This window comes from Natator depressus, chromosome 1, assembly GCF_965152275.1.
Source record: "Natator depressus isolate rNatDep1 chromosome 1, rNatDep2.hap1, whole genome shotgun sequence".
NCBI lineage: Eukaryota > Metazoa > Chordata > Testudines > Cheloniidae > Natator > Natator depressus.
In genome coordinates this window covers 34284544-34572901 of record NC_134234.1, presented here as the reverse complement: position 1 = coordinate 34572901, position 288358 = coordinate 34284544, and the positions used below count along the sequence as shown (strand labels likewise).

Genomic DNA, 288358 nt, shown 5'->3' with positions numbered 1-288358 from the left:
CCATCCTTTTTGTAGGCTTTAGTTTGAATCCAGAGCCTATAGGTCTTGCTGTGTCACGCTGCCTCTGGGTCTGGTGTGAGTGATCACCCATCAACTGCAGACATGACTTTCAGCCTAGGACCTGGCTTTGATGTTTCTTCAGTTGTACTTTTGTTCTTTTGAGGGCGGACTCTTCTTACTTTGTCAGGGTTGTTGTCTGCATCTTCAGCCGTTGGGTGTTTTACACTTTATTTCATCAGGACAGGCTGGGGCTGGAGGTTGAGTCCATCGTCCATACATACCTCATTCACACATCTAAACTAATAAGATTACAGCAGGGTTTTGCAAAAATGAAGGTTGCAGCAAGCTTTTACAAAATGGAGTGAGCATTTTAAAATGGAGTTGGGACAAGTTAAAATGAAGTTTGACTTACAATATGGACAAGTGTAAGGAATGGCAAACAGTGAACAGAAGTTACAAGAGAGACAAGTATAATGACATATAGTGAGCAGAAGTTACAATGTTGAAATAGGTTTCAGAGTAACAGCCGTTTTAGTCTGTATTCGCAAAAAGAAAAGGAGTACTTGTGGCACCTTAGAGACTAATCAATTTATTTGAGCATAAGCTTTCGTGAGCTACAGCTCACTTCATCAGATGCATACTGTGGAAAGTGTAGAAGATCTTTTTATATACACACAAAGCATGAAAAAATACCTCCTCCCACCCCGCTCTCCTGCTGGTAATAGCTTATCTAAAGTGATCACTCTCCTTATAATGTGTATGATAATCAAGTTGGGCCATTTCCAGCACAAATCCAGGTTTTCTCACCCCCCTCCCCCACAAACCCACTCTCCTGCTGGCAATAGCTTATCTAAAGTGTTGAAATAGTATAAGTTTCAGCTATTTAAGCAGCAATTGGATTGAAAGTGAAACTCTATTAGCCAGTTATTGGGGTAACCGGTTTTATGAATGAATGTTTTCATTCACAAAACTTTGCTTATGAAGTTATATTAATAAAGTGAACAATTAAAAACAATTTCATTGATCAGTTCTACATCACTCAGTTGTGAATAGGCGGGCATGTAGTTCATAAGGCTGTCTCTATTAAAATGTGGCCTGCTCTATGAAAGTACCAGTGATGTAAAGGTGTGTGTGTGTGTGTGTGTGTGTGTGTGTATTGCACCCCACCCCAAAAAAATAAAATGAACGCTAAGGCTGCTAAGTCAAGCACTCAAAAATTAGCAATAAGATTGCCTGTGCAGCCTTCGTTTGACACCCTTGTCTGTATGCATTGACCATGTTTAATTACATAATCACATACTATTTTTTTTTTCACACGATGCCTGTCTCATCCAGTGCACGCTTAGTGAGCAGGTGTTCAATAGTTTGTTTTAGCGTCATTGTTCAATGCATGGTCCAAGACCTTATTTATTAGCTGCTGTGATGCTTCCTAGGGGTACCTAGTGTTGTGAGGCACCTCACTACCACCTTCTGTTAGTGTGAGGAAGCCTCCTTTCTGCCTGCTAGGGGTCAGTCCCACAACTCCACTGTCCAAGGCAACATAAGCAATCCCCTCTAGCTCTTCACAGGCCCTCCTGCCTGTACAGGTTAGCGACAAGCACTATCCACCCCCGTAGCCCACCCAGCATCTCCCTGGAATGTCCAGTGCCTGCTCCACTGGACAAACAGTGTTCACAGATCCGCTGCTTCCAAAGACACAGTGCAGCCCAGCTTACCAGTTACACCTCAGATCGCTGCTCTGCTTAGCACACAGCACTTAGGCACATTTATAGTGAAACCAAGAATAGGTTTATTTTAGCAAAGCCTAGAGAGTCAAAGGAATAGCAAGCAGAAGTATTGGAAACAAATGGTTACAGATGAAATTATAATATGCATTCTGGATCCTACACTTAATTAACACAATACTGTCATGTCTAAGAAAATATTGTTCACCAGTGCTTTACAGCCAGGCTGGCTGTGATCCTTTTCTCATGAGACAAACCATACTGTCAGCTTGCCTCACCAGTGAAAGATTCAGGGAGCCTCTTTGTACCCCCAGATATATCAGAACAATCCTTTGTCTGTATTCATAAACAGGATGCTCTCTGCTGATTGTTCCTTCCTGTGGCTTTCCTCTCTTGTTGATTTCACTTCTTGATTAGCATCTGGCTCAGTATGCAGTAGACTCCCCCCTTTGTGAAGTGGAATACACATGACCAGACAGGGAGGTAAGGGTCTGTATCTCCTGTCTCAAATGAGCATGTCTGAGGCATGTCCCTTTCTGGTCACCTGCCTCACCTTCAAGACCTTAAGAACATCATTTTCAGTATAGAGACATAACTGCTTAAATATTATCCTTACACACAATGTTTATGATGACCAGCAGGCTACTGGCTCTTGGTAGAGATCTTACATGCCACCCTTCTGTGAACTAGTATACATATATCTGACTAGGGTTGCCACCTTTCTAATGGCTGGTAACTGGACCTCTGAGGCCCTGCCCCACTCCACCTCTTCCCTCAAGGCCCTGCCTGCTTCTCTGCCATTTTCCCCCAAGGCCTCTCCCCATTGCTTGCAGGGTCTTCACCAGCATGCAGAGGCCACCTTGCCCACAACCTGTGGGCTGCACAGGGCCATGTGCTGCCGCAAGAGCAGCCTGGCCCCGGAGGAGGCCGCTCCTGTGCTGCCTCCTTCCTTCCGTTTAGGGTTGCCACCTTTTACACAGATGATGATAAAAAAATGGACATCAGGGCTTGTCAAATGACACGTGGAGACACCAGCCAAAACCGGGACTGTCCGGGTGAAAACGAGGCAGATGGCAACCCTCTATCTGACCCACGGGATCCCTGTAAAACCCTATGCATCCCCTGTTTCCTCTGCCAGTTGGTACTAAGGGGGCCCTGGGCCATATTCACTATTCAAATTATTTCTCTCCATGTTCCCCCTGAGTCTGGCCTTGCCTCCTTCTGCTCAAATCCCCAGCCCCCTGACTCCTATCCTTGTTTCCTTCTGTCACTCCCAGTCCCATCCCCATCCACACCTCTCTGCTCTTCACCCCTTTGCATTCAAGTCAGGATGCTTCCTTCTTCTCCCCGTCACTGCCTCGTCTCCAATGGGTGAGAATTGAGACCACAGTGGCCCCCAGCACCTGGGAGGAGTAATTGCAGGTAACGGTGGTTGAGTCCCTGCAGCCCCAGGATGGAGAGCATGCTCAGTGACTCTATTGGAATAGCACACATGCAGTCCAGGCTTGGAGCATGCTTAGTGCAGATTGAATCTTCAAGCGTAATGCTCCTAGCCTCTAGCAAACCTCTTCTGAGCATGTGTAAACTGCAATTTTCAGAGGCTTATCTCTTGGCCAAATTTAGGCAGATTTTCATGGGGAGAGCAGAAATCACATTCCTGATCCAAGGATAACACCTCTGCCAAATTTCAATCCCCACTTCAAAGCCTGATAGAGCTTCTCAATGAAACAGTTGTATGAATTTATATATGAGAAATATTAGAGGGAAACACTTCAGTGTTACACTTGTGCATTTGACTGCCTTCTTTGGCTTTTTAAAAAAAACATGCGTAATCAATATGAACAACATTCTTTAGGTGCTGAACAACTTTTTTTGCTTCAATTTTCCTATAAAACGGGTAAGATTCAGTTATTTAAAATAGAGTATCACTTAAATAAAACCACACCTGCCATGATTATCTTAGTAAACTCAAGACAGGTTCTAAAATGTCCATAAATGCTATATATTGTAGCTCGTTCTACATTCAACATTAATACTGAGTATTCCTTTGTACTCTCTTTAAATCTAATTTTTTTCTGTTGCTTATTCTTATTCTGATCACTCATTTAATTAAGAGTCAAGTTCCTTTTCTTTTGGTAACTTCTCTGCCCCAGCTTGTTCAAAAGCAACACTATTGACTCTTTAAAAAGAATCTCAGTTGATTTCTGGGACTTCCATTGCTGTTATTGATCATGGAGGTCATCTATAGGACTCATTACTAAGGCAAAGCTTGTAGGTCACTACTGTACACAGTTAAGCACTGTAAAAACATGGCAGAGTGATAGAGATGAGTGGAATACTTCCAGTTTGTCACTTGAAGGGGGTTTTGAGATCTGTCAGAACTTCAGCTTATTCAGCAGTCACTGATTCCAGCGAGAACAGGCCAGCAATTCTCTTTAATACTTGGATGGCCAAGTAAATCCTGTTGCCCCATTGCCTCACTTGCCAATTCTCCTATTGCTTTATTTTGAAGATTGCAAGCTATTTGGACCTATTTCATGTACTGTGTATATATATCTTCCCACTGTATTTTCCACTTCATGCATCTGATGAAGTGGGTTTTACCCCATGAAAGCTTATGCCCAAATACATTTGATAGTCTCTAAGGTGCCACAAGTACTCCTCATTGTTTTTATTTGGACCTATGTAATTCTAAATTCCTTGACCCTATTTTCCTTTCATGAGGTTTTAGATGTCTGGTTATATTGAACTGGCTAATGTTGTGCATGCGGCAGACCAAAATCAACAAGCAGTTGCTTGGCTCTGAAAAGTACCTGGCTTCTTCAAGAGTTTATGGAAATTAAGGATCATTTTACACCTTTTGACATCTCTGGTTAGTTTCTGGCACTCTTCTTCAGGGGAACCATTACATACACTCTGCCTGCTCTTTATCACACTGTTAAATGTCAGATTCTATCACCATTACTTGCATTAAATCCACTTGTGCAAATAGCCCCATAGAGGTGGATGTGACTCAAAGTGGCAGAATCTGGCCCAAAAAGACAAACTACCACCTCATTTATAACTTCTTATTCCTCTCCCTAAGTTTTGTTACACTCCTGTGCCAGGCCCTTCAAGCAAATAAACTGATTGAAATTTTCCAATAAAGCTTTGGGCAGGGCCATATAACTGAGACAGCACTTGTGAAAGTCTGCATGCCTTATACTCTTAGGTATCTGTCTTCAACATCTGACATGGTGCTTATGTATATGCTTTGCACAATAGTAATCCAGTAAATTAAGGGCAAGTCTACATTAGAAACTTTTGCCACTATAGCAAAGTCAGTTAGGGGTGTGATTTTGTGTGACCTTTCTATACTAGCAAAACCTAGTGTAAACACAGTTATTACTGGCATGAAAATGCATTTTCCAGCATAGTTTATTTCACTCACTGAACCAGTGTAAGATACACCAGCAAAAGTACTTTTTGGCAGATATAAACTACGTCCACGCTAGGAAAGTTTGTCAATATAGCTTTACCAGCAAATCTTTTCTAGTGTAGACCTGGCCAATGGGCTAATGAATTCTGAAATGTATAAACATGGGCTAGATCCCCTGGGGGTCATAAAGTGAGAGCTGGTAGTTATCTTTGCATCTGAAGAATCTAGTTTGAAAACAAGTTAAAACTAGCTTCTGCAGACATAGTATTCTTCTGTATATAGTCTAGATGAAAAGTCATGAGACTCTGAGAAGATGAACATCTGCCAGAGTTGGCATCTATATTGTTCTCTGAAACCTTTTGGTCTTTTCTTTGGTATTTAACCAAAACCCTTATTGAAAAGTCTTACAGATTTATATAGGGGTAAAACCAATATAACAGGAGTGGCCAGACCGCAGCTTGCAAGCAGCATGCAGCTCTTTTACAGTTAAAGTGTGGCTCGCAGAGCTCCCACATTCCCCACCTACCAGACTGTGGTGGGGAGCTTGGGTCTTCATCCCTGTGGTAGGGAGGTTGGGCTAGAGTCTTCTGCCCAGTGGGGACGGCAGTCTAAGCCTTCAGCCCTGCAGGAGATGCCTACCAGGGCTCGGGGCTTCAGCCCCGGGGGTCTCACCTGCTGGGGCTTTAGCAGGAGCGGGGCTGAAGCCCTGAGCCCCAGCACGTGCCTACTGTGGGGCTGAAGCTCCGAGACCCACCTCCCTACAGGGTAGAAGCCCCTAGCCCCAGCACCCTGCCGCAGGGCTGAAGCCCCGAGCCCCACCAGGTGTGCCCAGCTCTTGAACTTCAGAAGATTATAGTATGCAGCTCGGAGGGTCAATAATTTTGGCCACTCCTGCAATATAATATATACTTTTAATAATGTTCTATAGAAATTAATACAAAATGCTAACCTTTTTTAGATTTTGAGGACTTTGAGTTCTAAAAACAGGTTTTGATTCTCTATTAAATTCTGTAGAATGTTCAAAATAAACCTATGAAATAGTTATTTTGTGTTTCAATTCTATATGATTTGTATAAGGAAGTTCAGCATTGGTTATGAAAGTGTAAGTGGATGATCTTAGATTGAGTCTTCTATATATACCAATCTAGTTATTGATATGTATCTGAGAACCTCATAAACATTCATTTATCCTTGCAACATGCTTGTGAGTTTAAAAAGTATTGTCTCCATTTTATAGATGCAGAACGGAAGCACTAAATGACTTGCCCATAGTCACACAGGAAATGTGTGGCTAAATCATGAATTGGACCCAGATTTCCTGAGCCTCAATCCAGTGTTTTACCCAAAAGATTTCCATTCCCATCAATGGCTGCTTTTAATCACCTTCGACTAGTGTGCAGGAGTGTACCATTTGATTAGAAATACTCTACTTTTCAGTACTGTAAATTCATCTCTTTTGCATTGCTGTTTATTATCATTATACTTTATGATTATTCAGTAATTTGTGAATATCACAGTGTGATAGCCTTGGGACTAATGCAGATTACCCAGTAATGAAAAGATATGTGACTAACTTGCAGTAATAGTGTAGACACAAGCTGGTTAAATTCTTTTCAAGTGCTAAAATGGTGGTCACAGATACAGATGATATGTCTTAAGAGCCTTTGCCTGTATTGCCAGCTGAAAAGAGGAAAGAAAATGCAAGAATTAGCAAGAGTCCTGGTGGGTCTGAAAGTCTGATAACCATGAGAGTTTTCACCTGATCAGTTGTGCCAATATAGGAAAACCCATGAGTCTGCTCTGGAAAGCTTCCTGTGACAGTTTAAAATATTAGATCTCTTTAGTTTTGGAAAGAAAAGTTTCATCAATGAAACTAGTACCATGCAATGAAAAGCTAAGATGCACACCCCCGTTCATACAGTTTGTTTTGGATGAAATATGCCTTGCATACAAAAGACTACTGAGATGAACCTGTGAAGCTGATCACTTTGTTCAATTGCAAAGCACTTACTTGGGGAATAGGTGCTTTGAACAATAATGTAATCCAGCAAATAAAACCTTAATGAATTCTGAAATGTATAAACATAATTTAAGCTGGACTTCATGTGAGCTGTTGTATTATAATTAATTACAGATGTCCCCTGATTATAAACAGCTCTCACTTTACAAGTTTGCACTTGAAAATTATAGTGTAAAAACTGCAGGACCCAGATACTATGGGAATGGAGGCCATTTTAAGATAGGCGATGTTGATATTAGAGTTGGAATACTCCTGGTGAGATGGAGTGAATGATCTTATTCTCTTATCAGTGAGCAGCAGATTCACACGGCTATAATGTAGCTGTGGTATTGCATAGAATGCACTTCCATTCTGAATGGTCCTTTGCAAGTCTTCTTCCTTTGTCATGAGTCAGTGTGGGAGGATCTAGTCTTCTTAAATCCCTCAAAATGGCATTTTCCAACCTCACTCATGGCCGACCTAATGCTCCACTTCCTTTTACCTCAACTCTGTAAACATTCTGTAGAAGCATACCTTCTTCTGCATGCTGGAAATGATCCCACCACTTCAGTCATCTTGTCCTCAACTGGTGCAAGGCTGAAACTTGTTGGGATTGTTTCAGTGTCTCATCTAACAAAATCAAGCCAACGAATGTTAAGAGTATGCCATAACTTTTGATTTTGAAAACTTTCATTTTCTCTCAATTGTTTTTAATAGCCTTTTTTCTGCTCCACCACATTGAAGACTCATATCTTAGCTGTCACACAGACATCTTGCTGCCTAGAGGCTTTTGAAGACACTGAAATGCCATTGATGCAAGACCAATCCGACTTGTAACTTCTTCAGTTAAAGAACTTCCTGCTGTCAACTTACTACCCAAACAGATAAAACTATTCACCCATTTTTGATGTCATTACAAGCTATGTGCAAAGTTGGTAGATCATTCATTTCCATTTTATAGGAGGCATACATAACTTTACTTTTATCACCATTGATCTTAAGTCCCATAGATTAGCTATAGTTGGTCAGCAATGAAAAGCTGTGAAAATTGCACAATCTCTTCAAACAAGGTAGGTATCATCCACATACTTGAGATCCTCTAAAGATGAGACTTTAAATTTCACACTTTCTAGTTTGGACTCCATCAGTTTTGTCATCAGGTAATCTATTAAAACATTTAAATAACATAGATGAGAGAATTTTTTGGCATCCTCCTGATTCTACAGAAAACCAGTCTGTAATTCAACCATTGACCCTCATACGACTAAATGTACCATGGCAAAGTTCCTCCACTAGGCACACTAAATCGTCAATCACCCCATACTGACACAGCAATAACTACAGTGCTGATCAACACACTGCATCAAAAGGAGTTGCAAAGCCTAGAAACATGAAGTTCGCTTCCTTTTGTCACTCTCGTCATTTTTCTGTAACATTCTGCAAAGCGTATATGGCATGGACTGTGGCAAAGCGTATATGGCCTGGCTCTCTCTCAGTTTATGGTTGAGACAGTATTTCAGTTGGTTCAGCAGTATGATTGCAAACACCTTCCCTGGCACTGACAGTAGCATTAGCCCCTTATAATTTGAGCAATCTGATCGCTTTCCTTTTTTTAAAAATAGGATGATGCAGCCTCTTTTCTAATCTTCTGGAACATGGCTGCTTCGCCAAACTTTTACGTGGACTAATATGAAGCCAGGAAACTAAAATCTGGACCTCCAATCTTAAATAGCACTGCTAGAATGTAGTCAGGGCCAGGTACTTTATCCCTGCTTGACTGCAAGTATTGCTTCCTTTCCTGTCACTGGCCTGTTTGCTGCTGGGTTCCTTTTTGGATGAAGTTATAGTTTACCTCTCAGTGGGGATCTGTTAATTAATTTGCAAAACTGCTTAGGCCAGTGGTTAAGCTGTGCATCGATATCCTGGCAGTGTTTTCTATTCTTGTCCTTATGTGGTGGAAGCTGTGATAATGGACATCCAATTAGGACATTCAGAGTCTCAAATACGCATTTCTGGTCATGTCTTTTAGAAGCTTCCTCAGTGTGCTGTGCCATACTCTTCCACTATTGATTATGGTAATTCTGACAGGCACTCTTACTTGCTTGTTGAAGACATTTCTTTTCCTGTACTACTCATTTGCTTGGGTTGGGTAGCATCTTACTCCACAAGTGCTCCTAAAGTAGTACTATTTGTGAATAAGCTATTGGAATCTAGACCTGATTGCCAGAAATCAACTCCTCTCTCCTTCCCTACCACACATCTTGATTTATCCTCTTCCCCACAATCTCCCTCTCCCTTTGCTGCAGCCCCAAAACATTTTCCCCTGCCAGCAAGCATTTGCTGTATAATTTATTTTCTTTTAAAAAAAATGGCTTGAGTGCCTTCTGAAGTTTCTGCTGTACTCAGATTACATTTCTCCAAAATATTTTTTTTAAATTGACAGATGCAGATTGTAGCAACATGCTTCTTTCACCCCCTCCAAGATTTCTGCTGAGATTGGATTTGAACTAACAGCACTGAGGTGTTGCACAGGTTTGATGACTGAAATGTTTCTCCCTTCCCCCCACCCCCCAGTTTCTCAGGGATAACTATCAGCCCCCTCGGCCTTTCTTTCAGCACGTGCTCAATGTAATCAGTTTAACTTGTGGGTGTTAAGGACATGCCTAAAATGAGAGCTAAACTCTTTTACTGATAACATTATGATTTTTTTTTCTCCCCTCAGGGGCTAGTGGGCGGCTGGCAGGCTGTGGGGGCAACTCTTGAGCAACTGAGACCCTGGTGCGATGACCACAGTCCTGGCTTGGTCCCTATCTGTGAGCAAAATTATGTTGGTAGAATTAACAAAATTACAAAAAAACTTTTTTTTTTTCAGGGGGACTGTATCTCTGGAACCTCTGGTCAAATGACCCCAAATCTGGATCACTCATCCTAGCAAGCGCCCCATTAGGCACACAACATTTCAAGCACTCTGAGTAACTGCAGTTTTTGGAGCACGTAAGAGTCGAATTTGTTGCTATGTGTATATACACACAGCAGAAATCTGTAAATATGTAGATGTATCTGTACAATGGGTATAAAGGATTTTAGGGATGCATAGCTTGACTTCACACTGCACATATTCTAGCTCATAATCTTTCCCTAGTGTGAACTAGTATGACTGGAAGATATAAAAACACCCATTTTATACTGTGTTCCAACTGGACAAAGGCAAAATCACAGATGTGGCCAAATGTATGTTTGCTTTTGTTAAATTCTGCTAGTGTCCAGATTACTATGGCACAGTCTCCATTGAATGGGATAAGCTAAGGGAAAATCATGAGTCTTACATATACATATTCCCTTATTGCAGAAAAGATGTCATGTTCTCAAAGGGAAGTTGCTCCAGAGCAGCAAGCTGATTAAAGAAGTCAATGAAAGGAAGTAACAGGGCATTGCCCAGGTCTGTCAATCTGCTGCTTTACCCAAAAGACTACAGCTCTATGCTGAACTTTCAAGAATCTATTAATTTTTCCTACACCGGATTCAATGAAGCGGGATTGAATATGAAATCAGAGAATGACGTGCATATTTCCCACTGCATAAGAAATATAGGAATTATGGCAAGATACCACCCTGGCTTAACCAGGAGATCTTCCAAGATCCGAAACTTAAAAAAGTGGAAACTATGTCAAATTACTAAGGATGAATATAAAAATATAACGCTGGTATGTAGGGACAAAATTAGAAAGGCCAAGGCACAAAACGAGATTAAAGACATAATCGAGATAGGGACATAAAGGGTAAAAAGAAAACATTCTACAAATACATTAGAAGCAAGAGGAAGACCAAGGACGGGATTGGCCCATTACTCAGTGAAGGGGGGAAAACAATAACAGAAAATGTGGAAATAGCAGAAGTGCTAAATGACTTTTTTGTTTCAGTTTTCACTAAAAAGATTAGTAGTAAAAAGATAGTAATGATTGGACATATAACATAGTGAACACAAGTGAAAATGAGATGGAATCAGAGGCTAAAATAGGGAAATAATCTAAAAATTGCTTAGACAAGTTAGATGTCTTCAAGTCTTCAGGGTCTGATGAAATACAACCTAGAATACTCAAGGAGCTGACTGAGGACATAGCTGAGCCACTAGAAGATGGGAGAAATTCCAGAGGACTGGAAAAGGGCAAATCTAGTGCCCATCTATAAAGAGGGAAGTAAGGACCACCTGGGGAATTAGACTAGTCAGCTTAACTTCTGTACCTTGAAAGATAATGGAGCAAATAAATAGCAATCAATTTGCAAACACCTAGAAGATAAAATCATAAATAACACTCAGCATGGATTTGTCAAGAATAAATCATGTTAAACCAATGTAATACCCTTTCTTTGACAGGGTAACAAGCCTTGTGGATGGAGGAAAGCAGCAGATGTGGTATATCATGACTTTAGTAAGATTTTGATACTGTCTCGCATGACCTCATAAACAAACTAGGGAAATGCAACCTAGATGGAGCTACTATAAGGTGGGTGCATAACTGGTTGGAAAACCATTCCCAGAGAATAGTTTCAGTGGTTCACGGACAAGATGGAAGAGCATAGTGAGTGGGGTCCCGCAGTGATCAGTTCTGGGTCTGGTTCTGTTCAGTATCTTCAACGATTTAGATAATGGGATAGAGAGTACACTTATAAAGTTTGCAGGATGATACCAAGCTGGGACGGATTGCAAGTGCTTTGGAGGATAGGATTAAAATAAATGATCTGGACAAACTGGAGAAATGGTCTGAGGAAAATAGGGTGAAATTCAATAAGGACATGCAAAGTACTCCACTTAGGAACGAACAATCCGTTGCACACATACAAAGCGGGAAATGATTGCCTAGGAAGGAGTACTGCAGAAAGGTATCTGGGGGTCATAAAGGACCACAAGCTAAATATGAGTCACCGGCCACTGTTGCAAAAAAAGTGAACGTCATTCTGGGATGTATTAGCAGGAGGTCCACTTCCTAGATACTACAGTGCTAATAAGCAATGGTCACATAAACACCACCCTATGCCGGAAACCTACTCACTGGTATACTTACCTACATGCCTCCAGCTTTCATCCAGACCACATCACATGATCCATTGTCTACAGCCAAGCTCTAAAATACAATCACATTTGCTCCGATCCCTCAAACAGAGACAAACACCTACAGAATCTCTATCAAGTGTTCTTAAAACTGCAATACCCACCTGCTGAAGTGAAGAAACAGACTGACAGAGCCAGAAGGGTACTGAGAAGTCACCTACTACAGGACAGGCCCAACAAAGAAAGTAAAAGAACACCACTAGCCATCACCTACAGCCCACAACTAAAATCTCTCCAGCACATCATCAAGGATGTACAACCTATCCTGAAGGATGACCCCTCACTCTCACAGACCTAGGGAGACAGGCCAGTCCTTGCTTACAGGCAGCCCCCCAACCTGAAGCAAATACTCACCAGCAACTACACACCACACAACAAAAACACCAACCCAGGGACCAAACCCTGCTACAAACCCCGGTGCCAACTCTGTCCACATCTATTCAAGGGACACCATCCTAGGACCTAACCACATCAGCCACACCATCCAGGGCTCATTCACCTGCACATCTACCAATGGGATATATACCATCATGTGCCAGCAATGCCCCTCTGCCATGTACATTGGCCAAACCGGACAGTTTCTACGCAAAAGAATAAATGGACACAAATCTGACATCAGGAATCATAACATTCAAAAACCAGTAGGAGAACACTTCAGTCTCTCTGGTCACTCAATAACAGACCTCAAAGTGGCAATTCTTCAACAAAAAAAGATCAAAAACAGACTCCAACGTGAAGCTGCAGAACAGGAATTAATTTGCAAACTGGATACCATCAGATTAGGCCTGAATAAAGACTGGGAGCGGTTGGGTCATTGCAAAACCTAAACTCAATTTCCCCAATACTAATTTCTCTCTACTGTTACTCTCACCTTCTTGTCAACTGTCTATAATGGGCCACTCTCTTACCACTTCAAAACTTATTTCTTCTTCCTTGGTATCCTGCTGTTAATTGATTTATCTTGTTAGACTGACCGAACACTTGGTAAGGCAACCCCCATCCTTTCATGTATTTATACCTGCTCCTATATCTTTCACTTCATACATCTGATGAAGTGGGTTCTCGCCCACAAAAGCTTATGCCCAAATAAATTTGTTAGTCTCTAAGGTGCCACAAAGACTCCTTGTGTTTTTTTTATTAGCAGGAGTGTTGTAAGCAACACAAGAAGTAATTCTTCCTCTCTATCCTGTGTTGATTAGGCCTCAACTGGAGTATCGTGGCCAGTTCTGGGCACCACATTTCAGGAAATGTGAACAATTTGGAGAAAATCCAGAGAAGAACAACAAAAATTATTAAAGGTCTAGAAAATATGACTATGAGGGAAGTTTGGAAAAAAAAAAGTGGGTTTGTTTAATCTGGAAAAAAGAAGACTGATGGGGAAATAACAGTTTTCAAGTACGTAAAATATTGTTACAAGGAGGGAGAAAAATTGTTCCCTTTAGCCTCTGATAATAGGACAAGAAGGAATGAGCTTAAGTTGCAGCAAGGGCGGTTTGGGTTGGACATAAGGAAAAACTTCCTAACTGTCAGGGTGGTTAAGCACTGGAATAAATTGCCTAGGGAGGCTGTGGAATCTCCATCATTAGAGATTTTTAAGAGCAGGTTGGACAAACACCTGTCGGGGTGGTCTAGTTAACACTTAGTCCTGTTGTCAGTGCAGGTGACTGGACTAGATGATCTCTCAAGGTCCCTTCCAGTCCTATAATTCTATTATTCTATATTATATCTTTGGCCCTAAAGTGTTTGTCATTTTCTGTTTCTCTGACTTCCTTCCTAATTCCTTAATTTAGATTATCAATATCCAGATTCCTTAGACTCTCTCAGAAGACTACTTTCTAAGTAGTTACCTCTTTGTTTGTTTGTTTTTTATTTATAATACAGTAGGACCTAGAGGCCCAACCAAGATCAGGTTCCCATTAGCCTAGGTGTTAGCACAAACCCAGATGGCTAGATCAGTATTTTATGATCTGCTCTGGACAAGGGGCAGCCCAGAAAATAGATTGTGACTCTGTGAGTCACAGTGTGCCTCCCTGTCTACCTTCTTCTCCAATGAGGATATAAGTATGGAACTATGCATTCCGTTTTGGCTGAGACAATCACATTTTTAAGTTCTATCTTGGATGGCTTGACTTTTTTGGCAAAACTGAGCATGTGTCTCATTTGCTCTTGCCCAAAGGTTCCTCCGTGCAAATGGGACACATCCAGTTTTTCCAAAAAAATTTCCGTCGCATCAGCTCAGGCAAGCAGCAAGTCCAGGCAGCCCAGGCCAGCCCCACGTGGCGGGTCTCACGCAAACAGTGATGCCAGGCAACTTGGGCGAGCGGTTACTCAGACAGCTCAGGTGAGCAGTAACTCCATGTGCAATGCAGCTGATTTGAACTGCCTGGCATCACCACTTACTGGTGTCCCATTTTCATCTAGGGAAATATGGTCAGCCTAGATATAACTATGTTGGGCCTATACCTGGTGCAGGCCAGCATGCTAGCACAGCTGTGCTGGCTGGCACATTGGGGATGTGCAGCCATGGCTCCATCCAGTCCCAGCCCCATCTCCACCCCTTTTTGCTATCCTTTCCTCTCACTCTCCCACTCCCCTTCTCTGCAGGGAAGGAGTGGGTCGTCCAGTGTTTTTGTACCGCTTCTAGCAATACAAATAAATAATAACATGCCATCCCTGTGGATTCTGAGCACTAACCAGGAGTATATAAGCATACAAACAGTCAAAAAGACTGCATTCTTCATCCACTGTACCTTGAGAGACTTCAAGCAAAGATCTCCATTCTTCCTTCTACTTTTTCCTACTCTTTGCTGCCACAAGATTATGATTTATGAAGGGAAGAGCAAGACAGCACAACACTAATTCATTGCATTAATAAGTGTCATCCAAATATCATTTTATTCTCCCCAAGCTATTAATCTGGGCCATGAAATTACTTTGCCTCGAAGTTTTTTATCTTGGCTTTCTTATAATGGCTTTAGAATTCTATACACAAATGGAGATTTCTCATGGGCTCTCAGTGATGCCGTCCCAAAGTTAATAATTTTCAGTACAAGGACTGAAACTGGCTGTTGATAATGCTTCTTTGTAAAATCATATTAAATCAGAATTCTCCTCTCCACTCTTATCAAGCCTATAGATACATCCACATACGTAATAGCCTTTTTTGTCTGTGTCTCTGTGTCCCTGTTATTCACTGATTCACAAGTAGTTTGCAGAGGAATTTGGGGTATAATGAAAGAGGGGAAAAAAGGGAAGGATATTGATGTTGGAATCCTACCATTCAGCACTGAACTATTTACAAAGCAGCAGTGGGGAGAATATAAAGTATGAGAGGCAGGACAGACTGAGAAGAGAAAGGGGAGTGCCTCTGATGTCACAGTCCCACCAACCTGTGATGTTTTTAATCGGTGCCAGCTAATACCATTTCATTACAGCAATGACACTCTTAGTAGCACGTTTCTAGGGTATCTAGCCATGTGATTTATAATGCTGCCTATGGCATGGAAAAATGACCCCAAATGCCATGCTTGTTTTGTCTTCTTCTTTAAGGTTTCAGAGTAACAGCCGTGTTAGTCTGTATTCGCAAAAAGAAAAGGAGTACTTGTGGCACCTTAGAGACTAACCAATTTATTTGAGCATAAGCTTTCGTGAGTTACAGCTCACTTCATCGGATGCTTTCCACAGTATGCATCCGATGAAGTGAGCTGTAGCTCACGAAAGCTTATGCTCAAATAAATTGGTTAGTCTCTAAGGTGCCACAAGTACTCCTTTTCTTTTTGCTTCTTCTTTAAGTATTTCACATCAGGTGGTGATATTTGTATTTCAGCATTATTACAGTGCTGAGAGGATGGTTATCGGTGGGGGGGGTTATTTTTTATTTGGCCATTTTGCTTGTCATCCATCTTTCTGGAGCTGTGTCATGGATCCATAGCAACCAATTCTTCCTGTCAGCCTACCTTGTAGATCCAGTGCTCGCCAAGAAATCCAGAGCTGAACTCTCCAGTATTCACTTAGAATGTTGTTGGTTTTGGGCCTAGGTTTTTGAAGCAAGCTATCACTTTATTAGTTCTTTCTGATGAGCAGTTCATTGTGTGGGTCATTCACAATAAAAACTAGTTTTTGGGTGTGGATTTGCAAAAATGGCAAAACCAATTAAAGCACAGAAGTTAGCTCTTTTTCATTATTCAGACACCTAGGATTGTGGGGGGAGGGGAAGCAGGGGAAGGGAGTGAAGGCAGGAAGTGGAAAGACCCTTTTTAACAGGTTCTTACACATCCATATTGTCTATCCATCTGTCTCAAGGTTTTGTATAGCACCCATTATTGTCCTGTCTAAGTATCATGTGAAATTCTCTGTGTATTTTCAAAGAGAACTTGGGCCAAACACAATATATCCCTTTAATAACTTTTGTAAGCAACACTTGCTGTTGTGTTTCAATGTACATGTACATAAAATGGGGATTCCATCATCCTTCCTACTATGAGGGCAATGGGAAATTAAATGTCTGCAAGGTGAACCTCATAGGAAATTTCTCCCAATTGTAGTTTATTCTGCCCAGGGAACAGAATACAGGGCCCACCCCGAGATGCCTGAGATCTGTCAGTGTTTAGGAAAGACAGCAAGGTCATCTGCATGGAGGCTCTGTGCGTCCATGGTGGTTCTGAGTCTGTGAAACATTCTCCACTCACCACTAATCTAGCAACCAGGCAACACTGGAGCCAGGTCTGTAGAAGGTTCTGCAGCCAAAGGCTATGGCCAATCTCAAACATAGACATACTACAGCCACAGGCTGAGCTCTTATCAGGTGCAGGAAGCAGGATTTGCTTTCCTCTTCCCTTCCGATATGGCATGCCAATGCTTTCCCTCCGTCTCGTGTTATCCCCCAGTCTGCTGGAGAGGTCTCCACTGCAGTCTAGTGTAGGAGACACCATGTGCAGAATATTCCCTCAACATATAGACCCTTAGGGACACAACTGGGTCCTTTGAAATGAGGGCATCTGTAGTGAAAACAGAAGCAAATGTTCAGCAACAGATCCCATGTGTGTTCTGGCGTATTATAGGCCACAGTCTTCCGTGCATGAATTAACTTCAGTGACTTTGTCCCTTAGCAGAACTCATTCATCACTGAGATGTGAGCAAGTTCCAGATGCCAGCATCCATGCATGATGCATGGTTTCTCAACACAGCTGAATGGGTTAATTTCTCTCCAGCTGGTCTCAGCACTAAAAAAAAACAACCTTAAAATAAAGCAAGAACAAAATCCATCTCTGAGGGTGAGTGCAGTGCTCAACACACCACTTAAGCCTCACACTTGGACTGTGTGGAAGAGTTGCAGGCAAAATAGTGAATCAGCTGAGCAGCGAACAGCAGAGAGGCTAACAGAGGGAGTTTGCCTGGGATCTGTCTGAGAGGAGGTACGCTAAGGGCTGCATTAGGGAGGCTGTGTTGGTGAGTATCTGAGTGTTTGTTGCGGGGACAGTTTGACCCTGTGCTTGACTGGTTGTTTGTTTGAAAAGTGTGATTGGGAGTGCTTTGTTCCTGGTGAGCCTTGAGTGGGCCTGACTGTTATAAAAAGCCAGTCAGCTGCGAACCAGCTGAGCGGCGAACAGCAGAGGCTAACAGAGGAAGTTTGCCTGGGAGTTCACCCTGGGAGAGCCCACCGAGGCTTACATCTTTCCGGCTTCTCTGAGTAGTTACTACAACTCCTGAGGAAGCTCGTAGAAGGAAGGTAATATGGATGGGGAGCGCTCAGCTGTTGTGACCTGCGCTGGATGTGCCATGTTTGTCTTTCTTCCACAGGACAGAAGCGACTTTGTCTGTACAAAGTACAAGCTGGTCTCCATATTGGAAGAGAAGTTTCAAGGTCTGGAGAAACAAGTATCGACCCTGCGTTGCATAAGAGAAACTGAAAATTTCCTGGACAGACGTCAGGATATGCTTCTACGGGCACAATGCTCTGAAGATTCAGAGCAGGCTGCGCTGCGGGGACAGGAAGATGGTGAAGAAATTTGGCAGCATGTGACCTCCAGAAGAAGAAAGGGGAGCTTCCATGTACCAGCAGCGCAGATACAGGTAAGCAACCGTTTTCAGGTTCTCTCCACAGGTACTAATGCAGAGAGTGGACTAGATGATACATCTGAGGGAAGGGAACAGAAGGAGACTCTGCTGATTGGAAGGCATGAGATGCACTGTCCTAGGGTTGGGGGTTCCATGACCACCGCTCCCAAGAGAAGGAGGCGGGTGGTGGTGGTCGGGGACTCTCTCCTCAGGGGGACTGACTCATTTATCTGCCACCCAGATCGGAAAAACCGAGAAGTCTGCTGCTTGCCAGGAGCTAGGATTCACGATGTGACGGAGAGACTGCTGAGACTCATCAAGCCCTCGGATTGCTACCTTTTCCTGCTTCTCCACATGGGCACCAATGATACTGCCAAGAATGACCCTGAGCGGATCACTGCAGACTACGTGGCTCTGGGAAGAACGATAAAGGAGTTTGAGGCTCAAGTGGTGTTTTCGTCCATCCTCCCCGTAGAAGGAAAAGGCCTGGGTAGAGACCATCGAATCGTGGAAGTCAACGAATAGCTACACAGGTGGTGTCAGAGAATCCAAAGCCTTCTCTCTGACCATGGGATGGTGTTCCAAGAAGGAGGAGTGCTAGGCAGAGACGGGCTCCACCGAACGAAGAGAGGGAAGAGCATCTTCGGAAGCAGGCTGGCTAACCTAGTGAGAAGGGCTTTAAACTAGGTTCACCGGGGGAAGGAGACCAAAGCCCTGAGGTAAGTGGGGATGTGCGATACCGGGAGGAAGCAAGAGCAGGAGAACGCCAAAGGGGAGGGCTCCTGCCTCATACTAAGAAAGCAGGATAAACAGCAAGTTATCTCAAGTGCCTATACACAAATGCAAGAAGCCTGGGAAACAAGCAGGGAGAACTGGAAGTGCTGGCACTGTCAAAGAATTATATGATATGATTGGAATAACAGAGACTTGGTGGGATAACTCACATGACTGGAGTACTGTCATGGATGGATATAAACTGTTCAGGAAGGATAGGCAGGGCAGAAAAGGTGGGGGAGTTGCATTGTATGTAAGAGAGCAGTATGACTGCTCAGAGCTCTGGTATGAAACTGCAGAAAAACCTGAGTGTCTCTGGATTAAGTTTAGAAGCATGAGCAACAAGGATGATGTCGTGGTGGGAGTCTGCTATAGACCACCGGATCAGGGGGATGAGATGGACGAGGCTTTCTTCTGTCAACTAATGGAAGTTACTAGATCACAGGACTTGGTTCTCATGGGAGACTTCAATCACCCTGATATCTGCTGGGAGAGCAATACAGCAGTGCACAGACAATCCAGGAAGTTTTTGGAAAATGTAGGGGACAATTTCCTGGTGCAGGTGCTGGAGGAACCAACTACGGGCAGAGCTCTTCTTGACCTGCTGCTCACAAACTGGGAAGAATTAGAAGGGGAAGCAAAAGTGGATGGGAACCTGGGAGGCAGTGACCATGAGATGGTCGAGTTCAGGATCCTGACACAGGGAAGAAAGGAGAGCAGCAGAATACAGACCCTGGTCTTCAGAAAAGCAGACTTTGACAACCTCAGGGATCTGATGGGCAGGATCCCCACAGAGAATAACATGAGGGGGAAAGGAGTTCAGGAGAGCTGGCTGTATTTAAAAGAATCCTTATTGAGGTTACAGGGACAAAGCATCCCGATGTGTAGAAGGAATAGTAAATATGGCAGGCGACCAGCTTGGCTTAACAGTGAAATCCTTGCTGATCTTAAACACAAAAAAGAAGCTTACAAGAAGTGGAAGATTGGACAAATGACCAGGGAAGAGTATAAAAATATTGCTCAGGCATGCAGGAGTGAAATCAGGAAGGCCAAATCACACCTGGATGTGCAGCTAGCAAGAGATGTTAAGAGTAAGAAGAAGGGTTTCTTCAGGTATGTTAGCAACAAGAAGAAAGTCAAGGAAAGTGTGGGCCCTTCACTGAATGAGGGAGGCAACCTAGTGACAGAGGATGTGGAAAAAGCTAATGTACTCAGTGCTTTTTTTGCCTCAGTCTTCACAAACAAGGTCAGCTCCAAGACTACTGCACTGGGCAGCACAGCATGGGGAGGAGGTGACCAGCCGTCTGTGAAGAAAGAAGTGGTTTAGGACTAATTAGAAAAGCTGGACGAGCACAAGTCCATGGGGCCGGATGCGGTGCATCCGAGAGTACTAAAGGAGTTGGCGGATGTGATTGCAGAGCCATTGGCCATTATCTTTGAAAACTCATGGCGATCGGGGGAGGTCCCGGACGACTGGAAAAAGGCTAATGTAGTGCCCATCTTTAAAAAAGGGAAGAAGGAGGATCCTGGGGACTACAGGCCAGTCAGCCTCACCTCAGTCCCTGGAAAAATCATGGAGCAGGTCCTCAAGGAATCCATTCTGAAGCACTTAGAGGAGAGGAAAGTGATCAGGAACAGTCAGCATGGATTCATCAAGGGCAAGTCATGCCTGACTAATCTAATTGCCTTCTGTGATGAGATAACTGGCTCTGAGAATGAGGGGAAAGCAGTGGATGTGTTGTTCCTTGACTTTTGCAAAGCTTTTGACAACGTTTCCCACAGTATTCTTGCCAGTAAGTTAAAGAAGTGTGGGCTGGATGAATGGACTATAAGGTGGATAGAAAGCTGGCTAGATTGTCGGGCTCAGCGGGTAGTGATCAATGGCTCCATGTCTAGTTAGCGGCCAGTATCAAGTGGAGTGCCCCAAGGGTCGGTCCTGGGGCCAGTTTTGTTCAATATCTTCATAAATGATCTGGAGGATGGTGTGGAGTGCACCCTCAGCAAGTTTGCAGATGACACTAAACTGGGAGGAGAGGTCGATACGCTGGACGGTAGGGATAGGATACAGAGGGCCCTAGACAAATTAGAGGACTGGGCCAAAAGAAATCTGATGAGGTTCAACAAGGACAAGTGCAGAGTCCAGCACTTAGGACGGAAGAATCCCATGCACTGCTACAGACTAGGGACCAAATGGCTAGTCAGCAGTTCTGCAGAAAAGGACCTAGGGGTTACAGTGGACGAGAAGCTGGATATGAGTCAACAGTGTGCCCTTGTTGCCAAGAAGGCCAATGGCATTTTGGGATGTATAAGTAGGGGCATTGCCAGCAGATGGAGGGACGTGATCGTTCCCCTCTATTCGACATTGGTGAGGCCTCATGTGGAGTACTGTGTCCAGTTTTGGGCCCTACACTACAAGAAGGATGTGGAAAAACTGGAAAGCGTCCAGCAGAGGGCAACAAAAATGATTAGGGGACTGGAACACATGACTTTATGAGGAGAGGCTGAGGGAACTGGGATTGTTTAGTCTGCAGAAGGGAAGAATGAGGGGGGATTTGATAGCTGCTTTCCACTACCTGAAAGAGGGGTTCAAAGAGGATGGATCTAGATGACAGAACGAGGAGTAATGGTCTCAAGTTGCAGTGGGGGAGGTTTAGGTTGGATATTAGGAAAAACTTTTTCACTCGGAGGGTGGTGTAACACTGGAATGGGTTACCTAGGGAGGTGGTGGAATCTCCTTCCTAAGAAGTTTTTAAGGTCAGGCTTGACAAAGCCCTGGCTGGGATGATTTAGTTGGGGATTGGCCCTGCTTTGAGCAAGGGGTTGGACTAGATGACTTCCTGAGGTCCTTTCCAACCCTGATATTTTATGATTCTATCCACCTACTGGTGCCTTTGCAGGCCTTGCATGCTGCAGAAGGAGTCCTTGTGCTCACCCCATTGAAGCAGGTACGGCGGGTTCAGTGCTTCAAACCAGGGATGGGCTATGGAATGGGCCTTAGAATCAACATTTACACTGAAGTGGCCTAAATGCCACACATTAGTGGTATGGAGGGGCTCTGGCTACTGCTCCAGAGTTCATGGTCAGAGATACTGCAGATTTACTCCGTGACTTTAGCGCTGATGGTGGATTTCCCCTCTACAGCCCATGCATACTTCTCCCACACAGAGTCCAGTTATTATGGCTTTTTGTTGCCAGTCTTTGTCTCAAGAGAAGGTGAGCCTGGAGCCCCACTGCATCACACTGACACTCAAATAACATACATCTAGGAAGAAGGAATATAAGTCAAATTTACAAGATGGGGGCCTGTTTCCAGGAATTCAGTGGGGGTAATGGTGGATAACTATCTGAACATGAGCTCCCAGTGTTGTGCTGCAGCAAAGGGGAAGAAAACAATCCTTTGATGTATAAGCAGGGGAGTATCAAGTAGGAGTTGGGAGCACTGTTCCTTCTAAGCTGTGCGTGTCTGCGCGCACACACAAATCCTAAACCCCGCGCACGTGGCAAAACGTTGCACGCACAGAAATTTGCACAGAAGCACAACAATTTGCACAAAAGAAATTTTTTGCGCACACGGCCTGTCAAAAATTAGAGGGAACATTGGTTGGGAGGTAGTGTTACCTCTGCATATGGCATTGTTGAGACCATTACTGAAATACTGTGTCCAGTTTTGGTGTCTACATTTCAAAAAGGATGCTGAGAAATTGGAAGGGTTTCAGAATAGAGCTACAAGAATGATTGGCGGTCTGGAAAACATGTTATAGTGAGAAACTTAAGAAGCTCAATCTATGTAATTTATCCAAGAAAAGGTTACGAGGTGATTTGATGATGGTCTACAAGTACCTGCATGGGGAAGAGATTTCATAGAATCATAGAATATCAGGGTTGGAAGGGACCTCAGGAGGTCATCTAGTCCAACCCCCTGCTCAAATCAGGACCAATCCCCAATCAAATCATCCCAGCCAGGGCTTTGTCAAGCCTGACCTTAAAAACTTCTAAGGAAAGGAGATTCTACCACCTCCCTAGGTAACGCATTCCAGTGTTTCACCACCCTCCTAGTGAAAAAGTTTTTCCTAGTATCCAACCTAAACCTCCCCCACTGCAACTTGAGACCATTACTCCTTGTTCTGTCATCTGCTACCACTGAGAACAGTCTAGAGCCATCCTCTTTGGAACCCCCTTTCAGGTAGTTGAAAGCAGCTATCAAATCCCCCCTCATTCTTCTCTGCTGCAGACTAAACAATCCCAGTTCCCTCAGCCTCTCCTCAGAAGTCATGTGTTCCAGTCCCCTAATCATTTTTGTTGCCCTTCGCTGGACTCTCTCCAATTTATCCACATCCTTCTTGTAGTGTGGGGCCCAAAACTGGACACAGTACTCCAGATGAGGCCTCACCAATGTCAAATAGAGGGGAACGATCACGTCCCTCGATCTGCTCGCTATGCCCCTACTTATACATCCCAAAATGCCATTTGCCTTCTTGGCAACAAGGGCACACTGCTGACTCATATCCAGCTTCTCGTCCACTGTAACCCCTAGGTCCTTTTCCGCAGAACTGCTGCCTAGCCATTCGGTCCCTAGTCTGTAGCTGTGCATTCGGTTCTTCCGTCCTAAGTGCAGGACCCTGCACTTATCCTTATTGAACCTCATCAGATTTCTTTTGGCCCAATCCTCCAATTTGTCTAGGTCCCTCTGTATCCTATCCCTACCCTCCAGCGTATCTACCACTCCTCCCAGTTTAGTATCATTCGCAAATTTGCTGAGAGTGCAATCCACACCATCCTCCAGATCATTTATGAAGATATTGAACAAAACCGGCCCCAGGACCGACCCCTGGGGCACTCCACTTGACACCGGGTGCCAACTAGACATGGAGCCATTGATCACTACTTGTTGAGCCTGACAATCTAGCCAACTTTCTACCCACCTTATAGTGCATTCATCCAGCTCATACTTCTTTAACTTGCTGACAAGTGTACTGTGGGAGACCGTGTCAAAAGCTTTGCTAAAGTCAAGAAACAATACATCCACTGCTTTCCCTTCATCCACAGAACCAGTAATCTCATCACAGAAGGCGATTAGATTAGTCTGATAGCAGATGGGCAGGTCTTTAATCTAACAGAAAAAAGGCTAACAAAATTCAGTGGCTGGAATCTAAAGCACAAATGCAGACTGGAAATAAGGCGCACACATTTAATGGTGAAGTAATTAGCCATTGGAACAACTTACTGAGGCATGTGGTGGTGTCTCTATCACTTCAAGTCTTTACATCAGGACTGGATAGCGTTCTAAAAAAATATGCTATAGCCCAAACAGAAGGAATTACGAGGTGAGTTTCTATGGTCTGTATTGTACAGGAGGACAGACTAGGTGTTCATAATAGTCCCTAGTGGCCTTAAAACATATGAATCTGTGAACTTCACTGAAGGCAGCGGGTGACACCAGCCTTTAGCTAGTGTAACTTAGTGGAGAATCAGGCCCATATAGCTATATCTGTGCTAGAGCTTAATAGAAGCAAGCCGATGGGTTAGAATATCAATTATTTAAAATAAACTTGCACACAAAAAGGCACCTACCTGATTTACAGATTCACGATAAACAATCCACGAGGTCATTCACCACTAACTATAGTGTAGCATCCAATACAGAGTCCGCCCTTTGCCCATCACTATGTGCCAAACTGTGGACCCTTTACCCAGTTTGGTGAGGAGTTAGTCACCCATTAATATCAGTGGGACTACCCATACATCAATGCGAGTAAAGGGCTCACAAGTTACCCCAAGAGTGCAGGTCTTAATACTAAAACAGAAATATCTCAGAACATCTTACTGCAGAATTTTTTCTTCTGTGTACACCCAGGAAAAAAAACAAGTGTCAGAAATATCTTGTGCAACACTTACAGACTCTAATTAGTTGAGTTTGCTCACCTCTCCTGCCAAGGCTAGCACCAATGACTGTGTGTGTGTGTGTGTGTGTGTAAGATTGGATGATGGGATACAACTAGTTTTGAAAAATGAAATGTTAAGGATTGTAATCAGTCACAACATAAATATTAACTTAAACCATGACTGAAAAGAGAGACATTCTGCTGCAATACATATAGGACATCCATAAACTCCACCCATAAACATACTTTCCTTTAACTTTTTTTTAATACATCACATGAAAAATCTTGTTGAACTCTTACCAGATGAATTTCAAACTATCAGTCACAGAGCAAACTTTGTCAAACATTTCCCAGCTCCACTGATCTAAAGTCACGTTAGATCTATGTCATCTAAAATTGTAGCTTTAACTATAGTAGTAGAATTTCATTCTGTCTGTTAATTAGTCCATAAACCCTTATCTCCCATAGTACGTTTCTCCTGATAAAACTTTCATCCTGGGGGATTTTGACATTCATGTTAATACATCTGATGGATTGTGCATAACTACTACTTTGATCTTTTAAATTTTACTGGAAAAGTACCATTTGGGAATGAACTGACTAGTTTTTAATCATGAGACAGGGATATTAGATATGTCTTTAACACAAACAATTATATTGCCACTTGAATATTTTATACAGTGAATACAATTTTTTATACAATTTTATATATTTTAATGAGTAATGTGGCACTTAAAAATAATTAGGACACAAGAGGAAATTAGTTTAGCATGGAAACTCAGCTGATGGCATATTTTCATTGTTGTTGTTTGACTGCAATAGGAATACTGATTTCACTTTTTTTTCTGGTGCCATCTCCTTTATTATATGATTAAATCCAAATAAAAATAAGACCCAAAAGAGGGAGGAGAGACTCTGATTGGGGAGGGCAGCAGGTCATAACCCACATGGCAGGTGCCCTGCAGGGCTCACCCCCTGGCAGAATCAGGGGTGCCCGCTCCATGACAAGTCATGCCACAGCAGTTTGTTCACAGTGATCCATGTCTTCTGAACTCCTCTGCTAGCTGGAATTCACCTGGTCTGTATTAGACAGCTCTGTGTGGGTGGGGGCAAGTGGGGTCACTTCTGGCTCTTCACAGCTTGTGGTTTGGTCAGGGCACTGTAAATGCCCATGGTCTGCGTGCCCATGCTGGTGATGCCATCCAACACCGGGGACAGTAGGATGGTGTTGGAGTGCTTGGCCAGCTTGGAGAAGGCACTCACATACTGCCCAGCCACAGCCAGGGAGGCGGCTGCATTGCTATTCTGTTGTGTCAAAGCATCAGCCGGGAGCCAAATAGCTTCTGCTTTGGCCTTGGACTTGACCAGCATGGCATTGGCCTCCCCAGCAGCTTCTTGATCTGTTCAGCCTTCTCGGCGGCCAGGCTCTGGACCTGCTTCCGCCCCTCTGCCATGTTGACGTCAGATTCCCTGGTCCCCTCTGACTCCACGCTGTCGCCCATTTCCATCTCTTTGCCTCCACCTGCTTCTGCATTGACTCCTTCCCCTGGGGAGGCAGATGGATGTCCTATATCTCATAGCACAGGCACCAGATAACCAAACAGTCCTGAGGCCTGGTGACTATGAAATTATAGTGACTATGAAATGCTAAGGAGGATTAGAGAGGCTACCAAAATGTAGAACTCAATAATAGTGGTGGATTTCAATTATTCCCATATTGACTGGATACATGTCACCTCAGGACAAAATGCAGAGACAAAATTTCTTGAAACTTTAAATGACTGCTTCTTGGAGCATCTGGTACAGGAACACACAAGGGGAGAGGCAATTCTTGATTTAGTCCTGAATGGAGCGCAGGATCTGGTCCAAGAGGTAACTAGAACAGGAAATAGTGACCATAATATAATAACATTTAACATTCCTATGGTGGGAAGAACACTTCAACAGCCCAACACTGTGGCATTTAATTTCAGAAAGGGGAACTCTGCTAAAATGAGGAGGTTAGTTAAACAGAAATTAAAAGGTACAGTGACGAGAGTGAAATCCCTGCAAGCTGCATGGACACTTTTCAAAGATGCCATAACAAAGGCCCAACTTAAATGTATATCCCAAATTAAAAAAAACACAGTAAAAGAACTAAAAAAGAGCCACCGTGGCTTAACAACCATGTAAAAGAAGCAGTGAGAGATAAAAAGGCATCTTTTAAAAAGTGGAAGTCAAATCCTAGTGAGGTAAATAGAAAGGAGCATAAACGCTGCCAAATTAGGTGTAAAAATGTAATAAGAAAAGCCAAAAAGGAGTTTGAAGAACAGATAGCCAAAAACTCAAAAGGTAATAACAAAATGTTTTTTTAAGTACATCAGAAGCAGGAAACCTGCTTAACAACCAGTGGGGCCCTTGGACAATCGAGATACAAAAGGAGCACTTAAGGACAATAAAGTCATTGCTGAGAAACTAAATGAATTCTTTTCTTCAGTCTTCACAGCTGAGGATGTTAGGGAGATTCCCAAACCTGAGTCGTTCTTTTTGTAGGTGACCAATCTGTGACAATTCCTCAGATTTAAGTGTCACTAGAGGAGGTTTTGGAATTAATTCAGAAATTTAACACTAACAAGTCCCTGGGACTAGATGGCATTCACCCAAGAGTTCTGAAAGAACTAAAATGTGAAATTGCAGAACTATTAACTATGGTTTGTAACCTGTCCTTTAAATCATCTTCTGTACCCAGTGACTGGAAGATAACTAATGTAACGCCAATATTTAAAAAAGGCTCTAGAGGTGATCCCGGCAATTACAGACCGGTAAGTCTAACATCAGTACCGGGCAAATTAGTTGAAACAAGAATAAAGAATAAAAAATTATCGGACACATAGAAGAACATAAATTGTTAGGCAAAAGTCAACATGGTTTCTGTAAAGGGAAATCATGTCTTACTAATCTATTACAGTTTTTGAAGGGGTCAACAAACATGTAGACAAGGGGGATCCAGTGGACATAGTGTATTTAGATTTCCAGAAAGCCTTTGACAAGGTCCCTCACCAAAGGCTCTTACATAAATTAAGTTGTCATGGGATAAGAGGGAAGATCCTTTCATGGATTGAGAACTGGTTACAAGACAGGGAACAAAGGGTAGGAATAAATGGTAAATTTTCAGAATGGAGAGGCGTAACTAGTGGTGTTTCCCAAGGGTCAGTCGTAGGACCAATCCTATTCAACTTATTCATAAATGATCTGGAGAAAGGGGTAAATAGTGAGGTGGCAAAGTTTCAGACGATACTAAACTGCTCAAGATAGTTAAGATCAAAGCAGACTGTGAAGAACTTCAAAAATCTCACAAAACTAAGTGATTGGGCAACAAAATGGCAAATGAAATTTAATGTGGATAAATGTAATGTAATGCACATTGGAAAAAATAACCCCAACTGTACATACAATATGATGGGGGCTAATTTAGCTATAACTAATCAGGAAAGAGATCTTGGAGTCATCGTGGATAGTTCTCTGAAGACGTCCGCGCAGTGTGCAGCGGCAGTAAAAAAGAGAACAGGATGTTAGGAATCATTAAAAAAGGGTTAGAGAATAAGAGGGAGAATATCTTATTCCCCTTATATAAATCCATGGTACGCCCACATCTTGAATACTGCGTACAGATGTGGTGGTCTCATCTCAAAAAAGATATACTGGCATTAGAAAAGGTTCAGAGAAGGGCTACTAAAATGATTAGGGATTTGGAACAGGTCCCATATGAGGAGAGATTAAAGAGGCTAGGACTTTTCAGCTTGGAAAAAAGGAGACTAAGGGGGGATATGATAGAGGTATATAAAATCATGAGTGGGGTGGAGAAAGTGAATAAGGAAAAGTTATTTACTTGTTCCCATAATATAAGAACTAGGGGCCACCAAATGAAATTAATGGGCAGCACATGTAAAACAAATAAAAGGAAGTTCTTCTTCACAGAGCGCACAGTCAACCTGTGGAACTCCTTTCCTGAGGAAGTTGTGAAGGCTAGGACTATAACAGGGTTTAAACGAGAACTAGATAAATTCATGGAGGTTAAGTCCATTAATGGCTATTAGCCAGGATGGGTAAGGAATGGTGTCCCTAGCCTCTGTTTGTCAGAGGGTGGAGATGGATGGCAGGAGAGAGATCACTTGATCATTACCTATTCAGTTCACCCCCTCTGGGGCACCTGGCATTGGCCACTGTCAGCAGACAGGATACTGGGCTGGATGGACCTTTGGTCTGACCCAGTATGGCCATTCTTATGTTTTTTGGCACCCACAATGCTGGTGTTGAAGGACTCCTGTGCCGCTCCTAGAAGACTTTGTCCAGGGAGATTTTCCCCAGCTCAGACCTCAGGGTCGTCTGGGCCAGCTGGGTCACTGCATACTCATAGGATCATCAACTGGCTTGTATTTAACCAGCCTGGCTGGTTTTTTATGGATTTGCCAGTTGCCAGAAAACTAATTTAATCTGCTGGAATTTTTTTTACATGGGTCTAAAGATTTGCATTATTATCACAATACACTGGGATATCTAATGTGAAAAGTTTCTGTGTCCATCTAAAGGTGCTGCAGTGTTCCCACTTTCCACAGTTTAAGTAAGAAAATGATGTTATCAATTTTATCTATATGTGGTCTCTCTCTAGATAGTATAAGTGGCAGCTGAAGGGAGGGAGGGTTGCGGAGTTGCCTTGTAGTTGGGGGTTGAGGTTGTGCCGGGCTTGCTTTGTGGGGTGATGCGTGCTATTTATTTGCTTTTCAAAGATGGTAACCCTACATAGTAAGCATCCTCCACCCCATAACTGGCCTTATAGGGGTCCATGATTCAGAGGCACGGGATACTATCTATCTGCAAGGTGACGTTATCCAGCGTGATGGCTAACTGTTCCGGGACATTGATGATATCCCGTACTTGAGGCCCTGCACGTACTGTATCTGATCCAGCAGTGGGATGAAGAAATTCAAACGAGGCTCCAAGATGCAGTGAAATCTGCCCACTTGCTCCACCACGTAGGCCTCCTGCTGGGGCATGAAGAGCACGACGGTGTTCATGGGCAGGCTGGAGGGCAGGGGCCAGCCATGCCCAAGGCCCTAGATGCCAGGAGCTCTGCAGCAGGATGTCATTCAGGTATTTTTAAGTTTACATAAGAATCCACTCACTGGGTTTTTATCACAGTTAAACAAAGTCTTTCTAAAATAACAGTAAATACCAGCTCTTCCTATTCAGTTTTGCACCACTCCTAGGTTGAAAATATTTAAAAGGGTATGCAAAAATTAAATGAGTAATTGATAAGCTCTTCTAACAAAATAATAATATTAAAGTACAACACAAACTTCTCTCTACAATATTCCACTTGTTACATTTTCTCTCCAACATGTCTAGAGATGTTGGTGCTTTGATTACTTCCCTGGGTACATTATTCAATTGCCGGATTGATCTCATAGTTAGGAATATTTTGCTAATGCCTGATTTGACTTTTTCCATTTTCTAATTTCATATTTTTAGTTTGCATCTTACACCTTTTGTTCCACCCTGCATGTTCCACCTCTCAAATATTTGTTTTATCCATCTGCCATACGCAACTCAGTCTAGCCAGGACATGATTCAGTAAAGGGTGGTGATACATTTAGAGGACGTCTGCATTTTCTTCCTGCTGTCATGTGGTGGTGGTTCTTTTATTTCTTTTTCTTTTTTTGTGCTACACCCTTAGCTTTATTTTAAGTCAGTTTCGTAATTAATTCCAGTTAACCAAAGGTATTTCAATATGCAAGCGATCAGAACTCAGTCTTGCTCTCCTGCAAGTCAATATAAGCTTTGCCATTGATTTAGAGAGAAGTATAGGCAGGATTTTATGTAAAATATGTCAACTGATAATTGTTCATGCAGAAATAACATCTGAATGTAAAGGTTGTGTTTGTTTTCTGTTTTGGTTTTGTTTTTTTTTATTGTTGTTTTGTTTGATTTTTTGCAAGACAATGTGCACGAATTGTTGGAAAAATATCCTTTAAAGTATCAAGCTTTCCTCCATCAGTCACCAGTGACTCTTTCCACTCTGACACCAGTTTTCCACCAGTGTAATTCTATGGAAATCAGTTGGTGTTCTAAAAATAAATACATAAATAAAAGAGAGGGAATCAGGCCCAATGTGCATTGGGGGGAAAAAAGAAAAGAAAGAAAAACCCAAGTGTTTTTCCTAACCAGTTATGTCATTGATTTAACGGTGGAACATTTTTTATTTTTATTTTTTTTAGATCAGGAGATTGTTATTTTAAGGAAGTAGCTGCCCTGTGTTACACTGCTTACAGAATGAATAGCTTGCTGGTCCAAAATCTGTGCTCCAGTGAGGTGTCCTAGTGCTGTGTTGCCTTCTCAAAAGAACACCAAAGCTGGCATAATTGGCCATAGGAGGATCACTCCAGTGGCTTAGACACAGCAAAGGGGCTTGTGTGCCAGCTCAGTCATTGCTGCTGGGGTACAGCAGCCCACGATCAGGGGAGTGCAAAGGTAATCGTTATCTCTTCAACCTCCTCCCCCCATGAATGGCACTGTGCACTCCTCAGAACAGGTGAGGAGCTAATCCTCTGTATTTAAATCTGTACAGGATGCATATTATAAAATTGATTATTAAAGCATAACAATACATAATGTGACTTAGAGTGATGGTGCTTAAAATTCTGTTCACTCTTCCTTTTTTCTCCTTGATTGTTAACTTCACACAGCAGCAGTGAAAGCTCAGAAAATGTGTTATAAAACAGTCTTCACATTTTTTAAACTTTTTTTTTACTCTTTTGCACTTTACTTGATAACTATCCCTTCCTAATGAATTCTCATTTGCATGCATACGAATGTTAAAAGTAATTACCAAAAATTACATCTATTACATTGTCTGGATCCTTTAATAAATGTACAGTATAGGGGGAATTGGCAACTTAGGGCTTGTCTATACTACAGCGGCTTGTTGATTTAAGCTACGCAATTTGAGTTACATTAGTAGCGTAATTCAAGTCCATATAGCTTACATCTAATTACAGCGGGATCCACACTATATGCTATGGAGATGGGAGATGCTCTCCCGCCGACATTGCTTCCATCTCTCGTTGAGGTGGAGTTCAGAAATCGATGGGAGAGCACTCTCCCATCGAGTGAGCGTGTCTTCACTAGACCCACAAAATCGATGGCTCTGCATCGATTGCAGCTGTGCCGATTTAGCTCCATAGTGAAGACCAACCCTTAGATTAGTTCTGTTGGAATATGGAGCCTTTTACTCTAAGTCTTTGGTTCAAATATGGCCAAGTCAGCGGATAAAAGTCATTACCATGATGTATGCAGTGTAGTTATAGCCGTGTTTGTACCAGGATAGTAGAGAGACACGGTAGGTGTGGTAATATCTTTTATTGGACCAACTTCTCATGGTGAGAGAGGCAAGCTTTCAAGCTACACAGAGCTCTTCTTCAGATCTGGGAAAGGTACTCTAAGCATCAAAACTAAATGCAAGGTGGAACAGATTGTTCAGCAAAAATAATTAGCACAAATTCTAAGGGACCATTCACGATAGAGTATTCTCCCATCGGGTGACTATGTCTTCGCTACACCATTTCATATAGGCCATCTGATGTCTATTCACTGGCCTATATGAAATGTGTTCATGTTTTGAGCCCTGTTTGTTATAGGTGTCCATAAAATAAAAACAGTCACCAGAGTTGGCATTATTTGGCATCCTTATTGGTGATCTGAGCAGAGAGCATAGGGAATACATTGCTAGAAGTCATGATAGGGTTGGTTGAGGTACATTGCAAGTAAGGACTGGGGTTTATTAAGATATCAGTGTGGGAAAGCGTACTCTGCTGCTGCCTGTGATGTATCTGTCCTGTAGATTAACCGAGTTTCTGGGACTGGGACTCTGACACATGACATTTCTTTTATACATTCCCTGTTTGTGGCCTCACAAAGTTGTGTTAGTTCTTTGTCTGACTCCTGGCACTGGCCAAGATAGTTATACATCAGTCCAGAAGGAGAAAGCTTGACAGGGAGGTTATCTGTGATTGTGGAGCCTTACTTTTGGTCTCTACTTGCCTCCGATCTCTGGGCAGAGTTCCTCTGAGTGCTGTCCACTAACTCCTTGGGCTCCTTTTTGGAGAAGTGGGTGTGTCTGGTGTTCTTCACTCAGTGTCCCAGTGTAGTACCCTCACATTGAACTTTTGACCCCAACCCCTTTCTTGTTTTTATTATTTGTCATCCCATGGAACCTGTTGTTTCTGAGCTCTGCGGCCCCTCCCTCAACTGAGGAGGCTGGCTTTTTGTCCTAGGTGAGCTTAGACTCACCTTCTCAGAATGCAAATAAGCTGACACTTTTCATGAGCACCACTTTTAATTAAACTTTTCAGAACATCCATCAATACATAATAAAATGACTCACTGAGCTTTCTGAAGATACTATTGTGACATTCCCCTCTGGTGTTGTCCAGACCGGTCATCTGATAGGTCACTGCAATCCTTGACTCTGGGAGCCAGCCTTATCTTGCTCTGCTGTGAGAACCCCCACTCCTGGGCTGTTCACACGCAGCCTCTGGCATGTAAGCTGTGCAACCAAATGACACTACCCAATATCTCTGGTCCCAGACACAGCCCTAGGAACCTCCGTCTTGCAGTGTCCAGTTATGCCTACTGGACACTGCAAGCTTATACGAGTTGGTCAATTTAACAAAGAAATTGATATGTACCAGGCTTGTTATCCCAAGGGGAGTCTCTGACATGCTTCAAACCAAATGCACTGCTTCAGGTAGAATAAACAAACAAATTTATTAACTACAAAGATAGATTTTAAGTGTTTATAAGTCAAAGCATAACAAGTCAGATTTAGTCAAATGAAATAAAAGCAAAACACATTCTAAGCTGATCTTAACACTTTCAATGCCCTTACAAACTTAGATGCTTCTCACCACAGACTGGCTGGTTGCCCTTCAGCCAGGCTCTCCCCTTTGATCAGCACTTCAGTTACTTGGTGGTGGTGGTGTCTGTAGATGTAGGTGGAAGAGAGAGGAAGAGCATGGCAAACATCTCTCCCTTTTACCATGTCCTTTCTTCTCTCTTGGCTTTGCCACCACCCCGCCCCCGCCTTCAGAGTCAGGTGAGCATTACCTCATCACAGTCCCAAACTGACCAAAGGAAGGGGGGTGAGTCACTCGAGAGTCCAACAGATCCTTTGTTGTTGCTTAGGCCAGTGTCCTTTGTTCCTGTGAGGCTGGGCTGGGTTTGTCCCATACATGCCCTGATGAAGTGTGAACTTCCCCTCTGCTTCTGGAGAGTTTTTGCCTGGTCTTGCTTTAAGTCATGAGGACACATTTTCAGCCTCATAACTATATACATGAAATTACAACTGATAACATTACTATAACGATTACTATAACATTACCATAACAATGCTCAGTACATCATGAGCCTTCCGAACACACCTGGCGTGACAAACTTTGCATTAGATACCACACAATCATATTATAAGGATGAACATGGGGGTGCTGGGTGTTCCCCTGAGATACAGAACATCACAGCTACAGAACTCCATCAGCTCATCATGTGTTTCAAAATACAATTTTATTCTACCTTTCTTATTTCTAAAGCCACCCATGGATGTTCTCCAGCCTACCTCATGGACCTTGCTCATCCTCTTCTGTACTCACAAACAATCCGTAGTTTGAGTAAGAGACCTCTCTGGGGCACCGAGAGGCTAAGGGCTAGATTTTTAAAGGTATTTATGTATCTAAAGATGCAGAAAGGCACCTGGTGGAATTTTCAAAAGCACCTAGGAGCCTATCGGCATCTTTAGGCACATAAATACCTTTAAAAATCTGGTTCTCCATGACTTATCCTCACTGACTGACTTTCCAAGACTGATTCTGCTCTAATTTAAACCAATGTAAATCTGGAATTAATAGAATTAACTGGTGTAAATGAGAGGAGATGAAGGCTCTCTGGGTTATATTCCAGATCCAAGCCCTTTAGGCTGCATAAGTGGCGTACTATGGTGAAGCCCCTGTACAATTCCTTTAACACAGGCCTTTCAGGAGATGCTGCAGAGAATCTAGCTCTCTGTCTTTCTACCCTTGCCTATACCCTATACCTCCTCATTTCTCTTTCTCCATCTTTGCCTCTCACAGTTGCTCTGTTCTGCCATTTGTTTTGTGTATATTTTACTACGTAAGAGAAGTGCACCTTCTATATTAGCTGGGCACGTGTCATAAATATAAAGGGAAGGGTAATCACCTTTAAAATCCCTCCTGGCCAGAGGAAAAACCCTTTCACCTGTAAAGAGTTAAGAAGCTAGCATCACCTCGCTGGCACCTGACCAAAATGACCAATAAGGAGACAATATACTTTCAAAGCTGGAGGGGGGGGGAGAAACAAAGGTTCTCTCTGTCTGTATGTTGTTTTTTGCCAGGAACAGAAAAGGAATGGAGTCTTAGAACTTAGTAAGTTATCTAGCTAGATATGTGTTAGATTCTGTTTGTTTAAATAGCTGATAAAATAAGCTGTGCTGAATGGAATGTATATTCCTGTTTTTGTGTCTTTTTGTAACTTAAGGTTTTGCCTAGAGGGATTCTCTACGTTTTGAATCTGATTACCCTGTAAGGTATTTACCATCCTGATTTTACAGAGGTGATTCTTTTACTTTTTCTTCAATTAAAATTCTTCTTTTAAGAACCTGATTGCTTTTTCGTTGTTCTTAAGATCCAAGGGTTTGGGTCTGTGTTCACCTATGCAAATTGGTGAGGATTTTTATCAAGCCTTCCCCAGGAAAGGGGGTGTAGGATTTGGGAGGATTTTAGGGGGAAAGACATTTCCAAGCGGGCTCTTTCCCTGTTATATATCTGTTAGACACTGATGGTGACAGCAATAAAATCCAAGGGCAGAAGGTAAAATAGTTTGTACCTTGGGGAAGTTTTTAACCTAAGCTGGTAAAAATAAGCTTACGGGGGTTTTCGTGCAGGTCCCCACATCTGTATCCTAGAGTTCAGAGTGGGGAAGGAACCTTGACATGGTGGAAGAGCTTGTGGGATTAACTTGAAATCATTTTGAGATCAATTTGAGATTTTTTTTGAACAAGAAGCACAGATTTTAAAAAGGAAATTTTTTTTCCCTTTGGGCTGCTGGAAAGCAGGTTTTCAGCTGAAAGCAGTTAGAGTTTTTTTTTTTTTTTTTTGTCTCTGCCTGGGGGCCAGAGCAGAGACAAAAGGGAATTGTTTTTTGTGAGCTGGAGTTTTCTCTATGTAAAGGCAGGGTAGTTAACCTCCTGCAGGGAAATTCACAAGTCTTCACAGACCTGAAGAAGTTTTTTTTTTTTTTCACCTAAGAGCAAGTAGAGGGGTTTTCTGTCTATTTGCCTGGAGACAAAGGTGTTTACCCTTCCCTTTATATTTATGACAGCATGGGACTCTATTGTTAGGCATGAGGCTGCTTGAAATTGACTGTTTAGAAGGAAGCAACATGCTGTGCAGGCCACATGGTTAAATTTGCCAGTGTTTGTAAGGCAGGTGTACATTATTTGTTAATTGAAACCATTGGGCTGAAATTTGCTCTGTCAGTGCCATATGCTAACAATGAGGGGAACGATGGTTTTGTGTCTAAAACTCGGGCGATCTGGGTTCAATTCCTGGCTCTGTCCCAGATTGCCTTAGCCTAGTCACTTAATCTCCTTGCTTCCCAATCTGTAAAATGGAGATCACACTTCTCTCTGTTATCTTAGCTATTTGTATTGTAATCTCTTTGGGGAAAAAAGGACTACTCCTTTGTGTATATATATGTATAATAATGAATAACAGGCAGAGCTGGATAAATTTTTTGAGGGCCCCGGTGCCCAGACCATGGCCCTGCCTCCTGGTCGTCCACAATCCCCTCTGAAGCCCCACCCTCGCTTGGCCTCTTCCCCCCCGAGGCCCTGCCCGAGCTCTGCCTCAAGGCCCCGCCCCTGCTTGGCCTCTTCACCCCCAAGAGATGACCTGTGCTCCTCCCTGAAGCTCCACCCCCACTAAGCCTCTTCCCCCCTAGGCTTGCACGGGGGAGGGGACAGAGAAGAACAAGCAGGGGGCAAGAGGGTGGAGAGGAGTGTGCAGTGGGCAAGGTCTCAGGGGAAAGAGGCCGATCAGGGACCGGGCCTCGGAATGGAGCATGGGGGAGCAGGGCTGCGGTCCAGATGCTGAACCCCCTTTTGAGTGTGAGCCTGGCACCACTGCGCCATTGTATACCCAGTACTGATAACAAGACTGCCCTCATGATGGCAGCAGGGCCGTGAGGCTGTGACTTTACAATAGCTCTCCATAAAAACTGAAGTAAACTCTGTATGTGCTCCTGTGATATTTTGTGAGAACTGTTAAAGAAAAAATTAAAAAGAGGAAAAGAAATGCATTTGAGACATGAAGATCTGGAAAATCTAGTAGTTTTTCATAGGGTTTTGTCACTGAATTCAATCTTCTGAAAAGTATTCTCTTTTACTCATTAAAACTTCTATTAAGGTTAATAACTTGGTACCTTAACTATACTGTCTAAATCTCTGTATTCTTGCAATCAGTATAGTTCAACCTCCTGAAGTTTATTCAATGTACTTTTTTCTCTCCCCAATGAACTGCAGACAATGAGTCTTGTAGAGAAACCACTCCTTTGTGAGTTAGGTTTGGGTTATTGATCACTGTGGTTATCAGCTGCATTAGAGCTATTTCCTGACTCCGACAGGACGTTCTGGCCCCAGTTTCATCATCAGCTCAGATTCACGGAGTCTGTTGATCCAGGTTTCTTCATAAGCATATTAAATCTAGTGAACAATGGAATGTCCAAAATAAATAATAACGACACACAAATTGTCTTGTGCAATCTCTAGAAACAAACAGTGACAGCAAAACACTGTGAAGCCCAAGTGAAATATGACTGCTTTGGAGCATTTCATTTATGGCTCTGCCTAATTATCATAGTATGCAACAAAAGTAATTAAGAATCCAGCAAACATAAATTTAAATCATGTCATTACTACAGATTTTGACAAACATTAGCTTACATACCTTCCTCCCATAATAAATAGTGCTATATCTCTCAGAGAGAGGAGGGGATTACGTCTACCCTCATTATCTTCCCTTAAGAGAAGCAACGTTAAAACTTATAAGGGCAGGTATACACTACTGCTGCTGGTCAATCTAAGCTATGCAATTTGAGTTATGTTAGTAGCATAACTCAGGTTAACATACTGCGGGGTCCACACTACGCTATGTCGAAGGGAGACACTCTGCTGTCAACTCCTCTTACTCTTCTCGCTCCGGTGGAGTACCAGAGTCGACAGGAGAGCAATCTGCGGTCAATTTAGTGGGTCTTCACTAGACCCACTAAATTGACCCCTGGTGCATTGATCGCCACAGCGTGGATTCCCCTGGTAAGTGCAGACAAGCCTTCAGTCACATTTATCCCTTGTGTACCTCTCCAGCTCCTTAAGGTCCTCATTCAGCAAGGCACGTTAAGTACCTGCCTAACTTTAAGCATGAGAGTCGGCTCACTGATTTCAGTAGGACTACTCCCATGCTTAAAGTTAGGTGCAGGCTTAACTACCTTGCTGAATCACAGCATAAATGAGTTGCTTCACCGTGATTTAGGCATGCTATATCTGAGTGCCACAGAACAGCTGTAAGATCCGCAGGTCTTTGGTGGCACTACAGACTTCCTGCCATCTTTTGGTGGCTGCTGTGCATGTAGCATAGAGGTAAAAGAGACTATGTCCAGGAGCAACTTTAACGTCCTTGATGTGATTAGATGTGGTGCAACCAGTCCACTGGTACAAAGGATCAGAGCACTAGTTTGTCCCAATTCTCCATTGCTGTGGTCTGTACCTGACAACTCCTCACCTATCCAGGAGATTTTAAAAATTGTTTCTTATAAAATTAATAATTATCATGCATTGCATATAATTCATAGTGCCATGAGCATTAATATGTATTTGATACCAAGAGGTTGTTATAATTATTTTTGTAATTTGTAAGAACATTGTTATAAAGCTTTCAATGGCCTGAGACAGACTCCACTACTCTTCCCACTCCTGTTTGTGATGTATTGAAGACTGTATTGAAATTGTGATCTAGAACTAGATAAGTTAATGGAGGATAGGTCCATCAATGGCTATTAGCCAGGATGGGCAGGGATGGTGTCCCTAACTTCTTTTTGACAGAAGCTGGGAATGGGCGACAGGGGATGGATCACTTGATGATTACCTGTTCTGTTCATTTCCTCGGGGCACCCAGCATTGGCCACTGTTGGGAGTCAGGATACTGGGCTAGATGGACCTTTGGTCTGACCCAGTATGGACATTCTTATGTTCTTATCTATCACTTTACGTTCTCTGGGGTTTTCCTGATCCTGCTTGCAGGCCAGGGGCTCTGTAGGGAAGCATGCAATCAGGGCATGGCAGAGTCAGTTTGTAGACAGACAGCCTAGAGTAAGTTGGGGTGAGTTGTGCCTCTCTGTGTTTAGTACTTAGTATTAGTACCTGCTTTGTCTCTCTCTGTTTTGGGGTTCTTGTGTGTTATTGTTCTGAAAGTATGAGCTAGGTAGCTATACCCTGGGGACAAAATAGATCATGCATAGCAGCATTATGTTCACCTGTTGTGCATAATAATGCTGTTACCATGAGAGTGGAAGTCAAGTAATTTGTAATGTCACCTGAAGGCTGGAATAGAATTTCAGCCTATAGCAGAGTTTTGCTATATTCTCTTTCTTCGGCTGCTGACTTATCTGCTTTGCTCTAATGCTGCTGATCTGCCCTTTCTCTTTTCCCCTTCAACTGTACTGCCTTTCTATTTATCCCTTGTCCTTTGGAACTCAATCTACCTAGCAGTGCTTAGATATCAGGTTTGTAGGTGCCTTTCAAATACTAGAGATTGTACAGGGTTTGAGTCACACTTAGTAGTGAACAGGTCATCTTTTCCCTTGCACTTAGTTTTTAAAATGCTAAATCGAGGATTTATAAACCTGGTTTAATTCATACTTGTTGTGAGTGATTGTAGGACAGAGTGGCCAAATGGTGCATTCAGATGGTTAATTCAGATGGACTTCAAGGGTTTGGACCTCCATGACTCAAGCAGAAGATTAAAATCCACACTGGAACATTTGGCTTTAGGGCTAATATATATCTATTAAGGTGAATAAATAACACCAACCTGCCTCCTACGCTTGTAGAGTAAGATAATGTTGTACAGTGCTATTTAGGTGCTAAATATTCTGATACTACAGAAAGGATGGTTCAGTGGTTAGGGTAGTCGCCTGGGATGTGGGAGACCTGCTTTGCCACCACTTTCCTGTGTGATCTTGGGCAAGGTGTTTAGTCTCCCTGTGCCTCAGGTCCCCCATCTGTAGAATGGAGATGCTAGCACTTTCCTATCGCAGAGACATTGCGGAGATACACACATTAAAAATATTGTGAGGTGCTCAGGTACTATGGTAATGTATTAGTACCTTAGTGAGATACATATTGTATTATATTATTACTAATATTTGGTTTGTGATTATTTTCTTCAATATTGATAACAGGGAGAAAGCACGGCTCGTGTTTGCAATGCACTTACCCATATATAGAACCCAGTGATCTTTGCATAATGATTAAAAACCAATATAATGGTAGTCTTCAAATACAGGCAATGGTGTTGGCTGTAGTACATTCAGTTAATAATCCTTTTAGTGGATGGAATTACTACGCCAGCCTCTATATGTAAATTCTTCAGTACTTAAAATCCTAAAAACACTTCTGGACCCATACATCAAAATAATACTATTATCAAAATAATTATTGTGAACATCATGAAAGTTCAAAGAATAAAGCATTAAGGTCGTGCACTTAAGCAAATCATAGCATCATAGAATCGAAGGACTGAAAGGGAGCTTTAGAGGTCATCTAATTCAGTCTCCTGCACTCATGGCAGGACTGAGTATTACCTAGACCATCCCTAACAGAAGTTTGTCCAACCGGCTCTTAAAAATCCCCAATGATGAAGATTCCACAACCTCCCTAGGCAATTTGTTCCAGAGCTTAACTACCCTGACAGTTAGGAAGTTTTTCCTAATGTCCATCCTAAACTGCCCTTCTGCAATTTAAGCCCACTGCTTCCTGTCCTATCCTCAGAGGTTGAGGAAGAGAATTTTTCTCCCTTCTCCTTGTAACAACCTTTTACGTACTTGAGAACTGTTATCGTGTCCCCTCTCGGTCTTCTCTTCTCAAGACTAAACAAACCTAATTTTTTTCATTCTTCCCTCATAGGTCATGATTTCTAGATCTTTATTTGTTTATATTTATCCTTTGTAATTTGACGTAGTTTCCACTTTTTATAGGACTCTTTTTTGAGTTTCAGATCATTGAAGATCTCCTGGTTAAGTCAGGATGGTCTCTTGCCATACTTCCTATCTTTCCTATGCAGTGGGATAGTCTGCTCTTGTGCCCATAATAATGTCTCTTTGAAACTGCCAACTGTCTTCAGTTGTTTTTCCCCTTAAACTTGCTTCCCATGGGATCTTTACCTATCAACTTCCTGAGTTTGCTAAAGTCTGCCTTCTTGAAATCCATTATCTTTATTGTACTGTTTTCCCTCCTACCATTCCTTAGAATCACGAACTTTACCATTTCATGATCACTTTCACCTAAGCTGCCTTCCACTTTCAAATTCTCAACCAGTTCCTCCCTATGTGTCAAAATCAAATCTAGAACAGCCTCTCCCCAGTAGCTTTCTCCACCTTCTGAAATAAAAAAAATTCTCCAATACATTCCAAGAATGTGTTGGATAATCTGGGCCCTGCTATGTTGTTTTCCCAACGGATGTCTGGGTAGTTGAAGTCCCCCATCACTACCAAGTCCTTTGCTTTGGATGCTTTTGTTAGTTGTTTAAAAAAGAGTCTCATCCACCTCTTCTTCCTAGTTAGGTGGTCTGTAGTAGACCCCCTACCTTGACATCATCCATGTTTTTAAAGTCTTTTATCCTTGCCCAGAAATTTTTGAAAAGTCTGACTCCTATTTCCATCTCAACCTCAGTCCAAGTGTATACATTTTTACTATATAAAGGGCAACACCTCCTCCTTTCCCCCTGCCTGTCTTTCCTGAGCAAGTTGTATCCTATACTAATATTCCAGTCACGTGTATTATCCCACTGTCTGTCATGCCAACTTCATAGTTGTGTTTTATTAACTAGCATTTCAAGTTCTTCCTGCTTATTCCCCTTGCTTCTTGCATTAGTATACAGATATTTAAGATACTGATTTGATTTCCCACCTATGTTCTCTCTTGTCTCTCTCTTATCCCTGCTACAATGGCCCATGCTCCCCTCCCCCCCCCGATTCTGACCCTTCTCCCAGGTGTCCATGTTTTTGACTTACCTGTGGGCGTTTTTCCCCTGCCCCGTCAAACCTAGTTTAAAGCCCCCCTCACCACAGTTTCCAACTTTCACGCAGTCAATAAGCACCCTGACTTTCACAATAAGCCAAAAATCAAGCTAATCCCATTTCAAAACAAGGCCAAAAAAGCCAGTCCCTAAGAACCCCAACACTCTATGTGACTAGATTCCCCTGGCATGCAGTCTGGGACTGTGGTGGGTCCACTGTGCACCCTTGACTCTCTCCCACCCCTTGCCCCTGCTTGCTCCCCCTTGTCCCTGCTTTCCGGGAGTCGATCAAAAAAAAAAAAACCAATCAACAAGCTACAAGCCAAAAACTAGCCAACAAGCGACTCACAAGCCGATTAAGCCAAAAACAAGCCCAATTTCTGCATTTTTTTCACAGGTTTGGCATGTCTGCTCCTCACTATGTTAGTCTGTATCCAAATATGCTCTTCCCCTTCCTCAATAGGTGGATCCCATCTCTGTTTAGCAGTCCTTCTTCCTGGAACAGCATCCCGTGGTCAAGGAAGTAGAAGCCCTCCTGGAAACACCATCCTTGCAGCCAGGCATTCACAGGATGCATCTGTCTCTGCCTGGGCCCCTACCCTTGACCGGAAGGATCAAATAGAACACCACCTGCGCTCCAAACTCCTTCACCCATACTCCCAGAGCCCTGTAGTCACTTCTGCTCTGCTCAAGGTCACACCTTGCAGCATCATTAGTGCCACATGGATGAGTAGCACAGGGTAGCAGTCGGGCTGGATGATCCTTGACAATCCCTCTGTAAGTCTCGGATATGGGCCCCTGGCAGACAGCATACCTCCTGGGATGCCATGTCAGGCTGACAAATGGGTGCCTCCACCCCCTTCAGAAGAGAGTCACTAACCACCACTACCCTACGTTTCCTCCTGGGAGTGGTGGCTGCGATCCTCCCAGTCCTGGGGGTACGTGGCTTCTCCTCCTCCTCCTCATTGCTCATTACCAGGGCAGCATAATGGTTCTTCATCACTGTGGTGGGTGGGTTGGGAGTAGGGGTGGAGCACTGCCTGCTGCCCAAAGTAACCAGCATCCAGTGTCCTCCCTGTGCCATGTCCTCCTCCCCTGCGGTATGACAGCAGTCCTTTCTACCTGGATAGCTTCCTCAGCCTTGGATGTCTCCATATGAATACTCTCAATGAATTCCTTGTGGACACTGGTGCTCCGCGGCCTAGCCACCTCTTCCTGTGGCTCTTCCACATGCTTTCTGAGATATATCGCCAGTGGACTCCTTTCACACTGGACAGTCCCCCCAGCCCAGCTTGCTAAGAGTGGGAAATGCAGTCTGCAAATCCACACCAGGATCTGGATAGAAGCATCCAGGGTCATGTTCTCTGTCTGGATCTGGGTGCCAGTGGAGGAGACGGGAGCAGTGTTGGCACTGGTGATTCGGCTTTACTAATGATAGCAATTATATTATGACTCCCTCTCACAAACGCCCTCTCAAACTTCCCTGTTTACAGTCCCCTTCGTGGTCACTTTTAGCCTCTGGCTTTTAAGGCCTTCTCTCCTAGGGTCAGCCCTCATTAATCACACAGTGGGAGGGTGATCACAAGGCTGATTTGAGGTTGATCAAAGATGATCCAGGGAACAAAGGCTCAAACAGTCCCCAAATACTCAATCCCAATTGACCCTGACACTTTAAATAACCTGAAAGAGAAAGAAAAACAAAAAAAGCCAAAAATCAAAGAGCCAAACAAATTCACTCACCCCAAGATTAGTACTCGCACCTTGTTTGTTCAAGATTAGTATTCCTCCCCCTCTCAAACTCCCCTGTTTGCAGTCCCCTGTTTGCTAGCTAAAGTCTGCACTGATTCAGCACTGCATTTAAACACGTGCCTAACTCTAAGCATGTGGTTAAGTCTCACTGACTTCAAGTTAAGTATTTGCCCGACTTTAAGCAATGGCTAAGTGCTGTGCTGCATAGGGATAGATGTCTGAATCGGCCTAATGGCCTGATAAAGCTTACTGAAATCAATGGAAGCATTGACAGGAAAAACACAGGAAATTAAATATATCTGACTTTGTCTTGGTAAGTGATTGTAATAGAATTCTATACTTCTTTTTCAGTAGAACATTGTTGTTGGTGTAGACCAGGGTAGCAAAGAACAATTATTTTTCCAATTCACATGGATTCTTTAGAGAAGTAGTCATCTTGCAAGAGGTGACAGATGAAGAGAAAGTTGTACCTTGTACATACAATCAAGTAAAGCTGCAACTCAAGGATTTTCTGTTGCCTAGGGACAGCTTTTGTCCTGTAAACTAAAAAGGAGTGAAATACATTAAGAGCCTTATAATGAAGATAAAAATGTAATTCTGTCTAATATAAAGCCAACTACAATGCAACTACATTAAACCCCCATTATAAATCATCTTTGTTACAGCCCATTTTACAGCAATCAGAAAGCTTCTCTTTCTTGGATGGAAACATAATGAGGGTGCAATGTTTCAATTGCAAATCACATTCTTTTCTTTTATGAATCAAATGGAGGAAAATATATAAAGTAAAATGCAAAGAACATTGAAGATACTAGAAGAAAGTCTTAGATGGCGGAAAGATCACTGAAGTACTAACTGGGAGTAAAATATATGAAACCTTTAAATTTCAGCTGATTAAGTAGATGAATGCAATGGGACAGCTATCTCAAGTGAAGAGTGAGCGAAAACATTAGAAAGGCTGAATGTTAATATCTGAATATTTGAAAGGCTTGTCCTAGCAGTTTACAGCACAAACTTGAGGGATGAAGGGGCAACATTCAAAGGCTAAGAATGCCATCTCTCAGCATTAAAAGAGCAAAGGAATAAGGAGAAGTCAAAGGATGACAGTAGTTGGATGCAAGCCAGTCATATAAAGATATCAGCACAGAATACTAGAAGAGACTGGCGAACATCCCAAATCAATTAAAGGAGATTACTGCAGCATGGGCAATATACTTATCTTCTGAAACCTAAAATGTAGATAACACAGCTTAAGAGCAGCTAAATGGAAATGAAGGGAAATTTAGGAAATGAAAAAAATAAGGACATTTGAATTGTAAAATCATGGATGGAGTTGATCAAAAAGGCAAGTGCAATGCAGCCTGATAAATTGTGTTTGACACTGTTATGTGAAATACACAGGTTCTCAAATTGCCATTTATAGATATTGTGTCTAAGAAAGTAACTCAGAGGGTGTGGTACATATTGAAAACATCTGGATCTGCAACTCAAATAGACTGAGGATTACAGTATTCATGAAAACCTACATAATGGTGTAATTCCCCAAGAGAATAACCTACTGGAGCTGTGAAATATTCTTACCAAACCATGCATGTCTAACATCTGGATATGCATTTTTTAAATAACTAGTGCATAGTGGAGACTAACCAAAAACCGCAGAAAAACCTGTGTGTCCATGAATCCATTCTGCTCCTTACTAATCCCAATGACACTTCCGTCACTATTTCAATAAATAAAAGTGTTTTGGAGTAAAATCAGCAAGTCACTGCTTCACATTCTTGGAGGGGAAAATGATCACACAGGGTATCTTAAAACTAAGGCTAAAGTAGCCTATAAATGCAGTACTTGATAGTCCAACATACATTAATAATGAATTCTACATATATGGGCTATAATGAGTGGCCAGTGGTCATGCTGGGACTAGGTGTGAGAATCTAGGTCAGCACAAGGGCAGTAGAGCAAAGGGATTCCTGTTAAAATAGCCTACAGTTTATCTGATAGTGAATAATTCATTTAAATGTTTGGGATTCAATCCTTTAAGCCATAACTTCTTCCACTGAAAATATAAATTGAATCTCATCCCAGTTTATTTCTTCCCTTTCCTATCTTTTAACCCATTACTGATCCATGAGAGGAACTTCCTTCTTATCCTGTGACTGATCATTCCTAATTACACTAGACACTAGTGCCCTGCCTAGACAAGTCACCAAACCTACTTGTGCTACTTGCACAGTGCAAAGGGAGTTTAAAATGGCCACAGCTCGCCTCTGCTAAATTCCTCCTGTGTAAAGGGAATTGCCACTGGTATAAAGCAAGAGGAGATGGCTCTCCTGCATCCTCCACCAGCTTTGGTGCCTGACTCTGCTGCCTCCTCCACGGAAGCTGCTTTGCCCAATGTAAGGAGTGGGGAAGGGGCAGGTCTCGGTGTGTCGGGGGGAATGGGAGAGATGTGTAGGGTGGCTGAGCAAGGCTCTGCTATAAAATCATAGAATTGTAGGGTCTGGAAGGGACCTTAAGTGGCGATCTGATCCATCCCCCTGTACTGAGGCAGATTAAATACACCTAGATCATCCTTGATAAGTGTTTGTCCAACCTGTTCTTAGAAACCTCCAGTGACACAAACCTTCCTCAGTAACCTGCTGTGGTTGATTCCTTGCTGGCATAATATCTATGAGGGATCTTGGCCAGCATGGTAAATTTAAGGATGCAGCTCTAACGCATGCTGAGACTCGGTAAGCCATGATCGCTCCCTTTCAGTCCCTCCCTGTCTCTGCTGTGCCCAGGCTCTGAGAATTGAGTCCTTAATCTTTGTTTCTCAATTTTTTCATCTGTAAAATGGGGATAATAATACTGTTTTGTTTATCTTCTTACAGGAATACCCAGCCCATGGCCCTTTGATTAGTATGAAGCTTGCAATTGCAATTTCCTGACCTTCTCATTTGTCAACTTGGAAAAGACTACGGGAAACACATCACAACATACATTTAGGCTAATTGCCAGACCTGCAGAGCTATAAATGAGCATGCTCACTGGGCCAGCTAGGAGGGAGGGATTTTGACTGGGGAAGAAAGGGGTTCAATATTGCAGCAACATCAAGCAAGATGCCACACTTTGCATATACAATTTGTTTAAAAAAATTACATGCTGCAGGTAATCTATTGCACAAGTAGTACGAAGCGCTAGGTGTGTAGAAGTCCAGTTCCTCTCCCGTCAGCAGTTAATGTGATATGTGTGATATGGAATTGCCCAGGGAAATCTAAGACACAGAGAAATTAAGCAACTTTGACAGGATCTATGGTCTAATGGATTAGAATTGGATTGGGTTTTAGTTCAGTTACTGATACTGATGTGCTTTGTGACCTTGGGCCTTTATCCTGCATTCCCCTATCTCTAAAATGGGACATTAACAAACACTTACCTAGCATATAGGCATGAGGCTGTGAGGATTAGTCCATTTTTGTAAAATGCTTTGAAAATGTAATGTACATATTATGCGCTAAAGGAGAAGAGAACTAAGGCTTGGGTGAGAAGTATACAGGACCACAGAACCTGGACTGGTTGAGAGTTTCTCAAGTTGTTATAGGCCTGGCTGGTAGAATCACCTGTGGTTAAGGCTGTTTGACACTTCCTGTTATACTACCCTGTTTTTAGTTGTTTATAACTTTGCCAAACCATTTGGGCTGGAATTTTCTATGCTGGGTATCTGGCTCAGGTTGTTTTTTCTTTATTTATAATTTCAGCCAAAACATCTGCAAGAATGAGGCTAGGGGAAAATATATTGTTTCACTCATATTCAAAAATTCTTGAGACCTTTTCTTTGTACAGCTCTAGCACTCTTATTCTTTGGAACAGGGACTTGAAATTTGGCAGGAGAGTAACCTTTGTGTCAGGGATGTGTCCTTTGCCATCCCTTTGAAAATCTCCCCAAATCTGGCCAAGTTATGAGCCTTTGAAAAATTACAGTTAGCACCTGCTCAGTAGAAACGTCTTTGATTTTAAATATTATATCTCCAAAGTGTCCATCCCTTCTGAGCATTCATGAGCCTCCCACAGCTCCTAGAATAGACCAGACTATGCATGTGCCATTCCAACAGAGCAACTGTGTTAAAAGAACATTATTAAGGTTGCAAACTCAAGCACTTAGAATTTTGGAAGTGCCATAATTAAAGTTTCCTATGCAACCTTAATTCGGTCCCCTTGCCTTTGTGCATTATAAGACCATCTTTAATTACATGATTACATGCTATTTTTTCCACATGACCCTTACCTCATTCGGTGCAAGGCCTATATTAGTTGTGGGAAGGGGTGGGCTTAGGGACACCCTAGAGTAAAGGCCAGCAACCTCAGTCAAAGGGAGGGACCACAAGGCCCAGAAACCAACTGAGTACTTGGGACAACAAATGTGAAAACGGGTGTAAATGAAGGCCAAAGGTCAGAATTGGTACCAGATGGGAACACAAGCAGAGAACATCAGACCTCTGTGAAGGAGTCCAAGACACCTATGAATGCTGCCCAGAGGAACTCTGCTTGGAGATGTGAGACAACAAGGGACAGGAAATAGGCCCCACAGTCACAGAGTATCTCCCCATCTTGGCCAGCACCAAGAGGTGGTTGATGAGGAGGTCTCCATACTTTGTGGACCCACCAATGGGGTGTGCAAAAATGAACAACTGAAGAGAAAAGTGCCTCCAGAACCTCAACAAGAGGTGCAGCCTGGTGCACTATAGGTAAGTGTGCATCAGAATTTCCCTTTTACTGCAGAATGGGCAAGTGTCAGGAAACTCTGTGAACACATCCATGCTCAAGGCTCCGTGGAGTAGCTACCAACTGATATCCTTGGCAGGCTGTGGGACCTGGGGTTCGCCACCCTCAAGAGGTGGCAAGAGATCCCACCACTTAGTATGGGGGCAGGACCTGAGGGAGAGGAAGCGGATGGTATGGAGCACAAATGTGATGAGGTGTGGTTCGGAGATGGACTGGCTGGACTTAGGTTGTGCATTGCAGTGAAGTTGACTTAGGTGATGCATTGGAGGTAGTTAGGGGCTCACGGTACAGCGACCTGATGGCAGGGACCCACTTGAGAGAAGAAAGAGAAGCAGGGATAAGGCTGCCCTTACCTGCTGGAGCACACAATGGTGAATGCATGCACTGAGCACGTGCCATGGGGTCCACCCACACCCTCCGACCATAGTCCAGGAGGTCTCCAACTCTGGTGATGTTGGCTAGGACCAATCTTTGGGGCTCTGAGGTGGCCTCCACCATCTGCACAAACAGGCATGAATTATGTAGCAGGGGTTCAGCGAGGCAATTTCCCCTCTCAGCAGCTGCAACCGGCCTATTTGCCAAGACAAGCTTCCAGGTCCTGAGGAAGTCCTGATAGGAGACTCTCAGCTCATAGAGATCTCACGGGAGACCCCTTCACTTAATGCACAGGATGGACCTGCTCTGGGGATGGAGCAGGGTAGGGTAGTGAAGGAAGTTGTTGTTCATAGGACCCTGCTTCATTGGTTGCAGGAGTTGGAACGTGTACAGTGAATGAGACAGGTACCTGCAGGAGGAGAAAGGGCAGTCTCATGGTTAAAACAATCCAGTGCTGCCCTGGAAAACTCAAGCCTATGTGCCACAAAGTTCCTATGTGATGTTGGGCAAGCCACTTAAACCAAACTTTTCACAGGTGATCAGTAATTGTGCCCCCCTCACTTTCACATACCTGTCTTGAGAAACACTGGATTCTGATTTGCAGAAGTGCTGAGCACTCACAGCTGCAATTGAAGTAAATGGGAGCTATGCTTTAAACATATTGTAGTAGGGTCCTAATGGAGCTAACTGGGTTACCCAGTGTATAGGGGATGGGGCCATACTCCATCCCTTCCTACTATCTGTTTGTCAGTGGAAGGAACTCCCACACTTTGATGTGATGCAGGTGGGTAAAACAGCAAATTCCCAAGCCTGCAGTCCTGTCAGTAAAGTGTTGTTTTTGTTGTACTGAGTGGTCCCTTTACAAGACATATAACATACTAGATAATGCTAAGTACTCTGAAAAATCAGATCCTAGATGTCTCAGATTGGGCAACCAAAATTAATGGAAATTGTTGACCTTAATCGCTTTCTGCCTCAGTTCCCCATCTACAAAATAGACATAATAATACCCCTCACCTACCAGGTGTTGTGAAGATACATTAATGTTTGTGAAGTGGTTGGGTACTATAGTGATGAGTGCTATACAAAAGCCCATGAGGAAATGAATAACTCTGTCTTGAGAGCAGGGTTTGAATAGTGTACAGTAAATAAGGCCAGGCACCACATATTGAAAAATGAGGATAAAACAAAATATGCAATAGCTGCTCATTAAGTGAGAATTATCTATCCTCTGCACTGAATGAGGCAGGGGTCCTGTGAAAATATAGTATGTGATCATGTAACTAAAAACTGTATCAAAATGCATATACACAACGGGCTGAACTAAAGTTGTTCCAGTAACCTTAATGCTAACATCTCCTTACTTTTGAATGCTGTACTTCGCAACCTTAATGTGTTTTTAACATAGTGTTTTTTGTGTGTGTGTGTGTGTGTGTGTGTTTAGTAAAAGATAAGATGAGAAGAAGAGTCAAGAGAATTTTTTGTCAGAAGCATTTGCAGCAGATACGATGATTTTTAAAAAAGGATAGAGAATGGAGCTTTAAAATTCTGCTGGAGGGGATGATTTTGAGGCGTACCAGGTTTGAAATGTTTAATTTCTTCATGGAGCCATAGGCTCAAATCTAGAAAGGGTTGGCTCAGTCCTTCATCATCAAGGTAGGTACATTAAATTCCAAATAAAGAACCTTGTGAGCTTCTCTTTGTGGTCATTAAAATGTCTGTAGTGATTTGTATAAGCAAACACAGGGCTTGATTTGGGTAAAATTACTCTTTCTTGCTCTTGCTCAATATGCTGTTTGGCTCTTACCCTTCAGGCCACTGCTGTTCAGTATTTAATTAAGAAAGTGCTTCAGTATGAAGGAGCTAAATAAATGAAAAGTATTTTTACTGTACACTCTACTTAATGGGAACATACTCAATTAATATGGCTGTCTTGTTGGGTTGTCCCCCGCAGAACTGAGTTAGCTAGATAGTGCAAGGTTATTAGCACAGTATTAGCATAAATTCTGCTTAAAAGGTAAGTATTTAACTGGTGCCAGTTTGTTAAATGATGTATAACAACGTGTTATGTTGTGTGTGGAATTGTGAACTCCACTCTGCGGTATGGTCTAGTGGATAGGAGACCTGGCTCTATTCCCAAATATGCTACTGACCTGATGTGTGACCTTGGGCACGTCACTTCATCTCTCTGTGTCTCTGTTTGCCTTCTGTTTCCCTTCACATCCTCTGTCTGTCTTATCTATTTGTAAGCACTTTCGGTGGTGGCTATATCTTACGGTGTGTTTGTACAGGGCAGCCTTTAGGCACTACAGTAATACAAGTAATAATTGCAGTACACAAAGTAGAGTCTTCGACTCTGAGGCATCTGAAAGCTACAAATGAGATAATTTTAAAGCTAAAATCCTAGACAACATTCTCAAATACTCTATTTTAAAGCTGATCTTAAAAAAAACCCATACGTGGCTGATTTTAAGTATTTATAACTTGAAAATAATTGACTTGCTACACCCTTGCCTTGGTTTATGCATGACTTAAAAAGCCAGTCAATTCTGAACATTCTGTTGTAGGTATTGTACCGTAACTGACTGCATAAGATGATCTTGTTTGTTTTATGTGTGTTAAATTGACAAATTGTTGATGATGAGGATGATGTAAACAGAGAGCTATTTCAAGGCATAAGCACCTGGGGGTGGAGTTTAAGATGAGTTTTCAGCTTTATCTCTATTTTTATTGCTTGAGTGCTTGACTTAACATCTTGTAAGCCCTGTGGCCTGAAGACTACAAGAGAACGGAGGTAATTCTCTCTGATGGTATCTGCTGGAGAGCAAGGGGAGTTGACTGAGTGAGGCAGTACCTCCTTTAAATATCAACTGCAGGTAGTTTGTGGACATTAGGGGATAATTGGATTAAGTTTTGTATTTGGGACACTTATTTTTTAGCATACCCTGTTGGGAACCCACGTGGGCAAAGCCTGGACAATGACTGGTATGAGATCACCTGATGAGAACTGATGTTTGCTGAGGTGGGGTGAAAGGTCCTGGACAGAGCTCAGGGGCAAAAGGAAAGAAGCTCCATTTTCCTGGCTTGGTGCTGGTAAAAGTGCTTTGGGTAGAAGGGACTCTGAGGGGTTTCTAAGACTACTGATTGTCTTGTATCAGAGAAAGCAGAGTAAAAAGCTGTAAGTGCTTTATGTGGCCAGACCTCGCCAGAGATTGCAGTTGTCTAGCCAGTGGCAAACAAAGGTCAGAGACCAGGAGCAGCTCCAATCACCTGCGCAGCAGGCAGAGCATTGCAGCAGTTGGTCCAGCCCTAGCAGGCAAAGCAAAGTGGAAGGTGGATTCACCCCCAGGACATAGCTTCCAGCAGGTGAGCAGCAGAATGAGAGCAGAGGAATTCATAGCAATGGTCTATGTCAGCCTAGCAACTCTGGTGAGGCCTTGCTGTCCCAGCTGTTGAAATCCTGACAAGCTAGCAGGACAGGTGGTAGAGCCCCAGAACTTCCATTCTAGAAACAGGAACCCTGATTTTCCTGGACTCCTGGAACCACAAGCTGTGAGTGAGGAAGTTGGGGACCCACAAACTGAGAGTGGGAGGATGGGAGACTGAACAAACTGCATCAGCCATTCAGGGTCCAAATGTTTGGGACTGTGACTTATGCACCCTGAGGTATACGGTGGTGGAAGGTGTTAAACTGTAAATATTTGTCCCAGTTCAAACTGGTCTTCCCCTTTTCTCCACTCCCTTCCCCCAAAGTTCATTTGTTTTAAACCTCTGTGCTTACAAGTGGGTACAGATTTGCTAGGCCAAGTAATCCCAGGGTGCCAGATTACTGGGTAGGGGGGCTTGATTAAAAAAAAAAAAGGCGAGGAGACTCCCCTAAACTAAGGACCCTGCCCTTGTTACTGCAGGGGCACTGGCAGAAGGGTTGCCATCGACCTTCCCAGCCCAGCTCCGCCGCAGGCACGCTGCCATGGGCACTCAGAGGGTGGGCGCCTGGCGCTGACCCCTCACCCCGGCACAGCGGGAGGGGTCTCTGTGCCCACCAGGGGACGCTTCGAATCCTGCCCCGTGCCCATGAGGACGGGCGGGAGCAGCTCGGCCGCCAGACGGCCCCGTGAGCCGCAGGCACGAGCTGGCTGGAGCCGCCACCCCGATCCCCTCAGGCGCCCCCCGGCCGCAGCTGGCCCCACCTCTCCACCCCCCCCGGCCTGGCCCGCCACGCTGCCTTTCCCTGGTCAGTGCCACTCCCGCCCCTGCCCTGCCCCCCAAGGCCAGAGCCACCGCCTCCTCCCCCCCCCCCCCCCGGAGGAGCCGCCGCCGCCGTGTTCTTCCTCCCGAATGACACGGCAGGAGCCCGCGCCCTCCAGACATGCTGTGCGCTGCCCGCGCCTGCAGCGCTGCACGGGGGGCTGCCGAGCCTGCAGGCACCAGCTGCCGCCGCCGCTGCTGAGCCGCCACTTCAGCAGGAACAGGCAGCCCCAAGGCCGGGGACAGTCCGTGTCTCTGGGCTTGGCTCAGCCCAGCCCGCCTGCTTGGAGCCCCGCTGCAGCAGCGGCACCTTGTGATCGCCTGCCGAGTTAGGGGCACCTCGCCAGCCTCTGCTGCTGCTGGGGTGTGGGCTCGCCCTGTCCTTCCCCTTTCCCTATCACCTGCCGCGCTCCGAAGGCAGCGATCCCCAGCAGAAAGTTCAGCAATGCAGGAAGTTTGGGGGCAGCTCGGAGAGTAGCTCAGGGGCTTTTGACTCAGCATCCAAAAAAAAAACCAAAACAAAACCCCACCCCACCCCATAGGGGGAAAGAGGTGAGGGGGGGGGGCTTCCTTGGAGGAGGCAGCCGGGTTTCTTTGGGCAGATACGGTCCCCCTCACAGCGGATCCCAATGCAACTGTCCGTCCGCCTCCTTCTCTACGTTGTAGTCTGTGCAAACTTTTGCAGCCGTCAGGGCACCTCTGCCCAGAGCGGATCTATAAAAGCCTTGCGATCCTCTAATCTCAAGCGAGATGGTAAGTGGCTCTCTTGTTTTTTTATCACTAGCATTTACAGGACTCAAGCAAACCCAGCGGCGAATCCCCCCCACCCCCAACCCCCTCCATCACCTGCCCCGTTCGCTTTCAGACGTACACCTACTGGGAGCCCTCGTCTCTGTACGCTGTACTTAGTGCATTGCGTGGATAGCTTACTGGGGCTTAATGTACATTACTGAGCCTGACCCTATGCATAGCTTGGCTTGGTAGAGAGAACGAACATCTCTCCAGGCGGAGGTGTTGGACTAAGAGATGAGAGTTGTCCGATCCGCTCTTCCCCCTCCTCTCCCCATGCTGTTTGAGTGTGGCGTTCCCACTGCAGCATTTTGTAATCACCTGTAATTCCTCGTGTCCCGGGACGCCCAGGAACAACTGAGGGAAAGAAAAGAACCGCTGCAAACTTCTCAGGGTAACTTCAGGGGACATTCCAAGGGCTCACTGGCTCAGGGGACCTGCACTGTTAGTTTTGTATGTTCCACCCTCTGACTTGTCTCTAGATTGTAAGCTCTCAGGAGTAGGGACCTTGCATTCTTTGCTGTGTAGAGTACCCAGCCTATATTGGGTGCTGCTGAAGACAAACAATAATTCTAGTCTGAGTTTTTGCTTCTTTTTGTGTCAATGGCATTAGCTGAATCAATGACCGTAAGCTACCTAAAGCTGACTGGCTCTTCTTCAAAACCCCTGCCTTGGGGTGGTCTGATTTTTATAAACACTTAGATGAGAAGACTTGAATAGTTTGATTTTAAGATTTTCTTGTTGGATGGTTTTGTTGATTTTTCAACCATGCAGCTGAACTAGTGGCTCCTCTTTAATAGACTCTCCTGTAAGATTCCCACACCCAAGTTGTGTATGTCTGTGGCTTTTTCCTTTCAGAGGGGGACAAGGAAGATAAGGGAGGGAGAATGCAACAAGCAGCAAATGAAACCCAAACCCCAAATGTGAATACAACTAGTGCTGTTATTGCCGCTTCAGGGGTTTCCAGCTGCAAACAGCTGTGGCACACCTCTCCACAGCTGCTATTTGCTGCTGGAAGCCCTTAAGGCAGTAGCATCTCTAAAAGGTTTTGGGAAAAGGCAGGGCTGTATCAAGTGTCCCATTGTGGGACTTTTCTTATGCAGTCCCCCCTTCGCCCTCCGTAATGGATTCCTTCAAATTAGCTGCTTTTTTAAAGTGCCTCCAGCCCCAGGCACTTGTTACCCATTCTTTTTCTAGAGGCCACTTGTGCAAACAGAGAATGGTGGCAGCAGCTTTTTCCAGAAGTCTGTAGTTACAACCCTTGGAAGATGTGCCCTGCCCTATGTGTCCACAGTATCATAGTGAGACACTTGATCCCCAACTAGCTGCCCCTTCTTCCAGTGATCTGGTTGAAGGTAATAATGTGCATCTATCAAGAAAAGCAGCTGCCCCTTCTGAAGGTGCTCATGTGACTCTAGAGTCATCAAGTGATGAATGTTCGTAGGAGTGTGCCACTGAAGGGAATTTAGTGAACCCTGCTGGTTCGTAATAAAAAGATAATAATCGCAAAATCTCCTGGTTTGGGAAAAGTAGTTAGTTTCCTGACTGGGATGCCACAGTCTTTTGGACTGTTGCCTCTCATGTAGTTTTGAGTATGAAGTCCTGCTTTTAAACATTCCATTCTAGCTTCTTGCTGATAGAAATCCAAGAATGCAGGCAGACAGTTCTGTTCATTTTTTTTTTTTTTTTTTTTTTTAAGAAAGAAGTTAAGATGACAATCTCTTTCAGTTGGCTGAATTCTTTATAGGCCGATCTTTAATATTCATTTTCTAATATGTCCAAGATCATGCTTTTTTATGTGTTTTTATTTTTCGTTGTGTCTTGAAGTGAAGTGAAGTTTTACTCAATTTGGGGAAATATTTAGTTTTGACTTTGGGACCATAAACCTGGTAATCTTTTGTATCCATCAGATGGTCACCACAAGAAGCCCTGGAGAAAAGTTTAGGCCTCTTCTGTAGAGCTAGGAAAATGGGTCCCAGAGGAGGAAAAAAGCATATAACTGAAACTATTTCTATCCCTGAAATCTAATGCACTCATTCATGTGTCCTTTTATTAAAAATAGTGTGTTTATAATAAAGACAGACACCCAATGATTTCACTGAAACTGTTGATCTTTTTATTAAGCTTCATATTCTTTTTGTCTGCTCATTTCTCATCTTAAAAAGTATAGAATGGCCAACTATTGCTGAACTGTGCTAACAAGGCAGCTTACTTATTCAACTCACACCCCAAACAGCATCTTCAGGGGAACTCCCTGAAATAATTTACCTAAAACCTCTTAAAATAATCCTCTTTTCACATGGACAATAGGTGGAGTTTAGTGACTGATGGTATGCAGCTCGTTTTCTCCCAAGCTTATGATCAGCTTGAGAATGAAGTGATTTTTCACTTTTTTCCCCAAGTGAAAAAACCCTGTATAGGTTGGCACTGCCACTGTTTCTCATCTTGGGAATTTCCGAGGGAAAGAAATAGTGTGTGTGAAAAGATTAGGAAATTGCTTTCCAGTCAACTTGGATGACTTGACTTGAAGATTAATCTTGGTACCTGTAAGGCTGACTCCCATTGAAGTCAATGAGTCTGTTAATTGACTTCAGTGTGAGTGGGCTCTTTTTTGAAAGCACTAAGTGTATATGAAGTTGCATGTTTACGATTGTAGCCTACTGGCCAGCCCTGCACAGGTGCGGAGGGGTGGGAGAGCACAAGGAATCTCTCTCCCTTGTGCACCCACACAAAAGCCAGACACAATTGCAGACTGCTCCTACTTGGTACTCCTGCAGGGGTTACCTAACTGAGCAGTGGTAAGAAGGGAATGGCCAGTAGAGTTGTCCATAGAGGGGGAGTTCACACTGTGTCTTTTACAGGGTGTAACTGCAACTATGTGCCGCTATAGTCTGAAAAGCTCCAGGACGTGCTGTTCTTCCACAAGGCACAATGGATCCTGGTGCTGCTGCTAGGGTAGGGCAGCTGTGTGCGCCCCTTCCTCCCCCCCCCCCGCCTCAACAAGCAGGCCAGTGACTAATAGGCCAGATTGTACTCAAATGTTTATCAACAGAATTATTGCTTGAGCTTGTTAACTAAGCTCCTGTTTATGAAGCCAAAGGACATGAGTTACATTGCAAATGGATGCAATTAGCTGACAAGCATAGTGGCTGTCTGTAAGTCGCTACAAATACTTTTGTGTGCTGTTTTATTTTTTTAACTTGGTTTGGTCTGAAGTGGTGCTATGCAATAGCATTATAGATCTGTGGTTTGCACAGCTGAACTGAAGGTGGGCCGTATTTATTTTTCTCTGCAAATAATTTCATGAGTGATAACTATGAAGCACATGGTTACATTGGTGTTTAAAAATGTTGCAATGCTGCTTTTCAAAGTACACCACAGAGACAAAACCTAAGGCAATATAATGCCCAGGGTAGACCATTTTGATGTTGTAGAATTAGAGATGTCTAGACAGGAATCTAGGTCTTTTGATGTTTGAAAAAAATCCAGATTGGAGGTTGCTAGACCACTGACAATCTGTGCTTTTATTTTTTTGTTTAAACAAAAACCCCCTACATCCTTTGGATTACAGTTGTCAGTGACCTCAAGCAGAATGAACTAGCAATATTGAATGTGCCTAGTATGGAGACTCAATGTATCTTTTTACCAAAGAGGTTTGCTTTGGTCCAGTGCAAGATTCCAGAGTGTCTTCTTTTAGCCTGAAAGAAGTCAGCTTATGTGTAAATTACTCTTAGCTAAGTCTGAGGTGGATTTCGACAAAAACAAATAGATGAAGGGCAGCACTTAACATTTTTGGGAATTGAATAACTATCAATCCAAACCAGACAGTGCTTCCTGCTAAGGATGTTAAGAATATAAAAGACCTATTTAAAGGCCACATCCTTGTGACTCCTTTGTCCTCTTGAAAGGACAGGTGTTGATGACTCAGCGGCCCAGTTTAGCAAAAATCATTTTTATTTATTTATTTTTAAATTACAGTAGTTTGGGGTTGCCTACACTAGTTATTGTGCACCTGGTGATATTTATTTAACATGTTGTTAGACTCTTCATAGACAATCCATTGAAGATAGAAATTGACACAAGGTGGGCTTTCAGGACTGGACCTTTATCTTCTCTGTTTCAGTTTCCCCATCTGTAGTGTACAGATATTACCACCCACCTAGCACAGCTATAGTGTGCTTTTTGTAAAGGGATTTAAAGATTAAATGTGCTAAATAATAATACTTAGTACCTATTTATTACTTTGTAATGTATATGTCTCACAACTACAGGTTGCTTACTCCCAGATTGTTGCTATTTCTCTGGACTTAGGGTAGGGTGACCAGACAGCAACTATGAAAAATCAGGACAGGGGGTGGGGGGAGTAATAGGTGCCTATATAAGACAAAGCCCCAAATATCAGGACTGTACCTATAAAATCGGGACATCTAGTCACCCTAACTTAGGGTGACCAACCATCCTGAATGTATGTGTGTGGGGGGGAAAGACGGTCTCAAAAATGCAGAGTTCAAGTCCTGGTGCCGAGTTGAATGACTCCAGGACAGCATTTGTCCTGGCTTCCTTGCAGCACTGCTCCATGCCTGTCCGAGGTTCAGGGGTGGCGCCAGCCTCTTCTGGGTGGGACGGGCTGAGCTGGGCCTTAGCTCCCCCTCACCATGAGTTCCTGCCCTTCCTCCTCTTCTCCTGAGGTCCCACTCCCTAGCCAGGCCAGAAGCCTGAGTCAGGCCAAGGTAAGAGCGGCCCAGGGAGCCCAGGCCACTGTGGGGAGCCCCAAACCCTCCACCTGTCCTGGGGGGAGGAAGGGGATAGACACTGGCTGGGGGCTGCTCTTGGGCACCCAGCACCCCACCCAGAGCAGGTGGAGGGTCTGGGGCTCCCCATAGCAGCCCGAGGGTTCCCTTGGTTTCTCTTACCATGGCCCAGATCCAGCAACTGGTCTGGCTAGGGGGCAGGGCCTCAGGGAGAAGAAAAGGCTCAAGGGGTGCGTGTGAGACATTCCCCTGGTGTTATCTGGACTGGTGATCTGTTAGGTCACTCCAATCCTCTACTCTGGGAGCCAGCTTTACCCTGCTCTGCTGTGAGAGCCCCCACTCCTGGGCTGTTCATGCAGAGCTTCTGGCATGTAAGCTGCTAGAATTGTGCAATCAACTGACACTAGCCAATATCTCCGGTTCCAGACACAACCAATGTTCCCTCTAATTTTTGACAGGCCAAGTGCACAAAAAATTTCTTCTGTGCAAATTGTTGTGCTTCTGTGCAAATTTTTGTGCACGCAGTGTTTTGCCATGTGCAAGGGGTTTAGGATCTGTGTGCTCGCTTACACGTGCACAGCTTAGGGAACAGTGGCACAACCTTAACAATCTCAGTCTTGAAGCATCCAGCGGGCATAACATATAAGCTTGCAGTGTCCAGAGTTTGTCAGTTTAACAAAGAAATTGATATGCACCAGGCTTGTTATCCCAAGGGAAATCTCTGACATGCTTCAAACCAAATGCATTTGTTCAAATGTTTCAGGTAGAATAAACAAAAATGTAACTATAAAAGATATAGTCACTTAAAATCGAAGTCAAAGCGCAATAAGTCAGATTTGGTCAAATGAAATAAAAGCAAACACATTCTAAGCTGCTCAGTTCCCTTACAAACTTAGATGCTTCTCACCACAGGCTGGCTAGTTGCCCTTCAGCCAGGCTCTCCCCTTTGATCAGCGCTTCAGTCACTTGGTGTTATTGTCTGTGTAGATGGAGGTGGGAGAGAGAGGAAGAGCATGGCAAACTTCTCTCCCTTTTACCATGTTATTTCTTCTCTCTTGGCTTTGCTCCTCACCCCTTTCAGGATCAGGTGACCATTACCTCATCATAATCCCAAACTGACCAAAGGAAAGGGGGTTACTTACTCGAGTCCAACAGAGCCTTTGTTGCTGCCTATGCCAGTGTCCTTTATTCCTGTGAGGCTGGGCTGGGTTTGTCCCATACATGCCCCAATGAGGTGTGAACTGCCCCTCTACTCTTGGAGAGTTTTTGCCTGGGCTTGTTTTAAGCCATGAGGACACATTTTCAGCATCATAACTATATACATGAGATTACAACCTATAACAACAATGCTCAGTGCATCATGAGCCTTCTGAAGACACCGGACATGACTAACTTTGCACTGGATACCACACAATCATATTATAAGGATGAACATGGGGGTGCAGGGTGTTCCCTTGAGGTACAGAACATCACAGTGGGGACTCAGGGAAGAGGAGGGGCAGGGACAGGGCCACAGAGGGAGGTGGGGCTCCTGCATTTGTCCCACTTTTGCCTTTTCAAAAGGTGGTCACCCTCCTGAACTCTTTCCTACTTCCCTTCTCTATCTTCTGGCCCCCTCCTCTTTGTTTACCAGCCCAAAGTCCTTCCTCCTAGGGAGTAAGTCTAACTGCTCCCTTTCCTGGGCTTCTCACCAGACACCGTAACCTCAAACACACCTCTTTTCTTCCAGGGAGAGATTGCTTCCCTGCTGTACCCATATTGTCTCAGCTTCATACCTTTATATAGATCCCACCTGCTCCTTCCCGGCTGAGCTCTCTCTTCCGTTAGGCTTTATTGAGCCCTGGCTCTCCTCCAGGTGTGGCATTTCAAGTTAATTGACCTAATTTAACCTCCTCTGCATTGTGTGGGGTGAACACCCCATCACAGCATGTAACAGAAATTTAAGTGTATCTAATTATCTGTTATGAGAAAACATTTTTAAAGGTCCTCTCAATGTCAATATGTGTATCAGATATTAAATACCAAAGTTTAAAGAAGATACAGACAAAACAGAATGGAACAGAGCAACCTATTGTTCAACCGTTTCAATAAGATAATAGGCTTGGGGCATGGCATCAGATTCTGCTGTCATACATGCTGGCGTAAACTGGAATGTTTAGTGTAGTTGAGAGAAAACTCAATCTAGTACATTTCATTGAGTATTTATGTAATGAAAGTTTAGGTGTAATGTACACTGTATGCATCATGTCATGACTACTTTTTAAAGGACCCTGGTAATATGAAATCTAAGTTGTTAAAAAGAAGAAAAAGGGAAAAAAGAGCTAAAAGTAGTTTCAAGTACTTTCTTCACTTATCCCTGAGATCCACTGAGCAATCTTGTGGCTTTTAGAAAAAAATATTTGTCTAATAATCTCTATCAATTTTAAGGTTTCAGAGTAGCAGCCGTGTTAGTCTGTATCCACAAAAAGAAAAGGAGTACTTGTGGCACCTTAGAGACTAACAAATTTATTTGAGCATAAGCTTTCGTGAGCTACAGCTCACTTCATCGGATGTAGCTCACGAAAGAGTATGCTCAAATAAATTTGTTAGTCTCTAAGGTGCCACAAGCACTCCTTTTATCAATTTTAAGAATCTTAGCCATTACCTGTAATAATAATAAAACATTAAATTCAAGTATAACTTGTCTGTCAGTTGCTGGTGTCTCTACCTACATAATTAACTGTTTGGGCTAACGAACAAGGGAAGTTACAGGGAAATCATAACTCTGACTCAGCAGCAATCAATATGATGGAGTTCTTCAAAGAGCCTGCAAATGTGTTTTCTCAAATAGATTTATAGCACATAGTGGGAAGATATTTCCACTGGAGACTTTCCAAATGGTGTCTGAATTACAGTACTTCTAACTGTTGAAACATATTGAATTATATTATTGGTAATAACCTTAAAAACTGACTTTGAAAACCTGCTCATTGTTTTTTTTTTTAGTTAATAGAAATTGAACTTCATTGTTTTTAAATTCTAAAATGATGGCTTTTTTGGCCCAAATCCTGCCCTTCGAGAATGTTCTGTAAGTGACCTGTGAAGAGACATAAATGGGAAAATCACAGGGAATTATTAAGACCCTGATCTTGCAAAGGCATTCATGTACTTATCTTTCAGCATATTAGAACCCAGTGAGCCAGATATACTATGGATCTGTGACAATGAATCTATGAAAACATACACCAGCAGAGGATCAGGTCCACTGAAACTAATTGCATTCTTGAAGTTAAGCCTGTGTATGAATGTTTGCAGGATCAGTACCTGCATTTTTATATTCTATAGCATGTAAATGAGGCGGGAGGGAAGTGGGAAGGGTAAGAATAAGTGTTATGGTGGTTTACAAAAAATAGTATTGAAGTTAGAACAAAACTGCAGTTCTGTTTTTTCAGAGAGCAGCAAAAACTTGGAATAACATTGTTGAAAGCTCCAGTGGAAAAGTGAATCGTATGATAAATATTTGTTTTGAACTATTCAAAGCAGTTGTCATCCTGTTTGAATGGTTATATGCTCTTATTGGCACTGGAACTTAAGGTATTTGAGTTGAAAGTAAAATTTATTTTTAAAGAAGTTGCTTGACAACTTTCCAGGTTGCAAGTGGCAAAAATGGAGACTGCACTTTGATGTTTAAAACATTATTTGGTGAAAAAACTAATATTTGTTTAAAACAAGAAGGAATTTACAGTAAAAGAGGGAGTCCAAGACAAGTAATCTTGCAGTGAAATAATACACAGATTCAGGACATTGCACTGCTGGCTCATTTTTACCAGGCCAAACATAAACCTTACCTAAAAGGAACAAAACTGCAAAAATACATATTACTTATATAGTAAAAAGTATCTTCAGGGATTGGATTTTCATTTCACTAATAATATATGTACAAAAGGTGCAGTAGAGTATTTATCATGCTGTTGAATTTTCATATTTGTGGTGGAATTAGCTATACAAAAATGCATTATACATAACTGCAGCAAACCAGAGTACAAGAAAATTCCCATTCATAACAAATGAAATTCCTAATACTTCGATTTTAAATTCTTCCGTGGATGCACTGTATCTCCATACTTTTCTGTAGAGTACATTGTGCTGTAGGTGAGACCCTCAGCAAAGGTCCCACATGAGGCCTATATACCATTTAAATCTTAAGTGGGACTTAAGAGGTGCACTGGCTCTGTGCTGGCCCTCTGCAAAGCCAGGAATCTCACACCTTATGTGTTTAAAAAAAACCCCAACCTAACATTTTAGCATAGAAACAAGTTAAAGTAGATCGGTTAAACTGCATCACACAAAGATCCCCCTACTTAAAATCTAGCCATCAGAGTGTAAATAAGAGCTTTATTCCCCCACGTTGTGACAGATTTTCCAAGGAAGGGACTGTGACGGTGCCCCCCATAAGGCTTTATGGAAATATACTTATGAAAGTATCTATGACATAACTAGAATGTGTTTTATGCTACATATGCCATGTAACATATCTCTGTAAAGGTTATGATCTACTGAATCTATTAATCCTATTTGTATGCACCTATCATTTTTGTATTCGAAGTTATGAATATTGGCTGCATACTTGTTTGATTCTGAGTAGGTTTTAGTGAAGCAGTTGTTAAGCTTCCTGAGAAAAGACTGTTCTCAGTAAGTGCCCAATCAAGAAGCCCTTAAGCCAACAATGAACTTGGAGATGCCAATCCACATCTGGGCTTTCCCAGGAAAGTGGCTTGGTTGGCAAGGAACTCAGTCATGCATGGACATGTGACTTGCCCCGGTGACTCCAAAACTCCATTTTGTAGCTGGACTTTGCATAGGAGAGAGGAGGGGGTCTCTACCCACAAGAGAGAGTATATTTAAGAACATGGGAGACCCCTCCGTTTTGTCTTCAGCTGGCTAAAGAGAGAACCTCTCCACCCCCAAAGATACCTGAAAGAAACTGGAACAAAGGACAGTAACTACAAGGGGTGTGAGTGATTGCTGGACCCAGACTAGAAGGAGATTAGTCTGTAAAAGAAAGTTTACTGGAACTGGTGAGGTTTTTATCTGTATTCAGTTTTATTACCGTACTAGACATAGACTTGCATGTTTTATTTTATTTTGCTTGGTAATTCACTTTGTTCTGTCTGTTACTATTTGGAACCACTTAAATCCTACTTTCTGTATTTAATAAAATCACTTTTTTTTTTTTTTTTTTACTCTGCACATGTCCTTGTTGAACCTCATCAGATTTCTTTTGGCCCAATCCTCTAATTTGTCTAGGTCCCTTTGTATCCTATCCCTACCCTCCAGCGAATCTACCTCTCCTCCCAGTTTAGTGTCATCTGCAAACTTGCTGAGGGTGCAATCCACACCATCCTCCAGATCATTAGTGAAGATATTGAACAAAACTGGCCCCAGGACCGACCCTTGGGGCACTCCATTTGATACCGGCTGCCAACTAGACATGGAGCCATAGATCACTATCCATTGAGCCCGACAATCTAGCCAGCTTTCTATCCACCTTATAGTCCATTCATCCAGCCCATACTTCTTTAACTTGCTGGCAAGAATACTATGGGAGACTGTGTCAAAAGCTTTGCAAAAGTCAAGGAACAACATGTCCACTGCTTTCCCCTCATCCACAGAGCCAGTTATCTCGTCATAGAAGGCAATTAGATTAGTCAGGCATGACTTGCCCTTGGTGAATCCATGCTGACTGTTCCTGATCAATTTCCTCTCCTCTAAGTGCTTCAGAATGGATTCCTTGAGGGCCTGCTCCATGATTTTTCCAGGGACTGAGGTGAGGCTGACTGGCCTGTAGTTCCCAGGATCATCCTCCTTCCCTTTTTTAAAGATGGGCACTACATTAGCCTTTTTCCAGTCGTCCGGGACTTCCCCTGATCACCATTAGTCTTCAAAGATAATGGCCAATGGCTCTGCAATCACATCCGCCAACTCCTTTAGCACTCTCAGATACACTGCATCCGGCCCCATGGACTTGTGCTCGTCCAGCTTTTCTAAATAGTCCCGAACCACTTCTTTCTCCACAGAGGGCTGGTCACCTCCTCCCCAAGCTGTGCTGCTCAGAGCAGCAGTCTGGGAGCTGCCCTTGTTCGTGAAGACAGAGGCAAAAAAAGCATTGAGTACATTAGCTTTTTCCACATCCTCTGTCACTAGGTTGCCTCCCTCATTCAGTGAGGGGCCCACACGTTCCTTGACTTTCTTCTTGTTGCTAACATACCTGAAGAAACCCTTCTTGTTACTCTTAACATCTCTTGCTAGCTGCAACTCCAGGTGTGATTTGGCCTTCCTGATTTCACTCCTGCATGCCCTAACAATATTTTTATACCCTTCCCTGTTAATTTGTCCAATCTTCCACTTCTTGTAAGCTTCTTTTTTGTGTTTAAGATCAGCAAGGATTTCACTGTTAAGCCAAGCTGGTCACCTGCCATGTTTACTATTCTTTCTACACATTGGAATGATTTGTCCCTGTAACCTCAATAAGGATTCAGTACTTCAGCTGCATTCCCAGCTGATAACTGTACCTGTAAGACAGGAGAAAAACCAAGGCCATTAGGGCAAATAACTGCTCCAAAGGCACTCTGGAGGATGAAGATGACAGAGAGTATCCTTTCCCTCCTCATGTCCATCAAGTCACCCTCCCTAATAGGAATAAGTGATGTGTAGAGTGGCAGTCCGCTCTCCCCGAAAGCTACAGTAACCCCTCTGGTCTCAACTCAGAGGAGCACAAGGGTTGCTGGTGGTGGGGGAGCTGTATTGCAAGGGGTAAAGTATGAAAAAGAGCCATATCTCAGCATATATCCTGACACAGTTTTGCACAGTAAATGAATCCCTTGGTTTCTAGATGCCTGTCTGAAAGTTGATTTCTTTTTGGTTGGTGGGTGGAATTAAAATGGCCAAAGAAACCAGCAAAAGCTTCCATCCTGGTGCCTGTTCCTTTGCATGTGTCTGGAGTCTGGTTGTATCCTGTAGCATAAAGAAATTCAAGAAGGCAGCAAGGAACACATCACATTGCCTTATATAGACTGGATTAGATTTATAGGCTTTTAAATAAATACTTAAAGAGATTTTGTAAGAACTTGAATTGCGTCTCCTTTCACCTACCTACTAGGATCTCAGGTCAATATTTTCCCCACAAGCCTTAGTGAAACAAACGCAGCTCCGACATTTCATTTTTGAAATGTCAACAACTCTCACCGGAGAAATATAGAACTCTGAATGCAGGTCTTGTCAGGTAAATTACCTTTCAGGTTACTTAAAAAGCTGATGATCAGAATATTGGCTGTGTAAAAAGTGTTGCCTTATTTCTCATGAACTGAGAGAGACAGAAATGTATCGTACATATTTACTGTGCTTTTGCAGTGGAGTAGTTTAAAATTCAAGTATAAATTATTGTTTGGAAAATGTAACTTTCTAGCATTTTATTTTCAAAAAGGTGCCACTGGGCAGGTTGGCCAGACCAGAACAATAGTACCAAGCAACTAACTATCCAGTTTTCTTCTTATGGCAGTGACTGTGCTACCACAGCCCAACAGCAACTGCTTCTATTTTTCTTACATTTTACTGGGGTGGAAGTTAACCCATTTCCTTTGTTTGTTCCTGATGAATATCATTTTTTAACTGGGCTGCATATGTTTATGACCTAAAACAAAGTCTGGGCTCAGTATTGCTATTTTCAGGGACAAACTATCATGAACGCTGCAATATTATCCCCTTTATTACTTTGATGGTTTTTATGTCACTTTAAAAATCCTGTTGGTCCCAATTAAAATGGAAAGTCAGGTGCCTGACTCTGAATATCAGAATCTAGGCAACTCTATAGTTGATTGTGGCTGAAGAGTGCTAGCATCCGGTGTTCATTAGCCCATATGAAGTGAATAATCTCATCGGGTTTGGACAAGGATTGACTGGGGATGATGAAAGAACTGCTAGGAAGTGATCCATTCAAATCTATATAGAGGCATTAGCTGGGTTTTTATAAGGGAGCTTCCACTACCCTTGTTGTTTCTGATATGCACACCCGTCCATCCATATGCATAGCGGGTACTGTTAGAGTTAACATTCAGCAACAGTTAACTATACAATGGTGTAGGGGATACCAAAGTTTTTCTTTCTTATACTTAAGCACTATTTTTTGTAACAGCCAGTAATTATTGACTTATGAAGACCACTCTAACCCTAAAGAGGTAAATACATTGAGGATCGAAGTCTTCTATTTCCAGCATTCTCAGTCTAGTACCTTTCCAATCTCTGTATTCACTTTATTGAAGACAAAGGGATTTCTTTTGATAACTTGCAGCCAATTATTTTTCTTACAGGCAAAATTCTGATTGTAACCACAAAAATCTGGAAGACATTTTAGCCACAGAAGCATTTTAATTAAAATGTCTGTAAAGATTATTAGATATTGCCAAAGGGACGGTATCAGAATGAAATCTAGTTTGTTTCAAAAACTAAGTTAAAAATACTTTCAGTAACCAATGAAACAGACTATACACAAAATGCTGTTAGATGCATGAAGTAAAGAAACTGACATAATTAGATAAATTTATATTTAATTTGTTTCAGTTATGGTCATTTTAGTTTTTTCTTGTAACAATTCAGAGATAACTGGTAATTTTAATTTGTTAGTGGCTCTTTACAGGGTAACTGTCTGATTGTTTAGTCCTAGAATGTAGGTTTTGATTTATAAATTAGTTTTATAAAGCATATCATGAACACAAATTGTGATCATTTGTTAAAAAGAGAAATTCATAGATTCCAAGGCCAGAAGGGACCACCGTGATCCTCTAGTCCAGTGGTTCCCAAACTTGTTCCACCGCTTGTGCAGGGAAAGCCCCTGGCGGGCCGGGCCAGGTTGTTTACCTGCCGCGTCCGCAGGTTCAGCCGATCGCGGCTCCCAGTGGCCGCGGTTCGCTGCTCCAGGCCAATGGGAGCTGCTGGAAGCAGCGCAGGCTGAGGGACATACTGGCCGCCTCTTCCAGCAGCTCCCACTGGCCTGGAGCAGCGAACCGCGGCCACTGGGAGCCGCAATTGGCCGAACCTGCGGACATGCAGGTAAACAAACCAGCCCAACCCGCCAGGGGTTTCCCTGCACAAGCGGTGGAACAAGTTTGGGAACCACTGATCTAGTCAGACCTTCTGTATAACACAGACCATAAAACTTCCCCAGAATAATTCCTATATCTATTAGAAAAACATCCAGTGCTGATTTAAAAATGATCAGCAATCAAGAATCCACCACAACCCTTGGTAAATTGTTCCAATGGTTAATTATCCTCACTCTGAAAACTTTATGCCTTATTTCCAATCTGAATTTGTTTCGCTTCAGCTTCCAGCTGTTGGATCCTGTTAGACCTTTCTCTGTTAAATGGAGGAACACATTATTAAATATTTGTTCCCCATGGAGATACTTACAGACTGTAATCAAGCCACCCATTAAGCTTCTGTTTGTTAAGCTAAATAGACTGAGCTCTTTGAGCCTATCACTGTAAGACATGTTTTCTAATCCTTTAATCATTCTTGTGATTCTTCTCTGAACCCTCTCCAGTTTATCAACTTCCTTCTTGAATTTTGGTCACCAGAATTTTCACTAACTGGACAATTGGCTCCTTGAAGTGATGCTCATTTCTCAAGGTGCAGCAAGGCCCTATGGCTGCTCCGCTTCTTGGCCCTCTGCCTTAATGTGGAAAAGTCTACATTCATATCCACACAACAAATAGACTTCATCGGGGCTACTCTGGAGTCCATTAGCACCCAAGTATACTTTCCCACAGACAAATTTGCCATGATGGCTAGCTTCATTTCTACAGTAAAAATGAACCCTCAAACCACATGGAAGGCTTGCCTGCCACTTCTGAGCCATATGACAGCCTATACATTTGTAACACACCCTTAGGAAGACTACACTCCTGGTGTCTTCAAGCCTGGCTGAGAACTGTTTACACATTCCCCCTCCCACCACAATAAACACAGTCTATCCAAGTGGGTGTCCACACTTCAGAGGGTCTTTAGCTCCCTCAATTGGTGGAAAGATCCTGAAAAGATGTGTCTGGGAGTTCCGTTCTCAGAGCCTCCCTCCACAGAGATCTTCACCACAGATGCCTCCCAGCTAGCTTGGGGTACACACTTTAGGACTTCATAGATTGGGGCAAATGGATCCTGCAGGAGGGAACCTTTACAATCAACATATTAGAGCTCAGAGCTTTCCATCACACTTTCCATCGCTTTCTACTCCATAGCAGGGGCCAACCAATCAGAATAATGCTGGACAACAGAACAGCAATATATTATCTCAGTTGACAAGGCAGAGTAAGATCCTAGTCCGTATATGAAGAATCCATAAGACTTTGGAACGGATGCATATCTCACTGCATACTGATCTCAGCTGTTTATCTACCAGGACTGGAGAACACAGTAGTGGACTCCCTCAGTCCGCATTTCTGCCTCAGCTACAAGTGAGAGCTGAATGAGGAGATATTCTGAAGGGGTATGTCTTACTTGGAGCTAGATCTCTTTGTGACACCATCCAGAATCTTCAGCAGTACATGCTGGATGGTATCACAAAGAGATCTAGCTCCAGATGACTCCAAGTAAGACATACCCCTCCAGATTTCCACTCCAGCCTCTCAGCACATCACCTCAGGGTTTGGCTAATAGGTGGCTTTCTGGCATCAAACAGGACTGCTCTCCAGAGGTACACACAGTACTGCCTAACTAGGAAAATCTAGTTACAGAAGTGGAAAGGTTTTCAAGTTTGATACAGTACCTCCGCTCAAGTCTTTCCCATCTTATATTCTCAATTATCTACTGAATTTAAAATCCACAAGATTGTTTCTCAGCTCAGAGTTCAGTTCTCAGTCATTGTTCACCTGTCTGCTATTACAACCCCTGTTGAAGGTTTTCCAGTCTTTGCTCATCTGACCACCATGAGGATTATTAAGGGCCTGTTCAACCTTTCTTACTCCTGATAAAGAACCTACTCCACCATGAGACCTCAACTTAGTCCTTAATGCACTGAGGAACAGCTCTCTCTCCCCTTCCCCCCCACCCCCCGGCCCCGTTTGAACCTCTGAAGAGTTGTTCCTTCTTTCAGCTGTCCCTCAAAACCTTATTACTCATAGCCATCACCTCAGCCAGGAGGGTAGGGAAGCTGGGGTTCCTTTTGGCTGATCCACCGTACATGGTGTGCTGTTGTAACAAGATGACATTACATCCCCCTTCTCAATTTTTACCTAAAGTTTCTTCAGAGCTCCATATTAATCAGGAGATTCATCAACCAGTGTTTTACCCCAAGCCTCACTCTTGGAAAAGAAGTGAGCTTACATACACTAGATGTAAGAAGAGCTCTTGTCTTTTACCTTGACAGAACGAAACACTTTAGGACTTCCCTTAGACCTTTCATTTTTATTGCAGAATAAATTAAAAGGAACTTTATCTCCATCCAGAGATCGTGTAAATGGGTTTTGGGGTGCATCTTAATCTGTTACAAAGCTGGGGTGTGGTGGGAAGATGTTCCCCTCCCAGAGTGATTGCCCATTCTGCTAGGGCTAAGTCTACCTCCATGACCCTACTAAAAACGTACCCATCTCAGACATTTGCAAGGCCACTACCTGGTCTATGGTGTACACCTTTTCCCAGCACTACACTCTCGTACCTGCTTACAGAGATGATGCTGCCTTTGGTGACGCTGTTTAACAGTCTGTACTGAATCCTCCTCCTTGTCACCCTCCTTCGTACTGAGGTACTTCTTGGAAGTCTCCTGAAGTAGAGCATCCAAAGGGACAATAACCTGAAGAAGTCACTTACCTTGTAAGGTAACTGATACAAAACATCTCGCAGAACTCCAGTGGTGCTTCACTACATGGCACCCGCCCCTCCTTCCCCTCTGTTCCAGAGTCTTTGTCTCCGGACTTTGTGGTGGAGAAGGAACAGGAATGGTTTCAGGTCTTCTCTCACCTGTATACTCTCACATCGGAGCACAAGAATGTGTAGGACACCAGCATGGACCCATGGATACTGCTGATGAAAATGTCCAATCAAGAGTGTCTGGGTGTGTGTACATCCTGAAGCAGAGCACCCATAGGGACAAAGCACGTTGAAGAACTCCAGTTACTATACAAGGTAAGTAACCTCTCGTTTTTGCAGAAACATATCAGTTTTGGTTAAACTTTCATTGGGAAGATTTCTTAGGTGCAGGATGTAATTTCTGGTTAAAACGAGAGAATAACCAATAGCTTGGTTCCTGCGATGTGGGAGATCCAGGTTCAAGTCCCAGGGCTGCATCAAGCAGATCAGGGACTTGAACGTGATTCTCCCCCGTGCCAGTGGGTGCCCTAACCACCAAGCAGTTAGCTGTTATGGGGTGGGTCTCTGTGATGGTTCTTGGGGTATCCAAGTCTATGAGTCACCATGTCACCCCCTGCCTGCATAGTGAGGGAGTCTTGCTTGTGGTAACTGGCTGTTTAGCTCCCTAACACCACCAGCCTGTTAGCCACTCAAGCACTCTCCTCTGCGCTATCCAGCCGTGACTTTGCCTTGCAGGTTTACCGTAGGTCACCCCAGTCCCTGAGTCCCTTTGAAACATTCCCCTGTGATATCTAGCTCTTCACACTACCCACACACAGAAATCCCTGTTCCTTTCCCCCAAAGCAGCAGTGTACCCCAGGTTACCAGTTTTACCTTAAATCACTGCTCTGTTTAACACACAGCACTTGCAATGAAACAAAAGCAGGTTTATTTGAGAAAGAATAGAGATTCCACTGGAAACAAGAGAGAGTGATGGACAACTGATGGTTACAATACAAAACAAAATAATAAAATGTGAACTAGGCCCTACACTTATTAATAGCTACCATTCTGAGCTAATAAAAGTTCAGCCTAGTCTGCTGCAGAACTGGCTGGCTTCAGAGGAACCAGGATCCAATCTTTCATGAAAACCTCTCCCGTTCAACAAAATGTTTCCTCAGTGAATGGATCCAAAGTGCCTCTCCCCACTCTGTGTTATACTGAATTAGGCTATGTCTACACTACAGCTTATGTTGGCATAACTTATGTCACACAAGGGTGTGAATAAACTGCCCCCCTCGAGTGACATTACACTGACATAAGTGGGGACAGTGCTATTGAAGATATGTCCTTATGGTCTTAAGGTTAAAAGGGAGTCACCAGGGAGTGATATTATTCGGTGGCAGCCTGTTCACACAGGAGGGACTTGCTGCTCTCCCCTTCCCTCCCTCCCTCACCCCCCGGTTCAGCCAGCGAGGTAATGTGAGGTTCAGTTGTTTACAAATGCCCCATCCCAACAGTCACCCAAAACCATCAAAGACTACTGCAAACAAACCAATAGGAGGTTAAAAAAAATGAACACTTTAACAGACATGGGATCACCTTGCCTATGAATAAAGACTTAAGACTGAGGGGCATGTCTACATATACAGTTGCTCTGCAGGAGGTCAGACTAGATCATAGAATCATAGAATATCAGGGTTGGAAGAGACCTTAGGAGGTCATCTAGTCCAACCCCCTGCTCAAAGCAGGACCAATCCCCAGCTAAATCATCCCAGTCAGGGCTTTGTCAAAGCCTGACCTTAAAAACCTCTGAGGAAGGAGATTCCACCACCTCTCTAGGTAACGCATTCCAGTGCTTCACCACCCTCCTAGTGAAAAAGTTTTTCCTAATATCCAACCTAAACCTCCCCCACTGCAACGTGAGACCATTACTCCTTGTTCTGTCATCTGCTACCACTGAGAACAGTCTAGATCCATCCTCTTTGGAATGATCATGATGGTCCCTCCTGACCTTAAAGTCTATGAGTCTATGAACTTGCCCCTTCATATTACATGTTGGTCTGTAGGCTCTGATGCTGAAGTGTTGCTCTTACAGATCGCTTTGTCAGTCCAACTTGGCTTGTTGGAAAACACCTGCTGGTGGTGTTTCCAATAAATCCAGGATTTCTAACCTTTCATCTGGGGTTCGTCTTTTCCATATATCAGTGTTTTCTAGTGAGGTTTCCCTGTGCCTGTGCACTAACTGAGAGCTAGTCTACACTGGCAACAGCGGCAGCGCTTTAACGTGCCTTGTGTGGTCGCAGCGGTAGCTAAAAAAACCACCTCAACGAGGGGCGTAGCTCCCAGTGCTGGGGCACTGTTTACACTGGCGCTTTACAGCACTGAAACTTGCTGTGCTCAGGGGTGTGTTTTTTCACACCCCTGAGTGAGAAAGTTGCAGCGCTGTTAATTGCCAGTACAGACAAGCCCTGAGAGTATGTCTACACAGCAAAAAGAGACCTGTGGCAGTGAGTGTCTGAGCCCCAGTCAACCCAGGCTCATGCTGCTGGACTAAAATAGCAGTGTAGGCATTCAGGCTCAGGCTGGACTCCAGGCTTTGAAACCCAGTGAGGAGGAAGTGTCTTGGAGCCCCAGCTCAAGTCCAAGCCCGAATGCCTACACTGCTATTTTTAGCCCCATGGCGCGAGTCCCACAAGTCCAAGTCAGTGACCCAGGCTGTGACGCTTGTGACCGCAAGATTTTTTTTGCTGTGTAGATGCATCCACAGAGGAGCTAGTCCTCCCCTTCACAACATATCATATGCACAACAAGAGCTTCACGGCTGTGATAAGCTTTTAGTCTATTGTTGTATCAACCAGGCAAGGTACTAATAAGGTTCAACAGGACTTTATTTTCAAAGTGGAAACATCTCAAGCTGCTGCTGCATCCTCTGTAGCTCTCCCTCAGACTCCTCCCCCCCGCTTCCTGTTTCCTGTCCTTTCAGACTCCCAACAGCCAGTTCTCCCAATTCTAATAATTACAAGCAACACCTAAACACCACATTCCCTCCTCTCTTAAGAAATATTCTCCCAATTACAATAAAAGTTGTTCTAACCACAGGAACAAATAGGAAACAAGACACTTTGTGTTGGCAGAAATATTACACTGAAAACACTGTAGATACTACAAAACATAGTCTCTAGTCCAGACAGGTAGTCGTCTGGGTCTGACAGGCCGTCTCTCAAGCCCCAGTTCCAGTGCAATGTCTTGTTGTGTTGGTACTACGGTGAAGTCATCCGATGCAGACTGGGTGTTGGCATAATCTCCTCTTGGTGCATAGGCAGGTGCAAGATAAGAAGCATTCCATACCTGCCCATCAGAAAGTCGATAGGTATAAAGTCCCTTCTTCTCTATGATTTTAAGAGGAGTTGTGAATTTATGGTCCCCTTTGCGTAAAATTCCAGGTTTCTTATTCTAAGGAAGGAACCACACTCAAACTTTGGTTCCTTAGCATCCCACCACTTGTCTGTGAAAGCCTTAGACTTCTGTTGGTTCTATTCCACTGTTTTTCTCACATCATCCTCGGTTGGGGCCTCAGGTCATGCCTTTAACAATCCAGCAATGTTCAGTTTAGTATTTATCTGTTTCCCATGCAATAACTCTGTGGGTGATCTTTGCGTTGTGGCATGTCGTGTAGCCCGGTATGCTTGCAAGAAATCAGTAGTGAAGGTTATTCACAATCGCCCTTCCAGTTTAGCCGTTTGCAAACTCTCTTTCAAACGTCTGTTTAAACCGTTCGATTTCCCCATTAGCTTGAGGGTAATATAGGGATGACCTTCTGTGTAAAATGTTCCTCTGTGCTAGAAAAGTTTCAAACTCCAGGGAACTAAATTGACTACCATTATCTGAAACCAGTTCTTTGGGGTTACCTTCCCTGCTAAAAACTGAAGAGAGGAACTTAATTACTGTAGCAGAAGAGATTTGTGATGTAAATGCTACCTCAGGCCATTTACTGAAATAGTCTATTAAAGTGATGGCATAATGTCAGTCAATTGGAGCAGTATCAAAGGGTCCTATGATGTCAGTCGCCACTTTTTCCCATGCAGATTCAGGAAGAGGAACAGGCTGTAATGGAGGGATACATGTCACTGCTGTCTTATCATGCATTTGGCAAGTGACACAGGATTTTATGAGTGCTTCAGTTTGAGAGTCCATCCCTGGCCACCAATACAGATCCCATAGTCGTTGTTTGGTTTGGACAATTTCTTGATGAGTATCATGTGCCAGGTGTATGAGTTTTGACTGTAATTCTTCTGGCACAAGGAGCCGGTGTGTACCTCGTAGCACACAGCCATCGAGCAAAGAAAGTTCATCCTGCACTCTAAAATAAGGCAGCAAAACTGGGTCAAGGATTTTAGGGTTACTAGGCCATCTTTGTCAGAAATTCCCATAGTTTTTGTTGAATTGGACAGGCTGAACAAGCAGCTTGAAATTGTTCTCTTGTAACCGCAGTGAGAGTGCTTGTAATAAGCACAACCACTACATCCTCATCCTCTGCTGGACCATCTGGTGAAGGCAAAGGCAGGCGAGAAAGGCAATCAGCTACCACATTTTGGTTTGCAGGCTTATATTCCAGTTCATAATTGAAAGAGAGTAGTCTTGCAGACCATCGAGCAATACGATATCCTGCTCTTCCCAGTCCTTTCGTGGTGAGCAACATTGTCAAAGGGCTGTGGTATGTACGCAACTTGAACGTGTGGCCCCACAGGTAAGTTCTCCATTTTTCAGTAGCCCAGACATGAGCACTTGCTTCTTTTTCGACTGTAGAATATTTTGTCTCAGCATTACTTAGTGTCCTTGAAGCAAGTGCAACAATCCTCTCTGTGTTGTCCTCATGCAGTTGTGTGAGAACAGCCCCAAGTCCATAATCAGAAGCATCGGTAGTTACAATTGTGGGCAATGCAGGACTGAATAGTGCAAGTACTGGACTATGTACAATCAAGTCTTTCACCGTTTCGAAACTAGCTTGTGCATCCGTTGTCCACACTAAGGTTGAACTTCTCCGTAGTAATTCCCGTAACGGTTCAATGACAGAAGCATAATTGGGAATGAATTTTGCATACCAGGAGGTAAGAGCCAAGAAGGAACGTAAGGTTTGCAAATCTGTTGGAGGAGGAGCATTTGAAATTGCCAGGATATGGTCAGGATCAGGTTTTAGTCCAGCCTGTGAAATTGTATGCCTCAGAAAGGAGAGTTCAGTTTGTCTAAATTTGCATTTGGACCTATTGAGCTGGAGGCCTGCGGTGCTGATGCACTTTAGTACAGACTGCAGGTTATTGTCATGCTCCTCCAAAGTATTTCCAAACACGATAATATTATCCAGATAGCACTGAACTCCATGTTGACTCTTCAGAATCAATGACATAATTTTTTGAAAGGCACTTGGGGCAGATGTGAGACCGTATGGAACATGTTTAAAACGGTATAGTCCCTCGTGTGTAATAAATGTTGTGAGGTCTCTGCTATCTTCATGCAACATAACCGGGTGGTATGCGCTCTGCAAGTCAAGAATAGAAAACATCTTTGCTCCACGGAGTTCTGCAAATACTTCTTCTATGTGAGGAAGAGGATGGCTGTCAATCCCAACAGCTTTATTTGGCTCCCTTAAGTCCACACAAAGGCGAAAGCCTCCACCCTTCTTCTGTGTCACTACTATAGGTGAAACCCATTCTGAGGAGTTAATCTCTTCAATAATGTCCTCTTGAACAAGTTTTCTAAGTTCCTCTGAAACAGCTTCCCTTACTGAAAATGGTGCGCGCCTTAACTTCTGTCGTACAGGCATCACATTTTTATGCAGAAATCCATAAGCACAGCCGAGTTTCTCCTCAACTTGGTGTTGGGTCCCAGCTGAAACTGGTGTGTGTACCACAAGCATGCTTTGCTGAGGAAGATCAATTTGTCCATTAACTACCCTGAGATTTAAAGCAGCCAAGAAATCTCTGCCAAGGATAGGAGTGCTTTTGTGGACAATGTAGAACTCTGCAATTACACAGCAATCACCAAAAGTAACTGTTACTGGCAGGCAACCATGTACTGGAATATGGTTTTTCAAATAGCACACCAAATGAAATTTGGGTTCAGTAAGAGGCACATCTTTAAAGTAATGCAGATAGATGGAATCAGGTAGTATAGATACTGTTGAGCCAGTGTCCAACATTAGCTGAATATAGTGTGGTTTGCCTGAGCGTATGGCGGAAACATTTACAGTGTACTTTATTTGTTCTGGAGTATGTGCAGAAGTGATTTTGTCCACACTAAGGACAGTAACATCTGGTATTGTAACTGCATGCACCTGTTGATTGAACTGGGTACTGCGACATACTTTAGCAAAATGCCCAATCTTTTTGCAATGATTGCACTGATCTACTTTTGCCGGACATCCTGTGTAGCTTGCAAGGTGTTGTGGGGATCCACAGCGAAAACCTCCTTTTACTGTATTTTGAATTTGGTGGTTTTTCATTAGTTTTCTTTTTGCAATTGTGTGTCTGCAGTGGTAGTGAACTTTTTTGCAAAGGAGTCACAGCCTGGACTGTGCCTCCTGTATCCATGCTCATTATTTTGGCTTCAGCTGTAGCTGGCTCAATCTGAGTAGCAATGGTTATTGCTTTTTCTAGTGTAAGTTGTGGTTCTAGAAGTAAACGTTCTCTTACATGAAGCATGGTTGTTTTCTCAATGAGCTGGTCTCTAATCATCTCATCTGCCATATTCCCAAAGTCACAAATTACAATCAGACTCGTCAGGGAAGCAATATACTGCATTATAGTTTCCCCTGGTTTCTGCTCATGCTGGTGAAATCTGTAGCGATTAGCTACTACATTAACTTTTGGAACAAAAAAATTCTTTAATGCAGTGAGTGCAGTCTCATATTTATTGTCTGCAAGGGGAAAAGTGTAAAATATACACTGCCCTTCTGCTCCAAGGCAGTGGATTAGCAGAGCACGCTTTCTTACTTCAGAAATCTTTGTAGCACTGATTGCAAGCAGATAAGTCTCAAACATATGGATCCAGGCAGTGAAAGCAATTGGAGGCTCACCTAGGCTTTGCAGAAAGGGTGCAGGTGGGTTCAGAGGCAGAAGATCCATCCTCGTTGCCAAAATGTTGTATCAACCAGGCAAGGTACTAACAAGCTTCAACAGGACTTTATTTTCAAAGTGGAAACCTCTTTACCAAGCTGCTGCTGCACCCTCTGTAGCTTTTTCCCAGCCTTTCAACTCCTCCCCCTCCTTCCTGTTTCCTGTCCTTTCAGACTCCCCAACAGCCAATGCTCCCAATTCTAATAATTACAAGCAACATCTAAACACCACATCTATTCATGTGTACCATTTGTGGACAGCCTCACTGTGGGGCTCCTGCACATTACGGGTAACTTCATTAATCCTTTCCACAAACTTAAAAGGTCCTTCCCATGATTTCTGCATTTTGTGCTTTTTCATTGGGTTTAACAAATAATACTAAATCCCCCTAAATACTAAATCCTGATCTTTCACAGGGATTTTTGCTGTAATATTCTGGCTGCAAAAAAATTACAGTCTAAGGCAGAAGGCGTAGCAGATTGCATAGTTGGTGTAGATGCAGGAGGGCTCTGGGTGGCTTCTCACTGCCACTGCTAAGTGCTGATCCATGGCCCACTGAAGAAAATAGCAAGACTCCAATTGACTTTTGTGGACTCTGGATCAGCCCTTAAGAACTGGGGCCACAACTTAACATTAGTAAACATTTTCTGATTAACATCGTATTTGATTCCCCAGGCCTTCCCATTAATTAAGGACTGGACCTTTTGCATGTTTATAAAATAACATGATTAATTGATCTGTCTTATTTCTTACTAAATATAGTGGGAGGGGCAGCCGCCCTGAGATAATGCTAGCTCTCATACTGCAGCGATGGAGGATAAGCAGTTAGTCATCCTGTACATCAGTTTTCATTTTTACAGTGCACAAAGACAGACCCTCTGAATACACACTCAATGTTTCTATATGTTCTTAGCAAGACTTGGAATTTTGCAGTGTATAACTTTGCGTGTTTGTTTATAATCTTTGTAAAAGGATTTACTGTATTTGTGACCTATTTAAGGAGAGTGCAACTGCTGTTCACCTTGTGCTAATGACTAGTAAATGAAATGCTAATTTACTTTGCAGCTTTGTGCTGCAAAAGCTCAGCTATTCAAATACTTTAATTAGCACCTAGTTTGCACACTAGACTGAATAACTGCTCTAGTCTGACAACTTTTAGACATCTTTACTGGGAGCCAGCTAATTAAAATGAAGCTGCTAGTGTCCCTGTAGTTAAAGTGGTGTCCATGTTTTCAATATTAACCTGTGTTTTCAGGGAGTTTGTGCCCTGGGGTTTGTGAATCATATTTGACTGATCTGTAGAGATGAGAGATCAAATGGTTTGGCATGTAACTGGTTAACCTGCTTAAATGTATACGGTTACCTGATCTCCTCCATGGTGTAGAGTGGAGGGGAACAAAACAGAAAAGCACCCAGACATGTGGGAGCAGTGCCTTCATGGTGTGCTCCTTCCTAATCTCCATGACGGGATAGCCCTCCATGAAAAAAAACATATGGTGAGGTATGTGTGATTCCTGAAGCGATGAGAGACAGCAGCTGTGTGACAGTGTTGCCCATAAATCTATTGAGCTCATCCAGTCAGTGCTGCCTTACTTAGGTTGCCCCTCCCATTACAGAAATACCCCATGAGGTTGTTTAGGTCAGATGTGGGTGGTCAGCATTAGCAGTCATGCTGCCATGCATACGGTGGTCAGAAGAGGGGTGGGGTGGGGTAGGGGAGGAGGTTGGGATCCATTGTGGAGGCACAGGGCCTCTCTGGAAACATTCCCAGGCCTCCAGGACTCTCTTGAGCCCTGTACAGAGGTCTCAGAGCAAAGACCTCCCACACTTCCTATTACAGAGGGTAAATTCTGCCATCCCAACAGTTCTTTGAAGAAGTAAGTCCAGGAGAGAGGACTTGCGGAGATTCCTGGCCCATGTGATGTTTTTTCTTGTGCAGAGGACAGTGTGCCAATTGACTGGCAATAAAATACAATAGGATGTTGTTTGGTTTTGGTTTTACATGCTTTTGCACACACTTTCCAATTTGTAACCCACCCACCAACAATGTTTGCGTTTTGTTGTTTTGGCTATCTCTGAGAGAAAAAAGTGCAACTAATCATATTTTTGCCCCTTTTTCTGTTTTGAAAGTTATTAAAATCCTTATTTGTAAGGTACTATGGGCAAAATCCTGTTCCCACTGAAGTCAGTGGGAATTTCGCTATTTACTTTAATGTTACTAGGTTTTTCACTCTAAATAAGGACACAGTATTATTATTTATTCATTGTATCGCCAGTATTCCTTCCTAATAAATTGATAACCCAAACTGACATTCAACTCTATTTGAGTAAATGGGGCCTCATTTAAAATTCTGCCATCAGAACCACACAGTTTTGCATTGTGGTCCTATAACCCAGTATATAAACTTTGTTCAAAACATCAGATTATTCTATTAGAGGTAACTTTAAAGTGGGTTATGAATTTTTCACTGCAATTCTGGCTCTGTCTGGGCATGTACCTTTTATGACTATAAATAAGGTTATTCTCAGTACCATTGTCAAACAGTATTAGTGCATTGGAGTGTTTTCTCTTCAGTCCTTTGCTATTTTGAAGAATTGTTATCATGTTCTTGGTAAAATTAATAGATAGTGTTGGGACCATTCATTTACACTTATATTCAGAGAAAAGCACCATTTTGAGAGCTGAGGTCTAATGCATGGTGTCGGGGGTTTGTATATTACAGAACAATCTGTACCCAGACCTTTATAAAATCCCTGTATTTTTATTCTAGAGGCCAGACCTTCAGTTGGTGTAAATTGCAGTAGCTCCACTGAAGTCAATGGAACAACCTCAATTTGTGTCAGCTGAAGATCTGGCCCAGATGGAATTTTGGAGCCCTGAGCGGATGCAAAAATTGTATGCGCATCCAATCCGGGATCTGCAAACATGGTCCGTGGATATCCGCAGATTTGCAGGGCTCCACGGATTTTATTTACTTAATCTTTTGAAGTTTTCTGTAGGCCTTGGGTTTTTTTTAAAATTAAAAAAAAAATCCATAAAGCTTTTTGCACACTGAGGGCTCAGTCTTGCTTGCATTGATATCAATGGGAGTTTGCTATTGGCATTATTCAGCATTGTCAACCCCAAGGGTTAAAAAATCAGGAACCCCCATATTATTACAATAATAAATTGTTTGATTTTGTTTTGTTGAATTCCTGTCTGGCTTTTAAGCCTTTAGGGTTCACATTTTGAAGCTCTTCTCCACAACAGGGCTAAAACTTTTTTTAAAATGAATGTTGAGTTTCCCATAGAATCATATGCCTCCAGGAGCTGGGACTTCAGGAAGAATATCTAATATTTAATTCACAATTAAAATTGGGGAGAGTTTGCAACACCATTAATGGGAGCAGGATTAGGTCCATATTTTTGTCTATACACATACAGACACACACACACGCAGTAGTTAGAATATCATATGTAGTGCAATACACTGTACTGTAGGCAATTTTATATGTGTACCGTATGAATCTGACGTTTAGATGTATCACGACTGGCAGCTGCTGCAGACCTTGCAGAGGCATGAGCCTCTGATTCTGTGCAAGAAGATTTTGGCAAGAACTGTAGTCCTTGTATGAATTGCTTGTAGAGAGACAGCACTTGATGGTAGATAGAAGGTATGTAATAGTGAAAGCTGAGCCAGAAGTTGCCGTGGAGGTTGCTCTACAGTAGAGAATGAATCTTGACCCCAAAATGGGAAAACATGTTGTTTGGCTGATTTTTGAGAATTGTTCCTCAACATCATCACAATTAAATGCTTTATCGGGATATTAGTGTAAATCATGTGGTTACTCCACTTTTAAACCCTTTGCAGTCATTTTAACTTCTGATCTTTACTGTGTGTTTGTCTTGTACATAGAATCATAGAATATCAGGGTTGGAAGGGACCTCAGGAGGTCATCTAGTCCAACCCCCTGCTCAAAGCAGGACCAATCCCCAACTAAATCATCCCAACCAGGGCTTTGTCAAGCCTGACCTTAAAAACTTCTAAGGAAGGAGATTCCACCACCTCCCTAGGTAACGCATTCCAGTGTTTCACCACCCTCCTAGTGAAAAAGTTTTTCCTAATATCCAACCTAAACCTCCCCCACTGCAACTTGAGACCATTACTCCTTGTTCTGTCATCTGCTACCACTGAGAACAGTCTAGATCCATCCTCTTTGGAATCCCCTTTCAGGTAGTGGAAAGCAGCTATCAAATCCCCCCCTCATTCTTCTCTTCTGCAGACTAAACAATCCCAGTTCCCTCAGCCTCTCCTCATAAGTCATGTGTTCCAGTCCCCTAATCATTTTTGTTGCCCTCCACTGGATACTTTCCAATTTTTCCACAATTTTTCTACAATCCTTCTTGTAGTGTGGGGCCCAAAACTGGACACAGTACTCCAGATGAGGCCTCACCAATGTCGAATAGAGGGGAACGATCACGTCCCTCGATCTGCTGGCAATGCCCCTACTTATACATCCCAAAAGGCCATTGGCCTTCTTGGCAACAAGGGCACACTGTTGACTCATATCCAGCTTCTCGTCCACTGTAACCCCGAGGTCCTTTTCTGCAGAACTGCTGACTAGCCATTCGGTCCCTAGTCTGTAGCGGTGCATGGGATTCTTCCGTCCTAAGTGCTGGACTCTGCACTTGTCCTTGTTGAACCTCATCAGATTTCTTTTGGCCCAATCCTCTAATTTGTCTAGGGCCCTCTGTATCCTATCCCTACCCTCCATCGTATCTACCTCTCCTCCCAGTTTAGTGTCATCTGCAAACTTGCTGAGGGTGCAATCCACACCATCCTCCAGATCATTTATGAAGATATTGAACAAAACCGGCCCCAGGACCGACCCTTGGGGCACTCCACTTGATACCAGCTGCCAACTAGACATGGAGCCATTGATCACTACCCGTTGAGTCCGACAATCTAGCCAACGTTCTATCCACCTTATAGTCCATTCTTCCGGCCCATACTTCTTTAACTTGCCGGCAAGAATACTATGGGAGACCGAGTCAAAAGCTAAAGTCAAGGAACAACACATCCACTGCTTTCCCCTCATCCACAGAGCCAGTTATCTCGTCATAGAAGGCAATTAGATTAGTCAGGCATGACTTGCCCTTGGTGAATCCATGCTGACTGTTCCTGATCACTTTCCTCTCCTCTAAGTGCTTCAGAATTGATTCCTTGAGGACCTGCTCCATGATTTTTCCAGGGACTGAGGTGAGGCTGACTGGCCTGTAGTTCCCAGCTTAATCCTTTTGCAATTCCTCTCCCCCACCCTCTGATTAGTCACATTGAACCCTAATACCATCACCAGGGTCCAAGCCTGCCAGGAGCTACACACAGGTAGACCACTGCTCCTGCACAGAGATCATTGTAAGTTCTGCATCAGCTGCAGAGATGAAGTCAATGGGCAGAATCAGACCCTAGTTCCTTGCTTTTCAGATGCCTGTGGCCTTTGAAAATATCACCCAGGGGCTGCAATTGCTCTCAGGCCACAGGATGGAAAAGATACTGAAAAATAATATATGGTGGCATCACCCCTCAGTAGTGAGTGTGTGGAAAGCAAGTGAAACTCTATGGTAGCTTTGCAGACAGCACGCTGGGTAGAGCAAGACCCCCCCATGGCAGACATGGATATCATAAGGTTTAAAAGAAGGAAATGCAGCACCAGGTACCCTTCTGCCTGTGACTGTCGGGTCCTTTCAGCACATATTTCAGTGCCTAGAGCAGAGGTTCCCAAACTCCATTCAGGTGGTCTGCGGATAGTTCCCTCTAAGGTGCACGCCTGGGCGGCCACACACAAGAGAAACCCCATTCCTTCCCAGCCCCAGCTCAGGGGCTGCCACGGTGGGGGAGAGAGGGCACCTCCATCACATTAGAAAGGTAAGACTACTGATATTAAAATGTCAGGTTTCAGAGTAGCAGCCGTGTTAGTATGTATTCGCAAAAAGAAAAGGAGTACTTTTGGCACCTTAGAGACTAACAAATTTATGCTCAAATAAATTTGTTAGTCTCTAAGGTGCCACAACAAAATTATTTGAGCATAAATTTGTTATTAGTCTCTAAGGTGCCAAAAGTACTCCTTTTCTTTTTTATATTAAAATATGAGTTGTGTGCTTTTATTTGTAGAATAAAAAAAGTTAATTATTATTAAGTTCTTTTTTATATAGCACTTTTATCCAAAGTGCTTTACAATAGTTAGCGAATGGTACAAACAACATTTGGAAAGATCATTAAGTGGTCCTCCGAGACCCTCAGCAATTTTCAAGTGGTCCACAAAAAAAAAGTTTGAAAACCACTGGCCTAGAGCAATAAGATTGTTTACCTTGGCAGGTCACCTTTCCATCCTACTCTTGCAGGACATCACTATCCTTTGGGAGGAACTCTTGATGAAAACATTACTTAGGCCTGAAACCTGCAAGAAACTTTTGCGTAGGCAGGTGGGCCTCTGCATTTTCCCAGAGCCCCATAGACTTCAGTGGGGCTCTGTGAGAGTGCAGGGAGCATCTATGCAGAGCTCCTTCCTTACCAAATCCAGACTTTATTGAGGACTGTTTTCTACAGGCCAAGCAGTAACGTTCGTCTCTGAATTAGATTCTGAGCATCGTAAGAACGGAATCCACAACTTCCTCCTGGATTTTTTTGAATAATCACTAATAACCTTCATGCCAAACATTACATGATTACTGTAAAAAGGTGCATTTTGTGGTTGTTGCCACACACAGTATTATTGGGTAACTTTGCAGAAATGACTAGGAGTCCGGTGACACCTTAAAGACTAACAGATTTATTTGGGCATAAGCTTTCATGGGTTAAAAAAACCACTTCTTACTATGAAAGCTTATGCCCAAATAAATCTGTTAGTCTTTAAGGTGTCACCGGACTCTTCGTTGTTTTCGTGGATACCGACTAAAACGGCTACCCCTCTGATACTTGCAGAAATGAATTCAGCAAAGGCACTAAAAATGGGTCTGTCATGCTTGCCTGTGTGTTTGTAAAGCATCTAGCACAGGGGTTGGCAACCTTTCAGAAGTGGTGTGCCAAGTCTTCATTTATTCATTCTAATTTAAGGTTTCGTGTGCCAGTAATACATTTTAACGTTTTTAGAAGGTCTCTTTCTATAAGTCTATAATATATAAATAAACTATTGTTGTATGTAAAGTAAATAAGGTTTTAAAGTGTTTAAGAAGCTTCATTTAAAATTAAATTAAAATGCAGAGCCCTCCGGACTGGTGGCCAGGACCCAGGCAGTGTGAGTGCCACTGAAAATCAGCTCGTGTGCCGCCTTTGGCACGCGTGCCATAGGTTGCCTATCCCTGATCTAGCACCTACCGACACTGCTCCTCAGTGGGGCCTTTGGACACTCCCATAATCATATAATAAATCATTATAATAATCCAAGTGGTCACTATATTCTGAACTTTACAAAGGGGGTAGGTTGTATTACAACATTATGGATGGCATTTTCCAAAGCTCTCAGCATTGGCTTAACTCTGTTCCCATTGAAGTCAGTGGTAAAACTCCCATTGATCTGAACCGGAGCTGAAGGTTTTTGGAAATCCCACCCTGTTTTTTTTCATTTTCTAAGGAATTACAAGCACTTTAGAGCAGTGGAACTTGGAACCACAAAAAAAGAAGAGAGAGAGAGTGATAGGCAAAAAGGTAAGCCCATCATGAAAAGAAGAATGAATAATAATAATAACTATTAAAAAAAGACATTAGAGAAAGCAAAGGCCTAGAGAGTGCTCTAATGATCTGTGTCGTAATGATCTGTTGGCACAACTGGAGATCAAAGACGAATATCAAAGCTTTGCCAATAATAGCAGTAAGCATGCAAGTCCCATTTGAAAGTAGAACACATACATAAACAAGCCCACATTACATATGTCATAGATAACAGTAAACATATGGGAGGAGTTGAGAAATAAATCAAATTATGGATGCCAGGCAGAAATATGTGTCTTGGTATGAAAAACAGGAGTCTATGAGGTCTATTTTGCATTGCTCAATAACTCTGTTGAATATAAAAAGCTACATCTGGAAAGCTGCTGTTGTTTTTGGACATCTAGATGTGTTGCTTCTGGTTGATGTGCTCGAGGGCAAGAAAAACTAGCATAGCTCTCTTAAGCACAGTCACAAAGAGACTTCTTATTCCGAGAAGAGTAACTCACTACTGTTCTTTACCTCTTTACCCCTTTCCTCAGAACTGTTTGAATTAAATAGGAATGAAGAAAGCCTTTCCCCCAAACATTCCAAACAAACAGTATTGTAAATAGTTTGATTAAAAAGCAGTTCTCATCGGAAAGTTGTGGTTTAAAAAATAAAAATGTCCCAAATCCAGCAAATTCAAAGTCAAGGTTACACTTAAAAAACAAGCATAGGGAAGTATGGGAACTCATAAGACAGGAACCTTAACTCTGTTTTGGAGGGTGGGGAGCCATCTCTTTATTTGTGTAAACAAACTGTACTTTAGAAATATGAAATAAATATCTGTGAACATAAAGCTATAGAAAAAGCCAGGAAAAAGAGCAAAATAAATAACTAAGATGCAGAGAGGAACTTCCATACGAGAAGAGATTGAAAAAGTCTAACAAATGGGAATATAAAGAATAAGAGGGATATGCAAAATGTTGCATGATATAAAAAGCTAAATTGAATTGTTCTTTTTACCCCCTTCTGGAATTAGGGTGACCAGATGTCTCGATTTTATAGGGACAGTCCCAATATTTGGGCCTTTTTCTTATATAGGTGCCCCCACCCCAGTCCCGATTTTTCACACTTGCTATCTGGTCACCCTATCTGGAATACAAGATAGAACCTGATTTAACTAAAAAGCAACATCCTTATAGAGATAACAGTAAATATTTCTTTACACAGTGCATTAGCTTACAAAACTTTAAGTTTCAGGATTTTAGGGCCTGATTTATAACCCGCTAAAGTCCAAGCAAGTCTTTCCATTTCAGTCAGGCCATAAGTGAGGCAAATAGTTCAGTACAATTTTATAAATCATTAGTCCCTACTGGGTTTGTTCCTGGGCCCATTAAAGACCAGGTCAATACTCCTATTGACTTCAGTATTGCAGAATTGATCTCCATATGAACAATGGAAACTGCAGTTACTGTTTCCAGGGCTGTGAATCCTGGTGCTTCAGAAATATAAACTAATCACCAGCTGGGGTCAGCAAGAATTTCCCCCTTTGATATATAATATTGTGCAATCACTCATATGCATTATGGGAGTTCCAAGCCCTCCTCTGAAGATCCTGATGCAGGCACTGTGAAGAGACAGGATACCAAACTAAATGATGGATTGGTCTGTTCCAGCAGTTCCTAGTAAAAATATAAACCAACAATAATAAAAATCCCTTTGAGGCTTTGATTGTTGGGCTTGAATTAATCAGAAAAACAAATGCAGCTGGATACAGTGTATTGAAGATAATGGGCTGTACATCAGTAAATGCAGTGGTTATTTGTCCTCGCCTTTGAATAGTATTCATTCTTTCATTGAATAAAACTTCATTTGATCTAATCTGAACTGAAAGAGACTGACATTTGTACTCTTCTGGTGAGAATAGCACTGCAGTGTATGGTAGAGCTGATTTAGAAAAGGGAAGTTAAAATAATAACCACTTTCACATTAATATTACTCTGCATCTTCAAAGCCCTCTGCGAACATTAGCTACTTAATAAGCTAATAAAGTCAAGCTTCTCATCTCTACTCTCAACTCTCTCTGTCAGGTCCCTTGACAACTTCATCAGGCTCACAACTTTTGGATCACTTTCTATTTCTTCTTATGGGCTTGATCCTTCAAGGTGCTGAACATTCTGGCCCAGGTTCAGCAAGGCATGTAAGCATGACTTTTAATCATGTGAGTGAGCCCATGTGTGAGTCAGCTCAGCATCTGGCAGGATCAAGCCTTTTCTTTCTAGGTTCTGTGGCCCTTTGTCTGTTACCTAAACTACTATAACCTTCTCTTGATTGATCTCTTCCTGCTCCAGTCCATTCCGTACACAACAGCCAAAATGATCTTCCTGGCTCGTCCTGCAGACCCATTCTGTCCCTCTTCTCTCTTCCCACGTACTTCAAGCTCTCATGCCTTCTTTTCAAGGCTTTGCACTTTACCACACCAGCGTGCATCTTCTCTCCTCTCTTCCTACACCCTTCTCATGCACTCTGCTGCCAACTGCCAACCTCTTTGCTGAAACCTTCATTCCCTCCCATGAAAGGTACCATACCTTTTTTCATACCACTCAATCTCTCTGGAAGAGATGTGCCCTCTTGCACTTTTTTCTTTGAACTCCCTCCTAAAAATTCATTTCTACTGGCTGGCCTTGCTCTGATAACAGTTCACTCCTGTCCTTGTACCTCACTTCAGAACCCTTTTATTTAGCTCACATTACAATTTAAGCACTGCATTTATAGATGAGCAAACAAAGCCTTTCTAATAACAAGATGGGGACCAAGCACAGCTGCTTAGTCATTTTCTTTATATCACATGCCTTCCTCATCCCCCCACTACTCGTCTGTGATTTTTCTGTTCATGTTGCAAGCTCTTTGGAACAGGGAACTTGCCCATTTGTATGTAATTTTAGCACCATAGGCACCAATGATGCTATGCTAGTAAGAGCAATTTATTAAGAGTGTTTGAAAACTAATAGCACCAAGGACAGAAGTATCTGGATTTGGGTTGATAAAGTTACTGAAATGCTTCCCTAAAACCCTAAACATCTTCTTTTCTTTTTAAATGTGTTCTGACTCAATGTAAACTCTTTGAATAATATTACAATAGCGTGTTTCAAGCATATTATAGACAAGGCACTAAAGAACCAAATTAAAGCTCACCCAGTGTTGGCATATAACAACAGACGTCTGTTCGTGTGTGTAAAGCTAGGTGAGCAAGTGGCTTGAAAGTTGGTCTCATCGCTACATACAGAACCACATCTGCCCTTTCCACGTAATACTTTGTAGAAAGTGGAAGTAATATTAAAATCCCTGTGGTCCTAATCCTGTGTATCCCACCAGGCTAGTTAGCTGCCTGAGACCATGAGGGTTTTAGAGATTTTGAAATTCTTTCCAGTCCTGAAATGTCAATCTTGAAAATTTTCACAAACCAATAATCCTAAACAATTTTGGAGCAGGTCAATCAGAACATTTTGTTTTGATTTAGAGCTAAAAGTCTGAAACAAAGTCATTTCAAATAAAAAAAACAAAAACCAAAAAACCCCAAACATTTTTGTTTAGAAAATGTTGAAAAAGAACTTTTTGACCATTTCAAAACTTTTTTTCAAAAAAATTTCAAATCAGGATTTTGTTGAAATTGACCCCTTCTTACAAACAGATTTTGTTTTGACTAATCAGCCTTCCCTGATTTAAAAAAAAAAGTGTTTCATCAGAAAGTCCTATGCATGTGCATAAGCCCAATTGACTTCAATGAATGTTAGACTCATTTTTATGTATTACCCTCAATAGTGATACTGTCCTAAATGTGGCACTTCGTAAGTTAACATCAGCAGACCCTGGTTGTCAGGGTTGAATCTGGGACCTCTGAAGCTTAGTGCTTGAGTCTTTACTACATGAGGTAAAAGCCACCTGGCTTTTAGCTCACGCTGTAGCAGACTCATCAATCTTTGGCTGGGCTCGGTGCTGCTAGAGGGGGACAGAGCGCCACACCAAGCAGACGGGTTATATAAGCACTGGCATGATTTTAATAATTATAACAGCAATATTACATAATCCTCTTGATCAATTTTGCTATGTTTTTCCCTGTGAAAGCAGGATTAAGCCACAATCATTTCAACACACTGTGGATTTGTCCTGATTTTTTCCTGTGTACATATGTGCACACTGTGAGCTAGAACTTGACCTCATATGTTTGTCTGAATCAATTGCCTGTAGGCGAAACTCTGTTCAGTGAATTACAGCTCCCAAGATATATTGTCAAGTAGTCATGCTCAGCAGATCACAGTATATGCAGCTACTTGTCACTGCCTAGAGATAAAGAGAAGTAGAGACGCTACAGGTGAGAGCTACATGTTTATGCAGGATTGAAATGTGACCCACATTTACATTTGTTCAGTATAACCTAATATATTTGGTATTTAAATGTTTGGTTTTTTTATTGAGAAATGTCTTGTAAGGCAAGAATGCATACAGGCTAATAACATTCATAGGCTGTGTAATAAATAAAACATGAATAATCTTGTATATTGGAAGAGACTTCCAAATTTCTTCATCTTAAATTTAAACCTGTTTCCCCTTCATATGTCCAGATTGCTTTCAGTGAAGTCCCAGTGCCCCATTCACCAGAGCATTACTCCAATTTTATGCCAGTGTAATTCCATTGAAATCATTGCAGTTATGCTGGCATAAAACTGAAATCACGTAGTGGTGAATCAGGCCCATAATGCTAACTTTGACATTCCAAGCATTTCATGGGAACAGAATTATGATGTTGTCATAAGCACAGGATTGCTCACCCTAGGGAAGTCGTTTTGTGAGAGATAAGGTCTTAGGGCTGGTCTACATTATAGAAGTAGGTCGATGTACTGCAGTTTACATTGGCCTAACTCTGTAAGTGTTTACACTAAAATGTTGCTCCCACCAATGTAACTCGCCCACTTTGCTAACTTAATAACTCCACCGCCGCGAGAGGTGTAGTGCTTAGGTCAATGTAGTTAGCATGACACAGTGTCAGTGTAGACTCTGCATTGCTTACATGGACTGTTGCTGCCTTTCTGAAAATGTGCCACAGTGCCCCACACTGACAGTTAAATCAGTGCAAGCGCTCCTGGTGAGGACGCATACTGCTGACACACGAAGCACAGTGTGCACATGCAAAGACAATTCAATAACTGTGGTAGTTGTACATTGACATAACTTAATTCAACTTAATTTTGTAGTGTAAACTTGTCCTTACTCAGATTTTAAGGCCAGGAGGACCTGTTATGGTCAGCTAGTCTGACCTGTTGTATTGCACAGACCATCAAATTTAACCAAGTGATTGCTTCATCAAGCCCATAATTTCTGCTTGAGCTAGAGTATTTTTTTAATCCAATTTTGATGTAAAGACATCAAGTGAAGGAGAATCTGCCACATCTGCTGGTAAGTTGTTCCAGTGGTTAATTACCCTCCTTGTTAAATATTTACATCTTATTTCCAGTCTGAATTTGCACAGCTTCATCTTTGAGCCTTGGGAGCTTGTGATGCTCAGATATTTATATTTGCAATAATAGCAGAGGAAACAGATGAAGAGTACTGGCTAAGAACATTTCTTTTAATGTTTGCACTATTGTGAAAGACTCTCTCAACCTTCCTTTAAGTGAAATTAGGTGCAGTTGAACTTTTAAATGTAGGCCAACCTAAGTAGATTTTCTCAGTTACGTGACTAAGCATAATTCAGAATTTTAAAGACAATCTTGCATTTAATTAAGACATAATATAGCATATTGGGGGCATATCCTGAGATAACTCCAAACTCAAAGCAAAGTATGATGTAGTAGTGTAGGATTTGATTTCTTGCTCCCTGCAACGTTACCCCAGCACAGGGTTTCCCTTATATAGAAATTTTCTCCCAGCATGCCTTCCTGGGGCTGGACTTTTAAATTTGGCTGGGTCAAGCAGCTGTGATGCAGAGGTGGTTATTTTGCAATTGGCAAAGCCTCTCTCTTCCCCACCTGATAAGTAGTTGTTATCAGCTGTTCCCCTGATTTCGCCTCCCCCCTTTCTTATAGCTGAAAAGATTTTCAAACAAAACTCAAGGGTAGTGATCTCTTGCAGTTTACAACTTTCCATTCCCCAACATCACATATCTATTATAGAGCAGCCACAGATCTACAATATCCATTGCACCCCAAACATTAGGAGAAAGTGGGACCAGGACATGGGTGAGCAGATCATTTGCATTTAGGTCCCTGTTTATTCCTCTTACTTCAAGCTCTGCTCTACAGGTTCTGATTGTGGAGTGGCTGCACAGTCCCTCCTTCCCTCCTCTTCCTTACCCAAGCTGGCCATCCTGAGGATCTGGAGTGGAACCACTTTATAATGGTTTATAAGGACCTTAAGAGTCCCTGACTCCTGCTTTATAGGGAGTGTGAAGTGGGGTCAAAGGAAATATTTTTTTTGGGGGGGGGGGTCAATTGGAAGTCGTTGTTTTTAATGAGACATTTAAAGAACAAGCTATAGATCCAGAAGTAGCTAATGGCTCCGGAAGAATCCTACAATGCTGTGTTTAAAACTGTGCCATTTTTTAAAATGAATGCCTCTGGTATAGCTTGCAGGGGTGGCAATTTTTGTCCCCGGAGAACATTTCTGACATTGCTATCATGCAGGTGACATGATAAAACTTTGGCAGAGGTCTCTGTGTATATTATGATAAGTGTGTGTTCTGCAGTTCTGGAAAATGTTCGCATGTGTTGTCAATTAGTGGTTACAGGAGAAATGCTGCTTTTACAGCATGCCAAAAAAGAATGAAAAATAGAAAATGATATAATCTTGTGTACAGGGAGATGTAATGAAATTCAGACATTTGCAGAGATTACTGAGGCACAGGATCAGATGGCTGAAGGAGCTGTCTTCCAGCTGTTCAGTCACCCATTATGAAAATTATATGTCCCAATGAAAGGGTGCAAAATTAGTAATACCATGCCTCTGATCCAGATCTTCACAGCTATGTATTAAGTGCCCTGTGACCATTATTATTCCATAGGACTGGATTTTGTTTGTTTATTCACTGTATCATATAGCACCCCATAATGTTTAAATCTTTCTAGATGTTCATTTAAATAAACAACTTCTGTATTTTTGTCTTGATAATGGACTCTTTCTTGATCTAACAGAATTAGTACTTTAACAAAAGAAAATGATCTGACCATACAATTGGAAGTAAAGAAGAATGGCCAGTTATCATGCCTTCCTGCTGGTTTCATTCAGTCTGAGGGAACGCTATCCCTGCTTGCATAGGTACACAGAGCCCTCTGATGGCAGAACTGGTGCTGAGCTGCAGCACAAAAGGGAGGGCAGCAGGTTTAGGTGGAGAGCCCCTCTACATGATGGAGCCCATCCCAAGAGATATGTCCTGTCACAGCACGACACACAGGGAAGATTTAAGGCCTTGTAGTCTGGAGGAGATGATTCCTTCCAGCTTGTCTCCTACTTGAGCTCATGCTCAAATAAATTGGTTCGTCTCTAAGGTGCCACAAGTACTCCTTTTCTTTTTGCGAATACAGACTAACACGGCTGTTACTCTGAAACCTCTCCTACTTGAGTTATTTGGATTGGGGTCTGGAGAAGAGATTTTAGCCTGTATTCCTTTTTCTGTTGACTTTCTCTTGTGGGAGATTGGTGTGCCAGATTTGATCCTGCTCTGAGGAATTTACAGCCCAAGCTGGACATCACCCACAGGGGGAAAAAATCACAAGAGTTGGAGGGTGATCTGGAAAGGATGAAAGTTATGATGAGATGATAATTCATTTTATTAAAAAGAAAAGGAGTACTTGTGGCAAATTAGAGACTAACCAATTTATTTGAGCATAAGCTTTCGTGAGCTACAGCTCACTTCATCGGATAGCTTATGCTCAAATAAATTGGTTAGTCTCTAAGGTGCCACAAGTACTCCTTTTCTTTTTGAGAATACAGACTAACATGGCTGTTACAATAAAATGAATGGTTTCAGAGTATCTTGTTATTAAAGAGTAGTTTTAAAATTCTTCTAAGTTCATATATTTGATCTATAATAGTAAAGTCCACATTAGGGCACTGAGGATGTGTTAGAGTGGAATAGAATTTGGAATTTTATCCAGTTCCTTTCAAAGGACTAAGTTGCCCAGCCAAGATAAAAAATACCTGTGGTGTTGTGTCCTCCCGCCCAAGTCTTTCCCCTATAAATTAGTAGATTTGAAGACCAGAATGGACTCCTGTGTCAGACATCTTGCAGAATGCAGGTGGTAAAATATAACCCAGTAACAGAATGTAAGTGTGGTGTGCTCTTTTAATTCACACAGTTATAATGTAACATTGTCAAGATCAGGGTGAAGACATGGGCAGTAAGTGGTGGAAAGGAGGTCTTTGAGGCTGAGAAGGTGAACTGAGTTAGTGAGTGTAGATTGAGAAGCAATGTACAGGAGGTCATACTAGTCATTAGTTGATCACAATGGTCCCTGCTGACCTTAAAGTCTGGGTGTAGCTTAGTGGATAGAGCACTAGACTGGGCCTCAGGAGACTTTGGTTCAATTTCTAGCTTAGCTACTGGTTCTCAGGGTGACCTTGGGCAAGTCACTTCACTGCCTTCTGCCTCAGTTTTTCCAGCTGCAAAATGGAGGTAATATCACTTTGTAAAGTGCTTTGAGCTCTGCAGATGAAAAGTGCTATATAAGAGCTAGGTATATGCATACATTCCCAGGGCAGAAGACCGTTGTGATGATCATCTAGTAAGACCTGCTATATAACACTTCCTCAGAATAATTCCTAGAGCATGTCTTTTAGGAAAATCATCCAGTCTTGGAGTTAAAAATTGCCAGAGATGGAGAATCCACCACATGCTCCAATAATTAATTACTCCAAGGGGATGGGGAGTGCTGAGGCGCTCCTTCTCCTACTTGGGCTATGCTGGGAGGTAGCCCTGCCACAGAGATCTTGTTGATGGGCCCTGTGCTCCATGGCTTGCCTGTTTCCTGGAGCCCCATTGTGGAGTCTGCATGTTAGACATATGTACTGTACCTAAAATTAACACATGCTATGAAGCAACCTCCCCATGCCCCCTCCACACCCTACCGAATGCCGCCCCTGCATTCTACTGTACATGAACATATTTATTGCTAGGTAAAAATTTGTGCTAGTAATGTCCACTAGTGGCAACATTCATTAAAAAGCCATGGGCAAGATTCTGAAATCGAGTGGCACTGTGGTGGTGTATAGGGACTGTAATTTCATCATAAACTGCCAGCAGAGCATGCCCTGGTGTAGGAGGAACACTCTGTGCTTCTGTTTGGCTCTCCTTCTTTGGTAGGGAGGTGTTGGGAGCAGGAAGAGGGGATAGTGGAGCTCCATTAAAGACCTTATGCCAGTGGTGTAGCTTAGAGCTGACTGGAAGCAGCTCTAACTGGGGACTGTGGGTCCTCGGGTGCAGGAAGAACTTACCCCCATATCTAGGGGTGCTCATCTGAGGTAGCGCCGAGTTATGCAGCGTCAGATAATGGTTATGTAGCTCCATTTCCTCAATGACATTTCGGCCATCTGACCACTCCTTTTCTTTTGCACAAAGGAGGAGTTGTAATTGTAAACAGGGAATCATCATTAAACAGGTGTGTTTCTCATGGGGTCTTGTGGCAATCAGTTCTTGGCCTTGTGCTATTTGACATTTTTACTAATGACCCAGAAGAAAACATAAAAGCATCACTAATAAAGTTTGCGGATGACACAAAAATAGGGGGAGTGGTAAATAATGAAGAGGACAGGTCACTGGATCGGCAATCTGGATCCCTTGGTAAACTCAGTGCAAGCAAAAAATATGTGTTTTCATACAGCTAACTATAAACATCAAGGAACAAAGACTGTAGGCCATACTTACAGGCCGGGGACTCTGTCATGGGAAGCAGTGTCTTTGAAAAAGATTTGGGGATCGTTGTGGATAATCAGCTGAACATGAGTTCTCTGGGCAATGCTGTGGCCAAAAGGGCTAATGTGATCCTTGGATGCGTAAACAAGGGAATATTGAGTAGGAGTAGAAAGGTTATTTTATCTCTGTATTTGGCACTGATGTGTTCAGTTCTGGTGCCCACAATTCAAGAAGGATGTTGATAAATTGGAGCGGGTTCAGAGAAGAGCCACGAGAATGGTGAAAGGATTAGAAAACATGTCTTATAGTGATAGACTCAAGGAGCTCAGTATGTTGGTTTTAACAAAGAGAAGGCTAAGGGGGTGACTTGATTACAGTCTGAAGTATCTACATGGGAAACAACTATTTAATAACAGGCTCTTTAATCTAGCAGAGAAAGGTATAACACAGTTTAGTGCTGGGAAGCTGAAGCTAGACAAATTCAGACTAGGAATGAAGTGTAAAAGTTTTAACAGTGAGAGCAATTAATCATTAGAACTTATTAAGGGTCATGCAGGATTCTCCATCACTGACAGTTTTTTAATTCAGAATTAGATATGTTTCTAAAAGATATTCTCCAAGAATTATTTTTTGGAAGTTCTGTGGCCTGTGTTATCCAGAAGGGCAGACTAGATGATCACAGTGGTGCCTTCTGGCCTTGGAATCTATGGATCTTGGACAGAATTTTAATACCTCTGGGATAAATGTGAGCTTATCTGTTTAATTCTGATCGATTTCCTGTTGCTACTTGTAGCACAATAGTGCTACTAGCTTGGGCACATTGTTTTTTTCAGCAATAAACTGTGTGATAAACTACCAGGACTTTTGTCTCTTAATTTGTCTGGCAGATATGTTAAAGCCTCTTATACATTATTACTTTAATTAGTTGAATTAAAAATGTTGGTAGAAAGAAGTTACATGAAGAACATGGATAGCAAAGCTATTTTATGTTTGACACACAAAGAAAATCTAGTACCCAGTATGGGGGGAGGAGGGAGAATTAAGTCTGTTTGACACTTGGATGGTCTCTGTCAGTTATTTTTAGTACCATATTTTGTTACACACTTTCACAGCCTTGTCTCCCCTAGATACACATGGTTAATTCCCACTAACTTTAATAGGAGTTACATATACACACAGAAGAAGACAGCTTCCTAGGGTGCACTGTGTAGTCACTTTGACAGATTAGCACTGTAATGGACTCTCCTGTAATGAATCCCTCTGGCAGGAAATGGAAGATGCCATTCACTTTTGCAAGTGCAGCAGTGTGTTGGGTGTGGGATAGTCTCTTCCTCATACTTAAAATTCCTGGGAGGATTGGCTTGAGTTACTTGGGAGCACTAACGACATGTTCCCAAGGTCCTGCCTTAGTTTTTAGTATTCAGTCCTTTAAGCTAGCGAGAGTTTTCCTGAGGGCAAGAATGTGCCTGCCTGCTCTGCAGGTACACAAGTTTGGGTGGGTAGGGTTGCCAACTTTCGAACTGCAGAAAACTGAACACCCTTGCCCCGCCCCTTCTCCAAGGCCCCATCCCCACTCACTCCATCCCCCCTCCCTCTGTCGCTCACTTTCTCCCACCCTCACTCACTCATTTTCACCGAGCTGGGGCCGAGTGGTTCGGAGTGTGCAGGAGGTGAGGGCTCCATCTGGAGGTGCGGGCTGGGGATGGGAGGTTTGGAGTGTCTGAGGGGGCTGGGGCTGGGGCAGGGGGTGCGGGCTCCGGGAGAGAGTTTGGTTGTGGGAGGGAGCTCAGGGCAGGGAGCTGTGGTGCAGGGCGGGTGCGGGCTCTGGGAGGGAGTTTAGGTGCAGGAGGGACCTCAGGGCTGGGGTAGGGGGTTGGAGTGCGGGAGGGGAGGAAGGGTGTAGGCTCCGGGCAGCTTACCTCAGGTGGCTCCTGGGAAGGCCGGCATGTCCCTCCAGCTCTATGCGCTGCCCCCACCTGCAGGCATCACCCCTGCAGCTCCCATTGGCCGTGGTTCCTAGCCAATGGGAGCTGCGGAACTGGCGCTCAGGGCAGGGGCACCACACGGAGCCCTGTGGCTGCCCCTACACCTAAGAGCTGGAGGGACATGTCACTGCTTCTGGAGCCACACGGAGCTGGGTAGGGAGCCTGGCTGTGCCGCCAACTGGACTTTTAACAGCCCAGTCAGCGGCCCGGTCAGTGGTCAAAAATCAGAGGTCAAAAACTAGACACCTGGCAACCCTATGGGGCCTCTACTTACAGCCCTGCATAGCAGCCATGCATAACAGCAGTGTCTGTTTCTCTGCTAGTACGTCTGAGGGTGCAAGACCACCCAAAAGGGACATGAAGGAGGCAGGCCTTGGACCTGTCCCAACTCCACACGGTGCTGTGGAGCTGGTCAGGCATTCATAGGGAAACCTGCTGAACCCATTGAAAGGCTACAGCAGTGGAGGAAAAGCAGCATCAACAGACCATCCAGCTCTTCATGGACCCCAGTAGGCAACAATATGAGAACCTCAGATATAATCCATCTAATTTGAACCCTCTATGGAATACTCATTCAACTTTTAATAGAAAATTAGATGGATGGGTCAAACAACAATAGAAAGGTGGCATTTCTATTAAATTCTATAGATTTTTATAGTAATTCCTATTGAAATCTTAAATTTCTATAGATCTTGAAGGTAAAACACTTAGGATTATCAGTCTAATCTATACTGTTTCTATGGGACACTGGTTTCCATAGTGCTAGAGGTATCCTATCACACCACCCCCAATGACTCCCCTCCCTCCTCCTCCAAGGACTAAAATCTGCCTTAGGACAATGACTGTAACTGAAGCCAATAACAGGTTTCAGAGTAGGAGCCGTGTTAGTCTGTATCCATAAAGGGAAAAGGAATACTTGTGGCACCTTAGAGACTACACATTTATTAGAGCATAAGCTTTCATGAGCTACAGCTCACTTCATCGGATGCATACAGTGGAAAATATAGTGGGGAGATTTTATATACACAGAGAACATGAAACAATGGGTGTTACCATACACACTGTAACAAGAGTGATCAGGAAAGGTGAGCTATTACCAGCAGGAGAGCACGGGGGGAGGAGCCTTTTCTAGTGATAATCAAGGTGATAATCAAGGTGGGCTTTTTCCAGCACTTTACAAGAACAGTAGGAGGAGAAATAAACAAGTAAAATAGTTTTACTTTGTGTAATGACCCATCCACTCCCAGTCTTTATTCAAGCCTAAATTAATTGTATCCACTTTGCAAATTAATTCCAATTCAGCAGTCTCTCCTTGGAATCTGATTTTGAAGTTTTTTTGTTGAAGAATTGCCACTTTTAGGTCTGTAATCGAGTGACCAGAGAGATTGAAGTGTTCTCCGACTGGTTTTTGAATGTTCTAATTCTTGACGTCTGATTTGTGTCCATTTATTCTTTTATGTAGAGACTGTCCAGTTTGACCAATGTACATGGCAGAGGGGCATTGCTGGCACATGATGGCATATATCACATTGGTAGATGTGCAGGTGAACGAGCCTCTGACTGTGTGGCTGATGTGATTAGGCCCTATGATGGTGTCCCCTGAATAGATATGTGGACACAGTTGGCAACAGGCTTTGTTGCAAGGATAGGTTCCTGGGTTAGTGGTTCTGTTGTGTGGTGTGTGGTTGCTGGTGAGTATTTGCTTCAGGTTGGGGGGCTGTCTGTAAGCAAGGACTGGCCTGTCTCCCAAGATCTGTGAGAGTGATGGGTCATCCTTCAGGATAGGTTGTAGATCCTTGATGATGCGTTGGAGAGGTTTTAGTTGGGGGCTGAAGGTGACGGCTAGTGGCGTTCTGTTATTTTTTTTGTTGGGCCTGTCCTGTAGTAGGTGACTTCTGGGTACTCTTCCGGCTCTGTCAATCTGTTTCTTCACTTCAGCAGGTGGGTACTGTAGTTGTAAGATGCCACAAGTACTCCTTTTCTTTTTTTGAAGCTAATAAGAGATTGATGATCTTATCCCAGGGTAGGATTTGGACTCGAGAGAGATTGTTGTGATAAACTGTCCTGTTGAAAAGACACTCTCAATGTTCCAAAGGGATGGCTCTATACCCTCCAAAAAGGCAGTTAAAGCACTGGAATGTTGGGTGTGTTTCTAATATAATTTGTGTTTAAGATATACACAGGCCCACCCTTGAAGAAGAAAACTGCATTAACAGAGCAGCTAACTCCTGGTTCGCATTAGGGAGGCGACGTGTTTCAGTGGTTCCAGTTTCAGTGGGAGTGAGAACTAGTGACTGGCCTCAGTCCCACCATCGGTTTGGCACAGGCGGGGCTTCAATGTGCACATGTTCATGTTGCCATCTATTGACAGAAGCCTGTTGTTTTAAATTATTTTTGTGGACCACTGTACATCCACACCGACATTTACAAAGCCATATGGTAAGATAGTCCCTGCCCTGAAGAACGCCCTATTTATATCAGTGAATAAAAACCCTGAGACCATTACCCAAGTGTGAATGTTCCCCTGTTAACTCTTCTAGAGATTTCTGTCATTGTAGTACTTACAATGACTGGAATTTTTAACCAGCAGAGCCACGCAAATTGGAAAAATTATTAATCTTCTGTCAGTAATAGAAATAATTATTCTCTCATTATGAGTGGAATGAATAATTCCTAATATTAGCAACTGGTCCTAGTTACATAAAGTAGCTCAATTTGAAGAGCTGTCTGTCAAGTAATTTGAGGGCCATAGCCAATGAACCATCGCAACTATCAGGCATGCATTAGAATCGGTCTGTCAGCCCTGTCTTTTCAGCATACAGTACAATGTCTCTGAGAAATGTTGGAGTAGTGAATGAAATGTGAATCAGTTTGAGGATATACATGTCAAGCTTCCGCAGTGATGATATTTTATCTCTCTTGTGCAGTAACACGGCAGAGCTAAAAAATGACTATATAACTGATTGTAGGGGTGAATCTTTTTTTTTCTCCAGATTGTCTACCGGGGGTAATAAAGAACTTGTGGTATTTTAAATTTACTGGTTTAAGAGTGCTAAGACAAAATAAATATAACACAGTCCTGATCTTTAAAAGAAGACTGTTTTAAACTGATTTACTTTTTACTTACATACACATGATTTTTTATGTGTATAGGCATTTTTTGTTATAACTACCGTTTACAGAATCAAACCCTGCTTCTGCAGAGAGCAGTTCAACAGAATGTTGAATTATTCCTGCCTATTGTTTTCTGTTTTTAGCTGTAATATATCAACCCACAATTCTTAACAATTACAAGGCACTTTCTATTTTCAAAGTGCTGTACCAACTTAACCTAAGCACTTCCCAACACTCCTGTGAGGTAGGCAAGTAAGCAGTACTGTTCCCATGCTATAGACAGGGGAATAAAGGTAAAGAGGCCCATCGCCAATAGCCACAGTTCAAATCAGTGACAGACAAAATTATGATGCCCATGAGAAATGCGTTGTCAATAATATCTTGATATTCTTGGGAGTTCTTGCTTCCTTCGTGGTTTTCCAGTGCATCCTTTCTTCTCTGTATTTGTCTGTTAGGCCAGATGCTACAAAGACTTGTGAACATACTGAACATTATGCTCTGTGAGTAGCTCCATTGTCTTCAGCAGGACTACTCAGAATGCATATAATTGAACAAGTGCCCAGTTCTTTGCAGGAACAGGGGCCTCATTTGCAACCTCTTTAGAATAGACTTTTTTTGTGGTCTTGTGCAGCACTGAGTACCTCAGCATGCTAAAAAATAACGGTATTACTGATCCTATTGCTAGTCTTTGTAAAAACTTGGGTTCCTGTTTCCCACCCCAATTTAATTGTTTCATTTACTAGTTGTATTTTGTCAGTTTTAGAATCTGAGCTTGTGGGAAATGGGGCTGTCTCTTACTACGTATCTCTGAGCACCTAGCTCTGGAGTGCTAGTCCTGCCTTGTGTGACTCTTGTTCTTTTGCACAAAAAACCACACAGCCACTTCTGCAGCGCTGTATTCCCTCCTCCCCCACGCTTGTGTGTGCGCATGCACACGCCAGACCCTGTGGCGGCCTCTCCGTGTGGTCAGGGTTTTGTTGAATTTGAGGGTGGAAGCCAGAGGAAAGAAGTGGGTAGGAGGAGGACAAGAGGCTGTACATTATCCCCAAGCTTCATGGGGACTATTCAGAAAAGCATAATACAGTCTGGGACTGTTACGTTGTCTAGGTAGTCCTTGCCCCTCTACCTTTAGGTCCAGGGGTAGCTGTGGCCAAGGGGCATCCCTGGTAGGGCAACTCCACTGGAGGCTGGCTGGCAGGATGATGATGGTTAGGGCCAGTGCAGAAGCAAAAGTCGTGGTCTTAAGGGATCTCCTGAGATCCCTGCTGATCCTTGCAGACCTGTCTTGTTTGTCAGGGACCCCAGGGTCAAGCTCCACTGCCCCAATGGGATGGATTTTCCATGGACTTTTCCACAGGCATGGATGATTTGGGCCAATAGTTAGAACCCAGAAGTTCCTGGCTTTCAGACCCATGCACAACCCACCATAGCTGCAAGTCACTGCTCTATTTTCTGCATCATCTGCAATATTTATAAATAACTTCAGCTTACCTCTGTGATGTACATTGAATATTTCCTGGCTTTAAAGTGTCCAGTCTTGGATGGAGCCGAAGAAAATGGACAGTGCAGTTGTCCTGGTGGTATACACTAATTCACGGAAGCTGCTACTGCGTCAGCACATCCTGCAGAGCAAGAACGGATCTGTGAATAATTCAGTACATTATAGGAAGAGTGTGCCATAATATAGGGAGTTTTTTCAGCCACTGGGTCTCCTTCATTCCTGGTGGGGGGGAGGGGTCGGGGGGAACATGTGTACCACAGGCTGGTTGATACATTGCTGCTACTTCTTATGTTTGTCACTTGGTGTTTGCATTATTACTCTCTCCCCACTTTTATCTGGCATTCTTTCATACTTGTGGCTTTCACTATCTTGCAGTACACCATATCTCATGATCAGCTGACGATCGTGGGCGTTGGTCATCAGAAACAACCAGGCGGCCTAAACCTGTCTGAAAAAGCTGTGCTGGGAAAACAATTGTTGAATGAGTTCCGTGGATTGAACAAGACTATAACCTGGATCAAGGGCAGAGGGAGAAGGGTTGAAATAGTGAATTTCCCTTCTGCTTCCCATCTCCGCCATTTTGTCTTTTACCAGACAGTAGGGTTGCCAGGCGTTCGGTTTTCGACTGGAACGCCCAGTCAAAAAGGGACCCTGGTGGCTCCAGTCGGCACCGCCAAGTGAGCCCTTAAAAGTCCAGTCGGCAGCGAGCAGGGGGCTGGGGCTAAGGCAGGCTCCCCTGCCTGCCCTAGCTTTGCATGGCTCCTGGGAGCAGCTGCCCGGTACTTGCAGCCCCTAGGCGCATGGGCGGCCAGGGAGGCTCTATGCGCGTCCCCTACCCCGAGTGCTGGCTCCACAGCTCCCATTGGCCGGGAACCTCGACCAGTGGAAGGTGCGGGGGCGGCACCCTGCGGGCATGGGGGCGACACCTGCGGGCACAAGGGCAGCACATGGAGCCACTGTAAGCGCCGCCGGGACCCCGCACCCCTCTGAACACCCCAACACCCTGCCCCAGCCCTGAGCCTCCTCCTGCACCCCAACTCCCTGCTCCAGCCTGGTGAAAGTGAGTGAGGGTCGGGGAGAGTGAGTGATGGATGGAGGGGAAAGGGAGTGAGTGCGGGGAGGAAGTGAGTGGGGGCAGGGACTCGGAGGAGGGGTGGGTTGGGGGGGAGGCCCTCGGGGCAGGGACAGGGGTGGTCGGTTTTGGGTGCAATTAGAAAGTTGGCAACCCTACCAGACAGCTGCAACCAGCCTTCCATCCTCCTAGGTGCAAAATGCACCTAACCCCGACTCACACTCTGTACGCTGCTCCGGCAGCCCATAGGTACCATAAAAGAGGTGCAGTGGGCCTGGTGATAATTTCCCTCACAGCGCACCATAAAGTGAATATAAGTGGCCTCACCTTATCCCTTCACAGGCCTCAGCTTGGGGAGCTTGATAGGGGCCAGAGAGGATGGAATGGGGGCATTCCTGCCTGTGGGCTGCACCCTGGCCAGGAGTCTTGGCCATAGCACAGCCCACATACAGCCATAGGAAAGTTGGCCTAAATTAGAGCAGAGCATGGGGACTTTTCTTGCTTACCACGGGGGCTGTTTTAGTCCCTGTAGCAGCCCTAAGTTTGTGTAGGAAACAATCCTTCATTGGCAGAGCCCTGCTGGCTGGCCCAACAGGTCTTTATTTTCTATTTATTCTAAAAACCAAATTCCTTTTGTGGTCTTAAATGGATGTTTGTTTTGAGGAAGGAAAAGGAGGACAGGACAATGGGCCTAGGTCACAGACCCGTTGTGTCTTCTATCCTGCTTAGGAAGAATTGCTAAAGCAGGGCTAGTTGTGTGACACAGGTTACAGAAATGAATCTTTCTGATCAATAAGGCTCATTGAACTAATGAGTATTGAGTTCACCTCTTTGTTCTAGTCTTGTTGTTTTTACAGTAACTGTGTTTAGCTCTGCTTTTTTCAGTATTGTATTGTTAAGATGTTTCTTTGCATCTTTCCTCTGACTGTTGAGAAATATTCTTGATGATCTTTCTTTGTCCAGTGTTAAAATGAGCAGTTGCCAAAACTCTCATGTCAAGTTTGCTTAGCCACAAGAACACTAACTGTACAGTCCTGATATCTCTGAAAGTTCAGATCTCTCCACCTTTGTCCCATCTTAAAGCTCTTGTGCTTGCTGCTCAACATTGCAGGAGAGTATGCGCCAGACCCAAACCTTGCTGGGGGCTGGCAAGCTTTCTTCTGGTGGCTGGATCCACAATCTCTGCCTGTCGACAGGCTGGAGCTCAGTGAGATTGAGCATACAGGGAACAGTACTGGTGTGGATGGTGGATTTCCTTTGGGCTGACGAGTTTTTGGAGTTTTTAAAAATAACATACCATTTGCACTTTCTGATCTCAGGATGACACCAGATAGTTGCAGTGAGTCAAGTTATAGAAGTAGGCAGGCAGAATGGTGGGCATGTGCCAATAGCAAAACAGTATCCTTTTTCCTGTTGTACTGCCTCTGCCAAAATGTGTTAGGTGTCGATTTTTATAAAGGCCTCTTGTCTGTTAAGCACACAAGAAAGGTGAAAGTAAGGGTGATCACAAGATCAGTCATCAGGCTGGAGGGTCACTCCAGCTGAAAGGTAGCAATTTGAATATGATCCACAAACAGAGAGGACTATCGGCTTAGGGTGTCTAGCCCAACCCTTCATGTATAACCATTTGTTGTTCCCAAAAGAATATATTTTACAAGTAAATGTAAGTTTTTCATAACTTCCCTGAAGCAAGAGCTGCTTCAAGCCTAACTTAGTGGTTGTAGCAAATAGCGTGTTTTGAATTTTTGTTTAAATAGATATTTTTAAACGTATTTACATTGCAGCAGTGCCCACAATCTGCTAGGCACTTTCCAACCACCTGTGTCGAAAGAGCTCATAGCCTGAAAAGATGAGAATAATTACCCTGGGATATTTATTTTTCTACTGTACTGACATTTGGGGCCCAGTCCTGCCACGCTTTAATCAGGTGACTAGTAGCCTTTATTTCATGCAGTCACTGGGATTTCTCACATGAAATGCATTCCCATTACAATCAGTAGGATTTCTCACACGAATAAGGGCTCATAGAAACAAGTGGCCTCAGGATTATATTATTTCCCATTTACCATCAAGACTGTGTGTTTTACAAGGATCAGGTCCTGCAGTACAAAAATATCAGTGCAGGTGGTGGAGTGGATCAGCTGTTCAGCAATGAAAGAACAGCCCTTGAAGAGTGCTTCACAATGAGAAAGCAAAAGAAAACAAGTTCTTTTGCATACCTAGAAACAAACCAACCCATCTGGGATAGTCCTCAGTTCTGTAACTATAGGGTGTAAGATACAGCTTTCACAAAGGGCTTCTCCTCTTCTATCAAGTGGCTGTCACCCCCTGGCACTCTCAATGGGTCTTCAGTCACCAGTACGTTGTTGTTGCTCTGCCTTCGAACATTTGTGTTAACTCCTTGTTTGTTAGCAGTATGGACTCTGCATGATGCTACAGTCAAAGCTTGGCTATCCCCTTGTAGAGAGGAAGGCTAGTGGTTAGGGCTAGTGTGGGGCTTGGGAGACTTGGGTTCAATTCCTTGCTCTGCTATGGATTTCCTGTATGACCTTGCCCAAGTTACTTAGTTTCTCTGTGTAAAATACAATTCCCTACCTCACAGGGATGTTGTGAGGAAATGCTTTAAAAGATTGAGAGATACTATATACTGATGGCCTTATTAGTTCCTAAGATGGATAACCAAATTTCTTGTTTTGTTTAATAAATGGAAGGATCTCCTATCTGAATCTGTGCCAGAAATGTTTATTTTTCAATTAATGTGTGTTATAGTTTAAGGAGTAAATAATTTAAATATGTTTGTTTGTTTATAATATTTTTTGTTGACAGTGGGATAAAAAGAGATCTTTACAACATGCCTGAAGGTTTGTTTTTTTCTCTTTTTCAAGATGTTTTGTTCTGGTTTGCACACAAGATGAATTCATAGGTGTCTTGTCTTTTTCCCTAGCAAAAGTTAATATTGCATTAATGAGTAATTGCACGCAAGAGGAAATTAGGCCTAATGTGGATGTTTATGCAAAATCCATCTTCTCAATCACAGAAGGAAAATCTTAATTTAATTCATACCTAAACTTTGGAATCCACCATTTTAGAAAATGGCCTCTAAATGTATCATGAGGCTGTCATTTTATAAAAGAGAACAATATTTCCCCTCTTAATAGAACACACACTCTGTAACTCATTTTAGCACATGGTGAAGAGGAGTTGTAGACTGTACCAATGTCTGTTGGTCCCACTTAGCAAAACTTTAGTAGACCTAAGGTATTAACCCATTATGCCCTGGTGGATCTGGGGTGTTATAGCCTGAGGCAAATGTGAGTGCTGAAACTGGGACACTAAACTAATAAAATCAATATCAATCTGTATTTAAAAATACTGAGATATATATGTTATAGTGATCATGAAGGAAGGTCAAATGTCTGAAATGTGTGTGTTGTATTATGTGGCACTAACTTGCACTGTTACAATTGAGAATCTGACCGTGTTTCCTACATTTGTAAAAGGCGTGCTCTGGTTTAAAGGCTCTTGTATTATCTTCGCATGAGTTAAGCATATATATATATATTTTCTTAATCTAGAATCCTGCTATTTAAATAGTTAAATTACATTTAAAAATGAGCCATCTTCTGCCATAGAATACACCCAGATAATTCCCAGTGATGGCTGTGTAGCAGCTAGGACAGTGGACCCTCAAGCTGGTTGATGCCTTGGGTGCTACTGGAATCCAATAACAATAATAAGTCAATGGGTGCCAAGCATGTGCATCAAAAAAACAAAGTCTGCTTCAATATCAATTGCCTGTGAGCTTCCTCTTCTTTCCTGGCCAAAAGCCTAAAGGAGGTTTGAGCTTTAGATGGAGCTTTATGTCACCAGAGGAGTGATCCTCTTTCTCCACCTGCCCCAAATTAAAATCCGTGGTAGATTTCAGGGTGGATAAAAATCAATGATTTTTTTTTAAATGAAAAAAAAATTGGATTTTTTTTTATAAGAAGTTTTTTGAGGAAAAAAGATACATTTAGCTCAAAGATATCTCATCATGGAATAGGGGTTATAAATTCTAATTCTATAGTATGAGACAATATATTCATGTAATGTTTAAGAAAAGTTTTGTAAATGAGTTCCAACAGTTCATGGATTAGGGACCCAATCTTATGGGGTTCCACAGGCTTCTGTATAAATTATTTAGGTTAATCTTTCTATCTACCCAGTGGGACTCAGTGCTCAGTCTAGAAGATACCATCAGAGATGCTTAGTTTTGCAGTTCTCAAACTGTGAATTTGTGTCTCCGGAGGTAACATGCTTGTTAACAGCAAAAATGTTTTTCAATAAATAAATAATAGAGGTGAGAAACAACAGACCTCAACTTTATTGTCCCTCTGCAAATTTGTGTACACAGAGTCAATCCCTTACCCCTCTCTAAAAGTGCAAAGTTTCAAAAACTTCAAAGAATAGAAGATTGTTGGGGGTAGAATAGGTCTGACAAGGAGAAGAAGTCTGGAGATAAATGTGAGAAGCTGTTATACCAATAAAATAAAAACCAAACAAACAAACAAACAAAAATAATCCAGAATTTTTTCCTATTCTTCTGATTTTGACTGCCCTGCTGCAGCCACAATTTAAAAACATTTTAAATTTTGTAAAGCATTGAGTTACCTTTTAATGGTTAAATGCCAAATCCCAAAGCCAAACAACACTAATCACCTGTGTCCAGCAAAAAGGTCTGTCAGTTTTGCAACTTTGAATTAAAGAGTCAAATGGATTTTTAGTGGCATTATTTAAAACAAAAACAAAACCAATTGGTCCTTAGAACTTTACATATTCACACACACACAGATAGATACATACACATTTTCTTTTCCTTAACATCCCTTCCACACTGCTCTGTTTTTTATATCTTACATTCCCTTTATACATTTTAGGCAGTTAAGTTCCAATAGAACCCCCTTATGTTCTTTTAGCAGATTTGACTAAATTGTCCATAGTCAAATTATTTCAGATAGTTTATTTTTGCCTGGCTCATTTACACACACTCCTTTGGAAAAGGGCCCATTTTTCCTTCAGAATGGCTGCAAAGAAACCAAGAATTCTCTTTCTCTAACACGTTTCCTTTTTAACATTTTCACAAAGTTTAACTGCTTAATTCCCTCCAGCCTCTGCAGAGTTAACTTTTCACTCTTTTCTCATCATAATTATGCCTGGGAGTGCCATACATAGGACCTTCTCCCCCTTCACCCGCTCTAATGGCTGCTACCTGTTCAGTGGCAAAGCCCAATTTTTGTCTCAGACTCTTAATTAGTGACTCACAACGACTATGATTTGCAGGTGCTCTGCCCTGCTTCAAGGTTAATTTCTTTACCATTTTTTCAGAGGCTTTAGCTTGGTCTGCCAGGAATCTTTCTCTCTCTCTCTCTGCATTCCTGCAGTGCCTCTTTCACTATTTCCAGCTGACTCTGGGTATTTGTAACCAGCACCTTCCAGTTGTCTGCTCCCTTTTCCGTCTGGTTTAGCTTTTCCTGTAAAGATGCTTTTTCCTCTTTACATGAAGACAAGTGGAGGTAGGAATCATTACATGCCTCCCATAACAATCAAATTGCTGCTGCAGCTCTTTTGGTAGCACTAGAAGGTTTGTATATGAGGATGTACTGAGCCAATCTATCCTCTAGGCCTGAAATAGTGCAGACATCAGCTAGGGCTTGTTTAGTCCAAATTTTTGAAGGATTTGTTTAAAAGGTGTAATTTCTTTAACAAAAGGAGAGGTTGGAGTTCCTTCTGACTCCATTCCTCCCTCTGATACTGGCTTACTCTGTTTTCTTTTAAAAATCTTAACACAGGTATTTCAATCTCTTTGTCACTCCTGGTATTACTCAGCGAGTGACAGCCTAGATTCTGAAATTGTAGCTTATCAAATTTCCTCGTCACATCTGGCACAGGTCAGCGAGTGACACAGCCTAGATTCTCTGATCCTGCTACTCCTTGTTCCAGCAAGCAGCACTGCCTGGCCCTTAGGCCTTCTTGTTGTCCCTGATGCTTCAGTGAACAATAGGACTTGGATTCTGTAATCTTATCTTAGTAATATGAGCTCTGTATATTTTACCTCTGCCTCCTGGAGGCCAGAAGGCTGGTTAACCAAATAGAAATCCTGAGCTCAATAGAGCTGGCGGTGTGCACACCAATATTTACAATAACTGAGGTTTTTTACCAATATTCCCCCTTTTGCAATTTTCCACCAAAATGTTATACCAATAAAATAAAAACGAGCAGGATCTTATCAAAGGGGGAAAAGCAAACTGCCACATTTATTGTGAATACAGAAAGAATCATAGTAAGCAGTTAGAAAAGGAGTACCTGTGGCACCTTAGAGACTAACAAATTTATTTGAGCATAAGCTTTCGTGAGCTACAGCCAATGAAGTGAGCACCTCCCTGATCATTCATTTATTATCCACACCAAGCATCCATCCGCATACATCCTCTATCTCTACTTTAATCACAATTGTTAACAAAGCGAGATAAATACAACAAAAGAGCGGGGAGTCTCTGTGTGCTGTTTCTGTTGTTACAAAGTATCGCTTTGAGTCTCTCTCTCTCTCTCTCTCTCTCTCTCTGAGTAATGACAGGTTTCAGAGTAGCAGCCATGTTAGTTTGTATCCACAAAAAGAAAAGGAGTACTTGTGGCACCTTAGAGATTAACAAATTTATTTGAGCATAAGCTTTCGTGAGCTACAGGTCACTTCATGGGATGCATGTATTACAGTAGGTATGCATCCGATGAAGTGAGCTGTAGCTCACGAAAGCTTATGCTCAAATAAATTTGTTAGTCCATAAGGTGCCACAAGTACTCCTTTTCTTTCTGTGTGAGTAGTTGTTGTTACAAAGTATTGCTTTGAGAACAGACTCTGTCTTAGGATGTACTAACACAATTAGCAGCCAAAACCAAGAGACCTTCCTCTTAATTAGTAATACCCTGGAATTTAAACTATGGGGAATCAAACTCATTCGTGATTTTAAGACAGAACTTCTTTAATATGATCCAACAAAGCAAGGGACATATGCTTGTTTTGTTAAAATATTATATGTTTGCTGTTGAAAAAAAATCCAGAATATGTAATGTTGTTGGTTTAGGTAAATAAAACAATTTAAATGTCTGTCCGGTAATGTTGTCCTCCTACAACATGACAAGAAAATCCTCCAAATATTAATGATTAACCTGTTGAATTGGCGATATTTATGAAGTCATTGGGAGGTGAACTATCTGCTTCAATTACCTTTGGTAAATGACATAACCAACCAACCAATCCTTCATTTTCTGATATAGCTGTAAAACTAATCTGAAAAATTTTCAAAATAAATCACTGTTTAAAATGTATAGTGTGTACCCTCTAAAAATGAAACCTACATCTATCTCTGAGTTGTGAAGAATATGTATTAAGGTTATAAGAACCAACAAGAATGCACTTTTATGTAGAAAATTATGATTAAATTGAGTCTTCCTGACTAGTGATTTAAATCATGATTTAAATCAATTTGATTTAAATCAAATCCACTCTGGTGGATTTTGCTCCACACTAATTCTCTGCTATCTACAGATCCTGTCAAGATGGCAAGTAGGACCCAGAAGAGGTTCTGATTCAATTCATTTTACAGGTTTGTCTTTTGTTTGGTAAGGGAGGAAGTTAGGGTCTTCAAAGCCCACTGTTCCAAAGACCTGCACTGACCAGGGGCAAAAATTGCTATTCTATTTATAACTGGCTTTCAGCTAAACATGAAGTCTAAAATATACAGGATTCAGGTCCCAGCTCTCACAAATTTTGTTTGAACTTTGACCGTGGTCTCTGTGTGTCTCCATCTGTAAAATGGAAATGACAATACTCTACTTCCCTACCTCTTGGGGTTGTGTGAAGCTATTAAAGATTGTGAGGTGCTAAGGTATTACTATAATGGTGTTCATATAAATACCGTAGATAAATAGTTAAGTTCAGACTGGATTTTTATCCTCTGGTCTAAGGGCAAAATTCTCCTATTCAGTCCATGCTCTTATATCCAGTATTCTGCACTGATTCCACATACAGTACTCCCACTGACAGCAATAAAAAATTTGGTGTGTGGAATAAGTGTATACTGTGCTATGGGCTGTAGAGAATTATGCCCCAGGATGAAAGACTTTTTTCCTGAAAACTGGAGTGGGTGACAGGTTACTTGGAACCAATAGTAAACTTGAATAGAAACTATTTTTCGTATAAGGGTTTCCTCTCTTTCTTTTTTCGTTTATTGAAAAACGATGGGCAGACTTTTCCCAGAAAGCAGGAATGTTTTTATGGCCACAATGCCAAACAATGAAATAATTCTTTTCCGGTGCTGCGTTATGTACTGTAGGTTCAGGGATGGGAAAATGGAGCCAGGGCTGGCCAAGTGCATGTAGAGCTAAAATTCTCAGAATGCACCTCAAACCTTTACCCCCAGTTTAGAGATCCTCACCGTAGATCTATTTATGGATCTTGGCAAGTGTCATCTCTATGGGCTTGTAGGGAGCCTGAATTAAGCCAAAAACACTTCTGTCCTGTGCCAATTTTTCCCTCCCTCAACTTTTCTGGTGTACCCGTAGCTGCTAATGCCAGCCAGAGTCAGGCTCTGGATCAGGTCCCAGGACTCTGTTTCACACCAGAGCCCCCAAAAGGGAGTTGATTTTTGTTTTCTTGCAATTTTTATTCATATATAAATACAACACACCTCCAATTATTAAAAATTTGCAATAGATAATGTTTACAGTATTTTTGGTGTTACAAGTCTTTGGTGTTACAATGCTGCTTATTTTAGATCAATGACATCTGAATACAGTAGAACCTCAGAGTCACGAACACCAGAGTTACGAACTGACGAGTCAACCACTCACCTCATTGGGAGCTGCAAGTATGCAATCAGGCAGCAGCTGAGACAAAGGGAAAAAAAGCAAATACAGTACAGTACTGTGTTAAATGTAAACTACTAAAAAATAAAGGGAGAGCAGCATTTTTCTTTGCATAGTAAAGTTTCAAAGCTGTATTAAGTAAATGTTCAGTTGTAAACTTTTGAAAGAACAATCATAATGTTTTGTTCAGAGTTACAAATATTTCAGAGTTACGAACAACCTCCATTCCCAAGGTGCTCATAACTCTGAGGTTCCACTGTACATGACACATGCCATGGTATTGTTGTTTAATAACAGGCACTGCTGCAAGTCCAGACCAGTTTTGAACCACTTGAAAAGTAAAATGACTCATATCTTTATTATTTTGGGGATTTTGGTATGAACTTAGCACATTATAGGATAAGGTCATGAAATTCCAGTGCTCCAAGTTAACTTTCATTCTTCTGTTTGAATCTTGGGAACAGATGAAACAGCACAAAGAAGCAAAAACATTCTGCAGTTTGTACTTTGTCATGTCGTTGATCTTAGTTTAGCTGGTAATTGGCTTTAATGCACTGAATATTTCCTACTTTTGTTCTTCAATCTCATGTTATCCTCAATATTACAGTATTTATCACCCAAAATTTCACTCTTACTCTTTTGGGGCACAGCAGTTGAGAACTTTATATTGAGCCAGTATATCATTTCCTCATTGATGCTTTAAAGAAAAAAAGAAAAAAAAAAGCTGAATACGGTTTATGGGAGAAGATAATTCATTGTTTTCTCTGAATTCCAACACACAAATCCTCAGCTATTTTTAAAAAGTCATATAATTAATTACATCAGTCCATAACAAGCAATTATTACAATGTTAAAGGAATACTATCAGCTTAAAATATTTATTTTGATAAAATGACCTAACTTTCATTACTGACAACCTCTTAGATTTTTAAGCCTAAAATAATCTTTAAAACATATATTTGCTGCATATGTTATTTCATTTCATTGCATTTTGCATTTCTGTCAGATTGAACTGACTAGAAAGAATAAGTGAAACAGATCAGTCTAGTCATCAGTCCAATTTCTGGTTCTTGGGCACGTGAATAGCGTTGTTATGCTTGTGTTTCGACACATGAAAGGAAAGGTTAATAAGGTGCAGAATTTCACTATAAGAAAAAGTAAAAGCTGTTTTGTACTTGGAGCCTAAAGTAGGAGCATAAGAAATAAATAAACTGTCACAAAAACACACCTGGATTGTTATCAGACCTCCTAAACCCTGAATACACTCGCAAACAACCTCTATTTTTGTTGGTAAATATCAAAAGTGCCTCAGGGCTAAGATTTTGTATACAACACTGCAGGTTTGAATTATAAGCCACTGAAATGTGTGTGTTTGTGTTTGCTCATGTGTGTATGTGTCAGGGGGTGGAGTTAATGAAATTGCTAGTTGACCTTTGAATACAGCAGCATTAGTGATTGCCTCTGTAATAATCATACTCTCCTGTATTATGCGAGAGTGGAAATTGCAGCATTACAGATTAGTTCTAATTTTATGCATGTGCTTGTTTAGCAGCAGTCCATCACTGAAGTGCATGTTGTCTATTTGTTTAGGTCTTTAAACAGCTAGTAGAGCTCATGCTGTATTTGATGCCATATAATGTTCAGTGCTATCTGGGCAGGTTATGCCCTTGTAGTGTGGGGAGATGCGCAGCCATGCAGCAACCAGGTACAACTGCAGTCTTTGTGCCCCCAGAGGGGTACAGACTGCTCAAGGTTAGTGGTCCCAGTAGTGCTGACTTACCCAGAGATGTTTGGGTCTGTAGGCGTGTGGGACTCATCCCTGCGGCTCCTCCTGCTGGTGTCCTGGGAATTAGCTCTACTTCCAGCCTTGGAGCATGCTCTGCAGGCCGGTGTCCCGCTTACGCTGGGCCCCCGTGTCCCTCCCGGACCTGTTGCCCCTTGTACGCTGGGGTGCTGCCCCCTGGCAGTAACCCCTCACTTGCAGGGTCTCCCCACCCAGGGGAACCCTCACCCCCTATCCCTACCATACCTCCGTCTTTGGCTACTGCCCAGTCACTATCTAGCCCCCGTTCACTGGGGCTGACTGCAGTATATAAGCCACTCATCACAAGCAAGGGGGGTTTGGACCTGCTGCCTCTGCCTACCCGTGGGCTGCCCCCTGCAACCCCAGTACCTAACTGGCCTTCATCTATGCCACAGCCTGGGGGGTTTCCAAGCTGGAGCTCCCCAGCTCCCTTGGCCTTCCCCCAGCCCTGCTCCACCCTAGGCACACGGTTAGGCTCCCCAGCAGCCAGGCCCTTCTCTCTCTACAGGCAGAGAGAGTCTGTTTGGACTCCTGGCTCGCAGCCTCCTATAGGGCCAGCTGGGCCAGACTGGGGCATAGCCCCAGCTGTTGCTGCCTTCCCCAATCAGCCCAGGCTTCTTGTCCCCAGCCACAGCCCTCTCTGGGGCTGTTCTAAGCTCCTCTGGGCAGGAGCGGGTGTCTACCCTGCTACAGGGTCATTGTTCAGATGCAGGAGTGTGGCACACAGTGCACTCTGTCACAGGATGGTACCATGGCTGTGTTCCCCGCTGTTCTCTTGGAGATGTTCTGGTGGTACATCACATGTCTTTGGAAAACTGTTCATTTTGGACTGACAGTGAAATCAAGTGTGTTTGTGAAATTCTGAATATGATTGTGAGGATGGGGGGAGGATATTATGACCCTCTGAAATACATCAGGTTAAGTGAAGGCTGTGAGTGGATTTGACAAGAGGTCTGGACAGGTTCAGCGCATCAGGCCAGAGAGATGAATGGACTGAGGGGGCTAAGACGAATGGTGCAGAGCTTAGAGAAGGAAATTTCAAAGCAGGTGTAATAAGATCAGGTCATGACCAAGGGATCTGAATTTTGAGGAACTAGACAAAAAAAGCAGGATTTAGCACTGATGAGAGAAAAAGAAATGAAGAGGCCACTTTGTGTGAGGGAGGGTAATAAATACTTCATTGTGCTCAGGGGTTGATAATGGAGGAGAGGCGTCTTTGAATCTGCCCCAAATAGGGTGACCAGATGTCCCCTTTTTAAAGGGACAGTCCCATTTGTGGGGACTTTTTCTTATATAGGCACCTATTACCCCCACCCCCTGTCCCGTTTTTTCACATCATTTGGTCATTTTTCACTACCATCTGGTCACCCTAGCCCCTAATTAATAATGATTGAAGTTACTATTACCTGATGCCTTATTAGCAACCTTTATGAAGACTATTCCATGTCTGTGCCATAGATTAGCATTGTCACCGTTGTTGACAGCCTCAGTTGAGAGGCCAAGGACTCAATGGCATAAATAATGAATTACTTCTCCACTGCAGAAGTGATCTCAACAGATCCATGACCCGCTGTGTTAACAGAATAACATGGACGACGTTTGCACTGCTGACCCTTGTCTGTGGACTATACTGCAAATAAACAGATTATCTCATTGTCCATGTTTTAATCTTTCACCGTCTACAAGGACTAGATCCACTTTTTTTACCCTTTTTAAAGGAAAAAACAGTTCTTCAATTTTTATCATTTATTTCTTTAAATTCCAGATTATGCCTCTTCTCAGTTTGTCATTGTATCCAGTCTTCTCTGGCTTTGCCTATCGTCTGTAAATTCATAGGCACAGAGGCTGTCTTTATTTTTGTGTCTGATACGGTATTGAGCACACAGCTGGCATTTAACTGAAAATAGCATACAGGTTAGAAGGGAAAGAAGCATGTGTTTTGTTCTACGTTAGAGTTAAACTAAGGAAAAGCACTTGCGTAGGAAACAAGTAGATAAAGCAGATTTACTTGTCAGGAGATTTCACACTAATATGGTGATTGAGATTGTCAGATACAAACTCCCTAATTTCAGAATTCTACATAGAGTGCTGAAATTTACATTTAATAAATCTTTAGCAGAGAAAAGCCAACTTACAGTAATGCCATAGGCAGTTTTTAATTATTTGTATTGCAGTAACTCCTGGAAGCCCCAGTCATGGACCAGGAGCCATTGTGATAGGCGGTGCAAAAATACAAAACAGACCGTGCCCCAAGGAGCTTACAGTTACTGACTATGCAGTGCATTAGTGCATGCATGTGTGTGGGGAGCACAAACCCAGATCTGAGCGGACCTGGGGGAAGAGAAGGGAAGTAACTTTTTAAAAAGTGGAATAGAATTGTTTATCATAGCAGTTACGTAGCCAGGGTTGTTCCTGATTATGTAAGGGCAGTTTTTATCCTCTAGTCTGTAGCCATAAGCAGCAAGTGGGTTTTTGTTTTTGTTTTTTTATATTGCTTCAGTCTGATGATGCTTCAACTTGAAAGCTTCAGCTTTTGACCCTGCACCAAAGCAGAAACCTTTATCTTTAAAATTTCAGGCTGCTGAAACTGGATAAAATATGTGCAGCCTGGTGCTTACATGAACTAGGAGCCTAAATCCCATTTTCAGAAGTGGCTGAGGCTCCTATGTGCCTAAGCCATTTTTGAAAATGGGACTTGGGCTCCTAAATCACTTAAGTACATATTAAATTGTTTCCTGATGGTTGGAGTGCAGGATTTTGTCTCTGCTTCTATGCATACAAAATTATGCACCTACAAACTTGCACTTTGGAAATGCAAACACCTTTGGGCCAGATTTTGAAAAGACTTCAGTGGGGCCAGGATTTCACCCCTGGGTTTTAATTCCATCATTGCCATTGACTTGCTGTGACCTTGGGCAAGTCACTTCACCTCTTTGTCTCACTTTCCCCATCTGTAAATTGGGGTAATGATATCTACACACGTTGTGAAGTGCTGGGGGATCCATGGAAGAAAAATGTTATGTAGACTTTAAGTACTACATATATTTATCACTGGCAGGCTTACTACAGGAGGAAAAGATGGGTTCTCCTGGCTGATTTTGGATACCTGTTGAGAGCTTTCCTTCCCTTCCTGATTGCTGGGTTATTTTTATAGTGAGTATAGTTATCAAGACACATTGCTTTTCTCTTCGTCTCAATTGCTGCCTTCTGCTACGGAACTGATAGCCAAGCAGAACTCAGTATCCTTGTTCTGTGGCTCCTACCAGTTATTCCCTAGCTGACTGGCATTCCACGACTGCTAGGGATGTATTACTTCCCCTGTGGGGGAGAAAATATTCTCTGCAACTGTGGATCCTAGGAGATTAGCAGTGCTTATATGGGGCAACAATTGCAGAAGATATTTACTTCTCAATCAGACCTTGCGCTGCTATCAGATACACACATTTTTAGTCGGCTTTCTTTCATAGCCAGTCACTCAACCCTTTCCAAGAAACTGTTTGTGATCATGGAAACATAAGTCAAGTTGAGAAGAGCAGGTGGTCAGCTCACTTCATATCCAGTAGGGAAGTTAGATTTGTGGATCAGTCCTTTCAGCAAAGCTGGATTTAAGATTTTCAATTTGCCCCTATCTTTGAGACAGTGCTGCAAATTTCAGCCTGAATATCACCCCTTATGGAAACAGTATGGATTGATTAGTAGTTTCTATATATGCTTCCAAATACGGTACAGCATATCCATAAATATATCTACAACAAATAAATGTAATAGCTGGGTTCATAATGTATTCTCAAGATACTCACTATTGAATCAATACAATTTCTTTCCATATTTTAATATGAAATTGGACCTGTTTTATGTAGTGTGCATGGCACATACTTTGCATGTGTGAGCACAGTCAATGTGACCAAGCATTTAAAAATTGACTGTAAATGTGTTACTAAAAGTCCCTGCACAAGTTAGTTCCCTCTTCTTTCCTATTTGTAGGACTAAATTAAAGTCTAGGATGTTCAAATACATTCACATTACAGAGTAAGCACACTTTAAGAGTGCACCAAGGAAGTAGTATCCCCGTATTTTACTACACCCAAAATGGCATTAAATCATTTCACCTTGTGAGTGTAGGTGCATAGGAAGGAACATGTAGGTTTGGAGATGGTGCATGCATAAACTTGGCTGGCCAAACCCATGGATCCATATGTGCACTCGTGTCATATTTTCGTCACACCTGGATAGATGAGCTGCATGCCAAATACCGGAAGGTGCTGGTGGGAAATTAAGCACTGTATCACAGTTGTGCTAGCAACAAGGCCTTTAGCGCACTGGTGTCATTTAGGAAGAATTCATGATATGCACTTTCCAGTTACATGCATACTCTAAATATCAGGCCCCATTAAAGTATTTCAGGTTGGACACTGAAAATCACTAGTCTTTCTTGAAAATCTTGCACAATGGTTTTTATACCATGACATTCTCTCCTATTATAGGTGATAGTACTTGTGTGCTTACTGGGTAGCTGGTACCTATGACTAAGAGAGAGAGAGAGAGTGTGTATGTGAGTATGTGTGTGTATAGTACTATTCAGTGGGTCATGTATCTTTTCTTTTTTCCTACATACTGGATTGTTACCCATTGTTGAAAACGCTCAGACTTTTGTTCCGGTCTAGTATTATGGGTTTAGATCACCTCTTTGGCATTGTTTATGCTTGTTACTTGCCTTTTCTGTCCATCGCCTACTCGCTGTGTTCAATATAGGCTGTTATTTGACTGATACTTGCCTTTGAAAAGCCACAGTCCGCTACATATGTGCAGACAGACATCGATAATGCAGATTGCTGAGTTTGAGTTTGATGATGCCTTTACCACTTTTATTTTCACCTCCTTTTTACACTATGCACTCTTTCCCAAAGACAAATCAGTGTTTGGCCTCTTAGCTCTTCGGAAAATGCCAGTGGTGATATAAGCAGTTCCTTGCTGTCAGTATGTCAATTCTCAGTTGGCTAGTGCAGCAATAGATTAAAAACTTAAGTGGGTGGAAAAACGGGTTTAATTAATTAAGATCGGTCATAATTATTGCTAATGTTACTTTTCTCCAAGGACATGAATAGTCTCCCATTAATATGCTGTATTAGATTGAAAAAGAGTTAATTTCTCCAAATGGGAAAGATAATTATATATAAAATGTTAACCAGTAATTGTCCAGTTAGATATTTCTCTGAGGAAAAGAGGGAGTTAACTTTTGGCCAGCACAGTACATAAGTCATGGCATGCACTAAATAACATTGGTCATAATCCTGCTTTTGTTCATACTCATCCAATCCTATGGACTTCAGTGGGACAGTGGGATATGGAAGTAACTGAGGACAGCGTTTGCTCCATGGAACGTTGAACTTTTGTTTTCTTACACATACAGAGATCGGCCCACAGTATGGCGCTGAACCTGTATGTTATAGAAACCCACACAATAAAAGTATTTGCCTGTCACAAAAAGCATTGTCACGACTGTCTAAACTTTTGATTAAAAGCCTTTTACACAGTCATATTAGTTTTCTGTCTCCAAGGGCTACAGAGAGTTGAAAATCTGATATCTTCTAGAAAATTAAGCTCCTGCCTTCATTTTCAATATTGCTTTCTGTATCTGTGTCACTGCTTTTGGTGAGTGCTTGCTAGGAATGCTTTACTTGAGGTATTTATAACACTGTTTATCCTTAAAGATGTATTATTTTTGAAGACTAAACCTTTTGTGGTAAAGCTCTCCTTTTTATCTCACTTTTATGATCCATCTGTACCTGTCAGGTATGAGACATTTGACATGGCAATAATCTACTGTAATGAAAGCAGACTTGCAAAAGGGTTTAATTTATTGCAGATATATTCAAGTTTTTTAGGTTTCAGAGTAACAGCCGTGTTAGTCTGTATTCTCAAAAAGAAAAGGAGTACTTGTGGCACCTTAGAGACTAACCAATTTATTTGAGCATAAGGTTTCGTGAGCTATAGGCACTTCATTGGATGCATACTGTGGAAAATACAGAAGATGTTTATATACATACAAACCATGAAAAATGGGTGTTTACCACTACAAAATGCATAATGCATAATGACAGTTTCTATTCAAGCCTAAGTTAATTGTATCTAATTTGCAAATTAATTCCAATTCAACAGTCTCTCGCTGGAGTCTGGTTTTGAAGTTCTTCTGGTGTAATATCGCAACTTTCATGTCTGTAATCGCATGGCCAGAGAGATTGAAGTGTTCTCCGACTGGTTTATGAATGTTAAAATTCTTGACATCTGATTTGTGTCCATTTATTCTTTTACGTAGAGACTGTCCAGTTTGACCAATGTACATGGCAGAGGGGCATTGCTGGCACATGATGGCATATATCACATTCGTAGATGTGCAGGTGAACGAGCCTCTGATAGTGTGGCTGATGTTATTAGGCCCTGTGATGGTGTCCCCTGAATAGATATGTGGGCACAGTTGGCAACGGGCTTTGTTGCAAGGATAGGTTCCTTATGCAAGGTAACCTATTTCCCCTTGTTTTTTCCTACCTCCCCCTCCCCCCTTCCTCTGACGTTCTTGTTAAACCCTGGATTTGTGCTGGAAATGGCCCACCTTGATTATCATACACATTGTAAGGAGAGTGATCACTTTAGATAAGCTATTACCAGCAGGAGAGTGGGGTAGGGGGAAAGAAAACCTTTTGTAGTGGTAAACACCCATTTTTTCATGGTTTGTATGTATATAAACATCTTCTGTATTTTCCACAGTATGCATCCGATGAAGTGAGCTGTAGCTCACGAAAGCTTATGCTCAAATAAATTGGTTAGTCTCTAAGGTGCCACAAGTACTCCTTTTTCTTTTCAAGTTTTTTAGTATAGCTTGAGATACTCATTTTTGTTCAGGTCTTCTACCTTTTTCATAACATAAGTGATGATTCATAGTCTCAGAGATATTGGTCATGTAAATTCCCTGACTGAACAAACAATGTTGGTAAAAAGATTAAATGCATGAAAAAAGCTAAAAAATAAAATAAAAATCCAGTCAGAATGGTTCTCCAAGGTACATGTACATCCATAAATCATGAAAAGACAGAGAATACAGAACTGATTACTCAACTTTTTAGAGGTGTTCTTTTGCCTAAGGTGCAGTGCTGCAGATTAGTAGGTTGTCCAGCTGATGATTTCAGTCTGCCTTGGCTGACACTAGGAGAGTCCACATTTTGTTTTGGTGAGGGCTTCTTTTTCTTTTTCCATTTTGCACAGTACCGCAGAAATAAGTTGCTCAAGTGCAAGCAACTCCCCACCACTGGCAGCTGAAACATGTTCTGATGTTAAAGAAAAAGGAAGAAAGCCAGATTTAGGGCACAGGTGTACAGTGGTACCCAGAGAGCCATGCTGTGGTCATCCATCATGCTGGCTATGAACAGTCTCCTCTTGATTCAAAGAAATGTCTCCCTCCACATGAGAAACCTTCAGCAGGTGTCAGGTGAGAGTCCACAGGGCAGCAATTATCTTAGCTACTTTAGGAGTCCTAACCTTTAGTCACAGGGTTGAGATTAAAAATTCATCATTTACCAATAGTTACCACACAGTAATGTCTGACATAGTAGAGTTGTTTCCTTTCTCGGCATGGATTTATATAAGGACAATAAGATATTCTCTGTTTTATTCTCTATCCCTTTTTTAATGATTCCTAACATCCCGTTTGCTTTTTTGACTGCCGCTGCACACTGTGTGGACATCTTCAGAGAACTATCCACGATGACTCCAAGATCTTTCTCCTGATTAGTTGTAGCTAAATTAGCCCCCATCATATTGTATGTATAGTTGGGGTTATTTTTTCTGTCTCCAGGGGCTACAGAGAGTAGAAAATTAAACTCCTGCCTTCATCTTCAATATTGCTTTCTGCATCTGTGTCACTCCCTTTGGTGAGTGCTTGCTAGGAATGCTTTACTTGAGGTATTTATAGTTGGGGTTATTTATTACTTTACATTTATCCACATTAAATTTAATTTGCCATTTTGTTGCCCAATCACTTAGTTTTGTGAGATCTTTTGAAGTTCTTCACAGTCTGCTTTGGTCTTAACTATCTTGAGCAGGTTAGTATCATTTGCAAACTTTGCCACCTCACTGTTTACCCCTTTCTCCAGATAATTTATGAATAAGTTGAATAGGATTGGTCCTAGGACTGACCCTTGGGGAACACCACTAGTTACCCCCTCCATTCTGAAAATTTACCATTTATTCCTACCCTTTGTTCCTTGTCTTTTAACCGGTTCTCAATCCATGAAAGGATCTTCCCTCTTATCCCATGACAACTTAATTTACGTAAGAGCCTTTGGTGAGGGACCTTGTCAAAAGCTTTCTGGAAGTTTAAGTACACTGTGTCCACTGGATCCCCCTTGTCCACGTTTGTTGACCCCCTCAAAGAACTCTAATAGATTAGTAAGACATGATTTCCCTTTACAGAAACCATGTTGACTTTTGTGCAACAATTCATGTTCTTCTATGTGTCTAACAATTTTATTCTTTACTATTGTTTCAGCTAATTTGCCCGGTACTGACATTAGACTTACCAGTCTGTAATTGCCGGGATCACCTCTAGAGCCCTTCTTAAATATTGGCGTTACATTAGCTATCTTCCAGTCATTGGGTACAGTAGCTGATTTAAAGGACAGGTTACAAACCAAAGTTAATAGTTCCGCAATTTCATATTTTAGTTCTTTCAGAACTCTTGGGTGAATGCCATCTGGGCCAGGTGGCTTGTTACTGTTAAGTTGCTCAATTAATTCCAAAACCTCCTCTAGTGATACTTCAGTCTGTGACAATTCCTCAGGTTTGTCACCTACAAAAGACGGCTCAGGTTTGGGAATCTTCCTAACATCCTCAGCTGTGAAGACTGAAGCAAAGAATTCATTTAGTTTCGCTGCGATGACTTTATCGTCTTTAAGTGCTCCTTTTGTATCTCGATCTTCCAGTCCCCTTTGCTGAGGCAGGACCAAGTAAACCTAGACCAGGGATCGGCAACCTTTGACACGCAGCCCGTCAGGGAAATACGCTGGCGGGCTGGGACGCTTTGTTTACCTGCAACATCCGCAGGTTTGTCTGATTGCAGCTTCCACTGGCCGTGGTTCGCCATTCCAGGCCAATGGGGGCTGCGGGAAACACGGTGGGCTGAGAGATGTGCTGGCCACTGCCTCCCGCAGCCCTCATTGGCCTGGAACAGCGAACCGCGGCTAGTGGGAGCTGCGATCTTCCGAACCTGCAGACGCTGCAGATAAACAAACTGCCCCAGCCCACGAGTGGATTTCCCTGACAGGCCGCATGCCAAAGGTTGCCGATCCCTGACCTAGACCATCCCTGACAGGTGTTTGTCCAACCTGTTTTTAAAAACCTCCAGTGATGGGGATTCCACAGTCTCCCTTGGGAGCCTATTTCAGAGCTGATAGTTGGAAAGTTTTTCCTAATATCTAACCTAAATCTCCGTTGCAGGAGATTAAGCCAATTACTTTTTGTCCTACCTCCAGTCGACATGGAGAACAATTGATCATCATCCTCTTTATTGGTATTAACATATTAGACTACTATCAAGTCCCCTCCTTTTTCTTCTTTTCTCAAGACTAAACATACCCAGTTGTTTTAATCTATCCTCAGAGGTCACGTTTTCTAAACTTTTCATAATTTTTGTTGCTCTTCTCTGGACTGATCCAATGAACTTTCCTCTACATCTGCAGTCCCATATTTGTTTGTTAGACAGTCATAAATAGTTTAGGATCATCATAATAAAAAAATAGAGCTTTTCTCTTTCAAAATAATCTGTAGCTGGCCGGGAATAAAACTGCCATCTCAGCAGCAATGATAGAAAAAACTGCCTTTAAAGATCAGAAATATATCTCTCTAGGTGTCAACTGGCATGCGATATTTGGGAATATATATTCCCTGAAATACACTGGGTGTTCACATGCAACATAGGAATATAGTTTATTCTACTTCTTATTCTAGCCTTCCTGTGACTGGGTGTGAAATCCATCTTCTCTGCTGCTGTCATGTTTCTCGCTCAGGAATTGCTGTAGATGCATGCACCACAGCACTTAGACATTTTTAGAAATTATTTTGTTTTTTCTTTTAGTTTTTCTTCCAAGCCCCATGTTTCTTTCTTATGCTAAGGTCTTTCCTGTTGTGAACATGAACTCTAAGGATTATGCTCACGTTGTGACCAAGTAATGCCACAAGCTCAGTTGTGACCTTCAGTTTCACCAAGTACACTCATCATTTTGGAAAGCAAAACATTACTTTATGAGCCATGAATGTAGTGGTAAACACAATCTTTGGGTGATTCTGAAACCCTTCCCCTTCTCCCCACCCCCTGCCCTCAGTACAGAAAACAAAGGAGAAACACATTTCACCATTTTTATCACATTTTACCATTTTTTGTTGAGAAACATTTTGTAAATCTGTAGATTCATCTGTCTCTGTGGATACAGCCTTCAGCGAGAGACAATGCAGAACAGCCTTTGGGCAGTGAGGAATGGGTTTCCATAGCTATATCTCTTTCCATGCATTCTGACTCCTGTTTTCTATGGATTACTTCAGACCATTCAGTAGTGAACTGACTTGCAAGCCATAAAACTGCTTGCAAAAAATTATTCAGCTATCACATGACAACCAAGACTTAGGTAAATGCACATAAAAGACAAAAACAGATTTATAAGTAGAGAAATTGCCTTTTATATCCAACATGGTTCAGAATGATAGATTTGCAGCATTACATGGGACAAACAGGGTAAAATTATGGTTATATATATTCGGAAGAGATCGTTCTGGGTAAGGGGTTAAACTTAAAAAATGCAAGTATTTTATATGATGTAGCTGTTTGCTGAAGGAGAGAATAACGTCCCCTCTGTGGTGGCTCTGTATGTTACAATGGTCTTTTAGCTTCTTTAATACTCTTTCTGAAAGCTCTTGTGGCATAAAAAGTTCCCACACTGCTTGTATCATAATGAAACTGAGGTAGATCAGTATCCCACAGAGAACTGATCATTCTTTTTTATTCCAAACAAGGAAATGTTTGCATCATAAAACTACGTGATTATTCAGGTAATCATACATGTATTACTTAAACTGTAGAAAGGAAAAACACTGAAAGTTAAGGGCACCTTAATGCTCTCACTCTGCCCATTTGTGCTTGTATAATGAAGCATAAACAACGCAGAACATCCTAGTCATGTTTAGAATCTCCATCAAATCATAGACATGAGGTAATTAGAAACTGTAGTGGGACATTTCCTGCATTGACAGAATCAGGAATATTAGAGATCCGGGTGGTGGAACTAGGGGTGCGGCAGCAAGCCCCAGCTTGAAGTGGTTTCCATCATATACAGGGTTTACAGTTTTTCTCAATGGTTTTCAGCACCCCCACTAAAAAATTGTTCCAACATCACTGTTACAGATGGGAAAGAATGGTTATCTAGTCCTTTGCCATACCATTGCAGGATTGTTCCAGGTGATATACTTTTCCCTCATCACTCTTGAAAGAGTCTACACATTGCTGTTTATCTTTAATGGTACTTGCCAGGCTCTCTCCATATGTTTTAAAAGATTAGAATCACATTTTCCTTTTTCTGTTACTCTAGAACAGTGCTTCACAAACCGTGAGCCGTGGCTCCCCCAAAGAGCCATGAATGTTTGAAGAAAAAAAATAAATCAGTATGCCCCTTTCTGTTTTTTTCTAATAAAGAGACTGTTAAGCTAGGCTTAAAAATCACCTCCTGTTACCTCTGGGTCTGGGTCTCATGCTGCAGCTGCTGGGGCTGGGAGCCTCTCTGTGCCCTCCAATCCTGCAGGAGGTTGTAGTGTTAATTTAGATTAAATAAATGGGCCCAAAGAGTCAAAGGCATTAGCATGACCCTGTCACTGTCCAACCTTAAACAATGTAAAAAAAGTTTGGGGTTTGGTATGCAGAGACCTCAGCCTGCTTAATACCAGGGCAAACTCACCATTAAATATTCTTTTAATCTTTCATAGAAGGTATACAGAAAAAGAAGGAAAAACAATTCAAGCATTTGAAATGTAAAGTAGTAAGTAGGGCGTTCATTTTAACAACATCCTTTGTTTCCTTTCCCTTTACCTGTAGAGAGTTTTCAGAAGGCACCCCCACCCCTCCACGTGGCAGTCTTTTAGATTGTTTCAATGTTTTTTTCACATTATTTCAATACAGCACAAATGTAGTGCTGTCGGGCCAGATATTTCAAAATATCGAGGCACCTAAAGATGCACATTGGCACCTAGGAGGATTTTCAAAAACACTTAACTGTCATTTATTTCAGTAGGAGTTTAGGCATCTATCTGCATTTTTAGGCACCTTTGAAAATTTGGACCATAATATATGAGTGCTAATGAAACACTGACGAATCCTAAACCATAGAAGCACTGCATGTCAATATTAGATTAACTAATATCATGACATAAAGTCCTGTTGCTCATGGAATGCCACTATGGGTTTTTTTTGTCAATTAATAATTTTCAGACCAAGTGAGAGCAGTTGGCAATAAGTTTAAATACAGAATATCTTTTTGCTTCTCTTTTACTGTGTCTGGCCATCTGTTTAATCTTAACTGCATGCAACTATTCCTGCCCAAAACTAAACACACAAAATTTAACTTTCTGTTTTTCTAATAATGTTCTTCAATGTCAATCAAAGGTTCCAGACCATTATTGGAAAGCATACAATCCTTAGCATAAAGCAACAGCAGGCAGAATTACAAATGAGGACATTTACATGAAAAATATGCAATAGGTAATAACTCCATTAATTTAATTGTTTCCAACAATATGTAATTGATTTGGAGGTCACAAAGCTATTATGAGTTTGGAAAGCTTGTTGAGTGAATTCTGTATTTGGCACCTGCATATTAATACTTTTAACACATTGTGGGAGTGACACTGAATTATGTTTCAAAATAAGATGTGGAGCTGGACACGGGGGAGAATAACTTTAAGAAAACAGCTTCAGGATTCTGAGCTGAAAAGCAGGAAAGGTGTTGCATCTCTCTTCTCAGTATTTCTTTTACACTTCTCTTGATGTATATTATGGAAGAAGAATGACACTGTTATCTCCTTTGCTTTATTCTTCTAGTCCTGTTCCCCACCCTTGCATCCATCCCTCTCATGGAACCTACTTGTGCATCATAAGCTCATAACATTGAGGTTTTTGTATGAAAACATGAAGGCAGAATTTGGTGATGTTGCATAAAAATGTCATCATTTTGAGTCAGGAACCTCCATATCGATCCCACACCACAATGTGGCGATGTTTCATGGGTGGAAAAGGTTACATTGTTACCAATGAGTATCCCATAAGTACTATTTTAGCCCTGATTAATTGAAAAAATCCCTGCAACCTCAGGAAAAGTTGCAAACTGCACAACTTACATCATACTCAACATCTTAAGATCTTGAGAGGGGGCAGCATAAACCCTTATTGAACCTTCATTATTATGTCATTGTCCTTTAAGCTGATTAGAATTGCTTAGAGCTTCATGGTTGTTAACCATTGGTGAATTATTTTTAAATATCTGATAAATACCCTGGCAGTTCAGGTCTGAGGCTACAGAGGTCAAGTACATACATAGAGGGGGCCGGTATGGAAAAGTGGTGTGTAGTTCCTGTAAAATGCCTATTGACTGTTATGGGGGTTGCAGGCACTTAGCACCTCCCATGAAGAGATCAGCACCATTCATGCCTGGACCCTGAGTGATTTAATATTTTAAAGGTCAATGAAACACAGTGGTAAAAATCTAAATATAACAAACTGACAGATATTTTTCAGTCCTTTCCAGTTGGCACCCTGCTGTTGTAGACAGGTCTCTGTTCTGCACTGAGACCATTGCTGTGGATCTCTGAGCCCTGGCTAAGTCACGTTGGAGTCTGTGGGACTCTGGAAGAGTCTTTGCCCCGCCATTTCTCTGACTTCCCTGCTCAGAGAATCAGCAGAATTAGGGGGACTCTGAAGCCAGTCTTGTCTCTGAATTCCACATACGCTCCACCCCAACCACACACACACACACACATTCACACCCTAAAAGGGATCATTCCATGAAAAATCTGTAGAGTGATTGTCATGGAATAGTCTATCCCCTCAGCCACCTCATCTTGTATGAGTTTCTCTACAGCTGGGGACAGTCTGGGCATGGGTCAGTTCCTGATAGTTTCAGGAACAAGTTAAGTATTTAAAATCTGCTTTTGCACACTCAATCAAGAGTTAACTCCCTCATCCTATGTCAGGATCATCTAACATGGACCTCTGGGCCCCAAATGTCTGCCACTGAATTATGGTTGTTTTTGTTTTTTAAGGCTGCAGTGCCAAAGCATTCATCTACAGATTCAGACTTAAGAGGGCATAAACGTTCATATTGATTGACTCATGGTCTCCATGTCTAATATGGCAATTTCTACCTATTTCCTTTTATGAAAAGTTGCTTAGAAATCTATTTGATGCTAGCAGTTCAGAAAATGAGGCAAGTTGTACTTGAGAATACCACTTCAAAGGGTTTATTGATTTGGGGGGCTAATTGAACATTTCATTAAGGGCCTTCAGTGAGATTCTTCCTTCAGTAATCTATTGATATATAAGGCTCTAAAAAGGCAAAATGTCTTCTTTTTAAATGATTGACCTTCTAGGGCAAAAGTGTCAGTAACTGCGGAGTTTGAAATCCACAGAGTAGGTTGAGACATGTTCTAGTCAAGTTTTTCAGAATGTAGATTTTAATGATGTTGCAAGAAGCAAAATATTTGATATATTATTGTGTCAGTTAGATCTAACTTACTTGAGATTGGATAAAATAATCCTTTTTTATTTGTGTGTGTACTTCAATCAATTCATTGGGAAGACAGAATCTTACAGTTTTTGGTATGCCTTTAATGTGGGTTGTTAGTCTTTAAAAAGCAACGCTGGCCAGAGCATTTATTTCTGAGATCATGGGGATATTTTGTTTTAGCACCATCATAGGAGCCAGCCACACCATCAGGGGCTCATTCACCTGCACATCTACTAATGTGATATATGCCGTCATGTGCCAGCAATGCACCTCTGCCATGTACATTTGCCAAACCAGACAGTCTCTACGTAAAAGGATAAATGGACACAAATCAGACATCAGGAATGGTAACATACAAAAGCCAGTAAGAGAACACTTCAATCTTGCTGGACATTCAACAACAGATTTAAAAGTAGCCTGCCTTCAACAAAAAAAACTTCAAAAACAGACTTCAAAGAGAAACTGCAGAGCTACAATTCATTTGCAAACTTAACACCATCAATTTGGACTGGAATAGGGACAGGGAATGGCTGGCACACTACAAAAGCAATTTTCCCTTTCTTGGCATTGACACCTCCTCATCAGTTATTGGGAGTGGACCACATCCACCCTGACTGAATTGGCCTTCTACATTGGTTCTCCACTTGGAAAGTTACTCCCTTCTCTTCATGTGCCCATATATATTTATGCCTGTATCTGTAATTTTCAGTCCATGTATCTGAAAAAGTGGGTTCTTTACCCATGAAAGCTTATGCCCAAATAAATCTGTTAGTCTTTAAGGTGCCACCAGACTCCTCATTGTTTTAGTGAAACTGAGGTTTACTGACATTTACCAATAAAAATTAAATCCTTCCAAGCCTACACATAAAAGTGTGTTTGTGTATGTCAGTGCACATGCATGGTCTGGTAAAAGGGTTATATTTGCTCGAGTATGAAACAGCTGGATTATTCACCAGTGTTGAGCGATGACTAAATTATGCAGTCATCCCAAAGGAGTATGGATAAAATCAGTGAAACACCTCACACCATCAGGTATTCTCTATATGACAGATGGCACAGGAAGGCTATTACAGAGACATTTATAGAGCTTTAAAAATGGTATTGGATTGTTTATTATATCCCTTTGTCTGTAAAGGTAGGCTCCATTTATTACCTTAGCCTGGATTCATCCTCTTAGATCCATGCATGGAGGGGACAGTCTATACACTGACCTCCCCACTCCTGCATAAAAGGAGGGGTCAGCTGCCACTCAGCTGCCACATTAGGTCCATTCTAACACCATAGAGCATTCCCAGAAAAGATCATTAACCTGCGTGCACAACCTGGGAGTCTCGGGTACAACTGCAGCCACGGGGAGTCCTTGTTAGCCCAGTTCTTTAAAGGTACATGACAGATGCAGTTTGGACATGATTTTGGAATTAAGGTTTCTGCAATTTGTTATACACAGACCGCCACTATACCTGTGGACATATGTGGTGGATGTTTGTGCATATTGTAGGCGGGACGGATAGTACTGCCTGTTAATGTTGCCCAATATTTCCCATTACAAGACCCTGCTTTCAGTTGCTTATAACTTTGCCAAACTTTAAATGAGGCTGAGCAGGCTTTTCCTTGCAATTGCAGCATAGAGCTACTGTGGGCTGTGCAGGGCCAGACACTGAAAAGAAGGAGATTTGTCTCTTGTATGCGCTCACTCACTCACTCACTCAGTGACACACACACACACACACACACACAGAGCATGGAGGAGGAAATGGCCTGATTAAATGCAAAGGGCTAAGAGATGGACTTAATGGGGTTGGGGGGAATGTGGGGGGAGTAGATTGGGACAAGGAGCCTAAGAGCAGGGGAGACACATGACTGGGACTGGAGCCTGCTGGGGAGAAAAGAGGAAGACTAATAGTGGGAACCAGGAGAGAGGATGATTCATAGATTTTTTTGAAAGGCCCAAAGGGACCATTTAATAATCTAGTCCGATTTTAGAGGAGACTTGGACTGTCTGGGCAAGGAGACTGGGAGATGGGAATGGAAATGGGAGGTAGGAGAGAACTGGGAACCTCCCAGTGAGTGGGGGGAGACTGAGATTGGATGAGGACTCAGCAGAGAAGACTAGGACTTGGTGGACAAGGACACTGGGACTGAGAACTAATGGGTGTAGGGGAGGGGAGACAGATCTAATGAGGAGTCAGGGTGACGGGGGAGAACTGGGACTGGCTGGGTAAAGAAACTGGGACAAAGAATGGGGGACTGGATAAGGGGCACAGGGATGGAGACTGGGACAGGGAGCCAGTGGAGATGGGGAATATGGTTTAGGGATGGGGGAGGCAACTAGATGCTGAGGGAGGATGGTGGAAAGAGAGACAGGATGAAGAGCCTGGAGATCAGGACTGGCTGGGCAAGGTGACTGGGGACAAGGAACCAGAAGTGTGGGGAGAGATTGGGATTGAGACTGGGGTAAGACTAGGACTGCAAAGGCAACCTTAATTCTGGCATTTCCTAGCTTGACTTTGAGGCCTCAATATATTCGTTTGTAGGTATGCATGAATCTTACAGAGCAAATAGATATATATGTGTAAACACACAAATACATACACACACACAGTCATCTACCTCAGACATATCTCAACATATCCTACATCACACAATCTTCAGACACAGATGCATCTCTCTACACAGATGCAAACTGGGGCCTGACTGAACTGCACATTTAAACTTGTGTGAGTGTACACAAAGACTGGAAACATGGCATTCACATTTGTCTTTGTTAAATAAGGGAAAAGAAGTCAACTTTTGTTGCAGTCCCACAGCAGCACCAAATGGTGGCACAGAATTTGCTAATTTGCTAACAGAATTTTATTCTTTTCAACCTCTTTATTTATTTCTCTATAAACTGTTTGGGTTTTGTTTCCTTGTAATCATAGAAGATTAGGGTTGGAAGAGACCTCTTGAGGTCATCTAGTCCAACCCCTTGCTCAAAGCAGGACCAACCCCAACTAAATCATCCCAGCCAGGACAAGGCAAGGACAAGGGTAAGCTTGCAAAATCTAAATATGTGCTTATGAGCTAAGACAAGCAATCAAACCTCAAGCAGCCTGTATTCTTTGAAAACTGAGGCAGAAACAACCTCCTTCGACCAATCCCATAAAATTCTCTGTGGTGTTGAACCACAGAGCACAATAGTAGAGGGTGTTAAATCTGTGGGAGGAGGAAGGAGTTTTTTGCCTTTGATTTTGAGTTATTATAATAAGCACGCACAAAATACAGTCCTGGAAAGGAAGAATAAATAGTGTCTGATTCCCCTCCCGCCCCCCAGCTAAAAAGGGAAAAACATTCTTGAGTTAGTTTCATCTGACTTGGTGCCTTTGGCTGAAACTTTTAATGCAAGCCTTTCTCTTTAAAATGCAGATGAGGGGCTATCCTGATGCCTGAGCGATAGAGTATCAGCTGCTGTGTGGGGAAACCGGATAAGAAGCTAAGCCCCTTTTCTCACATAAAGCAGGCAAGGGCTGTGCTTGTTAGAGAGGTGATGTTCTTGGCCTGCTACCAGGAAAAGCTTGCTAAGAGTTGCATTAAGTCATGGCACTTGTCTGTCCTGTTAGCTTTGAGGTCAGGTTCTGCCATGCATTGGCAGCATAAATTCATGGAAGAAGCAAAATATACTAGAATTAAGAGGTCAGTGAAAGCCTTTTGACCCCTGCTCTCATGAGGGCTGGTCATTGAGGGAATGATCCCTAGAGATAAGTATCCTTAGGTGTTCTTCCACCAAGCTGCCTAGGGTCATAGTGTCTGTCCTAGTGCTGAATTAGTTTGGGTCACTTACCTAAAAAAAAGTCTTGCCCTAAGTCTTCAGTGAAGTCACAGACCAGGACCTCATTGCGCGATGCACTGGAAAAACACAGAACAAAAAGGCAATGCCCCAAAGAGCTTACAATCTATGGGTAAGACAAGAGACAACAGATAGGTACAGACTGATTGACGGGGGCAGTTCAGTGGGACGATTTCAGAAGAATGATAGGCACAGGCTGCCTAACCATTGGCAAGTGTTTTGTTGGCATCACAACAGAGGAGAGTTAAGGAGAGATCTTAAAGAGGACAATGAGGTAGCTTTGCAGATGTTCACAGGGAGTACCTCTCAGGTGTGAGGGACAGTACGGAGGCTGTCATCATTGACCAACTGGAGGTAGGGTCAACATCTTGATAGCATATGGAGGATGATAGGTAGGGTGTGCATAGGCTGTAAAGGGTCTTGATAGCGAAGACAAGTAGCTTATGTTTGAAGCAATGAAGAAAAGGGAGCCAGTGAAGTGATGCAAAGAGAGGGGGGACATGGTCAATGCAATTGGCTGTAGGAAAATGATCTTTACAACAGCATTCTGAATGGATACGAGCAGGGAAAGATTGCATTTTTCATGGACAGAGATAATGAGAGCCTGGATGAGTGTGATGCTTCCCGGGGTGCCCAGAATTCTGAGGCATTTCGCTACCATCTGTCCTTAGCGTGAGGAAGCCTCATCTGTATCTGCCACGGATCAGCTTCCTGGCTGCAGGTGGGACAAGTACTCCCCTCTCAGCCTTCATGGGCTCTGCTCTCCCTCTCTCTGCAGGCAAGTGATAGGCACACACCATCCCCTGAGCCCCCTGAGCATCCCCTTGGAGTGCTCAACCCCTGATCCTCTGAACACATAGATTCTCTACTTCCAAAGGAGTAGCACACACCAGCTTACAGATTTACCTCAGGATCACCGCTCTGCTTAACACACAGCACTTAGATAGGTTTATAATGAAAATGATAAGTTTATTATCAAAGAACAGAGATTCAAATGATAGTAAGAAAGAATATTGGAAACAAATGATTACATGTAAAATAAAACCATAACACACATTCTGAGGCCTAAACTTAACACACAGGACATTACTGTGCCTCCTATGTTATAGCTTACCCCAAGTCCTTTCTTCAGAGATTTTTCTTGGGGTTCCTTTGTCTTTGTAAATCCTTGGACCTACACCTGGCCCAGACAGCAAATGCAGCCTGTCCCCAAGTATGCCCATTGTTTTTATGCTGATTGAGTTGGCCCAGAGACACACAATACACAATGACAGGTTTCAGAGTAACAGCCGTGTTAGTCTGTATTCGCAAAAAGAAAAGGAGTACTTGTGGCACCTTAGAGACTAACCAATTTATTTGAGCATAAGCTTTCGTGAGCTTATGTAGCTCACGAAAGCTTATGCTCAAATAAATTGGTTAGTCTCTAAGGTGCCACAAGTACTCCTTTTCTTTTGACAATACACAATGGTGTGCAGAGAGATAAGTGTTGATTATCCCCTTCCTGCCTAGAATCTGTTTATCACCTTCTGGTGACCTGTCTAAACTTACATACTTTAAAAACATCATTTTCAGTATACATACAGAACTCCGTACACATCTGCACATACGTTTCACAATGATTGTCATGACGTGATTTCATTAAAGACTTTACATGACCCCTTTTGGTGAACCCAGGGGATCCCTGTAATCCTATATACCTGTGTGCCCTCTGCCAGTGGGTATCAGGAAATCCTTGGGTCACAGCAAGAGGCTTAGTGTTGTGGATGGCGAGAAAAGGCTAAATCTTACAGATGTTATGCAGAAAGAATTGGCAAGAGTTAGACACACCTGGATATGAGGGTCTAGAGAGAGGGCTGAGTCAAAGATAAGCGAGTGGGAGGATGGTGGTCGAGAACAGTGACTGAGAAAGGGTGGGAGGGGCTATCTAAATATATATATATTCTCCAGATCAGTATATTTTGTGCTACTGAGTGACAAAATATGGCTATTAAATACCAATTGGCCCTTTCGCTTCATTAAGTTTAGAGTTGAATTTGGATCCTTTTCTTCACTCTGACATACATTCTAGCTAGCTCTTTCATTTGTATTTAATAAGTACCAATCCAGTCCTCTGGGTGCTGTGCAAAGCATTTAAAACAGGACAACTCAGTAGCTGAAACAGTGACAAGCGCACAATTCCAACCCAACCCTACAGCCCACAACAGGTTATTTGCACAGTTGTATTGCCCAAAAGAGACACTCATGCTTCACATCCCAACATTTCCCATACACCAAAACCCAGCCCTTCAATCAGCTACTCTCTTTACAGTTTATGCCCCTACCCTTTCTGTACCTTGTGTCATGGATATGTATGTTTGACAGTGCACATTTAGGGTATGTCTACACTACGGAATAAGGTCGAATTTATAGAAGTCGGTTTTTTAGAAATCGGTTTTATATATTCGAGTGTGTGTGTCCCCACAGAAAATGCTCTAAGTGCATTAAGTGCATTAACTCGGCGGAGTGCTTCCACAGTACCGAGGCTAGAGTCGACTTCCGGAGCATTGCACTGTGGGTAGCTATCCCACAGTTCCCGCTGGTACCGCTGCCCATTGGAATTCTGGGTTGAGATCACAATGCCTGATGGGGCTAAAACATTGTCGCGGGTGGTTCTGGGTACATATCGTCAGTCCCCCCTTCCCTCCCTCCCTCCGTGAAAGCAAGGGCAGACAATCGTTTCGCGCCTTTTTTCCTGAGTTACCTGTGCAGATGCCATACCACGGCAAGCATGGAGCCCGCTCAGGTAACCGTCACCGTATGTCTCCTGGGTGCTGGCAGACGTGGTACTGCATTGCTACACAGTAGCAGCAACCCATTGCCTTGTGGCAGCAGACGGTACAATACGACTGGTAGCCGTCATCGTCATGTCCAAGGTGCTCCTGGCCGCGTCGGCTGGGAGCGCCTGGGCAGACATGGGCGCAGGGACTAAATTTGGAGTGACTTGACCAGGTCATTGTCTTTAGTCCTGCAGTCAGTCCTATTGAACCGTCTTATGGTGAGCAGGCAGGCAATATGGATTGCTAGCAGTCCTATTGTACCGTCTTCTGCCGAGCAGCCATGAGATGTGGATGGCATGCAGTCCTTCTGCACCGTCTGCTGCCAGCCAAAGATGTAAAAGATAGATGGAGTGGATCAAAACAAGAAATAGACCAGATTTGTTTTCTACTCATTTGCCTCCTCCCCCGTCTAGGGGACTCATTCCTCTAGGTCACACTGAAGTCACTCACAGAGAAGGTGCAGCGAGGTAAATCTAGCCATGTATCAATCAGAGGCCAGGCTAACCTCCTTGTTCCAATAAGAATAATAACTTAGGTGCACCATTTCTTATTGGAACCCTCCGTGAAGTCCTGCCTGAAATACTCCTTGATGTAAAGCCACCCCCTTTGTTGATTTTAGCTCCCTGAAGCCAACCCTGTAAGCCGTGTCGTCAGTCGCCTCTCCCTCCATCAGAGCAACAGCAGACAACCATTCCACGCCTTTTTTCTGTGCGGACGCCATACCAAGGCAAGCATGGAGGCCGCTCAGCTCACTTTGGCAATTAGGAGCACATTAAACACCACACGCATTATCCAGCAGTATATGCAGCACCAGAACCTGGCAAAGCGATACCGGGCGAGGAGGCGACGTCAGCGCGGTCACGTGAGTGATCAGGACATGGACACAGATTTCTCTGAAAGCATGGGCCGTGCCAATGCATGCATCATGGTGCTAATGGGGCAGGTTCATGCTGTGGAACGCCGATTCTGGGCTCGGGAAACAAGCACAGACTGGTGGGACCGCATAGTGTTGCAGGTCTGGGACGATTCCCAGTGGCTGCGAAACTTTCGCATGCGTAAGGGCACTTTCATGGAACTTTGTGACTTGCTTTCCCCTGCCCTGAAGTGCATGAATACCAAGATGAGAGCAGCCCTCACAGTTGAGAAGCGAGTGGCGATAGCCCTGTGGAAGCTTGCAACGCCAGACAGCTACCGGTCAGTTGGGAATCAATTTGGAGTGGGCAAATCTACTGTTGGGGCTGCTGTGATGCAAGTAGCCCACACAATCAAAGATCTGCTGATATCAAGGGTAGTGACCCTGGGAAATGTGCAGGTCATAGTGGATGGCTTTGCTGCAATGGGATTCCCTAACTGTGGTGGGGCCATAGACGGAACCCATATCCCTATCTTGGCACCAGAGCACCAAGCCGCCAAGTACATAAACCGCAAGGGGTACTTTTCAATAGTGCTGCAAGCTCTGGTGGATCACAAGGGACGTTTCACCAACATCAACGTGGGATGGCCGGGAAAGGTACATGATGCTCGCATCTTCAGGAACTCTGGTCTGTTTCAAAAGCTGCAAGAAGGGACTTTATTCCCAGACCAGAAAATAACCGTTGGGGATGTTGAAATGCCTATATGTATCCTTTGGGACCCAGCCTACCCCTTAATGCCATGGCTCATGAAGCCGTACACAGGCAGCCTGGACAGTCGCCAGGAGCTGTTCAAGGACAGGCTGAGCAAGTGCAGAATGGTGGTAGAATGTGCATTTGGATGTTTAAAGGCGCGCTGGCGCAGTTTACTGACTCGCTTAGACCTCAGCGAAACCAATATTCCCACTGTTATTACTGCTTGCTGTGTGCTCCACAATATCTGTGAGAGTAAGGGGGAGACGTTTATGGCGGGGTGGGAGGTTGAGGCAAATCGCCTGGCTGCTGGTTACGCGCAGCCAGACACCAGGGCGGTTAGAAGAGCACAGGAGGGCGCGGTACGCATCAGAGAAGCTTTGAAAACCAGTTTCATGACTAGCCAGGCTATGGTGTGAAAGTTCTGTTTGTTTCTCCTTGATGGAAACCCCCGCCCCTTGGTTCACTCTACTTCCCTGTAAGCTAACCACCCTCTCCTCCTCCCTTCGATCACCGCTTGCAGAGGCAATAAAGTCATTGTTGCTTCACATTCATGCATTCTTTATTCATTCATCCCCCTATTTGTGTGATGACTACCAAGGTAGCCCAGGAGGGGTGGTGGAGGAGGGAAGGAAAATGCCACACAGCACTTTAAAAGTTTACAACTTTAAAATTTATTGAATGACAGCCTTCTTTTTTTTGGGCAATCCTCTGTGGCGGAGTGGCCGGTTGGCCGGTGGCCCCCCCACCGCGTTCTTGGGCGTCTGGGTGAGGAGGCTATGGAACTTGGGGAGGAGGGCGGTTGGTTGCACAGGGGCTGTAGTGGCAGTCTGTGCTCCAGCTGCCTTTGCTGCAGCTCAACCATACACTGGAGCATACTGGTTTGATCCTCCAGCAGCCTCAGCATTGAATCCTGCCTCCTCTCATCACGCTGCCGCCACCTTTCAGCTTCAGCCCTCTCTTCAGCCCGCCACTTACTCTCTTCAGCCCGCCACCTCTCCTCCCGGTCATTTTGTGCTTTCCTGCACTCTGACATTATTTGCCTCCACGCATTCGTCTGTGCTCTGTCAGTGTGGGAGGACAGCATGAGCTCGGAGAACATTTCATCTCGAGTGCGTTTTTTTTTCTTTCTAATCTTCACTAGCCTCTGGGAAGGAGAAGATCCTGTGATCATTGAAACACATGCAGCTGGTGGAGAAAAAAAAAGGGACAGCGGTATTTAAAAAAACACATTTTATAAAACAGTGGCTACAGTCTTTCAGGGTAAACCTTGCTGTTAACATTACATACATAGCACATGTGCTTTTGTTACAAGGTCGCATTTTGCCTCCCCCCACCGCGTGGCTACCCCCTCAACCCTTCCCCCTCCCTGTGGCTAACAGCGGGGAACATTTCTGTTCAGCCGCAGGCAAACAGCCCAGCAGGAATGGGCTCCTCTGAGTGTCCCCTGAAGAAAAGCACCCTATTTCAACCAGGTGACCATGGATTATATCTCACTCTCCTGAGGATAACACAGAGAGATAAAGAATGGATGTTGTTTGAACGCCAGCAAACATACACTGCAATGCTTTGTTGTACAATGATTCCCGAGTACATGTTACTGGCCTGGAGTGGTAAAGTGTCCTACCATGAAGGACGCAATAAGTCTGCCCTCCCCAGAAACCTTTTGCAAAGGCTTTGGGAGTATATCCAGGAGAGCTGCGAATGCCAGGGCAAATTAATCCTTTCACATGCTTGCTTTTAAACCATGTATAGTATTTTAAAAGGTACACTCACCGGAGGTCCTTCTCCGCCTGCTGGGTCCAGGAGGCAGCCTTGGGTGGGTTCGGGGGGTACTGGCTCCAGGTCCAGGGTGAGAAACAGTTCCTGGCTGTCGGGAAAACTGGTTTCTCCGCTTGCTTGCTGTGAGCTATCTACAACCTCATCATCATCATCATCTTCTTCGTCCCCAAAACCTGTTTCCGTATTGCCTCCATCTCCATTGAAGGAGTCAAACAACACGGCTGGGGTAGTGGTGGCTGAACCCCCTAAAATGGCATGCAGCTCATCATAGAAGCGGCATGTTTGGGGCTCTGACCCGGAGCGGCCGTTCGCCTCTCTGGTTTTCTGGTAGGCTTGCCTCAGCTCCTTCAGTTTCACGCGGCACTGCTTCAGTTCCCTGTTATGGCCTCTGTCCTTCATGCCCTGGGAGATTTTGACAAAGGTTTTGGCATTTCGAAAACTGGAACGGAGTTCTGATAGCACGGATTCCTCTCCCCATACAGCGATCAGATCCCGTACCTCCCGTTCGGTCCATGCTGGAGCTCTTTTGCGATTCTGGGACTCCATCATGGTCACCTCTGCTGATGAGCTCTGCATGGTCACCTGCAGCTTGCCACGCTGGCCAAACAGGAAATGAGATTCAAAAGTTCGCGGTTCTTTTCCTGTCTACCTGGCCATTGCATCTGAGTTGAGAGTGCTGTCCAGAGCGGTCACAATGGAGCACTCTGGGATAGCTCCCGGAGGCCAATACCGTCGAATTGTGTCCACAGTACCCCAAATTCGACCTGGCAAGGCCGATTTAAGCGCTAATCCGCTTGTCAGGGGTGGAGTAAGGAAATCGATTTTAAGAGCCCTTTAAGTCGAAATAAAGGGCTTCATCGTGTGGACGGGTGCAGGTTTACATCGATTTAATGCTGCTAAATTCGACCTAAAGTCCTAGTGTAGACCAGGGCTTAGAAACAGTAGAATGCATGAAAAAAGTCAACAGCTGCCAATCATTTCCAGTTAACTCCTCTTTGAATTATTCAGGAAAGCTGTGATGTCTCCTCTACCACTCTGTAATAGTGGCAAATGCTGATTTACTAATGGCTACCATTGTATTAGGCTGAGGGAGACAGTGTGTAGATTAAACTGAATCACCATTGCAAACAGAGTGAGATTTGATGATTTCCCCATGTTTTACATGGTAAAACATTTATTTTTCTCTGTCTCCAAATATCCTACACTTCTTTGTGAAGTCACTGATTGTAATCTCTCCTTTACAATGTGTATATCAGCTAAGCAGGTGCTTTGGCAGTATTGTTTTGGAGTTGTCACATAGGTAAGCAGTTCAGCATACTGTCGACAGCCATGTTTCTTCAGTTAGGCTATAAAACGGATCTGACTTGACAGCCACTTAAAGCAGGTAACTTGTGCCGCTTTGTTTATACGTAATCAAATATTTATGACCAGCACGAGGTATTCAGAGCTATTAGAATGCTCATCCGCATAGCTAACTGGCTGCCAATTAAAATGAAGCTTTGATCACCACAAATAAGGTAATGTCTTGGTTTTTTTAAACAAATCCAAAGACTTACAATGCAGCGAGCTTGTCTTTGTAGTTTTACAAGGGTGTTTAACATGGATGGGTGACACAGACTGCTCTCATAATAGATTAACGTTTTGTGGTATGTGTGGATGTTAATATGCTTGATTTGCCTAAGTGCCTAAGATGAAAGGCTAAAGTTAATGTTCCTTCTTCTGTATGCATACGTGTATGAATAGTATCGCACACAATCACGACTGCCTTCCCTGCTCCCATGGCTGGAAGGGGGCATAAGGTGCCTCCTAACTCCCTGCACAGGTTCCCAGCATTGCTGTTTTATGTGTTCAGCTGTAGCTGGGTGGAGGAGAGCTGCACTCCTGGGGCTATTACGTCTATTGCTGTGTAGAAGGCTGGGGAATGGGTGGGGAATGGGCTCCAGGGTCATCCCCAGCGTGGCAGCCAACACAGCTTTCCTAATCCTAGCCAGATATAAGGCTGGTACAGCTTATTTCCACAACCACAGAGCGAAGAAGCAGCAAGGACCAAATTATGACTGTCCATGATCTGCTCCTGGGATGACACAACTGTACACTACTCCTTACAGGTCACAGTGACTTCACAATCTAGCCCTGAATAAGGTACCATTAGCAATGGGGAATTTCCATCTCACATCCCTGACAACTATAACAGTGGTCACAAAATAAAAAATAATTGGAACATGTTTGCTTTTAAGGCGTCTCTAAAATGGCTATGTGAAGGATAAAGCTTGCAGTATTGAATTCTTCCTTTACAGTAAAGCAGGACAGTTAAAATTGCTGTACACACTTGTGGAATCTTAAAACTCCACCTCTCTCCTTTTCCCTGAGAGGTGAATTTCATTGAACAGCCCTTTCTGCAGCATAATTAGAATGTTAAGACATGGGGATTGGAGGCTGAAATGTTATCCAGTTTTCTCCCGTACAGTCCTTTTTTTGTGTTCCATCAAAACAACTTTGTCTTATTAAAATCTTGACATGGACCCTCGTCCCTGGAACAAGAAGGAACCAGGGAATGGATCCTAATCTGGTCCTGGAGCAGTACAGCCACATGCAGCCCCTTATGCAGGGCACTTTGTAACATTACCATTTAGCCCTCTTTCATATATTTTGACACAATAAAATGCTTGCAAATAAATACATCCATGTTAGAAGGTGATTGGTGCAAGTAATGTATGAGTTTCAGAAATCATTTATGGACAAGGCGTTTAGGCCCCAGTTCAGCATGTTAGTCGTTGCCTTGAAGGTTTTCAAAAAACCTTAAGTCACTTCTGAAAATGGCAATTAGGCACTTTTGAAAATGTTACCCTTCGTCATGCATTGTCAAAAATATGAAGTATTGAAAAAGAACTGAAGAAGAGAACCGCTCTTTTAAAAAAACAAACAAAAAAACCCTATTCCACATTCTGTTCCTGGTCTCATCTCTTTTGATTCAGATTTCTTCAGAATATTAAAGGGGCAACAACCCAGATCCCAAAGCATTTATTATGGGAACTTGATTATCCTTTGCAAACTGTAAGGAAAGGCTAGAGTGCTGATGGCTGTCGGAAATCCTGGAAAGTCTTGGCATATTCCTTTTGTGGGAGGGAGAGAGGAGGCCATCTGCCCTGCAATAGAACTTATATCGAGTTTCTAAATCTGAGGTGTGAATTTCATTTTCAGTTAAACACTATTTTAAAATGAACGTTCATTGAATGGCAGAAAGTGAACCTGCAGCTTTTCTTATTTATATGTTGCTGCATGATTGCTGCGAGTGCTGCTGCTTTAAGACACATTCCAGATAATGCAAAACCCTACACTGCTGCTACCAAATTGGCAACATTAGGGTATTGGTCAGCACCAAATCTTATCCTATCTTATTTCACATTGCAGTTCCTATACTGCTTCCTTAGGTTGCATCCCACTTTTCTGAGACTGTGCTCCATGGACATGGATGCTTTATCATGCCCTGTGATGGAAAAATGAGATTACATTTCGTTATTCTCAATGTTTAGGCCTGTACAAATGGACGTTCTTCATCATTTACAAGCATGAGCTGTTTCTAATGCACAATATCCAACAAGCAGAATAAATTGTTATAATTGCCCATCCGTTTATTTTATATCTGTAAAAGCATATTGCAGGAGTCATGACTGGTGCCATAATGAATGGTGACAGGTAATCAACTTGTAGTGTGTCAGTCACACACAAATAAATGCTTTGCAGGAAACACTGACCTTGGATTAAATCAAAGGGTAGAAGCTGATTGCTTAGCTGTATGCTAACTTCTGGGTAAATAGTCACTGGAAATAAACTCAGTCACGAATTTTCCCCACCTCACCTCTCCTCCCCATCCAGTATTTGGCTGATTTGCAAAACAGACTGTCTGAATTAAAAGCTACGTTAAAACCCCTGCCTTGTACACCCTATGCAACCTCCACTGTGAGCCCTTGGCCATCCTGCCTCCTCTCCATCTCAGAGTGGATTCTTGTAGCTGTGCACAGTCCCACTTTCCCTACTTCCAATCTCCACATGCTCACCAAGAAAATTAGAGAATGAAAAATTCATACATATAACTTTGAAGATGAAAAATGCAGTAGTAACTTTGTTGTGGAATTTCTGTCAGTTTTCCTCACTATATTATGGAGTGTCTCTAGGAATTCTAACCCATGAGCACAGCCCATACTCCTAATTGCTAGTTAAGTTAAATCAAGCATGGAGGTGTTATGTCCATTGCTGTTTGACCTCTGAAGACTTCCCTACACAAAGGCAAGGTACCTTGCCACCTTCCCCTCAACTGGGTTTTGATTAGCACGAGAAACTCTAACTAGTTATCACCCTGTTTCTGACCTTAATACTTTGGGGAAAAGAAACAGTAAGGTTTTAGCCAAGCAACTTTAGTGTAATCTAGACTCTTCAGATTTTCCTCATCCATTTCAGTTAGGCTTTCAACCAGAGTATGGCATTGAGACTGTGTTGTAGGAGAGCTTCTCCTATCGGTGTAGGTACTCCTCAAGAAGCCTTCCCAACCCTCGACGTAGAACTGCCTTAGGGCTTAGGTCAGTATAACTACCTTGCTCAGGGGCATGGATTTTCCACAACACTGAGCAACAGTGAACGGGGCGGGCCATGGCCACATCACTTTTACCGGGGGTGGGAGGGGAGGAGGCGGAGAGGAGGGTCTTTGGGGTGGAGAGGCAGCGCACAAGTGGGGGCAGGGCCTTAGAGAGAAGGGGTGGGACGAGGGTGGAGCCTTGGGGAGAAAGGGTGGTGCGAGGGCGGGGACTCAGGGAGAAAGGGTGATGTGAGGGCGTGGACTTGAGGGGAAGGGGAGGCATGGGGGTGAGGCCAACATGTGGGCGCCAGTGGGCCCCCGCCTCCTCCCCCCCTTTTAGGGAGCTTCCATTGCCCTGACAATTCTACCAACATAAGTTTGTAGTGTAGGTCAGGGCTGAATCATAGAATATCAGGGTTAGAAGGGACCTCGGGGTCATCTAGTCCAACCCCCTGCTCAAAGCAGGACCAATCCCCAACTAAATTATCCCAACCAGGGCTTTGTCAAGCCTGACCTTAAAAACTTCTAAGGAAGGAGATTCCACCACCTCCCTAGGAAACGCATCTGGGATGGTGGAGTAGGTTGTGGGGGAAGGAGTGCTGGCATAGCACACCAGTAACTAAATTCCAATAGATAGATGTACAGATTTGAAGCCAATAGCTCCGTATACGTGTATATTACATGATTTTATACATTGATGTAACATTTTCAAACCTGAGTGCCTCAAGATGCCTACATGGAGACAGTGAGGCCTCATGGATAGAGCACTGGACTGGGACTCAGGAGACATGTCTTCCATTCCTGGCTCTGCCACTGGCCTTGTAGGTGAACTTGGGCAAGTCACTTCCCTCCTTATACCTTAGTTTCCCCTCTGTAAAATGGAGATAATGATAGTGACTTCCTGTGTAAAGTGCTTTGAGATCTACTGCTGAAAAGTGCTGTATTGGCGGGGGGACAGAGGTAACTTTCTGTGGCCTATGGTAGTATCTAGAGTATCTTCAGTGCAAGTCAGAATAAGACCTTGGGGCCATTCTGCCAACCCTGCTTTTTGGTGTGTGCTCTGGCTACTCGCCCTCTTCTCCTCAACCTGCCACCAAAACATCCTTTCTGACAGAAGAGAGGGGAAAGGCTGGGAGTTGGGATTATGGAGCTGACTGTGACAATTTTGCACCACCAGGGATCCCTTTTCACCAGAATTGTGCCTGAGCTCCACAAAGCAACCAGAAGAGGGGCTGAGGGCATAGTCCTATCATTTCATTTAATGCTGGCATGTAATAAGCCATTTCTGAACATATACATTCAGGCAAGTGCTTCTCTTCTTTCTTTCTTTTCTTGCATATTTTTAAAGGAAATTTGGAAGTCCGAAGAAGAAAAAAAGCAGTTGCAAAAGTGAACATTGTTTCTGAAAGCTACTTTCTGATGTGAAAAATACCAAAATAATTCAAATTTTAAAAATCCAAGTTTAATGCCGTTATTTTTCTTCCTTTATGGGTTTGCCAAAATTAGCTATTAAAAATCATGCAAGACTATAAATAATGATTGATGTAAGCGATTGAGTCAATATATTTGAGTTAAAATACCACTTTACAAAAGACTTGTTAGTCTCTCTCTCTTTCCCCTTTACATCCCCCCTCCCCACTAGTTTTCTCAGAAATAGGGAGTCATTTTTCAACCTCCTTCAAAGGAATTGAAGCCACCGAACAGTCAGTTGCATCAGTACTAATGCCACTGCTAGAATGTATTTATTTTTTCAACTTTTTAAGCATTTGCTGCTACTGCTGCTGCTGCTGAATGGACACAGATTACTGAACAATAGCAAGATAATATGAGAATTTAAATCTCTCAGGATATTAAAAATATTAGAGTTCTTGTGGCTTTAAAATGGAATAGTGTTAGTGGGATATGTTCAACTCTTTTGATGTTGAAATAATGGCTTTTATAGCTGTTTCAAATAACATTAAACAGAAATGATAGCTTAGTTCAAATCTTGGCTGTTGGTAAAAATGCACTTTCTGGTACCCCTGCCCATCACTGCCACTCCAGTGCTCCTGTAGAAGGAGGTTCCCTACCTTCTAGATCTCAGGAACCTGTGCATGATTCACTGTCACATTTTTGATTTTGTATTTTTGGATTTTGTATTTTTGGGTTTTGGATTAGATGCGTAGAACGTTGAAAACACAATGACTTTCCCAACCAATTGTTTTCTTTTTCCATTTGGGCAAATAATGATTTTCTCATTTCCTCTTCTGTGCTGAATGGAGCTTGGATTAACATGACTGCTTTTGTTCAAGGAGAGCTTAAACACAGGGTTCAGGGAGTCATTCTAGAGCAGTGATACTCACACCTCAGTGATTCAGGAGCCAAATTAGTGATCAACATTACCCAAAAGAGCCACAGTAGTGTGAATTCATTGTTTCATTTACTATAGTATTATATGTTCATATTTAAATGGTATGACAGGGGGAAGTGACTGACCAAGTATTATTATTTAATCAACTAATATTGGTTAATAACATAGTAAAAGCATCCTGATTGGTTAATAATTAAATTACACTGTTTTAATATCATGAGCCTCAGAGAGCCACAGCAGACACATTAAAGAGCCACTTGCAGCTTGCAAGCCTCCGTCTGAATATCACGGTTCTAGAGCATCTCTGTGCAACAGCAACAGCATCACAGCTGCCAGGATAGCTTTGCAAATTATATTTGTTCATGGTTGCTGAGGAGCAACCAAAAAAAAATAACAATTCAGTTTCTGTTTCCTTGAAAAATAGGGTCCAGACCTCAAATTCTTTCTCAGTCCATGCTCAGGAGAGAAATCTACCATTTAAGTCTCATTTAACTAGAATTTCAATCTGCACTTCCACTCTGCGAATGATGCCAGTTTTCATTGCCCATTGGTTCAGTTTTTGTTCCAACACATTTGTGCTTTTTTCCCATGCTGACCTTTATGCATGGAAGGAGCACCCAAAAACCAGCAAAACCACTACAAAGCCCTTCTTAAAACTCACAGGTGTCATGATATCTACAAGATGCTGAATAGTGCCTCAGTGGTGGGGGGGTGTGGGGGTTCTGTGACTGGTGTTTATAATATTAAACATGGTTGTTTCTAGCGTGACCAGATGTCTCTGTTTGTTAGGGACAGTACTGATATTCGGGGCTTTATCTTATATAGGTGCCTGTTATTCCCCTCCCCGTCCCGATTTTTTACATTTGCTATCTGATCAACCTAGTTGTTTCACTGTTACGTTGTCCACTCTCCTTCCCTTCCATTTGCATTCTTCATCTGTTATCTCTTGTTGGGTGCCAAGATTTAAGCTCTTTGTGGCAGGGACTTATGTGTGTGCAGCACCTTGCACAATGTGGGCCTTGGACCCTCACTGGGGCCTCTAGACGCTACTGCAACACAAATATTTTAAGATCATCTCAGGGATAAGGGGGGGCTGCAGTGGCAGGCAGTATCATCATTCCCCTTGAAGGCTGCCTCCAAGCCATAGGGGACTGCTCCATTTACAACCCTGTGGATCCCCCAGTAGCAGCCATGATCTCCTTACACTGCACAGGAGACACCAACACAAGTTACTCTTCCGCTCCTCCGAGGGAAATCTAGCAGGCTGCATCAGCAGCTGTCACACCATACCCTGGTGGCACTCAAAGTAGGAGCATGCTTATGGTGATTGCTACCAGGGATCCTGTGGCTGTAGCCATCCAGGTTCCATTGCCAGTGATGCAGGAGTGACAGCCACCAGCAGAAAATGTTTAAAAGCTAAATAAGTACCTGAAACATTTAAAGAGCCACTATTCAAGAAAGGTTTCAGAGTAGCAGCCGTGTTAGTCTGTATTCGCAAAAAGAAAAGGAGTACTTGTGGTACCTTAGAATGCATCTGATGAAGTGAGCTATAGCTCACGAAAGCTTATGCTCAAATAAATTTGTTAGTCTCTAAGGTGCCACAAGTTCTCCTTTTCTTTATTCAAGAAAGGTTTTAGTTCTCCTCTTAGCCTAGCTTTACATAGGGATGATGACTTCATTCATGTCAATGGAGTTACTTCTGATTTAGAGCAGTGCGTGAGATTAGAAGCAGAAAATACCTTATTTTAAAAATTAAATTTGAGTCCTAAAACAACCTGACAGTGTCCCTTTATGGTGATTCAAGCTGGGTGCTAAAATCTTGTCCATACCTCTTTTAATTGTTCCAAGCAGAGTAATACTGAGAACTGTGGTACCTGTCAGTACAGCCACAGATAGAAAAGTTGGGGGGAGGGGGAGAGTTGTATAGCAGACTGGGTATGTTAATTAGTGTTGTAAAACCCCATAATTACAGATTAAATCTTCCCCAACCACAAAAGTTGGGGTAGAGGGAGAAAACAAAATCCATAACAAATACAAAATGGAGGCCCAATCCTGCTCCTATTTAAATTACTGGAACTATCAGTGGAACTAAGATCATGTCGTAAGAGAGAGGTTGCATAGACATCTTCTGCTCTCAGACTCACTTGTACTTGGCTGGTCTTGTTTTATCATCATCAAAGCCTTCCTTCTGAAAGTGCATAAACCATAGGAGACCTTTTGTAATGATCAGTTTTCTTATTAATAGTGGAGAGATCTGGTACAAAGGGTGTCAGAGCAGGGGAGCCTCTCCTGATAGTTAACACCTCTCTCAATTATTTTTTTTCACTCTTTTTTCTTCCTTCACTAGCCTCCTGATTGGGGAATTCCCCTGTGCTGTCAGTTTCTGGCTTTTAATTGTAAGCCCACATCTGTTTTGTTTTTATTCAAGCTGGTGATGGTAGAGATGGGGACAGTAACGATAAATTCGTGACTTCCCTTGGTAAGCTGTTCCAATGATTAATTTCTCCAGCTGTTAAGGGTGTGTCTTAATTCCCATTTGAATTTTCATTCTCGAAAATTTCTTCTCTTCAGATTGTAACCTCTATGGGCAAGAGCTGTCACTTACTACAGTACCTTTGTTCAGCACCTTGCACAATAGGGCCCTGAACTTAGTAGGGAATACTAGGGGCTATAATGCTACTACTAATAATAATAATAACTTCCAGCTCAAAACACTTCTATGACTGTAGAAGTTCACATTGTTTTTAGAGAGAGCAAGGCAATTGTCTGTCTTTTCTGCTGCTGTTTGAATTTGGAGAGTAATAATACCATACCTCTTGCCTTCCACTAATTTCAGATATTTATGGTTACTTCAAAATGTCTTGACAGTCTTTGCCAGTCACTCCTTTTGTTTCTTACAGAAAACACAATCTGCAAATCAAGAGTGACATTATATTGTGGTAGAAAACCCTCCGCCCCAATAACCAGTATGCCCAGCTATTTAGTCCTTATCTTGAGCAGAAATGGTGAATTCTTACATACACCTTGCACATTCTTCAAATGCTGTTTAAACAGCAATATACAATCTCTCTTTCCCATTGACTAGCCTGTCTCCATTTCTTCTCGTCTGTTTCCTTACTAAGGCTTTGGAAATGCCAAGAATTTTATTTTATTTTTATTTTGTTTATTTAATTTAAAGTCTGGAGTTGGCCTAACTTTTTAGCATCCCCTTTTCATTATTCCTGTTAACAATGTGCAATTTGGGAAATAACTCTTCTGAAGTCATTCTTCTTGAGTTGCCCTGGAATTTCTTGATAAATTGTTTTGTTACATGTAGACTGATAATTCTGCATCTAGCGGTAAGCAACAATCTGTATGTAGGGAATGTGGAGAGCTCCACACATATCTAATTAATCCATAGACCCCCTAATGACTAGTTAGCATTCCTTTAACGACTGCTGTTGTGGGTATTGTTCTTTGAGGGCATATGGAAATGTTTTGTAGATCACTCCAAAGAAAAAAGCAGCAACTCACCCAAGAATCTCCAGTTACCAAACCCAAAGATGAATTTTGGACTTAAACCTATTTGTATCTTAAACTACTCCTCAAACACAGCACTTCATCATGGCAATAGCATTCAAGAAATAACATTGCTTTAAAAAAAGAGTGGGGAGGGGGAGCATAAGTGGTATGAAAAGAATCCTAAAGTAATTCTCTAATCTGGGAAATGATTCACTTTACGTGTAAATATGACATTCGGGTTCTGCCTAATGCCATGGGGAGCTTTGTTCAAAAGAAAGCTGTGAACAGAGAAAAAGAATAACAGGCATTGTAATGTCCTTGTTTGAGTATATACTGGTAAAAGATCAAATGTTTCCTTCTGTGTACGAGTAGTGGGAAACACAAAACCTTAGTTACTAGTCCACTGAGCGCTGGCTGGCTCAACAGTCTGCTCCTCTCCCTGCCTCAACCCCACCCTATAGCTCCAGTGAAGTCAGTTGAGTTATACCAATTTACACCTGTTAGTGATCTGGCATTGTGTTTGAATAATGGGAACTTCTCCAAGGTGTGATGGGCAAAATTTTCAAAAGGCCTCATTCTGTCTTTCAAAAGTGACTTAGGCACTCAGGAGCTTATGTCCCGGGGTTGATTTTTTTTTCCTAAGTCACTTTTGAAAATGGGCCTTAGACTCCTCTTCAGTTATGTGCCAGTGGTGCCCCTCTACCATGTGTATTAGCTGGGCCGGACAGTCTCTGTGCAGAAGAATAGGTGGATGCAGGTCTGATCGAGAATTATGGCATTCGGAGACCAGTGGGAGAGCACTTCGGTCGCCCTGGAGACTCGGTGCCAGACTTAGAAGTGGCAGTTCTTCAACAGGGAAACTTTGGGGGCAGGCTCCAGTGGGAAACTGCAGAACTGGAGTTGGTTTGCAGGCTGGACACCATCAAATTGGGCCTGAATGGGGACTGGATGAGTCACTGCAGGAATTGATTTTTCACCCTGCTGGTGTTTGCACCTTCTTGTCAGCTATTTGGGATGGGCCACCTTGACTACATTGAACTCATTGGCACTGCAGAGGTGATTTTTCCTCCCTTCTTGTTGGCTGTTGAGGGTGGCCCACTTCCACCTTGGTTGAGTTGGCTCGTTGGCATTGGTCCCCCGCTTGGTGGGGTGGCGCCCGTCTTTTCATATGCTGTGTATTTATACCTCTCTACTGTATTTTCCACTCCATGCATCTGATGAAGTGGGTTTTAGCCCACAGAAACTTATGCCCAAATAAATTTGTTAGTCTCTAAGGTGCCACAAGGACTCCTAGTTGTTTTTGCGGATACAGGCTAACACAGTTTCCACTCTGAAACCTGTCTTAATCCAATGGGTTTGCATATTAGCATATCTCATTTATGTCTCATGGGGCATTTACTCTTCCTTTTCTCTCCCATATTTCTTCTGCTCCTATGGTTTTTCCCACTTCTCCCTTTTTATCTTCTTGAAGTAGCTCCATTTAAATCCATTAGGGTACGCTGATTTACACAAGCAGAGGACCTGATCCCAGATTGTTTTCCTTCCGTATGTGTGAGAGAGGTTTCACTTTACTTGTCTTATTTGAGTTTATTATCATCTTTAGATATATTAGACAATTGATTCAGGGGCATTTCAATTTTATTTCTTAGGAGGGTTTGATGGTTATTGCTTCTTCACTACTTCAATGCTGTTTTGGAAAAGCAAATCGCCCATTGCTATGGATTTACTGAAGCTTTTTTTTTTGCTTTTTTTTTTTTTTGAGTGAATTCTCTATATCTACTAAAAAAAATCTTTTAATAATTTTCAAGTTTCTCTTTAAGCAAAATAACCATGTAGAAACTTCCATGGTTGGAATTGAGGGGTAATTGTGGGGTCTGCTGCAGTTTCTTTATATTAAAATAAGATAAGTAAAAAAGCTTGGCTGCTAGTACAGGTACTAACACACTGGACAAAAGTCACTGCTGATCCTGCCCCTAACTCCTAGCAGATATGTGATCTAAGGATTTCTGACATGCCAGTGGAACCTCAGAACTTCAAAGGAACACCACCACATTCCACCACAGCAGCAGAGAAGTAAATATGCATATGGGTGGGGAAATGGAAGTTTCTCATTCCTAAATATTGATTGCACATGTTTTAGGAACCTTTGTTAATGCAGTTATACCTTCACAAAGTATTTAAGGATCTAAAGATTCTGAGAGAAGTGCTTATAAGATCCTTAGAGCTGTCTTGTATGTGCTTAAGGTGGGAAGAGATAACAAGGGGGCTACATATGCAATTGCTTCCAAAGCCGTTATCCTTGAGGACAGTGCCATGCTCCCAGCAGTGCTGGGGCTGGTCAGGTCCATGTTCCCCCAGCACTGCTGGGAGCATGGCACTGTCCTCAAGGGTAATGGCTTTGGAAGTAATTGCATATATAGCCTTTTACAAGGTGCAGGGTGTGCTCCCATTGCTCTCATCCAGTAACCTCATCTGGAGCTGCTCGTGCTGAATGCTGCCCCAGATCATGTGCACTGAAAGGACAAGGACTGGGATAGCTGCAGATCCAGAGGGAAGGGTGAGTTGTGCCATTCTCCAACCATCTTGCACTCACAGCCAGCCCCTGGAGTCTGCATGGAAGCATGGCCTTCATGCATGCCAGCATAACCTTTTGTGGTTACTTGGCTTCCCCTACTAAGACAAGCAGTGTTTAAGGAAATGGTTGAGCCTGTGAATCAGTATTTCTAACAGAGTGAGATTTTGTGGCATAGTGAGCTTGTTTTAATAACAAATCAAAATTGACAGTTTGAGGAACATGGAATCTGTCTTAAGATGAAGAGCACCCAGGAAATATAAGATGGGCCACTTAAATAAATCATTAGATAAGGCAGCAAACTGCTATGGCTGTAGTGCAGAGCTGAGTAAATAAAACACTACTTATAACTAACTTTAGTAGCACACAGTGTAGCTGTTATTTACTGAAGATGTCGGTTATTTAATTATAGTTTATACTAGAAGATATTCAAGGTCATAGTTGTGGTACTTTCTTAATTACAGTCTAAGCTATAAAAAACAGGACATTTCACCCTAGGGAACCATCCCCCTCTCCCAAAAATTGCTGTTGCCACTTTCATTAATTAATTAATGCTCAAATAAATTTGTTAGTCTCTAAGGTGCCACAAGTACTCCTTTTCTTTTTGCGAATACAGACTAACGCGGCTGCTACTCTGAAACCTTTAATTAAGTGAGCACTCTAGGCTATCTGCTGCAGAGATGGGTGTCAGTCTCTCAATCAAGGAAGGTTCAAGCTTTTCTCCTCCTGACAATTGCTGTTCCATAGTTTGCATTGTTGACTAACAGGGGTCACAGAATCAGCTTTGCAGGAAGGACAAAAGCTGGTTAGAAGTGCAAGTAAAAAGTTCTTCCAAATGTTGCCCAATAAATAAGCAAACCAGAAAAATATGATTTGACACCAGATCTGTTGTAAATCCTTTTTTCATATGTGGGCTGCCAAGCTGCATCAGTTGCTTTTCTTTCTTGTGTCAAACACGTGAACTTTTCTTTCCTCTGTGGGCAAGGATTCAATCTGGCAAGAATAAACTGTCTTGTAGCTGTTATTTTCCTAACTTTAAATGCAATAAAGAACGTTTTTTATTATTCCTCATATTTTTTGCTGGAAACTGACCAAAATATAGTGGTAGGTAGTATGGAGGTAAGTGTATTTTTTTCTCAGCACAATATCTGGTAACATCTGGCCCAAGGTTACTGAGGCTAATTAAAACCTCTGCATTTTAGTACATTAAGGCTTCATTATAAGAAGCGATGGGCCAACACTAAATATTTAACTTAGTGAAGTATAACCTTAGATGCCATTAAAACATGCACAAGTAATGAAATAAATCGATCCACTGGGTAATCCAAAGCGTGTGAAGCTAGTGTTATGTATTTAAAGTAATTGCCTGAAAAAATATCTTCACATGAAATGGAGAAGTATATCCCTGTTTGGCTTCAGCTTCACTGCCATTGCGTGGAGACAGAATGAGATGAGGAATGAGAGTACTGCTTCTTAACTGTTCATTGGACTCTTTCACTCTCTTAATCTCTCTCCACTTAATCCACTTCTCAGCCCCCTATTTCAAATAACTGATGTATGATGTGGTACTGAAATGTTAAAACATGCTGTTCTGCCTATCAAGAACGCAAGGGGCCTGATTCATTACCACTCTATTCTAATTTTACACACTGGCTGTACTGCTGTGAAACTGGAATAAGGCAGTAGTGGAAAAGGCCCATTTATCTCAGCTGTATTCATCACCACTCTAGTCTGGGGGAGAGAGAATTCCACTTACTGTGAATATATTTATTTCTCTTCTTCCTCAGCCAGTCCTTACCTATATAATTTAAGTCAGATACATTTTGAGATTAATGTCCTAATTCTGTAGACTCTTCCCTCCCATGTGTAGACATTTCACTATAAAAAATTAGGCTTCCATCAATAGAGGTTCACAGACCTTAACTCTGGAAGGGACTATTGTGATCATCTAGGCCAGGAGTTTCTCAACCTTTTTCTTTCTGAGGCTCCCCAACATGATATAAAAACTCTACTGCCCATCTGTGCCACAACAACTGGTTTCTGCATATAAAAGCCAGGGCTGACATTAGGGGGTAGCAAGCAGGGCAATTGCCTGAGGCCCCATGCCACAGGGGCCCCTTCAACCTAAGTTGCTCAGGCTTTGGCTTCAGCCCCAGGGTGGCATGACTTAGGGCCCCAGGTTTCAGCCCATGTGAGTCTAATGCTGGCCCTGCTTGGAGGACCCCCTGAAACCTGCTCGTGGCCCCCCAGGGAGCCCCAGACCCCTGATTGAGAACCACTGATCTAGGCCGCAGAACCTCACCCACCCACTACAGTCAGTTTGTTTGGTTAGATAGCCATGCTCCATTGGAAATCATAGCACAGGAACATACTAACAGCGTCTGCTGTTGATATTTAATATTTCTGTAGTCTTTTGTGTGTTCTGAAATCTTCAGAAAAGAAATATGCTATTTCATGATCCTACTCACAGGATCCAGAGAGAGTCTTTGCCTGCTCTTGACAAAAATTAATCATTGTAATTGTGCAATGTCTTCCTTGTCAAACCTTGCTGAATTTGCAGTCAAAGGACAACTCTAAAGCTTGGTTTTATTTCCAGTGTGATTGCACCAGCTTTACTTTTAAAAACGAGAGTGCATGACAGTGAAGAATTACTTAATTACTTGTTGACTGCCAACAGTGTGCTCAGCTCTGTGAAGAACATAAAGGTAGATTATTGTCCATTCCCCAAGGACTCTTAGCAGACTTGAGTCCTCAATACAGTTTCCCTCACACAGGTTGTCAATGGGCTTTCATCTTCCCATGCAATATCTCTTAAGGTGTTCATACATAAGCATAATAAGGCCTCAATTTTGATTGGAGCTTGTAAAGGGAACTCAGCACCCAAGTCCACATATAGGTGACACTGGCATTCACAAAACACTGGAGAGCTGCTGCCTAATTCTCTAGGTACCTAAAATCCCTACACACTGTGACGGGGCAAGGCCAGATGGCTATAGAAAAGTAGTGGGAGATAGATATATTAGCTCCAGGCTAAACAAATCCCTGGAACCAGGATAAGTGAAATGGCAGCTGCTCCAGGTCAATTAAGACACCTGGGACCAATTAAGAACTTTCCAGAAGGCAGGGAGAATGCTAGGTAGATTGGGACACCTGAAGCCAATCAGGGGCTGGCTGAAACTAGTTAAAAGCCTCCCAGTCAGTCAGGTGGGTGTGCATGTCAGGAGCTGTGGGAGGAAGTTGCGCTGTTGGAGAGACTGAGCAGTACACACCATATCAGGCACAAGGAAGGAGGCCCTGAGGTAAGGGTGAAGTGGAGCTTGAGGAAGTGAGGGCTGCTGTGGGGGAAGTAGCCCAGGGAATTGTACATGTCATGTTTCTAAAAGGTCAGCTACCATAGCTGATACTATTAGGGTCCCTGGGCTGGAGCCTGGAGTAGAGGGTGGGCCTGGGCTCCCCCCTGACCTTTGCCCCCTGATTAATCACTGAGACTGGGAGACAACAGAGACTGTGCAAGGAAGGATAACTTCTCCTCACCTCCCTCGCTGGCTTATGATGAAAATGGCTCAGTAGACTGTGACCCTTGTCTCTAGAGAGAGAAGGGTTATGTGGAGGGTCACAGTGAGCCTCTGAGGCTAGCAAAATCCGCCAGGAAACACGGGACCCACGGAGGCAAGGACAGAGCTTTGTCACAACACTTAAGTTTCTACTTTTATAGTCCCCAAGGCACCTAATTTTCAACACCTGGGCATGTGCACAGCTGCCTAAATCCTGACACTACCAAACTGCTCAGCAGCAGCACCTAACTCACTCCTAAGCCCTAGCAGGATTCATAAACTAGGTGTTCCCCTGCCTGTTTTTCCATTGGCCCCAGTCTGACCCTTAGCATGCCTGTAATGGAAGGAGGCAGCAATACTGAACCTCCTTTAACTCAGTGCTTAGCGCACTCACCTTAGATATAGGTGTTCAACCTGTGTTCAATTCTCCCTCTGCCTGATACGGAGAAGGGGTTTGCCGGGGTCTTCCACTTCTAATAGACTACCCTAACTACTGAGCTATGGGGTATGCTCAGCTACATATCTCCCCTATTGAAGCTGTTCCCATTTTGATAAATAAATATTCATTGTGTCAAAGAGTAAGAGTCAGAATGACTCTGTAGTCTGGTGGTTTGGAGCTCTCATCTAGGAGATGGAAGACCCAGGTTCCAGTTCCCCTGCTTCAATTAATATTTAATTATTTATACACAGCTTCAACCAGAGAGACTTAGACTACCCCATAGCCCATTGGTTGGCTAATATTCACCTGGGAGGTTGGAGACCCAAGTTCAATCTCTTCTCCACCTCAGGTAGAATGGGGGTGTAAATCCAGGTCTTCCTCATCCTGGGTAAGGGCTTGGGCGCTACCCCTCTCATTGGCATTTCCGAGTTGCTGATTTAGGCAGGCTCAGCTGCTGACTTTTTGTGAATCCTGTTCCTAGGCACCTAACTCTTCCCATGCATTGTATAGGGAGCCTGGGTGCCTGACTCAGGGTTGTGAAATCCAATATGAGGCAGGGTGCCTGTGTGTTGTAGTGCCTAAGTACTACTGTAGTACAATTAATAATTATGCCTTCCTGGGTGGAACTGATTGGCTCAAGCAGGCAGAGAATGTGGGTAATAAGGCATCAGTTGTGGGGTAGGGCAGTTGAAGACAATAATACATTTGTCTTTTTGATCCCACATTTACACGCACATATATATGTCTCTTCATTGCTTTGGTCACCTCTCAAGAATTGTGTATAGCTCCGTAAAAATGCCTTAGAGCAAAGCCTCCTTTGAAATTAAAAACCAATAATTCATGCAAAATACAGCACGACATCGCATATAACAAATTCCACTGTCTGAAACTAAATCAGATGAAAAACATATTTCCCTGTGCTGATCCTCAACTCCTTTGCTACAGACACTTCACAGCAGTAACCATTTCATATTTATAAAGTCCTGTGTTGATTATGTTTCTACAGTATATTGTGCTATACTTGTGGTAGTTGAATCTTTGGGCAGGATTAGAGTTCATTTCCGCCTTTGTTTGCTCAGGGGGTTAAGACTGAGGCTTCGCACAGGAGACACCATCATAATTAGTTCCCCAGACTTTTCTTATTTTTGTTTAAATAGCCCCCACATAGTCTAAAAGAATATTTGGATCAGTGTCCCCTCGGTAAAGATTCGAGCAGATGTTTTCACAGAAATAGCTGTGCCAGGTAGTGAGATTGCAGACTAAAACACTACCTTGTGTGCTGTGCTCATCCGCGCCAGAGTTTACTTCCTGGCCGCTGCTTCATATATATCATCAGTGATGTGAACAAGACCCTTCCCTGTTTTACTCATACCAAGTATAGCTTAGTTCTGAGGTACAGGGCTAAGGAAAGCTGCGGAAGAGCCTTTGGTGCAAGAAACACAATAAGAAAAGTCAGCTGCTGCTAAGCATTTTATGAATGTACCTGGAACCGTCGTCAGATTGCAGTATCCGCCCACATGGCAGCTCCGGGGCGTTTTGATTCCAAACCTCTAGAGAAAAGTTTGTGTGGTTATAGGAATCATACTCTGCATTTACAGTATTTAGCACTTTTAATATGCACCTCTTAAGGTGCTTAACACAAATTGGGTAAGCATTATTTCCCCAACTTCACAAATGAGGTAGTTGTGGTGCAGAAAGAATAAAGGCCAGATTTTTAAAGGTCTTTAGGCACTTAAAGATATGAATGGGCACATAGTGGGGTTTTCAAAAGTGCCTGAGCGTCTGTGGACACCTAAATACCTTTGAAAATTTGGCCCCAAGTGACTATCTCATAGTCCTAAAGCAAGTCAGTGACAGATTTGGGAAGAGAAAACCAATTCTGTTGACTCCCAGACTGGGACATCCTTGTTAGTAGTCTTTCCATTGTTGAGAGCCATCTCAATTTACTTCTATAGGCTTTGGATCAAGTCCTTAAATATTGATGATAGGGAAAAGAAACTGGACACTTAAAACCATTGAAAAAGCACTGAATGAGAAAATTACATTGATTCCTCTTGTGAAACAGTCCCTGTCTTCACCAACTCCTGATCTAACCTATAACCTTACATGTTGTAATCTTTATGTCTGACTGCTACAATATATTTAACATGAGAAGCCATTTCCCCTCTTTAATAATATTCTTTTTCCTTGGACTGATATTCTTCCTTTAAAAAATTTCAGATCTTGTTTATTCCTAGGAGTGCTTGAGTATGAATCAGTTTTTTATACAACATCCAAAAACAAATTCTAATTTTAAGATCATTTGGCCACAACAGACTTCAGAGGCAAAATAGTCCTAGGGTAATAAAATCTTGTGAAATGATGAAGAAAAACAAAGAAGAAAATGTTATCTTTGAATCAAGAGCCATAAAGGAGACCCTTGCAATTGCCTGCTTATCTGAAGCAACTGCGTGCCAAGGGAAAATTAGAGACCTTCGGACTGCATACTGTACTTTTTTTCTGCTACAAAGCAGTATGGGCCAAGATCTAATACCCATACCCATGCTGTGAGTAATACTTGAATAAGTGGCATCACAACATCAGTGGCACCGTACATGTGAGTAACTGCTGGGGAAATGGTTGTAGAACCTGTGCCACTCCATCCACAATGACAAAATGAAATGCAGCCTTCAGCCCTCTGATTTTTCCCTTGTAGGCTATTACCTCCAGTAGGCAGTTATTCATCAGTTTCATTTATATCCTCTCCATATCAAGATAACCATTTCTTTCTTTATTTTTCCCTGCATAACTTCTCAAGATTATATAACCCTAGGACTACTTTGCTTCATCCCTCCGGTACCAATGAGTAAGTGCTTCTCAACGTCGTAAGGGTTACACAGTTTGATTTCTTTTTCATAACTCCTTCTGAAATCCCAAGTGCAGTGTGTGCTGCATTCACCATTGGTGGGAGAATCCAATAAAGAGATGTATTACAACATTATCACTTGTTAAAATACTGAGCAGGCAAGGCGACTTTCACCAAATTAAAATACCAGAAGGCTTTTTATATATTGGCCTAATCTATATATTCGTGTATTTTCTTTTTTTATAGGTGCTTTCTGGTTTAGAAGTGAACAGGTACTCAGCCTGTTTCTTCGTGTAGAGTAGAAACCAAACAAAGGCATGGAATGAAATTCACTGTGAAAAGCAAACATGCTAGAGAGTTCAAACCCTGTGTAAAAATAAGTAAAAGCTGTTTTTTACTCACTTGTTTGAGCAGGTTACACATGAATGTCCCCTGACCGCCACATCACATAGAAGAAATAAGCAAGAGTCTAAAGCTTTACCTTCCTGAATTCTGTATCAGGCTGCACTTTATTCTGAAAATGCATCTCTTACATGTATTAGGACAGGGTTTTCAAAATGCAGATAAGAAGAGGGTGGCTATTCCAGTGTGCAAATAGTATTAAATTAGAATAAAATGGTGCTTCTTTACCAAGAAGCACTGTAACAAGTTGTCGCTGTGACTCATATGCTCAGACTTCCTTATCAATTACCCACTTAATATTCTCATAAATGGTAGCTGCTGAGATCCTCTTAAATTGTAGATTGGAATTGGTAATTCCAAGACTCGTGGAGCATCACTGCACAAAAGCACATACAGATTACTAATATGCATGGTGGCTTTGGAATTGAATTTTAGATCACTTTTTCTCTCCGCTGTTCACCAGCACCTGTGGTTCAGGAATTTATTTCTTTTAACAGCAGTTTAATTTTTTGTTTCTCTGGTATATCAAATGTACAACATGAACCAACTTCTTCCCTCAGAAACATGCGTACAAATCCCATGGAATTCAGAGGGTGGTGTGTGTGTGTGTATCTAAGTATTGAATATGGCCTAGTGTGCACAAAGCACTGGCTTTTGATAATACCTTGGTTATAGCATAAATAATACTTTGGAATTTGTGACATTCTATACCTTGGGGGAGCGCCCTGGAACCCCCATATTCCTCATTTTAATATAATCGTGATCTTACTTTACAGGGCATGTTCTATATATATCAGGGAAAAGGTTATGATCTGCTGAAAGTCATTTCTCTGTCCATATATGTGTATCATTAATGCATATAAAGTTATGAGAATTGTGTTGTCTGGTGGTCACTAAAACATACTGTAAGTTGGGGAATCAGCCAGATATTAGCTCCCCAGAGGCAACAGCAAGGAAAGTAACCAACACCTGGGTGGGGTATCAATCAACCCATCCACAACCATTGTCCAGCAAGGGAGCTACAATGCAATGACTCACCCACATGAGGCCACACTAGAGGAATTGCTCAACCTTGCCTGGAGACTCAGCAATGTACCCAGACATGCCTAGTCTTGTGTTTTCCAAGCACATGGACTGAGGGTATAAAACAGACACAGAGACCATATGCTGGGCCCTTCTCCTGCCCCCACCTATGCTGCAAGCAACTAAGACACTGAGAAGAAGACAAGACTCCAACAGAGAAGACTGGCCCAGGTTTAAGGAACAAATCTGTATATTAAGGACTGCAATATCCAGTGGGGTGAGAAAAATTGCTTAATCTAGATGTTACCCAGTCTCAGAGGGTTGAGAGTTTAGACTGCATGCTTATATTTTATTTCTTTTGGTAAATAACTGTGACTTTTTGACTATCAATTAACATCACTTAAAATCTATCTTTTATAGTCAATAAATTTGTTAATCTGCTCAGGTTTTGCAAAGGCTGGTGTATATCCACTTTCCATTGTTGAAGTGGTGAACCAATTAATAAATTTTCACTGCCCATCTTGAGCTGAGCAAGATAGTATATTCCTGAGGTACAGTGCTGGGAGCTGGGTGGGATTCGGCTCTGGTGCCTTTCTCTGTGTGATTCATGAGTGGTTTAGGAAGCATTTATGCAATCTAACTGGATGTGTGGGGCTCCACATGCTGTTGTGCTGAGTGATCACTGCGCCTGGAGGGGCTTGCTGCTTGTCACTAACAAGGCATTGTGAGAGACAGCCCAGGCTGGAGAGAGTTCAGGGGGCACAGCGGTCCCACAGTCCCAGGCTGAACCCCGGGGAACCCGTCACAGAATGTATACACCCTCTTTCACCCTCATGAAAAAAACGGCCAGTCCTAGCTGACCAGCTGGGTAACAGACAAATTGAGATGCGTATTTGGGACCTAAGCCAAAGTCATTGGGAATCTTTTTCCATTTACTCCAGTGGGCTTTGGATCCAACCCTTAGTGTCTGTATGGATGAGCTTACCTGATAGGTGGCATATACGGTGCTTTTAAAATGTCACTCTGTCATTTAGGACCTAATCCAGTAAACCGCTTAAGTACATGTTTGACTCTACAGAGGTGAGTAATTCCAGTGAAAAGAATGGGACTACGCAAGTGTTTAAAGTTAAGCAGTACTTTCACTCAGTTTACTCATTGATCTGAGCCATACATTCTGACTGCAGAGTGGCTGTTTCCTTAGCTTAATGATGAAGTATGCTGTACATGGGTGCCAACCTCAGGGCAGACTGTCAAGAAACAGCACATGAATCCCAAACTGGTTGTGTGTTCTATACTTAGATTTCACCAACCAAGTAACAAGTGTAACAAGTGTGAACTCCTCAGACACTAGAACAGCCTTAATGGAGAGCTACAGACAGTCCCCTTGGGTACTCGGAATTCTATCTTGCCACGCAGGCAAGCCTGCCTCTGTGATAGATTATCCCTCACACCCAAAAAATCACAACAATATTCAGGTAACTCCCAGTCCCAAAGGACCAGTCACTTAAGTCAGGTCAAGTGCACCCCAGATCTCTCAGCAAACACAACACTTGTAGCCAATCCTATAATAAATTAACTAAAGGTTTATTAACAAGAAAAGAAATGAGAGTCATTTACAAGATTAAAGCAGGTAAACATACACACACAAATGAGATATAGTCTTGGGTTCTAAAAAAGATAGTAGCTGCTTTAAATGCAAGCTTTATATGTCCTGTAGGGCTTACCCAAGCTAAACATCAGGGGACCCCCTTATGCTTAGAAATCTTTGCCCCTCAGATTTCAAGCAGCATTGGGATAATAGTTTTTCCTTAACAGGCATTTTTCTTCCCTTCCCCAGCATTCAAGCTGTGATGGGATGAGGGCTTGTGCACATATCCTCTTCACGGGTGCAGGGGAAGCAATTAGCAAAGTCTTTTGTCCACAATGGTTTGTCTGATGTCTGTAGACCTTCTTTTGTTGTGGAGGAGATAACACCTCTTGTGATAAAGTAGCATACTTGGTAATGCTTCTCCCCTGACTGTGAGGGATTTACAATCTTAGCAAACATTTTTATAATTACAAAGCAAACATTTAAACATTACTCTTATAACGTGATACCCATATTATAAGTAGGATTGACACATGCAGCATCCTACAAGAATTCCATAAAGTCTAAAGCCTAAACAGATTCTTATAACTCCAATACCTATTTCAACAACACTAACACACAGGTGACCTAGACTGGTTTCCAGCTATGCATTTGTCAGTGGTCAGTGAGGCCCAGGGCCTTGGCATGAGCTGACACCTGGTCTGCCGCTGTCACAGATATGACTGTACCACTTCTAGCCTGGTAAATGGCTTGTTCTTTTTGTTCCATTTAAGAGGATCTTGGTTATTTCAGTACCAAGATCTCATATGGCTACAGAGCCCAATTCTGCTGCCAATGAAATACTTTGCCATTGACTTCAGTGGGAGCAGTGTTGTACTCCTTTGCATGTGCCTTTTGCCTTTAAACGACAAAAGGATGATTAGGAGCAGCAGCACCATATGATATCCTTCTCCTCATTAGAGCACAGAAATGTAATGTGTTTATTGGCTATGATTCTTTTTAGTGTTTATAGTAACGAAAAAGTAACCATGTATTTTAAACAAGGCAAATGATTCTGCAGTACTGCACCTCTTCCCAGAAAGCTGTGACCAAGTAAGAAATATGCAATTTTGACCATGAAATCTGTCATCTTTCCCTCTGATTTTCATATAGCCTTACGGATAATAAATAAAATTCCTGCTTTTTACAAGGGGGAATCTAGGAAAAATAAATGGACAACAGAAAGAGCTGCCATAACGACAGTTTGCTTGGCATGTCTGTGACCCAGGTGAACTGATTCATGGCCTGGATTCAAAACCACTTTTCTGTTCTTTACTTACTACTCTGTGGTTTCAACTATTTAGATCAGGCTAATTTTCAGCCCAGGGAACTGAAGAGTCATGATTCTCCAGAAATGTTATCTTTCATGTGTTTAAAAACTGGTAACAAAATACTGTGTTTTGCCAGATGGAACAGTGGTGGGGCAAGGAAGATAAATACAGTAGACCCTCAGAGTTACGAACACACTGGGAATGGAGGTTGTTCATAGCTCTGAACAAAATATTATGGTTGTTCTTTCAAAAGTTTACAACTGAACATTGACTTAATACAGCTTTGAAACTTTACTATGCAGAAGAAAAATGCTGATTTTAACTATCTTAATTTAAACGAAACAAGCACAGAAACAGTTTCCTTACCTTGTCAATTGTTTTAAATTTCCCTTTAGTTTTTTAGTAGTTTACATTTAACAGAGTACTGCTTTTTAAAAAAATATTTATTTTTATTTTTATTTTTTGGTTTCCTCTGCCTGATTGTGTACTTCCAGTTCCAAATGAGGTGTGTGGTTGACAGGTCAGTTCGTAACTCTGGTGTTCGTAACTCTGAGGTTCTACTCTATCTGGAAAACCACCGCATGAGAACACCAAACTATTTTTCTAAAATAAAACAATCTAAGAAACATTAGAGACATGAAATATGTTCTTTGCTACTGGCTATGTTCTTATACAAAATCTTCTGCTGAGTTCTTCATCTTAATGAAATACTTGATGTTCTTTGTTCTGAAGATGCCCAACAGTTGATGTCAGAGTTAGCTGTAATTATCTTCTTTGTCTTCTTCTTATTATTATTTTATTTTATTTTTCTTGAAGGAATTCACTTTTGGGTGATAGTCCTAAGGGTAAAAACACTTTTGTGGTAGGAACATTGCTCCATGTGATTTGAAGCTGCTTTAACAAGGCTCCTCAAACTAAAATGCAAATAAGTCTTTAAATACAAAGAAATGAAAATCTTTGTGTTTCCATATCTCGCTGCTTGTACAGCATGGGGTGGAAGAGCATGTGAAAGCTGGGTAGGAAAAATAGTGAAGAAGGGCAAGATTGTCAGAAGTACTCATCACCCACAAAAAAGACTAGATTATCGTAAAAACTCAGCCAGACTTACAGAAGTGATTAGCATCTGGCATCTCCCATAGAGAACAATGGGTGCTGAATAGTGCTGTGTGAATAACTGATTTTTCCGTTCACTGGCTGAACCAAAAAATGGCAGGGGCAGGGGAATTGTTTCGGGCAGAATACATGTTTTATTTGAGCCAAAACAAAATGTTTCATTTGGTTTTGAGTTTTTTAACCTTTCTTCAATAAAATCAAACTAAATTTTGAAACTAAAATTTGTTTTACATTGAAATATTTTGTGTTTTTTTCTTACTGTAACAGTTCAGCACAAATTTACGTAATGTTTCAGTAGACCTGACTACATTTTTCGATGAAAAGGTTTTGTCCAAAAATGTTGTCCCGCTCTAATGCTGAGCACTTTTGAAAATCGAGCCATTTTGTTTAGATACCTAAACAGGAGCAGAACTCTCTTGAACTTTTGACTCAGCATGTACATTAATACTTTTAAAGATGATTGTTGAAAGAGAACTAGGAGAGAAAAAAAACTTATTGAACTCCTCAGCTAAATCAAACACAGAATAAGCTGCTTCCCATTCATTTCCCAGTCTGTCCCCCTTGTTTTTACAACTCTGTAGATTTGATCCATCCTACCTGGTCTCTCTCTGCTCCCCTTCCTACTCATCTAATAATAGCGTCTCGTCTTTCTTATCAGATAGGGAAGTTTATGTACAATAATTTCTCTGTAGTTCCTGCCATCTTGAATAGCCTCCCTTTTTGTAATTCTTTAATGGCCTCTGAGTTTTGTCAAATTATTGTATTCACAGTGAAGTGCCTTTATATACTTTTTAGTAATTCTGCCATATGGTATATTAACCCCACTGTCGTCTTTTATTTGCTCCCAGAAAGCATTTTGGAATACAGTTTGCTTGACTATCACTACACAAAATAAAATTGCATTGCATTAACGCATGATGCTGAACAATTTAGAGATTTTTGGGTGAAAAGAGGGTGTTTGAGTCTATTCCAATGCCCACCTCTTCAGGGTGGACTGATTTAAATCACCAGGTGGAAAGCCTCGATTTAAATCATTGATAGTAATCAGCTTTTCCATTTGTATTTTAGGTATTTTTTAAAGAAGGGTGCATTCTTATTAGTTGATATAACCATTCAAATGTTGATTTACAGCTAAATAGAGCCTAGATTACTAGATTTTATACTAGATTTGGTGCATCTTTTTGCTGCCTAGGAGGCTACACTATTACTATATTTATTTAAGCAATTCTATAGCTTAATATTTTCAGATTCTTATTAATTGTATGTTTTTACTGTGTTAGAAAATTATTGATATATTGCTTATTTACTATATGATAAACTTTTTGCTCATGATTTGAGTAAAACTGCATTAGAATGGTAACTGGAATTTAATTAAATACACAGAATAGCATATACAATTTATTTTTATTAAACAAAACAACCTTAAATATTTTGGATACATAAACTCCTCAAACCTTGTTTCACATTTACAGATAAATTATTTCCTAAACAGAGGGAATAAGTGTAGTCAGTGAATTAAACTGAGTGAAACTAATTATTTCAGGTCAATCTGGGAGGATTTTCACATATACCTAAGCGAAAGTGACTGGCACTTCAATTCCTGCTCTCCTAGGTCTCTTGTAAATGAGACAACAGTCTCCTAAGTTACTTAGGCTGTCTTTAATGAAAGATTTCTCTTACTGTAACTGTTTAAATGATATATTTTATTCTAAACTCTGTTTTATAGGGAAAATAATTAATAAATCATAAAGATTATCTAAATCTTTATCTCTAGGAACATGCCAAATATATTGAAAAAACATTTTAAAATGTTAAAATTCATAAATGCCTAATAAAACTTTACTTTTGAACAAGAAATCTTCACCAAGGATGTTTGATTACACGGAGAATGATAAATTTTAGAAGGCCATCAGTAAAAACATAATTGATAAATACTCCCACAACAAACTAACATGTCAATTACATTTTGAACACAAATATTTTGAAATTCATAAGTAATCCACCCAAAACATAAATTTATGACAATAATCTAAATGATTGTTAACTAGCTGAGTAAGATATGGTGGGAAAACCATAAGAATGGTGCAAAAATAAGTTTACCGACCAGGTTGATCCAGATTTTTCAGACATGTCCACATCATCTTCAGAGTCTTTGACTTCTGAGGATTATTTTTCATAATGTTGTTTCATTCTGACAATGAAACCTTGCATTTCTTTGTTGCATTGTTTACATTTGGCCCATGTTCCTTTTTTATCCAGAGGACAGGGTTTTCTTGAAAATATTCCCAAATAGGGTCTTTTTTACAACCTGCAGCCGTGGCATTTTTCTTCCTCCAGTTCCCAGGTGTTGCAATCAACACTAGAGGCTGCTCTCTGAAGTATGTTATCCATTCTTCCCACAGTGTCCTGCTTTGACACCAGTGTTGCTCCTTTCTGGTTGCATATTCTTCTCCTTCTTCCTTGTTTTTCAACTCTCCCAACCTCACGTCCTCCAGAAAAATTAAAGAACTAACAACAATCCCAGACTTCTGCTCATGTAACCAACGTGGCTTTTGCACTGCACTATTTTATTTAGTTAGAGGCAGAAGGAGGCAGTTGAGAAATTAAGGGATTTCTGTTTGTATCTCTGTTACACATGAAAGGAGACAGAACAAGGCCATTTACTCGAAGTGTCCAAAACCATGCAGAAGCAAGGGCTGGTAGTTACTAAGCAGATCAGTGTTTTTCCCTGAGCTGGAGAGTAAAGCTTCCATGGTGAGTGGAGTCCTAAATATTCATAATTTGAGAACTGAGCCAATCAGCGCTCAAGTAGGGAGAAGCTGTAAAATAGGAATATGAGATCACCCAGGTGGGCTCAGTGAATGATTCTGTTGAGATACATGATGGTGTCTCCTGGAGTCAGAGGCCAGGCCCCAACACCTGTGATGACTTTGCCAGTATGTTACACCCAGTAGCACAGTCTCCTGGGTTCCCCACAGGATCAAGCCCTTAATACAGGGCTTATTGTGCCATATTTATAAAGCTTGACCTCAAAATTTAGGTGTTCCCCCCCCAATTCTTCTTTATGTAGAAAAGCAGCCTTTAACCAAAGTTTTAGATACAGGATCAGTCATGTATTCAGCATATTCATTTTTTATTTAAAAGTTTTAAGAGATTATAATAAGTTTAGGCCTTAACATATGTTGTATTAAATTCAGATTTCATTTTACAAAGGTTTCTTTTTTAAAAAAGAAAAAACTTATTAGAATTTAATAACAAAATAAACACTCCAATTTAAATAAAAAATCCACTTTTTATTTTATTGTTTAAATAATGGATTTGTATGCATCCTGCACCCCTTTGTCCTGGACTAATATTTCTTTCCGCCATTCTCTCCCACGTGAATGGTACTTGATTGCTACGGGTGCCCCTGCTGTTTCCGGGTAGTCCAATGTTTACCTTCTTCTAAAGGCTTCATCACTTAAGCTTTGTGTATCGGTGCACAAGTTCTAAGACAATGTGACTAGTTTGCACACATCGCCCCAGCAGTTTCCTTAGTGCCCATCAGCCTGATGAGTCGTAAGTGGCAAACTTCCAAAGGCTCAGTTTGGATTGGATAAGCACCTCCAGGTTTCAGAGCCTCTCTAAACCAGTGATTCTCAAGCTATCTGACGTGGGGGACCGGCAGTTTTTTTTTCCAGTGTGCGCACGGACCGGCACCGGTCCGTGGACCACCACTTCAAGTAGCACTGCTCTAAACCACTTAATTCTGCAAAAGGATGTTGAAAGTACCATGAGAGATCAGCAACATTCAGTCTTTGCTCCAGCCATTAAGCAAGGTAGCACATGGAGTTGTAACATAGTGTATGGGAGAGGGAGTCAGAAGAGTTAGTCCAACTATTTCAAAGCTCAAAAAGTGTTCAGTTCAAACTTCAGGTGATGGTTTTGAGTGGGTCCCTAGTGAAGAGTAGCAGACCCGGTGTTTATAACCAACTGGAGTTTCTTGCATGGAAAAGAGAATGGTCTTGACATTATAACATTTTTTATCTCCCCATTTCATTGTGGTCAGAATTCTTTCCTTCCCCACTCCCTATGCTGCTCTAACACTTCCTCTTGTAATATCAATTCCAATTCCTACATTTGCCACAATAGAGAAATTAGATACTGTTGGTATTTCTGCTTTCTAGGCTCTGTTAATATGTCATATACTTATTTCCTGCTTTGTACGTGCACATGTGATTCAGAAGTTTGACCTGGATATTGCAGAGTTCCATCAGACATTGTATTTCAGTGCTGACTTACTCAAGTGTGGTTGATTTTCTGGCAGAACATCCCAGGCTCCAGGTTAAATAAAAAGAATGCAAGCAAGCCTATCTTCTGTGGAGTGGATGAATGTTAGCAACATATCTTTCTCAGCTAGGGGAAAAGGCAGACTAGTTAAAGCAAAGGACAGTTGTTTCCAACGTACTGTGAAGCCCGATTAAAATATATTGCCTCTGACATTCTAATCACAGCAAGAGAGAACTGCGGTGTAAACCTATGTAAAGATTGACTAGAGAAGGGAACATTTCAACTAGGAGCATGGACAGTGCTGGGTCAGCAATTAAATGTGATCTGTTAACAAGGGAATTACACTTCTTCATTATAGCCAGTGCTTTGCTGTGCTAGAAAAAGTACAAATACACCCAAATGTAGGTTGAATTCTGCCATCCTTAATCTAGTAAAACTCTTGTTGATTTTAATGGAAGTTTTGCTTAACTCAGAACTGCAGAATTTGGGCCCTATTTTTTTAAGATGAAAACTTTCCACTAACCATTTAATGTTATCCTTTTTACTGGCTGATTAGGACTCAGTCCTGCAACATGCTAAGCACTGTTTGGCAGTACTGAACAATCCAAATTCTATTTACTCCAATGGGAGTTGACAGTGCTCAACATTTCAGAGTGCTCCGTGCATTGCTGATTCAAGCCCTTATTTACTTGAAAAGTGTGAGTTGGGGGAGATGCGGGGAGAACAGTTCATCTTGAAGATTGTTTGAGTAAAGCATTTTTATAATAGTTATACCGGCAACCCAGGCTTGTATAAGTTTCAGATTGTTTTGCACCTAGAGTTATTCACTTCTCAGAAGAGTAGGTGATGAACTATTAAAATGTTTCCATTTACTGTATGCAGCTTGGTATTTACAGTCATGAGCCAGTGAAAAGCAACCTAAGGAAAAACAAAAAAAGATTTTCTTACCATGGAGTTTGCACCATTTCTTTTAGTTCCTGTTTTTCTTGGGCATCCTACAAAATTCCCCTTTTCCCCAAAAGCTCAGAAGTATTCAGTCAAACATGAAGTTGTTCTGTAAAAGAAGGGGAAAAAATAACTTTGGTCGCTGATATATGGACAATGTCTGGTGGTACTTACATTTTTTTTCTTGTCACTTTATACTGCAGATCATCTCTTTGTGCCATTGACCCCCACATTGCCTTGCAGCACACCAATATTTGTGGGGTGGGGAAGGATTTGCTATTCATAACTCTTTTAGAGAATTGTTTTCATACCATGGATTTCTTGTTTTTTGTACTTGGAGCTTGTCTACATGGTACGTTAGTGTGCACCAACTGGGACATAAATTCTGCTGCGCACCACTGTGTCATGCACTAACTGTCCGTGTGGACCCTGCTGGTGCACACTAAAAGTTTCATTAGTGCATTGATGTAACACTGTTTGAAATGGGACACACACATGCATGTTCACAGCCTTATTATTGTTTCTGTCTTTCAGGGGGGATCTACCCCCGATTCTTTCAAATTCTGCTTACAAAATTTGGGAATCAGGTTTTGTTTCCATCTTTGCCTCTGTCTTTCTCCCCTGGTTGTGAGATGTAAATTCTGCCTTAAGAGCAAAATGGTGGGAGATAGAGAATGTAAATAAAACATATAGATAGATTAGATATAATCATAACACAGAGATTATATGTAGATGGATGTTACTATTTCTGTTCTGAGTCAGGCAAGGGACTGTTCTTTACATTAATGGGAAACATGATTGTGCTTCCCTATTTAAACAACAGCTGCCATTAAACCCTGCTCCTTAAACACCTCCTATGTAAATAATGCTTGTTGTGTTGTTAAACTGTTGTTTTTTTGCCTTCCTGTATCTGGAGCATCATACTAATTTCTACAAGTTGTGACTACTAACAGAGAGCAATCACCTCACAGACTTGTACCGAAAAGAAGAGACCATCAGTGTCGGAGGAAATGGCTGCATCCACAGTCCTCGCTTCCCAAGTAGCTACCCGAGGAACCTGTTACTGACATGGCGGCTGCTCTCGACAGGGAATACAAGGATACAGCTGGCCTTTGATAATCAGTTTGGATTGGAGGAGCCAGAAAATGATATCTGCAGGTGAGAGAAAAGCTACCCAGAGAGCTAATCGTGTCATTTTAAAAATCAGCTGACCAAATGTCTTGCATGGTGCTTTGGAGGGGTCCATTAGGGACTCCGTTTCAGATTAACGAGATATCTGGCTACCAACACTACAAACCAAACTCTCTGAATAAACTTACCTGCATCAGGCTTGAACTGTTTCCTGTGAATTGAAGTCCTCGCCTGGTATTTTAAATGCAGCACACTCAAGTCTTAGGCACTGCTGGCTCCCTGCACAAATGCTAAAAGAATCCTTAATTACAGTGGGTTTTGCCCACTGTAATTAAGGACAATGGATGTTTCTTTTTTCAGCTATGTGAAACACGTTTTTGTTCAGTATGTCAGTTTAGACAGCTGGGTATTTGCTGCGAGGGAAGAGGCAGACAGGGAAGAGCAGGGGTAGGGGAACAGTGTGCTGTGCTCTGGGAATTATATGGCCAGAATGATTGACTGGCTGTTAGCTCTCTTTAATTATTATTTGCATCTCCGTATAATTTGTTCTAGGTGGTTGAAATATAGCTCCAGAGTCAGCGGTATACTCTGTCTGCTTTGTACCACTCTGGTGACACAAAGCAGCTATAAGCTCAGTTGACGGGGCTGGTTAGACCAGGTTTATAGCTTTTCATCACCAGAACATACAGTTGAATTTGGCCGATAGTTAATAAAATAAACTAATAAAAATGGTTCTGTTGTTCATGTTTTTGTTATTCAGTGGTGTATTTAGTGTGGGAGGGAACGCCTAAAGCCTTCCCAGACACTTTCCAGGGCACATCTTCAGAAGCCAGATTGCTGTGCGGCAATATTGGCACATCAGCTTCCAACACTCTGTCTGACTGTTATTACTTATTGCTAACCTAACCAGAAAAACTGTGTTGTTTTCTTTCTACTCCCACCCTCTTTCATGTCTTCTCCCAGCATCTTATTCAATTAATTTGCATTTAGAGGGTTTGGTGAGTCTGTGTGGTTTTATTATTATTTTTCAATTGGTAATGTTCTGCATTACCAATGAACTGAGAGAACCATTCCAGTCAGTTTGTTTTCCAGTTAATGACAAAAGAATGCAGACTCAACCTGGCCATCCTTCTCTGCATGTTTATTATCTTGGCAGCTTTTACTCTGCTCTGTCATTGTTGGTGTGAGAGCAATTGCAGTGTAATAATAGTTACCTTCTAGGACCTTAGAGGCTATGCCGGAATGCAGAGACTAATGCCCATGGAAACGGCTTGTTAACATTTTACATAGAGTATAAACTATGGCTGACCTTAAATCATTTCAACCTTGAAACGTGGATCTAATTTACTGTGGAAAAGGATGAAATGTTCTCTTGTAAAGGGCTATTAAAGGTGATGACATGGTGAGGGGAAGTCAAGTCATTATCGACATACTGGATTTTGACCATGGCTGCGGAGAATCTGTCTGCTTTCAAAAGCTACAAATTTATGAAGCAGAGAAGCAAAAACCTTCCAGAATCTGTAGTGCTTATAAAAGCTGGGAAAATCTCCCATTCTTTATAGAAATACAACCTTGCCCTGTAAGGCTTTTATTTTCATGATATTACTACTAGAATGAGGAAGCTCCCAGGGTATTACTTGGAATGACTTCCAAGCTTGTTAAAGACCCTTTGGTAAGTAACATACGATATTACTTTACCACTCTGGAGAAATTGTTGGGTTTTTTTGTTTGTTTGTTTGTTTTTTGGGGGGGGGTTAATCTGATTTTGTCCTCAATTTTACTTTCAGATGCTCTCTCTGGCCCTACTTCACCAAAACATCCAAGCACATTCTTATATTAAAGCATGTGCCTAAAGTTAAACACATACTTATGTGCTTTGCTCAATGGACAGCTGAATTGGGGCCTCTGCTCCTTAGCCTCCTTTCTGCTGCTTTGGCCCTTACTCCTTTCCCCAAAAAGAAAAGGAGTACTTGTGGCACCTTAGAGACTAACACATTTATTTGAGCATAAGCTTTCGTGAGCTACAGCTCACTTCATCGGATGCATTCAGTGGAAAATACAGTGGGGAAATTTATATACATAGAGAACATGAAACAATGGGTGTTACCATACACATTGTAAGGAGAGTGATCACTTAAGGTGAGCTATTACCAGCAGGAGAGCGGGAGGGGGAGGGGGGGAGGGGAAACCTTTTGTAATGATAATCAAGGTGGGCCATTTCCAGCAGTTGACAAGAACGTCTGAGGAACAGTGGGAAGTTGGAGGGGGGAATAAACAAGGGGAAATAGTTTTACTTTGTGTAATGACCCATCCACTCCCAGTCTCTATTCAAGCCTAAGTTAATTGTATCCAGTTTGCAAATTAATTCCAATTCAGCAGTCTCTCGTTGGAGTCTGTTTTTGAAGTTTTTTTGTTGAAGAATTGCAAATTTTAGGTCTGTAATCGAGTGACCAAAGAGATTGAAGTGTTCTCCAACTGGTTTTTGAATGTTCTAATTCTTGACATCTGATTTGTGTCCATTTATTCTTTTACGTAGAGACTGTCCAGTTTGACCAATGTACATGGGAGAAGGGCATTGCTGGCACATGATGGCATATATCACATTGGTAGATGTGCAGGTGAACGAGCCTCTGATAGTGTGGCTGATGTGACTAGGCCCTATGATGGTGTCCCCTGAATAGATATGTTAGCAACGGGCTTTGTTGCAAGGATAGGTTCCTGGGTTAGTTGGTTCTGTTGTGTGGTGTGTAACAAAGCCCGCTGCCAACTGTGCCCATAATCAAAAAGGTTGACAAAGGAGGTGCTGTTGTCATCATGAATAGGTCGGAATATGAACAAGAGGCTGCTAGGCAGCTCTCCAACACCACTTTCTACAAGTGATTACCCTCTGATCCCACTGAGGGTTACCAAAAAGAAACTACAGCATTTGCTCAAGAAACTCCCTGAAAAAGCACAAGAACAAATCCGCACAGACACACCCCTGGAACCCCGGTCTGGGGTATTCTGTCTGCTACCCAAGATCCATAAACCTGGAAATCCTGGACGCCCCATCATCTCAGGCATTGGCACCCTGACAGCAGGATTGTCTGGCTATGTAGACTCCCTCCTCAGGCCCTATGCTACCAGCACTCCCAGCTACCTTCGAGACACCACTGACTTCCTGAGGAAACTACAATCCATCGGTGATCTTCCTGAAAACACCATCGTGGCCACTATGGATGTAGAAGCCCTCTGCACCAACATTCCACACAAAGATGGACTACAAGCCGTCAGGAACAGTATCCCCGATAATGTCACGGCAAACCTGGTGGCTGACCTTTGTGACTTTGTCCTCACCCATAACTATTTCACATTTGGGGACAATGTATACCTTCAAATCAGCGGCACTGCTATGGGTACCCGCATGGCCGCACAGTATGCCAACATTTTTATGGCTGATTTAGAACAACGCTTCCTCAGCTCTCGTCCCCTAACGCCCCTACTCTACTTGCGCTACATTGATGACATCTTCATCATCTGGACCCATGGAAAAGAAGCCCTTGAGGAATTCCACCATGATTTCAACAATTTCCATCCCACCATCAACCTCAGCCTGGACCAGTCCATACAAGAGATCCACTTCCTGGACACTATGGTGATAATAAGCGATGGTGACATAAACAGCACCCTATACCGGAAACCTACTGACCGCTATTCCTACCTACATGCCTCCAGCTTTCACCCAGACCACACCACACGATCCATTGTCTACAGCCAAGCTCTACGATCCAACTGCATTTGCTCCAACCCCTCAGACAGAGACAAACACCTACAAGATCTCTATCAAGCATTCTTACAACTGCAATACCCACCTGCTGAAGTGAGGAAACAGAGTGACAGAGCCAGAAGAGTACCCAGAAGTCACCTACTACAGGACAGGCCCAACAAAGAAAATAACAGAACGCCACTAGCCATCACCTTCAGCCCCCAACTGAAACGTCTCCAACGCATCATCAAGGATCTACAACTTATCCTGAAGGACGACCCATCACTCTCACAGATCTTGGGAGACAGGCAAGTCCTTGCTTACAGACAGCCCCCCAACCTGAAGCAAATACTCACGAGCAACCACACACCACACAACAGAACCACTAACCCAGGAACCTATCCTTGCAACAAAGCCCATTGCCAACTGTGCCCACATATCTATTCAGGGGACACCATCACAGGGCCTAATAACATCAGCCACACTATCACAGGCTCGTTCACCTGCACATCTACCAATGTGATATATGCCATCATGTGCCAGCAATGCCCCTCTGCCATGTACATTGGTCAAACTGAACAGTCTCTACGTAAAAGAATAAATGGACACAAATCAGATGTCAAGAATTAGAACATTCAAAAACCAGTTGGAGAACACTTCAGTCTCTGTGGTCACTCGATTACAGACCTAAAATTTGCAATTCTTCAACAAAAAAAACTTCTAAACCAGACTCCAATGAGAGACTGCTGAATTGGAATTAATTTGCAAACTGGATACAATTAACTTAGGCTTGAATAGAGACTGGGAGTGGATGGGTCATTACACAAAGTAAAACTATTTCCCCTTTTTTTGTTCCCCCCACCCACCTCCCACTGTTCCTCAGACATTCTTGTCAACTGCTGGAAATGGCCCACCTTGATTATCACTACAAAAGGTTCCCGCCCACCCCGCTCTCCTGCTGGTAATAGCTCACCTTAAGTGATCACTCTCCTTACAGTGTGTATGGTAACACCCATTGTTTCATGTTCTCTATGTATATAAATCTCCCCACTGTATTTTCCACTGAATGCATCCGATGAAGTGAGCTGTAGCTCACAATAGCTTATGTTCAAATAAATGTGTTAGTCTCTAAGGTGCCACAAGTACTCCTTTTCTTTTTGCAAATACAAATTAACACGGCTGGTACTCTGAATCCTTTCCCCAGGAATCTCCTGGTTGTTTACTTTCACATTTTTCATTTATGTTACTAATTTTAAGTTACTTACTATGAAATTTAAATGGGCTTGAAACTCATTTGGGGCTGGGAGCTGAAAAGGTGAACTTTTTTACTTAAGGTTTCAGAGTAGCAGCTGTGTTAGTCTGTATTCGCAAAAAGAAAAGGAGTACTTGTGGCACCTTAGAGACTAACAAATTTATTAGAGCATAAGCTTTCATGAGTACTCCTTTTCTTTTTTTACTTAACTGTTTGATTTAATCTAAATCTGCTGTGCTGTAGTTTGAACCCATGGCCTCTTGTCCTACCCTCTGTGGCAAGAGAGGACAACTTTTCTCCATCTTTTTTATGGCAGCCTTTCAAGTATCTGAAGACCGCTATCGCTCATAAACATCCTCTTCGTTCTCTTCACTAGACCTCACTGTCTTCCTTGTCTCCGGCTTTCTGCCACATGCTGAATGGAACACTTGGGGCCTGACCCAACTGCATTGAAATCAATTGTTGAAATCTCATTGTTGTCAGTAAGCTTTGGATCAGGACTTTGATTGCTGCCCTTTTGTCATCCACAGGAGGACTGTGGAAAACTCAATAAACTGTACAAGCTACTGACAAAAATATATGAACAATCTGATACTGCTATAGCTATATGTAACCTATGTCAGTGATTCTCAAACTTCATTGCACCGCGACCCCCTGCTGCCAACAAAAAATACTACATGACCCTAGGCAGGGGGTGGGCTGGAGCCCGAGCCCCATCGCCCTGGGTGGCTGGGCTCAGGCTTTGTCTTCAGCCCCAGACTCCAGTGAGTCTAACGCTGGCCCCGGCAACCCCATTAAAATGGGGTCACAACTCACTTTGGGGTCCCGTCCCACAGTTTGAGAACCTCTGACCTATGCTAACACAGTGTGGCTCTTTGTTCCCCTCTAGTGGCTAGACTATGTATAGAGGTTTATGAGTCAATGGACTTAGTTAGCTCAAGCAATGGAGGTCACAGGTTCAGTCCCTGCAGATGACCTAACTAGGGGGGGTCATTACATATACAGCCTAAATTCCCTGTGTCAATTAAGGTAATCATCCCAAAATGCCTCATTGCTGTAACTACTATCTTGATCTAGTTTATGTCTGCCCAAAATCAAAATTGTTCTGTTCCTTAAATAAAATCGTGTTAAATTTACAGGCTGTTTACTAGCTATATAAAACAAATGTGGTATGGTTATTTTATAGCAAGGAAAAATGTCTGTAAAGGCATCCTCATTGCAGCATGGTCGGGAATGTTGTACGCTTTCACTCCCAACAGCTAAAAAACCCGACAAACAACAACACATACCACCACCCTACGTATTTAATATTCTTAGAAAGTAACTTTCAGCTCAACATATCATGCACTATGCTAGTATTTTCACCATCTGTAATTTTTAATCAAGTGTTTCATAGTGGAAACCAATGTACATTTGACCAATTTTTTGAGCAGTGTTCCTGTGTAGCAGCAGCAGCAGCTTTATGTAATGAGAATTTATTAAATTATCAAACTGATCTGCAGGTATGACTTCGTGGAGGTGGAAGATCTATCTGAAACTAGCACAGTTATCCGAGGACGGTGGTGTGGTCACAAGGAAATTCCTCCAAGAATAACATCCAAAACAAACCAAATAAAGATAACCTTCAAATCCGATGACTATTTTGTGGCTAAACCTGGATTCAAGATTTATTATTCCCTTGTGGTAAGTAACTTAACTACTTAGTGGATACAAAACATTCCAGAGTGTGAAAGAACAGCAATACTTGGAGACTGGATGACATAGCTAACTACAGCTAATCACAACATTAATTAACTGTAAATACTTTCCTTCCAGCAAACTACATAAGGCATAGATAAAAGCAGTTTTGACATCCTGTTATTAAATATAAACTAAAGACAAGTCCATCACAAGACTTACACTAATAATATGTTTCAGAAACACTAACACTTTCTGCACTGAGGCTGCAATTCCAATGTACTGACAAACATCACAGCAATGACAGTTGAAATAGTTGCTGTTTAAACTCCATTTTGATTCTCATTTGACATCAAAGAAAAGTACTGTCAGGGGTTTTTGACTGATTCTAAGCAAGAAGTCAGGACTTTAACACACATGGGTCAGTTGGTCCTAAGAGATAGGCGAGCGCCGTTCCGAAGGGACAGGTGATGGCCTCCGTTGCCCTCAGCCGATCGAAAGGGAGTCGGGTTCAGATCCCCGAATCCGGAGTGGTGGAGATAACGCAGTCCGGTAACGCAGCCGATCCCGGAGAAGCTGGCGGGAACCCCGGGAGAGTTCTCTTGTGTGTTAAGGTTCAAACTGTTGTTATAAGCTCTATCGTTCTTTGTATTGTGTAGTGGTATTGTCATTGTAGAACACACCGACTTGATGAGATGAAAGCCCTCTGTTTTTAAAGAAGCAGGAATTTTCATTAGTCTAAGTAGATTTTGAAACAAATGTGTTTTCAATGTATTGCCCTCAATAATATTATAATCATTTGGGTGCAATATAGCTGAACAGAGGTGAGTTTTGCAATCAGGTGGTAACTTACTACCCTGACGTCATTATGTTTTCATATCCTTCACAATCCAGATTTCTTTTATTCAATCCAGTGTTATGTATTCAGGCTTTCTTATTCCTGTTAGCAATAAGGTTAAACTTGTCCTAGGAAAAATCCACTATTTACACCATTTCACTTCAGCTAATGGCTTTTGTGTGAGCGTATACTATTGTACACTGAGCCCATTCCATGCCTAAATATGGGAGATATATTGCAAATTCAGAGCCAGATGCGGCTTCCGTGTATTTAAACACTGGGCCTACTCATGGAGTAAAACACTACTCCATGTGAGTAAGGATGACAAGAATCTGGAGCTTGATTTGAAGGTAATCTAGCAAGGCTAACATTTATGTTGTTGCAGTCCATGGAGTACCACAATGCATAAACATTTAAGCAGTGAAGCAGCCTCTTTTACATCATGTGTATTTAATATTTCCGGAAAACCTCTGTTACAATTAGCTAGCTTTACATAGCGACCATGTATAGTTCATATAGGACACCTGGGTTTTGAGAAAATGAACATTATCATTCAAGCAGAGGATATTCCGCACTAGAAAGCTCGAAGTGTAGTTGCTATACCTAGTGCTTAGAGTGAGCAAACAAAATGTTGTGCCGTTTAGCTAGTGTATGTGAGAGAATATTCTCCTAACACACTCTTAAAATGAAATGTTCTTTTTCTCAGAAGAGAAAAGTCTGTAGGGGACAGGTGGTAGTCATGAAGATGAAATGGCTTTAGCTGCTGCTCAAAGTTTAAATTGTCCATTTGAAGATCCATAGGATTAATAGTCAGCAGATTCAGCCCTTAGTTGGTAGTCTTCACAGTCTCTCAGGACTGAGTATGTACAGTGGATATACTGCACGCTGCTGACCCCTGAAGGTTGAACTCAGCACGCATTTGCAGGCAGCAAGTTAGAAAATATTATTGGACCATGCATAAACATATGATGCATCAGATGAAATAAAAAATATTTAAATTGCTTTTTTCTTTGCTCCACGGCCATTTCCATCATTAGGCTATTTTTGGAACTTCCTTGGGAAACCTTTCTGGTAACAAATGCGCACAACTTTATTAAAAAAAAACAACCCATGGACACTAGTTAAATTAATTTCAGCTGGTGCATATAAGCTTGTTTGTCAGTTCACCACTCTGCATGTGGCACATATTGAGGCACTGCAATGCATATATTGTTCAACAAGAACAAAGAGCTATGTTTGTTATCACCTCTTCTAGTACATTCCAACTGTGCTCTCCTTCCATTCTTCCCATTTGAAGAAACAAAAAAATAGCCATAAACAAGAAGGGGTCATGTTTACAAGCAGGCTTTTGAAATGCAACTACTAAAGCTGCACCTATGCATATGGACATGCTCATGTAAAATGAGTCATTATACATAAACAGGTACTTAGGCATGTAAAGGCCCAGTTTGTGCACAGATGTTGCATGGTCACACTGCAAAACTATTATTGCAGTGCAATTGCCAGCTCAACACAGGCACCTCTTTCTCCCTATATTTTCTTATAAAACCTCCTTTTTCTTGAAGCTTCACAGGCCTAGAGCACAAGCATCAAACCGGTCTAGATATCACCTGTGCCAGCTGTTATCCATGAGCTGGATTTAGCCTGCAAAATTGTTTGAAAAACCTCCTTCCTTGATCTTCTTTTCCACTGTGTGGTTGGTTTTTAAAAGGATTTTTAGGTGGTGGTGGGGAGGGGATGTTGCTTCACTTATTTCCCTTAAAAATATAAATGCCCTGGTCCATGCCTAAGCTCATGCATACCTCTGGGGAATCCTTAGGCTCATCTGACTCCCATATTTTGTATAATTAAATTACTGCAAGTGTATAGTATTTGCATTGAAAAATGAAGCACTAAACCTTCAGCCATTATACCTGTCTTAACTTCAATAGAACTACTTCCAGGATCTGACTCATAGTTATATTGAGTTGAGTAAGCATTAGGTACACACAATCAGGCACAATGTGATGTAGGGAGTTAAAATGAAAAATCGCATTGCTACACATACAAGAAATCCCCACTCACATAAGTAGTTTCATACATGCCAGTAGGACTGCTTGTGGAAATGAGCAGAATCGGGCCCTGAATTTTAAAAACATACTATCATGAATGTATAAAGTAATAATCAGGAAGTAGTCCATGAACAAACGCCAACAAAATTAAAAGTTGATGCTTTAAATTAAAATTCTCAATCCTGTATCTGATTTTGATTAAATGGGATAATTAGAAAATGTTAAATTCCAGCTGATAATTGAAGTCATTATTTTTGGCTTGTCTGTTTTACAAGAGGCGTATATCGGTTATATATTGACATTAATACATTGTTACTGTATACCCTAACTGGCCTCCAAATTCAATGCATATTTGGGAACTCTGATTTTAAGTATTACTGGTGACAAATGTTCCAACAAAGCTAGAAAATGTATTGAAAAAGGAAAGTCAACAGAGTAAGGCATCAAAACAAATTCTGTTTTTATTTTAATTTTTGTTCTGCTCTTCTCTATAATACCATTCAAGAAATGTGAAAATACAGGGGTTTTACACCAGTTTTCATTTTTTGTGGCTAACATTGCAAACTAAATCTGATGTACCCCATTGTTAATGAGGAGTAACTCCACTGAAGTCTATGGAATTATACCAATATAAAACTGAATGGGGTCTCGCTACACCACATCCAAAGTGGTTTTTGTTTGTTTTAAATGAAACTTCTTTCAAGGAAGAGTCCAATAGAATTTCACAGAAATGAGAAATTTTGACCCATCCTAGGGAATTTGATAAAGAATTATATTCTTCCTAGTAATACAAGATACATACTCCCTGTCTGATTATCTAGTAATAACACTAGTCAAAAAACAGAAGGAAAAATCACAGACTTGTTCATGAAAATTAATTGCTGTTTTTTGTCAGATTTTTGATCAGTTCTGATTAGAAGACAATTGGAGCCCAAATGCTAGATTTAAACTGTTCGGCTCTGTCCCATTAAGACTTTCAAAGAAACACCAACAAACTAAGCATATTTAGGCCATGTCTATGCTTACTGGGGATCCATGCTGTTGTGATCGATGCAGCGGGGGTCGATTTAGTGGCTCTAGTGAAGACCTGCTAAATCAACCACAGAGTGCTCTCCGGTCAACTCCGGTACTCCACCGGAATGAGAGGAGTAAGGTAAGTCAACAGGAGAGCGTCTCCTGTCGACACAGAGTGTTGTAGGCATTGCATTAAGTCGATCTAAGTTACTTTAACTCCAGCTGGAGTAGGGTAACTTAGGTCGACTCACCCCGGTAGTGTAGACAAGGCCTCAGAAAACAAAACAAGGTCCTGATGCTGCCACTCCTACTCAAACAAATGTCTCTCTGTCAAGTGATTAGTCACATTATCTATCTTCTGTGGATCTAATCATGCAAATGATGATTGCAGGATTGGGCTGCAAGGTGTTTAATTAAAGTAGTAATAACTGTCATCAATAACAATTTCCTTAAAATGTTTAACATGAAAGCAAAACAATTTGCTTAGCTTAGTTGGCTAGCAGTGCAAATACAGATTCAAAGATTTTGAGCCCAGAAGAGACCTCATTAGCTTGTCCTCCTATATATCAAGGGTAATAGAATTTCATCAGATCAAATGCAAATTGAACCAATTTCTGTGTAGGGCTGTGTGAATATTTGTCCTCTCTGCTTTGGTTTAAGTTGTTACTGTTTTTTTCAGGACAGACACTTCATTGATGTCTTCAAGACAAAATAGGTTGTCTGGAAACCTGCATAATATGTTGCATGTGAAAATATATATGATAATAGTGTGAAGTTATTTTCAATGCTTTTAAAATCCAAAGAAGGAATCTCAGTAGATTTTTTTGAGGAGGTGAGAGGGTGAGTGATTTTGGTTTTGTTAATGAAATGATCAGAAATGAGAGAAATCACATTACATGGATGTGAGATATTATATATATTACACACACACTTATCACTCACTCTCCTGATTATTTTTCACTGATTAAGTTTTGATTTCCCATGTATGCTAGCCAGGATGGATATTTTCATAAACACTGTACAACAAAAAAACAAATACTTCATGTGATGAAACTCCTGTTTACTTGAGATGCTGGCAGATAACCAACATCTGTGTTCTTGTCTAGAGTGCATCGCCCTTGTATAAAATTGTCAACAAGGGGATCATCTTTCTAGGGGACAAAGAGGGGAGAAATTAAGTTCTTTCTAATTACATAAGACCAACCCAAAGGCTTTAAAATTCCTTCCCCATTTATATGTAAACAAAGGATTTGGGAGATTATATGTGGTCATTTTGTTTAGGAGCATTTGTAACATTAAAAAGAAGCATTAAAAAAAGTACTAAGTGGTCTATGCTCCTCGTGAAAAGCAAAGAATAAATCTCACACAAGGAAAAGGTTTACAAATCTCTGTTTGCATGTTAAAAGAAACAGACTGCTCACTCAGTTAATGTTGCACTGACTTCGGCTAACTTCTACCTCTGTTGTACAGGAAGTGGGTTTTCTCTTCATTAGTGCAGAGGCTGAGACTCAGCAGTTCTAAATTCCATTCCTCAGTTCATCTTCTTCAAATGAGTGTTATGAAGAGAGTGAGGTTTTATGGCATATAGGCGCAAAGAGAACCTTTCAGATGTACAAAGCAGCACAAGAGAAAGCACAAAAGAATTGGGCAAAGGAAGCAAAAGTGAGAGTTGTGTAACCAGGATAAGTTGGCTGGAGTCATATGGGTGAACAGTGTCCAAGGTCTGGACTAGAGTTATGGCAGTAGGGCTAGAGACAAATTCATAGATTGATAAAGTTTAAGGCCAGAAAGGACCATTACATCATTTAGTCTGACCTCCTGTACATCGCAGGCCACAGAATTTCACCCAATTTATGGATGGAAACAGCTTGGCAGTGAAGGTGAACAGAGCCAGCTATAGGTCTAGGCCTACCCAGGCTGCTGAGCACCTCCAGCCTGGTCATCCCTGTAACAGCTCTTGTCCTGTTCAAGAGTCTGCCCCGTTAATGGCGCCCCCACCTCAAGAGAGCTGCCAGTCACCGTCACTGAGTTGGTGCTCCCTCTGCCCCTAGAAAGTTTTGCTAGGGGGATAGCCTAGGTGTAGCACCAACCCTTGGGCTAAAGAAGAGAGGAGAATCTCTTAGTTGGGGATTGGTCCTGCTCTGAGCAGGGGGTTGGACTAGATGACCTCCTGAGGTCCCTTCCAATCCTGATATTCTATGATTCTATGATCTGTCTGTAGCTCTGTCTCCATAGTATCTAAGTGCTTCCCATGTAAACTAGGTCTGCTTGACAGATTCACAAGTGGATTACATGAGTCTTCAGCTATCCTTCTTTCATCAGTATAGGAGGTACAGCTTGGGATGTATATATGGAGTCTTCTGTTTTCTTCTTCCTTCCCTGCATTGTTTTGATTCTGTTGGGAAAGCTCCTCTGAGTGAAGGGTTCTGCAGCAAGGCCAGAAGTGGTCATGCTCTGAATTAGTGTGACCTACTTGGGATGCTCATTCCACAGCTAACTCCTCTTCAGATCATCTCAGGATGATTTGTGTCCAGCCTCTTGTGCCGCATCGTTCCAGGGACATGCAGGAGTCTTGGTGGCCCATAGTTGGATATGGGACCATAGATATAGCTGGACTCTGATTTGATGATGGCCTTGAAGGTCAGGATTAAGGCCTCCCACAGACAGCAGAAGTAGACTGGGAGTCAGTAGAGTACAGGGATGATGTGCTTGGGGTGGCATGGGTCATGGAGAAGCAGCCAGCCCCATTCTGAAGAAGCTGGATCCCCTTCTCTGCTTATTCCTGCAGTCCCAGATACAGTGAATTATAGCAATATAGTCTTGTTATCACTGAGGTGTGGTCTCTCTCCAGTCACAAAAGTCTTTTAGTGCCACTAGAATTCTCCCTATGATGGTTTTAAGCCTGGTTATGAGTCAAAGATGACACTGAGGTTGGGGGAGGATGGAGGAATTATGTACTGTGGTGGAAAGCGAGGGTGCTGAGAGGAGTTGAGGGGAAAGACATGAACAGGTCTGATTTTGCTGCTGGAAACAGAAGGGTTGTAGTGATACAGTCACAGATGTGACCACAAAGAGAGAGATCAGGAGAGGACGGATTAACATGAGAGTCACTGGCCTAGAAATTATTTTTAAAGCAAGAAGATTAAGGCACCCCAGGGTAAGAAAGGGGAAAAATAGGAAGAAGAGGGAGCCAAGAATGGAGGCTGGTGAGAGCAACACAGAGTGAAAGAGGAGGAAATGGAACCACCTATGGAGATGCTAATGGAGTGGTCAGAGGCAGGAGAAAAACCATACAAGCAAAGAGACACAAAAACTCAGAGGAGATAAAGTTGAGGAGGAGGATTTGATTGACCGTGTCAAACTCAACACAAGACTGAGAAAGATGAGGATGGAGAAAAGGCCTGTGGGGCTTGGCCAAGAAAAAGATCGTCTGTCGCCTTTGTATCTCAGTGAAGCTGAGTGGGCAGCATCCAAGTTGCAGAGGACAGAATAGCAGTAAGTTTTGGAGTAGTCACCGTTGTTAAGGAGCGTGGTAATAAAGGGATGGAGAGATGTGCCAAGGCAGCGGGCAGGAAGAATAAAGGGTGCAGGTTTAGGAAAGTTAGTGACATGCTTGAAGGCAGTGGGGACAAGAAGCAGGTGACCAGTTCAGTGTAGGTGTTTTCCTGGCAAGATCTCTACCTGATGGGAAGCATGGGAATTAGGAGGGCTGGGTTTTTGGAGAGTATCAAAGGTGGTGAAGAGGCAGGGGGGTGGGGGTTGTAGGTGTGGCAGTCAGTCACAGAGCGGGGGAGGAGGGAAATATAAAGCTTTTGGCAAGGTGGGTATGAGAGCTGAAGGAGAGGACAAATAGACAACAGTTGTAGACATCTGTCAGACTTCAACTGGCAACATGATAGTTTTCACCTAAAAATAAATTTGAGTCTGTGTTTTCCCAGCTGCAGAAAGTGTGTACATGGTGACTCTGTTGTTGACTGAACAGAGTGGTGAAGAATGGGCCCTTTTCCCTCATCATTCCCTGGTGCTTTGACTGCTTAGTTCACATTTGACTCACTTACCGTACAGCATTGTCTACCTGTTTTCCCACAACAACAACAACAATCCTAGTTGTGTCAGATTCCTGTTGAAAGTCTTCTTTACTGAGTTAAAGGTAGGGAAGGCATCATGTATGGGGCCTAATGGATTCACACCACTATAAGACTCTGGGTAAAGGAATGGCAAGAATTCTGGTGCATGATGGTACTGTTTAGCCCTTACTATATACAACACTTTGCATCATCCAAAGATTAGACAGACATTAATTATGAGCTCAAGTACAGTACAATAATAAATAATAGAATGTAGCAACTCTTTAAAGGAATGGGTCATAAGATGCATTAACAGCTTTAGATTTTAAAGAACCAGAGTTCTCTGCTGGTAGCACCTACCGGTTGTGATAGTTAACTAAGAAGTTTATTGTGTATGTGATTTAAAGGTAAAAGAGGGAATGCTTGCTTTTCTAAAAGATCGAGGTAACTTATAGCCACAAGCAGGAAAATAGAAGAAGGGCTAACGCACTACCAGGAGTGTATATGATATACATTGGCATCCAAGAAACATGTATTTATTATTTTTTGCAGTAGTTCCCCGAGGCCTTATTCAGGGTTGAAGTCCACTTTTTTCTGGGTGCTGTACAAAGAAAAAGTCCTTCTCTGCCTCAAAGAATTTACTGTATCCGCTTTCCATCTGCAGTTAGCCTGGCCATGATAAGAGCCTGGCGGGCAGCTGCGGGGAGCCGTGGCAGACCCTCCACCTGCCCTGGGTGGGGGCCCAAGCAGCCCCCAGGCAGCTCCACAGGTCACCATGCAGCAGTGACCAGTGGCACCAGAACAGGAGGCCTCGCCTGTCCACTTTTCACAGGGGCGGACCACTCTCCCTTCCCCTCTTCTTCCTACCCGAGGCCCCCCCCCCTCCCCCCCCCCAGCCAGGCCAGCATGGATCCCAGCCAGGGAGCTGTGGGGAAGCTGTGGCGGACCCTCCACCTGCCCACAATGGGTGGGGGGGGAGGCTGAGTACAGCCCCCAGCTGTGTCCCTGCCCCCCAGGTCCACGACTCCACACAGGCTCCCCACAGCTGCCCGCGCGACTCTCCCCGACCCTGCTCTGGCGGGGCGGGGCGGGGCGGGGGGGGGAGGTGCCTCGGAGCCTCAGCCCGGACACGTAAGTAGAGCCCTGCAAATCCACAGATATCTGCAGACAATTTTTGCAGAACACGGATCAGATGCAGATACACATTTTTGTATCCATGCAGGGCTCTTTTTTATAGTCATGTTAGTAATGAGACACAACAAAGGGTATAGAACACAAGCGTGGGGAGACAAGGGCATTTGTGCATACCAAAGATGCATAAATCTGGATAAATAAATAGCCATTGGAGCAGGGGGTTTGGATCTGTGGGGTGGGGTGCTCTAATCACCAAGATGTATAGCAACCTCATGCCTATGTGCACTCTCTCTTTGGCCCAATGACTTGACTCTAATTACTTGGCCACAGTCAAACAGCTGCCACAGAAACTGAGGGAGCCCTACATCAAAATACCCCATAACCCAGTGGTTAGAAGTGGCAGATCCCTGTTCAAATCTGTGTGTAAATTTGGGATTTAGAGGCCTAAAGTGGCAGCTAGGTGCCTAAATCCTTTTATTAATCTAGCCCTATGTAAATTCTGTACAGAGAAGAGAAGGAACTCCATCTGCCTCCTTAAGGTTACTTCTGCTTGACAGATTTCTGCAGGAGATGACTGGTGAATGTAGACATATGTTGGACCCCCAACCTCCCTTTAAAACCATATTGAAAAACTTGTGAAAAGCCTTCACAGCAGGCTAGGTTATTGATGTCTTTTAAATGAAAACAAGACCTGTATGTCTTTCCAGTCTTGCAGAGAGGTGGGCCTCTGAGGCTCGACTTCCAGTTTTGAATTACACCAACATTATTTATTCCACTACATGTCAATGTTACCTTATAAAGGCTGACACAGACTTCTAGAGTGTTTATCTCAGGCTTGTACTTCAGTATCCATTTCATACTCAGAATTGCTACAAAGTGGTGTGTTGTCATTCTTTGGAATCTAGAAAAACATCTCTGCATGAGGTAAAATGTGGGTATGATGGTTTGCAGAATACATTGTTTAGAGAATAAATTATCACCTTATTTCTAGTAACAGCTATAACTCAAAAATACATATAGCCTTTGATTAAATAATAGTCCATGTTTTGAGAGTCATTTTAGCTTAGTTTTTTGTGTTTTGTTGTTCTGTTATAGCACAGCTGCAGACAATCGTAAAATCTAACAATTTTTAAAAGCTTTCAGGTCATCTAGTCCATCTTTCTCCAAGTGCAGGAATGGCCTTTATTTATTGTACATTTATTAGTGTTTTGTCCAGTAAAGCTTTAAATATGCCAAGTAGAGATGAAGACACAGACTAATAAATCACACTGTCAGAAAGAATTTTTGCCTTGATAGCCTTAATTTTTCCCTGTTTTAATGTCATCCCATTCCTTGCTATTATACCTCCTTCCATTATAATAAAGAACTCTCTTTTTCTCATTGGTGTTTAAATCCTTCAGATATTGTAGAGTGTCTTTGGGCCCCCAACCCCTTAGTTATCTCTTATTCAGGCAATAATGTCCATATTTAGCTTTTTAACTTTGCACATAGATCAGTCCCTACAACCGCCTCACCATTTTTGTTGCTCTTCTCTGAACTCCCAAATTACCCTCCCATACGATTCCATTGTCTTTCTAGAGGTGAGGTGAGCTGAATCCAAAGATTCAAGTGAGATCGCACCAAATCCGTGTAGGGAGACAGTATTGCCTCTGCTTCTGCATATTAAACTCAAAATTACACTGGCCCCTTCGACTGCCAGAAAACACTAGAAACATGAGTCTAATTTGCTTTCCACTGTCATCTCAGGGAAAGTCTACACTGCATCTGGAGGTGTGTTTGCAGCTTGGGTTAACATACCTATGCTATCTTTAATCTAGCTCGAGTGACAAAAAATAGCAAAAAAGACACAACAGCACAGGCTGTAAGAGCATGTCTACACTGCCCCACTATTAGAACTAGAGGGGTGTATTGCAGTAGAGGCACGAATTTAATGGTCCTCTTTGAAGAGGACTACATTAGTATGAACTCTGGACCTTTAAGCTTGTGCCTGCAATGTCCACATGGGGGAGTTACAGTACAGCACTTCCGTGTGCACTGCTATTAACACCCCCTTACTCTAAACTGCAGGGCAGTGTAGACATGCCCTCAGCCCTAAAGCTTCCAGGTTTTTCTTTCCCTTGGAATACCTGAGACTGGAATGTATTAGCTTTCACCTTTTCAGGATGAATCTTACTGTGGTATTTCTGACCATCTTTTTAATCTCTCTATGTCCTCAATGGTGTTCACAGCTCCTCCTAATGTAATATAATCTGAAAATGTTGTTCTTGTACTTCTTACTCCATTTTCCGGAAATAAAGACAGCTGGTCATAAAATTTATGGCTAAATGAAATCATACCCTATCATACCCTAGCACTGACGCCTGTGATACTCCACTAAATATTGCCTCGCGGCTGAATGCTTCGCTCTTTGTGATAACCCTTTGTGAGCATTCCCTCATCTACTTTTGAATCCACATGACAGTATTTGTAACCAGGCTGAACTGAATTATTTTTGAAATAAGTTTTTATGAGATGCTGTTACAAATGCTCTGTTAGAACAGAGATATATCACATTTCCTGCTCTCCCTTCAAATCCACTAATTTTATAATTCCAACAAAAACACAATCCAGTTTGTCTGGGCTATATTCTCATTGTCTGTGAGAAGAACATGGATTGATTAATAATTAAAGCCTTGATCTGGTCAGTCACTCTGCATAGGCACAGGAGTAGGCCCATACAAAAGTCGCCTGCAGGATCAGGGCCTAAAAATGTTGTTGTTGTTTAGAGCTGAGGAGTCCATGTACATGTTGTTATTCAGCGGTATCAAATGTGGATGTGGATGTCTCTCTCTTCTCTGACCTAGGGATGTCCTTGCAAACAAGATTAATTCATCTTAATGGCTTTTGCTTGGTGAACAATTTTGAATATATAAAACAGTGCTATATGGGAAGAGGGAAACTGGTTTTCAAGGTCACGTTATTCTGTGCTGCCGGTGCAATAGACTATGGCTGTTGTTCCCAGCTGTAGAAATGCTCATTTTTAATCAGTGCTTGTTTCCCAATATATTTCAGTGTATACATGATGAGAAGCATTTCTTGCAATAAGAGCTTCCATATGACTGAAAAACTCAGTACAGCATTTCTCATTTCTCACGCCCTTGACTCCAGGCAAATTGCACATCGCTTCCCCCAACGAGGCCCCACCCCTGCAAACAAACACACACTTCACTTTACCCCTGTGAGTAGTCTCATGTTTGCAGGAGCGGGACCCTAGTGGAGAAGTGCATGGGTCCTGATTGTTGGATTGACTGCATGTGGGTTCATGTTGCGTCATGGTGTCAGTAAATTCTACAAAAGCTCTTATGTGGATGTTACTCACTTAGACCCAGATCCACAAAGGATCCATTGATTTCAAAGGAAGTGAAGATCCTAAATACCTTTGTGGATCTGGGCCTTAGTTATTCTCTTTCCACTCTCTGCCATCATCCTGAATGACAGAGTTAATACCACTGATGAGCTGAGTGGACCCATTTAACATCTTGTCCTTTTAAAGGAGAATCTCTGTTTTCTTTTTTAAGTTAAAATAAAACTAATAGTCTCTAGCCCTTTTCCTTGTGAAAATAGTCTTGAAATGTAGGGCCAGATCTTCTGCTGGTATAAATCAGAATAGCTCTGCTGTCTTCGCTGGAGCCATGGTAATTTACACCAACTGTCTTGTGTGTTTGTCTTTTGTATGGCAACTTGAAAAGTAACATTAAAGGTCAACATCTGAGCTTACCAGCTGCTCAGTTGCTTCCAGTGACATGAAATGAATATTTCAAGGCTGTCCCTCCAGAGAAGGGTCTTGGAGAGCAGAGGTTCACTAGATGTTCCATGTTTGGATGTCTTCTCCACATTCATATAATGGGCTGTCTTTCATTTCCCATATGTGTAGGAAGTAATTGCAATGCCTATGTGAGGTTCAGATGTGGTTTGCTGTGATCCATATCTTACGTGTCATCGTGAAGCCAAGTGGTTGTTCTCTAGGATCCATAATCAGGTCTTGGTTCTTGGCCCCACTGTTCTCCCACAGTGTCTGTCACTTGTCTTTTGGTGAAAGTCCTGAAATTTTGACAGCTAACCAGAAGGGGTTCCTGAACTTAAGGCAACATTTTGGCAGGAGTTGGAGATCTTTGTAGATGAGCAAGTCTGGGTTTGTTATATGGTCATATTCTTGTATTGTGTCTGCTTGTCTCTGGAGGGATGGTGGTATGATATGCACAAAGACGGGGAGCCAGACTGTTGGTGTTGACTGCAGCACTCCTGTGACAATTCTCAGAGCAGTGTTCAGTTGCATGTTGGTAAGTTTCCAGTCTATGCTACCTGCCCATAAGAGCCTGCAATATTCTGTTGCTGAGAAGACAAGGGCCAAGGCTGTCCACAAGGAAAATCTGCTCCCCACCTGATCCTGGTTATTCTGTGAATGCTTTAGGTGCTATCAGAATGGGCAGTGTTATATATGCATTTACGGCTGAGTGCCTCCTGTCCTATAAGGGTGCATAATGTAAACAAGGCCCTGCATAATCATTTTACATATGTGAATAACAGTCAGATGGGCAGCGCCTATCCATCATGTTTTAGCTTATGACATCCATTCCCTTTTCTATAAACATGTGAGTTCATAAGGAAAAATCAGCATTACTAAACCTCTGAGAAGAAAAGGCACTCAGGTCAGGTAACGCAAGGCAGCAAAAAATAGGACACTCCACTCCCTGTACATGTAATTTATCTCCATCACAAATGTGTGAAAGTAAACTGTCTGCCTTCTCACCTTAGCAGTAGCTTTTAGTGCTTGCACTGCTGGCTCAGTGCTGGTTCAAGTACATTTTCCAGGTGCATTAAGAAATAGATTAAAAACATGGAAATTTCTTATATTGCTAACTCCGCGATATCCATGGGCTAGCACAAATGTGGGCTTTCTGCTTCAGCAGTGCCTATTTACTAGAGGTTCTCAGCCTGAACAAAGAAGGGGGTGGGGAAGGTAAGTTGCATTAAAACAAATCAAAGTTAAAAAAATACAGCCTGAATGTAGTTAAAAAAAACACTTACAGGTGCTCAGTAAAAACTCAAAACTTAGGGCCAGGTAGTGAAAGGTTGCTGCCTGAAGATGTAGAGAGTTGCCTCCTCCCCATGTTTGCTTCCTTTAGTCTCCATGCAGGGACAGCCACAATGGCAGATCTTGCACTCACCTGAGCACAGTGACTGCTTCTCTCCAGCACAGCCATGGGAGATGGATGGAGACAGAGATGTGACCCCACCCACCCCTGCACCACAGAGGGGAGGGCATGCTACCGCCCCTTAAGGGGTGTATAATAACAGCTGTGCTCTCGCAGTGTGCCTGGTTGCTCTGTGAGATACAGTACCTAAGAGCCATAATGCTTCTTAGAGCTCCTCATTAGACAATATGGTATCCCTAGTGCTGCAGAGAGCGGAGCTATCACCTCCCTGGTCCATGATGTGGTATCTGTGTGTATTCAGTGGCTTTTTGTGCCACTGCATCACACTGCAAACTAGCATCAAGTTTTTCCTCTGTTATTACCCCCAGCCTTTGTTTGGCATTAGTTCTTTGAATTTCCCCCTACCATTGAGTACAGTTTCTGGTTCTGATTCTTTTTCTCCATTTACATTTTTTTAAATGGAACCTTGTAAACAAATTTGAAAAGGATAGAGAAAAATGTTGTTTCTATGTCATCTGTATCAGTTATAGGAATCTTAAGTGTTACTTGTAACAATAGTAGGTAAAAACCAGAAGTGTGAAAAGTTTTAACAGGAGTAATAATTTGTGGAAACACATAGAACTGGTGCTGAAAACTAAGTTGCTTTTTTCTCTTCTCTAATTATTAGGCTGAGGTCAGGTTAAAATAATCCAAATAAGCAATATTCTTCACTGTTTGCACTAAATCAGCAGCTTTTGATCCCATTAGTAAACTAAAAAGCTGGCAGAAGATGATGCTTGTATTCTGCAAAGTTATGATTTTTGGGGGTTTTGGTTGTTGTTGTTTTTTCTATTGTTGTTATTATCATAGAAAGTTTATATAGCATTTTTAGTCATCCTTAAAAGGGCCACATCTCCCAGTCAAAGCGGTAGGGTGAACAAAGTGTTTTGCTTTGCATTATCCCTCTGAACATGACACATGCTTCTGAGGCATGTTTACTGCAAAATTAAATGGAATCCCTTGGGACTCAAAACAAATGGAACCTTCAAAAGAAATCAATAGCTGGGATTGCTGTTGGAGCAGCTAATGTCCCTCACCGGTATATTTTTACATTGTATCCCAGCATTAGAGCTAAATCTGCTTAGATTCAATTAAAGCATTTTCCCCACTTTGCGTTTCATCCAAATCTCAGCTCCGCATTTACTGAGTACGTCAGAGCACTTAACAAATCATCCTAATGAGAAAACAGAGAATTTGGAATATTAAATATACATATCTTATATTTGTAAGTGATTTTTATGTTTTATTTTCCACAGTATGTGGAATGTGCTTAAATTTCCTAGAAACAAGGGTTCAGGAATAATAATCTTGTTTCCTTTAATTTTTTCCCCTGCATAACCCTAATTACAGGACCACTCAGTACAGGCACACTTTGGAATGAGTCACACCAAGGGTAATACTAGCTTAACTACACATGCTGTCATTGCTTTCTGTTAATTTGAAGGACTTCTTTGCCCACCTGGGCACTGTTGGGCTAGTAAATTGTCAACGGTTTGTTGTGGGCGGGTTGGGGAGGGGGCTCCAATTTTGCTCAGGGCAGCTTCTCCTATTACCGAGGAAGCTGCCTCCAAACACTGTCAGTCAGCATAACAGAAGTTCACCAGAGACCTCTCAATGGCATTGGATTCTGCATTAAGAATGAGATTCTGACTCCTGGGGTCAGTGTGTTCAAGCAGGGAGAATTGGTGTTACAAAGCTACCTTCTCCACCACTGTTAGTACACAGCTTTGAACTCCTGCAGCAGAACTCATGCCCGTAAGCATCCATTCAAAACAGAGCCCAGTATAGTGCTGAAATCTGCGTCTCAATTAAAAATGACCTCAGAGTGACAGCTGAATATTTACATTTAGTGCTGTTGATTTACATTTTGTTCACAGTCATTTAACTTGGTGGCATGCACCCGAGTGCTTGATGTTAGCAAACTGACCCTTATAGACCCAGGGCTGAGGATGGACATATTTTATAAATTGAATATAATTAAACCTAATGCAACAGTTTGTACATCATACCACTAAAGATTCTTGTGCCTCTCACATCGCTACATGCATCAGATGGGGAAGCTGAACAGCAGTTTAATGTTAGCTGGCATCTTGTTTTTCAAAGGCAGAGCTGTTGCCTTATATGGGATAAAATGTTATCCTGCTTTTAAGATGGTTCATTTAAATGTCAAGTGTTATGTGTCTTGGACTTTCTTATAACATACCTATACCCTTCACCCCATCGCCATTATTCCAATAACAGGGGAAGGAATAAGAGGAGTATTGACTAGTCTAGCCCAGTATCCTGTTTTCTGACAGTGGCCAATGCCCAGGAGCCCCAGAGGGAATGAACAGAACAGGTAATCATCAAGTGATCCATCCCCTGTCACCCATTCCCAGCTTCTGGCAAACAGAGGCTAGGGACACCATTCCTGCCCATCCTAGCTAATAGCCATTGAGACACATCAAATAGACACATCAAGCTGAGATTGACTTAGATCATAATTATAACTGAAAACTTTAGTCTTCTTCTATAGAGTTTGGAATCTCAGACTTACTATTCTATTATAAAAAGTGAGTATGTCAGCACTGATCAGAAGTGATTCTGTAGGTCATTTCACACTCGTATTAACATAGCCAGAATTGACTATAGGATTATAGCTACTGATATCTAGTGGCAGCTGGGCTTCAGGAACTCAATGTATGTCGGTCTTAAAGGGCAAGATTAATAATATCAGATTTGGGGTCAGGTACTTCTTGGTAAATTCTGTAGGGTTTTAGAGTATTTTCTGTAGAATTGTATTGGGTTCATCCTTATTAAATTCTATAGGACTTTTCCACGGGGTCTCTCCTAACACTGCCAATCTTGAGGTACCAACTCCATAATGCTAACCCGCTGTTTTTCTCTATCCATGAGGGCAATCAATGAAAGGAAGTTCTCATATCCCCTTCCTGCCTTTCAAATGTTTACTGCTTATTTTTATTGCTGCTGTTGCTAATAAGTGCAGGAATATCTGGAAATGAACCTATCAACCCTCCTTATCAATAACATTCTTTCTACATTTATAAGACACTCAAGAGTGCTCATTCAATCAGATTGATTGGTTAGCCATGCATTATGATATTTTCTTTTGACAGATACATTATCTAATGGAAGGGAGCATCCAGTTGAAGATACCATTATACTTTTAAGGGGGTGATAAAAAGGGGTTTTTTTTAAATGTACCGCTAACTTTAATGGCCTGATCCAAAGTGCAATGATAGCAGTGGGCTTTGTATTAGGCCCTAAATCTGTAATTTAATTCCCAAATTCTGAAAAACCGTCTGGAAATCAGGTAGTAGGTACATCCATTCTGTTACTTACTCGTGGAGGTGATTTGCAGCTGCAGAATGGCAGGTCCGGTTTTATCATCCAGGTTGAGGCTTGTTTGAAAATGTGGGCAAGCAGCAAACTCAATCATAAATTCATGGAGTTTGAGGCCAGAGAGACTTGTGATAATTTATTCTGTCCTCCTGCAAAACACAAGTTATGGAATTTCGCCCAGGGATTCCTCCATCAAGTCTATAACTTGTGGTTTAACTAGAGCATATAATTGAAGAAAGGTATCCAAACTATGATTTGAAGATTGCAAGCAATGAAGAATTTACCATATTCCTTGGTAATCTGTAATCTGTTTCAGTGGTTAATTATCTTAACTGTTAAAATATGTACTTTATTTCCCATTTGAACTTTGCTGACTTCAGTTTACAGCCACTTTCTATGCATTTGTAAGCTAAAGAGCCTTCTAGTATCAGATGTCCCCTTGTATAGACAATTATGGCTCATGATCAAGTCACCGCTTAACCTTCCCCTAAGAGTCACAGAGTCATAGTATTTAAGGCCAGAAGGGACCACCAGATCATCTAATCTGACCTCCTATACGTCCCAGGCCACCAACACCGTGCATCCCCCACACACTGATCCCAACAATTGAAATTACAGCCCACAGAATACTAGGTATTACAGCCCACAGAATACTAATCTATTATGTGCCACAGGCAGAGAATAGGAGGGACCGAGGTGTACCAATGCCCAACAGTGGCCTCCTTTAGTTTTACATTGCAAGGCATGATTTCCAGATGACAAACTATTCTTGTAGCTCTTCTCTGAACCTTCCCTAATTTTTCAGCATCTTGTTTATCGTGTGGCTACCAGAACAGGACAGAGTAGTAGTCTCTTCCCTACTGTATACAGAGGTAATACAGCTTCTCTGTTCCTACTCAATATCTTATTTCATGGAAGTCAACATCCTTAGTCACCCCTAGAAGAGCTATTAATAAATACTGCAGGGATTAGAAAGTGAAAACACACTATGTGATGAATTGAAATTATGGTAAGTGCTCAAATTTACAGGCAGCTTCTAATTTATGCCTGTGTCATTTCTATTCATCTTCAAAACCAAAGTTGCTGTATGCTACAATACTTCCTGAAAAATTATCATGAAACAGCCCAAGTGCACAAGTGTGAGTATTTATCACAGTGTTTCTTTAATGGAGTTGTAGCTTTTCTAATGCTTCTTGCTTGATATAACACTGTTCTTTCCATTTTTGTATTATTTTACTAAAATACCTGTCACTTTATTATATGATGATTACTGGGTTCACTTTTCTGTAAGCATATCAGCACTGATGCCAATTACGGGGGAGGGGAGAGAAGGGGGAAATAAAACCTAGTCTCGCCACAATTTGTGCCTGGAATATTAATGTTTAGTAGGGTAACTTCTATTGTGAGAATCTGGCTGCAGGAAGTTCTTCCATAATCTGATCCGATCTGTCTGTAAACAGGTAATATTCCCATCTTACATTTACTTCCTTGCCTTTATTCACTTAAATATTAACAGAACTTAAAATATTTTTCCTTATGGTTTGCTGTTTCAAGGATTTTCCGTGTAGGGCCTCCTCTGTCCCAATCCCTACTTCTGTATATCATAGTAAGATGTTCCAACTACTTTTATGCTCCTAGACTAGAACTGATTGGACATTCCTTTTCTAATCTCTGATGACTCAGCAAAATCATCTCTGACATCAGGATAATTCTACGCAGTCCATTTTATGATGTGTCTAAGACATTTATCACTCTGGCACCTGAGCACAAATAGGGCTCAACTTTTTCTGCTTTTCCATATTCCTGACTTCGTTTTTTCCTTTTTTTTTTCCTTTTCTTTTCTCTCTTCCTCTGCCCTCTCACTTAGAATGACCATGGGAGGCGATGACTCTTCTGGGAGAGGGGATTATTTGAGAGGTGGGTCTTATGTTTAGCTATGTCAGGCTCAGGCCCTCCAAGATATTCTGTTCCTTCCACCCCTGGGATATTTTCCCTGTACCTTGATCCTGAGAGTATCACCCTGGGTTTTACTGGCTGTATCATATCTGTGGAATGTGATCGTCTTGGTGGTTTGTGGAAGGATAGGCAACTTTTGACTGAGGCTGGTCAAGTCCATTCGGGGCCCTGAAGATTGGGAGAAGGAGCTTTAATTCAATCAGAAAGGTCCAAATTGTTACCTCCCTATTTTTCCAATATTAAGTACAAATATAGTTTTGGGTTTTTTTAAACAAATGTTTGTTTATTGTTGCTTGAAAATAATGACTGCAAAATAGCCAGAAGCCTAGTACTCATGTGCAAACCCTACAAAAGCAAACCAGCATGAGCTCATCAGATAGTATGTGATACCTAAATGTGATACCTAAACGTATCTCTCAGATGTCCATGGGATTGTTATGAATACAGAAGGCAAAGGAGAAAAGAAACTACTTTGATGTCATTCCTTTAAATAATGGGGAGCTGGAGCCAATAGATTATAATTAACTCAAACCTGTGTTTGGGTTGAAAGCTCTTTAGAAGCCAGGAATGGCTGCAGGTGCTTTAAGGGGTGGTGGAACAAAGCCATCTAGCAATGAATGGTTTATACTGCGTTTTAGTAGATGAAGTATAATCACCAAAACAAAATGTGCAGTCAGTGACATCCAAGAAGCAGGTGGTGCACCTAATCATCTCAATAGCTTGGCAACAGCTATCTCAAAAAAATCACCGTTTGCTTATCTCTAATATTAGGTAACATAAGAGAGTAGAGTCATTTCAAGCATAAGAAGGTGTCATGTCTGTAGTCTCCTCTGAACAGTTGAGAATACAAATTGTCCCTGTGTTAATTTAATGCTTCAGAACTCAATGCCACTTCTCTTGGAAGTACAGAAGGGTAATTAATGACAGAGGCGGGAGTTGGTTGCAAAGTTCTGAAACTGACAAATGTTATCAGGGGATCTGTGGGCCTGTTGAATTAGTTCCTACGTAACATCAAAGTAAGATTATTAACTCGAGCTGGATGAACAATTTCAAAGTAATTTGGCAAATGTCGTCCTTTTTCCTGTGTTATTTGTGAACTGATTATAGCATTTGCTGTTTACAACAATAGATACATAATTTGTGCAAATAAATTGTCTGTGGATTGTTTGCAAATTGTCCACTTTAAATATTCACAGTTGGATATCTACAATTTCATTTGCCACCTAAATGACATTGTATAGTTTGTGTTCTCTGATTGGATAACCTAAAATTTATAACCCAGAAGGTACCTAAAGAAATCATTGTGGTTTTGATTATCTCAGGTAGAGGGTGAACTGAGGGAAAGAAGCACTTCAGGAAGAGAGGAAGAGAGAGTGAAGGCTTTGAATAAGCAAGCTTGTGAATTTTTGGACATTTAATATTTTTACTGTGCTCTTTAGCAAAATGTAGAGCATTATATTTAGCTATGCATGTGGACTCTGGATTTGAAAATAGCTAGGTTCCTTCCTGACTGTGGAAGAAAGAAAGCTATGACAGATTTATTAATGGTCTAGCAGGCTTTACGTTCAATTGTCTCATGTCACATTCATGCCACGTAATTGTGTGTGTGTGTGCACCTGTGTGAGCCTACTTGCAATTGAAGTCAATAGAGCAACGCTGATTTAAACCAGCGAAGACTCTGGTCCTCCAGTTTCACCCTGTATTGACTACCAAATTAAAAAATATTGTAGGGCAGAGGTCCCCAACCTTTCTGTGGGAATAGCACATTCCTATTCCGAAAAGACTGTGGTGGGTGCCAGACACCCCACCGCCTAAATTCCGCCGACAAACGGCAATGTTTCTCGGAAGCATTTCAGCGGGTGGTTCTCTGATGGCCGTGCTCAGCGGTGGCATTTTGGCGGCGCGGCGTCCTGTGGGCACACACACAACTGTCCCGGCGGGCGCCATTGCGCCCGCGGGCACCACATTGGGGACCCCTGTTGTAGGGCATATTTTCAGTTGGTGTAAATTGGTATCGCTGAGGATCTGGCCTGCAGTTTAAATGCATTTATCATGAAGTTCTGTTATTAGGACTGATTTATATATTTTGCACAAGCTGAATATCAGGCTGTGTTTGTGTTTCAAAATCTTTATATAGATTCATAGATTCTAGAGATCCATAGATTCTAATGCCAGAAGGGACCATTGTGATCATCTCGTTTGACCTCTGTACAGCACTATAGACCACAGAGCTTCCCTCAAATAATTCCTAGAGCATATCTTTAGCAAAACATCCAATTATGATTTTAAAATTGTCAGTGATGGAGAACCACCATGATCCTTAGTAAATGGTTGCAATAGTTAATTACTTTCACTGTTAAAAATGTATACCAGCCTCAATTTGAATAGTTTCAGCTTTGCCATTGGATTGTGTTATACCTTTCTCTGCTAGACTAAAGAACCCATTTTTAAATATTTGATCTCCATTTAAATACTTAGACTATAATCAAGTCACCCCTTAACCTTTTCTTTGTTAAGCAAAATAGATTGAGCTCCTGGAGTTTATCACTATAAGGCAGGTTTTCCAATCCTTTATCATTCTCGTGGCTCTTCTCTGAACTCTCTCCAGAGGGTTCCAATTTATCAAGGGCTAATGCATCGAAAGATCACATTCGCTCTTTTGGCCACAGCATCACATTGGGAGCTCATGTTCAGCTGATTATCTACCACAACCCCCAAACCTTTTTCAGAGTCACTGCTTCCCAGGAAAGAGTTCCTCATCATGCAAGTATGGCCTATGTTCTTCATTCCAGGAGGTACACATTTACATTTAGCCATATTAAAATGCATATTGCTTGCTTGCACATAGTTTACCAACCAGTCCAGATTGCTCTGAATCAGAGACCTGGCCTCTTCAATTATTTTGCTCGGGACCAATGTCAGGCTGACTGGCCTACAATTACCTTCGTCACCCTGTTTACCCTTTTAAAAAATTGGCACCAATTTTCTGTCCTTCAGACAACTTTCCTCCAGTCTTCTGGAACTTCTCCAGTGCTCCAAGATTTATCGAATATTGACATTATACAACCTTCATTTCTTGGTCTTTTAATGCTTCTAGTTGGAATAAATAATGTTTTAACTGGAAATGGACAGAACTGTCATGGAGCCAAATAATTCCTTAGTGTTATTAGATTTGTTTCAAACTGGCCTGTCCACCATTAAGTAATTGTTTCCTATTACTGTGCAGACGTCCAGGCTATATTCCATCTGGAAGTGCCTTTTTTCTTTTTTGGTGATAATGGTATTTCTAATATAAATGGCTTGTTCCCATAATGTTTGAAACAAGTATTATTATCATTATTACTATTATTTAATATTTATATTACAATAGCACCTAAAGTCCTTAATCCCATTTTGCTAGGGGCTGTACAAACATAGAATACATAACTATCCCTGCCCCAAAGAGCGAATTCAAAAGGGATGGAGAAGAAAAGCAGCGATCTCTTCTATGGAAGAGGTTTCAAAAAGGTGAAGGACACAGAACACTGAGACATTGTTTAAGGTCTGGTAGTTAACTTTAGGACATTGCCATGACTGTGATTTTTCCTATGGGTTTTTCCCCTTTAGGATGATTTCCAGCCTGCAGCATCAGAAACCAACTGGGAGTCAGTCACAAGCTCTGTCTCAGTAAGTAGCTTGTTACTATTTTGCCCATGAAAGGATTGGTAGAATGGCTTTCAGTCCGATGTAAATGCATCTCCACAGGGGAATCACTGCTTGACCTGTAAGCAGGAGATTAACTGAGACATGTTCTTCAAACTCATTCTAGACTGTCAATAATGTTTAGGGAGCGGAGGGTGGAAGGCAAGAAACGTCAGCAGCTATTTTAACCACATGGGATGGCCAGTGGGTAAATACTTAGCACTTTCAAACGGAATCCTCCCAACAAAAGAATTCCTTTACATTTTGAGCTATAAAGTGTCTTGGTCTAAACACATGAGCATATTTTGCAATAATTAGCATTAAAGGCAAGCCGGTAGGAGAATGGATTAACTTTTTTGAATGTTCATTATTGAAGATTTTTTGTAGCACCAGCAATTAAATTAAATCTTAATTCGACACTTCATTTCATGTAACTAAATATGACTTTTTAAAAAAGAAAACCCAATTAAAAATCTCCCCACTCCTTCACTTTATTTGATTTATGTCATAGACAAAAAATCAGCTCCTGGCAGCATTTTTAGGCAAAACTTAGGGTGCGTCTACCACTGCAATTAAACATCCACGGATAGCCCAGGTTAGCTGACTGAGGTTTGCAGTGCTCCAGCTGGGGGGCTGTTCAATTGCAGTGTAGACATTCGGGCTCAGGCTGCAGCCCGAGCTCTGAAACCCTCTCGAGCGCAGATGTTTAATTGCCATGTAAACATACTCTTAGACTCTGGGAACACACCATGTGGGAGAGTCATGCCAGCATCAGACTTGGTAATGGTACAGTCCCTCTGCCATATGTTGCGTTGTCCAGTCCCACACTCTCTGTGTGTATTCACTTGACAACTCCTTTTATATAACAAGTAGCAAGAGAGATAGTGATTGGAGTGGAACTGACCTGTTAGGTCAAAGCTTGGAACGCACTGGATGATGATGAAACTGTTACAATACTTACCCTTCACAGTAAAATGCTTTGAGATCCTTGGATTAAATCTGCTGTATGAGTCCTAATTCTGAGTAATAGTATTATCGAGTGTCTGGCTCTAGTAGACATATTAGAGGTTACCATGCAGAGGATATTAGGTTGGTATTTAGTAAATCATGTTCTCCTTCTATGATCACTCTTTTTCCTCCTCCTAACATGTTTAGTTCTGTTTTTTAAAAAAAAGCTTTGTGCATTTTTATCTGACACAATATGTCATTTGAAAAAATGGGAAATTGTCTTTGAAAATGGAAGAGAAAAGCTCCCTCATCAGGTAGCTGTGATCCTGAGATCAAATTACACTGAAAACATTGTCACAGTGATTGCCCTCACCATAGTAAAGTGCCAAAGATGTAAAATAATAATCAACAGCCCTTTTCCTCTGGAAAGCCCTTCACCAGATTGTTATTTCTATTTGTTGTATTTGCTTATGTGGCCCTTAACACCATAGTATCAGAGCACTTCAGAATTATTATAATTGTTTATCATCTCAGCACTCCTATGGGGTAGAGAAGCATTATCCCCATTTTACAGATGGGGATGTGAGGCCTGGAAGCCTGTGGCTGAGCCAGAAGCTGAGCCCAGGTCTCTTGGTCCAGTTCAGTGCCACAGCTACTAGACACTCATTCCTTCCCCACAGAGCACACCACAGTTAGGCAATAAGAATCAATAACCTTATTTCATAGCTAGAGGAAACTGAGGCGGAGAAGATGAGCAATTTGCCCATGACCACAGAGTCAGGGCGAGATCTCAGGGATGCCTAATTCTTCAGCATAAAGAGGTTCACAATTCTACTGTGCATCTTCAGTCAGCATGGTAGGGCAGAACTTTAACCTCTGTCAATCACTGGCATAGTTATACTTTGCTCTTACCAAACAGCCTAAAGACCCGCTGTAAGATCTTGCAAGAAAAAAAAACATTTGGGCAAGCACATATGCATTTTCCTGTTCCCAGGCTTGAGCTCAAATCACTGAACCACACTTCATGCTTTTCCTCACGAGGTTTAGAGCAGCACATCCGCCATCTACCGCTAGCCTAAAGTGCTGGAGCCCATGAATAACCCCAGAATGAGATCTTTCACCCAGCAGAGCCATTATGTCCAGTCCCCATGTCTTGTGGTTCAGTATATCATGATCTGATTCAACAAATGAACTTCTGCAAAACTGCATATCCCATTCACAATAATACAGAAAGACTTCATCATCACTAATAAAATAGCAACTATCACAGGGGTAGCCGTCTTAGTCTGGATCTGTAAAAGCGGCAAAGAGTCCTGTGGCACCTTATAGACGTATTGGAGCATAAGCTTTCATGGGTGAATACCCATTTCGTCGGATGCATGTGATAGAATAGCAATGAATCATAATGGAGACCAAATGAACTAATGGTCCGGTTCGGATTAGAAAAGAGCTGCCAGTGTGTCTTATGAAACTCACAATATGTTTCAGAGTAGCAGCCATGTTAGTGTGTATCCGCAAAAAGAACAGGAGTAGTTGTGGCACCTTAGAGACTAACAAATTTATTAGAGCATAAGCTTTCGTGGGCCACAGGCCACTTCATCGGATGCATAGAATGGAACATAGAGTAAGAAGATATATATATATACATACAGAGAAGGTAGAAGTTGCCATACAAACTGTGAGAGACTAATTAGTTAAGATGAGCTATTATCAGCAGGAGAAAAAAACTTCCAGCTTATCTGTATGTATATATATATATATCTTCTTACCATATATTCCATTCTATGCATCTGATGAAGTGGGCTGTAGCCCACGAAAGCTTATGCTCTAATAAATTTGTTAGTCTCTAAGGTGCCACAACTACTCCTGTTCTTTTCAAATATGTTGACTGTTTAAGTAACTAACAAGAAGGGTAACTCTGAGCCCCCCTCACATTGTAATGTTCTTCTATGTCCTCTCTCAGTCACAGAAGCCAGATGGCACAAGCTTTTCATAAATCTAATAATTAGCTCTTGGCAGGACAAAACAGAGGCAGCTTTAAAGTTACTTTTGGGTCTGTCACATGATATAGCTGCCAATAGGTTATCTGAGCTACAATAATTCCTCTGCGTTGCCTATTGCTCTGAGAAAGTTGGGCTTTTTTTGTGTGTGTGAACTGAGTTGAACTCCTTATAAAGTCCTGAGTAGAGATTTTAAAACCCAAGAAAGTGTGAATTCCCCCTGCTTTTATTGGTTTGACATATCCTGCAAATCCACAATCTGACCTGCAAGGCTCTCACAAAATGTAAGGAAATGTATGGCTAAACACATACAAACAGCGCAATTCTCATCTAAATCTCGTACATGTGCCTTTCTGAATAGAGCCCCTGACCTTTTTGCATAAAAAGTACTGGCTGCTCCTACTTGAGCTAAGGGATATAGTCTGTTAATTCCATTAGCAGTCCATTAAGTCCATGAGAGTGTCTATATCCACTTTGCGGACCAGCCTCTAGAGGACAACAAGATCATATATACTTGAGTACGTTTGATGTTCCTCCAGTGGAAGGCATGGGAATAGAAGGCAGTCAATTTGCAATTCTGCTACTTATGCCGCACCCTCACGTCTTTCTCTCTATCTCCCTTCCCTTTGTTCTTTGATGGGAATTTAGGAACTGATTTTCTCTTTTGCTATAATTACAAACCAGTCACTAGCCTCACTGATTTCTCTGTATAGTGGGTTCCTAGTGATAATTTAGTGTGTTTCTTTTTTTACCATAAAAGATTATGTAAGCACTGTACATGACGACTGTGATTAGAACACCGAATTTCATATAGCATTGTTTTATGTAGCAGCATTTTATTCAGCTTACTGATGTGAGATATTTTGTTCTCATGGGGGTCCGACTCCCATCTCTTTGACAATGTTTTTATTCCAAGGCACTTGGAAGTCAATAGAGGTTCTTTGCTGCGTGTCTTCCTTTTAATGAGTCATGAATTTTTAGAGCCGTCTGCATTGTGCCTCATTTAACACTGGATTGTAGAAGGGTTATGAAAATGGGCCCACTGAAACTTATTTGTGATGGGTTCTGTGTTAAAGGCTTAATAATTTCCGGGCCAATGCTGTTAAAAAAGGTCCTTTATTTCACATGTATGTGAAAAGATAGACGTTAGTAACACAACCCCCATTCTCATCTCCCCATGTAGTTGTGATAATTAGCAAACTGCAGTCTTCTTTTCATGTCAGCACTGTATTATGATTTTTTTTTCTTTCTGGTGTCAGATAATCTGGAAGGTCCATATTTGTAGCAAATTATATGCAGTAAAATATCAAGGACTCTAAAGACTATGGCAACATTTTCTGGTGAAGACAAAGTTATATTTAAGTAGACTGGATTTTCAGTAAAACTAAATAGTTTTACTCAGGTTAATAGGCCACTGAGTCCAGTGGGACTACTCACCGGGGTAGTGCAACTTGCATAGATTTATAGAGTTACACGTGGAAGCATTTGCAGGATCAGGCTAAAATTGACCTTCTGGTGGGGAATTCAAGTGCTGTATGTCTCTGTGGGTATGTCTGTGCTGTAATCGTGGGATGTGATTGTAGCTTGAGTAGACATACCTGAGCTAGCTTGGGTACTAGAGCTGTGAAGCCATGGTAATGCACACTTCAGCATGGGCCGTACAAGCCCACCTGGAACCATGGGTAATTGCTCGTGTGGCTAGCCTGCACTGAAATGCGCACTACTGTGAATTCACTGCTCTGGGACCTGAACTAGCTTTAATCAGGTATGTCTATTCAAGCTGCAATCATGCCCCATGATTACAGTATAGACATACCCTTTTGAGGACAGAAGGGATTCTTTTCTTTCATTTTTCTGTCAATTTCAGTGTTTTAACTAAGAAAATAAAAGTCTGAGTTTTCCTGTATTTATATCCTGTGCTGTTATACATTGTCAGCAGGTGATTTAATATGTCTTTAGAGAATGACACATCTGCAATCAGTTCTTTCTTGAGTATATTTTACATAGAAATTAGGAAATTTGAGGGTAGTTTGGGGGGAAGATGATATTAGGATATTGAATATTTGGGAATTGAAATTAGGACTTTGGAAATTTTGCTACCATAAAAGTAAAACTCTTCCCTATAAATGCACGTTAGTTATTAAAGGTCAGTTCTATCCTTAGAGGTGACTTAACTCCAACTGAACTCAATAGATGTGTATGCATCTAAGGCTGTGGTGGGCAACCTGTGGCCCACGGACCACATGCGGCCCGTCAGGATCAGCTGATTGCGGGCCACGAGATATTTTGCGGACGTTGACCGTCTGCAGGCACAGCCCCCTGCAGCTCCCAGTGGCCGTGGTTTGCCGTTCCGGGCCAATGGGAGCTGTGGTTGTCCACCACTGATCTAAGGCCTTGTCTACATGTGTCACTCAGGAAACCTAAGGCAAATCAATTTAAGGTGTAAAGTCAATGCACGTTAATTGAAGTGGTATGGTAACCCCCATGTGGATGCTGTCATTCAGGAGAGAACTGAGGCCACTTTACTCCTGGTGAGTGAGAGCATCCACATGGGATTTAATTTATGTGCATTGACTTCACACCCTCAGTTGATTTGCCTTAGCTTTCCTGATGGTCCCCCACATAGAGATGGTCTATGGTTAGTATATGTTCCTAAATGCTTAGAAATATTAATCCCTCTTCGATGTGTGTGTTTCACCGCTTACATTGTGTAGACCCTTACATTACAGTTTTGTAATTTCCTTCAGTATTTTTTTTCCAAATTCTGGTTTATAAACATTTGAAATCCAGAGTTAATTCTTCATTTCAAAGGGCCAAACCTTGAAGTCTTTGCTTAGGCCTTGCTTATGTTAACGCTCCAAGAAGAGGAAAGATTGTCCGTGGTTAGAGTATTAGCTTGAGCCTTGGGTTAGGTTCCTTGCTTTGCTGCAGACTTCCTGTGTGACCTTGGGAGAGTTGCCTTGGTCTCTTTGTGCCTTAATTCCTCATTGTACAGTGGGGATCTACCTCACAGGGGTGCTGTGAGGATAAATACCTTTAAAGCCTGTGAAGCACTCAGATGCTATGGTAATGAGTGCCATGTATCTGTAGATACTTCAATGAGATTTTTGTCTCCATGCAAACTGAGGAAAGGACTACACCTTCTGGTACTGCCTTACTTTGGGGGCAAGAGAAAAGCAGCTCGTGCCACACCCTGTATAGGAACATAACGTACATGCTGGCTGGTGTGAAGGGCAGGATGTAGCTCTGCCTTCTTCCCACCCTTCCTGGCCCCCTTTGGAATGGCTAGCACTGTCCAGCAGCATTAGACCGGCTCACTCCTCCATTCACCTGGCAGCACCTGTCCTTGCTTGGAAAGGTGGCCAGTGCTTTTCTCCCTGGCCTCCTGACACGGCATGCCAGGGAATGATGCCATCTGGCCCAATGCAAGGAGCTCAAAAGATGGTCGAGGGTGATTAACAATACCAGGAGTAAGGTCACTGTGTCAAAAGACAGAATCTCAGTCCAATTTGGGGTCTTGCCTGGATATTCTGTGTGAGTCAGCTATGAGAAAAATCTCTCTGTAACTATTGACAGTTGTATTGAGTGGTGCTGTAATTTTTCAAAGTACACTGAGCTGTATGTCACTCTTAGGGGGTATCCTATCCCTCTCCATCAGTGACCGACCCTACCCTCACTGCGGAAGCACTAGACCAGACCATCGCTGGATTTGACACTGTGGAGGAGCTGCTCAAATACTTTAATCCTGAATCGTGGCAGGAAGATCTCGAAAATCTGTACACAGACACTGGACATCATTATCGAGGCAGGAGCTACCGTGACAGAAAGTCCAAAGGTAAGAAGAGACACTGTACATGTTCTTAATTCCAGGTGTTTGCTGTACACTTCTCACAAATGTCCTTTGATTGCTTATCAAGTTCAGATTCAGATACCGTTACCCATGCCGGAATCAGTGGGACTAACTGCAGAGCAAGGAATTACCCAGCACAACTAAGGATACGAGAATTTGGAACCTTAATCATTTTCAGTCTGTTTGATTAAGCTGGCTTCAGCCTGTTAATATTCACAAATGAAAACACAGGCACCTGAAATGATGTATGTTAAGGACAGATGGTTTTCAACTTCACCCTAAAGTATTATTTTGCATGTAAGGCATAGGATTCCTAAACTCTCGCATGCCTTTAAACGCCCTGTTTTAGGATTGTTCTGTGTTGAGTGGGGGATAATTACTTTTATCACATTGTACTTAGGGAAGCATCTGGCACAAACACCTGTATGTGCAGCTGTTTTTTTGTTTGTTTGTTTGTTTTTAGATGTGAACATCTGACCGATTTCCGTTATGTAGATGGGGAACATTATCGTGGTTTAGCATTTTTAACTGTAGTATAACAAAGTGTGCATCTCTGGATTATGTGTCTCTTCCCCCCCGCCCCTTTGGTACAATCCATCCATCAAATGCTAAAGTAAAAGAATGTTAAGTTAATGACACAAACCAATAATGATGAGGATGCAGATGAATAGAAGGTCCAGCCATGACCTTGAAGAAATAAGCACAATGCTGCCCACTGAAATAGTACTGTTTGGTGGAGGAGGTATCTTGAGTGTCTAGCTCAGTTCTTCTAAGTGGTCATTGCTGTAGATTTTAACAGCTAATCTAATGAAACGTTTAACTCAGATTATGAATTTTCTTATTACTCTTATCCTACATTACATATTCAATATACATGTATTCTTATATGTTTTGCTGAATATTTTTCTTAAATAATTAGCAAATTATGGGTCTGATTCTGCAAGCCCTTCAACCTATGGAATTCCCATTTAATTGCAGTTTGTGCAAGGAGAGACATGAGTTTTTTCTGATTTTTTTTTTTTTTTTAGGGTCGGCACTGAAAATAATATTTGCAATTAAACTTCAGCAGCTGAGACCTTAGTACAATTTGATTTGAAACTGGACACATATAGGCCTTCATTTTCAAAAGTGACTGACCATTATGGTAACCTCAATTTTTGCCTGCCCAACTTTAAAGGAGCCTGTCTTTTAGAAAGTGCTTAGCAACTACCCTCTGAAAACCAGGCTGCTTTAAGGCACTGTTAGCCGATGGCCAGGGATGTTTGGTGAGGTGCCAGCTATGCCCGTTTATACCATCCGTGACTTTAACCGCTAGGACGCACTGTCCCTTCGCGGCGGGCAGCCCGGGCTAGGCTGACGGATGCCCCAAGGTCCTAACCACCCGTGACTTTAACTGCTAGAGCTCAGAGCTCCTTCGCAGCGGGCAGTCAACACTGACTGACAGGTGCCCCAATGGCAGCACTAAGAGCCTCTCCACACCCGTGACTTTAACTGCTAGAGCTCAGAGCTCCTTCGCAGCGGGCAGTCAGGATTGACTGACAGGTGCCCCAAGAGTTTGCCCCGTGGAGGCGGCACAACTCAACGCTAGGCTCTTAGTACTCTCACCTAATGGCCAGGCTTTATAGCCAAAACGGCTGAGGTTCTTTTAATTGTGTTGGCTGCTTTACAGTAAACCAGAGAAACAAGTCAGGCTTATGCATAAATGGTTACCAAAATTTATTAAACTAGATTCTAATCATGTGGTTACAAAATTGCTAGTGTCTACTTATTTAAGTGTAGAGATGTTACACACACAAACAAGTTACAAAACTGAAGCTACAATCCCAAAGAAAGAAAACAAAGTATAGAGCTCTATTTCAAAATATGTGTACACTAAAGATAGGAGATCAGGTGTGGGTGCTTCTTACCCTCCTTGCATCTCTCGATTCCAGCGGTGCCAAGCCAGGATCGGTCACTCAATTCCGCAGAAAGACGAATAAGGGACAAGGCTTAGGGACCCTCTTAGCTGCAGAAGCCTTGGGAGGCTGTCACTTATCTGACCAGCAGATAGATAGTGAAAAGCACTCAAAAATCATGGTGCTGTAGGTCCCCTACTTATACCTCTGTACTCCTTTATTCTCTTTCTCCTTTCTATGCCAAATTGGGGCTGGTCTGTCGGGGTGACGCCAGCTCTCGCAAGAGTAGTTCACACTTGCAAGGGAGAAACAATAAGTTTCGACTACTGGACACTTCTTTTATCAGGGTAAATATTTTCCCACCTAGGATGTTGGTGTGTGTGCATCATGCTGTTTTAGTAGGGGCTAAGAGCCATGTCTGTCACAGCGCCTCTGCCTGCTGTGAGCCCAATTGTTGTATACGTTCCCAGAGGCAAATTGTCGCAGCACACCTGTGCTTCTCTCAGCTTCAAAGGCTGTGCTGGAGTGCCCTGGTGTTTTGGCTCCCGTGTGTTTCCAGCAATGCTGGTCTGAGGGGGGGGGGGCTGGCTGTCTGGCTACAGGCACCCCAAAAATGTAAGCAATGAAAACCACTAAAAATTTTTGGAAATGTAGGCCACATTTCTTTTGTTTAGTTTGTATTAAATGCGGGGACCAATCTGATCACATTTGGAGGCCAGTGAAACATAATCAGCTATGTGTCTCCTATTCCCAGACTGGAGTCAGCGCTGATGGAAATGTACACAAAAGACAAAAAGGAGCTGATTTGATTTTAATAGAGGCTGACAGGAGACCCTGATCTCTTACTGAGTTTTCTATCCAGATTTCACTTGAGTCTCAGATTAAATCTGATCCCAGTGCAAATGTACTGTATCTAAAGCAATGTATGCTGTGTTTTATCCATTCTGATCAGATTGGCTCCCAATACTGATCCGACCTTTCTGGTTGTCTGCAGGAAATCTGGATTAATTAGGGTTTCTCCACTGAGTACAATGGAATTCAACTCTTTGGCCTAGCAAACTGCTATGAAAAAGTAAAGCATTTGCCAACGTATGTCTTAATTCAGGATATTTTTGTTAGCGCAATGAGCAAAAAAAGCGTTGTCGTTTTTTTCTCCTCCTTTCTTCCAACAAAAGGATGGTTCTCTGCTACAAACACTATACATTTCAGTCCAAAATGATTATATTCGTTATAAACTTGGTGTGACACTTTCTCAGGGTGCCCAAGACTGGTTCACCATGTTATCCTCCTCTCTCCGCCCCACAATGAGAGGGAGTCTTTCTTGTAGTAGCCAGATGTCAGCTCCCTGACACTGCCTGCCCTTCAGCCACTCCAGCACTCTGCTCAAGGCTCTCCCAGCCCCTGCTTGATCTACACTAGTCCCTGAACTCCCAGAAGTGTCCCTGTCATGCGGTGAACCACTCACTGCTAGACTGGCACTTCCTCCTGATATGCTTGGGATTAGCTTGCGGCCAGTGCCCCCCTGTCTACGGTTTGTACACTGTCACTTTGTCTCTGCTGTCCACCTGCAGCCCCTCTCACAGCTCCAGGAACTGCAGTGTCCTCTGCATGGCACGGCCCTCTGGCCATGTCACTATCCATGTTCCCCCCTTCCAGGAGAGGTGGACTCCTCACTAGTCCTAGGCAGTCTTCCCACTCACTGCCTTGGTGCCACTCGGCCAGTGGCTGGTAGGGGAACCCAGGCCTGCCCTCTTCTCCGGGTTCCAGCCCAGGCATCCTTAGCTCAGCTGTCTGGGCCTTCTCTCTCTGGCCTCACTGTTCTATTCCTGGGCTTCTTCCTACCACTGGTTTCCTTCTATTCCTGGGCCTACCAGTTCCTAAGCCTCTTCCCAGGGAGTTACTTCAGTCTGCAGTCTCCACTCACTCCTCCCTTTCTCCTGGGAGCATCTGGTGTCTCCCTGCAGCCCATTCTCCTTTCAGCTGCAGGGCTTTATAGGCCCTGCCTATTCCTGCCCAACTGGGCCTTCTTAACCAGCTGCCTAATGAGTTAATTGGCCCATGTGGCCCACATTAAACCCTGCATGGTGAGTGTGGGGTAGTCACCCCCTATAGCAGGGGTGGCCAACCTGAGCCTGAGAAGGAGCCAGAATTTACCAATGAACATTGCCAAAGAGCCACAGTAATATGTCAGCAACCCCCCATCCGCTACCCTCCTCCAGCCCCCAGCGCCTTCTGCCCACCAGCAGCCCTGCCAATCAGCGCCTCCCCCTCCCTCCCCACGCCTCCCACCTGCTGTAATCAGCTGTTTTGCAGTGTGCAGGAGGCTCTGATGGGGATGGGGGAGGAGCGAGGGCATGGCAGGCTCAGGGAAAGGGGCAGGGGTCTTGGGGAAAGGGGTGGCCTGGTGGCAGGACCTGGGGCAGAGCAGGGGGTTGAGCAGTGAGCCCCCACAGCACATTGGAAAGTTAGCATCTGTAGCTCCAGCCTCAGAGTCGGCACCTATGCAATGAGCTGCATATTAACCTCTGAAGAGCCGGATGTGGCTCCGGAGCCACAGGTTAACCACCCCTGCACTATAGTATCTAGCCCCTGTCACTAGACACTCGCAGAAATTGCCAGGTAAGCTGTCCCCAAAGAGACAGTATATGCAGCTTGACTGGTACAACTCAGAATCAGGTTATTTATAACAACACATCACTGTAATCTACTTATAGCAAAAACAAAAATAAGGTTATTAATAAAGATTGAGATTTAAGAGAGTTAGTAAGGATAAGAAGTGGAAACAGAACTGGTTACACATATAAAATAAAACATAAAATGCAATCCTAGATCTACATTTATTAATATTCCTATTTTATAAAGTAGATTTTCTCCCAAGGATTCAGTCTTTGACAGAGCTGCTGGTTTTCAGTGAAAACCAGGATCTAAGTTTTCATGAATATCCCCATGCTTTACAAGGGTTTTCCTCAGTAAATGGATGACAAATGTCTTTTTGTTTCTCCTTATATTTTCCCAGACTCATTGTTTTGACACCCAAAGGATAACCCCCAAGGTTCTTTGGCTCCCCTACTTCTGTGTTTCCGTATGCAAAGGGACTTCCATTATGTTGACTTACCACAATGCTTAATTTACATATTACAGAGAGTTATACGTGTCATCTCCTGTGTGGGAGAAATCTGTTTGTCTGGTTGAGTTTTAACGTACAAATTTAATACATTTAATACTTATACACAATTTCCTAAATTACATCCATATATACATCTCGCAAAGATTATGATGATCAATGTGATCTAAGCTTTTAATAGATACCTTACACCATATTTTTTTTATCAAATACCAGCATGTTGGGGTGTAGTGAGTTTGTCAGGCATGATAGGCTTTGCTGTTACAGAACAGTGAACTCTTTGCCAGTTGGCATTGAGGGAATCTTAGGGACACACCAGGGCTAATAAGAAATGCTCATACTTGAAATGTGACAGGAATACAGCCATGTTACATGTTGAAATCTGATTAGAGAATGGCTTCAAATAAAATCCTTTCAATTAGGAATATATTAGGGCTTCCAAACAAAGTCTCCATGGAACACTAAGGAATATTTATAGGCATTGTAGTAACCTTGCAGCCGAAAGAATAGATTATATCACCATTTACATGCTTTCTCGGCTTCCAGGTTGGGTTTTATCCTTTGTTCTTGTTTAAAACTGCCCTGAGGCAGATTAGCACAATTTGATATAATCCCTGTGTATCTCTCATAGCATTTGCAGAACATGTCACGTAAAATATGTAAATAAATTGCTAATGACTTCACTGTTATCCTACCCCCTGTGCATATGAAATGGTTCCAGGGAATTGAGTTCAGTGCAGTGTTGCTAGATTTTCAGTCCTAATAACAGGACCCACATGGTAAATGACACTTTAAATATAATATTTTTAGAGTTGGCAATCAATACAGATTGAAAGAAGTACAATACAGAGAAGAAGTAATACAAATACTGCAATTCCTTCAATGAACTTTTAAAGGTTGGGCTACCCCAATTAAATTTGTATATCTGACAACTGCAATCCATACACCAAATCTGATCTCACAGCACTCTTTATTTATACTATTTATGTGAGATATCGGTATCAGGTGTATATCTCTAAAAATTGCATTCATTGTTTGAAATTTGATGCTGTGTATATGAGTACTACCGTTTACAGTTCACTACTCATTACATAATCTCAAAGAAATCAAATCTAGGGGAAGTTTTTTGGGTATAATATTTGCATTTTCAAAATCCATAAGTCATGCCCCAGGTAAAAACTCTATAAAAATATCTGGCACGTCCTCTGCAAAGATATATAACAAGTAAATACTAGAAACAATCTTTGCTGTGATTTTTAAAAAAATGTGAAAGGTTTGATAGTCAGAGCTATATCTTAAAACAGGAAACTCGAAGCATATGAATATCCAGCCTTGAAGTTACCCTAAGTTATTATGAAGAGACAGTTGTAGCATATAGAGTAAATCAGTAGCAAAATAATTTTCTGTATATTTGCAATAATATTTCATGGTTGACCTCAATGTCATAATAATTTGGCCATGTTTAATAGACAGGTTCCTAGAATGGTTATCACAACTAGCCCATTATTTCATAATTACTTTAGTACTGTAGCAGTGGATATAAAAAGAGAAGAGCCATCCTGTGCAAAGGAGGGGGTACTTCTAGACAAAGCATGTGTTCTCTATCATTACACAGCACTGAACTTTTGTCACTTAATCTCTTATCTATATCTTTATATTTAAAAAATCCTTACTAAGTATTATGTATAGATGAAAATTGCTTCAGAAGTGAAAAAAACCCCTTTTTTTACAGCAAAAGTATTGACTTTGAATTGGCCTTAGATACAAAGATCTAGGAAGAAGGCAGGCTTAAACTATTTCTCAAAACAGAAGTAGATGCAAAAGTCTAGGGAAGATGTGTAGAGAAAGGGTTCAGCTTTAAAAAGAAATTCTAATTCACAAATAATCTCAGTGAACAGGAACATACATTCTGACACTGGAGGAGGCTGCAGGGGCCTGAGCCCCCACACTTTTTCTCTTTGCTTATTTGATTTTGGGACAATCATATGCAAAAAGCCTTTGGCTATCAGAAGAAATTAATCAGGTAGGACATTCCTGAGATAACATCTGTCTACAGTGACAGCTTTACAAGTTACATAAATGAACAAACCAGGCTCTGCTCTGAAGGGGAGAAAGAGAAAGAAGCACAGGGACCACAAGTCTGGATGGAATTTTCCCAACATATATGAAGAAATGGCCAAATGAATATATCAATTCCCAAAATTTGGGCAGTTCACTGTGCATGTAACCACAGCTTCTATTTATCATTAATTAAAATTATTTAGCAAGAAATTAAAATGTGAACTGAAGAATTTCATTTCTCAGGGGTTTGCAAACAGTCGCCAATAAATTACCGCAAACATCCATGTATTCTTCCTTGAAAGGTTCTGGGATAGTCGCCAGCAAGTTACAGTGCATCAGACATTAAATACAAACAGCACAAATTCAAAATGCCTCTGCTTTAATGGCAAATGTGTATACTCTGAGTTCATGACATATCACCTCAAATAACTGCTAATTATCTAAATGCACGCATCCTACAGTAAGCCCTGAACAAACAGAATACCCCTCTACCCTTGGCCTTGGCTACACTTGCGAGTTACAGCGCAAAAAAGGAGCCCCAGGCGCACTAGCTCACTACCCGTCCACACTGGCAAGGCACGTAGAGCGCTCTGACTCCGCAGCTACAGCATTGCTGGTACTCCACCTCGGCGAGTGGAATAATGTTTGCTCCACCCCTGCTGGAGCACCGCGGTGCCAGTGTGGATGAGGTGTTGCTTTACTGCGCGCTGATCAGCCTCCGGAAACATCCCATAATCCCCTTAAGTCAAGTGGCCACTCATTTCATTGTTTTGAACTCGCTGTCAGAATGCAGATATGCCCTTTGAAAGCTCAGTTTCTGGCAGCCAGCTGCTTATCTGCCCTGAGACAAAGCAACCATTAGTGTGGAATGCTGTGTGTGCGAGAGAGAGAGAGGTGGGGGGGAGAAGGTGGTCTGCTTCTGTCTGAACGTACTTACAAGACAGCATGCTGAAATGCTCTCAGGCCCCCCAAAAACCCACTCTCTCTCCCCCGCATACGCACAACACACTCCTTGTCACACTCCACCCCATTTGAAAAGCACGTTGCAGCCGCTTGCATGCTGGGATAGCTACCACAATGCACTGCTCTTTGTGGCTGTTGCAAGAGCTGCTAATGTGGCCACGCCAGTGCGCTTGTAGCTGTCAGTGTGGACAGATTGCAGCGCTTTCCCTACTGCGCTCTACGAAGGCAGGTTTAACTCAAAGCGCTCTACATCTGCAAGTGTAGCCATACCCTTAGTGAGGAATTACTTTATCTGTACTTGCAAAGTGCCTAATCATTTCATAATGTAACTGAGGCCCAGTGATTATGCATACTCTTCCCCACTGTGGCAAATGGGATATTTCCTGTCATCGGTGCCAACTCCATGGGTGCTGTGGGGCTGGAGCACCCACAGGAAAAAAAAAAGTGTGCTCAGCACTCACCGGCCACAGCTGTTCAGGAAGCTGCCACCAATCAGCTGTTTGGTGGCTGGGAGGGATGCGTTTGGGGGAGGGCAGAGAGCAGGGAGCCGCGGTAGGGTAGGGCCTCGGGGATGGGGCTAGAGCAGGGCAGGAAGAGGCGAGCGATGGCGGAGGGAGGGCAGGAAGAGGTGAAGTGAGGGTGGAACCTCAGGGGAAGGGGTGGAGCGGGAGCAGGAAGAGGCGGAGCGAGGGCATGGCTTTGGGGGAGGGGGCGGAGTTTGGGCAGGGCCTTGGGATGGAGCACCCCCAGGGAAAAAGAAAACTCAGCGCCTATGTTTCCTGTTACTCTGTGTGAAGTTACTGAGGACACTTAGAGCAAGCTGCACGGCAACAGAAAGCTTTTCTTGTGAACCTTTTTTAAAGGCTGGTGAAGCCTGTGACGTCATATTTACCACTGGTGTGGTGCTGCATCCATTTTCAACAGCGATGGGTTGGGCCTGTTCATACTGCTTGACCCACTCTCTGGATGTAATTGGTGTCCCAGCTTGTAATAGGAACATGTATTGTGAACCTTTGTTCCCGTGGACAGCTATAATCCCTCTGAAATTTCTGCTCTCTCAAACTCTCCATATCGGAGAGTTTTATCTGGAAACTGTGAGTAAAGTGGAAATCCAGATGCAGCATCCTTTTCTTCCAGTTGCCACTAAAAGATTTAATAAATCTTAAAGTTCTCAAATATACTTCATTTACACTGAACGAAGCAGTTAGTGTCACTGGGTTAAAAATGTAAAAGAAAATATCTGTTACTATTAGACATTTATTGATGATTTACAACTGTGGGCCAGCTCCTTAGTTGGGGTAAAACAGAATAACTTCATTGAGACCAATGGAATTATGTTAGTTTACACCAATGGATGATTTGGCTCTGTTAAGTAAATATAGAGCCGAATCCTCAGCAACTTAAGAGTAGCTTCTATGCTGTTGAAATTTGCAGTGGCTTATTGTGCCTCACATACACACCTGTGGGCTACATTCACAAAGGGAGTTAGGTTCCTAAATCCGAGAATCAGGCATCAGTGGTTTTCACAAAACCATGCACTCGGCTACCGCCGAAACCTGTGTGTGCCTCAACTCAATCAGTGCCCAAGTTTTTTCAGTGAAAATTCCCTGTCTGCCTCCGTGTCTGCATCTAAGCATGCGCAATGCTCCCTCACTGTAGGCATCTGGATGCCTAAGCCACAGAGTGATTCACAAACTGGGGAAGACAGGTATTCCTCTACCTAACTCACCTGTGGGGCCAGATCCATTAGCTATGCTCGGGGGAAGGGGACCTTCCTCATAACTTTTAGCCCAGTAGTTCAGGTATTCACCTGGAAAGTTGTTCTGCTTTGGATTAAGAAAAGGGGTTTTGGGCCAGAAAGAGCGAGCACATATGTATGAGAATGACTTTATAGTTGGTGGTTAGAGCATCCCCAGGCTGTGGGAGAGGCAGGATCCAGTCCTCCTGCACTAGTAACTAATTATTTATCCACAGGGGAACAACTTCAACAGGAGAGACTGAGGTAGCCCCACACCAGAATATCTATAGCCCAGTGGTTAGGGCACTCACCTGAGAGGTGGCAGATCTCCCGTCAGGTGGAGAGAGTTTACTTGAACTGCCAGGGATCTCTCACATCCTAAGTGAGTGCACTAACCACTGGATTAAGAGTTCTCAGGAGGTGGTGGCAGCAGTGGCAAGAAATTCCCTAGGTGCCAGACTCCACCAGAGGATTCACAGCTGAATTCCCTGACAAGCTTTAGGACACACCCCTCTCTTTGGCATTTCCCATTGTCTAGTTTCGGTTGGGAGGGGCCTAGTGTTCTGGCTTTTGTGAATCACATTCTTAGGCACTTATCGCCCTCCATTTATTGTATAGAAACCTTGAGTGCCTAAGACAGGCTTTGTGAATCCCAGTGATTTTTCTAGACACCTAAAAGTTAGGCATGGTGACACTGCTCACCGCCACACCTATGTCTCTTTGTGAATCTAGCCTTGTATGTCAAGGGAACCTGGATTTTAGGAATTGAAATGTTGGTCCATTAATGCAATGCAATGCAATGTTCAGGTGCAAACACTGGTGTACGTGCTGACACCTGCAAAATACTTGCTAACACTTTTCAATAATCTACTACCCACATGTGTGCAAGTATACTTGCACACAAACGTATGTTCAGCCACTTAAATTAGGTGTGTGAGTGTTGGAATTTTTAGCCTAACAAGTGCACGTTAGTGCACTCACAACAGGAGGCCAGAAGAAATGTATTTCTAACTGATTGAACTATGAACTTGGGTGAGTCACTCAATTTCCCTGCACCCCAGTTCCCCAGCTACACAATGGGGAAACTAGCACTTTCCCACCTCACAGGGATGTCGTGAGGGTAACATGCTACAGTGATGGGGCCATATCAGTACCTACACCAGAATGTTTAAATAATAAAAAAAAAAAAATGTAACAAGATCCTCCTTGGATTTGAAAACAGACTGTGGCTAGCAGCAGAGGTCTCTCTTCCCAGGTCCTTGTGACCCATACAAACAAGGACCTTTTCAACTTAGCAGCAATAATAGCCTATGACCCCTGATTCAATAAAATATCCCTGTTCAGGATGGCATTTAATCACATGCTTAATTTTAAACAGTGCTTAAATCTGACTGAAATCAATGTTTCAAGTTAAGCACATATTTAAGAGCTGCCCTCAGTAGGAATGGATTAAGTAGGTGCTTAAATTGGGGGTCTAACGCTTTATCTCCGAGCTTGCCGCTCTGTTGTAGTCTTCAATGTCTCCCTTTGCTTATAAAATGAAAAGGAGTACTTGTGGCACCTTAGAGACTAACTAATAAATTTGTGAGTCTCTAAGGTGCCGCAAGTACTCCTTTTCTTTTTACAGATACAGATTAACACGGCTGCTACTCTGAAACCTGTCCTTATAAAATGAATGCCCTGTGCAAAAATTCTGTAATAATGTTTTGAAGCTATTTGCAGCCCATCTGAAGAACCTTTTAGTTCCAGTTTTAAATTAAGGACCCCAGTGGTTTCAATCCCTTGAAAGGGAAAGCACCAGGATTTCACACTAAGACTCAGTTACCTTTTAGTCACAGCAATGAAATGATGCATGAAGCTGTCTGTACTGTAAGATCTCATTGTTATATGAATGAGGAAAAGAATTGGCTCCAGAAAGTAAAACAATTCTGAGACAAAAGAAAAGCTCAGATCTGGGCTTTCTGGAGAGGGAGTTCTTTAGAGAACTTTCTTTCTTTTGCTACTGATTTACAAATGGTGTTTTAAAGTCACTTAACCAGTGGGAGCAGTTCTTGTGTATCTCTGTGATAGGATCAGAATGTGGCATTTCTGTTAAGAGCATGTATGTTGCCTGCTCAGTTTGTCCCACCTTGCTAGGGTAGAATCCAAAATGAACTTCAGTATTATTTCTAGGTGACATTTGTAGTGGGTGAACTGTGCACTTCTTAATCCCCTTATATCTGGACTGTGATTACAAAAGTATGAGATTCAGAAGTGCTGAGCATTTGCAATGCTAAATGAAATCAGTGGGTGCTTAGCACTATGGAAAAATCTAGATGCGGCTCCAAAGCATCTTTGTGCATGCATCTTGGAATATTCCTCATATTTTTCCCCGGTGGCTAATGCTAGAAAAATATAGCTAACTAAAATCTATTATTTCATTAATTAATTTAGAGTTCTTTATAAATTTACCCATCCAAAGCTGTGGGGAGATGCCTTTGCTATAAATAACCAGTCCTATCACTTTGCATCATTGTCATTAAACTACAACCCCCCGGAAATACCCAAGAATGCAATTATTCCACTACAACCTCCCATTAACTCAGCACTGTCTCCCCTTTCTCTCCATGGTCCCTAGCTCAGAAAAAGCCTGAGAGAAAAGGCCTTCTAAAGTTTTAAAGGAAACCAAATCAAGGCTGTGGCAGGTCAGTGGGCGAAGTACACTCCAGAATTGAAGACCCTTATGGAGAATGCCTTGGCCTTTAAACCAGGGGTCTTGAGACCTTTGGCTAGTTGTGGCTGCCACAATGTGACTCATGTAGTATGCTGTCGTCCTTAATAAGTGGGCAGCCTCATTCTCCATCAGCTGCTGTCTGAATGTTAAGACATAATCCCATGATGAACTCATTACAGTAATAATCCAGACTAGCTCAATGTAGCCCCGCAGCAATGGCAAATGCTGTGCCCCAGGAGAGATTTGACCAACGTGGAGGAAAGTTGGTGTGTCTACTGCCACACTCCCTGTGAGCGCCAGCAGAGGTGGGTGCCTTTAAAGGATAGATGCTCTACGGGTGGAGGCCAAATGGGTGTTGCAGTGAGTCAGCTCATTCTCTGGATGCCCCCTCCCCTGCCAGCTCATCCTCTTTTAGAACTGTGATGACCAGCTAGGTGTGCCCTGTTAAAGGGTGGGATATGGGTGCACTGTGCTGCAGCAAGCCCTCTCTAGGTGAATGACCCGTTGCTGGCAGCCCTGTGACCTGCATTATGTCAGCAGATGTCCCTGAAGCCCAGCGCTGAATCAACCACTGTGTATTTTATTCTAAATTCATCTACAGATATCCCATTCACAAATGCCACCCTAATGTCTTAAGATAACATTAAATAATCCATGCAAGACTGTTTCCCTCCTTATATTTTAAGAGTTTAGACTCCAGCACTGTAGAGATATTCTAACACACGTGTTGGATAGCATGGGTAGGCACCATACAAGCTTCCCCATTCCACATCTTCATTGCAGCTCACATCTATCCAGCCCATTCCAACCTTATACTACTTGTTCCAGAATTTTCCACCTTGGATTGATGTGGTGCAGTATATTGATGCACTAGGCCTTCCCCCACACCCCCCAGAGATGCCACTGATAATGACTATAAAATCTGCACCATCTCCATTTGGTCAGTTTTTCTGATTGCCAGTTGGTTAAAGTAATGGTGAACAAACTAAGCTTTGCTTGATCTTTAAACAAAGCTGAGTGTGGAAAGTGCTGATGGGAATTATGGGAGCTGGGGGCAGAGGGAACCTTCTTCCCTATGAAAAAAATTAGCCTCTGGGAACCAGAGCAAGAGGGAGTGGATTTGAAGAGTGACAAGAGAGAACAAAATATCGTCTGTTGAAACAAAGAAATCAATATTTTTTTATTCTTCTGAGAACTAGCTATGTGCATTTGGAGTGTATTTTCCTCTCAATGCATGCGTGTACTGGTAACTCCCAATGATTTCGTGCTTCTCTCCAGAGGAAGCTATGTACCTTCTTTGTAGGGATATTAACTCTCTTGAGAGAACAGCTGAGCTTTCATGGTGAGATGATTTTCGTGGTATCACAACTGTTAAAACATGTCCAAAATCCTGACTTATCTGCTAACTTTCCCCTAACTGGGTTAACACATTGCATGAAAAATGAACTAGACTTGAGTGTGTCCACTGGTGCTAATGTCATTTACATAGCCACCGTGCATATGTATCTTGGATAAATAAATATTTCAAAGCCACAATTTAAAGGTGCATGCTATTTACCAGTCACTGCTTCCCCCGCAGATTGTGTAAATCAGTGCTAATGCAGTGGCATGGTGGCTTCTCCAGTGCAAATTGTGACTCATTCTCAAGGTAGAGATTTTACATTTTATCAATTAGAAATTAATTTACAATGCATTTTAATGTGTCTTTTCCTACAAGCTACAATTTTCAGTTCAGAGATTAAACTCTTGCTTGACACAGGGAAGCTGCAAAATTGTATTAGTCAGCTCCCTCCATCTATCAATATATTATTCAACTTTTCATCAACAAATTGAGGGGCAGAATCCAACAGAAAAGATGAAAAACTAAAAAAAGAACTTCCAAAACTAAAATAGGTAATTTTTAGTCCTCTCTTTTTTAATTATAAAATTGGCTTTAGGGAATTTTTATAATATTGTATGGATTTTATAACCATGAATTATAATTATTCTTCAAACCACTGTTGACTGTATTTTTACATCAGATGACTCACCACAATGAAAAACCTGTGCATGGAAATTTAAGTGAAATAAGAGTATTTGACAAACATTTTAAATTATATTTAGACTTTGATATTATATTATTTAGTGGTATTACAGTAGCAACTATATGTCCTAACTCAAATTGTGGCTGCATTGTGCTAAGTGCTGTATAAATACATAATAAGAGACAATCCCTGTCTCAGAATGTTTACATCTAAAGAGACAAGACAAATGGTGGGAGAGGAAACAGAGGCACAGAGCAGTGAAGAGACTTTCCTCAAGTCACACAGCAGGTCAGTGACAGAGCAGGGAATAGAACCCGGTCTCCTGACTTCCATCCCAGTGCTTTACCCACTAGGACTCTGATCCAGCATCATTAAAGTCAGTGGGTGTTTTGCCGTGGGCTTCAGTGCAACAGAATCAGGGCTGAGATTACCATGTGCAATCACATAAAAACTGGATTCCTAATATTTACCTTTAAAGAAATCACACTGACAATTTATTTTCTGAATGTTGCTGCAGGTGCACAACCCTGTGTTGTAACTTCCCATGCAAGAGAGCAATTCACTCTAAGACACTTCCTACTCAACCTTACAAAGTCCACTTTTGCTTTGCAGTTGACCTGGACAGACTGAATGATGACGTGAAACGTTACAGCTGCACTCCAAGGAACTACTCTGTCAATTTAAGGGAGGAACTGAAGCTGACAAACGTCGTGTTCTTTCCCCGCTGCTTCCTGGTCCAGCGCTGTGGGGGGAATTGTGGCTGTGGAACAGTGAACTGGAGATCCTGCACCTGCACAGCAGGGAAAACAGTGAAGAAATATCACGAGGTATTTCATTCTTATGTGTCGTCTTTGTGATTGCTCTGTGGGTTCCATGCTAAAGCAGACTCGGAAATACTATTCCCAGAGCTGTATGTGCTGCCATTGCTGATTATGGTGGTGCTTCTACAGCAGAGGTGGGCAAACTATGGCCCGCGGACCACATCTGGCCTGCAGGACCGGCCTGCCTGGCCCTTGAGCTCGTCCCCGGCCTCTCCCCTGCTGCCCCCCCTCCCCTGCAGCCTCAGTGCGGGAGGGGGCTGCACTGCGGGGGCGGGGAGAGCAGGAAGGGAGGCTCACCCACAGCCTCAGGGGACCAGGCGGGTGGTGCGGGTGGCGGGAGCGCGGTGAACGCAGGCAGAGGACTCAGGAGGAGCACCAGGCAGCCACGCAGCCGGCTGGAGAGAAGCGGCACTTTGCAGGGAAAACCACCGCTTCTCTCCGGCTGCCCCTGCTCCTCCTGGCTCGTCTGCCCATGTTCGCAGGGCCACATTCTGAAAGGGGCTTTAGAGCGGAGGTTGGGTAGGGGTGGGGTCCTGGGGGGCCTGTCAGGGGGCGGGGGTGTGGATGGGGTTGGGGCAGTCAGGGAGCAGGGCGGGGGTTGGATACTGGGTGGGGACGTGGGGGAGCGGTTAGGGGCAGGAGGTCCCAGGAGGAGATGGTCAGGGGACAAGGAATAGAGGGGTTGGATGCATTGGGGGGTCTCAGGGGGGACAGTCAGGGGGCGGGAAGTGGGAGGGGGCGGTTAGGGTTAGGGTTTGGGGAAGTCACAGCCTTCCCTACCCAGCCCTCCATACCGTTTCGCAACCCCGATGTGGCCCTCAGGCCAAAAAGTTTGCCCACCCCTCTTCTACAGCGTTAAGGATCGGCAAACTCCTCTGTAGTCATTTAAAACTGCATGTGAGATACAATAAGGCTCACTGTTTGGGGGCAACATGTTTGGTGAAATGTACCCTGAAATTGACACTTGCACACAATGGCAATGAGTGCAGTATTAATGCCTAGATGGGCAGAAAAACAAATAGGAGCTTTCTAAGTTCTACCTAAGTCACTAGGGAGCTTGGCTAAGAAGAATACCTTATTCCATAGAAAAGAGCAAGGATCAGTGACGCAGCCCAGGCAGAGATGTACTAATATAAGTGCAAGGAATGGCAAGCCATTACTTATATATTTAACACATATTAATAGCCTCTTATTCGAAGATGCTGAGCCCCCTCAGTCCCCAGTAAAATGAGGTGCAGCTAGAAATGTTCAGCAACTCTTCAAATCAGGCTATAAATGTATGTCAAACATATATAGACACGGTCTAAGGTTATAGCATGTATATATGTCTAATACAATATACAGCACCCACACTGAGAGGTAATGTACTATAGTGTAGAACAGCCTCCCCTGTATTCACTTGGGCCATGTCTATATTAAAAGGTGCACTAGTTGTGTTAGCACACCAAACAGAATTCATCTAAAATTATATAAGCTCAGTTTAAATTGATTTTAAGCATCCATAAAGGCCTTTGCTTTTAAAAACTATTTTAGTTAAACCAGTGTAACTTTTAACATAGATAAAGCCTTAGGCTTTCTGAGACCCACACACACCAATTCTATTGATCTGCAAGGGAGCCTAATTTGGTATAAATTTTATGCTAAGGGTTTCAAAAACAGCATAAGAAGATGCAAATTTCAGTAGGGTTGCAGCTGCCCTTTCTTACACCTTCCTGGTAATTACTTTTCTTGCTACATTCCTCTGTGCTGCCCCCTTGCAGTGTGAATTGTGAATTACACCAATTTAGACTCAGTGAACCAAATTTAGAAGTGGTGATTAAGCAGGGTTGGGGAGGTGAGTTACATGTTGGAAAGTGAGTGGGACTCTATGTAAGTCGCAGGAAATCTAGAAAAAGTCCCAGGAGGCTCTGATCCTGCAATTGGATCTCTCCGGGCTCCATGCAGGTGCACAAGCCCACTCTCCTGGATCAGATTGCAAGATCGGGGCCTAAACTGGTGTGACATAGCCACTGAGAGGGCCAGAAGAAGGTGTATGTTATACCAGTGCAAACTCCTTCTAAGCTCATTGGGACTTTCTAGTATAGGGAGAGGGGGCTGCTTTTCTCACAGCATAATTCTAACTGCTTTTCACCTTGCCGTGCCTGCCTCGCTTAAGACCACAACTGGATAGGACAAACGAAGCACCTTTGACTCGACTGCAGGATTCTGCCCTTCCAATTCCCCTGCATGTCAGAGGCCTTTGATTCATTTTGTCCTATCTTTTTCCCACTCAGCCATTTTGTGTGCGGCAGCATTTGTCCCATAAGAACAAAACTTACCATATTCATTTTTAATTAATTTGAGTCACAAGTGGGAGGGGGTTAAAAATCAACAAGGAGAGAACACTTTATATTCAAGCTTCCAAGAGAGTATTTACAGCAACAGAGTGAAAAATATCATTGAAAGTTATCGCCCATTGAAACAACCCTAAGTAGGCGGCTGTGTGCCGTGTTGAGTTCATGCCAGACACCACACTCACCTGTAAGAGTTTGTTTTCCTACTTTATTTAGGTCACAAATGAAAAGGAGTTTGATGGACTCTTAATCTGGAGAGGGTGCTTGCTCACATCACAAAACCAGCTCAGTAGAGGCTGAGGGCTGGAATACCAGGCGGTTGTTGGAGGTCAAGACCTAGGTGCGTAGGCAGAGTTTGTGGGAAAGCAGGCGCTGTATCTTGCCGTAGTCAGCACCATTACTCACTTTCTTAGGCACAAGGTCTTTCCACAAATTTATTGCAAAGTACAGTTGGCTTCAATTCAGCTGCTATAAAGAACTGGAGCCTAGTTAAAATTGTACCAGTTTTTAAGAAAGATACATGGGATGACCCTGGTATAATTACAGATCAGAGAACCTTATCTCAAGGCTGGGTAAATTAATTGAAAAAATAATTTGGATAAAATAATTGAAAAAATGTCTACTAGCGTTATAATACCCCTAGATTAATATGAGCTGATAAAAAGAAGCCAGTATGGCTTATATAAAAATATTTATATGACACCAGAACTTTGTATAACAGTTTAGAGAGAAATTTAAAAGATATGCTCCTTCCTTCTAAGAGTTTACAATCTACACGACATGATCTGTCATGGATTAGAAACTGATTAAGAGATAGACAGCAAAGAGTAGGAATAAATGGGCAATTTTCAACATAGAAGGAGGCTAACTTTCAGTTTTCCCAAGCTTTCAGGCTGGGTGTTATTTAATGTGCAGTATTTATTATTGATCTGGAAGTCGGCGAACTATGAGGTGGCACAGTTTGCAGATAATACAAAATTATTTAAGTGAGTCAAGATTAGAGAAGACTGTGAGGAATTTCAGAGGTACTTAACATAATGGCTGATGAAATGTAGTGTAGACAAATGCCAGGCAGTGCATGTTAGAAGGAACAATGTGTCACAATGCCAGAAAAAACAGATTGAAGGCCAAATTCTGACCTGACATGCAACTCCATGCACGGAATGAAAGTCAGAGGAGAATTTGGCCCCAGGTATCATTGTGGACAGCTTAATGAAAACACTTTCTCAATACCGTGGTGGTAAAAAAAGCAAACAATACTTTACACTATGACAGGTTTCAGAGTAGCAGCCGTGTTAGTCTGTATTCGCAAAAAGAAAAGGAGGACTTGTGGCACCTTAGCGACTAACCAATTTATTTGAGCATAAGCTAGCTGTAGCTCACGAAAGCTTATGCTCAAATAAATGTGTTAGTCTCTAAGGTGCCACAAGTACTCCTTTTCTTTTTGCGAATACTTAACACTGTGTGAATAGAGAGTGACAGAGAATAACACAGAAAATGTTAATCATCCCATTAAATAAATGTGTGGTTCATCCTCATCTGGAGTACTGCATTCAGTTTTGATCATTAAGTCTGAGAAGAATATGGCAGAAATAGAAAAGATCCAGAGAAGGGCAACAAATGGAAAACTTCTGTATGAGGAGAGATTGAAAGGCTTAGAACTGTTTAGAGAGGAGACAAGAGAGGATATGGTGGACATATATAAAATTAATGAATGGTACAAAGAAGGGATATAAGGCCCTCCGATTTTACCTTTTTTCCTTTACAAAAAAACAAGGGGAGACTCAGTGAAGAGAAAGGCAAAACATTTAAAAATATAAATGACAAAAATGATTTTTTGCACAACAAACCTATAAAAACTACCCTAAAATATTATTGTAGCAGATGGCGTAGAAGGATTCAGTGAGGATTAGACACACAAATATGAACTTCAGTCAAATCAACGTCAGGACATAAGACAACTATGGACAGCAGTTAGGAAGAAACTTCCCCCATAAGCATGCTATTGAATAATTGGTCATCATTGGGCATTTTGATGCATCTGGTACTGTTGTGATGGAATATTAGCCTAATAAAATAATGGAGAGACAAGGTGGGTGAGGTAATGTCTTTTATTAGACCAACTGCTGTTGGTGAAAGAGACAAGCTTTCGAGCTACACAGAGCTCTTCTTCAGGTCCTGGGACCAACACAGCTACCAAAATATTGCAGATAATTAAACATTGGTCAGAATCAGTTTGACAATGCCTATGTTCCCCAAAAACTTTACTCACTAAATTCAGAGTTCATATTTTCCCTTTTTCATTAATTTATTCCACTGTGCTTTTTGTCTGTCAGACCAGTATGGGTTAAAAACAGTGTTTCAGCTTTGAATGACCTGGCTTTTCTAAATATAAATTTAAATGTATCCCTTAGGGATGAATTAACAGCACAAAGAGCAGTGATTTAGCCATATGCCTCCCACTAACATTAATACAAGTTATGCAAATAAATCCACTTGTCATACACTATAGATATGTCCATTAATGTTAGTCCAAAATATTTTCATCTGTAAATAGCTTTAGTTCTTCTGTGTCCGAGCATTAGCCAAACATCTGTGTGCTTTCTTATTCTTCTTCCGTGTTTCGCTGTCTTTTTACTTAAGAAACAGCTTGGGAGTGGAGGCAGTGTGAGAGGGACTCAGGTGTATCTGTTTTAAAGCCATGTAGCTGCATTGTACTTTAGAGGCCTAATCTAAAACCCACTGAGGTTTAATCAGAAGATGATAAATCATGAATGGAAGGGGCAGGGCTTCTTACCTATTTTTACATCACAAAAGCTGTTCATTTCCTTTAAAATCTCCACCTCCAGTTTAAGGTGAATAAAGGCTAAGGACCAAATTCAGAGGTGAGTCTAAGTCTAGTATATTTTACACGCCAAATAGAACAGAAGATGGCATGAGATGATGTAGTTCATAAGACATTCATAACAGGAGAAACTGCTCAAGGCCTTTGTTATTCCTGCTGTTAACTTTGCCTAAACAGTCTCTTGGAGCCTGAACTATTGGACTGCTGTTGGATCCACTGTCACTGTCATATGTGAATATTTTTCTACGCAACAGTGTCCATGAGTTGGCCACTCACACAGGAAATTGTGTCGTGTTTGAGGCCTGTCTCTCTTTCTGTGCGCTTGAGAAAGCCTTCCCTTCACCCTCAGTGAGCCTCCTCTTTTGGGGTGAACCAGGAAAGGCACATTTTTCAGCTACAACCTTCTGCTTTCCCACCCTGCAGTCAGTATCACGCAGTTACCCAGCGAGTTGCATGCACTCAACCGAGGGGTTGTTTTGTACATCCAATACTAACTGTGCTGAGAGAGAGGTTTGAGAAAGTTAGTTTTCCTGATATTGTTGATTTTTGTTTAGATCCCTTTTCTGTTCTCTTCAGATTCTTAGACCGTGCCCCTCACTGTGGTATCTGAGCACTCTCCACTAGTACACTAAGGAACATGACTAGCAGCTGTCATGTGGTCTTTCATTTTCTCAGACAACTGCTTTAGTTCCACAGAAGCTCCACCAAGAGTATAAAATTCTGCCCTTTCATGTCCATTTGCAAGGTATTTGCTACCAGGCAGCAGAAAATATGAAAATGCCCCATTGTGGATACCCCCTCTACTCTAATCCTTTGCAAAATGTTAATAGTGAGACATAAAATTTTTCTTACAAATCTGAAATTTAGGGCAAGTTTGCCAAAAAACCTCAAGAACCTTTGGAATTAAACAGGACCTTGATTTGAGCAGACTGCCCATTTTATGGTTTTGAACAGAAACCTTGTGAAGCAGGATGCTTTTGCATCGTTCCAACATGATATTAAAGAAAACTGGTTTGTAGGAGCCCTGAACTCAAGGCAGACAAGCACACATGAATCAAAATTTAAAACAGATTAGCATGAACCCCTGCAAACCAAATTGGCCAATCTTCACATCGTATGCATTAATTCCGTTTAAAAGCTTCTCTCAATCACGTTCTTCGGTAAGTGATTCCATCAGGCACACCACCGGGCTCCTCACAAAGGAAAGGCAAATCAATAATCATTAATGTAAATGAATACAGCATACTTTAATCAAATGTCCGTGTCTGCTTTAATCTAACTTGCTGAGATAGACTGGAAATAGAATGATTGTTCCAGAGAGACATCTTACATTCTAAAATTGAAGCGAGCATAGGCGCAGCCTGTTGGGAAGAAAAATCCTGTAGATGATCTCAGTCCAATTCTTTATGCTGCTAGGACTGAGCCTGTGCCATCCACCCAGCATGTTCATACCTCTGAGAAACAAGAAATCAGTTTCCCCATCTCATTGCTGTAACTGATGAGATGTGAAATGAGTTTCCATGAGAGATGAGCACCCTTAAGGCAGTAACTAGAGTTTGTCACAGTATATAAACCTTCTGCACAAACATTGTTCTGTGCAAGACAGCTGAGAGACATTTAAGGAAAACGGAAAGTATTGAGGCCCATTCTTGCACCTTTTCACCTGTCTGTCATGCAAAGGCCTGTTGCCTTTTTCACTGTGTATCAGAATGTTAACAGATATTCTTTTCTCTTTCCTCCTATTCTAACAATTTTAGAGCCCCTGTGCCCAAGTTTCATGATGGACAATGCATGGCTTAGGATCTGAGAGGTAGCAGAGAAGGGTCCAAGCCACAAGGTTCAGAGTATTATTAGCAGTGGTATTTTTTATTTTGTGCTGCACTCAAGTAGCTGCTATGTACCTCAGAATACATATGCCAAGACTGAACCTTGTCACAAGCTGCAGAAAAATGGATTTCACCAGACACAATGTAGCGGGGGATGGGGCGAGGTAACAAGACAAAATGGAAAAGCATGAGGGAGAACAGATGAAAGTCACAGCAATAAAGTAATGTGGTCACTGATGTATGGCATGATGCAATAAATAAATGTTAGGTTTTCTTTAATAACCAGTAAAATGTCACCTAGTTGACTGCATTCTCGCTGCTTTTGCAGAAGTGAGCCTTAAGGTGGCAATGGACTGAATAAAGGGTAGTGGTCTCCTGTGTCCGCTCAGGAAGAGCTTTCCTTGCATAGGTGGTAGTATGGAGTGTGGGAAATCATGGGAGAATTGGTCAAATAAGGTATATACAGGTTGGTGGGGCAATGCAGTAAGAGACAAGAAGGGATCCCTAAGAAGGGATTCATTCAGAAAGGAATTGATAAGCTCAGATCAATGGGCAAGGAATGTGATCTGTTTGGGGTTTTTTGGGGGGGGTGTTGTATGCACTGGGCAGTGTGTGTGTATGTGTGAGAGAGAGAGAGAGAGAGACTTAAGGGGGTAAGTTACAGTGATCAAGACAGGGGAGAATGAGAGCTTTACAGGATTTATATATAGGCAGAATAGAAATGCAAGGAAGCAGCAGGAGGAATAAAGGATGACTCCTAGGTTACAAGACTGAGTGACAGGGACGATAATGGTGTGTTCCTCAGATATAGAGAATGGGTGGGGAGAGGAAATAAGACTTCAGTTTTGGCCTTATTAAAGTTTAGATTGATGGTGGTGAGGTCAGTGAGACAGGCTGTGATGCAGGTTTAGGTAGAGTGAGAAAATTCTGGAGTGAAGAAAGTTTGTAAGTTCTTCTTTGAGTCCCTGTGGGTATTCTTTGTTGGGTGCACATGCACTCTATGCGCTCGGGACCAGAAATTCTTCAGTAGCGGGGTCCTTTGGGCTGCACCCTGCATCTCCTCATGCTCCCAACTAAGGGCATAAAGGGCGGCACCACCTGATCACCTCTCCAGATCCTTTCTACTGCTTAAGGTCTGGGATGGAAGTCTCCTTTCTCTGTACTCTTTCCAGCATTCCCACTTGATCTTCAAACCTGTAAATAATTATAAATAGTTTTTATATTTGGATAATTTAGTTAGTTCAGGGACTGGGGAGTCTCCCTCCACTAAATCCCTCACCAGTTGGGGTGCCTACTATGCCCAAAGTTCCAGGCTTCAAACCTTGCCTGTCCTGCCTCCAGGTCTTCCTGGTGAACGACCTGCGTGAGAGTTGCCTATGCTGCCTCAGGGAACACAAATTCCCTCAAGGTACAATATTTATCATACTTTTCCCCCATGTACCAGGCAGTCTTGTGAATTCAGACTCTGGAGACACCTTGTGGAGCTATTCCTGAGGCCCCATTTTGACTCTGGGCCTTCCACTCCACCTCTTGCTGACCTAAGCCACTGGCTGGCACCCCTCCAGCTCCAGCATCCACGGGTTCAGAGTCCTCCAGTCCCAAGGACTCTGTGAAACAAAGGCACAATGCAGGAAAGGGTAAACACCTTCACGAGAAGAGGGATAAAACAACCCAAAAAAACCCTCCGATAAGAGGTCTACTTCTCCCATTCCTCTGGCACCACCATTCACATCTCAGATCAGGGTGCATCTGGAGCTCACAGAGAAAGGCCAGTACCAATGGTACAAGGAGCTATAATGCCCAGAAATCACACTCTGAGAGGTCAGGTTCAATTCTGGCACTGGGTGCAGAGACAGAAGAGAACGTTCTCCCTCTACACTGGCAATACCAATCCAGCAAAAGTCCACTGCTTCTACCGTGGGCACCAGCGAATCTGGTCAAACTCAAGACACCTGCCAGTTCTCCTATGGTGAGCATTTGATACACTCTTCTTGAGGGTCCGCAATATATATGGATCCAGAATCTCTGATCCTCTTGAATCCGGTTCTGCTGAGCAATGTCCCAACTCTGTCAACTAGGTATTCCTGGTCCCAAGATCCAGCCATCTGGTGGAGGCCCCGGCATCATCAGCGCACCACTCACCAACTCCCGTCTCTGATCAGTCGGAGTCAGGTCATGTGATACCACTTACCCTGCCAACTCCTATTCGTGAGACAAAAATGACCTGGCACCAGCAATCTGGTAAAGAACCATTAGCCCAGTCAGAGCTTCCAGAATTACCTGGATGTTGTCGTGACCTCGCAAAGCTGCACTAATGCCCAAGGAACCAATGGGTCCCACTTCCCTATTCCTATGACCTCAGTCACTGGTCATATGAGGGCTTCTGGAATCCATACTTTGGGGCATCAGAGTATGAGGTCCCTGTACATCACCCCTAGCAATGGTTTTCCAGAGAGGAGTCAGAGTCCCCACAGGAGCCTTTGATTGAGGAGACCGTACAGCTGGTACCGCTGGATCCACCAGGAGCTCGTTCTTTGTCCTCCCTGAATGAAGTAATGACACCAGCCTCTCCCTCACCTCTGCACAACTACAAGCAGTACCATGAACTCCCAAGGAGGATCACTGAATCTCTTCAGATCCCACTGAAGGAGGTTCAGGATCCTACCCACATACTCCTGGACATCCTCCAGGCAAACCTCCCTCTAAGGTGGCCCTTTGTATCAATGAGACCATTATGGAGTCCATTAAGTCAGTTTGGCACAGGCCTGCTACCTGTACCCTGACCCCTAATAGAGTCAAGACAAAGTATGTAGTTCCCTTCAAGGAAGCAGGATATTTGCTTTCCTACCCTAGTCTTAACTCAGTCGTAGTCCAGGCAGTTACAGAACAGAGTAGGCTGCAGTAGCCCAGGTCCACCTCTCTGGAAGCCAAGAGATTGGATCTCTTTGGCAGAAAGAATTTCTCTTTGACCAGCCTATTATTCCACGTAATAAATTACCATGCGTTGATATCAAAGCACAGCTTCATTAACTACAGCAAGCTGTTGGAATTTCCTAATAAATTGCCACAGGAATACAGTCCAAAAGAAATCTGATGAGGTTCAACAAGGACAAGTGCAGAGTCCTGCACTTAGGATGGAAGCATCCCATGCACCGCTACAGACTAAGGACTGAATGGCTCGGCAGCAGTTCTGCAGAAAAGGACCTACGGGTTACAGTGGACGAGAAGCTGGATATGAGTCAACAGTGTGCCCTTGTTGCCAAGAAGGCCAATGGCATTTTGGGATGTATAAGTAGGGGCATTGCCAGCAGATCGAGGGATGTGATCGTTCCCCTCTATTCAACATTGGTGAGGCCTCATCTGGAGTACTGTGTCCAGTTTTGGGCCCCACACTACAAGAAGGATGTGGAAAAATTGGAAAGAGTCCAGCAGAGGGCAACAAAAATGATTAGGGGACTGGAACACATGACTTATGAGGAGAGGCTGAGGGAACTGGGATTGTTTAGTCTGCGGAAGAGAAGAATGAGGGGGGATTTGGTAGCTTCTTTCAAGTACCTGAAAGGGGGTCCCAAAGAGGATGGATCTAGACTGTTCTCAGTGGTAGCAGATGACAGAACAAGGAGTAATGGTCTCAAGTTGCAGTGGGGGAGGTTTAGGTTGGATATTAGGAAAAACTTTTTCACTCGGAGGGTGGTGAAACACTGGAATGCGTTACCTAGGGAGGTGGTGAAATCTCCTTCCTTAGAAGTTTTTAAGGTCAGGCTTGACAAAGCCCTGGCTGGGATGATTTAGTTGGAGATTGGTCCTGCTTTGAGCAGGGGGTTGGACAAATGACCTCCTGAGGTCCCTTCCAACCCTGATATTCTATGATTCTATGATCGTGGATGAGTGAAAACTGGTCACAAGATCTTCCATCCAAGAGTCCCTTGATGCAGTGAACACTGTGTCACATTCTAGAGCTACCTCAGTAGACGTGAGATGAGCTTCATGGTTGCAGGCCTCAGGGTTCCTTACGGAGGTGCAGGTGATGGTAAAAGATCTCCCTTTCAAGGACAACATTTTTAGTGAAAAAATAGGTGTCCTTGCATACTCTCAAGGACTCTCGTGCTACCCCCACTCCCTGGGGATATATATCCCAGCAGCCCATAGAAAATATTTCAGGCTTCCTCCTCCTAGATACCACCTGCCACCTGAGTATTTTTTCTGGCAAAAGACTTCTGAGCCCTCCAGAAAATGACAGAGGGTCCAGCATGGCAGACATGCAGCACCACACTCCTCCTCCCTTCAGCCCCAGCCAAGAAGGCATTTTGATGGGAGGTCAAAGAGCTATCAATCAGTCTCTGTAACACCTGTTACCTTCCCCCCATTTGGTGGCTGCCTAGCCCATTTTCTTTTGATGTGGCACCTTATCAAGTTGGACACATGGGTCTTGGACATCATACTGACCAGCTACACGCTAGAGTCCCTGTCTCCCACCCCCCTCCAAAGCCCCAGTCACCATCTATTTTCAGAGACCCCTCTCACGAGAAGATTCTCAAACAAACAGCTGGGGTTAATACAGCCTGTTCCCCCCCTCGTCACAGCGGGAAGGAAGATATTTGACACCAGATATTTCCTTACCCCCATCCTGCACCTTGGACAGCTGAATGTCTCGGGATGACCACTTAAGCCTCAATAATCCCCTCCCTGAATGAAGGCAATTGGTTTGTGGCCCTGGATTTGAAGGACATGTATTTTCTCAATTAGATATTTACATAGTTCACAGGAGGGTCCTGTGGTTCACTTTGGGTGTAGAGCACTTCTGGTACAGTGCCTCTCGATGGGCCTGAGGGTTTTTACTAACATACTCGCTGTGATGGCTGCATGACTTCGCAGGCAAGGCAACCTAATATTTCCCTACCTGGATGATTGGCTTCTCATGGGTCAGTCATATCAAGCAGCAAACACCTCCTCACTTGAACTTTTTCATGCTCTGGGGCTGCAAGTAAGTGCAGAAAAGTCTACATTAACCCTTACACAAGTTATAGAATTTTTTGGAGTGAATCTCAACTCAACCAGGGCAAGAGCTTGCTTACCTCAAGACCGGATCCTTGCTATGAGGGATCTCATCACCCAGCTTCATCTCAGCCCTCAGATGACAACCTGGTCCTGCCTGGCCCTGTTAGGCCATATGGCCGCATCCACCTCTCTATTTACAAGGCTACATTTACAGTGCTTTCAGAACTGGCTTAGGATGGTCTATGCTCCAAGCAGAGACTCCTTGAACAAAAAGGTCTCTCTTCCCCCGAATGTGCTTTTGTCGCTCACCTGGTGGAAAGGAGAAAGTGGTGGGGGGGGGATCCCCTGAAAGACTCTCATCTTGGTTGCCTACCATGCTGGGATAGAGAGCACATCTAGACAATCATACAGCTCAGTGTTCCTGGTCTCTGCAGGCATGCATGTTGTATATCAACCTTTTCAAGCTTCAAGCAGTTCACGAGGCATGCGAGGCATTCCTCCTCATTAATCGGTCTACACACGTCCAAGTCAGATCAGACATGACCACTGTGTACCACAGAGGTCTGCCCCACTCTGCAGAGAAGTGGTCCAGCTGTGAAACTGGTGCATCTGGCATCAGACTATCCTTTTGGCAGTACACAATCCACCCATCAGTAGTGCAGTACATTTTCTGTCTCTGTGATACCCCATCCTGAGACCTCTTTGCAAACCAGCAGAACAAAAAGTGCCAAGCATATTGTTCCCAAGCCACCCAAGGCTTCAGCATCAGAGGGTCACCTCCCTGATGCAATGGTCAGACTTGTTAAGGTACACCTTCCCTTCCATACCCTTGCTACCTCCCATCCTCGGGAAGATCAAGTTGGATGAGGCAGCACTGATCCTGATAGCTCTCTAGTGGCGGCGAGAATTCAGGTTCACCACCTTCCTACAGTTGGCCTCTCGCCCATGCATTCACCTTCAGTCGTTCCCGCACCTACTGTCTCAGAATAGAACACCTGCTGTCGCAGGGCCATCCATCTCAGTGCAGCTTCCCTCCATCTGGTGGCATGTTTTTTGGATGGACAACGAGCATCCTTAACAGTAGCAAAAGACCCTCTACAAGGAAGTGCTGTGCCACCAAGTGAAATGGGTTCTCCCTGTGGTGTCAGCAGCCCTGAGGAATCAGTAATCTCTCTAAATTTGGAATATCTTCTCTCGTTGAAGATATTGGGCCTGTCTGTCTGGTCTCTAAGTGTACATTTGGCAGCTATTGGTGCCTTCCATCGTCCAGTGGAGGATGTCTCTTGTGTTCACCCATCCCACTACTGTGAAGTGCCTGAAAGGTGTCATAAGCCATTCCTTCCTGTATCTAAACCTGTCCCTGTTAGGGACCTGAATATTGTTTTTTTCCCCATTCTTATGAGCCGACCACTTGAATGCTTAGGATATGTCTACACAGCCTGCAGCAGCCAACCTCCCAGGGTTGACAGATTCGGGCTTATGGGGCTCACGCTACCATGCTAAAAATAGCTGTGTAGATGTTATCGCTCAGATACCTAGGGTGAGCTTCGGAGCCTGAGCTCCAGCCTTAGCCACAACTTCAAGTGCTGTCTACACAGCCGTTTTTAGCGTAGTACCCCAAGCCCCACGAGCCGGAGTCTGTCACTCAGGGCTGAGAGGCTCACTACTGCCGGCTGTGAGGACATAGCCTGAGCCTCCTGCTCCCTTCTACACCTGTATATGAAGGTTGCCTTCCTGACAGCAATCCCGTCTTCTAGGAGAGTAGGTGAGCTTGGGGCCCTTATGGCAGAGCCTCCATGCATAGTCTTTCACAGAGATAAAATATCTTTAAGGTTACACCCCAAATTCATCCGCAAGGTGCCTTCTGAATTTCACCTAAACCAAATGGTTCACCTTCCCATATTCTACCCAAAGCCTCACCGTAGCTTGAAGGACAGGAAGCTCCACTCACTTGACATACACAGGGCTCTGGCCTCTACTTACACAAGACAAAACCTTTCTGGAAGTCTCCAAGGTTACTTGTCACTCTTGCTGAAAGAATGAAAGAGGAAGCTGTCTCTTCCCAAGGACTCTCTCAGTGAATTTCCACCTGTATCCTCTTTGGTTATGATCTTATGGAAAGCCCTCCTCAGGCTGTCAGGGCCCACTTGATTAGAGCAGAAGCAGCCTCGGTGGCTTCCCTGCAGGGGATGCCTCTCAGAGTGATATAGAGCAGCAACTTGGGCCTCCGTTCACACCTTCACTAGGCGTTACACACTAGTTCAGGCTTCAGCTGGAGATGCTCCCTTCGGTTTAGTGATCCTCCAGTCCATGATGCAGGATGTTTCCTTGTACCGTCCTTCTAACTGATGCTGTTTGGGACTCATCCACAGCGAATACCCCTGGGGAGGAGCACTGGAGTTCACTGAGATGTGTGATCCCTGTGGGTATTCACAATCCACCCTCATTCCCCTCTGCTCAGGGTCTCTTTGGATTCATAGTAGAGCTGTGGTGCTTTGGTAGAGCTGTGGTGAGGCTTCATGGTGAGGCTGTTTGTCAGGAGCACAAAGATGCACAGGGTGCAGGTGTGGACCCAAGGACACTGCTGTTGAAGAATTTGTGGTCCTGTATGCATGGAGCGCATGCATATCCACAGTGTATACCCATAAGGACCACACATCTCGAAGAATTCCAGTTACTATAAGGTAAGTAACCTTCCTTTATCATTATAGAGATGGTAGCTGAAGCCATGGGAGTGGATGTGATCGTCCAGAGAGAGGGTGGAAACACAGAAGAGTGTTAGCATCAATACAATTAAAAAACAAATGGGTGTTAGTAGCTAGACACTGCCACTCTTCTTGCAAGTGCTATTAGCTGCGTTCTCTTTCACCCTTTAGAACTAAAGTGAACATCTGTGAACTATGAGTAAGGCTAAGATTTTGTTATGGTTTTATTTTAAAAAAGCCAGAGAAAGGTCATGGGCAATAAACAAAAAATTAATGGAAGCCCGTGACCTGTCCCTGACTTTTACTAAAAATAATTGTGACAAAATGGGGTGGGAGGGGGAGGCCAGCACTCACCGCTGCAGCAGCTCTGGGGTCCCCCAGGCGCTCATGGTGGCTCGGAGATCCAAGGCCCACCCACATTGGCTGAGAGTGCCGGGGTCCCCCTCCAGCATCCCACGGCAGCTGGAAGCTGCAGGGACCCCCTACCATGGCTTGGAGCTCTGGGGCTGGCAGCTAGGAGCTGCTGGGGGCGCTGCTGCTTGTGGCAGCTGAGAGCTCCAGGGCCCCAGCTGGCTGAAAGCTCCAGCCCCACCGCCCCAGGGCTGAAGTGGAAAATGTGATGGAGGTCTCTGGAAGCCACGGATTCCGTGACCTCCCTGATATAATCTTAGTCTTAACCATGGGTGGTGGGTATAATAGGCCGGGGGGCTAAGCCTCCCCAAACAGGATGCCCCTCTGGAGGCGTGCCGCCGGCCTGTCACCTTTGGATCGCCACCGCTGAAAAGGGGCCCGGGCCATGGCCCCACCTGCAGTCCATCCCGCTCCCGCATTCCACTCTTCCCCCATGGCCCCACCCACACTGCTCCTCTTCCCACCCCCAGTCTGCCTCTTCCCCCGAGGTCTTCCCACCCACCACTCGTGCTTCTCTTCCCCTTTCGCATGCGCCCCGCCAGCCTGGCTCTCGCACTTCTCCACTGCTTCCCCTGTGGGGCCCATCCCCTGCCCGCCGCTCATGCTTCTCTGCCGCTTTCCCCGCCCACCTCTCAGGCCTCTCCACCACTTTCCCCCTCATCCCCTCCTGCCCACCGCTCACTCTGCTCCGCCGCTTCCCCCACGCACCCCTCCCCCCACACCTGCCGTTTGTGCCCTCTTTGCCCTCTGAGAAGGCGGAGAGGTGCAGGTGATGGGCTGGGGGCCCTGCTGGGGATGGGGGCGAAGAGAGGCACAGGCAGCAGGGGAAGACACGTGAGTGATGGGGGGCAAGCAGGAGGGGCATGCAGGGGCAGGCCTTGGCGCAGAGCAGGGGGCAGGGCCTTGGTCCGGTGGCACACCCCACTTCTAGGGAGCTTCCAGCGTTCAGGCACAGCCTCCCCAAATGTGAGATTCATGCACTGGGCATGCTTAACTATGAGATATTAGCTGGATATTGAATATGGCTACATTTATGTTTATCCTCAGAGGACATTCATAGATTTAAGACCAGAAGAGACCACTATGGTCCTCTAGTCTGATCTCTTAAGTAGCACTGGCCATAGAATTTCACCCAACGATTCCCACAGAGGAAGGAATTGCTCTTCCCTGCTACCTTGTCTACACTAAGAAATCCATAATCAAAACTCACCCCCACTATACTTTCACCAGTAGAAACTGTAGTGCAAGTAGGGCTTCAGTGCTAGATTAGACACTGGCGTAGATGCCTGAGTCCTGTTTAGACTACAGCTTCCACTGCTTTTATTATTGGTGGCAAGTGATTGCTATGAATTGCTTTCATAGATTCATAGAGTTTAAATACAGAAGGGCTCATTATATTGTCTAGTCTGGCCTTCTGTATATCAGAGACCTTTAAATTCCACCCATTTTCCCTTATACCTAGCCCAATAACCCATGTCTGGCTAAAAAAGTTTCCAGAAAGGCAACAGGTCTTGATTTGAAGCCATCAAGAGATGGAAATCTGCCCTTGATAGTGGATCCTTCCCTTGGTCATTTGTTCTAATGTTTAATTATCCTCACTTTTAAAAAATTGTGTCTAATTTTTAATGGGAATTTGTCTTCAGCTTCCAGCCATTAGCTCTTGTTTATGCATTTCTCTGCTAGATTAAAGAGTGCTTTAGTACCCGGGATTTTCTCCTTATGAAGGTATTTATACACTGTAAGCATGTAACCTCTCAATCTTTTTCATAAATGAAACAGATTGAGTTCTTTAAATCTGTCACTGCAAGACATATTCTCCCACCTTCGAAGCATTTTTTTCTGCATCCTTTCCAGTTTTTCAACGTCTTTAAAAAATGCAGCCATCAGAACTGTATGCAGTGTTCCAATATTGGTCAAAGCAATACCCTATACAGAGGTATAATCACCTCCCTACTTCTACTCATTACTTCCTGTTTATATTTCAAAGGACCACATTAGCCCGTTTTGCCACAGCACTGCAGGAGCTCTTGCTTATCCACTATGACCCCTAAATCCTTTTCCAGCAGCTGATCTTTTGGCCACATCAGAAGTCATTGCCTCAGAAGCTAGTGCTTAGACAGGTGGTCTGTTTTTCCCTTCTGAATGACTTTTTTCTCCTGCTTCTCATTAACGTTCTGTTTTTCTTCAAATATTTTCAATGTATCCTAACTCCACACAAGCTCAGTGAGCAAGATCCTTTGGCAGGGTAGACAAGGCAAGCAGTCTTCCCCTCCCACCCGAGAAAAACTATGCAGGTGCCAGAGAGTCATCTGACCTTGAAATCTTTGAGCCATTTGAATACATCTACAAAGCAAAAATAAATAAATTGTGTAGCATGTTACTGTGCTGCAACAAAGTCACTTGTATGGAAAAGGTTACAAGGCTATAATAACCTTTTTTATATCGCCACTAAACACAAAATCCAGCTCAGTGGTTAAGTTTTCTATCTGATTCTGTTTTATTAGGGTAATGGTTTAATGGCCATGATTAATTCAGTGTTTTTATGTGATGAAGCGGGCATGGCTGTAGTTATACATGCTTTGTGAGAAAATAATCGGAAACGCTGAGCTGCCTTGCTTTGCTTAGTAGAGATAGACATGAAAACCAGGAGTTTATTATGTTTTTCACCTGTCCAAAACCAAACACTTTTGGAATATTCTACTGCTTTTTATACCCTTAGATTCAGGACATGAAAAATACTATTGATGTCACGAAAACAAGAAGCAGGGAAGGGTGGTATCATGGAGTTACCTTCCTTGAATTATTCTAATTAATTCAATAGTACCTCACCTTTAAAGAGGTGACCAGCTAAACCCTAAAAATCTGTTTTATTGCCAGAGTAAAGGGTTTTCTTTCAACGACTGTGGTCACCAGAATTGGCCTTACTATTTTATTCTTTTCAGTTCTCCTGTATTTACCTGAACCTAAGATTACTTGATGGAAGCTAGACTGAAAGCTTGAAACGTCAGCTCTGTGATCAGCTAGTAAAGCAGCCCAATTTCCATTTTGTTCAAACACTGCTTTCCTGTCTTGTCTGGGAAAGTGTCTGCCAATTCATTTTTCTCCTCTTATCAGCAAAGTGCATATAGTGTGCTCATGTTTCTTAATACAAAACAGAGGGAAAATCCCCAAGCTGCCAGGAGGTCTGTTAGCGTAAATACTGCCCAGATCTCTGGTCTCATCCCACTGCATACACTTCCATTTGCTCTAAAATGAAAAAGTAAATCTACCTTGCTGTGATCTTGCAAGTGTCAATCACTTGAAATTGTCGGGTTTTGATTAAAGTCTCCTTTAAATAGAGAATTTTTATCGTGGGTTCAGCACCAGCAGCTGTATTTGATTTTAAAAGTGTGTTTCAAAATATCTTTGAAGCTCCAGTCCATTTTCAGCTCTGAAATAATCTCCACACGCCTACTGGATTCTGTTCTTGAATGTTTCAAATGGCAACATGGCCCAGTAAAACTTCCTTTATGATGTATTGTTTACAGAGAGGCAGTTGGTATTTGAAAGCAGTTCAAACCCAGCAAACTTTGTGTTTTCTCTCTCGCTCATTCTCACTCTCTCTGTATGTATGTATATATATGGGATTAGAAGGAAGGTAGAAGGGGGCTGGGGGAAGAAGGAAATGGAAAAAGCAAAGTCAGGCAGAGGAATGTGTGAATTCCTGAGAAGGAGGGAGAATAGAGAGGAGCATGAGAGGCAGTATGACCGCGTAGGAAAAGGGGAAGCAGACGTTCAGAGCTAGCAACCAACTGTCAGACAGAAAATAACGTCCTGAGTTCAACTTTTAGAATTGATTTCTCCTGGAATCATTAGTGTCCATGGGTTCTGAAGCGTTTTTCCCTGCCTTACGTCTGCTCCCTGCAGTCCCTGCTGCTCTTGGATGCTTGATCCACTCTGGAAGCTTCTGCTTTAACTGCATGACCCCACAGAAGTGGGGAGAGAGGCAGAGCTACGTGAGGCGGTACCATCTAGTGAAACACATTGGACTGTCGTCTCCTAACTATGGGAGGTTCTGTACGCTTGTGCATCCAGAGGAACAGAGACACTTTTTCTAAAGTTACTGGAAGCATTCTGACAACTTTTGTGTTTCCAGGTGCTGAAATTCATTCCTGAGTCAGGCCATCCCAGGAGGAAGGGCAGAACCAAGAACAACATGGCCCTAGTGGATATTCAACTGGAGCATCATGAGCGCTGTGATTGTGTTTGCAGTTCAAGACCACCCCGATAAAAACAGAACAAAGCACACTATTTGCAGCTCACAGGACCTTTTATTTTAAGCAGGAGCCGTCAGAGGACATTCTTCCACTGATAAGCAAACTTTGCTAGTAGCCTGCATTGCGATAAGCAAAAATGAATGCTGTGTTTCAGCATAGCTATATTGATTAGTGCCATGGCAGCTAAAAAGGTATATCATAGATTTGTGTTTTAGCAGCCAAGAATATAGAATTAAGTTTAGCAATATATGGGGACGGTTGAGATTTTCAAAGTTGACTATGGGACTTAACCGCACAGTTCCCACTGAAATGTAATCAAAGCTGTGTAGCTAAATCCCCTTGCTGGCAGTGGAAAGTTCCACTGAAATATTTGAGCTAACCTTATATACCTGTCTCTCTCTCACTCTAACTCATCCACATCCAAATTCTGTGCTCATTTATACCTGCTCAACTCCACTGAAGTCAGTAGGGCTACATGAATGTAAATGAAGACTGAATTTGATCCAATATTCATACATAATGGTTATCCAGTTTAATCCTGCTCCTAGGTGGAACATCCCCTTGCTCCTTTGAAACACACACATGGCAAATAGAAAACAACATGAAATAAATCTAGTGTGAAGTCAAATTGTCCAGTCTGTATTCAAGCAACACACTGAAATCAGCTGGTGCTTTGCACAAGGATATGAACCTGAGTGCCACCATTTCCCATTGAAGTCCTGCCACCTAGTAAGAGTGGTGTATAATTTCTCAGGATCGGGCCCTTGGACATTTTCTTCTTCCCTGTGTTTCTAGGTAGACAGTCAAAACAGAACATCTTGGTTGCTGAAAATACCCACTCTTCTTGCATGTATATTCAAGTTGGAAACAAAACTTCAGTGTTCTAGCTTTTAGAGAACAGATGAAATATCACTGTTGTTTTGTTTGTACTTTTTAAAATAAGGAATACTATAACCTTGCCAGTATATACAGTAATCTTAGTTGTTTGACTTTAGTAGTATATATTGCCATGATCAAACTCTTGGCACTGAATATCTCTTGGACCGCATTTTGCTGAGGCATATTAATTCATTACGCCACACCTGTCTTTTGAAAAATTGTCAGCGTTCATTAATTTTCGCAAAAAGAATTATTCACCTCTTGATAAAATAAGCACCTTAAAAGCTACAGCATAGCTTCCTATGCCTATTAAAATATCAACGGGCTCTGACTAAAAAAAGGGGGGGAATGCTGTCCAAACTAGCTTTAAACGCTCTGAGATACTGCTCTGAAAGTTGTCCAGTGTAAAAAGTATGCTAGGTATAAATCTGGATCTGGAAGAGAACTGAACTTTTGATTGTGAATGTAATAGAGAAAATGGAGTGGAACATTTAATGGCCATGGATCTCTATTTAATAGTATGCTAAAGCTGCATTTGTTCTGTTTTATGTGTGTTGCCTCTGTGTTCTCGTCTGTCAGAGAGAGAGAAGTAGTCTTACAATAGTATTTCATACATTAGCTGAAATTGGCACATGCAATCACATAATATTGAGAACTTTTAAAATTATTGGGTTTTAGTAATAAAATCAGAGCTATAGTTAAAAAAAATGCCCTAAAGTTCTGAATTAGTTCCTTCATCAAGTAAAATCCGTTACCTGATCTTTGTTTTTATAACTTTATCAACCCTTTCCAGAAACATACCCTATAAATATTGTGAGTATTACTTTCTCTACTCTAGTTGAACATTTGAGATGTTTTTGTTTTGATATTTTTAAAATATATTTATATTAATTTTTCCTCTCAGGCTCCCAAGTCTATTTTAAAAGGCACTTGAAGACTGAAATGGGAGGTGATTCATCATTTTTCAAAGCAATTCACTTTAAAGAACAGCATTGAGACCAAAGATTGCCAGATATATTAGTTATGTCAGGGTTGTTCAAAGGCAACTTCATTCTTTTTCTGTCTCTAGCTTAATAACAAGCGTGGCCAATCTTACTTATTTTGGAAAAATCTGTATTTGACACCAGTATAACCAGTCTCCTTACTGGGCATTCCTGACTGACCTGTGGCAGGAACAGGCCTGGTCTTCAGTTTGTGGATTTTTTTTATGAGCACGTGGTTTCATGTTACTTTTTGCTTTGTCTTATTCATTGATTCCCAACCCTTTGGGGAAGCTCTGCCAGTTTATCTGACTAAGTTTTCAGCTGTGCCAACCAGAGACTGCAAAAGTCAATTAAGTGCAGGCAATAATGGTACGCCAGGGCTCAGCACAGAAGCTTTGCATGTGAGTAAGAAGGAATCCAGTGTGAGACGTCAGTGGGACTACTTACTAGTTTAAAGTTAGGCATTCGCTTAACTACTTTGCTGAACTGGGGATTAAGTGGAAAAAAAAGCCCTCCTATTACACTTTGCACTGATTGGGAACCAGTGAGCAAATGGCTACCCGTTGTCATCATTTGCTATGAAGATCATGGTTTCCATGCCACAGCCAGTGCAGAATAAATAGGATTCAAATTTGTGCTTTGTGTTGAAGTGGTAAGGAGAATAATGTGTAGCGTGACTGAACAAAACAAAGCTTCTAATAAACCATGATCCAAGCTGCAATAACCCATGATAGAGTCAAACAGCAGAAACACCCTAGCTTTTTATTTATTGCCAGAAAATGCAAAGAGGCATGTTTCTTTCTCCTTTATTTTTTCTTTCATTGTACTTTGTAATAGCTTCTACATTTGTAATAGCTTCTACATTGTTTATGTATTATTTTTAACTTAAAAATCACCTTTCTTCACACACACAAAAAACAGCTAGATTTTTTTAATGGTTCAAGGAATTTGAAACCCAAAATATAAATATAATTTTCAAAGGAACCATAAATAGAGCCATAATTTCAAGCAACTCACTACTTTTTTATTTTGTGTAATCTTCTAGGATAGAACGTACTTTCTCAAGTGCAATTTATATATATATTGTTATCAGTTAAATGCAGCTTTTATAGAAAGGCTTTTCTACCGCATTCAATATATAATATTTTTCTTTTTTTTTCTTGATGAAAAATAAATACTGCTTTTGAAAGAAGCAATTCGGAGTGATTTTTGGGAGCATAATTAAAAGGTGCACAGATTAACTTGAGGTCACTAACACAAGATGTTTTTGACTGTTTGGCCCAGAGAGGATGGAGTGATCTCAACTAGTGCCTTCAGGAGTGATTCCCATGAGGAGCTTCAGGAGTCCTTGGGACATGAGGGAAGGTGTGACATGCTTTGTTGGAATGATCCAGCACGTTGTCCTCACCGCAGCGGGCCAGCAGAGCCATGGACCCACTGCCTCCCCAATAGTTCCCTGCCCTTCTTTGGGTTGACTGGAGCCCCCGCGGGTCCTAGAAGTGAGCATGTTCTGGAGGCCATAGCTGTGCCTAATTTGTGCCTGAGGAGGGTAAAGAGGGAAAGCTTCTTAAAACCTTTGCACCCCTGTCCCTCACTTAGAGTTGCCAACTTTCTAATTGCACAAAACTGACCGCCACTTTTCTGAGGCCACGCCCCTCCCCCATCCCCCCTCCCTCCATCCTTGCTTTCCCAAACCCTCACTCACTTTCACCAGGTTGGGGTACAGGAGGGGATGAGGGCTCTAGCTGGGGGTGTGGGCTCCAGGGTGGGGACCAGAAATGAGGGGTTCTGGGTGTGGGAGGGGGCTCCAGGCTGAGGCAGGGGGTTGGGGTGCGAGCTCTGGGAGGGAGTTTGGGTGTGGGAGGGGGCTCAGGGCTGGGACAGGAGGTTGTGTGGGCAGGAATGTGGGTTGTGGGCTCTGGGAGGGAGTTAGGGAGTGGAAGGAGGTTCTGACCTGGGGCAGAGGGTTCAGTGTGGGAGGTGAGGATTCCGGCTGGTAGCGCAGGCTCCAGGGTGCGGCCAGAAATGAGGGGTTGAGGGTCCAGGAGGGGGCTCAGGGCTTGGCCAGGGGGTTGGGGTGTGGGAGGGAGTGCAGGGTATGGGCTCTGTGAGGGAGTTAGGGTGTGGGAGGGGGCTCAGGGCCGGGGCAGGGGGTGAGGGGTGTGGGCTCTGGGAGGGAGTTTGGGTGCAGGAAGGGTTCTGACCTGGGGCAGGGGCTGGGGTGCAGGAGGGCATTTGGGGTGTGAGCTCCTGGTGGCACTTACCTCAGGTGGCTCTTGGAAGCGGCCGTCATGTCCGGCTCCTAGGCGGAGCACCAGGAGGCTCTTCGTACTGGTGCGTCCACAGGTGCTGCTCCTGCAGTTCCCATTGGCCGTGGTTCCCAATCAATGGGAGCTGCAGAGCTGGTGCTCAGGGTGGGGGCAGCATGCGGAGCCCCCTTGGCCACCCCTGCACCGAAGAGCCGGATGCCATCCACTTCCAGGAGCCACGCGGAGCCAGGGCAGGCAGGGAGCCTGCCTTAGTCCTGCTGCGCTACCAACTGGTCCCTTTTCAACTGGGTGTTCCGATCGAAAACCGGACGCTTGGCAACCCTACCCCTACTAGACACAAATGCACATAAGCTGTCCTTCTGCGTATAGTTCAATGTCAAACAACCAATTTAACAATGTTCAGTTACTAAAATTGCTACATGAACCCCCAATATTAGTAGATGTGGGCGTAGCACTGAGGCCTTTATTTGGTTTGTACTAAACCCTTACTCAGGCAAACGCCAGTGTTTGAGGACAAACGCTGATTAAGGGCATCAGGATTTTGCCAAATTAATTCTGCAGCTTGTAACTATAGCATTATCTAATAAAGATACTGGTCACAATTCTACAATCCAATCCAGCAGCCCTTGCTCACACAAGTAGCCCTTATTCACTTAAGTATCTCCATTGACTTCACTGGAACGAGGTGCATGAGACAGAACTACCCACATGAGCAAGGGTTGCAGAATTAAACCCTTATTTTCAGGCATCCTCATTCAAGAAGGGAATCACGCTTCCTCTTTTTCAACACAACCATCCAAAACTAGAACCATTTCCTAAAAGGGGGGTTATTCCTGGTCTACAATGAACTAAAGCAATGGTGTCACGGAGTCCCCGGGCAATGCTCTGGAACTGCTCCCTACACAAAGCCAGTCAGGACTCTGGTGAAGTCTCCTCTCTTGGAGCAGCCTGTCTTCAGGGCAAGAAGCTCACACAGCTTCCACCTTCCTGGGTCTGACCTAGGAGCATTCAGCATCCTCTGCCCCTCCTTGCGCTTCCCACAGCGAGTCCACCCAGGCGGGGTCCTGGGGAAGCCAGAGGGTCCTGCCCCCCAATGTCACAGTCAGACGTGACTCTCAGCCAGCCAGTACAACAGAGTTTATTAGATGACAGGAACACAGTCTAAAACAGAGCTTGTAGGTACAGAGAACAGGACCGCTCAGCTGGGTCCATTCTGGAGGGCAGTGAGCCAGAGAGCTATGTCTGCACTTCACTCCACGTCCCCAGCCAGCCCCAAACTGAAACTCTCTCCAGCCCCTCCTCCTCTGGGCTTTGTCCCTTTCCCGGGCCTGGAGGTCACCTGATTCCTTTGTTCTCCAACCCCTTTAGCTCTCACCTTGCAGGGGGGGAAGGGCCCAGGCCATCAGTTGCCAGGAGACAGAGTGTCGGCAATTTATGTACACTGGCCCTTTGCTCTCACAATTACACCCCCTTATCCCACCACCTAGAGACTTAAGAAATGCCTAGGGGAAACTGAGGCACTCCTACTGTATTCAGAGGAAACATTAAGAACAGTCCCACTTCGTCACAAATGTTAATTGGATTAGAGAAAATATTTGCCCTTCACAAATGCATAGTGTCCCTCAGCTTGTCTGAAACTGAACAACAGCTGCCCAGTGTACAAGGATGGCATGTAACTCTGTCCTTACATTGTTACATAATGGATACACTGTCTAACTTTATCAGATTGTCCTTGTACGTATGTATGTAACAATGCTTTTATAAATGTTCTACACCAGGCCAAGCAGTTATATTTCTAGTCAGCTGACACAGTGTACGGTATCTATGTTCATTTTGTAACTGATGTCCTTTTGGAAAACTAACCATTTTTTGAAAATGCTGCATCTAGCTTCATTTAGAAAGAACGCGCAGTATTCTTTCAGTCGACTTAATATACATTCAAAATCCTGTGATAAAATAGCATCATACAAATGCCCTTAATATTTTTCTTGCTCTCTTAGGGAATGTGTACTTCCTCAGTTATAGTGCTGCAATGCTAACTCAACAGATGTCCAATTTGTGAGTTGTCTCTTAGGGACTTCAATGCAGCAGTTAATGAAAATGCAGAAATTAGTATTGTGATCTCTTAGTCTAGGAAATACAACTTTGTTTATTGACAATCCTGTTCAAATATGCTAGGACACAGAACATTTATAATTTATCTGGTTATTGACATTCCTTCAAAATCTGCCTTAAGTGTTTAAAATGCAAATTAGAGCCTGCATTTTCTTGCAAAGACTTCTCTGGCAAATGGAAATTCCAAAACAGCTAATATGTGTCCATAAATAGTAGAAAAGGAATGTTTAGACTTTGAAGACAAATTAACTTTGGGAACCAGAGAAATTCTGCGTTTTTCTAAAATTCACTTGTAGCTAGCAGATATGCTGTTGGAAATGGAGTTTTTGGAAAACACCTTATTTATAGACATAGTGCTCAAATAAAGTTACTGCAGTGCAGATATAATGGAACTAATTACACAGCAAAAGCCTATTGTACTAGGTATTCCAAGTTCTAAGCCAAAGAAGGCTTTACTGTTCAGTTGAAAGAATTTGGGTTTGAAGATTATTACACAAAGAACTGAATACTTAAAAATAATTGGTTTGGTGACATGGGATATCTATCTCCATCTTGGCAAAATGAAAGTTATCTCATGTACAGTACAAAGAAACAGTGCAGTATTCTTCCTGCAAGGGTGAAGCACTGGTATGTAACACACTTCAGTGGTGTCAGCACCTCAAAAAAAATTGGAAAAACTATATTCAGAAAGCTGCATGTCCGCTAATAGAGAAGTCGCAGAGCAAATGTTAGCCATTCAGAACATCAAGAAGCCAGTCCTTGAAGGCTATACCTTCTACAAACTATGAATTTGGGATGGCTGGTTGTGACAGGTATAATTAAGCTGCCATGTTTTCCATGGCAAATGTGCCCATTTTCCTCTGAAAAATATGTCAGATAAAGAATTTTGGTTGATATCCAGGCTTTGCGTATTTACTGGTTCTTTATTACTGCTCTTCACATTGTGTTTCAATATTGAGAAACAGTCCAGGACACGGTGCATAGGAGAAGGAACAGAGTTTGCTTTGTTGAACTGAACCATAGAAATTAGAAATAGAGAAAGCTCTGACATGGGCTAGATTTTGCTCCCACTGAGGTCAATAGGTGTTTTGTCATTGGCTTCAATGGGGCAAGATCAGGCCGTAGGTAATCTAGGCTGCTGTTATTTTTTGGATTTTTCAGGAGTTAAAAATTCTAAAGCCCTCCCACAGCACAACCAATTTTACCCAAATTCAAGGAGCAGTGATGAGGGTGAGGGCGGTGAACGTGGGGTGGTGATGAGGATATCCAGGGACTAAACTTTTTGAAAGGATGATTTTTTTTCCTCCTACCTGCGTGGTAGGTGCCTGATACACTAACCTAATGGAACCTGTTTGGCAAAATTAGTCTCCTGGGCCCAGCTCCTCAAAGGTATTTAGGCACCGAACTTCCAGTAGTTATTAATATTTTCAACTAAGAAAGGCTTTCAAAAAAGTTCTTTCAGGGCTTCTCAGCTTTTAGAAAGTGGTTCTCATGCTAAATCCTGGGAAAGCAGATTCTCTAAAGTCAGAGTCTAAGATATGGAACACACTCAAGAGCAGACTCATAAGAGCATTCCCTAAAATATGGAGTAGATCTCTGAGAGTACCTAAAATATGGAACACACTCTATGGAACACTGAGAGTATTCCCTAAAATATGGAGTAGATCTCTGAGTGTACCAAATACCAAAGAGACCTAATCTAAGCCATTTGGTTGTAATATACAGATGACATTCATGGTAACCTTTACTTATAACCACCAAGACTCAGATTCTGCCACTAATTTCTTTCAAAAGGTCAAACACGGATTCACATTCCCTCAGGAAACATATGCTAGCAATAGTTCAGAAGTCATAATTTCAATATTCATTAAAATACACATAAGCAAAATACTGTATTTTACTCAATTAAACTACATCTGAATTCCAATTAAACTTACGGTTATTAAATCAAGATAAAACATGTAGGTTTATGTGAAGGCCTGCTTGCTATTAAATCTAAATGAAGACCCCTGGGTCCAAATTAAAGCCTGTACACAAAAAGGTAAGCAAATTAGCTTTATTCAGATATGCATCTAGCACATATCTAAAAACTTTGGACTTGAAAACCCAGACTAAGTCATCAAGTTTATTCATTGAAATAGTCCTCAGTAAATCTTTCCACATAAAGCCAATTCAAGGCACAACTAAAGATTAGTTTCTGGGTTGTGCTCTCACTATCCTATTGTACTGGGCTCCTTCCCATGGGAAGTATACCTTTTATTTTATCTGCAGACATAGGTACATTTGTCCAACAGACACGTTAACACTGTATGTAACAAAAGCTTTATCAAGGATTAAAACTGCTGTTCTTCCCTTTGCCTGTCAAACTATAGATGTTGAGACTGCAGCCCAGAGAGCAGTGACTAAGTATAAGGAGGTTAACTTGGATGTGTGAATTATTTTGGCATATGTTTGCTAACGTTTCAGGCACACAACAGTTTGCTTTCAACTTTTGACACATATTGTTATCTTTGTACTTAGGAACAATGAGGAGTCCTCTGGCACCTTAAAGACTAACAGATTTATTTGGGCATAAGCTTTTGTGGGAAAAATCCACTTTATCTGTAATTTTCACTCCATGCATCTGAAGAAGTGGGTTTTTTTACCCACGAAAGTTTATGCCCAAATAAAGCTTAGTCTTTAGAATCATAGAATATTAGGATTGGAAGGGACCTCAGGAGGTCATCTAGTCCAACCCCCTACTCAAAGCCACCCGGTGCCACCAGACTCCTCGTTGTTTTTTTGTGTACAGATTAACATGGCTAGCCCTCTGACACTTTTTACACAGGGCCATTTCAGCTGCTCATTAACACATACAAGCTGGCAAAATGAAAATCAACCTATAACTTGCACTTGTGGTGAATTGGCTAAGCAGAAAACTGTCATTCCCATCAACCCACTGACCTGTGACACTGTAGGTTACTGATACAAGTCACACTCCTGCCCTGACCAATAGCAGGAGGAGGTGGCCATCCACCAGACAAGGAGGAGGATGCTCAACATGGGGTTGCTCTGCAACTGTGGGCCTGTTTCTTATCACTCATTGCCTCACATCTCCAGGCAGAGTTGTTCTGGGCAGACTCCAATGGCTCCTTCGACTCCTCTGAAGAGCAGTGGCCACTGTCCTATCCAGGATTCTCTGCTCAGGGTCCTCCACTAATTCATACACTTCAAGTCCAGAAGGGACCAGCATAAGCATCTAGTCTGACCGCCTGTATATCACAGGCCACAGAACCTCATCCACCACTCCTGCATTAGGCCCATAACCCGCTGGCTGAGTTACTGGAGGGCTCATTTCTTGATATAAAGACTTCAAGGTTCAGAGAATACACCATTTATTCTAGTTCAAACTAGCAAGTGACCCATGCCCCACACTGCAGAGGATGGCCACAAAATGCAGGGTGTCTGCCGATCTGACCTGGGGGAAAATTCCTTCCTAACCCCAAATGTAGCGATCAGTTAGATCCCAAGTATGTGGGCGAAACTCTCCAGCCAAACCACATAGGAAAGAATTCTCTGTAGTAACTCAGAGCCCTCCTCATATAGCGTCCCATCACCCATCAGTGGAGATATTTGCTCATACCCGTTGTAGGTAACTTCATCATTACCATCCTCTCCACAAATTTATCAAGCTAAGTCTTGAACCAAGTTAGGTTTTCTCCCCTTCCCCCCACTGCTCCCCTCAGAAGGCTGTTCCAGAACTTCACACCTCTGGTGGACTTCATCTAATTTCAAGCCTAAACTTGTTGATGGCCAGTTTATATCCATTTGTTCTTTTGCTAACATTGGCCTTTAAATTAAATAACTCTGCTCACTCCCTGGTGTTAATCCCTCTGATGTATTTATAGAGAGCAGTCATATCTCCCCTCAGCCTCACTTGGTTATGCTAAACAAGCCGAGCTCTTTAAGTTTTGTCTTGTGAGGGAGGTTCTCCATTCCTCTTATCATTCTAGTAGCCGTTCTCTGTTCAAATTTGAATTACCTATTTACCTTTAATAAAGGGAAGTCTAGGTTGGATTTTAGGAAACACGATTTCACTAGGAGGGTGGTGAAGCACTGGAATGGGTTACGTAGGGAGGTGGTGGAATCTCCATCCTTAGAGGTTTTTAAGGCCCAGCTTGACAAAGCCCTGGCTGGGATGATTTAGCTGGGGTTGCTCCTGCTTTGAGCAGGGGTTTGGACTAGATGACCTCCTGAGGGCTCTTCCAACCCTAATCTATGATTCTAAAGGCCTGGAGTGCAGAAGGCACCCCAGGCAGTAGGCCTGAGAAGCCTAAACCCTATATTGGATAATTTCCCTATGTTTTATTTTGCTTTGAAATGTAACTGGGGGTAATGGTCACCTTTCTGTTTCCTGCCAACCCTAATAAAACAGCTTTTTACTTTGTCTGAATGATTATTGGGGTTCACCAGGGCAAGCACCTTCAGGGCCTACCAGCTGAAGCGCCCTCAGCAGTTGCCTATGAGCCCTGGCATGCTACTGAGTACCTAAGAAGCTTGGAGTACCAGAGCCTGGAGCAGCCATAATAATCACACCTTCTTCAAATAGTGTCCCTATGGGTGCGCCACTGTAGGTTTATGTGTGTCCCTGTGCTTCTGATCGGAGATCTTTGGTAGCAGTGTCCATTTGGCTCGCACATGCACTCTGCCCCAACCCCTGTGTTCTGACTTGAGACTAATGAGCACTTCACCTCCCTCCCCGCCTTCCCTGTCCCTCCCAGGGACCCTTCTCACGAGAGACTCTTATGACAGGAGATAGATCACCTTCTCCCCCTAGGAGTCATAGAACCTGTACCACTGCATCTCCAAGGCAAAGCATTTTACTGTTAATAGTTTCTGATCCCTGAGACAAAGGGAGGTTGGAGAACCATACTAGATCTTAGAGTACTGAAGAAATTCAAGATGGTCACAATAGCAGCAATTATTTCATCTCTGGAACAGGGAGACTGGTTCTCACCCCTCAACCTCCAGGATGCATATTTCCACACACGATTCTTCCAGTTTCCTTTGGGTCAGAACCATTACCAGTACAGAGTACTCCATTTTGGCCTCTCATCTGCCCCCAGAGTATTCTCCAAGGTTCAATCCATGGTAATGGCCCACCTATGACCCAGGGGATCATGAGCTACCCATACTTAGATGACTGTCTCCTCAGGGCCTGCTCCTTCAAAGAAGCTCTGTGAGCCACCCACAGAACTATGGATGTTTTCACAAAACTGGGCCTGCAAATCAACGTCCAAAAATCAACCCATTAACTCTGGTACAATACTTGGAGTTTATAGGGGCTGATCTTGACTCACTGCAAGTCAGAGCGCTCCTTCCACAGTACAGCTTTCACAGCCTGTCAGCGCTTATAGAGACAGTGCAAACCAGCCCTCAAACTTTGACCAGACATTGCATCCAGCTTGTGGGGCACATGGCAGCTGGCACATTTGTAATATCTCATTCCAGACTTCACGAGGTGCCTGCAGACTTGGTTCATCTTAATTTACTGGTTGAAAAAAAACAGATTAGACAAACCTCTCTTGATGCCTTCCAGGGTCAAACTCTCCCTGGACTGGTGGAAAGACCCAGAAAACATTTGCATTGGGGTCCCACTCACACAGCCCTCCCCCTGACATTACTTCTCATTACTGATGCATCTCTCATAGGTTGGAGTGCACATCTCAACAACCTCACGACGCAGGGCAAGTGGTCACCTGCGGAGGCGACTCACCACATCAACCTCCTTGAACTCAGAGTGGTCATGAATGCTTGCACTCACTTTCCCCACCGATCAAAGGTACACACACGAAAGTCATGACAGACACCATCATGTATATGTACTATATAAATCATCAGGGAGGCACCAGATCATCCTCCATCTGCACAGAAGCATAAAGCTCTGGAATTGGTGCATTTCCCACAAAGTTCTAATATCAGCGAACTATCTACCACGAGTGCATAACACAACAGCGGACAATCTCAGTCACAATTTCTCCCACAATCATGAGTGGGATATGAACCCAGTAGTACTCCACAGCATATTCTCTCAATGGAGAACACCGACGATAGACTTATTCACCACTTACCCGAACAAGAAACGCCCATGCTACTGCTCCAGGGCCGGCCTCAGACAGCACTCCCTAGGGGAGGCCCTCCTTCTTCCATGAGACGAGGGCCTTCTATACACCTTTCCCCCATTCCCTCTGCTGCTGAAGTTCCTGTTAAAATTAAAGAGAGAAAAAGCAAACTTCATACTTATTGCTCTCACCTGGCTGAGACAGACGTGGTACCCATACCTGTCATGGCTGGAGCGTGTCCACCGATCCCTCTTCATCCCACTCCTTACTTCCTCTCACAGAACGAAGGGTGCACTCTCCATCCCAACCTATGGATACTCTGGCTCAAGACCTTGCTTCTTCATGGTTCCAGAACATAGAGAGCCCCTGCTCTGAGGAGGTGCAGGAGGTATTACTACATAGTAGGAAATAGGCTACCTGTCATACTTACCTACAAAAGTGGGCCAGATTTCAGGTTTGGTGCAATTTCGGGCACATTACCCCAGCATCTGATGCTCTCCCCATGGTTTTAGACTACATACTGACTCTCAAGAAGTCAGGACTATCTCTCAGTTTGCTCAAAGTATACCTGGTGGCCAAAGTGACTTTCCATCATCAAATAGAGGGAAATTCAGTTTTCTCACACCCAACTACAGAGAGGTTCAAGGGCATAGCAAACCTCTTTCCCCAACCCAGACATCCCACCCCAACATGGGACCTGAACTTAGTTTTAAAGAGCCTGAGTTGACTGCCCTTTGAACCTAAGGCCACTTGTTCACTCATATGCCTATCAATGAAGACAGCATTTCTGGTCACCTTCACCCATATGGCACACTCCCCTTTAACAGTCTTCTTTCATGACAAGATTACTCACAGGTTACTCCCGAAGTTCACACCAAAGGTGACCTCCTCAGGTCACCTCCCACCTCTTATCCTAAGCCTCACCACAATAATAGAGAAGCCATACTTCACATACTAGATCAGGGGTGGGCAAACTTTTTGGCCTGAGGGCCACACTGGGGTTGCAAAACTGCATGGAGGGCTGGGTAGGGGATGCTGTGCCTCCCCAAACAGCCTGGCCCCTGCCCATATTAGCCCCCTCCTACTTCCCGCCCCCTGATTGCCTCCCTCAGAACTCCTGACCGATCCAACCCCCCCCGGTCCTTGTCCCCTGAATTCCCCCTGCTGGGACCCACCACCCCTAACCACTCCCCTCCCCGGGACCCCACCTGCTCCGTGTCTCCTGACTGCCCTGGCCCCTATCCACACCCCCGCCCTCTAACATGCCTCCCGGGATCCCACGCCTATCCAACCCCCCATTCCCCGTCCCCTGACTGCCCCCCCAGAACCTCTGCCCCATCCAACCACCCCCTGCTCCCTGTCCCCTGACTGCCCCCTGGAACCCCTTGCCCCTTATCCAACCCCCACACACACACACTCCCACCCCCTTACTATGCTGCTCAGAGCAGCAGGAGCTCGCAGCCACATGGCCCAGCAGGAGCCAGCCACACTGCCCAGAGCACTGGCAGCACAGTGAGCTGAGGCTGTGGGGGAGGGAGGACAGTGGGGGAGGGGCCGGGGGCTAGCCTCCTCAGCCAGGAGCTCAAGGGCCAGCTAGATTGTCGGGCTCAACGGGTAGTGATCAATGGCTCTGTCAAGGTTCCTTCCCCACTCTGAACTCTAGGGTACAGATGTGGGGACCTGCATGAAAACCTCCTAAGCTTACTTTTACCAGCTTAGGTTAAAACTTCCCCAAGGTACAAACTATTGTACCCTTTGCCTTTGGACTTCCACTGCCACCACCAAACATTTATCTGGGTTTATTTTTATTAGGAAAGCGTCGTTTGGAAACGTCTTTCCCAAAAAAAAATCCTACCAGCCCTTGCACCCCACTTCTTGGGGAAGGTTTGGTAAAAATCCTCACCAATTTGCATAGGTGACCACAGACCCAAACCCTTGGATCTTAGAACAATGAAAAAGCATTCAGTTTCCTTACAAGAAGACTTTTAATAGAAGTAAAAAAGAATCATCTCTGTAAAATCAGGATGGTAAATACCTTACAGGGTAATTAGATTCAAAACAAAGAGAATCCCTTTAGGCAAAACCTTAAGTTACAAAAAAGACACACAGACAGGAATATTCATTCTATTCAGCACAGCTATTTTCTCAGCCATTTAAAGAAGTCATAATCTAACACATACCTAGCTAGATTACTTACTAAGTTCTAAGACTCCATTCCTGTTCTCTCCCCGGCAAAAGCATCATACAGACAGACGCAGACCCTTTATTTTTCTCCCTCCTCCCAGCTTTTGAAAGTATCTTGTCTCCTCATTGGTCATTTTGGTCAGGTGCCAGCGAGGTTACCTTTAGCTTCTTAACCCTTTACAGGTGAGAGGATTTTTCCTCTGGCCAGGAGGGATTTTAAAGGGGTTTACCCTTCCCTTTATATTTATGACAGGCTCCATGTCCAGTTGGCAGCTGGTATCAAGTGAAGTGCCCCAAGGGTCGGTCCTGGGGCCGGTTTTGTTCAATATCTTCATAAATGATCTGGAGGATGGTGTGGATTGCACCTTCAGCAAGTTTGCAGATGACACTAAACTGGGAGGAGAGGTAGATACGCTGGAGGGCAGGGATAGGATACAGAGGGCCCTAGACAAATTAGAGGATTGGGCCAAGAGGAATCTGATGAGGTTCAACAAGGACAAGTGCAGAGTCCTGCACTTAGGATGGAAGAATCCCATGCACCGCTACAGACTAGGGACTGAATGGCTAGGCAGCAGTTCTGCAGAAAAGGGGTTACAGTGGATGAGAAGCTGGATATGAGTCAACAGTGTACCCTTGTTGCCAAGAAGGCCAATGGCATTTAGGAATGTATATGTAGGGGCATTGCCACCAGATCGAGGGATGTGATCGTTCCCCTCTATTCAACATTGGTGAGGCCTCATCTGGAGTACTCGGTCCAGTTTTGGGCCCCACACTACAAGAAGGATGTGGAAAAATTGGAAAGCGTCTAGCGGAGGACAAAACAAATGATTAGGGGACTGGAACACATGACTTATGAGGAGAGGCTGAGGGAACTGGGATTGTTTAGTCTGCAGCAGAGAAGAATGAGGGGGGATTTGATAGCTGCTTTCAACTACCTGAAAGGGGGTTCCAAAGAGGATGGATCTAGACTGTTCTCAGTGGTAGCTGATGACTGAACAAGGAGTAATGGTCTCAAGTTGCAGTGGGGGAGGTTTAGGTTGGATATTAGGAAAATCTTTTTGACTTGGAGGGTGGTGAAACACTGGAATGCGTTACCTAGGGAGGTAGTGGAATCTCCTTCCTTAGATATTTTTAAGGTCGGGCTTGACAAAGCCCTGGCTGGGATGATTTAGTTGGGGATTGGTCCTGCTTTGAGCAGGGGGTTGGACTAGATGACCTTCTGAGGTCCCTTCCAACCCTGATATTCTATGATTCTATGATGGTCCCATGGGCTGGATGTGGCCCGTGGGCCATAGTTTGCCCACCTCTGCACTAGATGCTAGGAGAGCCCTGGCCTTCTACCTGGACAGGACAAAGGCTTTTCCACTGCAGATAGGTCTAAAGGTGTGGCAATATCGACTCAAAGGCTCTCCAAACTGGTCGCCAACTATATCAAACACTGCTATCGGGTTTGCAATGTAGTACCTCCCTATCTCGGAAATCTGCAGCGCGGTGACCTGGGCATCCATGCATACCTTTGCAGAACACTATGTGATTACTGAGGACTCGGCTTCCAATGCTATCTTCGGCTCCACAGTATTATCATCCATAACAGACTTGACTCCAAAACCCCAACCTCCCATCCAGTATACTACATGGGATTCACCTACAGAGGAGCACCCACAGGGACACTGTTCAAAGAAGAAGAGGAAGTTACTCAATTTCTGCAGTAATGATGGTTCTTCAAAATGTATGTCCCCATAGGTGCTCCATGACCCTCCCTCCTCCCCTCTACTATGGAGTTCTTGATAGGGACTGTGCGATCAAGAAGGAACCTGAGTGTGGTTTGCCCATGTAGCGCTAATTAGCCTCAAGGCAGAGCACGAGGCGGGGAGAGAGCATGTGCGAGTCGATGGACATTGCTACCTAAGATCTCTGATCAGAAGTGTAGGGATGCAGACACATCTACAGTGGACACACATCTTGAAGAACCATTGTTACTGCACAAGGTGAATAACTTCCTCTTCTATAAACTGACAGGAGCCCTATACTGCACTGCAGCATTTTTCCGTGTGTCCTAGGCTGGAGCAGGGCTGAGTTCCCTAACTTGACTGAGACCGTCAGAGCTGGATCAGGCTTGATAATCTCTTAGCCATGTTATTAATCGGTGCCAACAAACTGGCCACCTCCACTTGATCCAAAAGAGAGATTTGCAGCTAGTCAGAAACAGTGTCCCCTCCTAGATTTTTTTTTAATTCCAAGGGTAAACAACCAAAACCCAAATTTCTGTTCCTTCAAAATAACAGCAATTAGGAATAGGAAAAGAGAAGTGCAGCTCACACTCTGTAGTTGAATTTTACTTTCCTATTCTTCCATAGAAATCATAAAAGAATTTTAAAACAAATACCATGCATTCCCCATCTAGCTGTCTCACTACCCTACCCTCTGGGTCTCCACTGATCCATCACATCAAGTTTCAATTAATCCTCTTGACCCTGTGCATACTGTATCGCCACAGGATACTAGCTGTAGTTCATCTGGAATCATTATCTGAATTTCTTGCTATGTACATTATTATTCTTTTTCTTTTTCTCCACAAACTCTCAGAATATCACTAATAACAATGCTATGACTTTGAGGTTTATAATCTCCAGGATATTGATGGAGGATGAGAGAATTTCCCTGTACAATTAGGTATTGTCCTTTCCATGGAGAAACCCCATGAACGAGACAAGTTCAACAGGAAATGCTGCCAGGTTTATTTGCGGAGTTTCCTTTTAATTGTCCATTCTTAGCATTTCATTCAAAACAGGCAAGGGTCAGGTATCTTGAGATCCTGGGAAATCCTGAAAATCTCAGGGAATCAGTGGAGGACCATCCATTCAAAAGCCCAGAGCTCTTGCACAGCTCACATCTCCCTTCCCCCCGAGCAGTACAACCCCTTGAGTCACAGTGATCCTACGTTGGCACCTTTATCCTTCAAGGGCTTTCATGAAGTAGAGGGCTTTACCATGTAAGATAATGCAGATGGGCCAGTTCCTGTGTCCAGTGGATAGCTGGGCCAGTTGTTGGTTCCTGCTCCTACTGTGCTTTGAGCGAGGCCTAACCCAGTAGGTAAGCTCAGAGTACACCTCTCAGATTGGGCCCCAAAAGCACGATAGGCAGGGGCATGCCTAATCTGATGCTCCTGCTGGGGGACAGGCACCTTGGCATCATGATTTAGGTGTCTGTGCACATGCCCAGAGGCAGAAACACAGGCATGTAGGGGACTTTACCAGCAAAAACATAGGTGCCTAGGGACTTCCTACAGTGAAAGTTAGGTTCCTAAATCCCTTGGTGGAGCTAGCTCTTACTCCTTGCCCCAAAGACCTTACAATTTGAATCCCAAGACAGACAAAGAGTGGGAAATGAAACAGGCCCAGACAGTTCATTGTCCAAAGTCATATAGCAGTTCAGTGGTAGAACAAGTATTAGAATCTAAGTCTCCTGGGTTCTGTCCCCTATCCACTATGCTATTTATCATGCTGTCATATTAGCCAAAAAAACCAGGGGTACTTGTGGCACCTTAGAAACTAACAAATTTATTAGAGCATAAGCTTTCGTGGGCTACAGCCTACTTAATGGAATGCATAGAATGGAACATATAGAAAGAAGATATATATATACACGTACAGAGAAGGTGGAATTTGCCATACAAACTGTAAGACACTAATTAATTAAGATGAGCTATTATCAGCAGGAGAAAAAAAACTTTTGTATTGATAATCAACATGGCCCGTTTAGACAGTTGACAAGAAGGTGTGAGGATACTTAACATGGGGAAATAGATTCAATATGTGTAATGACCCAGCCACTCCCAGTCTCTATTCAAACCCAAGTTAATGGTATCTAGTTTGCATATTAATTCAAGCTCAGCAGTTTCTCGTTGGAGTCTGATTTTGAAGATTTTCTGTTGCAGAATTGCCACCCTTAAGTCTTTTACTGAGGGGCCAGAATGCATCTGATGAAGTGAGCTGTAGCTTAGGAAAGCTTATGCTCAAATAAATTTGTTAGTCTCTAAAGTGCCACAAGTACTCCTGTTCTTTTTTTAGAGGTTGAAGTGTTCACCTACCAGTTTTTGAATGTTATGATTCCTGATGTCAGATTTGTGTCCATTTATTCTTTTGCTTAGAGACTGTCCAGTTTGGCCAATGTACATGGCAGAGGAGCATTGCTGGCACATGATGGCATATATCACATTGGTAGATGTGCAGTTGAACGAGCCCCTGATGGCGTGGCTAATGTGATTAGGTCCTATGATGGTGTCACTTGAATAAATATGTGGACAGAGTTGGCATCAGGCTTTATTGCAAGGATAGGTTCCTGGGTTAGTGTTTTTGTTGTGTGGTGTGATTATCACTACAAAAGTTTTTTTTCTCTTGCTGATAATAGCTCATCTTAATTAATTAGCCTCTTACAGTTTGCATGGCAAATTCCACCTTCTCCGTATGTATATTTATATCTTCTTACTATATGTTCCATTCAATGCATCCTAGGAAGTGGGCTGTAGCCCATGAAAGTGTATGCTCTAATAAATTTGTTAGTCTCTAAGGTGCCATAAATATTCCTGGTTTTTTTGCGGATACAGACTAACACGGCTGCTACTCTGAAACCTGTCATATTAGGATTTCTTTTCTCCCCTCGCTCCCTCTTTCTAATACATTATTTTAACATGGCACATTTGTACAAAGTTCAGTTCAGTGTACGTTGATATTTGCATGCATGAGAAGGAAAGTAAATTGTCCTACTTCATAGATAACACAATGCACTCCAGTGCAAACACTGTATTGTAGACAAAGAAAACCTTTTCCCCATTAAAAAATGTCCAAGATAATCCAATAGTCATGCTGCCTACAAACTGTTCAGAGGCACTGCTTGCCAACTATCCTGAATATGATTGCTTCACCCATCCCTATATGCTACAACATGGTGAATCTAAAAATAAGTGTGTGGTTAATCATAGATTAAAGCAAGTCCCCTCCCCTGTCTATTGGAAAACAATACTCTGTCCACTTCTCATTGTGCAGTGAATGGCAGGATGCAATATAACAAAAAAGACAGGAACATTGCTGAAAGCATAAACTTCCTGTGTATTAATTCTAAACTGTTAAGACAGACCAGGGTTACAGACCTCCATAGAAATGTTCAATCATAAAGTGTGTTCCTACTGTTCACAAGACAATTAAATTCCCATAAAAGAATCATGACAAGAGCAAGGAAAAGAATGTAATTGTGGCTATAGAACCTAGAGATGTCTGAGTACTATTTCGAAGACTATTTGTGTGAAGAGAGAAATGTGGAGGAAACTGTAAGAACTCTTTTTTCCCCTGGAATGAGTGACAAATGGGTTGATCTCCCTTATTCAAGACTAATTCTTTTCAGACATCCAGCATCACGTAATCTCATTCAGGGACTGGATTGTTAGAATTCATTGTTTCTAGAGATGGGTCTAAAACAAAATCCCAGATCCACATCTCAGTTCAGATCCAAGTTCACAAATGGGCCAAATCCCAACACCATACACTTTGGGATTGTCCTGATCCAAATATCAAACTCCAAAATTCAGGAGTGTTCAGAACCAGGGTTTTATTCAGGTCCATCTTTAGTTGTTTGCATTGGACACAAAAATAATGCCAAATGGTTACTTAAGTTAATCTGTTCTGGCTGCCACAGGTCATCAAAGAAATCATTCTCATTGCTGTTGTAGCCTAATGAAGGTTTTACATTTGATCTTGCACTCAAGAATATCTAGGCTAAACGTCAGGGGAAACCTACCACTCTTATTCCTGGCAAATGCTTTTGTAGAATTCAGAGCGCACAGAATCACAGCCAAAGTTTTCAGGTTGTTGTAAGAGTTTAGTTACAGGCATTGACACGGAACTGCTATGAGCTGGAAAAGCATTCTGGGTATCAGAATGCAAAAAGGAACACTAAGCATGCCGCGTATTGCTAAAGTTTGCTTTAAATTCTAAATTTAGCTGTGAAAATAATGACCATTACAAGGCACAGGTGAGATTTCCCCCCCGAATATTTGTATTCTGCAGATGTTTCCTTGAAAGAATGAGGATTGAGTCACACTAGAACCATTTTTCTGTAAACAGCTTCAGAATTTCAAGCACATTAATTTCCAGCTGCTGAGCACTGAAGGCGGTTTGCAATCTCTGAGCACCCCTCTGATCACTTTAGTGACCCTGCTCAGTAGAACGGCACTGGAATCATCTATAGTTCACTCACATGGAACAGATGCCAATAAAAATGATCAAAAGAGACTGAAATAAGGAACACTAGACAGGGAGGCTACAAATACTATAGAGACAGTGCAGACAAATTACTATTCACAAGATTTAAAAAAATCTGTTAAATACAATTGCTAATGCTAGGTTCAGAAAATTTAAAATGAGTAGCTAAGATTTTTTTTCACTGAGATTTTTGAAGACACCCAGTGCATTTGAATGTCCATTTTCCTATCCAAATGAATAGGAAATGGGACCAAAAAAAAATGCTCCTAATCACCTCTGAAAATCTGATCCTTCATATTCACCTAACATGGAGTGCTTTCAGCATATGAACCACACACTAGTGTGTAATGAGACACCCTTAACCTTAAAGAAATAGTTCAGCAGTACAGCTGATGTGTAAGTTTCAGAACAGAGTTCAGATCCTCTTACATACTGGCGGAAGTCCTGGAGTGAAACTGGGCCTCAGGGGAACTGCATATGGAATAAAACCTGTGATGATTAAATTCCCATACAAGCTCACTGATCCCCCTCAAGGGATCACATAGGGTGGGATTTGATGCTATTACTGGAGGGATAGACCAACAATTCTTTAATAAATTATCCCTTTCCATTTGCAAAATCTGCCCTGTACTTTCTAGTTCACTGCAACGTTACAAATGTTAGAAGCCTCTTTGCAATCCAAGTGCGCCAGAGTTAGTGTGAAAGCTCTGGAGTTGCTAGACAATGCTACAGAGAAGTTTTGTTTTGATACAGGGACACTGTAACCTTTTTAAGGACTTATGGTTATTTTTGTGCTATAGTAATTGTATATGTTTACTTTAACATTACATGCTTTGGATTTTAGTCCTTTATCTCTCAAAACACTTTTTAAAATTGTAACTGTAAAGGGAACTAAGGGAACTCCCTGGAAGATGCAAATTGGAATAACATGGGCTATGTTAGATCCTGATTTGGCTTTGTAGGATCGAGTTCATCCTTTCAGAAACTGGCATTGTTGGAATTGCACATATGTCAAAAAGGAGAATTTATGGTTCCAATTCAGCAAAGCACTTCAGCATATGCTTAACTTCAGTATCTTTGAAGTCAATGGGTCTTAATTATATTCTTAAAGTTAAGCATGTGCTTCAATGCTACTCAACTGGGGCCTAATCCTAGACAAGACCCACTGTCTTCAGTGGTAAATTCTTGATCACACACTTGGTAACTTTACATGACTGTTTTAGCTTTCAACTACTTTCTAGTTATTTAAACCCCAGTTTCTGGTGCAGCATTTCTTAAGGAAGGATACCCCCATGCATCACTAGAAAATCCAAAGCCTACGAAAAATAGGCAGTATGTAACAAAATGAAGGCAATGAAACAAAAGGAAGCATTTGGAAATATCTGCAGGGTGATCCAAGAAATGCCAAGTATTTTTCATGGGTAATGGAAAGAATTTTTTTAAACTTTTAACTTATTTAAACGCTGAATGCCCCATGTAGCCTGCTTAGTGGGACATATAAATGTGGGCTTAACACAGTTTTTGTTATGCTGTAGTTGATCATGATCTGCCATAAGGAAGAATAGCCAGCTGGGTCATTATTGCCATTAATAAAATATGAATTATTATGTTTTCTTGTTTTGTTCTGTGCACTCAAACTTGTAGGCATTTAAATCTGTAATTAAATGTTACCTGCAACCCCCATTGTGCTGCACTTAGTCTAAACAGTGCCTATTTCTCTGCAAATTTTATTGAAATAATGAAGTGCTGCAGTCAGCGAGTGATTTTTACTGCTCTGCAGCTACAAAAAATATTATAAATATTATGAACTTTATATAATCTTTTCAACAAGGTAGAAGGTTTAACCATTTTATTGGCTGCAAAAAGTATGCGTTACATTTTTGATTTTGATGACGGGCCCTGGAACAGCTTGCTGGACAGGAAATACCATCTGAGGAGCCCAGGACATAGAGATTTTAAGATTCTGCAGAACTTTACCACTCACAAGAGGGCTGTTTTTCATAACCAGTAAAACTGTGGTTTCATTAAAGGGTTTTATCATATGCAACATTACATAAACTACCTTCTCCTTACCACACAAATTCCCATTGAGATCAATTGGGCAGGTGTCCAATTCCCAGCATTGGGATTTTGTGTACTAAATAGAATATGGAATAACAGAGAAGGGCTATCGTTCAAACAAATTATTATTTCTAGTGGGCCTATGGTTAGTGCTCTGCATTGCTACATGAAGGACTCTTGTTCTTTGTCCAGGTCTGAAATCTCACTCCCTGCCCAAAGATTAGGTGGAAGCATGACAGAAGCAGCTTTAACCCTGGTGAGGAGAATATCTCAAATCACCATCTCTCAGGTTAATCCAAGAATGGCACTGATCAGTTTGACAGAGAGTACCATAGAATCATAGAATATCAGGGTTGGAAGGGACCTCAGGAGCTATCCTCCCTAGAACAGAGGAAAGTCACCAGGTGCAAGCCACAAAGAAAAATGGGAAGGGATCTTATGGAAAGAACCTCTGGAATAACCATGTCATGAAAAAAACAGTAAGATATTGTAGTTAATAAATACAGCTAGGAATATTTTTCAGCTGAATCATTACAATCAATTACAGGTGAATCATTTTTGTACACTGATAACCGCATTACTCTACCTAGGCAGGTATGAGTACTAATATGCAGAATGAACTCGGCTAAATCCCATTAAAAGCAGTGGTGCAAGCTGTCTATTAAGTGCAATGGAATTCTGAGAAATGAAAACATGATTTAGAGACACTAATGCTAAAACTACAGCTCTGCAAGGAGTTCAACTTGAACCACAAAAATACTCAACATCTGCCTGGGTATGTATTTAAACTGCATCTATTATCCTGTAATGGTTTGCTCAAATCTTGTTGTGTTCATCAAGTACCAATAGTAGTTTTCTGCATTTTTTTCCATTTATCTGGGTGTCTGTAAAGATTATCATGCTGCTGTATATATGGTCTATTGCCATTCTGAAACTGGTTCTGAGGATATACCACAGAGAGTGGGTCACATGCTATTTGTCATTTGCCTAGGATTGGCTGATTCTATTCCATGTGTTTGAAAGAATCTGTCTAGCCCAGCTAAGCAAAAGCCATTTTTACTTTGTTTTCTGCTGTTCCCCGAGATCTTAGATCCTGCTGAAAGTTTGGGAAAAACACACATTTTCTCCAATCTCCACTATCTGATTTCTTTATAACGATCTGCAGTTTCAGAAGTTATTAAGACACTCATTCTTATTTTACATTTTGGCTAAGATAATTATAGCTCAGTTTTGGAAATATTTAAATATTCTTCTGAGGTTTCCTGTTTTCATAGCTGAGTAATCACTTAGTAGTTTGTTTGCAGACCACTGACTTTCTCCCTCACCTATGTGGAGATGACCAAACTTTTGAAGTGAAAAACAAGGACAACTGTAGCAGAGACCGGTTTGGTGGAATGTGAGGAGAGTGCACATAGGAGGCTTTTGACAGCTGAAGCAGAGAGTTACTTGTTCTAGGGAGGCAAGAAAATCCCTGAAAGACCTTCTAGGGAAGGGGAAGGGCAACATATGATAGGCCTGGTTGAGGTTTGTCTTTGAGGATCATATGTGCTCAGCAAGCCTGTTGTCAATTTCACTGGCTCAGCTGACCAGTGGCTTTTCAAAGGCCAGAATGTGCAAGGGGTTACAGAAACCAAAGAACAATCACCTCTTGAAAAACTGATGGAGGCCCTAGTACCACCCCTGAAAACCCTGGTTTTCAGGGACACATGATCACCCTACCTGTTCTCTGCCTTGCCCATAACACGCTAGCTCCCTAAAATTCAAAGCTAGCATATATAATAATGTAGCCAGACAAGTACTCCCAGTGCAAAACATTCATTTGCCCTCAAGTAAGGAATGTATGATTTCGGTCAGAAGCGTACGTTTCCATTCATAGCAATGGGACTTTTTGACCTATTCAAAACATTATAAAGAATAAATAACTTATGTAATTTCATGCATTATGTTAAAAGAAAAGGAGGACTTGTGGCACCTTAGAGACTAACAAATTTATTTGAGCATAAGTTTTCGTGAGCTACGGCTCTAAGGTGCCACAAGTCCTCCTTTTCTTTTTGTGGATACACACTAACACAGCTGCTACTTTGAAACCATGCATTATGTTGCGACTCTGTTTATATATGGCATTGATAGCTCAAAAATTGTTCCATCAATACTGCGGCCAAAATGTTCTGTATGAAGTCAGGCACTTAAGTCCATAGTCAGGCTTCTAAATGAAAGCTGAAATCATGTAGTTCCCCTTGACTTCAGTGAATGTTGTGGGTACTCAGCACCTCTGAAAAGCAGGCAACTTATGTTTATTGATCTGTAAATCTAGACCATTTTTAGTTGTTTTTTTAAAGGGCATGTGGGCTACCAAGCCTTTATACCAATGTGATTTGACACACATGAGCCACATGGCAAACTGCATGAAAAATTGGAATAATATAAGCCAGATCTCAAGATTTACTATACATGTCCTACACAAGGCTTCGCTTTGGTGCCGATGTCTAGAAAAAACTGGAAATGCTCAGGAGTTAATTGTCAGATGTAGGTATCTGAGTCATTTCAAAACACTTTAAAAATGCTACAGATGATTAAACTAGAATGTGACCTATTTGTTTCCTTTTTTGTTTTGTTTTTTAATATTGAGACATTCTTAGCCAACCCCTTTCTCCTGGATGATAGAAAGCACAATACGAGCAACAGTCCAGTAAAGCTCATTTGTTTAAACATGTCAATTGAGACAACATTTATGCTAGCATTAATTTTCCACCGCTGGTACAAACATAAAACAATGTCTTTCTCAAAATCTTTAGGACACCTCTTTGAAGGATTTATCAATTAATCTGGACTGAAGAAGATTTATGAATGTCCTCAGAGAGCAATGCCATAGTACAACTATTATTTTCTTTTAACCCTGTTACCTGAATATTTTATGCTGATACCGATGATTATATATAATAGCTGCCCAAATAAATAAGTAAATACTCTAATGTAGCAATTTTAGGAAGGAGAAAAGACAATATTATCTGCATAAGTTCAGCATGCACTTATGCTCTACCAAAAATATTGTAGGTCCACACAATAAATCAAGTTAATGGAATATTCATATGGCACTGTCGAGCACTCAGAAGTAAGAAATTGCTAGAGTGAACAGCTGTATGTGCCATTTTCAAAATAAAAATATTAATTAATTAATCCTCATAGTCACTGCGAATTAGGCACAGAAATATGATTATGCCCATTTTCCAGAGAGGAAGGAGGTTAAATGGTTTGGCAAGGCTATGCGGAAAGTCAGTGACCTAGCTAGGGTGGGAATGCAGAAGTTTCTAGTTGTTAGTTCCATGCTCAAGCCACTAAACTGTGCTTCCTCCCAAAATGAAATTTCCTTTTGTTCTATAAAATATGACCCTGAATTTGCAGAGAAATTCATCTGGGTATAATCTCTTTAGCCCCAGTAGAGTCCCAATGAAGTTAGGGGATGAATTGGGGCCAGGGGAGGGGGTAGGGTATGAGCACCTAATATACTCCCAGTGAAATCAGCAGGTGTTTTGCCAATGACTCCTACTGGAACCTGATCAGACCCCATCTCTTCATAATCATAATCATGAACCTGGTTTTCTAATCCACTCGGAATACCTATACTGTCTCACTAGAGTCCTGAATATGTTTCATTCTAAAGCAAACTCCCTCCCAACACAGACCGAAACAATCAGAATAACTGACATTCATATGTGTAATCCGCCCGTAAACCTGCAGAAGGGGAGAAGTGACTTCAAACTATCTGTCTCCTCCCCCACTACAACGATCCTCCTCACTATGCTGCACACTGTGGCTATTTGAAGTGTCAGGTCAGCCATGGAGCTAACACTCAGAGCCTCTTGATTCTAAAGCACAGGCATTTGCAACTTGGAGAATCTCAGCTAGATGCTAGCAATAGAGGGCCCATGATACAAAGATAATCAGTGATGATCTGTCCAGCAGAACATGTTAATATGCATACACAAATCGATGTATATGCAATGTCTAGTTGGCTACACTATTTGCATTTATTTGTATTTATACATGCATTCTTCCCAAGCTGTTTCGGGCCTGATCCAATTACCATTAATAGAAAAACTCCTACTGACTTCAGCGGTTCCTCAGAGAACAATTTATGAGGTCAAAGTAGTGTAAGCTCCAGTCACGTTAGGCCCGTTCCTGGATGGTGGCATAAGAGAACCCATACATTGCACAGTCTCATACATGGCTCCCTCAGGCATTAAAAAATCTTTGGAAAATATATATAAGATATATGCACAAAGAGATGAGGAATGTTCACATAGGAATACCAATAATAAAAGGTCACACTTGAAACAGAAATACAAACACCTGAACCCGCACACATCCCTACAAGCCAATCTTTGCATTTTGAACTTCTCTTCAAGAGTCTCTATCTGAAAAAGCAGCTGCTAGTGCTAAATAACCTTCTATGACAGCAGTTCTATCTTCTGGAAATTGAGATTGATTTTCCACAGCTAACCATGTGAAGGCCTTTTGCTTGAGAGCATACAGTGATACCAGAGGCAGAGAATTTGAAGGCAGCAGCTTTCAGAAGGGTAGATTCTGCTGAATAATGTTTACTGGCTCCAATTAATGGTTGTCATTTTCCACCCTATAAGTGACTGCAGTTGGGAGACAGATGAAAAGAAGTGATCCCCACAAGTACGTGGGAGATTTTTGAGAAGTGCTTTGAGTCCTGCAGTAGGCACTACATAAATCAAAAGCTAATACTAACTTCTTGCTGGACTTAGTGATGGATCTAGAATTCCATCAGGTCTTGCAGCCACAGGACATTGCATTCTTTACATTCTTGTCATTCTATCACTTGTTGACGTTCATAGAATCATAGAATCATAGAATATCAGGGTTGGAAGGGACCTCAGGAGGTCATCTAGTCCAACCCCCCGCTCAAAGCAGGACCAATCCACAATCAAATCATCCCAGCCAGGGCTTTGTCAAGCCTGACCTTAAAAACTTCCAAGGAAGGAGATTCTACCACCTCCCTAGGTAACGCATTCCAGTGTTTCACCACCCTCCTAGTGAAAAAGTTTTTCCTAATATCCAACCTAAACCTCCCCCACTGCAACTTGAGACCATTACTCCTTGTCCTGTCCTCTTCTACCACTGAGAATAGTCTAGAACCATCCTCTCTGGAACCACCTCTCAGGTAGTTGAAAGCAGCTATCAAATCCCCCCTCATTCTTCTCTTCCGTAGACTAAACATTCCCAGTTCCCTCAGCCTCTCCTCATAAGTCATGTGTTCCAGACCCCTAATCATTTTTGTTGCCCTTCGCTGGACTCTCTCCAATTTATCCACATCCTTCTTGTAGTGTGGGGCCCAAAACTGGACACAGTACTCCAGATGAGGCCTCACCAATGTCGAATAGAGGGGAACGATCACGTCCCTCGATCTGCTCTCTATTCCCCTACTTATACATCCCAAAATGCCATTGGCCTTCTTGGCAACAAGGGCACACTGCTGACTCATATCCAGCTTCTCGTCCACTGTAACCCCTAGGTCCTTTTCCGCAGAACTGCTGCCTAGCCATTCGGTCCCTAGTCTGTAGCGGTGCATTGGGTTCTTCCGTCCTAAGTGCAGGACCCTGCACTTATCCTTATTGAACCTCATCAGGTTTCTTTTGGCCCAATCCTCCAATTTGTCTAGGTCCCTCTGTATCCTATCCCTGCCCTCCAGCGTATCTACCACTCCTCCCAGTTTAGTATCATCCGCAAATTTGCTGAGAGTGCAATCCACACCATCCTCCAGATCATTTATGAAGATATTGAACAAAACCGGCCCCAGGACCGACCCCTGGGGCACTCCACTTGACACCGGCTGCCAACTAGACATGGAGCCATTGATCACTACCCGTTGAGCCCGACAATCTAGACAACTTTCTACCCACCTTATAGTGCATTCATCCAGCCCATACTTCTTTAACTTGCTGACAAGAATACTGTGGGAGACCATGTCAAAAGCTTTGCTAAAGTCAAGAAACAATACATCCACTGCTTTCCCTTCATCCACAGAATCAGTAATCTCATCATAGAAGGCGATTAGATTAGTCAGGCATGACCTTCCCTTGGTGAATCCATGCTGACTGTTCCTGATCACTTTCCTCTCGTGTAAGTGCTTCAGGATTGATTCCTTGAGGACCTGCTCCATGATTTTTCCGGGGACTGAGGTGAGGCTGACTGGCCTGTAGTTCCCAGGATCCTCCTTTTTCCCTTTTTTAAAGATTGGCACTACATTAGCCTTTTTCCAGTCATCTGGGACTTCCCCCGTTCGCCACGAGTTTTCAAAGATAATGGCCAATGGCTCTGCAATCACATCTGCCAATTCCTTTAGCACTCTCGGATGCAACTCGTCCGGCCCCATGGACTTGTGCACGTCCAGCTTTTCTAAATAGTCCCTAACCACCTCTTTCTCCACTGAGGGCTGGCCATCTACTCCCCATGTTGTGATGCCCAGCGCAGCAGTCTGGGAGCTGACCTTGTTCATGAAGACAGAGGCAAAAAAAGCATTGAGTACATTAGCTTTTTCCACATCCTCTGTCACTAGGTTGCCTCCCTCATTGAGTAAGGGGCCCACACGTTCCTTGGCTTTCTTCTTGTTGCCAACATACCTGAAGAAACCCTTCTTGTTACTCTTGACATCTCTTGCTAGCTGCAGCTCCAGGTGCGATTTGGCCCTCCTGATTTCATTCCTACATGCCCGAGCAATATTTTTATACTCATCCCTGGTCATATGTCCAACCTTCCACTTCTTTTAAGCTTCTTTTTAATGTTTAAGATCCGCTAGGATTTCACCGTTAAGCCAAGCTGGTCGCCTGCCATATTTACTATTCTTTCGACTCATCGGGATGGTTTGTCCCTGTAACCTCAACAGGGATTCCTTGAAATACAGCCAGCTCTCCTGGACTCCTTTCCCCTTCATGTTAGTCCCCCAGGGGATCCTACCCATCCGTTCCCTGAGGGAGTCGAAGTCTGCTTTCCTGAAGTCCAGGGTCCGTATCCTGGTGCGAACTTTTCTTCCCTGTGTCAGGATCCTGAACTCGACCAACTCATGGTCACTGCCCCCCAGATTCCCATCCACTTTTGCTTCCCCTACTAATTCTTCCCGGTTTGTGAGCAGCAGGTCAAGAAAAGCTCCCCCCCTAGTTGGCTCCTCTAGCACTTGCACCAGGAAATTGTCCCTACACTTTCCAAAAACCCCCTTCCATCACATCATAGAGTCAATTTTAAAAAGTTGGCAACCCATCCACTGCATAGCACCTTTTAGGGTTTGAGCTTTTAAACTATCAGTTCCCCCTTTTTTGTCCGCCCCACAGCCCTGGAATTCTCTGCCAATTCTAGGGGGGGATAGAGGACCGTTACTGCCAGGAAAGAACAGAATAACAGAAGAGAGAAATGCTATACTACACTGCACACAGCAAATTTGAGAGAGAGCACCTTTCATACAAGGCTGTAATAAAACACACAAGCACCTGCAAAGTTAACAAATCAGGCTATTTTGGAGGTCCTTGAATAGAAATTCCACCCAAAGGGACATTCCCATCTTGAAGCACAAATCTTTTGTTTTTAATGCAAAGCCTTTCAGCAGAGAAGCATGTTAGTTGGGACATTTATGTCCTTATTTCTTTTGCCCCTTATCTGCAACTTGTTGTATGCCAGGCAATCTGAGGTAAGAACATAAGAATGGCCATGTTGGGTCAGATCAATGGTCAATCAAGCCCAGTATACTGTGGTCTTCTGACAGTGACCAATGCCAGAAGCTTTAGAGGGAATGAATGGAACAGGACAATTTTGTCCATCCCCTATCTTCCTGTCCCAGCATTTGGGGGTCAGAAGCTTAGGGACACCCAGAGCATGGGGTTGCATCCTGGGCCATCTTGGCTAATAGCCATTGATGAACCTATCCTCCATGAACTTCTCTAATTCTTTTTTGAACCTAGTTATGCTTTTGTCCTTCACAACATTCCCTGGAAATGAGTTCCACAGGTTGACTGTGTGTTGTGTGAAGAAATACTTCCTTTTGTTTGTTTTAAACCTGCTGCCTATTAATTTCATCTTATGACCCTGGTTCTTGTGTTATGTGAAGGGGTAAATAACACTTCCCTATTCACTTTCTCTACACCAGTCATGATTTTATAGACCTCTATCATATCCCCCCCCCCCGACTCCTCCTTAGTCATCTCTTTTCCAACTTGAACAGTCCAAGTCTTTTAAATCTCTCCTCATACTCTGTCACCAGGTGGGTGTTTGGACAGTAGCTAGCTGTCGAAAGAGGACTGGAGGGTGTTTTAATGTATTCTCGTCATCATACAATGTGAACACATTATAGGTGCACTATGTGAAATGAGGCTTTTGTCATTTTAGGGCGAGCCACGTTGTATAGGTTGTTTATCCAGTGGCAATGCATGCCCAGTGCAACCCTTTACATCCAAATATGGACTGGAGAGGCTTACAAAGAAGTGCATTTTTAAAAATGTGTCTCTGCCAGCTGGAATAAAGATGTAATGGAAGGACAGAGAACTGCTAATTATCTGAACCACTTAAATGCTGGGATGTGTATTTAACAGTTTTGCATTGCACTAATCTCTGATGGCAGCAGAGTCAATAAAAGCTCTACAGGGAGTCTGAACACAGTGTGATTTTACTAGCCAGATAAATCTTCCCCATCCCCACTATCCTTATTATCCTCCTGACAATGTACCCAACAACTGAAATAAACATGTAATCAAGATTTATGTTGCACAGGACATTTGCTCTGAAAACATTTAGCAAGAAATAGCCACAATTTATGGGAAACATTCCATCTGAATCGTACAGGGAGCTAGATCCTGATCAAACTGATTGCTGTGGCCCTGATCCTGCAATGAGATGCACTCAGGCAGATCCCTACACCCAGTAAAAGCACCACAAAAGTCAACGAGACAGGGGTTCTGTGGAAGAAAACAGTATATGATCATGTACATAAAGACCATAACTGGCCACTTCACCTTGAATGGTCCCTTGAAATATGTGTTAACTGCTTATGCTAAACAGTCTGTTCCACCTCATACTGAGCTGTGACATTATGAGTACCTTTCCCAGACCTGAAAAAGAGCTCTCTGTATGCTTGAAAGTTTGTGTCTCTCATCCCCAGAAGTTGGTCCAATCAAAGATACTACCTCACCCAGCTTGTCTCTCTACTATCCTGGTACCTACACAGCTACAACAACACGGCATATATCACAATACATACACACCAGGGGACAGAATTAAGGCTGCACAAGCAACCTTAATTGTGGCATTTACTAACTTTTGAATGCCTAACATTACAACCCAATAACACTCTTGTACACAGTTTTTGTATATAATTTTCTACATGTAAGTTTTTTTAAAAAGTAAATCCATGTTCTGTTATATGAATGTATGTCCCCATACTCATCAGTTTTTGTACCCTGGACCTTCAGCACAAATTTATAGCTATAAGAGCAGGCAGCATGATTAGGGTGTTATCCTCTGTGGACGTGCCACAGGATGAGGGGGCATAACACATTGAAACAGTGAGTTACAGATGTACTATGTATGCACCATTTTATGGACAGCACAGCCAAGCACTTGGATGCAGCAGTCTTTCTTGCAGGATGAGCTAAGGGTTTGCTATATTAGAGATATGGGCCAAGCTTTTCAAAGCTAGCTAAGGGATTTAGCCACACAACTTTATAATATTGCAATTAATATTGGCCTTGAAAACCTCAACCCTGTATTCTAGTCCCAGTATGTGTCAACATTCTGTGAGATATGAGATCATGCTTAATAACATGAATTTTAAAGAGCATTGAATTATTGATACCAGTTATTGTGGGAGCATCTAGAATTCATAGTTCCCAGCCTGGTGTACCTTTCCTAGGCCAAAGACTATTTTGTGGGACAATGTTACTGCTTGAATGATTTTAGCAAGAACCCTCTAGTAAGCTAGCTTTACAGAGAGGAATGCAGACAGCAAATGTCAATTTGTAAATTTCAATCTACTTTGTGGCCTGGTTCTACACAGCCATGCAGCAGCCCACATCTGAGCCAGATTAATGCATAGGCACCACATCCCTGGCTCATGTACGCATGTGATGAGATTAGAATCTCAGCTTTCTGTTTGTTTTGGTTTTTTTTTTTAAGTTATTAGCTCTTGAGGATGTGAAGAAAAGCTTGAAAACATGCCCCACGTGTAAGTGATATAGGGACATCTTCCTGAGTCTTCAGTCAGCCTGAAACAATGAACTGCCCCATGCATCTTAAGTGAGTGCTAAGTACAAGACCCACTGCCCACCAAGAACACCTCAGCAAAGGGCTCTGCATGGTAGGATGAGAGAAGTTCACTGGGCCCAGCATACACATCTAAGCAGACGGTGTAAGCAGGCAGAGAATCAGCAGGAAGAGGTGGGGATTAGGCAAAGCCCTGGCTCCACCTCTCCTCACATCAGCTAGTGGGGTAAGGATAGGTTGTGTCTTGTGAAGGCCAAATGCAGCATACTCTTCTCTCCTAGCAGAAGAGGAGAGCCCCAGTGGAACTGTGCCTCAAAGGGATGTCTAATTGTTTTGTAAATCAATTTTCTCTGGTCCTGGTTATGAGTTAAAAATCAGAACTGTGTAAATAATGGATTTTTTTTGGTTCTCTGGAAATTCTGAAAAATTACAACAATTGTTTTGGGTCAGATCAACTATGATTTTTTTTAAACTTCTGGCAAATCAAAAAGTAAAAAAAAATAATAGCAGGTTGAACAAAACATTTCATTTTGATTTCAAATATTTTTAAACTTTAATTTTACTTTTACAAAATTAAAGGAAATTATGAAACCAAAAGTCGCTTCTAACTGAAAAATTGAAAATGTTTCATTTAAAAAATGTCGAAACTAAACGTTTCAATATTTTCATCATTTTTTTTAGGGTTTTTTTCTTTGTTTTTATTTTTTCTGACTCAGTTCAGCTGCCACAAATTTGTAAAAAGGTTTTGGGTGAAAAACTGCACTCAACTCAACTAAACATGATCTACTCCTCCACTCACTTTCTCATTGATTGTCGTAGCCTCTACTAAGGGAATTTTAGCTAATAATTGAGTCTAGTTTGTACATACACACACTTACACACACCAACACAAACACACCCTTCCCAGGAAAAGCAGATCTTATCCAAGGAACATGTCCATTTGATTTCAGCAGTCTCACAGTGAATCCCTGCACAAACTTAGGATTGTGAGTTACCTTACCTGTTAAAATCACAGCACATTTGTAAATTAATTGCTGCATTATAATAGAATTTGCATAAGGATACTTATGACAATCCATTAAAATCTCGTTAGTTCATCATAATTAAAATTGTTTCACTGAGCACCAAATGAATTAATCTGAGGGCAGTTTATTACACCTGTGCTCAGCAGTGAAACTTCAAAAAATATATTAGAAGCATCCATTGTTTCCGTTGTATGATGACTTTCCAATGGCTATTTCAAACTGTATCAAACTGAAGGTGAGTCATATGGATTTTTTGTTGAGTAGAATGCAATTAATTATGTATTTTTACAGGAGTGGTTTTGAATGGTTCAGCCAGTTTTGCTTTTGTGTATGACCAAAAAAGAAGACACTGTGAACATTTCCAAGACTTTCTGTGTGGGATTTGCAAAAATGATTAGTGTTGACCTAACTCTGATTCCACTGGACATCCATGGGAGTTTTACCATCGATTCGAGCGGGAACAAAGACAGCTCAATGCTGCATGCTTTTGAACATCCCTCCCTTTGTTTGTTTGTGATCCATTAGTGCTAGATCTTTGGCTCAGGTTTGAAAGTGCAGCTATTGGCAGATAGGGTGGATACTAAGATGGCATCTGTGCCTACTCAAACTTTCACTGGTGGCAGCTGTGGTTTAAGCAGTGTTTAATTTGTGCTGTGGCTTCGAGTGGCTGGGTCCTGGCACCTCTAGGCTTGGCAGTTCATAACCCTTGCACCTCAGGGCTTGCCGTGTCAGTTATGAAAGTAAAACAATTTCTTGAGCACCTAATTGCTTGAGCCCTGGCACCTCTTTCATTACAAATTAAGCAATGGGTGTAAGGAAACCCGGGCTCTGTGAAGAGTCCCACACTAGCTCTCTCCCAGTCCTTGACTTCTCCAAAACTGAACAAAAAGTTGCCTCTTAAATATCCCCCAGCAGGCCTGGCTCATGGACACAAGTCCCAGTCAATTGACCCCTCCCTCTGCCCCTGTCAAGGTTCCTTCCCCACTCTGAATTCTAGGGTGCAGATGTGGGGACCTGCATGAAAGACCCCCCTAAGCTTATTTTTACCAGCTTAGGTTAAAAACTTCCCCAAGGTACAAACTTTGCCTTGTCCTTGAACCCTATGCTGCCACCACCAAGCGTGTTAAACAAAGAACAGGGAAAGAGCCCACTTGGAGACGTCTTTCCCCCATTCCCCAAATATCCCCCCAAGCCCTACACCCCCTTTCCTGGGGAAGGCTTGATAAAAATCCTCACCAATTTGCATAGGTGAACACAGACGCAAACCCTTGGATCTTAAGAACAAGGAAAAAGCAATCAGGATCTTAAAAGAAGAATTTTAATTAAAGAAAAAGTAAAAGAATCACCTCTGTAAAATCAGGATGGTAACTACCTTACAGGGTAATCAGATTCAAAACATGGAGAATCCCCCTAGGCAAAACCTTAAGTTACAAAAAGACACAAAAACAGGAATATACATTCCATTCAGCAGAGCTTATTTACCAGCCATTTAAACAAAAGGAAATCTAATGCATTTCTACTAGATTACTTACTAACAAGTTCTAATACTCCAGTCCTGTTCTGTTCCTGGCAAAAGCATCACACAGACAGACAGACCCTTTGTTTCCCCCCCATCCAGCTTTGAAAGTATCTTGTCCCCTCATTGGTCATTTTGGTCAGGTGCCAGTGATATTATCTTAGCTTCTTAACCCTTTACAGGTGAAGGGGTTTTGCCTCTGCCCAGGAGGGATTTTCTAGTTCTGTATACAGAAAGGTGGTTACCCTTCCCTTTATATTTATGACAGGCCCAGTCTACCTTTCCCAGAATTCCGGGGCTCAAGAGGGTCACAGAGAGAAAAGGAGAGATACTGACTATCTCCCAGTGGTTAGGGCACTCATCTGGGATGTGGAAGACTCAAGTCCCTGTTCTGATGACTATTTAAGTACTGTATTTGAGGAACAGCTTCAACAGGAGAGAGTGAGAAAGGCACATTCTCCTCCCCATGCCTAGGGCTTAGGCCACACAACTGGCATGTAGGAGACCCGGGTTCAACTCAGGTTTTCTCCAACCTGGGTGAGTGCCTTTACTGCTGGGCTATTGGGTAAAAGGGAGTCAGTATCTCCTCAGTGTTTCTTGAGAAATGACTGACCTGGCTTAGGCACCTAACTCCAGAAGGAGGTTTCATGGCTGTGAATCACAAGTGGAAGCAGGCACCTCCCTCCAGCCTGGAGTTAGACATCTAACTCCCCTTTAGACGTGGGGGTCTAGCCACACCTTCCTTCTCAGCATTTCTTACCGACAAGCTTAGGCTGCTCCCTGCTCAGCATTCTGGCTTCTGTGGTTCCCTTTCTGAAGTGCCTCACTCTCCCCAGGCATTGTATAGGGAGCCTGGGTGCCAGACTCAGGGCTGTGGATCCAGGCAGCAGCAGGGTGCCTAAAAGTTAGGCACTACACTATTCAGCCTAAATCCCCCGGTGAATCCCATCCTCAGACTCCCACGCACACAGCAGTTCTGCTTACTCACATAATACAGTTCTTTGTCCGTATGACTTTGAAGGAAGATCACATTGTTTTGGTCTTTTTCATTTTGTCACCTACTGGGGTAGAAAAATGTTCAAGGTTGCTGGTGGGAAAATGGTATTTTCCAGCTGAACTACAGTGTTTCCCTTGTAAGCCAAAATCCTAAGGATTAGATGATGGTGAAAATATACAGTATTAAACTAAAATAAGAGCATCTACAACTGCACTCTATGGCAAAACACTGCAGGAAGTGGATAGAGTTAAATACAGGGCAGTCAATGCAGCTCCGGACACCTGGTGCACATTAATATTTACCCACAGTTCCCTGGTAAACTCTGCAACAGATTTCAAATTGGTCAAGCAGTTTGGGTCTTGAAGGTTAATCCCTTGAACAGGGAGCACTGAGTTTTTGTAGGTGTCTGAAAACATTTTACCACTTCAGTAGAATACTACAGTGACATATTAATGTAATGAAACAACCAAGACCCTATACATCATACTTCACGAATGCTGCAAACAGCAGTACTATAAAATGGAAATTGTAAAAGTAGCAGAAGACAGCAACTTTCACTCTCTTTGACACAGAATTGGATGTGTTTGTAAATGCTGCTGATCCAGAAAATGGATCCAGCAATGAGAGTAACCAAGCTTAACCCACAATCCCCTGCCAATATGCCACAGCTAACCCTGGGGAAACAATGCCCAGTTTAGGCATTTCAGATTTTTTGCTATTGAAGAAGTAACAGTGAACAGATGATTTCTATTAATTTGTTTGCGTAAAACATTTATGCAATAATTTCAAAGCAAACATAGTTCAGCCAGTGACACAGCCAACTGTTCACTGCAAATATTGCTTTGAGTATTCAGCATTTGAAAGTTGAGCTGTTTTGACTGGACCTACAGACCATAGGTTATATTTATGATCCCTGACTGGATGAAGTGAACTCTTAGAATCAGATCTCCCCTGTGAACACTCCCGATGCCCAATTGGAACCTCTTGATGCTACTGCAATCGCTTATAATTCTGTATTTCAAATTTGTTGTCTGTGAATATCCTGCAATATCTGTTTAAAATTCACTATTTCAATTCACAAGCCTATAGTAACCTTGTTCACTAGAATATTTGTGGAGAGGATATACAAAAGTGCCACAAACACAGAGTGAATTCAGTGAAAAATTCAAATGAATATTCAATCATTTCTGCAGTATTGCTCCGGCAGTAATCTCTATTCAATTCTAATGGGATTACCTATACCTGTAGGTAGATTAACCGCCATGTCTATTTAGTTCTTGTACTCTGATGAAGCTACCAACAAGTAGCCTACTGTAATATTATTATATTTGTATTTCCATCACATGCCTGGGGCTCTGTCATTAAAAGTATACTGGTTTTGGAAACATATTAGGAAATGTACTATATATATATAGCCTAGTTGTTTGCTCTCTGCTGAAGACAACTGATTACATGGTCGAACATTCTGGCTGCTTCTAAATGTGTTTTATCTTTGACTGTGTTCATACCCCGTTTTATTCACTTTTTGTCAACATTCACTGGAAGTTTTGTTTGTGTGAATGGTCACTGAGAGCGTATTTCAAACACACCATCAAGGTTCATTGAATGACAAAATTAAATGAATCTGGGATGAAATTCTCCCCTTTGCAGAGCCCCAGCTCTAGGCATGCACTACGTAACTCCTGAAGCTTCTAATGCATGTCTTAAAGAATGCATACTGTTTGGGGGAACACAAAGCCATACTCAATCAGGGCTTAAGGGGGACGTAAGAGGTGCTTATGGTTTGTGCTAGTCCTCTGCACAGGAGTGAATTTCACCCTTTGGGTGGAGCTAGAAGTGGTTAATAAATATTATAGCAGCTTATCTAATCAGGGAACAGAAATGATACTGAATTGTGAAAATCTAATGCTCAAAGGAAAAGTCACAGAAAACAGTTCACAAGCAAACCACATGCTGAAATTTCTTCATAAAAAATTGCATTGAACAAATGAAAGGTACATTCTTTTCACTGACAATTCACAACAAAAAGGCTAAATTCTCAAAATAAATTATTTCCTGTCAATTTTACTACTAAATGCTGCAGTTACAGTTGTAAAACAATATAAATGATTTTTATAAACTCCTGACTTTCTGAAAAATTCACCTTTGAGGCTGAAATTTTACATGTTTGGTCTCTGGCAAGAAGGAAGGTTTTGGAAAATTTGAGCAAAATCCCTTCAAGTTGGTTTTGAACATTGCAAGTGTGAAAAAAAAAATCTGCTTTTCTGGTTAAAAAAAAGTTGCAAACACTTTTCTTTAGAAAGATAGCTGAAAAAATGGCTGAACTTTCTAAGAATGAGCAGATATTTAATGCAAGACAATGTTTGAAAACTATATTGAAATCACCAACTCATTGCACCTAGGCCACCAAACCACCTTCAGTTAGTAATGAATATTGGAGTCCTCCAGTGAGGATGTTATCTCTTTTCTATGTTTGCACAGCACCCAGCACAATGGAGCCCCAATCCTGAGCAGACCCTTTGGGCACTAACATAATATAAATATTTACAGGTACTAATAACACTCTTAAAGATCTCCTATTACAAAAGAACATTGAATTATAGCAATGTAGGGCTGGAAGGGACCTTGATAAGTCATCAAGTCCGTCCCCCTTTGCTAATGCAGAACCAAATACACCTAGATCACCCCTGACATATTTGTCCAACCTCCTCTTAAAAACCTCCAATGATGGGATTTTACAACCTCCCATGAAAGCCTAATCCAGAGCTTAACTAGCCTTACAGGTAGGAAGTTTTTTTTTAATATCTAGCCTAAATTTCCGTTGCGGAAAATTAAGCCCATTACTTCTTGTCCTACCACCAGTGGACATGGAGAACAATTGATTACAGTACTCTTTATAACAGCCCTTAATATATTTCAACACTGTTACGAGAACTCCTCTCAGTCTTCATTTCCCAAGATGAAACATGCTCAGCTTTTTTTAACCTTCCATCATAGGTCAGGTTTTCTAAACTTTTTATCATTTTTGTGGACTCGCTCCAATTGTTCAACATAGGAACTGCTGTGGACGCTCTCCAGTTGAAAAGGTCCAGACCTGAAGAAGTGCTCTGTGTAAGTTTGAAAGCTTGTCTCTTTCACCAACAGAAGTTGGTCCAACGAAAGATATCACCTGTCAAGGTTCCTCCCCCACTCTGAACTCTAGGGTACAGATGTGGGGACCTGCATGAAAAACCTCCTAAGCTTATCTTTACCAGCTTAGGTCAAAACTTCCCCAAGGTACAAAATATTCCACCCTTTTGTCCTTGGATTGGCCGCTACCACCACCAAACAAATACTGGTTACTGGGGAAGAGCTGTTTGGACACGTCTTTCCCCCCAAAATACTTCCCAAAACCTTGCACCCCACTTCCTGGACAAGGTTTGGTAAAAAGCTTCACCAATTTGCCTAGGTGACTACAGACCCAGACCCTTGGATCTTAAGAACAATGAACAATCCTCCCAACACTTGCACCCCCCCTTTCCAGGGAAATGTTGGATAAAAAGCCTCACCAATTTGCATAGATGACCACAGACCCAAACCCTTGGATCTGAGAACAATGAAAAAGCATTCAGTTTTCTTACAAAAAGACTTTTAATAGAAATAGAAGTAAATAGAAATAAAAAAAAATCCCCCCTGTAAAGTCAGGATGGTAGATACCTTACAGGGTAATTAGATTCAAAACATAGAGAACCCCTCTAGGCAAAAACCTTAAGTTACAAAAAAGATACACAGACAGAAATAGTTATTCTATTCAGCACAATTCTTTTCTCAGCCATTTAAAGAAATCATAATCTAACACGTACCTAGCTAGATTACTTACTAAAAGTTCTACGGCTTCATTCCTGGTCTATCCCCGGCAAAGACAGAATATAGACAGACACACATACACTTTGTTTCTCTCCCTCCTCCCAGCTTTTGAAAGTATCTTGTCTCCTCATTGGTCATTTTGGTCAGGTGCCAGCGAGGTTACCTTTAGCTTCTTAACCCTTTACAGGTGAGAGGAGATTTCCTCTGGCCAGGAGGGATTTTAAAGGGGTTTACCCTTCCCTTTATATTTATGACATCACCTAACCCACCTTGTCTCTCTCAAATGCTGGTGCCCGCATGGGTACGACAGTACTGCGAATATCCACTCCAATATTTTAAGGATACTTTGTCAAGTCTTAACCAGAGTATTGGATACCACCCACCTATCGCACCAGAGTCAGTGAAGCAACATTCAGCCCTTGTTAAATATAACCTTGCTAAGCAGTGAAATCAACATTTAGAAGGGAGATTTTTCAAAGGCACAAAATGGCATTTAAGTGCTGGACTCCATTAAAAGTCAATGGGCGATAGGTATTTAACTCATTTGCGCCTTGGAAAATCTCCTTCCTCCAATGATGTATTATTGTCCTAAATCACATTGGATATGCTTGTTGATTTTAGTCTAAAATCAGGAGATTGTTACTGCAGCAGGCTTGTTACATTATTCTCCATCCCCTGTGTTCTGTGCCATCAGACAAACACTGCACTGTAACAGACAGAAAATTCTCTCAACAATACCTCCAAATAACAGTGATAATATTCAAAAGAGGTGCATTTGACTGTTTAATATATTACTATTCATGCCAGAAATGTGCTTTATCTCTTAACAAAAAAAAAAGAAAAAAAAAAGAAATCCCCCAAAGTAACTATGCTTACAAAACATAAAACAAAAATGGTATCATCCTATTCTCCACAGTATAGTAGTAAATGTGCTTTTGCTTCACTATATTATTAGCTGTCTTGCTGCAATGCAGTATGTTACACAGAGGTACTCTAGGGTACACAACACTGGCCTTTTTTGTCCTCTGAATTTTCTAAGGAAATGCTGATTATCTTGCAATGGTAATAACATGACTTTTCGATATATATGACGCATAAACAGCAATCATAGAATTAACAAAAGCTGCGGTTGTCAGCCAAATTGTACACTGATCACAATTATTCAAGCCTCTAATTAGTGTTTACTCTTGGGATAGTGTTGATTTAAATTTACGCTGAAAGATGGTTGGATTGAAAACAGAAATTATAAATACATGTGAGTACCATACCTTTGAAGAGGAATTGCTAACACTGTCAGAGTATCACTGCCATAAGAAGAATAAGCTACAGTAGTCTCCATATGAATGGGTAGCATGTGGCTGACTGACAAGTATGGAATTTTCTCATATGGTGAAAAAGAAATGGTAGTGACTACCTTTGTATCTGTCTTAGGGTTTTATACTGTTACCCAGCACATTAGTCTCTGAGCATCTTCCATGTAAAATCAGTAGTAATAACAAGTCCCTCGTGACTTTCATGGAGTCCCTGGCCTCCCTTTTCAGGATAAAAACTCTACTTGGGATATGAATACTATACCAAATACACTAAAACACAGTGTAACTATATTTTTTCCTGTTCATAATGGCCTATATGGCTAAATGTAAATGTATACATCTAGGAACAAGGACCCTAGGCCATACTTATATGATGTCAGACTCTATCTTGGGAAGCAGTGACTCTAAAAAAGATTTGGGGGCATGGTGAATAATCAGCTGAACATGAACTCCCAGTGTGGCCAAAATGGCCAATGCAAATCCTTGGATGTATAAACAGGGAAATCTCGAGTAGGAGGAAACAGGTTATTCTATGTTTGTATTTGGCAGTGGTGCTACCACAGCTGTGTCTAGTTCTAGTGTCCTCAATTAAAAATGTTCTGGATAACTTGGAGAAGGTTCAGAGAAGATCCAAGAGAATGATTAAAGGATTAGAAACCTGTCTTATAGTGATAGACTCAGGGAGCTCAACCTATTTATCATAACAAAGAGAAAATTACGGGGTGATGATTATAATATTGTCTGTAAGTACCTACATGGGGAATAAATATTTAACAACTAGCTGTTCAGTGTAACAGAGAAACAGTGTAATAGAGACAGGTTTAACAGTGCAACTGAGAAAGGTTTAATCGGCATCCCGCAGCCCACATTGGCCTGGAGAGGCGAACTGCAGCCACTGGGAGCTGCCATCAGCCAAACCTGCAGATGCGGCAGGTAAACAAACCAGCCCGGCCTGCCACGGAGCATAATTTAAGTGGCACGCTCCCTAAAGATTTGCAGCAGTCAGGATGCAGTGTGGGACATCAGCACAAGTTCTGCAAAGGGGTGTGGACAGGACTACCCTCTGCTGCAAAGTATAATATTACCCAAAAGCTGCCTGTTGAAATCCTATTATAATAACTTGCCTAAATTAGGCTCCTTCTCATGCATTTTGATAGTTAGACAAAGGTGGTTGGCTCTTGAGCATCTATCTACCTATCTGTATAATTGTTTGAACTTGACTGCACTGCAAGGTCAGTGAGCCATGGAAGGACTACAGATTTTTCTGTCTAGCCTATTTGTTGGTGCTAATGCCTTCTTGAGTCCCCTCGATCTAGAAAGGCAGCTTTATTTATTTTCTCTGTTGCACAGCCATCTACAAGGCATCTCCCAGATACCACCTTTTACTTATCAATAAACTGAACATATTACTTACTTGATCTTTGTTGCATTAGTCTTTTGAAAAATCAATGTTTCAGTCCTTTTGGTTTTCTTTAGCACATATCTTAGGTTGTAGAACAGAGGGTCTGACACATTGAGCTCTCATTCTGTCTATACTTTGGAAAGACAAAGAAAAATATAACAAAATTCAAGCAATATGTTCGGTGTATTGTTCTGAGTTTAAAAAAAATAAAGGGACCTGGGAGAGACAGTCAGTATTAAATTTTGAGTACCACATGTTGGGAGATAGGCTCATGATTCTCAGCCCTATAAACAGAAGATATAAAATGAAAATTCGCTTTAACACTAAATAATAGCACTTGTGTAGTGCCTACACATAAAGAAATCTCAAAAGACATTAATTAAGACACCTAACATTCATCTTTAGAAAGTTTCATTCACTTTGAATGATCCTATCAGTCCATGAGATGTTCCCTATATTTAAAATGCCACAGGTAATGTTTTGCAGAATGAACATTTAAGTTTGGCATATAGAAGTTAGCATTGCTATCCCAGTTCTATAGGTGGGCAAACTAGTGCAGAGAAAGGTCAGGTGATTTGCCCATGGTCACACAGTGAGCTAGTGCAGAAACAGGAACCAGGAAAGCTGACTTGTTATCCCTTGCTTTTAACACTCTCACTATGGCACAGGTTGTGAACCTCCTACTCCATTGGTCAGCAGTTACTCATATGAAAGGTCAGTCCCATTAAAACCAATGGGATGGCTTGTGCAAGTAACTGTTCCCCAGTTGGAGCAAGGGGGCTCACAATCTGGCCCTGTGAAAGTGACATATAACCATACATTGTGTTAATATAAAGTGACAAACTTTTATCACTCATTGTCTTTTTATCTGATGCCTGGTGGAGATTTCTTGATCAGATGTCCTCTCCTCTCTGTTACACTGGTTTCTGCTCTCTGTATAGAATGCTCTTACTCTTTCAGATTGACTGTCCCTATTCAGTTATCCATCAGAACTATTCATTTCATTAATGCTGTTGTCATTCAGCATGTGATTGCGATCTGGAATATAAAAGGACCCACCCTCCCCACAAAGAAGAAACTAAAGTATGGGGCATTGTGAATGTTTACTATTTTTAGGGTCTCAAGCATCATTCCGGTTCGTTTGGTAGAAAGGAAATGGTCATATCTGCACAGTTGGGACAAATGGTAGAAAAATTATTTGATAAATATTGAAGCCACATATAGGGGCTTGATCTCAGATTCACCCTCTAGTATTTAGGTTATTTTTCCCATAATTGTCAGGGTTCTTTAGAGAATTATCTATATACAAAAAGCAGCACAGAGATTAGGAAACTACCAAAACTTGGATTTTTAATCTGAATACAAAAGACTGCAGTTAAAGAGTAATAGCTGTCTCATGAAGTCAGGAAATTTATTACTAAAATAGAAATTTTTAGCCCCAACTCCGCAAGCCATTTTGCTAGCACAGACCTTTGCACCTGCACAGAGTCACTGTGGAGTTATTATATGACTACAGTCCGGGTCAATTTAACTCATAACTGCTGCATTCCCGGCACTCCTGAAAATGTGACTACCTATTTATGCACCCAAACACCATGCTGTCTGAGTACCAAAATTCTGTTCTCAGTTAAACTGATGTAAATCTAGAAATCCAGAGGGAAATAAAACGCAGCTCGGCCTTGCTGAAGGAGATTTATTATAATGTGTGAGCTCATTGTGCAAACTGAAAACAAGGATGTATTTGTCTGTTCTTTATGATTGAGTGCTTTCATTAAAACTTGTTGTGTTATTCAAGACTTACATCAGCGTGTAATTGAGTGTGACTTCTGCATGGTAGACTGCATAGTTATCCCTGTCATACAGATAGGTAAACTGAGTCACAGAACAGTTAAGTCAGTTGCTCAAGATTACACACGGAATCAGTGGCAGTGAATCCATTATTTAAATGGAAGTTGCTGTGTGCTCCGTACTTTGGAAAATTAGCCCATTTTTAGGTATCTATATATGGACTTAGGAGCCTAGCGTTAGGCATCCATGTCCAAAAATCTTCATTGTGGTTTTCTTGCTGGAGCTGGTACAAATAAAGAAGTTATTTCTTTTATACTTCCTGTCATATCCTGTATGTTCCACAGACAGAAGCAATAAGACACCATTATAATATACACAGGTAAGGTGTACTTTCCCCCGCTGTGTATGCAGTTTTTAAAAAGACAAGCCAAATGTTTGGAAATTAATTGGGAAAAATCAGACTAATTTTTATGGACTTGGCTTTTCTAAAACAAATTGTATTTTTATGATGTTATAAATCCCTGACAATAGGGATTTACTACTTTTATAATAGTAAAGTAGAACTGGGAGTAGTTATAGGGCTTGCTAACAAAATCCTAACAGTACCAGTGTAAGAAATCTGCTACAATGAACCATTTGGAGACTCCTATTTAAAATTGAAGGGCCAAGCTTTAAAACTTAGATCCAGCTGCATAACACCACCAGAGAGAAATAAAGCACAGTTTAGCCTTGCTGAAGGAGATTTATTATTATCTGTGAGCACATGGTACACACTGATAGTCTTCTAGAAGGCCTGAGGAATGTAAGTTGCTTGCTAAACAACTAAGCTATTTTAATAAACTAAGATGTATTTGTCTCTTCTTCATGACTGAGTGCTACTTTTCAGAACTTAGTGGCACTAGACATCTCAGTTACAGTTGACAAATCACATGATTTAATTATGTGACATGACTTTGAAACCCCTATCTCAGGATCTAACTTGGACAATCACATGCCAGTGGCATTAGTTTTTAAAACATTCTAGTTTCCCAAATTTTCTCCAGATACGTGAAACCCCTGCTTACACCTGTACTGAATGGTTTGCCACCTTGCAATTTGTCATACCTTGCAGGTATAGCCCAAGGTCCAGTGTGCTTCAACAGCAGCCCTGGGAACTACAAGTTGTGGACTACAAATTGAGGCATCTTGGGAGAACTTCCTGGTTCCTGCCAGGATGTACCCTCTGCCCCAACAGCAGGAGGTCCCAACACTGACTGAGCTGGGAGCACATAGCAGGCAAGCAGAGAGGAGGCTGCTGGACTGTACTCCTGTTCTATGTTCTTTACAGAATAAAGCCTTGTTCCTGGTGGTTTGTCTGAGTGGGTCTGGTCTGAGGTGAACACACACAGACACACAACGCAGAGCACCCGAAGGAGCCTTGGGCCCAGTTTCCCAAAGTTGTGTAAAAAGTCACAAGGCAGGCTTCCCCTATCTTGTACAAC

The 288358-nt window shown here is 42.5% G+C and overlaps 1 protein-coding gene and 1 pseudogene across 3 annotated transcripts; one reads left to right on the top strand and one right to left on the bottom strand.

The window, feature by feature from the left end:
* Positions 1–26083: 26083 nt before the first annotated feature.
* On the bottom strand, positions 26084–43441 carry LOC141982211 (stomatin-like protein 2, mitochondrial; annotated as a pseudogene).
* Positions 43442–53589: 10148 nt separating this feature from the next.
* PDGFD (platelet derived growth factor D) lies at positions 53590–245009 on the top strand. 3 transcript variants are annotated; one of them, XM_074957233.1, is made up of 7 exons: positions 53590–54246; positions 170210–170396; positions 176869–177049; positions 200286–200345; positions 206942–207143; positions 222289–222503; positions 241751–245009. In XM_074957233.1, exons 1-7 carry the CDS (start codon positions 54123–54125, stop codon positions 241883–241885), a joined length of 1104 nt encoding a protein of 367 aa, XP_074813334.1. In that variant the 5' UTR covers positions 53590–54122; the 3' UTR covers positions 241886–245009. The 3 variants fall into 3 exon arrangements, with proteins under 3 accessions (XP_074813334.1, XP_074813330.1, XP_074813335.1); XM_074957229.1 differs by having other exon boundaries at positions 170192–170396; XM_074957234.1 differs by lacking the exon at positions 200286–200345 and having other exon boundaries at positions 170192–170396.
* The last annotated feature ends 43349 nt before the right edge of the window (positions 245010–288358 follow it).

Coding starts and splice junctions, on each gene's coding strand:
- PDGFD (XM_074957229.1), top strand. CDS start 54,123: ATGCAACTGTCCGTCCGCCTCCTTCTCTACGTTGTAGTCTGTGCAAAC. Junction 54,247..170,191: donor CTCTAATCTCAAGCGAGATG/GTAAGTGGCTCT, acceptor GACTACTAACAG/AGAGCAATCACCTCACAGAC. Junction 207,144..222,288: donor CCGTGACAGAAAGTCCAAAG/GTAAGAAGAGAC, acceptor TTTGCTTTGCAG/TTGACCTGGACAGACTGAAT.